A 226,127-nucleotide genomic window follows, 5' to 3' on the forward strand; every position below is an offset into this window, starting at 1 on the left:
AGGATCACACTCGTCACCAACTGTGTTCAAGTCTGAGGCACCCTCTGCAGACAACATAGCACTTAAAATTTAACCTTTCATCCATGACAGACCAGACTAGTGTAACATATTCCATATGCTTTGCTATAGCATTGACATATTCATTAACTCAAAGGCTCACTAAAAGCTTTGGTCCATGCACCCTTAGCTCACTCCTGTTTCTCAATAGTGTCTTCCCCTATCATACTCCCCTGAAATCTGATACATTCTCCCATTACAACCTTCATTATTTCTTACACCAATTCTGAGATTTTTCTGGATTTGATTTTCTGCTGTCATGCTGACTAAACTTGAGAGGGACAAAGAATGGTATAATGAGGTCACGGTCATGACCCACCTTCATCTCTGTCGTATTTTTAGGTTAGAGGGTCTCGGGAAAACATAAGAAGGGCTTGAGTCACTAAGGGTGCTGGCTGAACACAGGAAGAACCTAGATATAGGAACCATTGGTATAACAGTTGTAAATTGTCGTAGCCTGTGTTGGGAAAGTACCAGAGCTATAAGTGCTAATAGAAAGCACTGATGCTCAAATCGTTATAGGCACTGGAAGCTGGCTAAAGCCGGATATAAGCACCGCCGAAAATTTTGCGAAGAACCTAACAGTGTTCCAAAAGGATAGGCTGAACACGGTTGGCGGTGGCATGTTTGTTGCTGTTAGACGTAATTTAACTTGTCACGAAATTGAAGTAGATACTTCCTGTGAGTTAGTATGGGCAGAGATCATTGTAGTGGAATAAAATAATAATAGGACCCTTTTACCGAACTCCGAATTCAGATGATACAGTTGCTGAAAGGTTCAAAGAAAACTTGAGTTTGATTTCAAACACGTACCCGACTCATACAATAATAGTTGGTGATGACTTTAATTTATCCTCGACATGATGGTGAAAATACATGTTTAATTCCAGAGGTACGCATAAAATATCATCTGGAATCACGCTAAACACATTCCCTGAAAATTATTTCGAGCAGTTAGTTCATGAGCCCATGTGAATAATAAACAGTTGTGAAAACACAATTGACCTCTTAGCGACAAATAATCCTGAGTTGATAATGAGCATTAAAACTGATACAGGGATTAGTGAACACAGGGTTGTCATAACGAGATTGAATATTGTAATCCCCAAATCCCCCAAAAATAAGTGAAAAACATACCTATTCAAAAAAGCAGATAAAAATTCACTTGACACCTTCCTGAGAGACAATATCCACTCATTCCAAAGTAATAATATAAGTGTAGACCAGATGTGGCTTGAATTCAAAGAAATAGTATTGGCAGCAATTGAGAGATTTATACCAAATAAATTAACAAACGATGGAGCTGATCCTCCTTGGTACACAAAACAGGTTAGAACACTGTTGCAGAACCAATGAAACAAACATGCCAAATTTAAACAGACGCAAAATCCCCAAGACTGGAGATCTTTTACAGAAGCTCGAAATTTAGCACGGACTTCAATGCGAGATGCTTATAACAGTTTCCACAATGAAACTTTGTCTCAAAACCTGGCAAAAAATCCAAAGAGATTCTGGTCGTATGTGAAGCATGTTAGCGGCAAGAAACAATCTATGCCTTCTCTGCACGATAGCAATGAAGATACTATCGAAGACAGTGCTGCCAAAGCAGATTTACTAAACACAGCCTTCCGAAATGCCTTCACAAAAAAAGACGAAGTAAATATTCCAGAATTCGAATCAAGAACAGCTGCCAACACGAGTAACGTAGAAGTAAATATCCTCGGAGTAGTGAAGCAACTTAAACCACTAAATAAAATCAAGTCTTCTGGTCCAGACTGTATACTAATTAGGTTCCTCTCGGAGTATGCTGATGCATTAGCTCAATACTTAACAATCATATACAGCCTTTCGCTCGACGAAAGATCCGTACCCAAAGATTGGACAGTTGCACAGCTCGCACCAAAATTCAAGAAAGTTAGTGGGAGTAATCCACTAAATTACACACCCATATTGTTAATGTCGATATACAGCAGGATTTTGAAACATATATTGTGTTCAAACATTATGAATTACCTCGAAGAAAACTGTCTATTGACACACAGTCAACGTGGGTTTAGTAAACATCGTTCCTGTGAAACACAACTAGGTCTTTATTCACGTGAAGTGTTGACTGCTATTGACAAGGGATTTCATATCAATGCCGTATTTCTGGAAGGCTTTTGACACTGTACCACACAAGCAGCTTGCAGTGAAATTGCGTGCTTATGGAATATCGTCTGTTATGTGACTGGATTTGTGCTTTCCTGTCAGTGAGGTCACAGTTCGTAGTAATTGACGGAAAGTCATCGAGTAAAACACAAGTGATTTGAGGCGTTTCCCAAGGTAGTGTTATCAGCCCTTTGCTGTTCCTTATCTACATAAATGATTTGGGAGACAATCTGAGCAGCCGTCTTCAGTTGTTTGCAGAAGATCAAAAGAATTGCAATACGATTTAGAAAAGATATCTCAATGGTGCAAAAATTGGCAGTTGACACTAAATAACGAAAAGCGTGAGGTCATCCACATGAGTTCTCAAAGGAATTTGTTAAACTTCGGTTACACGATAAATCAGCCTAATCTAAAAGCCGTAAATTCAGCTAAATACCTAGGTATTACAATTACGAACAACTTGAATTCGAAGGAACACACAGAAAATGTTGTGGGGAAGGCTAACCAAAGACTGCGTTTTATTGGCAGGACACTTAGAAAATGTAACAGATCTACTAAGGAGACTGCCTACACACTACGCTTGTCCATGATCTTCTAGAATACTGCTGCATGGTGTGGGATTCTTATCAGATAGGACTGATGAAGTATATCGAAAAAGTTCAAAGAAGGGCAGCACATTTTGTATTATCGCAAAACATGGGAGAGAGTGTCACTGAAATGATACAAGATTTGGGCTGGACATCGTTAAAAGAAAGGCTTTTTTCGTTGCGACGGAATCTTCTCACAAAATTCCAATCACTAACTTTCTCCTCCAAATGTGAAAATATTTTGTTGATGCCGACCTACATGGGGAGAAACGATCACCATGATAAAATACGGGAAATCAGAGCTCATACAGAAAGGTATAGGTGTTTGTTCTTTCCGAATGCTATACGAGATTGGAAAAATAGAGGATTGTGAAGGTGGTTCAATGAACCCTCTGCCAGGGACTTAAATGTGATTTGCAGGGTATCCATGTAGATGTAGACGTAGATGTATGTCAGTACTCTACTATGCTGTTTTGAGCCAGCATTGCATGTGACAAAACAAAAATTCCAAACCAGAAGACATTGTTATAACACTAATCTATTTTTTATCATATCTGTGTCGCACTACTGGTACACTGATAGAAGTGCGGTGCAGAAATGGAAAAGAAGAGAAAACCTCTGGACATGACTCATACATTCTGTGTACTTCAAACCATGTATCTACCAGTTTGCATCCCTGGAGGACTCCTAAATACCTAACTCACACACCAACACTATTTACAATGAATTACACCTCCGTTCACTCACTATTTACATTGTCTACACTTCTATGGTTTTCGATGACTCAGCAACACACCCTCTCTACCTTGTCTGGTGAAAATGCCACTTTGTCTGCATCTCCAACATACCAGATCATGCGACTCAGAACATGAACTGGTAGGTTCTAATGAGAGCATACAACCACTTTCATTGATTCCTCCTCTGGACCCTATACAGGTACCACAGCCCCATCCATTCCCGGCATAATCAAAACATAACAATAGGACAGCAGGAAGAGGACACGCATAATCTCGGGAATAATAGACGCAAGATTCTCAATGACAGTAGCAGTCACACTGATCCCACTGCTGATGCCACATATTGATAGTGTTGTGTTTGTGTCAACTGCTAGACTGAAACCAGAGTTGCAGGCTGGCCACTTCTGACGCAGAATGGCATGTCAGAATGGGATCTTCCAGAACTGTGGTGGTTCTCACACAGTACGTCTATGGCTGTAGTCCAGGTGCTGACGGTGGCTAGCAGCAACGAGTGAGGCCACTGAGGCAGCAAAATGCTGAGACAGCATAACACTGCTGGTGATGTGGCAACCTTGCCAATGCAAGATGGGTGTCCACTCAACAGCACAGTGAGCTTATGGCTGGAATGACAAACCCTGCCTGTGGATCAAGGTAGCTGGCAGGGGAGTGGAGATGCCCTGATTCAAACCCATCGCTCTTGAAGGCTGGCTGTAGAGCCATGCGATATCAGCCGATGAGAGCTCTCACCTCGGTGGTATCATTTCGAAGCCTGGAACTATCAAGGTTAGCTGAAAGCTCACAGACTAGTGGCTTTGCATTGTTGATGGCACTGCTTGATGAAGCCACAGCTGCAGACCTGACTCATGACTGGCTTGGAGACCGCGGTGGATAAGTACATAACACTGACAGACTGAAACTACTGGCTGAACTGGAACATGGTAAAGTGTGGTGTAACAGGAGCTCAGTTTCCTTCACATAGCTGCCTGAGAAATGTTGCTTTATGATACAGCATGAAACATTCCACCTTACAACAGTAGACTGCTGCACTGTGTGGCCATGCCTGAATGGCCTTCAACTGCAATTTTGATTAAAAAAAAACTTTAATCACTTTAATTGAAATATATGAGTATAAAAAAGGAATATAATACAGTCCTAAAAGAGTAGAGGAGTAAGAATACTCTAGATTTGAATTTGTTTGTTTGTATTATTCTATAAGTAATAGAGACAATAGTGTTTCGCTCTCACTTTGCTCAGGTCATTCTGTTAGTTCATTTTGTTTTGATCACCTTGTTTCCTCATCGAGTGTTCATTTTGATTCAGTGTTAGCTTGTGTGAGCGATATCTAAGTTGAGTTGTGAAAATATATGAGATCAAAAGGATCAACAAACTTTAATTTCTAACAAATACCCTACCTATGTTATGAAGAAAAGGTAACTAAGAGTTTTATTTAAAGTGCAATTCAAGACTAGTTTAGTGAAAAATCAATTTAATTAATGTTGAATGATTCATTTTAAAACTGAGTTGAGAAAAGATAACTTTTAAACTGCTTTGTAGTGCAGCGCAGCGAGAGTCCATTGTTCAGTAATTGGTCAAGATTAACTATCAGCCTAGCATCTCTGGTCACTGTAGAAATCAAGCCCTGAAATCATTTTAGCTACGAAAAAGTAATTTTACAATATAACCAAAGTATATTTCAGTTTGCTAGGCCCAAGACTATAAAAATGGATAATGAAAGACATTTTTTATTTGTGATTAATTTATATCAGAGAAGTAAATCAACGACATTTAGTTCATGATAAAAGTTAACAGTATTTAACCCGGATCCTGGACAGAATTGTCGTCTTCCACATCCCTGAGATACATTGATGTGTGCCTCATAATAAAATCTACTGGTAGAACTTAACAAGAAAGAATCCATGAAAGCACATCAAACTTTTAATATGACCATCTATAAAAAATATCCAGGAGAACAACAGATTAAATACAACTCGAGTGCTCAACTGCAAAATTATGCAGGTATGCTGGCCCGCATATCCTGTGGTTTGCCCGAGATCCACGCTGCAATAACACCAGTAATCACTATCCACAAGTTCAGTCTCTGATCTGGGCTGAACTGGTCTTTATATTTCACGGCTTCTATGCCACAGAGATTCAGTTTAGCCCACAAGAGATATGCAGAGGGCAATATACGTTCAATCTGCTGTACATACTGGCTCGTGATATGCCTTAATTGGTCTTTGATGTGGGGAAACTATGAATTTCTAGACATGTACATTAATTTTTATCCATTTCTTATCTTCTCATCCCCTGCAGTTTTGTACAATTACTGAAATTCACACACTATATAGCATTTATCTACTGCCAATTACTTCTCTTAATCTTATACTTCTGAACGTAAAAATACACGTATTCATCTTCAAAATTTGTAATTTGTTATTCATGTATATACCTAGAAGTTCGCAAATTACTGCCTTCAGTTTCATAACACAATTAAAAGCTCTCACATACCGCAAAAAGAAATGAATAGCACACTTGAGAACAATGTAAATGTTTATTACTCAGAAAACAGGTACTGCAATGCACTACAGTGCACACGGAAACAGTATTAACAGTTGTGTACAAGTTTAAAGCTATTTCACCATAATATTAACAGTCCTGTACAAGAATTACAGCCTGTGCAGTTCTGTAACAATTTGATTAACTTGTAATGGCATGACATTTCTTTCTCTTTGGTTACAAGAAACATGAATTATGTGGTTTATCCGAACCAATCAGTGCTCATAGCACCAAAGAATGCTGCTGCACCAGACCGGACAATATCCCCTGGTGAGGGATCAATCTTCTGCTTTGGAGTGGATGCTTTCTTTGGCTGTAAAAAAAAAAAAAAAAAAATATATATATATATATATATATATATATATATATATATATATATATATATATATATATATGCATCTGTACAAATCAAAACTGAAGACTATTCAACAATTAAATTATAATGGCAAACACATGTGTTCATAAATATAACAAATAGGAAGAAATATCTTTACTATTTGGAAGTTAAAGGCTAAAACTAAAAATTTGTCTTCTGACATTCTAAAGCTAAAAGTAACTGTTTGCATCTGCAGAACGTATGGAAAAATATGAAACAGGAGAGAAGTATAAATGAAGGAAGGAAGAAAGGAAGGAAGGAAGATTAAAGTCTCACTGAATTTGGGAAGTGCATATTACTGAGTTATAGTGTGCTTTTCTATAGGTTTACAGTCTATATTATAAACTCACTTAAGAATTGTGGCTGAAAAACAGTCATGGTGGACTGAGATTATAAATGCTGGTCCACATTGATGGCTTCAAACAACTTCACTAAAAGGTGGGGAATTTCTGCAGGGTGCCACTGCTGATTCTTCTCAAACCATTGCTGAATAAACACTCCACAGGGAATTGTATCAAATGGATTTTAGAAGTAGAGTTTTATGCAAGAGATCATCTAAAGTTACATGATTACAGTCAGCAATAGAGTACCAATAGTGGACCATGGGGAAATGTAAATATAGTGTCTTGTCAAATGAATTGAATTCCTGACAGTATTTGAGTGAAATGATGTTGCGTTTGTTGCAGATCACAGGAAGTTGTCCAATAGAGCTGTGTGCAGAGAACTGTACAAGCCTGAGGGGCTTCTTTGAGTGCAGGTGACATTTTAAGTAAGAGGAAATTTGTTCTTTTTGTTCCTGTGAGTGGTATCTTGAATATCAACAGCTACAACGAGCTGCAAAGAAATGACGTTTTGTCATTTTCCCCCTACTTTAACAATGAACATAATAGTATACGACCCAAACTATCAAGATTAACTAACTTCACCTACAGCAGATTTTTGTGTCACGACTGTTGATTAAAGGAAGTTTTGTTGCCAGAAATCCATCTTCAATTGCATTTGATGTTGTGGACTTAAAGTCTGAACATTGATTTGATGCAGCTCTCTATGCTACTCTGTCCTGTGCAAGCCCCTTCATCTCTGAGTAACTACTGCAACCTACATCCATCTGAACCTCCCTCTAACAATTACCACCCCAAACACACACACACACACACACACACACACACACACACACACACACTGATAAATTGATGATTCTTTGATATCTCAGAATATGCCCTATCAACTGATTCCTTCTTTTTGACAAGTTATGCCACAAATTTATTTTCTCCCCAATTCTATTCAGTGCTTCCTCCTTAGTTATTTGATCTACCCATCTAATCTTCAGCATTTTTCTGCAGCACCAAATTTCACAGGCTTCTATCCTCTTCTTCTCCGAACTGCTTATCATCCATATTTCACTTTTGTACAAGGGTACCCATCAGAAAAAACCTTCAGAAAAGACTTTCTAACACACAAATCTATGTTCGTTTTTAACCTGTTACTTTTCCCGTACAGCTCAATCACATTACATTTCATTTATTAAGCACAGCACGTTGCATGACAGTTGCTTCATCATCAGGTGCAAGTTGGTGAAACAACATATTCGTTCTGTGGAGAAACAAATTCATAAGCTCACAATATGATGTTACAGGAGGTTAGAGACAAAAATGTTACTGCAATTTATAATATACTTCTTGGTGCAGAAGTAAATTGCCATTCAAATATATTAAAACATATACTTTCTGGATTTATAGTGAAAAACTCTTGTCTCTCCGAGGATTGCTATCGTACCACAAGGAAATGTAAGCAATCCAATCAAATTTTCTCTCTGACCTCTTGTAATATTGTATTGGAGGTAACGAATTTGTTCCTTCACAGAACAAATATTTCATCAACTAACATGTGCCTGATGATGAAACCACAGTCTTCCAGAGCCCTGCACATAAGAATCTTATTCAAAGATGACAATTCTCACATTAACTGAGTTTATATTGTGATTGCCTGGAATGAGGACTATTCATGAATGCCCACGTGGAAACACCACAGAAGTTTTCAGATTCTAACCCACTTTAAAATGTTCTAGTCTGCCTAAAACAAAGCACCACAAAGTCAGTCTGACCAATAAAAGTGGCAGAGGGAGGAGTAGACTGAACACTGATGCCTTCTGCATCTCAGATCTTGTACTGTAAATGAGTAGTTATCAACCCAAAGACTGGTTTCAACACCACCACACTTTACTATGCATTGTCCTGTTGAGGGTGATATTACTTTTGCCTCCCTGTAACCTTGGAACTGACTTACCCAGACAGTTATGGTGGACTTACAGATCAATGTGGATTCTGAACCCAGAGCAGCTCAGCATTTTTCGTAATAACAACCGCTGCTAGAGGTGAAAGAAGTGATGAATAACAAAAAAAATCCTATGACTGACCAGAGATTGAATACCACAAATTTGGATCCATTGCTTTCTTTTATTTTTAATTATTAATTTAAAATAAGCAAGATAGGACTTACTAAACAGATAGAGTAAGCAATGCAACTGTGAGAGAAATAGTGGTTGGCATGATACCGAGATAGCCTCATGAAAGGACAATAAGAGGCACAAGATCTAGACGAAGATTGACACGCAGGTGAATTGTTAGACTGAAGAAATATGTGAAGAAGAGAGGAAAAGACTGGACTAGATTGGAGAGAGAAACATGCTGGGGGAACAAAGAAAGAAAGAGATTATGATGCAAGCACACCCAGCTAAGGGCTGGAAACTGTAAAAGATGATAATGATGACTCTTTATTGTTATGTATGCGACAGCAAGAGCTACCTTGTATGATCCAAAATGCCACTTACAAAAACAGGATTTTCACAGAGCTCACACCTTGAGTTCTATTGGTGACAGAAAGGGAGGGTCGACGGTTTTGGATAGGCCTTGGGCTAGTGACCATTTGCATGCACAACAGGATTGTCTTACTGCAACTACCCTACAGTACAGGGTCAAAGTTTGAATATTATATTTTCTCCAGATTAGGCACAGGGAGCACAACAGTTGATTATTTTTGCATCAGCTGTGGTCTATGGTTCACCTTATGGGGCTTATGGAGGGATCCTTTAGTTCATGATCAGTTCCTGAGAAAACCCAAAAAAGCCTGGTTTTGGATACCAAAACTGAGCCACACGTTCCAATGTTGTTATGCACAGCAAATGGTGGATATCTTTAGGGTATTCCTAAGATCCCTATACTAAACAAATTAAAAATTTTTCTTGATACCTTTATCCATTTCTGAGATACAGAAGTTCAAAGTTCCCCTATTTGTACACATAAAATGTGAACATAAAATCTGGAGTGAGGTGAGTCTAAATAATAAATAACAGCACCGAATTGCTAAAATATTAACGGTATATTCTCTAGGCATTTATTTAGAGATGCCATCTTCCCGCTCCCAAAAATCTTTATCTGTTGTTCAGAAACACCTCAAAAACATGGTTTGGTTACCAAAACTGAACTGTGGATGCCAAGAGAGCTATGCACTGCAAACGCCAGTAATTTTTATGATATATGCCTAAGATCGAGGTCTTTAACAAGCTGGAAAATGTTCTTGAGATCTTTATCCATTTCCAAGATACAGAGGTTCAAAGTTACCTTACATGTACATGTAAAAAACACACCTAAAACCTGGTGTGGGTGAAAATATTGTTCATAAAGCAATGTAGCATGGAGAAAAACACCGTAAAGTATTCCCGTTATCATCAGAGGGGTTCTGATAACCCTATGCTTCTGTTCTACCGAATCACATCCAAATTTCTGTGCACATAAAATCTGGTCTGACGTGTACAATTATATAGTTTTGCATTATATCAATTTCACACACGTAAACTATCAAAAATTTACTAACAAACGAAGTTCTTTTCATATGAATGACATGCCAGTTATGGCAGGGAAAAGAAGGGAATCAGAAGAAAAATATTCCTAGTGAAGCACAAAAAAGGCGAATATGCTCCTGTTTTTTAAAAGACTAACTGGAAAGAGGCATATCAGCTGCCTCATTCTACCTTCTTCAGTACTTTTAAAAATGCTCCCAAAAATTTTGCCACGCAAACATATTCAAGTTTTTTTCGTGCTGAGAGACAAGGAAATAGTAGCAGTGGGAAAGAGATGGAAAAGTAATAAATACTGGAAGCTAGCAGATAATGGCTGTGGTACAGAAAGAGCAAAGGAGACAATGGCAGTGTGAGAGAAAGAGAACGACACAGTGGCACTGGAACAAAGTTGACAGTGACAGAACAGTACAAGGAAGAGAGTGAAGAGTCAGTGCCAGTGGGAGCAGGAGTGGGTGGGTATGAGTGACTTACAGTCGTGGACTAATGGGTGTGAGCGAGTTTCAGTTAGGGGAGCCTGTACGAGTTTGTATGCCAAAATTTTTCGAACAAATTTTAAAGGTGCTGAGGAAGGTAGAATGAGGCGACTGGTACACCACTTTTCAGTCTGAGTCTTTTAACAAACAGGAGCATACTCGCCTTTTTTGTGCTCCAATTGGAGTACTTTTCCTCTGGTTAATTCTATGCTTTGTACAAGGTAATTACATTTTTTCATAAATTGCCTTTCTATGAGCAACTTATCAACAAATATCAAAATTATGATTAATAAATAAATTTTAACACAATACAACAAAAATGTTGCTTACAGTGAGAACATATATTTAAGTAGACTGCAAGTTGGTTGGTTGGGTTGGAATGAAAGGGACTAAACTGCAACATCATCAGTTCCTTCATCTGTTAAGTGTAGATTGCTACTTGTAGCTGGCAACTGCAGCATTCACAGACCAAATACTTTCTTTAATAATAGCATATGGAAAGCAAATTTAATTCAACCTCTGCTAACCTCTGGGAATATCTACAATGTAACTTGGTGGCAATTCTTTATCTACATTTTATTTTGTGAATCTAAAGGTTACTCTTCATAAGTATCCATGTGATAATCATTCTGTAGCTCTTGTTATTTTCCCCTGTGAGGTCTCTATAGTAGATGCTGGGTGCAGAAAAGATCTTATTTTAGCAGCATATTTGTCACAAAATAAAAAAATGTATCTACACTCTTTGTGGTTAACTTTTCAAAAATATGTGGGATTTGGCATTATTAATGTTGACAACTTGTCAAAGAAATAAAAATATTCACTCAGCAGGGGGCTCAAACACGACTGAGTGTTCGTTACTCTTCAGTAATTCTAGTTGTAGATTTCTGTCCTCCAATTTTATTAAAAATTTGTTCTATTCTTTGCTTATAAAATATTACTGTTATGATAATGCCAAAGTTTGTATTGTGATCACTTCTGTTATACCCTTTATTGAATTCAGTTTAGACATAAGAATTCCATTCCTCATTAAAGGTTCTTTTATATATTACATAATTAACAAAGTTGCCATAGGCACGTATAATAACATTATTATTTTGGTTTTGGCAATACGGCAGTCAATTCTGGCACAGTAAAGTATCCTTCGTCATTTCTGCTTGCTGTTCCTTTATACCTTTCCACATAGTGCTGCAACCCTTGTATGTAAATCAACATATGAACATGTCCACTAATCAATGTTCAAGACACAAATTGCCGTCACTTAGTCCTATGGCACACAAACTATAATTTATTTTTGTTGTATCACTGATCATTCTGTACCAACTAGAACTTATTTTTCTTGTTATGTGATTTGTTGTGGACATGTTAATTTATCATATATTTTTCTATATTTTAGTCGGAATCTTTGGTTCTATTCTGTTCTTCATTTTACTGCTTACTAGCATTTGAATAACAGGTGACTGGATAATTTTCATGTCTTATTTTAATGCAGCTTATTCCGAGAAAATAAGATGTGACATAATTAACTTTAAATTTGTAGCTGCAACGTTTGCAGGAGGATCTAAACCACCAAGCCACTACATGCTATTAGAAATATAACAACTAAGATTGGCTCAGGCTGCTTATTAGAGTAGGATTTCCATGCTACAACACTTTCTGTACACTCACAACCAATAGCAAGCACTTACAGAATGCAGAATTGAAACTTATCATTTACTCAAAAAATAAAACCATAACATTGATAAAAAGTAACAGAATGTAATGTTGTCAAATATTTTTTGTTTGTGGAGAAATTAACACCTACTAATTATTTATTAATTTACACTGAAAAAGAAAAAAAAAATACAAAGATACTAATGTCTCTTTTCTTTTTCAGAAAACTATACTTTTAAAATTTGAATTAAAAACAACTTGTTCGATGGTTCATATCACTATTTTCTGTTATTCTCGTCTACAAACCAAATAATGTCATCTCTGCAAATTTCAACTGTTATTAGCCTTTTTCCATTACCAAACATCAAACCAAATAATTTAAAGCACACTTTTGGCATCCTTTAGTTGGAGCTGCACATCTCCACATACTGTAAATTCCAATGCAAATTAAATATGCAGCCCGAAGTCTTACCAACCACCAATCTTGTTCTTTATGCACTCAATAGCATTAGAATTAGAGATATCTATGTGCTGTTCAGAAGGTGCTCATGTTATGATGGCAAACGGAACAATTCAGTATGTAAGTGACAAGGATGTTAGCAGGCCATGTACTGGGTGTCCGAGAGAGAGTCCAGTGCAGGGCACACAAGATGCACATCAACACTTTCGAACAGGATCAGACTGTGATTGGCTATCACATGGAACACCACTTCTCATGCTGATGTACAGGAACACACACAGCCACTGGATCTCGAAGCATGGAGGATGGCCACACAGACTGATGAATTATTATTATTATTATTATTACCACCATTACTATACAAAGGAACTTAACTATGAGGTTATCAGTCCCTCTATGCACTTAATCTTAGTATTCTTCTTGTCTTGATCAATATTTTTTGTCTCTAACTTTTACAAGTTGGATTAAAGGGAAAAGCAATACGTCCAGTAACAGTAGTGAAGGTAGTTTGATCTAAAAGGAAAAGGCGGAGGTAAGGGGGTGTTACATGCTAGCATGACACTGGACACTCCTTGGTGCAATGTATTATGTATGGTGAGAGGCTTCTCCACCGCCCTTCCTCTCCCCTCATTTCTGCTCCATGTTGCATCCCCACCCATCCTCCCAGACATCAATATAGAAAATACTGAGAGGAATACACATCAAACAGCATAATAAGTTGAAAGGGAAAGGAGTTAAATGTGGAGGTTCAAGAAGTAAAAGATAGTACTACACATGGTTCAGATCAGCAGCAAAGCTGAGGGCTTGTCAGACTTACATTACCAGTGAATGGTACCACCTCCACACTATCTGCCTAAGCCGTCATGATGAGTAAAGGCTTTAAATTTTATTGTAGTAACTACTCCATGATAAAATATGTAAAACAGTGTTGGTAGCTACTGCTCCATCCACTAGCATTTGAGGTTAAGTACATTAAATTTCAGTTTGTGTCATAGGTCAGTTAGGATTCTACATTCTTTGAATATATGAAGTACCATCAAAAGTGTCCACATCGGTGCAGGGACAGTGGGAGGGTTGGAGGGATGCGTTCCTCTTTTTGCAAGAGATATTCATGTGCAAGTTTGGTTTAACCAATACATTAACAGTATAAGACAACTGCTGCTTTGTGAGAGGCTGGGTATATAGTACACCACTCTAGAAGTCCCTTTGACTAATTGGAGTTTGGTTTTACGTGCGGTATCTTGCCATTCTGAGTCTCAAGACCTCAAGATACAGTGTCTCTCACTGACCAAACGTCAGTGTGTGCTGCTGTCAGTTGTAATTTTCCAACGGGTAACACTGATCTGCTGCTTACTACTGCTCTAAGGAGTCACTACAGACAAGGAAGTTCAGATCTGGAAGAGTTCCACTACGTTGGAAAGCTCAAAATATGACTGCCAATTCTGGGAGCATATCTGGTTGAGAGTATAGCTCATAACCTCCTGCATTAACATAGGTACAACTGATGTGATCAATGACCTTACTGTCATAAGTATAAACCATTTAATAATGTGGATGATCACGATATATGGAGTCAAATATTTGCCAGTGAGTGGTGAAATCTGTAGTTCCGTTGGCGCTACTGTGAATGTCCATTTGTATTACCTATCAGGCTTGGTGGTTTAGTGGTAAAGTACTTGCTTACAAACTGAGAGCTCATAGGATCAAATACCAGTCGGACCACAGAATTTTTCAGTCTGCCTTTAATCTACACTTCACCTCTTGCTGACATTGCCAGAAATTAAATGTGGTTCAGGTTTCCCCTTTCTCTAATTGGATAACTGTGGTAGATTAGGGTCACGCAAGTTGCTGAAGTGCTATGCACTTAAGACTTGCACACAGCCACTGATCTACACACAATTATTATTATTATTATTATTATTATTACCCACATTTTTGGCCTGGTATCATATCAGGAGTGAGTCTGAGATGCGATTCTTTGCATATAACAGAATGGGGGGAGGGCGTGAGTTGAAGTTCTCTACATACATCGTCAACCATTCTTCAGCTGATCTGCCTGTTACGAGGTGGTTCATAAGCAGCTAGATCCTGTCTTTTCAGAACAATATGGGGTAACGAAGCTGTTATAATTGACGGCTGAAACTGATCACACATATAATCAAGAGACAGTGGCACCGTACTAGCAAAAGTGGTATTTCTGCCTGCACAAGGGGGCTATTGTTTGGGCCCCTCAGTGGTTCAGCATTTGTTTGCTGTGTACAGGCTTGATGACTGCAAGGTTTCTAATGAGGCGCAGACTGGTAAGCATGCCACACCTCCATCACCGTAAGCTCTGGGCAAGCTTCAGCAACCACTGTACAGTGTGGCAGTGGAACGTTATGTGCCACAGGGAGCTGGGATCTAGGCCCTACTGCCTGGATGGTGTTAAAAAAAAAACTCAATCTCAAGATGTGCTGTGCACCAGTGAGATGTATGGCTAGAATGAAAATGCTCGGTAGAGCACTTGCCCGCGGTAGGCAAAGGTCCCGAGTTCGAGTCTCGGTCCGGCACACAGTTTTAATCTGCCAGGAAGTTTCAGATGCATGGCTGTTGATGTGGAATGGTTGTCAGCAGGCAACCTCTGGGGAAAATGTCACATCTGAATTGCGTAGCATTAAACACCTTTCAGCTGTCTAGTTTCCAACCTTATTTTATTTGGCAACCAGTTTCAGCATTTTACTGCACCATCTTCAGGTCCCTGACCGATGTGTAGGAAGATTCTACCTTGGTTGTGATCAAAACAAGGGCCAGCAATACTGGTATTAGTAGATTTTTGCTATAGTGATCACCTCAACCATCATCTGCTGACTCGGCAGTCTGGAGCAGAGACGGCAGCATCTGCCTAGAAGAAAGGAGGATACAGGACATTAAAACAACAAAATGCATTCAGTATGGTAAAGCCAAGAAGATCTATAAAGCCTCCCATAATCATTGTATCAGCCCTTAAAAAGACTATTTCAACAGCCAATGCTTCTACTGAAATGGAGGTAGGTCAGCATTACAACCCGTGTCTGTCAGTGCATGTGTCAAGCTGTAGTTGTATTAGAGCCCACAGCCTTCCAGCCAACTTCAACCTGTCGCACCCCCCCCCCCCCCCCCTTCAGAGAGGTAGGTTGGATGTGCAACCCCATGATTAATGGCTCCACACTATAGTGGAACATGGATGGGTTCAGGCCTCATGCTGAGGAACCGAAACTCCTAGCCCAGGTATATTCTCTGTGCTTGTGTCTACAAGAAACATATTTTAAGGCCACTGACACCCCTGTGTTTGGTGCTATACCCTCCGCTGCAAGGATGACCTGACTGGGGAAAGAGCCGGGGGGGGGGGGGGGGGGGGGGGGGTAAACAACGCACACCACTCCTCTGCTCTCTCGTCGATTACTGATCTACAAGCCGTAGCCATTTAAGTTCATATGGGTCAGCAAATCACTATCTGCTCACAGTCTTTACCCTCGCTGGATGCAAAAGACTCTGAAGCTCTCACAGGCCTTACAGAACAACTCCCCTGTCCGTTTCTCCCACTCAGTGACTCCAATTTCTCGGCTGGGTTATCCTCAGCCATCGATCTATCTTTCTGCTCTCCAGCCATTGCAGAGTCTGCTCAGTGGGAAGCAACTGATGACCTTCATACCAGTGACTACTTCTCACTTTGGATCCACCTGCTGTATGGAGCATTACTCAAACAGGAGACCCGGAAATGGATGGTCAACAGACGCTGGACGCCGTTCAGTCAGCTGGCCGTGTTTAAAAATCAAGGCGGCATCCAGGAATGGGTGGACCAAATCACACAAGTGATCCATCTTACTGTTGACATATCCACCCTAACATCCTTAAGTCATTTTAGGAGGCAACCTGAACCTTGTTGGACCACTGATTGCTGCTCAGCAATCTGGTCAGGCTTGTGGCATTATGAAGGTTTAAATGATACCCAACAGCAGACAACCTCACAGCCTTTCGAGTCACCAGAGAGAAGGCTCGATGTATCATTCAGAAGAGGAAGAAAAGGTCACGGCAAGAGTTCCTGAACTCTATCAACTGTACCCCTTATTCTACAGGATTGTGAGAAGCCATCACGAGGACTTCCAGTAAATACAGTCGTTTACCGACAGCAGCTGTGCTGAAACAGGGGTGTCTCCAAACAGTGCCCGGAGGCATCACTCGGATGACAGAGAATTTTAGTTCGACTGCTGTCAATGCCAGCCAGGATCTGCCGCTACTGTGTGACCGTAGATAGGGGCCAGTCGGACCTCAGATACAACAATTCTTTAGTCTTACAACTGCCCTTTCTCCATATGGGAGCTGGATTTGGCACTGTCTAAGGCTCCCAATACTGCACCCGGTCATGGCCAAATCTAGAACAGCACGCTTTAACATTTGCAATCCGCGTCTACGGAAATACACCTCGTACGTCTTAATTTGATACGGCTGACAGGTCTTTTTCCTGATTAATGGAGAGAGACCATTCAGATAGCTATCCTCAAACCGGCAAAGGATTGAACACGGCCCAGTAGCTAACAGAGCATCCCCTTAATGAACTGTCCAAATAATTAACAATTGTCTCGTGTGGATGCTGGAGACCAGGCAACTACTTAGCCACTCATAGTGTGGATTCAGGAGATTTCAATCCACTGTCAACAGCTTGACCCTTCCAGAGGGGGCTATTCACAAGGATTTCCCATACAACCATCAATAAGGCATACGACACACAGTATTCTAGGGCAGCTCCACCAATGGGTCTTTTGTGGCCACATCCCCATCTTCATATGGTGCTTCCTATCACAGTGCTTTCTCGGTCCTGAGTTGATGGTGTGCTGTCAGCTCACTTAGAGCAGGTGAATGTTTTTCCTCAGAGCAGAGTTTTAAGTGCAACACTATTTACCATAGCCACAAACAGTATCACATCGAGTTCTCTAAAACACTCCTTATTCGAGAGACCTGCAAGCCAGAACCCAGAAGGCATTGAATACCTTAAAGTGCCTTAGCCACAAGTCTTTGGGAGCAGACAGGACACACCTGCTCCAATTTTAAAGGGCTTTCATGTGATCTAGACTATGGGTGCACAGTATATAGATCAGTGAGGCTTTCTTATCTGAAGATTATTGAAACTATCTACAATTGGATTTTTTTTTTTTTTTGGGGGGGGGGGGGGGATTAGACTGGCAACAGGTGCTTCTAGGACAAGCCCCATACCCAGTCTCTGTGCTGAGACTGAGGAACTGCCATTCACCATGCACTGGCAGCTCCTTGTGGTGTGTGAGGCACGTAAATTCCTCACTGCTTCGAATTCACCTGTTCACCCTACTGTTGCTTGTCCATCTCTGGAACACCTTTTCTCCAATCATCCACGAGCAACTGGGCCATTTGGGAACCGCGTGCAGCATATGCTGGAGTCATTTGGAGTGGAGCACGTACAACCCCAACTCCAGGATTTTAACCGCCTGCCGTCCTGGTTACTGCAGAGGCCCAGAGTAATTTTAGATTTAATGCAGTACAGGAGGGGTTGCACTCCTGCATATGTTTCTAATACATTACTTTATATCTAAAAACAAAGATGATGTGACTTACCAAAAGAAAGCGCTGGCACGTCGATAGACACACAAACATACACACAAAATTCTAGCTTTCGCAACCAACGGTTGCTTCGTCAGGAAAGAGGGAAGGAGAGGGAAAGACGAAAGGATGTGGGTTTTAAGGGAGAGGGTAAGGAGTCATTCCAATCCCGGGAGCGGAAAGTCTGCTCGTGTCTGTATATGTGTGTGTGTGTGTGCGAGTGTATACCCATCCTTTTTTTCCCCTTAAAGCAAGTCTTTCCGCTCCCGGGATTGGAATGACTCCTTACCCTCTCCCTTAAAACCCACATCCTTTCGTCTTTCCCTCTCCTTCCCTCTTTCCTGACGAAGCAACCGTTGGTTGCGAAAGCTAGAATTTTGTGTGTACGTTTGTGTTTGTTTGTGTGTCTATCGACGTGCCAGCGCTTTCTTTTGGTAAGTCACATCATCTTTGTTTTTAGATCGACGTGCAAAGGAATTAAGAAAGTAGTCATTTGGATTTTTATCACCAATGAAATCAATTATAGCCATTATTTCTAACGATTATCAACTGTTTAGATAAATTAATCTATAATTACCTATATTGTGTGTGTCTTTCCCCAGTTTCAGCATAGTACTACTATGCTATCTCCAGGATACTCTTGATTGCTATTTTTCATGTGTTGAAGCAGCTGGTTGTGGATTTTTCACAAGCTGGTGACATATATCAACATGGAGCTAATGCACTACTGAGTTCCTATTCATTAAAAGGACCACTGTAGGTTTCTACAGGATGGGAGTGAAAGGACATAGTGTTGAGCTCCACTAGGTGCCGGTAATTTGTAAAGGCAGGGTGGTAATTTTGAGATGCAGATTTTTCTGCAAACTGTGCAGAGAGAAGTTCAGCAGTATCCAGGGAGTCAGAGATAATGTCTCCATTAGAGTCTCCTGTGGGTAGCTGATGTCCACAAATACATTGAAGTTTAATGTGTGGAATTTGTGCCATTATAGAGGAGACATATTGTTTTCAACATTCTTTTTTCCATTTTTCAATAAAAAGCTGTACTTTCACTCAGAGTCATTTAAATGTAATCAAGTTGGTCATATGGGGAAGGCGTTTATGGCATCATAGCACTCTTCATCATTCTCTAATGGCCTTTGCTATTTCATTGAATGCCAGGGTACATGATTTTGTGTGGGAATGTCTGTGGAAAAAGATGTAATTGTGAAAGGAGCTTCCTGCACCACCTCAGCGATATTTTTCTCCTGGGTGATTTGAATCTGCAATTTGGAGGCACAGGCTGGCCAATTATCTCTTTTAAGGTACTAGCATGTTAAAAAGTCATCAACATTTTGGTCTGGTAGGATTGCACGATTGGGAAGTGATCACTGTCACACAGGGCTCCATGGATATTCCACTGCATCATGGTGGTGACGCTCAGGCTGCATACTGAGAAGTCTACACTGGATAAGGTACAACAGGCAACGCTAAAATATGTTACTGCTCCTTTGTTTAGGACGCAGAATCAAAATTCCACGAGAAGGTCTTCTAAGAGTTGTCCTCTACCAGACTTAGCACTGCTACCTCAAAAAGGATTATGAGCATTTAACTCCCCCATTAATATTAAGGGTTTGGGTAATTTTGCTACAAGGCTAGCTCTTGTCTCTCGATGACAGGTACGTAACAGGTAGGTACTTGCATATTGTTACCTTTCCTTATATATGGAAACAGGTAGCTATTGCTCTTAGTCCGTTGTGAAGTGGCAATTGTTTGCTGCAAATGTTAGAATGTATTAGCGAGCATATACCCTCTTTACACTGACATGGTCATTGCAATATGCATTATCTCTAATATTAGAGAGATGGTTCTCTAAGAAAAGTAATTCCTATGTCCCATACTATATGATAGGTTGCTATCAGTTGACAGAGCTCTGCCAGGTGGTGGGTCTATCCATTACAATCCCACTGTAATAACATTAAAGAGGATGAAGCATTGCAGTGAAGGTGAAAGATGAAGGTGTTGTTCTCGTGCTACCTGTGAGGCATGGGCTAACATCCATAAATGTGGATTCTTCTGTACATAAGGGGAGATATGATTCTGTCTGAACTGTCAAATCTGCTTCTAGTTTAGGTTTTTCCTTTCTTTCTGTCTTTCACTTTTTTCTTCCTCTTTCTGTTAGAGTTTGTGCGTGAATTTGTTGTCTTTAAGTTCCAGATTGGGTGATTAACGAACTGCTCTGTGTCACATTGCCTGTGGCTCTTTCAACCACTGGCTTGTGTGAAGTCGCATTTGTGCTTCATGTCGGGAGGAGGATGCCTTGGATGTTGTCCTATCCTCCACTGATGCAGAAACTGTTGAGGTGTTTCCAGCTGCACAAGGATGGAAGCTTTGGCGTTATACGTTTGTAGACTAAAGTAGTTAGTGGTCTCTACTTCAAATGAGTGGTCATGTGATTTGTATGGCTGTGGCTAAAAGGCATATCAGGTAGAAGACTGTGCACAGTGCTTGGAAAAATCTAGACCATTTTGATGATGTGAAGGCATTCCTAATTCTTTGTGGCCACAAGAGAAAGTAACAGGTCTAGCATTTTATTTCTTGGATCTCCTCCCCCCCCCCTTTTTTTTTTGAGCAGAGGGAAGGCTGGTGAATGTGGAGGATGCTGGCATGGGCAACTAACACGTACGGGAAATTGTACACATAGTCGGTTCTCGTGCAAAGCCTTTCGACAGATAGGGTCAATGACGCAGCAGGAAGACATATCACCAACGCATAGGCACTGGAAATGTACTTAACAGTCCATTCGTAGACCGTAACATAACTATCTCAAGTAATTCTTTTCCCTTCAAAACCAAGAATAAAGGCACTCATGTTTATTCTGTTGTACTTAGGGCCTTTCTGGATTTGGCAGATGAAATCCTCATATTGTTAAGTTGAATCACAATCCATCATTGGTCTGCAGCTTCAAGTCTTGGTGGAATAAAATACTGGGTCACACTGAATAATGCAAAATTTGGGAGCCAATAACAACATTAAGAATTAGGACAGATTGACACTCATCGTATAGAGGAGACACTGAACAGCAGCTAGGCATAATTAGAGGACGACTTAGTTACTGGACACAGACCACATTCAGATTTTTAAACACACACACACACACACACACACACACACACACACAATTGTCACTGTTGTCTCTGTGTGGTGAGGCCCAGTTGACGTTGGTAGAAAGGGTACAGGTAAAGTGTATGGTGGGGGACTTCTAATGGCTGCTTTACAGCCTGTGCCATCTATATTATTCCCACCAACACCAGCTTTTCTGAACCACACAAGTGGGAATTCTCCCTGCAACATCCCTTAGTTCCCATCAAATCCCTGGCTTCAACCACAGCTAGCGGCAGTATTCACTTGTCTCAACATTCTTCCCTACTTCCATTTCATCATTACACAAGCTTTCTGTCCCCCCAGTGCGCCCGTGTACTCCTTCCACCCCCCCCCCGCTCCTCACTCCTCCCCAATCCAGCCTCCAAATGCTGCTGCAAATCCTCTGTCCACTACTATAGTATCTTCTCCCACTCGAACCCTGCTCTTCCTTCCCTTCCCAACACATGCCTCTTTCATACACTACCCACCCCAGACCATAAGACAGAGTCCGATAGCTTAGTCTACTTTTAAATATACCTGACTGCTGCTCAGTGCTTCTTTTATGTGCTGAGTAACACTATTCATAATTCATATTCTTGGCTGGTTGGTTGATTTGGGGGAGGGGACCAAACAGCAAGGTCATTGGTCCCATCAGATTAGGAAAGGATGGGGAAGGAAGTTGGCCGTGCCCTTTCAAAGGAATCATCCCTACATTTGCCTCAAGTGATTTTGGGAAAGCGCCATCCTCCCGAATGCAAGTCTGGTGTTCTAACCATTGTGTCATGTCACTCGGTCATATTCATGGGTCAAATTGAGATTTTTATGCAGACTGACAGCGACAGGAACGTCTCCCAGTTTGTTACATTTCACGAGTGCTTGTGACTGCATAGCAATTATGTTTTGATAAGCAGGGATCCATTTCCCATTTTTCTTTCCTCAATGCAGCTACCAACCTTATCCTCACTACATTTCACAAAGATTATGGTTGTAAACGAGTCTCCATTAGTTCAAGAATGTATCAGGTATTGACAGAATTTGTGAGTTCCTCTTCTCTGTGCTTGTGCTTGTTGCTCATCCCTCGATGAGTCCAGATGGCCTGAGATCGAAATGCAACGGGGCTGTAAGTTTCTGCATTAAAGGGTTTCTCTCTATCCACTGAGTGACACAAGTCATTACAGTCATTGTTTTGGTTTAATCTGATTTGTTTAATCTGGGAAACATCTGTCCTGATGGAGGGTACATGACATCACTATGATGGATTGGCCTACCACACTGGTTTTCGAATACATTTATTGTCTGCTTAGTTATTGTGTATAAGGATCTTCTATACTATAGGTACATTGGTGATATCTAAGCCGTTTTTTGCCACCTGATCCACACTACAGTAAAACTTTGGAAAATCAAAGCGAAATCAAAAATGGAACCAAAAACATTTCAGCCAAAAAGTTCACAATCAAAAGTAAAAGGAGAAAGATGTAAGCAAAAGAGATAACAACCTAGAGAAATAGTTGTGTCAACATCAAGGACTCTCATTATGGGCTCTAAAGTATGAGAAGTAAGGGCAGCTGGAGATGACAGATTGCAGCACAAGAAAGGAAAGAGCTGATACAATAGCTTGTTACTCAGTGCTTGCATTACACACGCCCCCTGAGGGCCAGACTGAACGACATGGTACACAATCAGTACGTGTTGATGCCAGGGTACAAGAATACTGAAAATAAAACGTACACTCATCAACAAGGCACTGTTCAGACAAGATCGTGGAGGCAGTCTCATGTGAAGGATACATACAAGGTATGGGTACATCAGCCATAGTTTTTCACCAGTGAATGACACAAGAGTCTACTTTCGAACAACGGGGAGCTGTTTCATCACTTACTGCACTTACAGGTTACCCGTACTTTCAGAAAGACAATGCACAAACATTTGCTCCTGAATAATAACTCTCTTTCCTATTTCACAGCTTCAACAGTGGCATAAATCTCACATGGAACTTTTTCACTGATAAATGACAAAAAGTTTTCTAACTGAGCTTCAGTTGGAAACTGGAATGTACATGCTAATCAATATTCTATTTTTGTTGGGGACAGGTGTGTAGTTATGGAGATCTTATCATGTGAGGCCCTCTGACAGTAAAAATGTTTGCTTATTGCTGCACAGCTGAAGGCAGTGAGATAATACTGCCATAGATTTTTCTAGTTATTTAGAGATTTCCAACTGAGTGTATCTACTACAGGTACAGCAGAATACAAAAAATAAATAGTACTCCAGCAGCAACTCTGAAATGCAGCTGCATGGTGGTATCAGAAAATGTGGCACAGACTGGCACTTGAGATAGGCAAGTTAGGCACATTCAAGATGTTTGTGCAGAAGAGCTCTGAGTGACAGCTGTACCCGGCTATTTTAGTACTGCTGCTACATGGCTTGCTCTCTATCAGTCAATAATAACAAAAGATATTAAAATTCCAGTAAACATTTTTTCGCCATATCTTCCTAGCCCGAACAGTTTAACATGTTGTTAAACTGAATATCACACCAAACTAATTTGGAGCCACTCCATCAAATGTGGGAATAAGGACATAAATTTCCACTTAAAATAATATTTTGTTTCTAGCAAGAAATGAACTTATCCACCAACACTGAGCACTACATGAAACACATTGTAGTTGTACTTGTTTCCATCTACACATTACAAAAACAAAATTCTCCCAATGACTGATACACCCTGGTGTGTGTGTGTGTGTGTGTGTGTGTGTGTGTGTGTGTGTGTGTGTGAGAGAGAGAGAGAGAGAGAGAGGGGGGGGGAGGGAGGGAGGGAGAGAGAGAAGCATTGTCTTACAAGAGTACAGGGGGTGGGGATACAGATATTGTCAACTTGCGTGGTTTTTTTTTTTTTTACAGGGAAGGATGATCGAAATCAATACAGAGGGGACACCAACAAAAGAAATTGCTTTCTTGACACATTAAAACAGTCAGTTCTTGAAATGTATCTATATTCCTCTTCCAATAGTTCAGAAATGCAGAATTACGGATATACAGCTGCACTGGATGCTTAATTTGTCTGTGAGTGAAATAAAGAAATAAGTAAATAAAAAATGGTGATAACAGCTGAAATGAATGAAAAGATGTTCAAACACACAATGAAAAAATAATGATCAAATTCAATTCTAAGATCAATTCTCTCTTTTACTCGTATCCATCCACCAAATCTTTTGTCTTCCTCAAGGTCTTCATAGATACAGACTGAGCTAGTGTGTAGAATTTGTCACTTTCTCCTGTGCTGTTCTCGGTACACATTCATACCATCAATGGTGGCCTTCTCACTTATTCTTAGCAACTGCATTCACACTAACCTCCTCCTGACGGTGCTGTTTCTTACAGTGCCTACCAAAGTCACTCACGTTTTCTTCTCATAGATAGAGATCCACAGTATGGATATGTTACATCCCCCTAAGAGAAGTGGAAGTGTTGGTATCACTATGAGCTATTATAAACAATAAAATTATGGGAAAGAGGAAATGAGTGAGTGTAAAATGGTAGGATATGTAAATATGGAGAGATAATGTAGATAAGTTCTTTTGCCTGTATCATGACTGTATTCCTCACTTTCTATCCTCCTTCCTTCCCTCAGTATGGAGCCTTTCTATACCTCAACATCCGTGAAGATTATTTTACAGCTACCTTCTTTCCCTATGCACCCTCTTTGTGCACTACAATTTAATTTTGTTTATTCCAGTTACCTGCATTTAACAGCTAGTAATACCAGAATCTCCAAGTCACTGAAGAATATGGATATCTGATACTGTACATTAATGTCTGACAAAAAGCATGTTAATTTGAAAGCTGAAGAAATCAATGAATTTCTACTGCCAAGCATATCATAGGTACAGGTGAATTAATTTTCAATCCAGCAATTTCATTTACATTCATCACTCCCTGCAAAACAGTTTAATTAGTTAATGTCTTTAAATAATTTATAATGTATTATTGTACAGAATAAATTAGTGTGTTACCAATCCGGCCATTTGGCAACATTTTAAGAACACAATGTAATATTAATATGAGGAAACACACACACACACACACACACACACACACACACACACACACACACACACACACACACACAGGACGATTAAATGCCAAGGCAAACACTCAAAGTTGTAGTTACTGGCACAGCACAAATTAACAGTCAAGTGCTGTTAGTATAATCAGGTCAACAAAGAAGACACTTCATTTTTGACACTGTACCTATAAATGGGGCTCCGTCAACTTCTTATAGGCGAAAATACTGAAATAAATCATATTTATTGTTATATTATGGCTTTTCAAGGATATAAAAAGTTTTAAAACAACCACAGTTTGATCATATTCACCACAAGATCAGATCATTACATGACATAAGGCACATAACAATCTTTGAATTAATAAATGGTCCTTCAAAATGTAGAGTATGGGAGGACAATAAATGACTTTTAAGTGAAAAGATAAACAAAAACAAGAGACAATCAAATCATTATTTGGAAGCTATATAAGCAGAAAGCAGGAAATATAAAGCAATCAAGCAGAGGTAGCAGACTGTGGAACTATAAAATAGGAATTATCATCATCGGTAACAATTTCCAGCCAGGAGTCAGCCAGTTTTGCACGTAAGTTTTTCCATTTTCCTCTTTTTTTTCGATCATTATTCTGGCATCACTCTGTTTCATTCTTCTTTTCTTGAATGTTCTGCTACACTCTTTACAGCCATCCATTCCTAGGTCATCTTCTTGGTCTCTTGCCTTGGAGCCTTAATTCATTTACCACAAAGCTTTGCTGATAATATCCACTCCTGTAAGGTAACTTCCTTTACCATCTCCCTCATCTCTTAATTTGTCCATCTTTTTACTTCCGCTCAGCTTGTGTGAAATTTTGCTTCCTGTGCTTCTATCTTGCTTAAATTTCTTTTCTTCATTGAGCATCTTTTATAAGTGTAAGTCAGGATAATCAAATATTAGACTCAACACATTAATCCCTTGGTCAACTGTGTGATAGCTTTATTCCATAATAAGTCTGACATTTCTCGGAAATGTTACTGGCTGCCTCCATTTCTCATTGACATCTTCATTTCTTTCTTTTGTTTTGTTTTGTTGAATGTGTCAACTTTTTAAAGTTGTTCCTTTGTAAGTTCATCCTCGGGTAGTCCTCTCCCTCTGTCTGTTCACATCATGAACTCACTCTTCTTCGCATTAAATTTCATACCATCTAATCCAACCATCTCTATCCATGCAATTATTGTTGCTCAACTTTATCTTCCTCAATCCCCCAGAGCATTAGGGCATCACTGAAAGTCAGTAACTTGTGCATCATGTCATTCACAACAAACATGAAATTCAGAGAGGAAGTGAATTTCTCATTTTAAGGCCCTTCTCTTCTTTATCTACTGCCTTATCTCCTACTTTAAATTAGCTTTTACTTCCGTGCCACATTTAATTCAGCCTGCCAATTCCATATTTTTGTCTGCTTGTGTTATCCAGAGCTACCAGTACCCTACTGCAGCACACATTATTATACACCTTATCAAGACCCAAGAAGGCTGTCAGTAAAAGTTGCCCATCCTCAATGTCTTTCCTGTAACTGCCTCACCACATGTATGAAGTCTGCAGTTCACCTCCCAGCATGAAGCATGCTTCATTTTTATCTCATCTTTGTCCCTTATTCTCTTACCTCAAATTTCTCAAATATTTTTGCAGGATGGCAAACCAGTATCACTCTTACATAATTTTTCAGTTCTCTCTTGTTTCCTTTCTTAAAGTCTTCTGAAGTTGTCTTCTTGCTCAAAACAGCTCTCACATGTAAAATGGAAAAACTTATGTGCAAAACTGGCTGACTCCTGGCTGGAAATTGTTACCGATGATGATAATTCCTATTTTATAGTTCCACAGTCTGCTACCTCTGCTTGATTGCTTTACATGGTATAGCCACTGCTACTTCATAACACAAGCTGTTCATACCATTTCAACTGACACCTAATCTACACCTGGTGCTTTCCTCTTGCATAGTTCCCATTACTGATTCAACTTCTGTACAGATCGAATCATTTCTCTTGGTTGTTGTATACCTCTTCAATGTAGCTCTCCTCAGCTTTCCCAATGTGGATTTAAAAGGCTTTGAAGTGCTCTTTCCACATTACTTTTAGTTATTTTTATTATTTACTTCTTTTCCATTATTTTCCTCATGCTGTCATTTTCTGTTCATTTCAACTCTACCCATTAGTTCAACCATTTCTTTTCACTTCTGCTACTATCTTCCTGATGTTACATTCATCCACTGCATCTGGGATCCTTTTCCAGAACATAACTCAAATGTTCTCTTCTTTTCCTCCACTGATTTTTTAACTCTCACTCTATAAAGTTTTTTCCCACCTTATAATGTTGCTTGTTCCTCCAGAAACAAGACACTGCAGTTTCAACAAGTGTTGTTTTAAACTTCTACCATTCCTCTTCTACTGTTCTGAGTTCACTTAAAGGTGCCCTGTTCCTTTACATGTTGTTTTTCTCTGATTTCCTCCTCTTTCAGTTTCCATTTTTTTCTCTCTCCTGTCTTTGTGTTCTTTTTTCAATCGTGGCCCTTTGACTAATCAGTAGCAGGTGGTGGCCACAATCTGATGAAACTTAAGGCATTACCTTTAAGCCAGTGACATGCGTTTTTATTCCTTGTCAAAGATGGTACAGTCCATAGCTGAGGTCCTTTTCTAATCACAGCTGTACCATAATACTTCACAACTTTCTTAGTGCTTATCCCCAAAATACCAAATCATCAACCCATTTTTCTTTCAGAGATCTAATAGCTTCCTTCCTTTCTTTCTTTTACCCAACGGTCCTTTTCCCAATAACTCCTCATATCCTTTTCTTTTCTCTTTTCCCCTGTGCTGGTAGGAACATTGGGTTTACCTACATTACTGTATTCTGATTATCTGTATCCCAATATCCTCCTCCAAGTGTACCTTTTCCTGTATACAAAAACCTACTTGTGGACCATGTACCTGAATTATCTCAAAAAGGCATTCCTTGACATATATTAACTTCATTATTCTGTCATTTATTCCTTTCACATCCTCTTTAAGACCATTTTGGAAGACAATCCCAATTCTGTTCTTCATTCTAGTTCGTTTTTATTCCAGTATAGCTGGCATCCTCTCCTCAGCTCTTTTGTTCTTTGTCCTTTCCACCAAATGTCTCCCAATCCTATGACGACCCGTTTTCTTCTTCCCGCAAATCTGTAACTTCTTCTGTTTTCCTTGTCCAAGTATGTAGGTGCAAAGATCCAATTCTTAGCCCACTTCCAAAGCCTTGTTTGTTTTCTTATATTCATTCTTTCCGGGGCTTGTTTGTGTTTTGAAGATAAAGCAGAAATAACTGTTTAAATTAAGACGAAAAATGTGCAAAGAGAAGTGAAGACTGAATACTGGAATGAATTTTCACACAAATGAAAAAGAAACAAAAGTCAGTTGAAAATGATACCGAAATGGTTAAAAGTGAGCAAAGACAGCTTGAAGATATGGAAAAAATAGAAAATTTATTTTAAGCAGAAAGGAGACTGAGTAATACAGGAACAGGAAAACGAAAAGAAAAGAAGAAAGAGAAAAACTGCCCACCTGACTGTTAAGATCAGAAACTGTCTACAGCCAATAAATAAAGCAGAAGATATATGTATAAATAATAATAAAACCAGTGATGAATGGTAGTTACAGAAGGATAAATTACGTATTGCTGTATGATGGTTCAGGAAGACAATGCACACCCTGCTTCAGATCAGGTGGAACATGTACTGCAGTAAAGGACCCAAACTCCTCATATCAGTTTCTGGAACTGATCAGTTAGTACAGTATCTTCAACTGGAAAAAGGAAGACCGGACAGAATGGTTTTTCTCAATGGCTGACAGTAAAGTAGTATCAAGGAAATGTCGCCAGTTACTGGGGAAGAATGTTTATTGCATTCGGACAGTTCAGTAGGGAAACTGTTTCCCAAAGAATTCAACCTTACAGAGTCATCCTTAAAAATACCCATATTTCAAAGGCCAAGGAAAAAAAACTACAGTATATATGATAATGAAATTGTACCATGTGCTACAGCATATCAAAGAATTTATATGCCCACATCATATGTTCCAACTGATGTTGTCAGTTGCAGCATGATTGCATGAAGTGAAAGTGGCTACTCAGTAGAGCATGCAAGCAGTATTGTGGTTTGCACAAACAAAATCGACTATTACTATGCAAAGAAATCACTGCAGGTTCTATGAATGTGAAAAATTAAAGAATTGCATCACAAGTTTTTGGCAGCTTTAAGTGTTCTGAAACATTTTGGTCAGTGCACGTCACAGTATTTTCGAAGAGACAGTGGAAGACATCATCCATGCATTTCTCAGAAGCCCACATAATTCAAGTCAGCAAGCATCTAGGCAACTTAATGTACCCTAAGCAACACTGCATTGTGCAGTACACCAGCATCTTCATTTGTAAGTTTACAAAGTGCAAATTCTGTAATATCTGATGCTGTACGACAAAGCATGCTGACAGCAATGTGCTACAGATGTGCTGCTGTGTACTGACATGAATGCCAGCTTCCTGAAAAAAATGCTTATTCTCAGATGAGGCACCCTTCCATCACAAATCAGGAATGGTTAATCAGTGTAATGTTCAGATTTGGGGTTCGTAACATCTGCACACTATCATTGAACATGTTTGTGGTAGCCATAAACTGAACGTCTGGTATGAGCTAATGCACGAAAGGACTGTCCAACCATTCTTCTTGGCAGAAAATACAGTGAATGCATGTGTATCTGGGCATGTTGGAGCAGTCTGTATACCCTCAGATACAAGACTTGCAACACATCATCACCTTTAAACATTGTGCTTCACCACATTGGTTGAAGGCTGTCAATGAAATTTCCCTATCGCTGGATTAGATGCAGGGGATCCATCAGCTGGCCACCACTTTCCCCCAACATTACCCCACTGCAATTCATTTTCTGAGGATTTATGAAGGACTGCGTGTACGCTATCATAGTGAACAATATTCCTATGTAAAGACTATTTATCAATGATGTGACTGCAACAGTGACAGAGGAAATGTTATGAAGAACAAGGCAGGAAATTGCATACAGCAGATGCAGCTCTCAGTATCGAAGCTGTGTTTGGAACAATTTAACTGAGATACAATCTTGAGCATTGAGTTGTACTCATCAATAAGATCTAGATTCGTCATCATATTCTGAAAATGAAGCACAAATCAAAATAATGGGTTACTACATGTGAATCTGCTCCGAAGAAGGCAAATATGGTTCTATCGACTGGAAAAGTTACGACAATGATTTTTTGGAACATCGTAAATATAGACTTTTAAAAAGTAGAAAAATTATCACTTCACGTTACTACAATGGAATATAGGTTAGCTTTGACAAGAAATTGAAGGAAACGGTCCCATTTGACAAAGAAGAACGTGAAGGTACACCCCAACAATGCACTAGCACATTAATCTGGAACTATCTGTGCAAAACTAGATAAATTGCTGTCCTAACCTCCATATTCCCCTGTCACAGGTCCATGAGATTTATTCCCATTGCCCCACACAAAGACTTAGCTCACAGGCTCTCTCTCTCTCTCTCTCTCTCTCTCTCTCTCTCTCTCTCTCCCCCCCCCCAAAAAAAAGGGGACTATGCTGGAAAAAAAATTATTTTCTTTGGGGGGTGGGGGGGGTGGGTGGGGGGAGGTGTGTGTATTCCTAACATGGGTACCAACTGAACTGCCCTCATATAACCTTGGATCTTTGGCACATAAGTTTTAATGGATTACATTAAATACAAAAATTCAGCCTACTGAGCAATAGCTGATGAAGGGCTCCATTCTCACCTGAGACTTGTCAACCTGCTGGACAGTGGCAGCACCAGCAGCAATGACTGGTGCAGCTCCAGTTGCGCTGAGGCGTGACCCAGATGCTGGGCCCGTGACTGGCAGCAGAGGGAACCACTGGGCTGTGGGGCCCAGGGGAAGCACACTTGGATCATCTATGCCACCAGTCTGTCCGGATGCAGAGCTGCCACTACTTCCCTGACCTCTGACCGGTGCCGTGTGGCATAACTTCTCAGGCCAAGCCACGAGAATTCCCAGTAGGCCCTTGATGTAAGGTAACATCAATTATTATTCTCTGTGGCACCAAATATTACACAACAAATTTTTAGGGTACTATCACAGCTATAAATAATAACTATAACTATAAAAAATGTTGTGCAATGGTTATTCGGAATGTGAGATCCAATTTCTTACAAAACAAAAACCATCACAGATTTTTTAAAAAAACTGTTTTCATTTAATTCCTTACATGTTTCTCTATTTTTCTATATTTGTTCTATATTTGTTTAAAAATTTTGTCATAATGTTCTACAAGCTTTTGTATCCCTAATTCACAGATGCCTGCTGCCTTTGACGATGTCCGGTTTTTAACTGTGTCCTTAACTGCTTCTTTCACTTCATTACCTATCACAAAATGCTTGCTGCCAAGAAACTCCTTTAGGTAGTTAAAGAAGCGAAAATCTCTCGGTGTCAAGTATGAACTGTACGATAGGTGAACAATCTGCTCCGATGCAAAAGATCTGATCAGATTTTGGGTGTGAATGGCAGAATGGAGTCTGGTGCTATCATGCAGCAACAAAACTCTAGATGTCAGGAGGCCATGTTGCTTATTCTGTATGGTACGTTGAAGTTTCTTCAGGGTAGCACAGTAAGCAGCTGAATTTATTGCTATTCCTTGCTGCATAAATTCGACCTGCTTAGCCTTGACTTTGACTGGTGGTGACATGTGACACCATTCCACTGACTGATGTGTAGAGTGTAGGGTCATGTGAGAAACCTTTGCCTTGTACCCTGTGACAATGTTCTCTAAAAAGTAATCCTTATGATACTGGTCCAAAAATTCAAGAGCATAAGTAATTCTTTCCACTTTGTATTTCTCAGTAAGCAGCTTGGGAAACCAACAACTGCACAATTTGCAAAACTGGAACTTTTCATAGACAATTTTGTGCACTGTAGTTCTACCCACATCCAGAAATTCGAGCACTTAAGTTGAAATTTGTGGATTGCTGTACTTCACAAATCTTTTTGTACATGGCTTTGGTCAAATATTCTGAGATCACTGATGACTGGCCCGATCACAGTTCATCATGGATATTTTCCCATCTGTCCTTGAAAGCTCTCTCCCACTTAAGCACTTGGCTGTCACTCATCGCATTGGGGCCACACACCTCACTTATCTGTCGATGAATTTCCATTGCTGCAACATCCCTTGCTGTCAAAAACCGAATCACTGACTGTATTTCACAGTCAGTGTGCTGGTCAATTGTTTTGACATTTTGGTCTGACACTGCAACAATACCAATGCTAATGGTGGTGTTTGATGAGCAAAGTATGCTGGGAGTTGGTGCACACACGATTCAATGTTCGCACAATATTCGATTAGCTATGGTGATTCAGACCTTACTTTCCAAATAACCCTCATGTATTATATGTCTTACAGAAAACCTGTTGTGAATTAGGACAGATTGCAAATCATTGAGACAGAGCACAAACTCAAAATGGAAAAGAATACTGGCTATAACTATATATGACGGTAGTATCTGTTCCCGAAAGAACAGTTACCGTCAATGACCATGCAGCTTTGCTAGAAATGAAATGATAATTAAATGGACACCCTAGCTGCAAGCAGGCGTTGATATACTTCATTGGGGACATGTTGAAAATGTGTGCCCCGACCGGGACTCGAACCCGGGATCTCCTGCTATGTTCTTTTCAAAGTTCAAAGTAACCATCCCATTTACCTGAAGCAGTTTAGGGAACCCTTGAAAAACCTAAATATGAATGGCAAGGTGCGGATTTAAACCACAGTCCTCAATATACAATTGAATGCCTTATCACTGAGCTACCTAGCTCAATCTGTCGGTTGATTATAGGATCTATTTTTCATCCATAGCTGAGAAGAAATAATTAATTTGGTGTCCAATGGTTTTCAATTGTCTTCATTTTTATCACTGTTCTGTCAGAAAAGTGAATCTCAAGTAAGATCTCCTCATTGCTTTGTTTCAATTATAATGAATTTTGCTTGATACAACAAGTTTCCAATTTTTTGTGGACATTGTATACTTTGTGCTTTCTCTATGATAAAGTCAAAAGATTTCTCATTACTACTTGATGCACAGACTCAATACTCGATGCCATGAAACTTTCACTATCCTTCTTTATGTTACAGGAATGCAATTAAGAATAAATTAAATACCTAACCCCACAGTTCTTCCTGTAATTTTCTTTAACTATTATTGTACAGAATAGTTACCATCAGGAGTCAAAAGGTTTAGTACTGCCAATGTACACATATCAAAGTGATGAGATTATTATATTAGTGTCTTCCTTGCTAAGGACACAAGAGTGGGGAAAGTTGACCAGCCTTTCCTTTTTAACCGTCCCTACTCTATCTTCCCGCTATCATATGGCAATCAATCACGTAAACCATTTATTCTCAAGTATTTGAAGCATTAAAAATGTCCTGCAATAATTTATGAATCTTCAGCAACTTTTTTCTATATACACAGCATCTTCCCTATTATCTTCAGGATAAATGTTTCGTAGAATTTATTGCTGCCATCTTAGATTAAATGCTTATGCCATCCATCTACTCAGCCAGTAAGTAATGAATGAGTATTTACAGTACCAAAAACCAACAATGATATAAACAAATGCTCAGTGAAGAAATAAAATAAATCATCAATTACTGAAATCCTATGTCACCCTGTCCTAACATTTGTAAAAAATACATCCAAAGTTGCAAATGACGAATTTTTGGTGTTCTTCATTGGCGCTGGCAAAAAACAAGTTCTTAAGATTCATCTGCAACAGCTTTTCATATATTTCTATAACACTTCAGTAATTCACTGAGTTGCAAACAGCCATGATGAAAAGATTGTTACACATAAGTCTTCGGCCAAAGCCTTCTTCAGATAGGTGAAATGCACACACGAGTGCTACCTCTGGCCACTCTGGCCAAATGCTAGCTATAAGTAGAAGTCTACACATTCACACACATACAGTCACACAGACACCCAAATGCACATTCCTATGAGTCCGTAACTTACTTACGTGTGTTGAGTACGGCTGGAATGGCCAGAAGTAGTGGTCATGTGTGTGTGTGTGTGTGTGTGTGTGTGTGTGTGTGTGTGTGTGTGTGTGTGTGAGATATGTGCTTCATTGTATGAATGTGTGTTTCTCTTTTCTGAAGAAAGCTTTGGACAGAAGCTTGTATGTAACAGTCTTTTCATCCAAAAGCTTGTATGTAACAGTCTTTACATTGTGCCCTTCAGCAACTCAATGTGTCATCTTTGCGGTGTGTAGCAATCTATTCTTTTCATAATATTGTTGATATTACAACCTGGACTTTCCAGTTTGACATCTCAGTAATTACTTCATAATGACTTTTTTTTTTTTTTTCAAAAACTACTAATTTGTATATTTTCAATTCCAGTGATCTGCTAAAATGTCTGCTCACCACTTCAATGCATTATTCATTAAGGTCTATGGAAGGGACATGGTTTCTTTTTATTTGTACAGCTACAACTCCATTACAGTAACTAATTCCTTAATAACATTTACAATTGTACTCCTTTTGCCATCCTCAGCAAATTTCTGTGATTGCTCCATGTACAGCTCAGCTGTTTATACCTTTCCTGCTGCACAATTGGTAAAACATGACATGTATGTGTAACAATTATGGAAATTCCTGGATGGAACAATACATAAAATATGGGAGAAGCAATCACTCACTCTCTCTCTCACACACACACACACACACACACACACACACACACACACACACCCCTGTGAAATACTTCCGTATGTTACAGTAATGAATAATAGCAATTTGAAAATAACCAGAATTTCACGAAGTACTGCCCCTCTGCCTGCTAATACATAAAGACACTTAAATTCAGTCAAAAACAATGCACAGTATGGCAAGTACCCGTGCTAATATAATGGGGTCTATCCTTGGCTGAGGTCCAAACATGCAGTTTAAGCTTTATGTCTGTGAAGAGCAGCAATACGCAGAGACTGAGTAATTTTCACCACTTTATTCCAAAATACAGTTTATAACAACAAGCATGCTATGCCAACTCGTCTTTACTGTGTCTGTCACCCTATCCCCGAACAATCGCAGACTTATATTCCAGTGTGAGTTGAGAAAGACAGACTGAGCTATCATGCAGGCAGCCTGCAATTCACCTGTGGCAGCATTCTGCATCTGGCATCCTTTTGTACTGACACAAGTAGTTGGTGAGCATTTTGAGATAGCAACAATCCATGAGTTTCTGTGAGCATGCCTCTAGCCCTTACAGTAATATCATAACCATTTACTGATAGTAAATTGTCAATTTATCTTCAGAAGTATTGAATTACAGCTGCACTTCTGTGGTAATGTGTATTCTGACACAATCCACATTCCCGCCGCTTCTTCGCCATGGCATGATCTATGCAACACAGTGTGTGCATTAAGAAATGGATTTGAAGAGTCCTTTCTAGTACCATAAAGAACCATAGGAATACATATGTAATTTGCAAGCAATGTTATCCACATGCTTTGTAAAGCCAACTGAAAAGAGATTTTGCAGAATATTATTAATCTGCCCTTTTGGTTATTCAGCTAAGGGTTGCAAGACTATCACAAAAACTGTCACTCCCTCTTAAAATCGGCAACAAGGTAATAATTCTCTTTCTGCTCCAATAGTGGTTTCTACAGTATGAACAATCAGTAGGTACAAACCAGACTCTGGAATAGAAACCCTTCATATGGCACATCAACACACAAGCAATACTGGCGATTCAATAAGGTGGTTTTTCTTTAAACTTGTATAGCACCACCATACTGTAGCACAAATAAATTTAAAAAAAAAATGTTCATATTAGTACACCTTTCATCAAATTCTGACTATAACTTATTTCATCTCCATGTTTTACTATGTGTGCTCTTTCTCAACACGTGCTCCCAGAATGAGCAACTCTGTTTACAGTTTTACCTTCAGAAGTTGTATATTCATGCACTTTCAGTGACAGAGGGCAAGAGATAAGCTCTTGAACAGCTACAAAATGTGAACCAGTATTTGCTAGCAATCTTATATTAATGACAAATTTCTCTTTGAAGATTTTATGCTGCACCATGTAAGAAAAAATAAAAAAAATAATTTATTGATCTGTTATTATAGGTTAATTGTCTTGAGCTGACTGCAATGTAATTAAAAAGAATTACATCAGACATGTTTTGCTTTTATTTACAAAGCATCTTCTGGGTATTCTGTAAATTGGATGCACATGTTTGTACATTTATTTCATGATTCTTTTAGGTTAAAAACAGCGTTTTCTTTATGAAGTTGGTCTGTAAGTTACTTATGGTGTTTCTTTACATAGTCTGCACCTTCCCCTCTTGCTAGCAGTGGTTGATGTCAACAGGCTTCATTTCACATCTGCAGTTTTTGGTATTTTGCGTTATTTCCTGTGCTGCACTATATATAAATAACTTCCTTCACTGTTTTTCTTTCATCACTGCTACGGTGTTTATCCCTATTCATTTGTTTTCGTCCACAGTGTGAGTGTTGCCAACCTATGAAACAATTGTGTGTGTGTGTGTGTGTGTGTGTGTGTGTGTGTGTGAGAGAGAGAGAGAGAGAGAGAGAGAGAGAGAGAGAGAGAGAGAGAGAGAGAGAGTTAGTGAAATTGTCTTGTACGCAGGTAGAGACGTGAGAGGGGTGGGTTCCCCCCCCTTTCCTCTCTCTGGGGTGGGGGTGGGGGGTGGGGGGAAGTAGGAATGACAGGAATGGTCTTTACAGTGATTATGGGACATACCTGGGAGGAAATGGTAATGGTAAATGGAGCCTGTGATTAGATTGGTACTTTTTATGTTATATTAAATGGTCAATCACTTTAAAGAGTGTGTGTTTTGCCAAGTTGATCTGATAATTTATGAGTTGTTCCTTTTCGTTGGGGTTTTTTGGATGTGGTAGTTTTCTTGTAAGATGAGCAGGTGTTTTTTGTTGTTGTTTATCCTTATGATTTCCATGTCTTGTGTTTCTGGTTGAATAACTGAAACAACAAACATTACAGAACAAAACCTTAAGACACACAGTACACTTCCACATGAATACATCAAAGAAACAGTTGAGCTTCTAGAGCTAATAAGAGAACAGACTTATTTTAAGTTCAATAATGAATTCTATTTATAAAGTGAAGGATTACCACCGGGATCTCCAGTGTCTGGAACCATATCAAACATATTTATGAACCATGTGGAACAGATTATATTTAACAAAACAGTGCCAAATACGTGCAGCATCCTATACTGGATTAGATATATGGATGATATCTTGTGCCTGATAGATGAACCAAACAATGAAATTGACCAGTTACACACAGACAGAAATTCTGTTCATGTTAATATACATTTTACAATAGAGAAAGAGCAAAATAGACAGTTAAATTTCTTGGACATCACCATAAAGATTCAAAACAACCACCACACATTTGCCACGTACCGGTACCGAAAACAACAACAGCTACAATTATACATGAGACATCACAACACCCCAATTCTCAAAAGCAGGCAACACTCAGGTACATGCTCCACAGACTAAGCACAGTACCATCAGACACACACAAACAAATACACAAAATACAAGGATAGAAACAACACAAAGTGTGAAACAAACAGAAAGAAAAAGATAGTACACAATGACATACAACCACAAATACACACACACAATATTTTCAAAAAACAAGGCATAAAAATAGCACACCAATCCAACAACTCAATTCAGAAATACTTCCCAAAAACAATAGGAAAAACTGATCTGTATCAGAAATCAGGAATATGCCAACTGGAATGCAATACATGTGATGGAAGATATGTACGTCAAACTAGGAGGACATTTGACACCAGATACAAAGAACATGTAAGAGCATGGAAGTATAGGACAAATCATTCAACTTTCGCAAAACACTTACACCAACACCAACTTAAAATTACAACCAGAAACATAGACATGGAAATCATACAGATAAACAACATCAAAAAATACCTCCTCACCTTACAAGAAAACTACCACATCCTAAAAACTGTAACAGAAAAGAAACAACTCATAAATGATCAGGTCAACTTGGCAAACCACACACTCTTTAAACTGATTGACACTTAATATAACATAAAAAGTACAAATCTAACCACAGGCTCCATTTACCACTACCATTTCCTCCCAGATCTGTCCCATAATCACTATCCAGGCCATCCCTGTTGTTCCCCCCCCCCCCTTCCCCCCACGGAGAGAGAGAGTAAGGGGGGAGGGGGACCCACCCCTCTCACGTCTCTACCCACATATAAGACAACAATTTCACTCTCTCTCTCTCTCTCTCTCTCTCTCTCTCTCTCTCACACACACACACACACACACACACACACACACACACACACACAAAATCGTTTCATGGGTTGGCAGCACTCACAACATGAACGAAAACAAACAAATAGGCATAAAAACTGTAGCAGTGATGAATGAAAAACAGTTAAGATAGTCAATTATAAATAGTGGAGTGCAGAAAATAACACAAAATACCAAAAACTGCAGATGTGAAATGAAGCCTGTTGACATCAACCATTGCTAGTGAGAGTGGAAGGTGCAGACTATGTACAGAAACACCGTAAGTACCGTATTTACTCGAATCTAAGCCGCACTCGAATCTAAGCTGCACCTGAAAATGAGACTCGAAATAAAAGGAAAAAAAAAATCCCGAATCTAAGCCGCACCTGAAATTTGAGACTCGAAATTCAAGGAGAGAGAAAAGTTTTAGGCCGCACCTCCAAATCGAAACAAAGTTGGTCCATTGCAATATGAGACACAATTTAGGTCGAATGAATGACGATACACCTACAGTAGTTTGGTGCGAGTTGTAAGCTTAGCAGTTAAGCTTTACCAGGTAGCCATTGCTAGGCATCAGGCACTCCGTCCGTATTTATACGGGTACCCTTCCTTTTTCACGTGCTTTGTCTGGTTTGAATCGATTGCTTATTTTGCTTTGATCTGGTAAGTGCCGTTTTCTTTGTTATACGTGTTTACGTCACTCTAAGCTGAAAATGCATTACTGTACTGTGTCATGCATTGTTGCATGTTCTGAACGAGAGTTAGGCGAAAATTTTTCTCCGTTTGAAAATCTTTGCGGCCGCTTCTTTAGTACATCAAATTCTGCACAGAAATTAGAGTCATCTTAGATTTAAAAATCTAGTCAGTTGCCGTGCTTCATTTCTGACTGTATCACTATTAGGCATAAGAATAATACGAATATAAACATGACACGATACGTATATTCTTCCGCGTTTGCTGTTGTCTCACTCTAGTTTCGTAGTTTATTAGGCAGACAGGATTTAAATGAGATAGCAACAAACACGAAAGAATACATGGCAAAATGTTTATATTTGTGTTATTCTTATGGTGAACAGAATACTGTATGTGATTCACATTTCATCCCCTATTAGCAACCATCTCTTCTCACAGGTAGGAAAAAATTCAAAACGTAGAGTTGGCCATATTGACAAACATCCCTAACAGTCTTGCCAGTCAGATTTTCGTAGTACATTGAAATTCTGCTACATTTGAACATTTGAAGATGAACAATACGGAATTGGTATTTACTTCGTTGGATAATGTATGAAAATGCAGTGGTCGAAACTCGGGGCAGAGAAAAGAAGCTCGTCTTCCACCTTTTTTTTTTTACTGACGCAGAGGGTTTTGGCGCCAGTATTTATCTTTGTGCCTACAAAGCATGCCTGTGTAGCGCTACATATAGTCGATGGCAGAAGTTAATTGTGGCGGCACCTACCAACATTTTTCAGAACCTCCGCTTGCTTTGCCCTCAATTCTAAGCCGCAGGCGGTTTTTTGGATTACAAAAACCGGAAAAAAAGTGCGGCTTAGATTCGGGTAAATAAGGTAGCTTACTGACCAACTTCATAAATAAAATGCTGTTTTCAACCTAAAAGAATAAAAAAATAAATTTACAAACATGTGTATCCAATTTACAGAATATCACAGAAGGTGCTTTGTAAATAAAAGCGAAACACTTCTGGTGTAATTCTTTTTAATTACAATGCAATCAGTTCAAGACAGATAACCTATAATAACAGCTGCTGCGGAAGATAGCCATACAAATAAATGTATTATTTTATTGACTTCATAATTTTTCTCAATATCTGTGCAAAACAATAGAAAAAAAATTAAAAATGTATCAAATAAGTGCTTTCTGTAGACATCTTACCTGTGTTCTCTGAACACTTCTTTTAATGTTGTTTTGAACATAAGGAGAGAACACATCTAAATCAAATGGATCAACTTCACTTTCCAATTTTTCACACAATTCTTGCGAACACCCCATTAACACCTGTGGAAGTACGGAAAATTAGTGCTGACAGTGTAGTTAGTTACATTATCACAAATCTTCATAAATATTATGCAATACCTTGTTGTCTCTGGGAACTAGTAGGAGTGTCAGGTATTTAACATCAAGTAAAAATTGCAACGATTGTGCCTGACTCAGTGGTTTTGTATTCATAGTGGTTTTATAGAAGTCGAAAATAAGTCCAATTATACATTCAACCAAGTCTTGATGAATCTTCCTGGAAAGAAACTTAATAAGAATACAATAATACTGAAAATGGAAGATGTCTTCAACCAACTGTTTAACATAAAAACTAATTTTATTTATAATTTTAACAGAATGACACAATAATGCTCTTTGGAACATGAGATACATACTACAAAGATAACTGTATCACAGAAATCTACACTGAGATTGTTATTTCCTTTTCTGCAATGCAACAGGAAAAATAATTGACTGCAACAGTCTCCTTTGAACAATGTTAACCTAATAGTTTTTTGACACCTACAGAATGAATAACAACACAGATTTGGCTGGGAGAGCTCTCTGCTGAACAACGAAGTATCAGTTTAACAATGTAGGAAGGATAGGCTGCTACTTACCGTAACAATGACATGTTGAGTTTCAGATAGGCACAATTAAAAGCCACTGTGTAAGTGTAAAGCTTTCGGCCATGGCCTTCATAAGAAAAAGAATCACACACACACACACACACACACACACGCACTCTCACAAGCAAGAACATATATGCGCACACAACCACCAACACCGGCAGCTCTGGCAGTTGTGTGTGCTTGAAGTGTGCTCGATTGTCTGAATGAATGGTGTGTGTTTTTCTTTCCTTCTCTAACAAAGGCTGTGGCCAAAAGCTTATGTGTAAGTGCCTTTTAATTTTGTATGTCTGCAATTTAAAGTAAGTAGCAATCTATCTTTTCCTACAATGTTCATATTCTGATCTGGAATTTCCATTATTTGAAAGAATCAATTTATTTGAGATGCAAGCATTAGACAGCTGCTGTTATACATTTATTAAAATATAAACCTTTGATTTACAGCTCGAGTTCAAAAACATTAAAGCTAAAGGTATGTAACGGAAAACATCAAATAAACAAGCTGCAACTTCTCTGCTACAAGTAACCAAGACAGATTACAAGCACAGGGCATCTACTTTACACAAGCCAAACTTATTCCGTATTTCTGTGGAGGTCTAAAATGATAATGGTGTACACCAGCATGGCTTTCAGTAGGAAAATAAGTACCAAACTGTTCCAAGCAAATTTACAATCAGCAAATGACAGCACTCTTCTATCATGTCTCTCACTATCTTCCCTGCTTGCCCCATTCAACTTAAACCAAAACTCCATCTGAACTGACCATGAAGGCCCAACAGTACCAACAGGCCGCAGTGTCATCCTTAGCCCACAGGCATCATTGGATGCGGATATGGAGCAGCATGTGGTCAGCACACTGCTCTCCCGGCCATATGTCAGTTTACAAGACCAGAGCCGATACTTCTCAATCAAGTAACTCCAAAGTTTGCCTCACAAGGGCTGAGTGCATCCCACCTGCCAACAGCGCTCGGCAGACCAGATGGTCACCCGTCCAAGTGCTAGCCCAGCACGACAGCACTTAACTTCGGTGACCTGACAGAAACCTACGTTACCACTGCAGCAAGGCTGTTGGCCCTATTCAACTTACTTGACCTAGTTTCCACAAACTTTCCTCTCTGTCTATTCCCTTCAGCCTGAGCAATCACTCATAAACAGTCTATACAGGTATATATGTGCTGTGTGATATCTCACATGTGCTCTATGTGTGTGTGTGTGTGTGTGTGTGTGTGTGTGTGTGTGTGTGTGTGTGTGGGCGCGCGCGCGCGCGTGTGCGTGTGATAAAGCAGTACTGGACTGTCCATATATTTTTTGGACAATATATTCCTTATGTTAAACCAACAGCTAACTGACTCAATAAAAATAGTCAAGTGCCAACTGGCAACAAATCAATTTATTATAGATGAATGTTGTTTCACCTTTTGGACTACAGGAGACAGAATTTTTACACAGCTAGGACCATTTCAGATAGATGCTCACTTAGAACTGAAGGGATGAAGAGAAGCTTAACTCAAGAGATGCAATAATTCTGTAAACTGCACCAATGCATTCTCTGGCATCCATTTATGTACTTCCAAAGTTGCATTACTGTAGCACTGACAACTGTGCTATGCTGACCATTTATTACAAGTAAGATCGCTGACTCTCCAAACCATGTTGGTTAAAAACATGTGCCATGCTGGTTTAAAGTACAGCAGTTCTTATGAATATCACATGCATTTACTGTTAGGCAGGAGTGTTCACCAAAAGTGTCCAGTAAAGTGAGTGTTGCACAACCCGATCGATCAGATTTTTCCAATATTTTAGTGAAAGAAATCAATATATCAATGCATATGTATGATCCCCATAAGCACTTAAAGGCAAAGATAATGTGTGAAAACAAAGGCATCACAATTTTTTTAAAGAAATATGGAAACGAGAGGGTAGAAAGGAAGGAGAGTGAAAGGAAGGCCATTTGGTCAGTGAAGGAAGATAAGGACCTTTTAGTTCTTCCCGCCGATAAAGGTAGTGCCACTGTTCTTTTGTCTCGTGAAGTTTATTTGTCTAAAATGGCCTGTTTATTGGATGATTCTGCTTACCGTAAACTTCGGAGGGACCCTACAGACCAGATAAAGTGGAAGACCATTTCACTTATTAAGAAGAGCTCCCTGAAAAAGGAGACTATCAAAAAACTTCATCCAGGGGTGGCAGTACCACCAAGGTTGTATGGTTTACTGAAGGTGCATCAACCTGGAACTCCTCTCTGTCCTATCGTTAGTAATGTGGGCACTTCTACTTATAATTTAGCTAAATATCTTTCTCTCATCCTCAGCCCTTATGATGGAAAATGTGAACATCATTTATCCAACTTGACTGATTTTATTGAACGGTTAAAGTCTTTATGCATTGGAACATCTGACCTTATGGTTGGTTTCGGTGTGGTTTCTCTTTTCACCCAGGTACCTTTGGAAGAGTCGTCGTCGTTAATTGGTCAACTTTTGGATGATAAAACTACTGAGCTGTGTCGCCATGAGTTGACATCAACACATTTTTTATTTAATGATGTATTTTTTGAACAAACTGACGGTGTGGCTATGGGGAGTCCTCTTTCCCCTATTGTCACCAATCTTTTTATGGAAGATTTTGAAGATATACTCAGGACTACTACTCTTCAACCTATGTGTTTTTGGATATACGTGGATGATATCACACTCAGGACTACTACTCTTCAATCTATGTGGTTTTGGAGATATGTGGATGATATTTCCATTGTTTGGCCACATGGAATGGAAGTTCTTAATCAGTTTTTAGATCATTTTAACTATCTTCATCCGTGCATCAAATTTTGAAATGGAAATTGAAAAACATGGTAAATTACATTTTTTTGGATGTTCTAGTATACAAAAAAGGAAATGGTACCTTGGGACATGGCATATACTATAAACCCACACACACGGACTGCTATCTTCATTCTACGAGCTGTCATCCACCACATCAGCAGATGGGAGTTCTATGTACATTGCCATTTCTGATTCCAAAAATTTGCAGAGGAACTGGATCATCTTAAGGATGTCTTCAAGCTCAACGGATATACTGATCATGAAATTAATCGTGCTTTTCAGTTTGGACCATCAAGTGAACCAACACCGGATACTAGTAAATCAGTTGGTTTTCTATCCTTTGCTGGAAGTATTTTTTCAAAAATTTCTAGAATTCTCAAGAAATATGATATTAAAAGTGTTCTTTTGCCTTTGGCCAAGACTAGGGCCCAGTTTGGATCTGTTAAAGATGAAATGGGAATGAGAAAGCATGGAGTTCATAAAATTCCCTGTCATTGTGGAAAGGCTTATATTGGACAGACTATTCACACTGTTCCTTACAGATGTGTGGAACATCAGCGTCACATATGTTTGCTCCAGCCTGGAAAATCTGCCATCGCCGAACATTGTCTCATTAAAGGGCATAACATGTCATTTAAAGAGATGCGAATTATTGCTCCAGCTTCTCGTTACTGGGATTGCGTGCTCAAGGAATCTGTCGAAATATGATTATCTGATGACATTATTAAGGTGAGAGAGAGAGAGAGAGAGAGAGAGAGAGAGAGAGAGAGAGAGAGAGAGAAAGGTTTTCCTTTAAGCAAGACAAGGGCCCCTATTTTATCTGATTTAAAACAACAACGGTCTAGTTTCTGACCCGCTACATCTTAATTTGTAATTTATCACTTTCACCAGTTTCTACTGCCAGCGGTGGTGCAATTCTTCTCTTCGCAGGGGGCAGCTCTTCCACTTTTCGTGCAGGCGCAGTGGCCTGGACCCAGGGTATAAAGGAGTCACAGTTTCTCATGTTCATTCAGTTCCGGTGTGATTGAGTACTCAGCAATCGCACCTGAAGATGGCGGGTAGATGGATCGCTGAAATAACGTGTAGTGAAGACGATCATATCTGGTAGCATAGCCATGAAGAGTGCAAACAAGAAGGCAGAAAGTTCTCCCTTCCTACTAATCAAAGGGAAACTTTTATTTTTAGGTTGATCCACTGCCTGAAGGCCAGTGTGTTACGTAATGCCAAAAGCGAAAGGGCTGAAGTTTTCAATTTGAAATAAGACACGCTGATATATTTTCCAGATAGTATTATTGCAGGATGTGTCGGACTTACAAACCTGTTTTCTACAACAATTCTTAGTTGCTGAAAGATGTCAAGGCATCAACCATAATGCTGTGTAGAGTCCCAGCCCGTTAAATTTTTAACAACAAATTAACGTGTATGGTTATGCAGCAACGTCAATATGCACAACTTATTCATTCTAAACAGAGTAACTATTGGTCAAAATTCCATTCATAAAACTAATTTACAACTTGTGAATTATAACAATAAAGTCAATATATGGAAAGAAAAATTCCCAAATACAGATTAATAGCATACCTCAAATATAAAAAAAAAAAAAAAAAAACTGCCCACAACTTCCACATTTAAAAAAATGCTGTAACTGATTTTCACAGAGCAGTCAAGGAAAGAAGGAAGGAAGAAAGATTAGGGTTTCAAGTCTTGCCAAAAATGGGGTCATTAGAGACAGAGCACACACTCAGAATGTTTCAAGGATGGAGAAGGAAATCAGCCACAGCCTGTCAAAGGAACCATCCCAGCATTTTTCTGTGGCAATTTTGGAAAATCACACCTAAGTCAGGATGGTCAGACGCAGATTTAAACCGTCATCCTCCTGAATGTGAGTCCAGTTGGCTAACCACCAGAGCAGTAAAGTTTTCTATGTAGTTTATTTATGGACCAGCATCTATTTTTGTCACAAATCACTTTTACAAAAATGATTAAGGCCCTACTGCACTGGGATGCCATGGCAGGTCTGCTGGCAGAGATGCCAGACAGAAGCACGGGATGTAAAGGAGCCTCCCACACCTGTGACAGCTATGCCGGCAGAGCGGTTGCCGCGAGCTTCTGCCGGCACACCTGCCAGCCTCGCGATGCTGCCAGGAGAACACACAGCAGGACTCCAGCAGAGCTGCTGAGTGCTACCTACCACTCACCCGTACCTAGTTCTATCCGACCACGTGAGGGCTATGGATAGTTCAAACCCCAAATCTTTTATCTGCGAGATTCAGATGAGATCAGCAACTTGGGACACTCCATCTCAGAACTATTCAAATTGCAAACTGGAAAAAAAGTTGAGAATTATGAGGGTCATAAATGAAGCTCAGTTTGAAGAATAAGCCTCTTCACGTTACAGTCACATTCAAACTACTTACAATAATGCACTTTTTGGACTCTGGCTGTATGGAGATAGTGGAAATTATTGATCCTCAGCTTCCTCGTAGCCTGTTTCTGAAGCTCCACTCCAACTACAAGAGCTTTACACCACAGACAAAGCACATTTGCTATAAGGGCTATGTTAGTTTTCCTCAAAACCAACTACTTCTACACCGAAATAGCACAGATACATCTTCTGCTGCAGCAAGTGATGCTAATTTAAGAAAAATAATATGTAAACAAAGGAGACAGGTTTCTGACTTTTCTAAAACATTTGTAAATTTACTTTCAGTTTATAACAATGTACTTTTCGAATAAAAACTGAAAGCACGTCTATGCGTACTTTACAGTTACAACTTAAATTGTAACTACACTGAAGACAACAAACCATTAGCTACCGAGTATACAGGTCACAAAAATCTTTTCGTCTAATAAGATTACTTTCCTTAAAACAGTTAGCTTTTTCTTCAGTACACTCTCATGAGACCTCCACTACCATGCCAAACAAACAGAATTACATTTTCAGGATAATGGAAAATTTAGCACTGTAATTTCTTACATTATTACAAAGCGTGTCAAATAATCTGTTAATGTCACGATTAGCAGTGATGGGATGTGCTCAGAACATGTTTCTCTGCATTCTGCTTTTATTTCAAACTTGCACATAAAGCTTGTAGCTCTTCTCCTGAGCGGAGACTGAAGGCTTTCCTCTGGCATCTCTGTTGGCATCTTGTACTGCCAGACCTGAGCACTGCCAGCAGAGTGGCCAAGAGAACCGTGTCATCCCAGTGTGGCAGGGCCCTTTGATGCACAAATTTAAAAGGTTATCATGCTAGCCTTAGTGCTTTGAAATTGAGTGCTAAAAAAAAGTGATGATTGGTGAAGTTCTTCACTGGGACATTTGCTTTTCCAAAAACTGCAGTCCCCCCCCCCCCCCCCCCCCCCCACAATGGCCTTTGTTTCCTTCTTTTGACTGTATTTAAGGTTTCAGCAAATTATCATTCTACTGAGAATGAGAGCATTTTCCTGCCGGCGAATCAAATGCATTTCTGATTGAAGGAATATCTCAACATACTTTTCTCTTCCCACCAAATTCAATAATTATGAAAGCTGCAGAATATTACGTTTGACTTTTGTGGCCACTCATAGTCATGCTACCCATGCTTGGCAAAGCTACAGACAGAACTGCCACAGCGCTTAGTGCAGAAGTAAAACCAAAAATAACTATTTGCAAATCAGGGGAAGAATATCGGTGCACTCAATATAGGTTGACAGGTTTTGTTTTCCAACTGCTATACTGCTGGGTGCAGGCTCTCTACATTGGCACTACTGAGAATTTTGACAGCCAGACGGGAGAGAGCAGTGTGGGAAAACAAGCCCCACCTCCCTCGGGCAGGGCAGCAGCCTACAGCAAAAGCAGAGCTGACAAAATAGTCACAGGGACTGCTGATTTCTTCTGGTATTGTGAAGGTCATAACTGAAAGAGGTGATGAATTGGGATTAGCCTTTTCACTCGTTTCAAAATAAGAAAAAGAACAATAAGCAAGGGAATTGGCTACTACGCAACTGCTATGTGAGGTTGGCAGAGCATTGTACATGAGGTAGTTAAGGGTGACTTCCAGCAGTATTTGATGCAAACACTGTTCGAAACACCTGTCACCTAAAACTGCCACCTTAAAAGTGTCTGTGTTATATCAACTTTTAAACTTTAGCTAGCAGCTCTTTGTTCTATAATGCCAGTCCTATGCTTGTTGCATTATATGCAGAAGAAAACAAAGGCTATTGTGGGGAAAAAAAAAACTACTGCAGTTTTTGGAAAAGCAAATGTCCCAGTCAAAAAGTTCACCAACATGCAAGTTGCATTACATGGCATGTTCCTTCTGTTGCCTACAACTGGCATGGCACTGGACAATTGAATGTATTGATATGTGGTTGCCTTCATGTACTTTTTATTTATACACATTAACTTTTTAAATTGGCCTTCGCAATACCAGTAACCGATAATTGGTTACATTTTCAGATAAAGTTTGGTATGAAATTGCATCTATTAGGTAACTTCACATCTTTGCATTTTGACACAGAATTTGCATCTATATATGCATTTATAGTAGAACGAAAATTTTTCAGGTCTCTACGTGTAATGTAGCAAAGAACTATTTTTCTAGGGCTACTTTTAACTGCAATAACTTTTTTAAAGTTTAATTAGCTAAAAACTACCTTTTTGAGTTACTTCCCTTGTCTAACTATGTCATCACCGCATTGAACAAACACTTAACGTGATGACCTGGGAGTGGCACTGGCTGCTGTGTGACTGCGACCATGCCAAATTGTAATATTTAACCAACACATTTCGAACTCTCACTAATTATAGAATGAATAATAACAATGATTGACTTAACCACTATGTCACAATATTCTAGGGATGAGAGAGGGAAATTTCTTCCTACACATACTTGGAGTAATATTCAAAGAGAATAATACTGTTCGACATATTGCAAAAAGAAATTTGCAAAAGATGCAAGGCTACTTGAACCTTTGTATGGAGTACAGCTGAATTTCAGTGTGTTCAGTTTAAAGCACTGGACCGTAGACAGTACTGTTCTTGGATGCATGTTAGTTATTTGCATGTTCCATGGATCATAACCGAGACCTCTCCCTATGATTTAGAATGAATCAGTTTTACAATTACAGTACATTGTTTCAGCAAAACATATAGTTCAATTTCCGTCTATTATCCCCCCCTCACACACACACACACACATACACACACACACACACATACTAATACATGTTCAGAACTTCTTCTATTGAGTAAGAGTTATGAAGCTGGTATTATTTCACAAATAAATATTGTTTTACTTGCTGTGTCAAATTGGGATAAGATTCCATCCTCCATCTCTATCAGCAACTAAGACTGACTGTTGTAAGCCAGTGAGGCTCACACTTTTATACCCACAGGATGGCATCCAATCAGCTGGACTACGTCAGTTTGACAATAAGAAAATGGCATGTACTGGGGTGGCACTGTCCATGTCCACAGATTTTGTTTCTGCCTCTATTCAGTGTTGCTTGCAGCGCTATCCCTCATGTAAGATGGTAAGCTGCAAGAAGTCATTCTCTGTGTTTTTTCTTTATGAAGTGCACATTTCCATGCATCGATAAGTGTGTAGCCAGCGTCTCTAATGAAATTATTTACACAAAATCTAATTTCAACTGTTTCCCAATAGGTCGATGTGTGAGCAAATATTCTCGTTTGTTCAAAAAAGTCTTGTGTTTATTCAATGGGCTGTTCTCTGCAACCACTGATTCATCCAGATACCTACATTTAAGGAGGTGATGATGCTCACTGCAGCAATTAGCAACTGTCCATATGGACTGGCACATACAACTTTTGCCACACTCGCGACGAACGTTATACATTCCTGGCACTTTCAGGCCTAGATTATCTTTAACTGGTCACAACATTTCTTACATTGTTCTGGGTGGACAGAAGACTGGTCTGATTCCTTAACCATTTAGGACTCTACCAATCATGCTAGTTGCTGCATTGCAAAATGGAAGTGCTGTGTATCAGGTGTCTTGGCTCGTTTGAATGGCATCACATCATGGTTTCTTTGACAGTGTTGATCTAATATCACAGATAGAATACCCATTCCTTCTGAGCATCGTCATCAGACGGTTAATCTCAGAGACGACATGGTCCTTGTCTGAAATGGACGGAGCTGCTAAAGTGTTCAGCACAACTTTCTTCTAAGCTGGAAAGTGAAAGCTATGCCCATTGAGATACAGATCTGTATGTGTCGGTTTTCTGTACACAGAATGGCTGAGTCATCCACCTGATTTCCGTTCAACCAGCACATATAAAAAAGATAACTTCTCGTCTTCCTCCACCTCCACTGTAAATATTGTGTTATTGACATACACCCATCAAATGATCAATTAACTACTGTGGCATCTCACTGCCATGCAGCCAGATTAAAAATATATCATCAATGTTCTGAGGAAGCATGACAGCAGGAAGGGTGCACTGTTCAGTGCTCATTCTTCAAAATCCTACATGAAAAAAAATTAGCTATGCCTAGTGACAGTGGTGAACCATGGCTATTCCATCAATCATTTCTTAATAATTTCCACCCTACAAGAAGTAAGCGGTCATCAGTGTGCACTGGAATAATTTTGAAGGACAAGCATTGAACAATGCCTTTAATCAAAGGCAAGATATTAAATAAATAACAAAAAAATGAAAAAACATATAAACTGTCATCCAATAAAATGTCAATTTCCTTAGGGACCACACTACAAATGAATTCCATCCCCCACCCTGTTACTTCGTGAAACAGGTGGCTCATGCTCTCGATGCCTGAAATTCTATGCAGGTCTTCTGAAGCTCTGTCAATTTCATCAAGATTTTAATACCTACAATTATACTTAAAATAAATCAAACAATGTTAATTATTCTGATTAAAACTTTTATCCTTCTTCCACTTTCAGGCAGCCTCTGAAGAAATACAAATGTTGACAAAGAAATGTGTCAATCCTAAAGTGTGTTTGAAAACATAAGAAGCCTGATAATTACAATAGCTACCTAGGCAATGTGTGCGGAGCCACGGCATTTACTTCATGGCAAACATTGTTCAGTAATGTCTGCAACGGCAGGCTCGGCTGGGAAGGCACTCTGATTTTTGACTGGACTCTATGTCCTCCCTCTCCTTCCTCTTCGATTGTCACAACATCCCATTGCTTAAAAAAAAAAAAAATATAATTAAAAAAATCTATTTCAGCAAACCAATCTTACTAAACTGAGGTCAAATTAAAGTACACCAAATAAAATGTTTACAAACTCACAGGCATGAGGCACATCAATTTTTCCAAGTTTGTGGGAAAGAACAAAGTGTCACCCACGAGTTTCTGTATTCTTTTTGAAGTACATTCCTTCCACCTGTTCCACAATAGTAGACTTTCTTGTTTCAACAAATTGCACACTTCTTGCCATGGTGTTACTTCCTGTGGGCCATCTGACGAGTGCACAGATATCTGTAAAAAAAAAAAGAAATGAACCAGCCTCATTAATTGGCTCTAAACACAATATTCTACTACTGTAACAACAGAGAATATATTGCAACTGATTTCGGTTCTTGATTTCTTTACTAGAGCATATTGGGTATGACCATTTTCTTAGGCACACTGATAGAACACACTAGTAACAAATAACCAAAAATAAAATACCTTTTTGCAGCTATCTGCTTTTAAATAAAGTATTTTTTGATTTAGTCTGTTAAATAGCCAATCCCTAATTTACCAAGTACACGTAACAAACCTGTGCAGTATAATTTAACACTACATTCAAAACAAAAGTATAAGTCTTCCAATTACTTCATTAGAGAACCGAATTGGTTGGATTAAGGACCCTAACTATGAGGTCCCAGTCAACGCTCTCTGCATTCAAAACTGTTTCAGGTGATGAAGGCCAGACACAGGTGCTCATCTGCACGGAGGCAGACTATCCTCTATGCCCCCCCCCCCCCCCCCCCCTCTGCATCAACATGAGATGTGTGTAAAACAATGATCTAATGAATAAGATCGTTCTAATATCAACGCAAACAATCAATTTTTGAAAATATAAGCAATTGTATGGATAAAAAAATCTACTCACCAATCAGTGGCAGAACACATATATAAAAATTGTATTACAATCTGCTAGCTTTCAGAGCCAGTAGCTCCTTCTTCTGGTAGAAGGTTTGAAGGGGAAGGGAGAGGGGTGAAGGAAAAGGACTGATGAGGTTAAGGAAAAGGGGCCAGTAAAAGAAGTACTCTTTTCAATTAATTCTACAAAAACTTCCTGATAGAATTTAGCGCAAATAAATCTGAAAGCATAGATTACTGTTCTTACATGTTCTCTAAAAAAGCCTGGTAGGGAAAGAGACTTTATTAATATATAAACATGTGCACACCATAGTTGACCAAACCATGAACATCAGGTGATTTACAATAAAACTGCAACGCTATGACTGACAATAGAAGTTTAGATTTTATGATACTTGGTAATGATTATAATATTGCCCCGTCGACAAAGACAAAAAAAAAAATGGCGATTAGGGGGAAAAAATTTGAGCAGTCACAAATTTTTGTATTGAGGTACATGGACATGTCATGAACAACATACTGAAAATCCTGACCTGTAGGGTGTGACCACTGAGGTGTTTAAAGGTAACTTTTTTACGTTTTTCTTCAAATAACTTGAAATCGTGGCTTCTAGCAAAAATGTTTACCAGTACAAAATTTAAGTACACTTAATTTCCTACAATAAAGGTCCTATTCACTTTTTCTCTAGGACGAATAGTTTTCACTTTACAAGGGGTGGAAAAATAGCAAATTTATGTAAACAATGTTTTAATGGTATATAATTAATTTTAACTTTTAAATGAAGTTGATTAAGACCAAATATTAAATGGCTATAACTTATTTGCATATAGAAGAACAGTACTGAAGGATAAACTTTGTTGTGAGGATGTGACAGGTGGCAGCGGGTGAGGGTAGGGTTTGGGGGGGGGAGGGGTGGCAGTGGAGGGTAGAAGGCGAAGGCATGATGCAGCAGAATGACGTCAAGCACTTCCCTTCTTTATGTGTCTGCAAAATGAAGAGCGAGTTAGTGAGTCCTCACTCTACCCACCCCATCACGTCGCAAGAAGCAACTACAGCAAGTTTCACCAAGTTACACCAACACTTCAACAGTGCACCTCGTAAATCACTGGTGATGCAGTGTGCAGACACACCTGGAGATTTTTGATATTTCACAAAATGTGTTGCACGATAACACGTGTTACAAGTGTTTATTTTCTACAAATGCATTAACACTAAATGGAATACAGATATTAGTTATTAATAGAATTACACATGCGAACAGAATCTACGTACATCTCTGCACACCACCTTGCACTGGTAGGCAGAAAACTCATTGCTGGGCAACCGTAAGCTTGTTGCGGCTCTCTTTGGGAAAGGCCCCTTCCTCCATCATGAGAACTGTTCACTCTTCAATTTACACACAGCACTTTCAGTCCAGTTCTGATATGTGAGTAGACAAAACAACTTTACTGCTGCGCGAGTTCAGTGGTTCCCTCTACCTTTATAAGGTATGTTTGCACTTCACACGTTTTGTTTATTCTGCCATTTAATAGTTTAGATATATTCACAAATCAAAAGTTTCATGTAATAATTACTTCATGACTTGTTGCACATTATATGATGGTGTGCTAAGAGCACGAAACACTTTATTGATTATTAAAAATTGCAGCAGAGACTCTCACATATCTGAAATTCATTTTATTAAGCTATTAGTTATTTGCAGTGATTAAGAGAGTCCGTACACGAAATATGTTCCTATAAACAACGGTAGAGAAGTGTTTGATCTGTGAGTGTGATGATGTCAGTGACCTGTGCAATGTTGCAGGGAAAGGAACACACGGATTGCTAAATACCAGCTATTTGAGAAAAGATGGGAAAGCTGCAGGTTTCAGAAACAAAATACGCAGTGTTGTTCTTGCATCTTGCAGGAAAGAGTATACTAGAGGTGATTCAATTAAAAGATTTTTAAGAGAACAGCCTTCAACATCAGTTAAGATTGAGTTCGACTGAAGTGAAATTTGTCTGTCTATTTTGTGCAGAAGCAATTTTTTGATAAACAGAACAAAAACCCAAAAAATGGTGGTGAAAGGTTTACGGTGTTCAATCCTTCCATCAATTTTAGTTCGTGAACAGGAGAGGAAGGATGAATGGGGAGATACCATCCAAAGACATACCTGTTCCATTAGCAATCTACATGCTGCATGGTATCACGAGGATTGCTACAAAAGGTTCTTCATAGGTTCAGTGCCTAAATCTAGACAGAGTGGACATCCTGAGGATGATGGTGGTGGTGGTTAGTGTTTAACGTCCCGTCGACAATGAGGTCATTAGAGACGGAGCGCAAGCTCGGGTTAGGGAAGGATTGGGAAGGAAATCGGCCGTGCCCTTTCAAAGGAACCATCCCGGCATTTGCCTGAAACGATTTAGGGAAATCACGGAAAACCTAAATCAGGATGGCTGGAGACGGGATTGAACCGTCGTCCTCCTGAATGCGAGTCCAGTGTGCTAACTCCTGAGGATTAAGAGATTGATGTGTCAATGAAGGAAATATTCTATTACAGACAGGAGAATGATGACTGCCAGTTCACCTTAGATAAGTTGTTGGAACAAGTTTCCGGAACATTACCTCATATAAAGACAGAAAAAGACAGACAGAGAGAAAAGTACGGGGATGCAATAGCGTGTTTTCTCCACAATCGGCACCAAAAAAACTGTTGTGCATTTTTGTAGTTCGGGTGAAAAAATTTTAAATGATGCACGGTAACCTTCTAGGTGCAAAGATGAACAAGCAGAATGGGAAAGAACTGTAAAGGCAGCTGCCGCCATAATCTTATATGATGTTCAGTCCATGGTGTATGATATTTCTGTTTTTCCAAATTGTTATCAATCCGTGCCTTTAGCAGCTGTAACACAACCTCACCATTTACAACAAAAGCAAAGGAGAATGGTTAAGCTGTTCAGTAAGATGAAGACAATATCTGATATCTTCAATAAGCACTCAACACCAGCAGAAGAGGTCGCATAGGCTGGTGAGATGTTTCTAGAAATGTACATACAACAGTGGATCAATAACTCCTACTGCTGACTGAATGGGGATAGAGCGAGGGGAGGACAGATCGCTCCATCACTGACTACCAAAGACCCAGTAGCACCTGAAGCTATACTGATCATCATCTTTTGCTGATGTTCTACTGGGTGAGGGGAATGATATGGACGCCGAAAAGGAGGTATCATACATTCAATGGTTTGCAGCACGTGCTATAGTATGTGTACAAATGGTGAACCGTTGCTCGCTCTGCAAGATGACAATGACGACGATGATGATTATACAGTTGTTGAATTTGAAATGTAAAAATTGAAGATAAGATGTTGTTTTATAATAACCAATGTATATTTTCTGTTATTTCCAAGTTCAATGGTCATTAAACATTAATTTGAACCATTAAAACATTGTTTTTTTAAAAAATTGTGGCTTTTACACCCCTCATAACACGGAAACTATTAGTCTTACAGAAATAATTAATAGGAGCTTTTTTGTAGGAAATTCAATGTACTTCAATTTTGTACTGGGAAACAGTTTCACTAGAAGCCATGGTTTTCAAGTAATTCAAGAAAAACGTGGAAAAGTGTCATTTAAATGCACCCTCTCCCCACTCCCCCCACCCCAACGCTCACACCCTACAGGTCAGGATTTTTAGTATGCTATTCATAACATTTCGCCCTACCACTGTATAAAAATTTGCCACCACACGAATTTTTTCCCCTAATTTCCCTTCTTTGGCTGGACTACATAACAACACCAATACAATACGCTTAAGCTGCAAATGAACAACTCTTTATAGTGAGTCACAAACTGACAATGCTGAGATGCAATGGTCACATATGTTAATTTGATATCACCAACTATTCTTCAAATTATGAGAAAGTTGCACAACAAAAAAACTAAAATATTAACTGTTGTAAATCGCCGATCATTCAAAGTGCCGCCACACAATTACGCGCGTCCTCTACGTGCGGCGTTGTCTGCCAGCCATGCAGCAGCTGCGCCACCTAAGCGGCCAGCCGAGCAGCAGCCGCTAGACTGGGACTCAGTGCTTATTCGAATGCTAACGAGTACACATGTCAACTTACTCTGTGACTTATATGTGTTGTTGTGTCGTTCCGAAATATATGTGTTAAACTTGACGTTCTAACAATTGGCGACGAGGATGGGATTTTTTCCTTTTCACCGTTGACTCACAGGGTTCCATGGCTACTGTCGAGCAACTCTTGCAAAATCTCCTTGAACAGCAAACGCTTCTAACAGCGGCAATTCGCGATTTCGTCGCGGCGTCAAATGCGGGGCGTTTCTCGTCGTTGGCTATACCTCCTTTTCCTCCTTACGATGAGACGGCGGAAGACTGGTCTGATTATGAAAAACGTCTTCGACAGCACTTCTTGGCATTTCATGTCACGGACGAACAACCACGTAAGTCTCTGTACCTTTCCTGGATTTCACCTCAAATGTATCGGTTGTTGTCGCAATTGGCTCCTTTGAAGGATCCTGCGTCTTTGTCCTTCGCTGAAATGTGCTCACTTCTGTCTGTCTATTTTCAAAAGCAAATGCATGTGGTAGCCTCTCGTGTTGCCTTTTATCGTTGTCAAAAACAACCAAATCAATCCTATCGCGCTTGGGCTGCTGAACTTCATGGCCTCAGTCGAAAGTGTCAATTTGTTACTGACGTTCACAAAGAATCCTATGCCGATTCCATGGTACGGGATGCTATTATCTGGTCGGCGCCCGACAAAGAAGTTCGGCAACGTGTCCTTCAGTTGGCGAATCCGACTCTAGATGAAGTTCTCTCCATTGCGCAGTCTTTTGAAATTTCTCGCGCCGCTGGGGCGCAAATTGAAGCGTGGGGTGATGTCGGGGAAATACAACCTCTGTGCGCTGTTGACGACGCGTGCGGCGCGTCCCCACCAGCCGACGTGGCCGCAGTGCGCTCCCAGGCGCAGCCTCGGCCTAGCCGTAAACAACCCGCTAAGAAACTGCAGCAAAACCCCCGGCAACTTCCTTCATGTCAGCAGTGTTTCACGAAACATTCACGCGAGGATTGTCCCCAACGTTGGGCTGTGTGTCACAATTGCAAAAAGAAAGGTCATGTGTCTTCCGTTTGTAAATCCGACCACATACATGATGTCCACGAACATGACGCTGATTCTGATTCTGTGTTGTCTGTCAATTGCACTTCTTCCCTTTCAGGGAAGTTATTCCTCACTGTCCAAATCCTTGGTCGAGATGTTCGCATGCGAGTGGATACCGGTTCTGCTGCCACTATAATTAATTCTCAGGTGTATCTTCAGCTGGGTTCTCCACTCCTGTTCCCTGTCACTCGGCAATTACGGATGTACAATAAACAGAAGATTTCTCTCTTGGGACAGTTTAATGCTGAGGTATCTTACAAATCCGTTGTTTGCACTGTTCCCATATTTGTGGTCGACCAGAGCAACGCAGAAAATCTTTTTGGTTTCGATGCCTTTCGCGTTTTTGGGTTCTCCATAGATGACTCTGTCAATATTGTCTCTGATGCTATTCCTTATGCTCAACTGGATTCCTTGTCGACAACATTTTCGTCCCTTTTTTCTCCTGGGTTAGGCCGTGCAAACGACTTTGAAGCTCATATCACGCTCAAACCCACTGCTCGGCTTAAGTTTTTTCGGGCTCGGCCCATTCCTGTGGCCCTTCGTGATCGGGTAAAACGGGAGTTGGATCGTCTCACTGCGTCAGGGGTCTTGCTTCCTGTCACTTCCAGTGAGTGGTCCTCTCCCGTCGTTGTAGTTGCTAAGCCAAATGGTGATATTCGTCTCTGTGGCGATTTCAAAGCCACTGTAAATGCTCAATGCCTCATCGACACTTACCCTATGCCCCATCCTGAAGAACTGTTCACTAAACTTGCTGGAGGCCAGTATTTTTCTAAAATTGACCTGTCAGAAGCTTATCATCAACTTCCTCTCGATGCTGCTTCCCGGCAGTTTCTGGTCCTTAACATGCCTTTCGGCCTCTATCAATACCAACGCTTGCCATTCGGGGTTGCTAGCGCCCCTGCTCTCTTTCAGCGATTCTTGGAACAATTACTGCTCCGTGTCCCTGGATGTATCAATTACATGGACGACATTGTTGTCACTGGCTCCACCACTGAAGAACATCTTCAAAATCTCCGCACACTTTTTCATGTCTTACAGACTGCCGGTCTTAAGTGTAATCTTCAGAAATCACAATTTTTTCAGGCATCTATCATGTACTTGGGGTTTCAACTCTCTCAGGATGGTATTCGTCCGCTTCAACAGACTGTCGCTGCGATCGATGCCCTTCCTCGCCCTACGTCTGTTAAGGAACTGCAGGCCTTCTTGTGGAAAATAGCATACTATCACAAGTTTTTACCGTCTGCGGCTTTGGTGGCTCAGCTGTTGCATCGCCTGTTGCATAAAAACGTGCCTTTTCACTGGTCCGCATCACGTGACGCGGCTTTCCAGAAATTAAAGACTATGCTGAAACAGGCCCCGTGCCTGGCTACTTATCGACCTGGCCAACATCTTGTTCTTGGCCCAGACGCCTCTCAATACGGGGGTGGTGCAGTCCTTGTGCACCGTTTTTCTGACGGTTCGGAACAACCCATTGCTTATGCCTCCAAAACGCTCACGGATGCCCAACAAAAGTATTCTTAAATTGAAAAAGAAGTTTGGGCCATCATTTATGCTCTTCATAAGTTTGGTGTTTTTCTCTATGGCTCAAAATTTCATCTTGTTACAGATCACAAACCACTTGTTTCCTTGTTTCATCCATCAACGTCACTTCCCGACAAGGCTGCACACCGCCTCCAGCGTTGGGCTCTTTACTTGTCCCGTTTCAATTATGAGATTCATTTCCGGCCAACGGCTCAACATGCGAATGCTGATGCTCTGTCTCGCCTTCCCATGGGTCCTGATCAGGCATTCAATAGGGACGAACTTTTGTGTTTCCACCTGGATGTTGCCGAGCAGCGGGTTGTGGACGGGTTCCCCATCACTGGGGACAGGCTGGCGGCTGCTACGGGTTCTGACCCTACCCTCTCCCGGGTTTTACGCTGTATTCAGAAGGGTTGGCCAGATCGCCCGTCCGCTAAGACTTCTGATCTGTTGCGGAACTACTACACTTTGCGCTACCGCCTCACGGCTAGGGATGGTGTTATCCTCCTCTCCACTGACAATGCTTCGCCGCGTGTTGTGGTACCTGCGTCTTTGCGTGCTTCGGTCCTGCGCCTCCTTCACCAAGGGCACTGGGGTGTGTCTCGCACTAAATCTCTGGCGCACCGTCATGTGTACTGGCCTGGCATCGACTCTGAAATGGCACACATGGTCGCTGCCTGCGGCCCTTGTGCGTCACAGGCCGCTGCCCCGAAGTCATCTTTGTCACCGTGGCCGTCATCTGAGAAGCCCTGGGAGCACATTCATGCTGACTTTGCGGGACCCTTTTTAGGTACTTATTGGCTCCTCGTAATTGACGCCTACTCTAACTTTCCTTTCATTGTACATTGCACACACCGCGGCAACCACCAGTGCTCTAATCCGCATTTTTTCTTTGGTAGGCCTCCCCTCTACTCTTGTTACTGATAATGGTCCACATATTTGCCTCTTCCGAATTTGCGGATTTTTGTGCTCGTCACGGCGTTACGCATGTCACGGCCCCGCTGTTCCATCCACAATCCAACGGTGAGGCTGAACGACTGGTCCGCACATTTAAGGCTCAGATGCGGAAACTTCTGACTTCTTCTGCTGCTGATGAGGCGCTTCTCCCATTTCTGGCGTCTTACCGTTTCACCCCCATGGGCGACCACAGCCCGGCTGAGCTCTTACATGACCGACAGCCCCGCATGCTACTTCATCTTCTGCGGCCTCCCACCTCACGGCCGCGAGTGCCTTCACTTAGCCGGTTTACCGCCGACGACCTCGTCTGGGTAAGGGGATATGGCAGGCGGCCAAAATGGAGCCCGGGCCGCATCTTAAGACACCGTGGCAGACGCCTGTATGAAATCCAGACGGACACGAGTGTTGCAGTGCGTCATTCGGACCAGCTTTGGCCTCGGGTGCCAGCAACGCCTGTTCTGAATGCTGCCACACCACCTTTGGCTCTACCTGACGCTCGGGATCTTGGCATATCTCAATACTCACAACGCAGCTCTCTCACCGTCATCGCGATGCCAGCACCAGAACGGACGCCACCAGGAGACGTGCCCAAGCAGGAACCGGAGGCCCATCCTCTGTCTGAGCAAATCTACTCGCCTCCTCCTCCAATGGACGCCGATACATCGCCCATGTCTCCTGTCATATCAACTGGACTTGCCACCATGGGCAGATTGGTGCATGGGGCCCCAGCAGATTCGACCCCTACATCTCCTGTCATCTCGACCCGTTATCATCGGGGACACTTCCGTCTGTACGGGAAGCCGCCTCCTCGAGACTTTACGGTGAGTCAAACAACGCCTATGGACGTTAGCCATCTCCAGGACACCTCCATCAAGACCAGTGCAACAATTTCAAAGGGAGGAAAAGTGTTGTGACTCGCCGATCATTCAAAGTGCCGCCACGCAATTACGCGCGTCCTCTACGTGCGGCACTGTCTGCCAGCCATGCAGCAGCTGCGCCACCTAAGCGGCCAGCCGAGCAGCGGCCGCTAGACTGGGACTCAGTGCTTATTCGAATGCTAACGAGTACACATGTCAACTTACTCTGTGACTTATATGTGTTGTTGTGTCGTTCCGAAATATATGTGTTAAACTTGAAGTTCTAACATTAACACCTTCAGTAATAGAGGAAACAAAAATAAGCAGTGTCACACACTGATCTGAAGCGAGTAAAAGAAGTTATATGGAAAACAGTGAGAGGACATAAGAAAGGAAAATAAGAAGTTAAGGCTTAATGTCCTATCAAACGCACAGAATTAGAGGCTGAGTAGAAGCTTGGATTGGCAGAAGTAGGGGGAAGGAAATCAATTGTGTCCTTTTCACAGGAACTATCTTAGCATATGCCTTAACTGATTTAGGAAAACCAACAAAAACTTAAATCTGCATGGCCAGGTTGGGATCTGAATTGTCATCAGCTTGAAAGCAAGTTCAGTGTCTTACCACTACAACACTTTACTCAGTAACACAATAAAGAATGCGGAATTGGCAATGTAGCATGTACTACAGAGGAGACCAGAAGAGAGATGCCGAGGGAGCATTACAATCGACACACACTGGATGACACTCCACGTGTGATGTTCCTAGGCACATTTAATCTGCACATGGGATTACGCAACTAAGGTCAAAGGAGGATTTACTCTACAGAAGCATGCAATAAAATTATTATGTATGCCTCTTCAGGGACCTTAGCATTCTTACACTTACATGTCATTATATTTACTTTTTAATGGTATTCATAGTTGGTAAACAGAATGAAATTTGGATGACGTAACATTCAAAACCATGACATGAAAAGTAGAACTGATTTCCATGCAGACCTTGTGTTCCTGCCTGTGGTTCATAATTGAATTTTATGTGCCAGTGCAAAAGTATGTAACACATTGCCAATAGCCCTCAGACAGGAAATTCAAAATCTCCGATATTCAGACAAAACACACAAGAATAGATTATTAGCTTTTCTTTCGAGGATTTATCAGAGTTTTTGGACTCAGGGATGTAAATTCTAGTTAATATCAAATCCAAAAAGGTTTCAACTTCCCAAACATGTAAACTGCTAATATCTTTTCTAAAATCAGTTGTTAAATAAACTTATAAGCCAAAATGTTATGACCATCTGCTTAATGGCATAGAATACAGCAGTGATTCTACATGGTATGGATTTGACAAGATCTTGATAAGTTTCTGGAGGTATGTGGTACCAGTTGTCTACGTACGGGTCATGCAATGCACATAAATTATGGGCCGGTGAGCTGCGGACATGGAGCTGGCACCTGATACCTTCCCGATGTCTGTTCCATCAGGTCCAGATCACCATATTCCTTAAATCACTGCAGTATGATTCAGGACTCACGACATGAATATTATCGTGTTGGAAAATACCATTGGTATCGAGGTATACATAAAGCATAAAGGGATGCAGGTAGTCCACAATTATGTTCATATAGTCCACAGCTGTCATGTTGCCTTTGATTACTACCACTTCCATAGATGCCCATTTGAATGTACCTCATAGTGTAATACCGCCACCACAGGCCAGCGTCCACGGCACAGTACACGTTTCTAGCACTCACTCACCTGGATGATGGTGTATCAAGATATGACCATCAACCTGGTGTAATAAGAAATGTAGGCAACATATTTCCCTGGATCTACAGCCAACTTTAATGATCACAGGCCCAATACATTAGTAACTGACAATGTTGCTGGGTCAACATACGCCAATGCAGGGGTTGTCAGCTGTGGTGTCCCATGTTCAACAATGTGTGCTGAATAGTGTGTACTGAAGCACTTGTGCTTGCATTAGAAATTGTAAACTGTCATCTGATCTGCCCGATTTTACACAGTGGGTAAGCCTCCGGCCGCCGTCATCGGTTGCTGTGTTGCTTATTTGCAGTTTCATTGTTCTTCAACCACTTTCTACAGATGCTCACAATAGTGCCACACAGATAAGCTACCAGCATCACTGTTTCTAAGTTTCTTAATCCCAGGCACCCGGCATAACAAAGTTGCTTATGTTAGAGGATTTCCCCATTTGCAGCTCATATTGTGGCTAGAATTATTCCTCACTCATCTCTGCTTCACTTATATTGTTTGCTTGTCACATCATGTGGTCACAACACCATTAACTTGCATTCAATCTCACAGTGGGTAGTAGTCATTATGTTTCAGAACATGAGTGTTTATTTTTTATATAGCTACTTCTTCATTGATATACTTATTATAATAATTTCTCAAACATAAAGAAACTTAATCAAGAAGAAGCTCCCACAATTGACAATGTGAGTAGGTTAATAGCGATTGTAACTGATAGAATATTTTACACAAGAAAACTACAATAACTGCATCTGCCTATTAATGTAGAGCTTCTCTCTTTCACATCTCTGAAGTTTCTCGTCTGTAAACATGAGAAACTTCAGGGATATTTGAATAAATGAATTTACACATTTGCAAAATGTCCGACTAGCTCACCCGACAGCTCTGAGGCATCAAACACTGCTGTAAGTGTGGGCAGAGATCACACATAGCTTGTAGGAATCGTGCCAGGAGCAGTGGATTCCCATCACTATCATTGGACTGTTTCTCCAGGACGTAATTCACCAGCCTATGAAGAAAGTGAACAGTTTTAATGATTGTTACTCATTCAAATTGTCTCATACTGTTATTTTTACAAGAACAATGGAATACTAACAAGGAGACATCTCCAGTAGTGGGATCAACTTTTTGAAACAATATGTAAGGCGATGTTGTTTAAGGGCCAAGGAATCAGACCCAGCAGCCATTAACACTGACGGGCCCTCATTTGTGAGCAATCAATGAAAAATAATTCTGGAATTTTGCTTGATGCTCTATAGCTTTAAAACTAACAATTTACAGAAAGGTTGCATAGTGCAATGGTTGAGTTACTGACCTCACAAGCAAAAGGATATGGGTTTGAATCTTGTCGGGCGCATTGAAATTTAAATAACATTTATCAAAATGGCTCTGATCATTATTTTTATTCAATTAATTGGTTTACATGTAATTTCCTTTGCCACATCATATTAGCCATCATGTGAAATACACCATTTTTCTTCCTATCCGGTTTTTTCCACTTGGAATCCTCATTCATGTATGAACTATGATTTAATTTCTTTCATTTAGTTGCATTTTTGTTCATATTACTGCATTTATCATTTCTATTTCTCATTTTACTTGAATCTTGTATACTTATAATCCCAGTTCTTTTGTTTAAATCATCATCCACATTATTTTGTTCATAGTGCAATAAGATTTATGTTCTAAAAGTTTGTATGACAATTGTCATCCAAAGAGATGTACATCTTGTAACAAAAAAATACGTTCTTCCCGCCACTGCACAGTCAATATAAATAGATTTTGTCTTTTGTTTTTTAACTGACAGATAGGCATTTTCCAATGTCTAAACACTATGATAGTTAAATAAAAATAATTAAATTCACATTCACAAAGATTCCAAGTAGTAAAAGAATGATAGGAAGATAAAATAAGAGCAACTGAAGAATTTAAAACATTGATTAAAATGACATTACACAGGAATACAAAAAAAAAAAAAAAAATTACATGTAAACCAGTTAACTGGATGACAATAGTGATCAAAGTTATTGAAATAACAATTTAAAAATTAAAAAAGTTCAATGTAACTGATGAGATTTGAACCAACAACCTTTTTGCATGTGAGATCATACATTAACCATTACCTGAAGCAATCATTGTGTAAATTGCTACTATTGTTAAAGCTACAGAGCATCACACAAAATTCTGAAATTTTTTTCAGCATTTACTTGCAAACAAGGGTCCAAAGGGGTGGATGGCTGCAGGGTGTGATTCCTTGGACCATGACCTACATCACCATACAGATTGTTTCAAATAGTTGATTTCACTGCTGGGGACCTCTCCCTGTAAGTCAGCTACTGAAGCTTTCATCAGTAAGTATGACCATGGGTGAATTCATGTAAGAGAACAAATGTGACACTCAATATGTATTACAAATTTTCATATTATCCAGTCTAAATGCAGTGAGGGGATGGAAATTTGTGAATTTATAGCCTAATGTGACTTGGTAAGGTTAAAACACTCCATGTGACTAGGTAAATATCTCATCACATTAATTCATTACATTCTTGTCAAGTCTAGATCCACACTATGCAGACATCATGACACAATATATTAGCAGCCCATCACCTTCACGTGAGAATGCTGTTTGCCAAATCTCACCAAAAATTGGTTCTTTCTGTGAACAGTGGCTGTTTTATACAGCACAGAGAACAAAAGCGCCTACGAAACAAATTGTCATTGCTACCCCATAACACAAAGTGAATGTACAGCACCTCAGTTTGAATGTCACAACAATTTGTAATTGAAACTTCTGAGTTTTCTAATTGGCAAAACACCTTCACGCCTAAGTGCACAGTCCTGATTAAAGGTGACTTCCTTTTCTTTTGCAACCCAGGCAGTTTTTTTATATTCAATTAGCTCAGAAGAATACTCACTATGTGTTGTTTTATTCTCAGCAAAGTAGCCAATAAGAAGGTCAACTTTATTTCCCAGAAACTTTTGGAAGACGACTGACTTTGGATTTTTCGGCTCAGGGCCATTAACTTCCACCCACTTCTTTGACTGTTGTTTCTTTTCTGAAATGCTGAAGGGGATCTACAACTGGTTCTTAGTAACAATTCGACACACAAAATCAGTTACAATTCTTCATAAAATGGTGCCAATTTATCAACAAATAGTTTTTTTCTTTTTTTTTATTATACATATGGCTATTGTGAAGCTATTTCATATATCATTAATCACCAATCATTCAATACCGTATTGTGAACCATCCAGTTATTTTTACATCTGTGATTATTCACTGATGTGCAAAACTTAGGGACAAAAGTAACTCTTGCATGATGTCTTACTGCCAAGTAATATAGATCGAAGAAACTTGGGCTATACATAGAAAGAACTGCTACATTATAATACAGGAGGCAACTGAAAGAAATATGCAGTGAATAAAAAGAAACCACACTTTTATTCAAAGACAATAATTACACGAAAACCACAGTGATCTGTAATGATCCCCTGGGCTTACAAACGGCAGGACATGGATCTTAATAGGGTACCTAATCACCATGGATCACAATGCAAGCTCTGCAATGTGCTCTGATGCTGGCCACTGTGCCAAAGATGGGCAGCATCACTGAAGTAGAAATGTAGGGTGGCTCATGTGACTGGAGCAGATATTTGTGTGGAAGGAGAAGAAAAACAGTTACTCATGGGCTCAGACAGCACGGTCCTCACTCTCAACTGTGGTGCTCACCACACTACAAAGTCAGTAAAAGCAGCAGCAGGAGCAGTAGCAGCAGGAGTAGTAGTAGTAGTAGTAGTAGTTGTTGTTGTTGTTGTTGTAGCGCATTCCATTCCTCCACCAGAGCAGCTGGATGATGTTATGTGGATGTGCTGCAATATGTCACCACAATACACCCCAAAAACGCTCGATGGGATTCAAAGTGGGGTAAGGGCAGCCCAGTCCACTTGCTGAATGTCTTCTCATCGCACAAGCTCCTCCACCTGTGTGCTGTTCAATGTAGTCATACATTGTTGTATATAAAAATGAAATCAGGACCGAATGCATACCCAAAAAGATGCACATGAGCAAGGAATACAGTGTCACAATAACGCAGACCTGTGAGTGTAGCTTGTTCAAAGATTTGGAGGTCAGTACAGTTGTGCATCATTACACCTCTCCACACCATAACACCTGGAGCACACAAACAATCATGTTCAATAATGTTCCCAGTTGCATTGTGAGTTCCCACCTCTTGGCATATGAGGGTATGTCCGAAATTGCTGCTTAAACTGAATCTGCTCCCATTTGAGAAGAGCATGCGACCCCACTCCTTCTTGGTCCAGTCTCTACACTCTTGGCAACATAGCAAACAGTGTCACTGTTGTGTGGATCTCAACGGAAAACAAAAACTGGTTTTCAGGCAAAGAGACCACCCTCATGCATTTGACATGCGACAATGGGGCTGAGAATGCATGCTTTGCAGGCCTGTTAAATGTGGTTGCAATTGCACCTGATGTTTGTCGTGAATACTTTCTTGCCTGTTGCACAATGTATCAGTCACCTGTTGTGTTGTTGATCATGGTCGATCACATCCTCTACCTTGGCCAGCAGTGCCTGTGGTTTGGAATGCTCCCCACATACCTGAAACAATGCTGTGAGCAATACCAAACTTCCAGGCTACAATTGTCACACTACCTCCTCCTTCCAGTTTACTGACGATTCTTCCCAGAGTAATTGTCCAAATGTTGCCTCCGAGCCATGTTGTAATGAAGTACATCACCACAGTGTAGTGTAACTGCTTGCTGTCTGTTCTCCTTCCTTCACAGCCTCATATTGTGAAGCCACCCCCATTTGGCTGTATAGTCATGTTGATCTCACACCACATGATGCCCAGTGTTCTGTGCATGACTGGGAGACCTCTAGCAACATGCTCCTGCTCTTTCACTCATTTCCACCAAGTTTGTTAATATGTTACGTTATTTTATATACCACATCCTTAAGTTTTGAAGAGCGTGCAGTTTAAGTGTGTCCTTAATGTAGGTCTTTTTCAACATATGTACATTTATATTCAAGCATTCATTCTTAATTGTAGTAAATCGAACAACACACATCTAATAAAGCTTCATCCACTTTGGATGAATTTAACTTGTTTATAAGAATCCAGAACAAAAAATATAGTATCAGCATGGTATTCTACTTTATCCATATGAACAAACTGCATTGAACTACTTGAAAAAACAGTATAAATGAAACTACTACACAGAGCAAGACTACATTTGACCAACACTATTCTGCACTCTGTACCAACATGCCACAATATTTCATCAATTCAAAACCATAACAACAACTTTCTACCTCATCCTCATAAATGAAAACACATCACCTGTACAAGCACGCAGAGAAATGATTTAAACTGATATAAGTAAGGCTGCTCACATTTGACAACAATCTTAGTAACTTTTCAATGCACAGCACTCGCCACTGTGAGTTGAAAACATTTGTTTTCTTCCAGAAGAACACTGTAACTAATGTGTGTGTATATGGTTTTTCTTGATCCATTAATGTGTTCTTTTGTCAAGAAGACAGAGTAAACAAAAATTCTTTATGTCAAAAGGAACTTAAATTCTTGCAAAAAGTTTAGAGTGATAACAGGAACTTACTGCTTCATGTTATCCAGACTACATTTCTGAAGATGCTCTTGCAGTTTTTTTCTATCAGAATGCTCTTCAGAAGATTCAGCAAAACTCTTTGAAATGCTTGTACTGTCACGATCCTCTATGTAATGGTTCAGATCCTTCAATAGTCCCTCCAGTTGAGAATCAAACTCGGAGCACAGTTTCTCAATACGAGGAGAGTAACCTTTTGCCTTCATTAACAATCCTATAAAAAGTTGGAAAAAAGTGAAAACATTTGAACACCTTAGGAAGGTGTAACGGATATGATAATACAAGTTTTGTTTTAATTTGGAAACAGCAATATATTTCTACTAAGGATAAGTCAAGCATTGCATAAAAAATGCCACCTGAACAATATAAGACAAATAAAGAAAAATCTGTCCGCTGAAGGCATTCAAGCCATGCACTAACTGGTCTTTCAGCTGAAATTTCTAAAACATCCCTTACTTTCAATAACATGTAATTTTTCATGGAACACCTTCGGAATCACAGCAACTGATAATGAAACACCAATACTGACACAGTTAAATGGTTTCTTTATTTTCTGGTTGGTAGTTTCAGCTATACCATCTTCAGACAAGATCATTTTGTTTACACAGCTGAAGAGTGCCAAGCACACAGTATTCTATTTTAATGCTGCCTGCACCACCACCTCAATAATATTCTGGTCTGAAGATGGTGTAGCTAAAAGTAGTAATCAGAAAATAAAATGTTTCCTGGAATACGTCGCGATTAGTTTTTGATTTTCAGCTTAAAGATAGTTTCAAACAATGTGCTCACTAACTGAATTCATGGATGATTGGTTCTGTTGCTCATCAGGCATCTGCCTGGCCTCTGAAGTTGTAGGATAAGCCTGCGACAGAACTCGAAATATGCAGTGCTAGGTGTATAAATTGGGTAGGTCTTGGACCTGGGTTAATCCATACCAAGTGGTCCAGCACTGTTTGCTTGACCATATCAGAAAATTTTTATATTTGCTGGGTGAATCCCCCAATGTTTCGTAGCCACAAAAATATTTTTTTAAAATTATTGTTTATTATTTTGAAATGGTGGCCATATTTGTTCCAGGCCGCATGCATTTTTTCGTATTTGCAAGCATCTACATTTTTTACAAGTATTCAGTAGTGGATTATCCTAAGCCTTTCAGATAAAATACACTACACTCCTGGAAATGGAAAAAAGAACACTTTGACACCGGTGTGTCAGACCCACCATACTTGCTCCGGACACTGCGAGAGGGCTGTACAAGCAATGATCACACGCACGGCACAGCGGACACACCAGGAACCGCGGTGTTGGCCGTCGAATGGCGCTAGCTGCGCAGCATATGAGCACCGCCGCCGTCAGTGTCAGCCAGTTTGCCGTGGCATACGGAGCTCCATCGCAGTCTTTAACACTGGTAGCATGCCGCGACAGCGTGGACGTGAACCGTATGTGCAGTTGACGGACTTTGAGCGAGGGCGTATAGTGGGCATGCGGGAGGCCGGGTGGACGTACCGCCGAATTGCTCAACACGTGGGGCGTGAGGTCTCCACAGTACATCGATGTTGTCGCCAGTGGTCGGCGGAAGGTGCACGTGCCCGTCGACCTGGGACCGGACCGCAGCGATGCACGGATGCACGCCAAGACCGTAGGATCCTACGCAGTGCCGTAGGGGACCGCACCGCCACTTCCCAGCAAATTAGGGACACTGTTGCTCCTGGGGTATTGGCGAGGACCATTCGCAACCGTCTCCATGAAGCTGGGCTACGGTCCCGCACACCGTTAGGCCGTCTTCCGCTCACGCCCCAACATCGTGCAGCCCGCCTCCAGTGGTGTCGCGACAGGCGTGAATGGAGGGACGAATGGAGACGTGTCGTCTTCAGCGATGAGAGTCGCTTCTGCCTTGGTGCCAATTATGGTCGTGTGCGTGTTTGGCGCCGTGCAGGTGAGCGCCACAATCAGGACTGCATACGACCGAGGCACACAGGGCCAACACCCGGCATCATGGTGTGGGGAGCGATCTCCTACACTGGCCGTACACCACTGGTGATCGTCGAGGGGACACTGAATAGTGCACGGTACATCCAAACCATCATCGAACCCATCGTTCTACCATTCCTAGACCGGCAAGGGAACTTGCTGTTCCAACAGGACAATGCACGTCCGCATGTATCCCGTGCCACCCAATGTGCTCCAGAAGGTGTAAGTCAACTACCATGGCCAGCAAGATCTCCGGATCTGTCCCCCATTGAGCATGTTTGGGACTGGATGAAGCATCGTCTCACACCGTCTGCACATCCAGCACGAACGCTGGTCCAACTGAGGCGCCAGGTGGAAATGGCATGGCAAGCCGTTCCACAGGACTACATCCAGCATCTCTACGATCGTCTCCATGGGAGAATAGCAGCCTGCATTGCTGCGAAAGGTGGATATACACTGTACTAGTGCCGACATTGTGCATGCTCTGTTGCCTGTGTCTATGTGCCTGTGGTTCTGTCAGTGTGATCATGTGATGTATCTGACCCCAGGAATGTGTCAATAAAGTTTCCCCTTCCTGGGACAATGAATTCACGGTGTTCTTATTTCAATTTCCAGGAGTGTACATTTAGTTCACCACACACTGGGCTACAAATTATCATCATCATCATCACTTAGCTGAATATATTCTTTAATATATTTTTAATAGTTCAAAGTTATCAACCACAAATTTAAAAAAAAAACTCAATTTTTGAACTGTAATTTTCCAAAGAAAGATTAATTTCTCAGCTTTAATATTTTTTCTGCTATTACACTGTATAGTATGGTTACTTTTTATAGAGTATCAATGGTGAGCAGCTTACGCCAAAAAAATACACTATTTTAAAAAATGAATTTTTTTTAATTTTTCCATTTTGTGGCCTCCAATATCTTTGTTGGGGGACCAGATAAAAATTTGAAAATTTCACAGTTAATAGACCTTTACAACTTTGAGATTCAATTGGAAGTTATCGAAAAAAGATTACAAACACGAGTCAAAAATAAGTTTTTTAACATCTGTGATATTTGGTAGGCTAATCAAATAAAGTATACCAATTGCATAATGTAACACACCACATTACACTAGCTAATGATTATTTGTCAAAACAATGCTGTGGTAACTACTTCAGCAGGCTAACAATTGCATCTGCAAGCCTATACAAGTATGAGTGTTGTTTCCCCCTTACACCAACAATTGTCTACTCACTCTTATTTAGCTAGAAGTTCTTGAAGTGTGCAGTTGAAAAATGGTGTTTCAGTGTTCTGTTGGTGTTATTATTAATGAACCATGTCCTAAAAGTGTGTATGGAGTGTATCCTAAAGACATTACTTTAACCAAAGATTACAGTGAAGAAGAAAAGTGTTGTTTTACTTACAAGTCAGCCCAGAGGTCAAATCAACATGCAAGTACCATGAAATGAAATACTTAAAAAATTTCATCACCTTTTTGGTCAGTCTTGCATGGACCCTTTTGAGAAACATAAGAAACTTATAACAAGAGGTCTGCGAGAAATAACATTTGATCATTATTCTAAAAATAAAAGCCCTTTTGTCAATCTCATACCAGGAAAATTATTGTGTCCAACATGTTAGTCTAAGATATTTGTAATTCACAAGAGAAAGGATTGTGAAACCTCAGATACAGAATTTTGTTACTTATCAGCAACCATTAAAAAAGTAGATACAGCTTGTGAAATCCTGGGTATATCACCTACTAGTAAAATTAGAAAACTAAGTCAAGACAAAAGACCAAGTGCCTTGAATACAAAAACTGAGAAATTGGCAGCTACAGTCAAAAAGAATTTGGAAGTTTCATTTCAAAATACAATATGTACTAAAACAGATGGAAGTTCTAAAACTTCACCACCAACTGAATATGATGATGTGATGGAAAAACTAAGAACTAAATGCAAACAAAGAGGACAATATTAAGATTGTCAGTTTACTGCCAAATTCTGGGAGTCGAGCAAAAGTTAATGATGAATTTCATGTGTCAGCTCGTCTTGTTACGCTAACAAGGCAATTAGTAAAAGAACAGGGAATTATACCAGCATTACAAAAGAAAAGTGCATTTAATTTGGTAGATGAAAACACAATCAATAAAGTTATTAAGTATTATGATGATGACAAGAACAGCCGTTTGATGTCTGGCAAAAAAGACTGTGTTTCTGTGAAAGAAAATGGTTCGAAGAGTAAAAGACAAAAAAGGTTAATATTGTGAAATTTAAATGAACTATTCATTGAATTTAAAGAAGAAAATCCTGACATTAAAATTGGAAGATCAAAGTTTTGCGAGTTGAGACCAAGATGGTGTATTGTTGCAAGGGCATCTGGCAACCATAATGTTTGTTTGTGTTTGTTTGTATCATCAGAACGTTAAGTTGGTGACAGATGGGGCCTATCTTAGAGCTGACTATAACGACCTTTTGGAAGTTATGGTATGCAATATTGACAGTTACAATTATATGATCAAGGGAAAATGTGAAGATTGTCTAGGCAAACAAGCCTTACTTGACATGTTTGAAGAATCCAAAGAAGACGATTTGATGCCTGAAACTATAAAATACAAACAATTGGTGACACGGGACAGAACTGAAATGAAAATCTGAAAATGCCTCATTTTATTGCAAAAGCTCAAAGTAAACTTTTGAAAGGCAAAAAGCAAACCTTGGCAGCTGATGAATGCTTAGTTTTTGCTGACTTTTTGGAAAATTATTCCTTTGTTGTTCAAGATTAAGTACAAGGGCACCACTGGGTAAACAAACAGGCCCAGTTCATACATTTGTATTCTATTATGAAGATGAAGATAAACTAATGAGCCACAGCTTTTGTATCATAAGTGACTACCTTGAACACAACACTACAGCAGTGCACATTTTTCAATTAAATTAACAAACTACATTAAACAGCACCACCCTTCCATAAAAAAACTGAGTTACTTTTCAGATGGGGCAGCAAGTCAATATAAAAACAAAACAAAAAATTATTAACATCTCCTTCTGTAAAGAAGAGTTTGGGTTTTAATGTAGAATGGCACTTTTTCATTTCATGCCCTGGGAATAATGCTTGTGATGGTGTCGGGGGTACAACAAAGCGAGCTGTCACAAAAGCAAGTCTGCAGCGGGCCGATGTTTGAACTATGTAAAAAACATATCAAAGCAATTACCTATGTTTTTGTACAATTTGAGGAAATACAAGAAGTCTATGACAGTGTCTTGAAGGGAAGGTACAACACTTGTCAGAAAATTAAAGGTACTCGTTTTTTTCATTGTTTTGTACCCCATTAACACAACTTACTGAAGTGTAAGATCACCTCAATTTTGCCTGATAGTGAACTTCATCTGTGTGGAAAACTTGTTCAACTGGTTCTTCAAAACAAAGACGTAGTGGCTTGTGTTTATGATGAACAGTGGTGGATTGGCGAAGTTGATAATATTAACTGCCAACACCAAGATGTACATGTTGTATTTTATCGCTCTCCAGGACCAAGGACATCTTGTAAAAAATTGAGAAGGAACAAGTTTTGATGCCACTTAAAAATGTACTAAGGAAGCTGTCTCTCATGGAATTTACAACTGTGACTGGGCGAACTTATAATCTAACACCCAAACTGAGTGAACAAACTTCTCAAATGTTCAATGAGCAGTGTACTAAAAACAAATAACAAGAGAATAATATAATGTAATTAGTAGGCTTATTTTCAATAAAAACAGTAAGTGATCATAGATATGACTAAATTATATACTGTAACTGATATATTTTATTCCATAAGCCTATCGCAGATGTTAGAAAACGTATTTTTTACTCATGGTTGTAATTTTTTTTTATAACTTCCAATTGAATCTCAAAGTTGAAATTTATACTGTAGTTTGATATCATAAAGGTCTATCACCTGTGAAATTTTCAGATTTTTATCTGGTCCCCCAACAAAGATTTTGCAGGCCACAAAATGGACAAATTTTTTAAAAATCCATTTTTTTTAAATAGTGTATTTTTTAAGTGTAAAATAAAAAGTAACTATACTATACAGTGTAATAGCAGAAAAAATATTAAAACTGAGAAATTAACCTTTCTTTGGAAAACTACAGTTCAAAAACTGAGTTTTTTTTTTTAATTTGTGGCTGATAACTTTGAACTACTGAAAATACATTAAAGAATACATTCAGCTGATAATGATGTTAATTTGTAGCCCAGAGTGTGTTGAACTAAATGCATTTTATCTGAAAGGCTTAGGACAATTCACTACTGAATAACTGTAAAAAATGTAAATGCAAATATGAAAAAAGGCATATTGTCTGGAACAAATATTGCCACCATTTCAAAATAATAAACAATAATTAAAAAAAAAAAGAATATTTTTGTGACTACTAAACACTGGGGAATTCACCCAGCAAATATAAAATTTTTCTGGGATGGTCAAGCAACCAATTATTTTTTACTTGGACCACTTGGTATGGATTGACCCAGATATATGATCCCTGGAGCAAGGGATTGAGATTGGGAGTTACATAGGGATGGACTTGGATGTTGTAGAGGTTGCGTGATGGAACATCACTTTAAGAGGGGAGGGAAAGATCTTGGGTAAGATGTCCCTATTATAGATAATCAAAGTCCTGATAAAAGACATGGTTCAGTTGTTCCAGTCCGGGATGGTACTGGTTCATAAAGGGGGCACTCCTTTGTAATTGGTTCTTGGGAATGGTGGGATGGTTGGGGATGGGAGGGGATATGACATGGGAAATGTGTGTGTGGACTAGTTCTAGGGGATAGTGCCCGTGTGTGAAGGCTTTTGTGAGACCTTCAGCATAATGGGCAGAGGAAGCCATCACTACAAATACGTTATCCCCAAATGGTTAGGTTCCATTGGAGAGATTTTTTGGTGCAGAAGAATTGGCAGCTATTAAAATGCAGGTACTGTTGGTGGTTGGTGGGTTTAATGTGGACAAAATTGTGAATCGTGCCATAAGAGAAGAAGAGGTAAACATCCAGTAAGGTGGCACATTGGGTTGAGGAGAACCAGGTGGATGGGAGAGAAGGTTTTAAAGAAATGAGGGCAGGGTGTTCTGGCACTGATTCCAGATCATAAGGATATCATCCGTGAACCTGAATTAGACAATGGACTTGGGGTTTGGAAGGCTAGGAAGGTTTCCTCTAGGCATTCCCTAAATATGTTGGCGTATGTGGATGCCATGTAGGTGGCCATAGATGTGCCATGGTTTTGTTTGTTTAACTTCCCTTCATAGGAGAAGTATTTGTTGCTTAGGACATAGTCAGTAAGATGTTTGAGGAATGAGGTAGGTTCTGGAGTCTGAAGGACATTGGGAGACGTATTGTTCAAGACCATGGGCATGAGGGACATTAGCATACAGGGAAGTTTCGTCAACAGTGACCAGTAAGGATCAAGGGGTAAAGAGTTGGGGATCATGGAGGGTCGATGAAGGCTGTGGTTAGCAGTTTTGATGTGGGAGGCTAGAGTTCGGGTAATAGGTTGGAAGTGTTGGTCAATGAGGTCCGAAATTCTTTCATTGGGAGCACAATAACCAGCTACAATGGGGCATCCAGGATTGCTTGGTTTGTAGATTTTGGGAAGCATGTGGGTGTGTGGCGTGTCATGGGGATGAGGACAAAAAATGGTTGAAATGGCTCTGAGTGCTATGGGACTAACTTCTGATGTCATCAGTCCCCTAGAACTTAGAACTACTTAAACCTAACTATCCTAAGGACATCACACACATCCATGTCCGAGACAGGATTCGAACCTGCGAGCGTAGCGGTCGCGCAGCTCCAGACTGTAGCGCCTAGAACTGCTCAGCCACTCCGGCTGGCAGATGAGGACAGAAGTGGATTCAAGGGAGAGGTTCTAGGAAGGGCCTGAGGCTTTAAGCAGGGATTTAGAGGTTGTGTTAGAATCCTGGGACGGGATCATTCTGGCAGAGTTTATACATGAAGAAGTCAGACAATTCATGGAGGCCTTCCCCCAGGTAATCACTGTGATTAAAAATGACACTGGTGGAGCCTTTGTTTGCAGGTAGAAGGATTAGTTCAGGATCTGGCTTGATACTGTGTTTGGGTATTCTGAGGAATGTGAGAAGGATGGTGAGGCCAAGCTGGAGGTAAGGAATTCCTGGAAGTGACCAAGATGTGGTTAGGTGGGATGGTGGGGGACGTGGCTGGAAGGGGGGGGGGGGGGGCGGAAAGAGAATCATGATTGGATGAGGGTATGAACTGGGAGAGGCAGGGTTAAATGTTGGGGCTAGGTGATCTTTGGTTGGAGACATTGGTAGCAGACAAGTGTTCCCATTGCAGTGATCAGGAGGAGGAAAGCAGGTCTTTGACAAGTCCAGTCCAGTTAAATTTAACCACCTTAACATTATGATGAACCCAAGGCATCAGATTTCTGCATGTGCCACAGCGTTTGTGAGTGGTCTGGCTTTTCCATGCTGTGGGAGAGGATGCTCCATGTGTGGATGAACTCTTCAGATTCGTGAAACTTGATTACAGCACACTGTTTCTCAGGCACAGTCACAGTTATATTACACACCATCATTTTACATGCTACAATTTTGAGCCCTCTACAGGCAGAGGGTTGCAACTTGCATCAGCAAAGCAGGAAAGTCAACCAAGTAACATGTGTGACATGTAATACCTCAACCAATACCGAGAACAGAATAAAAAATTCGGAGGAATTACTTTTCAGAACATCCTCTTACATTACTCAAAATGTTGAGGTGATGAAGAAACTAATTCTTGCTAAAAATTTTACTAATGACATGTAAAGTTCTGCTATGTACTATAAACTGAAAGATTTCTTCGAAGAAAGGAATATTCCTTCAACAAATATATATGCATGTACAACTTATGCAACTGCATCCACGGTTGGTCAATATCATGGACGTCCACTTAATATCTGTTATTCCTAAACCTAAAACCTTAAATGAGAAACTGAATGTCTCACTGTGCTTAGTATATAGGAATGTGTGACTATTACACAGTGAGAAAATACACAGAGTGAAACACTGTCTGGGGGCAACATGTAGACTGCATGGTCTCTTTGTGACCGGTATGGGTAGCAGTAGCCACTGCTGGAGGCATCACCAATGGAGATGGAGACACCTCATCGTGTCTTCCACGAAGTAACGTGTACCCATTACCACAAAGGTTTGTATACGAAGTGAACTAATTCATGGAATACAGTAATGCTTTAAAAGTATAATAATTGCAGCTAAGTGCAGTTAAAACTTCCTGGGAGATTAAAATTGTGTGCCGGAGTGTGACTCGTGTTTGGGCCCTTTTCCTATTGCAGGCAAGTACTCTATCGACAGAGCAACCCAATCATGACTTACAACCCATCTTCACAATTTTACTTCTGCCAGTACCTCATCTCCTACCTAGCCTGTGAAAGGCAAAGGTCCTGAGTTTGAGACTAAGTCTGGCACACATTTTAAATCTGCCAGGACATTTCATATCATGCACACTCCACTGCAGAGTGAAAATTTCATTATTTACAATTGTATTTCATTATTTACAATTGTATTTCATTTCTACTTCAATTCAAAAAACACTTTAAAGATACACAAATGTACAGATAAAAGTACATTTCCTATGACTCTTCACTGTGTTTCAATTAAGAAGACTTGAGGTGGTGATGGCGGACATGAGGAAGAGGGGGGGGGGGGGGGAGAGGAGGCGTGCAGGAAGAGGGGGGAGGGGTGCAGGAAGAGGGGGTAGCCCAGGAGGATGGTTCAGCACCGGCCACCATTCCATGACATCAACGGAGTGCTGAGATAAAGAAAAGTTGAGAACCACTGCTCTAAGCAGTAACTCTCACACTACTTAGTATGTCGATACTATATCTGCCGGCTTCCAGATAAACAAAACAGTAAATCTAACTCGAAAGGTACAAACCTGTTTAAAATAAAATTATTTTGAGAAAACAAATAATTTAATAGTAAAGGAGAACATTCACTGATAGTGGAGGTGATGAGTCGTCAACCAGCAGATAAAAAGGAATGAAAACTTGCTAGCTTTCAGACGAATCCTTTTACTCAACTTGTGTGTGTGTGTGTGTGTGTGTGTGTGTGTGTGGGGGGGGGGGGGGGGGGGGGGGGAGCTCACATGTTTATTGTAGCTCATTTAAGGATTCATTTGAAGCTAGTAAAGTCTTCATTCCTTTTATGTGCCTGTTGAGGTCTCAATGCTTCCACTATTTAGTGAGTGGTATTTACATTCTGCTAGCACTTTCCTTACCATTTTGAGAAAGAGAATTTAACTGTAATGGTAGGAAAAACACATGTCATTCACTATAAAGCAAGCGTACCATATGAACAAAATGACGTGAAGTGGGAATTCAATGGAACAAACTGTGTGGTATGTAAGTTATGACAAGCTGTCATGGAAAAGGTAAGCTGGTCATATATGCAATAAAATAACATTCAGCCCATGTCAAGAATTTCACACTCATTACGTACAAATTAGGGATGTAAATTTTGGCAGCTGTATCTTTTTCTGTCCTGTGAAACAGAATTGTGAGTGGCACCAAGCAAATTAATACAAAAACTGTTCTTATATAACAAAAATTGGCCACAAGTATTAGAGGAAAATCTACATATATACATAGGGTGGTCCATTGATAGCGACCAGGCCAAGTATCTCACGAAGTAAGCATCAAACGAAAAAACTACAAAGAACGAAACTTGTCTAGCTTGAAGGGGGAAACCAGATGGTGCTATGGTTGGCCCACTACATGATGCTGCCATAGGTCAAATGGATATGAATTGCGTTTTTTAAAATAGGAACCCCCATTTTTTATTACATATTCATGTAGTACGTAAAGAAATATGAATGTTTTAGTTGGACCACTTTTTTCGCTTTAGATAGATGGTGCTGTAATAGTCACAAACGTATAAGTGTATGGTATCACTTAACATTCTGCTAGTGCAGACAGTATTTGCTTCATGATACATTACCCGTGTTAAAATGGACTGTTTACCAATTGCGGAAAAGGTAGATATCGTGTTGATGTATGGCTATTGTGATCAAAATGCCCAATGGGCGCGTGCTATGTATGCTGCTCGGTATCCTGGATGACAACATCGAAGTGTCCGGACCATTCGCCGGATAGTTACGTTATTTAAGGAAACAGGCATTATTTAAGGAAACAGGAAGTGTTCAGCCACATGTAAAACGTGAACCACGACCTGCAACAAATGATGATGCCCAAGTAGGTGTTTTAGCTGCTGTCGCGGCTAATCCGCACATCAGTAGCAGACAACTTGTGCGAGAATCGGGAATCTAAAAACCATCGGTGTTGAGAATGCTACATCAACATTGATTGCACCTATATCATATTTCTATGCACCAGGAATTGGATGGCGATGACTTTGAATGTCGTGTACAGTTCTGCCACTGGGCACACGCAACGAAGCGTCATTCAGCAACAGTGGTAACATAAACCGGCATAATATGCACTATTGGGCAACGGAAAATCTACGATGGCTGTGACAAGTGGAACATCAGCGACCTTGGCGGGTTAATGTATGGAGCGGCATTATGGGAGGAAGGATAATTGGCCCCCATTTTATCGAAGGCAATCTAAATGGTGCGATGTATGCTGATTTCCTACGTAATGTTCTACAGATGTTACTACAAGATGTTTCACTGCATGACAGAATAGCGATGTACTTCCAACATGATGGATGTCCAGCACATAGCTCGCGTGCAGTTGAAGCGGTATTGAATAGCATATTTCATGATAGGTGGATTGGTTGTCAAAGCACCATACCATGGCCCGCAAGTTCACCGGATCTGATGTCCCCGGATTTCTTTCAGTGGGGAAAGTTGAAGGATATTTTCTATCCTGATCCACCGACAACACCTGACAACATGCGTCAGTGTATCGTTAATGCATGTGCGAACATTACGGAAGGCGAACTACTCGCTGTTGAGAGGAATGTCGTTACATGTATTGCCAAATGCACTGAGGTTGACGGGCATCATATTGAGCATTTATTGTGTTAATGTGGTATTTACAGGTAATCACACTGTAACAGCATGCATTCTCAGAAATGATAAGTTCACAAAAGTACATGTATCACATTGGAACAACCGAAATAAAATGTTCAAACATACCTACATTCTGTATTTTAGTTTAAAAAACCTACCTGTTACCAACTGTTTGTCTAAAATTGTGAGCCATACGTTTGTGACTATTACAGCACCATCTATCACAAAGCGAAAAAAGTGGTCCAACTAAAACATTCATATTTCTTTACGTGCTACACGAATATGTAATAAAAAATGGGGGTTCCCATTTAAAACAACGCAGCTGATATCCGTTTGTCCTATGGCAGCGCCATCTAGCGGGCCAACCATAGCGCCATCTGGTTTCCGCCTTCAAGCTAGACAAGTTTCGTTCTTGGTAGTTTCTCCATTTGATGCTTATTTTGTGAGATATTTGGCCCGGTCACGATCAATGGATCACCATGTATATTTCGAAAAGTTACATTGGTGAAGGAAGGATTACCCTTGTTCATAACCCCAATACCAGGTACATAATGTATTTGGACTTCTTAGCAGAACATCCATATTGACAGCTACAAAATAACTGAAAATATTGGTTGGGTGAAAAAATAAGTAGAACACGCAACTTAGCTACAGGATGATTCAAAAGTAACTGTACACACTTCATGGGTGTAATGCATGCATCAAAATAAGAGTAAAATGTCAAATAAAGTTTTGTCTGAAATTGCTTTATTTCAGAGTTACGCGACATAGTAGGGATCACATGTGCAACAGAAACAATGCAAAATTAATTCTTTCAGGAAGCAACAACAAAAAGGCACTCAAAATTCAACTCAACTGTGTACTATATGTTTACCTTAAGACATGTTAAAAATGATGCCTTGTATGCTAAGACAGTGACGGGCTCGACTTCGGAATGTTACAGGCTCTGTTTTGCACACTTGAAAACCTATTTTAAATTTGCTGTTGTAGTTGTGCTAGAAACATCATACACAAGCTGCTTGAGACGGGTTCAAAGGTAGAGGTTCAGGGACTGATATACAGAGATCTGGCGAGCCAAGCAACTGGTCCTATACAACCCTGTCCACTTATCAGGATAGTCAACTTTGAGATACTCTCTTGCCTCCCACTGCTGACAAAGTAACATCGGTCGATATGCAGGCGAACACAACATGCCAAAAGCCTGTATGGCCCATGATGTAACATATGACACTATGCATCATAACTCAAAAATACAGCAGTTTCAGACAAACACTTATTTAACATTTTACTCTCATTTTGATCCATACATTACATGCAGGAAGTATGTACAGTTACTTTTGAATCTTCCTCCATAAATGCACCTAAATCTTGGAACTGGCACAACCAGCAATTTAAGAATTAATGTTGTCTTAGCTGTAAACGTAGTGATGAATATAATACAAACAACTACTGTCCTTTAGTTTGATATATCATACTATGAACTGAAATATTGTGACATACTGCACAAATATTTCCAGTGTGCAATGAACACTACATACACTGATGAGTCAAAACATTATGACCACCTGCTTAATAGCTTGTTTGTCCTTCTTTGGAACAATATATATCACTGACTCTGCCTATCAGGGATCCAACAGTTTCTTGGTGGGTTTGTGGAGGTACGTGGCATTATATGTCTACACAGGTCATATAATTCCCGTACCCACATATGTGGTGCTGATGGCACCCAATAGCAACCCAGATGGGTTCCACAGGATTTACATCAGGTGAATTTGGTCACTGAGTCATCAACATGAGTTCACTATAATGCTCCTCAAACCACTGTAGCAAGGTTCTGGCTCTGAGACATGGGCAATCATAAAGATGACATCACCGCTGGGGATGACATCAAGCATGATAGGTGTCTTTGATTACTACCACAGATCCCATGCCAGTGCACACAGGTCCTAGGCAAGCCCAGGAGAATGTCTCCCACAGCATAACACTACTCCCTCCAGCCTGTGTCCGCAGCACGCTGCACATTTTGAGCCACTGTTCACCTTGATAACAGCATTTGTGGAGACGACTGGCAACCTAGCGTAGCAAACATGTGATTCACCCGAAGAGTCGACATGTTTCCAATGATCCGACGGTTGAATCTTGATGGTCCCATGTCCACTGCAATCTTAATTGATGATGTCGTTGGTTCACCATGCGACATGCAGGGGTGGTCAGCTGCGGAGCTCCACATTCAAGAACGAACGATGAACGGTGCACTCCAGAACATTGCTGTGTATACCAGCATTGTGCTCTTCTGACAGAGATGCCACAGATAACCATCTACCCTACTTTATAGAGCAGACAATCCTCCAAATCTCACGTTCTGTGAAGAGTCTAGTACATGAAATCATTTAGCACCTAGTGGTAGTTTCACTGTCCTTATACCTCTTTCCATAAATGCTTACGACAGTAGCACGTGAATATTGGACCAGCTTCGCCATTTTTGAGATACTCGTTGACATGCTCTGCATCATAATGATTTCCTCTTTGCCAAAATAGCTTTATCTCAATGGATTCCCCATTTGCAGCCCATATCTTTGCTATGGTGATCCCCCATCCATGTCTGCTCTGCTTACATACTTTCATTACTGCACCAAATGCCCACAGCGCCACCAGGTGGTGTCCAATGTCGCAGTGAACAGTGGTCATAATGTTTTGGCTGATCAGTGTATGTACTACAACTTTGGCATTGCCCATGCATGTAAAATTACATTTAATATCTGTACATAAGACCTGTGAGACAGGGAAAAATTTTCTGCCTAGCAAAGAAATGGGAGTTGATATTAATGCAATTTTGTTTTTGTTATGTTGATACATGTTGCCCAATAATGCAAGTCAAACATTAACTTTATTTGCAGAATAGATTTTTTAATGCAGGTTTATAAACTAGAGTACCACACTTTGTTTCATGTAGTTTGTAACTTATAACCAATAGTTATTCACCCAAAGTTAGTGAAAGTTTTAAGTAACATGCTATTCCATTTTCAACAGTTAACAAATGGGTGGCTACATTCAAATGTGGCTTTACATAATAGGAGTCACATTAATAAACTACTTATTTAACTTAATGAATCAGAGTTGTCTCACTCAGCTGACATTGTTTTATGAAACTCCTCAAAGACATGAACTGGAGTGGTGTACACAGTGCTCCTGACATGAATGAAGAACGCAGTACATGTTTAATAAAGTGTTTACCTTATTTTAAAACTGTTTACCATCTCTCCTCCCCCCCCCCCCCAAAGAAAGTAGTACTCAAGGAGTAAAGGCATCTTTTTGGCCAGAAAATAAATAATAAATAATTGTATGTGACAATTTGTTAATGTAAAAATTATGGCTTAGCAGTTTTCTAATGTATAAGGTGCATATACAAACAAAACTGTATTACTACATTAAATCCACTGAAAATGTCTTAATGTATAAAGTGAAACACATCTGGAACATTCATGCATATACACTGCACCAAGAAAAAGTCATTTCAGTTTGTCAGACAAATGCTTTGTGTTTGATGATCTGTGGCTACAATACTCAAAGAATTATTTAATGAACTTTGGCATATACATATACATTTACATGTCTATCACACATTTTACCGCTTAAATGAAAATATGTTTCTTTTAGCATCTGTGGAAAAAACATTAGCATCTCTCTCTCTCTCTCTTCTCTCTCTCTCTCTCTCTCTCTCTCTCTCTCTCTCTCTCTCTCTCTCTATCTCTCTTTATAAAAAGACTGATGAACCAAAACAATATGCCCACCTGTTTAATAGTTTGTTGGTCCACCTTTGGAATGCATATACAGTGATTGTGTGTGTATGTGTGTGTGTGTGTGTGTGTGTGTGTAGCATGGATTCCGCAAATCCTCACTAGGTTTCTAGATGTACAAAGCACAAATTGTCAATTCATAGTTTTCGCAGTTCCATTAAATTAAAGGCCAGCAGTTTGTAGGTGCAGAGCTGTCACTTGATAGCATTCTAGATGCATTCCATCAGGTTCAGATCAGGATGATTTGGTGGTCGAATATGAACATGAATTTACTATCATATTCCTCAATAGACAACAGCACAATTTTGTCCTTATGTTATGGACAGTTATCCTGTAGGAAGAAGCTATCACCATCAGGAAGATCACCACTCAAGAAGAGATGTACGTGGCTTCCATAATCTTCAAGAAGTTCACAGCGATCATGGTGTCTTTGATTACTACTACAAGTCCTATGAATGCCCAGGCAAATGTCCCCATAGCACAATACTGCCCCAGTCAACCTTCATCCATGATGTGGTGCATATTTTGAGTAGTCATTTACCTGCATGACCACATGTCCGGAAACAAGCATAGGCCTTCCATAACAAGACAAACGACTTATCTGACCATGTGAAATGTTTCTACTAATCGACGGACCAATCTCAATCACCCCTTGCACCCTGAAATTGTAATTTACAATATTGTTGGGTCACACAGGGATCACATAAGGATCCTATGTTATGAAGCCCCATGTTCAGTAGTGTGTGTGTGCGTGTGTGTGTGTGTGTGTGTGTGTGTGTGACAAAGCAAGCTGGTATATTTTTACTTTCCTTCTTGTTTTGCCATCTGCCTCCTTAAATCCGTTTTTTCATTTTTGAATTAATTACCATTAACAGACATGAGTATAATCTGCATCTCCATAAAAGAGAAAGGTTGGTCCTCAGTTTTAAAGAATATAGCACCAGATCTAATTCCATGCTTAGTTTTATGTATGTAATTGATTTTCTAAATTATTTCAATCAGGCCTAGTTAGTATCTTTTGTTATAGGATGAAATAAGTAATTGTTTCATAACTTAAATTCTATTGTTGACTTACAAACAAATATAAATTCTGTAATACGAGGGTAATCCCAAAAGTAAGGTCTCCTATTTTTTATAAGTACATAGACCTGTTTATTTCTACAATGGTTTACATCAGTTTACAGTTTGAACATTTAGCTACTTTTCAACATAATCACCATTTCTGTCGATGCATTTTTGTAAACGCTGTGGCAGTTTTTGTATGCTCATGACATACCAGCTCACCACCATGCTGTTCAGGAAGTTATGAACCTCTTCTTTCACCTTGTCGTTGGAGCTGAACTGCTGTTGTTTTAACCTAGGGAACAGGCGATAGTCACTGGGCACCAAGTTAGGACTATAGGGTGGGTGGGTGATTATGTTCCACTGAAACTGTTGCAGGAGAGCAACAGTTTGCCGAGTGATGTGTGGGCGAGCATTGTAATGGAGAATGTGTACGCCCTTGCTCAACATTCCTCTTCTCCGGTTCCGAATTGCCCGTTTGAGTTTTTTCAGAGTCTCAAAGTACCTGTCAGTGTTAATTGTGGTCCGAGCAATTCAGCTCCGGCAACGAAGTGAAAGAAGAGGTTCATAACTTTCTGAACAGCATGGCAGTAAGCTGGTATGACATAGGCATACAAAGACTGCCACAGTGTCTACAAAAATGCATCAACAGAAATGGTGATATGCCGAAAAATAGCTAAATGTTCAATCTGTAAACGAATGTAAACCATTGTAGAAATAAACAGGTCTATGTACTTATACATAAATAGGAGACCTTACTTTTGGGATTACCCTCATAATTGTAATCATTTGGAAGACAAAATGCTAGAAATCTTTAAGTATTTATTTGACTCTATTTTAAAACATGTTAGCAAATTCAGCTCTTCATTAATTCCAAATTAATTAACAGTTTTGTCAAAAGTAGTGTTTGTGTAACGATATATCTTGGTTTCATCATTTAAACAAATAATTCGGCTTAAGCCTTTTAGTAGAAGAAACTGTTAAAAGGAACGAATTTTTCAATGTATTCAGTTAATTTAATAACTTAAGATTTAATTGTAATTTCTGTAAATCAAACATCGAACAATGTGAAGTTTCAGTACCTATTATTGTGAGGATATATAAGGCCCCAATTTTTTGTCCCAAGACAGTCAGTCCATGGCCGAGTTTCAGACGAGAAACCTGTGTCCGTTAGATCAACAACAATGCGTCAACGTAACTGTGAAATAAGTGTTACACAATTAGGCCATGTGTTAAAACAATGATAGTGACTGTTCCATATGTACCTTTATATTCGTCAAGAACTGTGAACTTTATGGTTAGTTTTTTTACTGCTCATAGATGTTCAACAGTAAACTACTGTAGCAGTATGTGGATGTTCACCTGGAACCTATTAATGAGGCTTATCGAAAGTTAAACAATAGTGCACTGGCCATATAAATGGATATATGGGGAGAGGGGTTGTGAAAAGTGAAAGCAAACAACTGTGTAACGCAAATGTGCACCTGTTGGCTACATCATTTACAGTAGATGGTACTGCACTTCCTCCCCTATTTTTTCAGCCAGTATGTCAACACTGAGGACAACAAACAAAGAAACAAAGCAGGGAACATCATCACATGTGCTAAATGGCATGCTCCGAAACAATGGAGCCTGCACCAGCACTATACCCTGCTGTTAGATCTGCCTGTCTCACTTTCAGTGTGAGCCAGCCTCCCATGTACATGTTTTTCTGATGATGTGTGGATATCCAACACCTTGTCACTCACTTGTGGTTTCACTATTCTTCAACCACCATGTGAACAGCTTCACTGTTTCCAAGATGCTCGTTCTCAAAGAAGTGGCAGGTAATAACAATCTGTCTTCTGTCAAAGTTCTTCACATCTATGAATTTCTCCATTTGTGGCCAGTATGCTCTCTAGAATGATTCCCAATTCATCTTTTCTCCACTGACATTCTTACCTTATTGTGTCACATGCCCACAAAACTGTCAGGCAGCATTCAATCTCAGATTGAGCAGTTCTCACAATGTTTTGGCTCAACAGTGTGTGTTTATGAAATGTTGTGTATCCTTGAACACCTCCTCACCAAGAAATGAAAAGTGTATCTAATTTAATTAGGACAGGAATGACTGACCTTTTCCATCTGGTGCTTCCTGATCAGCTTGCGGAAGATCAGTTTCCCATTCCTTCCACACAAACCAGCGTAAATCTTGTTCAGGTTCATGCAGCCTTTGAAAAATAAATTGAATACACTTGCAGTAAACTGTTGCAAACAGGCAATTGTTGCACACTGCTCAGGGAAATGATTCTATACACAGCAAATTTTTTATAATCAAACAAGGAAAATCCAGGATTGAATAATGCAATATTATGAAAAGGATACATTACTACTCACAATATAATGGAGATCCTGTGCAGATAGGCACATCAAAAAGACTGCGGCATAAGTGGGATTTTGGCTGAAAAGGCCTTAATCAGAACTTGACAAAACACACACACACACACACACACACACACACACACACACACACACAAACATACACACACACACACACACACGCGCAAATGCAACTCCAACACCTGTGTTTGCATGAGGGCTTGTGTGTGTGTGTGTGTGTGTGTGTGTGTGTGTGTGTGTGTGTGAGCGAGTGCGCGCGCACGCGTATTTACAATTTTTGTATCAGTATTCTGTACAGTTTGAACGATAATTTAAGCTCCATGTCCAATTCACATCATGCACACTGTATTGAAATACACAGGGTGATTCTTATCAATGTTTAAAAATCCCCAAAGTGACATTGATGGTGCTGGGTCAAGTAATTTAATATAAGACACACGAGGTCACAAATGTCGGGAAGCACACCAAAAATGGATGAGAAAGGTTGAATGTGTAATGTCACCAGATGATGTGCCTCATTGCATTCTGCAGTGGCTGGACTGGGGTATGAAGGGCTGATTGAGCAACGCAATAGTTGCATTCGTGTTAACAGTGCAAATTTAGAATATACTTTGTAAATGTTAACTGTTGTAAATCTAGAAGTTACACAATTATTGTCCTCGCTGTAGCCAAGTAAAAGCTGTTCTTATTTTGTGTTTTTTTCATCCCCCCCCCCCTCCTCTCTCTTCTCTCTTCTCTCTCTCTCTCTCTAAGAAAACTTAGGTCATCTACTGGTAATGATGCAATTTGGGAGCTTATACATATTTACTTGTGATTTAATACAGTCTGTTTTTATTGTACAATACTGTACTTTGCAATAAACCAGAGGAGATTGTGAGACCAGAAAATAAAATATTAAGTCTTACCTCATTGTAAACACATAATTGTCTAACTAATGAAAACACACTGCTTGCCACACACAACACATGAACACTGAGCTCCACATGTTTAAGTAACACACATGGGCCTAGAGCCACAGTGACACGAATACCTGACTTGGGTTGGGATGATCAGTTGCGACGGACTGACAGGCTAAACTGCTGCACGTACAGCGAGACACATCATCTGGTGATGTCACATGTTCGGCATTTTCCATCCACTTTTGGGGTATTTCCTGACATTTGCGACCTCCATGTGTCTCACATTAAATTACTTGTCTCAGCATCATCTACACCATTTCCCAGGCTTTTAAATGTTAATAAGAACCACCCTGTATGTTGGACATATGAGCAAGCTCCATTTCAAATCAATAGTAACACTTTCCCACATGCACCTGATTTTTCTTGAGACTATCTGCAAATTGCCAGAAATAGTGGAAGAGGAAAGGCAGAGAAACAGAAATGATAGAATAGTAATAACATAAGTAGGCATTCAGCTACATAATAAATAGTAGGAAAATAATCCTGGGTTTCCTCCTCAAATGGATCACACAAGTGACAGTACAGATGTTTTTACATTTTTAGGGAAAAACATATCTGCAAGTTTTACAAATAAAATGACATGATACCAATCCTTGAGAGCCTTAATCTATAAAAAAAAAAAGAAATGTGACTATTATTAATTTCCAGGGTTATATGTGAATGCAGTCATGCCACATGTCAATCCCACTGCATATTTTGAATAACTTTTTATATGAGCATGCCACTCAATCAGCAATCTGCCTAAATAAACAGCATGACAAAATTATGAAAAGAGAAGAGGTTAGCAAAAAGCAGTCCAGCTGAGCACATAAATGCTCAACTTCAATGTCTTCTTCAAAATCTGGGCCATCTGGATATCACTAGTGTTTTGAAACTGATCATCGTGTATGATGTAGCCATGTAACCATCTGCGGCTTCTAACATTGCATTTCGGTGATAATTATCATCATGCCCACAATTCCACTCTTTTACATGACAGGACAAGTAAAGTTCTCCTATAATCAAAGAGAAACACTTTGTCTTCACCAGTGAGTGGCAATGTCAAAAGAGAATCATCAAAACTCACTATTTCAAACTCACAGTTATTCATTATGTGGAGATTACATCTAACAGAGAAGGTTTCAAAAAGAAATGTGTGTGAAATGCTGTGCGTCCAATGCCCTGGACTGACATACATAGGGAGGAGAGTGACAGAAGTACTGAAAGTGATGAAAACAATATGCCAGTATGGAAGTAAACAGTGACATCACTGAAGACTAAGATTAGAAGGCTGGTATTTGTCCATAACTTATCAACATTAAAACATAAAGAATATGATTTAGAGTGACCAAATTGTGAACAGCTTTTGTAAATGGGTAATGTGAATAATTTTTTTCCATCAGCTTCCTTTTGATCTTTCCTCCTCAAAATTAAGGTGGTGTCATTTTCAAGCACTGCTTGTATTTTAGCCAATACGGTATATACTGAGCAGCTCTCTCTACTCTTTCCACTATTTGACAATATAGTAATGCCACTACAAGTGAACTATTAAAACTTCATTAGAATGCAAAACCATAATGACAGCAAAAACAGCCAAGTCAGATAATGGTGCCAGGATAGTGCGACATTCAGTAGTGGCATTAAAATGCAGTCTTTGTAACAGCAGTCTTAATTGACAGCAGATGAAAAATGAGATTCAAAGCATAAAATATTTTTACACAATTGATTGGCAATTGTTAGATATGGCAAATTCCAGTATTTCTTCCCTTCACCTTTATTTCTCCCCACAAATCTCTAGCAGGTTGATATGCAATTAAAACTTGACTCCACCATATAACATTTGGTGAAAATTATAATTGTTAAAACATTCTGTACCTGATATATGTGATGTCCTTTACTGCTGCTCCAACTGCACTCTTGACTTTCTGCAGTGCACTGCACCACTGTTGGTCAACAAGACTGTGTGCACAGGATGACAATGAAGGTCGAAAGAATGTTCCCCAAAGATCTGCACCCTGTGGAACAAGTAGTGATCGGCAAATAGCAGCATGGTCCTGAGAAATGGCTGCATGCCCTGCCCTGACAGCAGCTAGACCTCTCAAAGTGCGCACCAGTTTTAGCAGCATCGTTACTTCTTGAGAGACATACTCTCGTGTAGCATCCACCCATGAAGATAATGACTCTTTGATTAATCCTGGCAGAAGAGGATCCACCTGCTGAGGTGATGATGGCCTACAAGTAATAATTCAATTACATCCTAGTTCAAAAGTCATCAAGCAACTAAATAGCAACACATCATCTAACATAAAAAAGAAATACTATTATGGTAACGGAAATTACAAGTTGGAAACAGACAAAACTGACGCTACAAAATCACTCACCTATAGCGGACTGATATGTGGCACAATGCCATGCGTACTACCACAGATACATTACTAACTTTACAGTTATTTCTCTTTATGCATGCACGCGCACACACACACACACACACACACACACACACACACACACAAAACTTTGGGTGGGAAAGTGGGTTGCTTAATCTAGAGAAGGAACACAGTAACTAATACAATTTGGTATGTTGTAACTGACCTGCATAACATATGAAAAACATACATACAGATATAAAATTTGCAACTTTAGTTCGTTCCCAAAATGTGCTTTGATTTTTTTATACTAATTAGTGAAATAAGGTTTTACAGTATTTTTGCCTATTATTCTGACATGCTATTCCACTATTAATGAATGTGACTTATGCAAATGAAGCTTTTGCTGTGCATAAAAATTCATAACTGCAGTTGCAGTTAGTGTTCTCTGTTGAGGACTACGTAGATCATATAGAAAAAGGCAAATTCTGAACTAAATTTAGTTCCCAATAGCATTGTTGCCCTGTACTGCCCCAAAACTACTTTCACTTGTTATTAATGACTTTACTGGCCCACTAATTGTTCACTCTACAGCTATGAGACAGCAAATTCTGATGGCATTTAGGTGGCAGTTACTAACACTAAACCATTATTGGCTGTTATTCTTTCATGTGATAGCAATTCACATAGCGAGGAAATTGTTCATTTGTTTATCACATGCATTGCTAAAGTATTCTTGCTTTAACAGGAGATAAATTACAAGGTACAGTAAAGCTGTCATCAACCTTTACGTTACTTTGAACACCATGGTGCTTTACTACACATGGTCCTACTGGAGTTGTTATGACCTTGCCTTCCACCAATCTTTGAACAGACTTTGCATTCATGTGTAAGGGGATCCATATTTTAACATGACTCACAAAGCAAAGTGCACCTCAGAGTTTTTCACATTACAAAAAATTGCTTGAGGTGAAATAAATTATAAGTGACAGTTTAAAATTCTGAGAGTGACTGGAGATTCAACTTGTGATCTCTGGATCCACAGTCTGACACTTAAATGCTGAGACACAGATAAGGAATATGGGAATAATAATGAAACTTCCGGGCAGATTAAAACTGTGCCAGACTGAAACTCATGCTCGGGAGCTTTGTCTCCCAATGGCTAGTACTCTACTGACTGAGCTACCCGTGCACGACTCCCGACCTGTCCTTACAGATCTACTTCCGCTGGTATCTCATCTTCTACTTTCCAAACTTTGCAGAAGCTCGTCTCTGAAATTTGCAAGACTAGCACTACAAAGAAATGACTTACCCACAAACAGCGGGATGTTTTCAGAACGAGATTTTCACCCTGCAGCGGAGTGTCGTTGATATGAAACTTCCTGGCAGATGAAAACTGTGCGGGATTGAGACTTGAAGTCAGTCCCTTTGCCTTTTACGGGCAACTGCTCTACCAACTGAGCTACTGAAGTACGACTCCACACCTGTCCTCAGAATGAAAATCTCACTCTGGAAACATCCCCAGGCCAGTCTCCACAATATCCTTTCTTCCAGGAGTGCTAGTCTTGCAAGTTTCACAGGAGAGCTTCTGTGAAGTTTGGAAGGTAGGGATGAGATACTGGAGGAAGTAAAGCTGTGAGGATGGGTCGTGAGTCATGCTCGAGTATCTCAGTCAGCAGAGCACTTGCCCAGGATAGGCAAAGATCCCGAGTTTGAGTCTCAATACATTACAGTTTCAATCTGCCAGTAAGTTTCATATCAGCGACATTCCACTGCAGAGTGAAAAATCTCATTCAGGGAATAATAATAATAATAATAATAATAATAACACAAAATCCTTTCCAAAGCGCTTTTAAACAGGATAGAATCTCAAGCAGATACACTAATTGGTGAATACCAGGCCGGATTCAGAAAAGGACGCTCATGTGTGGAACAGATATGGTGCTTAAAGACAATATTACAAATGAGGAAATGCAGAAACACAGTAGTTACATACATCGACTTCAGGAAAGCATATGATTCAGTCGACCATGGAACCCTGTTTAAAATCATGGAAGAATTTGGGATCGACCGAAAGACACGAAAAATCACAGATCAGACACTTACAGGAACAACGGCCAAAGTGAAATTCATGGGCGAAGTATCAGAACCCTTCGAAATCAAATCTGGAGTTCGACAGGGGGACGGACTATCCCCAATCCTTTTCAATATTGTTCTAGAAAAGATAATCAGGGAATGGGAACCTCACGTACAGGGTTTCCAAATTGGTATCAAGAAAGAGAACCGAATTAAAGTCAAGTGCCTTGCTTTCGCTGATTATATTGCAATTATCACCAATAACAGAACAGAAGCAATTCACGCAGTGGAAAAACTACATGAAATTTCACAAAAAAACCGGACTACAGATATCTTATGAAAAAACCCAATATATGAAAAGGCAGCCAGAAAATAAATCCCCTTTAATAACAAAATATGGTAAAATTGCACAAGTCAGCCATTTTAAATGCCTCGGTGAAACTATACAGTCCTCAGGATTAAACCGAATTGCCAATGAACAAAGAATCACCAAGGTCCAGAAGGCCTACAAGCTAACATGGACGCATTAAAACAAGAAATGCATTTCAACAGACGCAAAATTGAGGCACTATACAACAGTGATTCTTCCAGAAGCAATCTATGCAGCTGAAACAATGGTGATTGATAGTCATTCAAAAATTAAGGAAATAGAAAAGCAGGAAAGAAAAATTCTCAGGAAGATTTACGGTCCAATCAACAAAAATGGCATTTGGATGAAGAGACCACAAAACGAACTCTATAGAAAGATCAACATAGTAACAGATGAAATCAGAAAGCCCGAGCCAAATTTTATACACACATCTACAGGATGGAAGACTCCAGAAGAGCAAAGAAATTATTCAATATTATAACAAGGAGTAAACGTGGCACAGAATGGCTGAAAGAAGTCCAGAGGGATCTACAGCAGATCAACATAAAAAATCTCGAAGATTGCACCAAGTGCCGGCATAAAATCACAAATGTCAAGTTTGGGGAAAGAACATCGCGTCAGCCTGGTAAAAAATGGACAGAGGAATGGAAGAAGGAGCATTCTGAGAGGATGAAGAGGTTTTGGGAAGCAAAGAAGTAAAACATCCGAAGATGAAATTATGAATTCAAGTTCAATTGCTCTCCTAAAGGGAACAATCGTTATAATAATAATAATAATAATAATAATAATAATAATAATAAATCCTGTGAAGGCCCGGGAAAAGAACAGGCCTCCGGTACGTTCTGCCAGTCGTAAAAGGCGATGAAAAGAACAAACCACTAATAGGGCTAACCCCCCTTTTAGTGTGATTATTTGGTTCAGGACAGAACTAAAGAAGCCTCGGACAAGCAACGTCATGGTCGGGGACGACGCTTGAACCCTATGCCCGCCCACAGTGGTAATGACACTGCTAGCCAACTGGAAAATGATTTAAATCCAAGTAGAGGTGTTTTGCAGGATATGCTTCCTGCAACCACCCTAGAAGGAAAACAAAGACAGAGGATGAGATGATCAGATGACGTTAATCGACACCTCATGTTCTGTTATTACCAAGCAACAAACCTAGGAACCAACACAACTGGATACAGATCACAAGTATACACAACATTTATTACCAGATACCCAGAATTAAAATTTTTAACAGAACGACAACTAGCTGATCAGATCCGTGTAATAATCAGAAATAACAGGATACCCCAGTCAGAATTAGAAAACATCAAACAACAAGTACAACAAATACTGGAACAAAATAATGTGCAATTAGAAGAAGAAGAAAATACAGTAATGGCCTCAAACATCCCAGAGAAAACAAACAAAGAACAAAACGCGTCAATTAAACAATCAGAGGAAAACGAAATCTTAAGACAGCCACCAGAACAAGCACAAATAGAACATGAAGTGACACACATGTTAGATATAGAAGAAAAATTTCAGTTGACATATATAGAATACAAAGACACAAATACAGACATTAGACCATTCTTGCATAGACCACCAAATAACCCACAAGTCGAAACAACAATAACAACTATCAACACAATCATACACAACAAAATAAATGAAAATACAACTATGGAAGAGTTACAACTACTGGTTTATGTAGGAGCACTCACTACACTAAATATACACACTAGGCTGAGATCAGAACCAACCAACACACAGAAGAAACCCACAAAACCAGCATGTCAACACAGGCTACAGATCAGAATAGAAAAACTGAGAAAAGACATCGGACAGCTACCACAATTTATAAGAAATGAAATATCAGACAAAAAACGAAAAAGGTTAGGTAAAATCTCACAACAAGAAGCAATAGAGCAATTAGATGAAAAGAAGCAGAAATTACAAGCATTGGCCAAACAACTTAGAAGATACAAAAAAAGTGAAAATAGAAGGAAACAAAACCAAACATTCAACACAAACCAAAAGAAATTTTACCAGACAATAGGTAACACACACATTAAAATAGACATTCCACCAAACATAACAGATGTGGAACACTTCTGGAGCAACATATGGTCAAACCCGGTACAACACAACAGACATGCACGGTGGATACAAGCAGAAACAGACTCATACAAGATGATACCACAAATGCCTGAAGTGATAATTTTGCAACATGAAGTCACCCGAGCAATTAATTCTACGCACAATTGGAAAGCCCCTGGAAATGATAAAATAGCAAATTTATGGCTAAAGAAGTTCACCTCAACACATTCACATCTAACTAAATTATTTAACATATTTAAAAAGAAAGATGATGAGACTTACCAAACAAAAGCGCTGGCAGGTCGATAGACACACAAACAAACACAAACATACACACAAAATTCAAGCTTTCACAACAAACTGTTGCCTCATCAGGAAAGAGGGAAGGAGAGGGAAAGACGAAAGGATGTGGGTTTTAAGGGAGAGGGTAAGGAGTCATTCCAGTCCCAGGAGCGGAAAGACTTACCTTAGGGGGAGAAAAGGACGGGTATACACTCACACACACACACACACACACACACACACACACATCCATCCACACATACACAGACACAAGCAGACATATTTAAAGACAAAGAGTTTGGGCAAATATGTCTGCTTGCGTCCACACACGTGCGGATGGACATGTGTGTGTGCGTGTGCACACCCGTCCCCCCCCCCCCCCCCAAGGCAAGTCCCCCCGCTCCCGGGACCGGAACGACTCCCCACCCCCTCCCCCAAAACCCACATCCCTCCATCCCCCCCCCCTCCCCCCCGACGAGGCAACAGCCCGCCGCGAAAGCCTGAACCCTGTGTGCATGCTTGCGTTCGCTTGTGTGTCCGCCGACCCGCCAGCACCTTCATCCGGCAAGTCACATCATCTTTGTTTTATATATATAAAGAAAGATGATGAGACCCACCAAACAAAAGCGCTGGCAGGTCGACAGACACACAAACAAACACACACACACACACACACACACACAAAACTCAAGCCCTCGCAACAAACGGCCGCCCCGCCAGGAAAGAGGGAAGGAGAGGGAAAGACAAAAGGATCCGGGCTCTAAGGGAGAGGGCAAGGAGTCACCCCAATCCCGAGAGCGGAAAGACACACCCTAGGGGGAAAAAAGGACAGGCACACACTCGCACACACACACACACACATCCATCCGCACATACACAGACACAAGCAGACATTTGTAAAGGCAAAGAGTTTGGGCCTCGGGACGGAAGTACAGAGGCAAAGATGATGTTGAAAGACAGGTGAGGTATGAGCGGCGGCAGATTGAAATTAGAAATTAGCGGAGATTGAGGCCTGGCGGATAGCGAGAAGAGAGGATATGCTGAAGGGCAAGTTCCCATCTCCGGAGTTCTGACAGGTTGGTGTTAGTGGGAAGTATCCAGATAACCCGGACGGTGTAACACTGTGCCAAGACGTGTTGGCCGTGCACCAAGGCATGTTTAGCCACAGGGTGATCCTCATTACCAACAAACACTGTCTGCCTGTGTCCATTCATGCGAATGGACAGTTTGTTGCTGGTCATTCCCACATAGAACGCTTCACAGTGTAGGCAGGTCAGTTGGTAAATCACGTGGGTGCTTTCACACGTGGCTCTGCCTTTGATCGTGTACACCTTCCGGGTTACAGGACTGGAATAGGTGGTGGTGGGAGGGTGCATGGGACAGGTTTTACACCGGGGGCGGTTACAGGGGTAGGAGCCAGAGGGTAGGGAAGGTGGTTTGGGGATTTCATAGGGATGAACTAAGAGGTTACGAAGGTTAGGTGGACGGCGGAAAGACACTCTTGGTGGAGTGGGGAGGATTTCATGAAGGATGGATCTCATTTTAGGGCAGGATTTGAGGAAGTCGTATCCCTGCTGGAGAGCCACATTCAGAATCTGATCCAGTCCCGGAAAGTATCCTGTCACAAGTGGGGCACTTTTGGGGTTCTTCTGTGGAAGGTTCCGGGTTTGAGGAGATGAGGAAGTGGCTCTGGTTATTTGCTTCTGTACCAGGTCGGGAGGGTAGTTACGGGATGCAAAAGCTGTTTTCAGGTTGTTGGTGTAATGGTTCAAGGATTCTGGACTGGAGCAGATTCGTTTGCCACGAAGACCTAGGCTGTAGGGAAGGGACCGTTTGATGTGGAATGGGTAGCAGCTGTCATAATGGAGGTACTGTTGCTTGTTGGTGGGTTTGATGTGGACGGATGTGTGAAGCTGGCCATTGGACAGGTGGAGGTCAACGTCAAGGAAAGTGGCATGGGATTTAGAGTAGGACCAGGTGAATCTGATGGAACCAAAGGAGTTGAGGTTGGAGAGGAAATTCTGGAGTTCTTCTTCACTGTGAGTCCAGATCATGAAAATGTCATCAATAAATCTGTACCAAACTTTGGGTTGGCAGGCCTGGGTAACCAAGAAGGCTTCCTCTAAGCGACCCATGAATAGGTTGGCGTACGAGGGGGCCATCCTGGTACCCGTGGCTGTTCCCTTTAATTGTTGGTATGTCTGGCCTTCAAAAGTGAAGAAGTTGTGGGTCAGGATGAAGCTGGCTAAGGTAATGAGGAAAGAGGTTTTAGGACGGGTGTGCACACGCACACACACATGTCCATCCGCATGTGTGTGGACGCAAGCAGACATATTTGCCCAAACTCTTTGTCTTTAAATATGTCTGCTTGTGTCTGTGTATGTGTGGATGGATGTGTGTGTGTGTGTGTGTGTGTGAGTGTATACCCGTCCTTTTCTCCCCCTAAGGTAAGTCTTTCCGCTCCTGGGACTGGAATGACTCCTTACCCTCTCCCTTAAAACCCACATCCTTTCGTCTTTCCCTCTCCTTCCCTCTTTCCTGATGAGGCAACAGTTTGTTGTGAAAGCTTGAATTTTGTGTGTATGTTTGTGTTTGTTTGTGTGTCAACGACCTGCCAGCGCTTTTGTTTGGTAAGTCTCATCATCTTTCTTTTTAAATATATTTTTCCCACGTGGAATGTTTCCCTCTATTATATTCATATCATAAATTATTTAACAGTTACACTGCAGACCCATACACATTCCCTGATACACTTACACATGGAATAACCTATCTGAAACCTAAAGATCAAGCAGACACAGCAAACCCAGCTAAATATCACCCCGTAACATGCCTACCAACAATCTACAAAATATTAACTTCAGTCATTACACAGAAATTAATGACACATACAACACAGAACAAAATTATAAATGAAGAACAAAAAGGCTACTGCAAAGGAGCACGAGGATGTAAAGAGCAACTTATAATAGATACAGAAGTGACATATCAAGCTAAAACTAAACAAAGGTCGCTACACTATGCATACATTGATAACCAAAAAGCTTTTGATAGTGTACTCCACTCATGGTTACTACAGATATTGGAAATATACAAAGTAGATCCTAAATTGATACAGTTCCTAAACATAGTAATGAAAAGCTGGAAAACCACACTTAATATCCAAACAAATTCAAATAATATCACATCACAGCCAATACAGATTAAGCGTGGAATATACCAAGGAGACTCATTAAGTCCTTTCTGGTTCTGTCTTGCTCTGAACCCAGTATCCAACATGCTAAATAATACAAATTTTGGATATAATATTACTGGAACATACCCATACAAAATCACACATTTGCTATACATGGATGATCTAAAGAGCTACTGGCAGCAACCAATCAACAACTCAACCAATTACTAAAGATAACAGAAGTATTCAGTAATGATATAAATACGGCAATTTGGAACAGACAAATGTAAGAAAAATAGCATAGTCAAGGGAAAACACACTAAACAAGAAGATTACATACTGGATAACCACAGTGACTCCATAGAAGCAATGGAAAAACAGATGCCTATAAATATCCAGGATATAGACAAAAAATAGGAATAGATAATACAAATATTAAAGAAGAACTAAAAGAAAAATATAGACAAAGACTAACAAAAATACTGAAAACAGAATTGACAGCAAGAAACAAGACAAAAGCTATAAATACTTATGCTATACCAATATTGACCTACTCATTTGGAGTAGTGAAATGGAGTAACACAGACCTAGAAGCACTCAATACACTTACACGATCACAATGCCACAAATATAGAATACATCACATACATTCAGCAACAGAAAGATTCACATTAAGCAGAAAAGAAGGAGGAAGGGGATTCACTGACATAAAAAAACCTACATTATGGACAGGTAGACAATTTAAGAAAATTCTTTCTAGAATGAGCAGAAACTAGCAAAATACACAAAGCAATCACTCATACAAATACATCGGCTACACCACTGCAATTTCATAACCACTTCTACAACCCTTTAGATCACATAACATCAACAGATACGAAGAAAGTAAATTGGAAAAAGAAAACACTACATGGCAAGTACCCGTATCATCTAACACAGCCACACATCGATCAAGACGCATCCAACACATGGCTAAGAAAAGGTAATATATACAGTGAGACGGAAGGATTCATGATTGCAATACAGGATCAAACAATAAACACCAGATATTACAGCAAGCATATTATTAAAGATCCCAATACCACAACAGATAAATGCAGACTTTGCAAACAACAAATAGAAACAGTAGATCAAATCACCAGCGGATGTACAATACTAGCAAATACAGAATACCCCAGAACACATGACAATGTAGCAAAAATAATACATCAACAACTTGCCATAAAACATAAACTAATAAAACAACACGTTCCCACATACAAGTATGCACCACAAAATGTACTGGAGAATGATGAATACAAATTATACTGGAACAGAACCATTATAACAGATAAAACAACACCACATAATAAACCTGACATCATACTCACCAATAAAAAGAAGAAATTAACACAACTAATCGAAATATCCATACCCAATACAACAAATATACAGAAGAAAACAGGAGAAAAAATTGAAAAATACATCCAACTGGCTGAGGAAGTCAAGGATATGTGGCATCAGGCTAAAGTTGACATTATACCGATTATACTATCAACTACAGGAGTCATCTCCAAACATATATATACAACTACAGAAATCCATAATTACTGATACATGTTCAATAACCCGAAAGTTCCTAAATGCAATGTAACATATGCCGTACAGTTAAAAGGAAGTCATGCTTGATCAAGGTCTGCGTCACTTTCCATTTTTAACCAGACCTAAGGTCTGAGAAAGGAAAGAAGATGATAATAAACAAAGAATGCAACTTATTCATCCACCATCTAATGAAATCAACATCACTACCAATATTCTTCAGTCATGCACACTGATATGAGCTCTGATAGTATACGGAAGTTCTGTGACCATGCAACTTCTCCAGGATATAATTCAACCAACTTAAGAACCTAACGACCTACTGAAATATAATCTCCCAACGATGAAAATGGAGGAGGTCATCGAAAGCTTGACACTGACAAACCCGATGTCAAAAGAACTCCATGAAGCACTTACTTGAAACTATGCTGTGATGGTATTTCATCATGAACAAAATTACTTCTGGAACAACAGTAGTCCAATATAAAAATTGCAAATGTGATAAAAAAATAATCTGTGATAGGGTCAGTGGCAGAGCATATTTTGTAAAAATCAATAATGAAATTTGTGGTTAACACAGAGAACATGAAAATAGTCACACTGGGCTTCTTTTGAAACATAATGAGATAAGAAAGGAAGATGGCAAGAAAATATATTATCAGGCTACATACCGCTGACTAGCACCCATACTGTTTATTTTTATTTCAGTAACAGTGTCTTGTGCTGAATGATTATTGTGCCCTTATATTGTTCATCATGAGTGATGATAAGCAATCATGCCAAGTGCTGGGTACTCTTAATCCCCTGGGTACCCTAAAATCTTTCACAGTCCATTTCTCTTCACCCATGGGAAAAGGAACCCCTGTTCTCACTGGCACACACAGTGTGTGTGTGTGTGTGTGTGTGTGTGTGTGTGAGTGTGTGTGTGTAATAATGCTCACTTCTACTAATCTGCTTGTCTTTACCTTAGTATAAGTGCAAGGAAAGATAATTCAGTACAAAAATATAATCTATTAGAGTGGAAAGCAGTTATGACGGTGGGGTAAGGACGGATGTGCAGAAGCACGTTGAAGCGTACGTACCACATGATTCACAGCCATCATGAAACAGTGACATTCTTATCTTCTTTCTGTGCACATTACACTGTGTTTGTAAAGCTTACTGCTTATTTTTATTTCAGTCACAGTGTGTCGTGCTGAATGATTATTCTCCCTTATATTGTTCATCATGAGTGATGATAAGCAATCATGCCAAGTGCTGCACAAACAAAGATGACACTGCGAATACCTATTTGAAGATTCGAATTTTGGAAAAATTTTTAAAATGCTGTATCTCTGTAACAGTTCTAGATATTTTGTTAGAGTTCTTTTTATTTGAAAGATAATTAAATTGCAATGGTATCCTCCGTTTGGACATATCTGTCAAAGTTCTTTTACTGTCACCTTTTGAATTATTTTTATAATTTACAGAAAAAAAATTTTTTTTTTCAAAAATGCCAAGCCAGGAAAGTTAGATTTTTTTTCTGTTGATTAGTATCATGTAGTACTATATTCTCTGTAATGGAGTTTTTTTTAGTACTTTCAAGGGTAATGTATGTCTTCACTGAAGTTGTTCCTTACTAATTTGTTACAATGTTTATTTCTATTGTCTTTGTTGCAGTTATTTCTTATCACTTTCTTTGTTGCAGTCATTTCTTTCCACTTTCATTGTTGCAGATATTTTTTACACTTTGTTTTAGTTTCTTGTCAGTTTCTTTGTTGTGGTTGTTAATTGCAGGTTTCTGTATTGTAGTTGTTCAGTGCTAATTTGTTTACTCTAGAGGCTTCTAAGAAATCTGAGAGCATTCAGTAATTTCTGTGTTTTCATGAGGGGTTTGGAAGTTAACGCAGTCACAGTGTGTTTTGTGAAAATGACTGAAATGTCTTCTGACTGGGGCCACAGGAGAGTGAAGTGTGCTGACTATTTGCTTATCCATAAAAAGAGTGATATATAAGACAAACAAAAAAACCCAGTCACTTGTGCCAACTGACTGGGTATACAGTGCCACTGGTTACGGGAAGGGGCCCTGTGATGGTGTAGGAAGCCTGCTAAAGCACCATGCTACAAAAGATAATCTTTCCAGACCCAATACAGCTACGATTCAGAATGCTGAGGATTTTACGAGAGTCGTGAAATCTTACACATCCACAGCCCTCATTCTTTTGTCCAAAGAGGAAATCAATGAATTGTACAAACAAACTACTACTGTGAAAGGAATTCAGAAGATACATTTTTGAACTCAAAGTGATGGGTGAACGCATATTGCACACACTTTAAAGAGCAAGAAAGAAGAAATTTCGTTCATTTGGCCAACACTTCAGAAACAACAGGATAATATTCAGATTCACAACCTGAGAAGGGGGATGTTTGTGGCGTGTGTGTATGACTGTGAATGGTGGATTGCACATATTATAGACACCAGTTATGAGTTAAACAAAACTGTAGTGAACTTTATGGTACCCCATGGACCAGCTGCTGGATATAGACTTCCACCTGAAGGACAGCAACAACACCATCAGTGCTCACTTCCTGTTCACAATGTTTTGAAGATTGTAAGTGCTCCAGTTCTTATTGGTTCACCAGGAAGGTGTCACTCTACAGCAAAGGAAGACATTGAAGCAGTGGAACACATTTTTAGTTCACGGACTGGGTAATTTCAGTACAAAACAGAGTGCACAGAAGTTATATAAATTGAAACCTTTGGACCTTTCACATATATTTTGGAACCATTTAAAATGAGTCTTACTCATTTTTCAAAACTAAAATTATGTTAAATAAGGCTAGGTTTTCATTTTTATGAGCCTGTTATGAGATAATGTGGTAATAAAACAGGTTTTATGTATGGCAAAAAATTCAATTGTTTATGAAACCTGTTCAACCTAAAAGTGGAAGTTCTCCTTTTCAGGGAATGTAGAACTATATGGTACTAATAAACAGAAAAAAATCAAATTTTATAAATTGGCATTAAAAAAAAAATTTCGATAAATTATAAAGGAAATACAGAACGCTATAGTAAAAGAGCTTTGACAGATGTAGGATTTCTTTGCAATCATAAAGCAATTATCATTCAAATAAAAAAAAAATAATAATCTAGAACTGTTCCAGAGATACAACATTTTAAATTTTTTTCCAAATTTTGCATCTTCCAAATGGTTTGCGCAGTGTCATCTCAGGAGAGCTGTATCTCGGAGCAGATTTTTTATTTATTTATTTATTATTATTTTTTTTTTTTTTTTTTTGTTGAGAAAAAAATGTGTGTTCCTTACTTAGTCCTTCATTTTAACATATGCTAAACTCAATAACATCTGAGACTATGGAGATAAGATTTTTTCGTAGCCTGCCTAAATTGATATGGACAACACCTGAAAGAAACAAATGTGGATAAAATGTCAAAAATTGCTGTCACAGAGTTTTGAGGAAACCTATAAAATGACACTCATTCAATTACTCCCACCCCACTTGCTGTGGTCCAATAGGTGAAGGTACTATACATGGGATTAAAACAGAAGTAAAAGTACAGAAGAGTTAAAAAGAAAGGCACAAGTAAAGTTAGGTGCCTTTTCTTTTTTTGTAATGTCTAAGCATCATACCACAGAAAATTAACTGCAGATAAGACATGTCAGAAAAAGGGTGTATAGTTAGCACAACACAGATGACTCAACCTGTAAGTGTGGACAGAGAGATGCAGGCCATCTAGTAAAATTTTCAGCCTCCCCCCCCCCCCCCCCCAAATTTATAACAGTGGATAAGACACAGTGGCACCTCAATCCAAAAGAAGACAGGAACCTGGAATGTCTTTCCTGCTCTTCACAAAAGGCATACGGCATTGTTAACAGGAGTTTCTGATCCAAGCAAGATGTCCTCTGCTCTGCCATTCCTTGAGCTCCAAATTTTACACTGTGTTTGGACTTTAAATTGGAATGCTGCAATTGGGCTCAGAATGTGTGACATATTTTGTGACAAGAGTTGCTTCAGTTGTGGTGCAAATGAACATCATTGGCACAGTAGTGGAAAACTTCAAATTACACACATATAGAAAAGAAGTTATACTGCCACTGTTTACGAATGTGCATTACGTATCCAAGGTCTTCATGCAACACACAGTACTGTACTCGCATACACAGTTTCCAGCGACTGCAAAACAAGATTGTGTGGACATTAATCATTTGTCTTTCAGGACTCCACACTTTGAGTTCATCACACACACAACAGATGTGCAAGAACATGTTTGCTCCACTGCAAACTATCAACACTAGCTAACTTACATGTTGTTGTAAGAATAATTGTGAATTGTAACTGGAGACCAGTTGTAAACTATGTAATCAAATCCACTGTTGCATCATTTATATCGCTCAGAGAAGCTTCCCCACTTATAATTAAAATCTTGCTTTGCATTCTATACAACTCACATTAACAGAGCATATTTTATGTTGTCCATTAGTTCAATTCTGTTCAATCACTAATGTGAAGTGTGATACTGATTCGTTTCATTGAAGGTGGTTATTTGCCAATGCTGTATCTATTAGTATGCTAATGTAATAATTAGAAATTAGAGATTTCAAAAATAATTTCCAGAAGTTGGAAAGTAAAATAAACTTTAAACTTTTCTAATTACTTTTTTGTGTGTGACAAGTCATACCATGAAATGATAATACCCTCATAATACTGCAATGATATATTGTCATTACCTGAATTCTAAAATGACTGATGGTAACAATTTAAAGCCAATGGTGTCTCTTAAATCAATGAGACTGATGGATGGAGGAGCATCTTGCCCTACAATTGATTTCAAGATCTGGTAAATAAGTCCTTCGTGCATAACACCATCTTCTAAAGTACCTGAAAGAATAAAGTGCTGTGACACTCAAAAATATATGTAAAAACTACTTCAATGTTAAAAACAAGAAATCACAGCTCTGTTTAAAAATGGGGTGGAAAATACTTAAGTTGTGGGGATAAGACCACTACTTACCAAATAGAGAGACACAGTGTGTCAAATAGATATTTATAAGATTAACGTAACTTTGGGATTGACATTCTAATGAGTCACAATTGTAGCTGTCAGTCTCCAGCCAATCATACGTCTACAGCGAATGCAATGTGCTTGCTGTGTTGCTTGTTTAATATGTTCATACAAATCACAGTGCCTTGTCAAGACTGGCATGGCTGGCCCTACTGGAATGCATCCACGTTCAAGAAAAAAATAAATTAACAAATAAATGCTTTCCTCATTGTGGTGTGACCCCTGTTAGCTTCATTTTGTGTATGTATTGGAATTTCTTTGTACACTGTTCTCCCAACAAACACAAAGTCATCTGTTTCAGGCTCATCATCTGATGTATTGACAGCTATATTGTGCAGGATAAATGCTGCAACTATATTAACTGCAACACAGTTTAGCTTTACTCTGAGTGCTAAACTTAAACAGCGATTTTTTTTTTTTTTTGGCCACTTCAATCGTTCTTTCATCTGATGATCTGGCTGTCTTGTCTCAATTATAGGTTTGCTCAGCTGCTGTTTCTTTGCTGTGTTTTGGGATTATCAGATACTTGCAACACTGGCAGCCACTGTCTTCTAGGTGTACACTTTCTGGAATTTCTTCTGTTTCCAACTCAGAATGTACACCAGAGTTTCCAAAATTGTTGCTGTCATGGGCAGATCCTGGTCATCTAGCCATAGTAATTGAACATCATAGCTTAGCACCTGTGACTGCTTGTTTTTTTAATGAAAATCTCCAGTGATGATTCCTAAATATATCTGCACTTTCGACACCAGGCAGTTTAGTAGGGATACAGATAGAGTTAATAGCACGTGAAACACTAGGGAAACACAATATTTGAACAAAAACACACTGGGTTTTCCTCACGTCATTTTCAACTGCAGGCATTTTGGTTAATTATTTCTTAAGTAAGGCAATGCAGGCTGATATTTTGTGCACAATTCAGAAAGCTGTTGCTACAGCTGTATTAAACAAATCACCAATTACCATCTGAAAGCTTCCTGTGGCTTAAAATCAAATGCACACTGGAGTCAGGGCTGGTGCCTTTTCATTGTTTTAGCAGAAACCACCTCAGCCTTAGTTTTAACTGCCACATAATATACAGGGTTATTACAAATGATTGAAGCGATTTCACAGCTCTACAATAACTTTATTATTTGAGATATTTTCACAATGCTTTGCACACATATACAAAAACTCAAAAAGTTTTTTTAGGCATTCACAAATGTTCGATATGTGCCCCTTTAGTGATTCGGCAGACATCAAGCCGATAATCTAGTTCTGCGCACACTCGGCGCAGCATGTCCCCATCAATGAGTTTGAAAGCATCGTTGATGCGAGCTCACAGTTCTGGCACGTTTCTTGGTAGAGGAGGTTTAAACACTGAATCTTTCACATAACCCCACAGAAAGAAATCGCATGGGGTTAAGTCGGGAGAGCGTGGAGGCCATGACATGAATTGTTGATCATGATCTCCACCACGACCGATCCATCGGTTTTCCAATCTCGCGTTTAAGAAATGCCGAACATCATGATGGAAGTGCAGTGGAGCACCATCCTGTTGAAAGATGAAGTCAGCGCTGTCGGTCTCCAGTTGTGGCATGAGCCAATTTTCCAGCATGTCCAGATACATGTGTCCTGTAACGTTTTTTTCGCAGAAGAAAAAGGGGCCGTAAACTTTAAACCGTGAGATTGCACAAAACACGTTAACTTTTAATGAATTGCGAATTTGTTGCACGAATGCGTGAGGATTCTCTACTGCCCAGATTCGCACATTGTGTCTGTTCACTTCACCATTAAGAAAAAATGTTGCTTCATCACTGAAAACAAGTTTCGCACTGAACGCATCCTCTTCCATGAGCTGTTGCAACCGCGCCAAAAATTCAAAGCGTTTGACTTTGTCATCGGGTGTCAGGGCTTGTAGCAATTGTAAACGGTAAGGCTTCTGCTTTAGCCTTTTCCGTAAGATTTTCCAAACCATCGGCTGTGGTACGTTTAGCTCCCTGCTTGCTTTATTTGTCGACTTCCGCGGGCTACACGTGAAACTTGCCCGCACGCGTTCAACCGTTTCTTCACTCACTGCAGGCCGACCCGTTGATTCCCCTTACAGAGGCATCCAGAAGCTTTAAACTGCTCATACCATCGCCAAATGGAGTTAGCAGTTGGTGGATCTTTGTTGAACTTCGTCCTGAAGTGTCATTGCACTGTTATGACTGACTGATGTGAGTGCATTTCAAGCACGACATACGCTTTCTCGGCTCCTGTCGCCATTTTGTCTCACTGCGCTCTCGAGCACTCTGGCGGCAGAAACCTGAAGTTCGGCTTCAGTCGAACAAAACTTTATGAGTTTTTCTACGTGTCTGTAGTGTGTCGTGGCCATATGTCAATGAATGGAGCTACAGTGAATTTATGAAATCGCTTCAATCGTTTGTAATAGCCCTGTATTTGTTCAAGTGGAACCTCAGCTTAACTTCAATTTGTAGAATGGGTTTGCCATTTCACAGAGCATTTGATGAGCTCATTGGAACTCATTGTCATCCACAGTAGGCAAATTAGAATACCCATATCTGTCACATAAGTGAAAGGAAACAGTATAATTCACATCATGTAAAGATCTTGCATGCAGAATGCAGCCTAGTGCAGTGGCCCAAAATGTTCATAAAATGGGACTTACGATCTGGTTTCAAATCATACAATTGTTATAATTTGAATACAATAGAGGGAAACATTCAACGTGGGAAAAATATATATAAAAACAAAGATGATGTGACTTACCAAATGAAAGTGCTGGCAGGTTGATAGACACACAAACAAACACAAACACACACACAAAATTCAAGCTTTCGCAACCAACGGTTGCTTCATCAGGAAAGAGGGAAGGAGAGGGAAAGACAAAAGGATGTGCGTTTTAAGGGAGAGGGTAAGGAGTCATTCCAATCCCGGGAGCGGAAAGAATTACCTTAGGGGGAAAAAAGGACAGGTATACACTTGCGCGCGCGCACACACACACACACACACACACACACACACACACACACACACACATATATATCCATCCGCACATACACAGACACAAGCAGATATTTGTAAAGGCAAAGAGTTTGGGCAGAGATGTCAGATGTTCATCTTTCCCTCTCCTTTCCTCTTTCCTGATGAAGCAACCGTTGGTTGCAAAAGCTTGAATTTTGTGTGTATGTTTGTGTTTGTTTGTGTGTCTATCAACCCGCCAGCGCTTTCGTTTGGTAAGTCACATCATCCTTGTTTTTTGAATTGTTATAATTTCCTTTACAACCAATACAGTAGAGAAAGTAGTATCAAATGAAAAAAATTATGGTAACTGATCCCATTTTTGAAACTGAAATCCTTTGCACCGCACTCATTTTATCAAAACTACCAGCGGTCCACCAATTTCATGTCATCCTAGATATTTAGCTCCTGATTGTCTTGTAATCCTTGATCTTCACCTTCCTATGTTGCACCGAAAAAGAGTGGCTTTTGACGCCCATATGACTATTACCGTGCCCTGAATGCAGCAACTATTCTGGACAGTTAACCAGTGCTTCTGTTAAAGAGACCTCAATTATTCTCTGAGTGATGCAACTTTGTAGTGTTCTGGACTGTGCAAAGGCTTTTACGCAAATTTCTGTGGTGAGCAAAGACATTCCAAAGACTGCTATAATCATTCCACATGGCTTGTTTGAAAATCTTTATATGACAACGGTTTTTCACAATGACACTCAATCATGGCAGGGAGTCATTTACTCTGTGTTGCAGGGACTGTTGTTCTGCTTGTCATTCTTGGATGATATCATCTTTCCTGCCACAGCAGAACAGCATCAGCAACAACTGGTGGAGATTTTCAAATGCCCATAACAGCATGGCGTGGTACTGAAAACTGCGAAGTGTTTTCAGCAAACCTCAGATGACTCTTCTGGGCCATCTAATTTTACCTGCAGATTCACTGCTGCTACTAGAGAAAGCAGAAGCTATTATCGAGATCCCATGGCTGGAATTTTTACCAACAACATCGGCTCCACTCAGCCACACTGCAAAAACCCCCTAAATGCAGCACCTACTGGACCAATCCACTGGTCAGCTGAGATAAATTTTTAATGCAGTGAAGCACTGAATGTACCACTCACATTAACAGTTAATGCCAATCAGAGAGATACTGGTGCAACGTTGCATCAGCAAGTTGACAGGGCTGTGCAACCGCTTGCCTTCATGCAAAAGCTCTCCACTTATCAGTAGAAATGCAGTGCATATCACTGTCAGCTCCTGTCTATGTACAAAGCAACCAGGTACTTTCGACAATAGTTGGAGGCCAGAGAATTCAGGATATTTACCCTTCACAAGCTGCTTATCTATGCTTTCTAGCAAAACAACATGCATTCATTAGGCAGTACAACTACCCGGAATTTATTACTCAATTCAGACATGATACCCATGACATTTCTGGTACAAACAACATAGTCACCGACTATCTGTCATAGGTTAACAGAGTGACAAATTTTATCGATTTTGTTCAGCTCACAAAGGCATAGAATGCTATGAACTCCAGAAATAACTACACAATGTATTGTCCAGCCTTTAATTACAGTTTGTTGATTTCTCTGGTTCTGATTTCAAATTACATTGTGACATTTCTAGTGGTTGGCCTCATCCATTTCTCCCACCCAGTTTCCACAGACAATTTCATCAGCCTCAACAACGTATGCCATGCTGGTGTTAGAGCACTGACTCAACTGGTGCTGAAACATTTTGTCTGGCCTGGTTTCCAGAACAATTGTCATGAGTGGTCTCATGAATGTCTTCAGTGCCAGTGAAGTAAAACAGCCCATCACGTCCATGTGCCCACTGGAGAATTTCCAAATACAAAGATGTGCTCCATACAGGTGCACATTAATACTGTAGATCCACTTCAACCTTCGAATAGTCAACATTATCTACTGACAGGCATTGATCATTTCACTTGTTGGTTAGAAGTTACACCAGTTGGCAACATATTGGCAGAGATGCTAGCCTTTGCCTTCCTTTCAAATTGGGTTTCTTGTTTCGGTTGTCTGCAGCACATTACTATGGACTTTGGCCAACAGTAAAAGTCAGAGTTATTTAAGCAACTCGACAAATTCTGCGACACTCTCTATCACAAAGCAACCAGCTATCACCCAGCAAGCAATGGTATTATTGAACGATGGCATCATACTATAAAGGCTGCATTAATGTCACATAACCCGCTGGACAATTGCAATACCTATGGTCTTAACTTGGCCTTCACACTGCTTATACAAAATGAACTTTGACTCACTGCCAGTAGAGCTCATATCGGTGAAATACTTCATCTGCCCAACGAATTTATCAATTTGAGATCTTTGCAGCTACCGTACCATGACCTATCAGATGTCATTTGTCGCCTGAGAAACCGCATTGCACGCTTTCATCAATATGGAGCCTTCAGACTTGGAACAGCACCCACCTTTGTGCATTGGGGCCTGTTGTGCGTTGGGGCCTGGAAACATACATGTATGTTATGCTGTGTACAGATGATCTCAAACCATCTCTATAGGCTCCTTACAAAGGCCCAGATTGGGTGACCTAAGAGGAGAATGAACACTGTATGTTGTACTAGATAGTAAAACTACTACTGTCTAAAATGTCAGGGTAAAACCGGAAGACTTAATTCAAGAAATGCCACTTCCACAAGTGCCTCAAAACCAGTCTTAACGTTAAACGCAACTACTAACATCCAGAAATGACTGACAACCTGGCAGAAGAACATGTCATGTTTATTTTCCAGCAAAAGTATCTGAGTGATGTACCACTTCTCTCTAGATGGTTGATTTAGTGAAAAAAAGACAGTTATCTGCTATACATTATAGCTTGCAATTAGTTCATGGGCCAGCCACCAGATGCCCTCTTCATTTGGTATCAACAGTTGTTTGTTTAATGACACTCCACAGAATTAGAAAGTGAAAAATTCTTTGCCTTACTGAAGACATATCTCTCCTTGTGTTAATTTTGAAAGCAAAAAGTCTGAAGATGACCGCTTCCTAAGACGCAAGAAGTTATCAGTGCCAACCATGTCATGGCCACAAATCTTTTGTGCCATTATGAGAAGAACTGATTACATGATGTTCATACTGCTGTCCGTGAAGCCTATTTTGATGGAACAGTGACTTCACTGCAATTTACAAAACTCAAAGACACGCTTCTCATCAACATGCATCTTGTAAACAAATGTGTTATTTACAGGTCTACGAGTGCTAAAATATGTGTGTGCTATAACGACAGATTATCTAACATTCGCACACAAGTAGTTCAGTTGGTTATTGCCATACCCAGACCAACAGGTCACATATCAATGCCCTATATGGAGATGGGTCAACATAATTTCTGTGACTGGAAGGAGTAATCATATAGCCAGACAGCTGGTTTTTCCAACAATAGATTACCGTTTATCACTTTCACCCTCTATTCCCTCCACTGGTGCATGATTTTCTGGCACAATAGCAAAAAAAACCATCTTGTAGGAGCAGCATGAAACCGCCTTATCGTGCGTTCTTCACAAGCCTTCTAGGCTGCTATGTCTGCTTGCTTGTTTCTATGGATCCCTAAATGCCTTGGTATCCAGCAGAATACTTCAACTTCTCATGTGTTTCTAATACAAAAAGGGACTCATTCTTCATTTTAATAATATTCTCTACCAGGTATATCAATCCAATAGCTCCTATTGTGCCTCTCCTGCTCAAGTGATGTAAAGATTGCAAATAGCTCTTTACTATAAAAGAAGGTTAAAGCTGTCATCAAACCACAGTGATTTACAGGCATGATCCTACTGGAGGTAGAGGTGTTATGCCCTTACCTTCTTTTGACCTCTGAACTCATTCACCCAGCCAATTACAAGGGAACCAGCTGTTTCCATGTGGACTCTCAACCATAGTGCAAACTGCCACTTTTCTTATTAACAAACCAGTGCCAGAGATGAAAGAAGTGATTTTTAGTGTCACACCCACTATGCCTTCATAGTAAACATTACTGAGGGAGTTAATGTGGATTATCAAATGCCACATACAAGGCAATGATTACTCTTCAATCAGTACTGTGATTACCTCCTGATCAAACAGATTTAAGTGCAATAGGCTACAGAAGAAGAGTTTTACACAATAAGAATATTGCAGTCATGCTAAAATTGTAGAAGAAAAGCTCTGCACAATGAGTAAAGATCAACAGACCTCACATTCCTGTCACATGTATAAATGCAAACAAGGTTATCTTTCACTGGAATTAACTATTAAAAGAATGACTAAGCAATTTGTTTCTAATTTACACAACACCAATAATGTCAGAAATGATTATGTTAGTAACTCTGAAGTATGAACACAGAGCTCAGCAGCAGTGAACATAACACAAATAGGATGCAGCTGTTATAATTCTATATTACAATGTATGACACCTGTCACTCATTTCTAGCAGAGGTAATAGTGGGTGTAGGAGCCTGAGAATGAGTTCTTTACATCTGCCTGCCAAATTCACTTGATGTGCAGCTCAGAACTTGTGCAGCAAAGCATAAACTACAATAATGTAACAACTTCAAACTGGAACAAGGAAGTAACATGTGACCAAATCAGTCTCTACTACAGCCAGTAGGTCAGATGGCTTCATTGAGTAATAACCTGATAAAATTAAATAGACTGGATGATAAATATCGTAGTGTGAATTGGAATGCAGATCACTTACCTACAAAACAGGCTTGCAGAAGAGAGAAAGTCTGTACCAACAATTTGACACTATCTAGAACACAGGCTTTCACACTAGTATACGATTCTGACTGGAAAGTCCTTTGCAGTGCTCGAGTGCGTAGCTCCAAAAATCTAGTGAGAAGTTGCTGAGAACTGAGACCTTCAAGGAGAGCAAAAGCACAAAGACTTTTTGCCACTTCCTACAAAGATAAATGATAATTAGAAGTAAAACATTGATCAACTGAGTGGTTTAAAAAATTTGCAGAATCACACATCTCAACACCAAAAAATGTGTACCACTGACTGGTAGATCCTATAGGCTAATTGTAACGTTTCATTTATTCACAAAGTATTTACATCTTTTCTTCATAGAAGTATGAATGTTGTACCATAGGCCCAACTGGTGTGGACAATGATGAATTCATGAAGAATGTAGTTGGGTAATATTATGGTAAAAGTCCAGCATCTGGATTAAAACCATGCATTTACAACAAATACCAATTGACAGTACTAAAATAATAACAGGACATACAGGGGATAGGCAAAATAATGTGAACAGTGGTAGTAATGGGATGGTTGTGCTTGACGGTCAACAACGCAGGTAAGGCACGCATCGTATTGGACTGTGCGTGTTCAGTACAGACTAGGCATCGGTGCAGGTTGTTTACAAGTAGTGCACACTTCATATTTGCGTTCAGAGGCCGAGGTTGACATGCAATGAAAGACCTAACAGAGTTCCAAAGAGGGCAGATTGTAGGGGCCTGATTAGCTGCAGCATCAGTAACCAAGACAGACAATTTATTGAATATTTCAAGAACAAATGTTTTAACAGTCACGACAGCATACACAAAACATGGAAAGACATCATCACGTGAATGTAATAGTAGGTGCAAGCCACAACTAAATGAGAGAGATCGTCGTACGCTAACACTAATTGTGTCAAAACAACACAAAGCTACGGTGGCTAAAGTGACTGCAGAGATCAGTAGCCATCATTGAGACCCCGTATCTCTTGACACTATCTGCCGAGAACTCCATAAAGCAAATATTAATGGATGAGCTGCTGTACCAAAACCATCAGTGACGACAATCAATGTAAAAATCATAAAACATGGTGTCCGGAGCATAAATCCTGGATGGCTGATCAGTGGAAACACGTCATATGATCCGTCGAGTCAATGTTTTCATTATTTCCAATATCGGGCCAGGTTTACGTTTGGAGAATGCCAAAAAGGAGCCTACAAGCCTGATTGCTTGATTCCAACGGTTAAGCACGGAGGTGGAAGTGTGATGGTGTGGGCAGCCATATCATGCTATTCCGCTGGTCCCATCATTACTCTCAATGGCCGTGTTACAGCCAATGAGTGTGTGAACATTTTAGGTGATTAGGTGCACCCCATGATTCAGATATTGTTCCCCAACAATGATACCATATTTCAGGATGATAATGCACCCGTTCACACAGCCAGGACAGTAAAATCATGGTATGAGGAGTACGCAACTGAACTGCAGCGTCTTCCCTGGCCAGCACAGTCCCCAGACTTGGAACACTATCAAACCCTTGTGGGCAGTATTGGAGTGCAGACTCCAGAGCAGATTTCTGCCACCCGGCACCCTCGTCACTACAGCAGTTAGAAGAGGTTCTGATCAAAGAGTGGTGTAACATTCCACTGGAGACTATACAATCATTTATGCCTGTATTCCAAGAAGAATCACAGCTATGTTACGGGCAAATGGAGGTCCAACCCCTTATTAATAAATCATTCCCAAGTACAGGTGTTCACATTATTTTGCCTGTCCCCTGTATGCATATTACTCCTGTAATTTAAAATGATGCAACTAATGCAATAACGATATCCTTAATAAACAAGAATTATGCTCACATTAATCTACATGATTACATATAATAAAACACTATGCATAATCTAAAAATTGTTTTATATACTTTTCTTCAGTGTAAATATTATTCTCTTGTATGTACTATATGGGTACACAGCTAGAATTCAAAACAAGTTATCTTATTTCATGTCCAGCAACAGGTATGCTAAACATTTACAAGAACTGCAGTTTGAAAGAGATCACAGAAACTCTACAGAATATCATTGTTGCCCATTTTACTCACTGGAAATTAACTTAAAAATGTGCAACCTGATCTAATCAAATGCTCTGGTATGTACAATTTTCAGAACATGTGTAGTGAGAAAGAGATGGTGGCAGTCCCATACAACATCAGGTAACATTTACAGCATTCAATTCTTTTGTGAAACACCTTAAAAAACATAATACAAAACATAATGACCTGTTAAAGCCAATACATTTTCCAGCAAATGTACTGGCTGTGCCTCAAGAGAGGGTGTCAACATCGTGTGAATAAGTGCACGTTTTCAGCTTCTGAAGTTTATTATAGTTTATTGATAGTAACAATGAAAATGATGGGAAGAGGGAAGGTGAACAGAGGATGGGAAGGTAGGGAGAAAAAGGTGGTGAACAACCCATGAAGAACATGGAAGACAAGATATGTTTACTTAATGAATACATACATCATTTGTAGCATCCTGTTTCTGTATCTTTTCCTCACAATTTTTCAATATGGTTGGGAGGAAGTCACTTATAGTGCTCCATTGACGCTCTACCACTGGGAATAAGTATTCTATCTGCTTGCCTGACAATCCACTATCTCCACCAGACTGTAACTGAAGACCTACAAACAAGAAAGTTCATTAAAAAAAAAAGATATAGCATGTGCTGCACAAACTTTGATAATAAATTCTCTGTTAATAAAACTGATCTGAGTTGAAGTGAGACATATGCCTAGATTTTTTGTGTTAAATGTGGCTGTAACATTGTACACTCTGAGTGTATTGTCATTATTTACTGTGAATCATACATCAGTAGTAGCAGCAAAAGAGAGCTTGAATTTTACTGAGTAAGAAAACTTGGAAATCATTCAAGTTTGTTGTCAATTTCTCACTAACGTTGAATGTTTTAGACAACATACATATTCAATCACACACTATATATACACAAATTTTTCTGCATTTGAAGTCAGCCCTCAATAGGCACTGAAGACAACTTTCTTAGCAGGTGTTAATTTTCTGTAATGAGGATAAACATAACTGGCCACACACAATAATGATGTTCTCAATAATACAGCCAGCTGTTTAGGAAATAGTGAAAAGTATGAACTTGCAAAATACTGCTATTGCTGCTACATGTTTGTTCTACTTACATTACAATGGTAGTTCTTTTCTAGATTGCACTTCATTAACATGAGTCAGTGATAAAACCAAGAAAAGGTTATAAGACAGAATAATGAAAGGGGCTTAAAATAATATTACTGTCCAGAGGGACAATACAAGCATTAGAATGTAAGTTTGTTAGTTTAATGGTTTTGACACATTTCAATATATATCTGTTTACTTTGTAACCAGGACACTGCTTGTGCTTGTTTGAAGAGTGTAATAACAGCTGTATTAATATTTTGCATATTTGCTGTTGTGATTTTTGCAACAAAGTGAAGAATTCTCAAAATTGCAATTGCAGTAAGTAGAAAAATTGACAGCTGTAAGTGGTAAATATCAAGTTTAACATAAAATAATTTTCAACATAAAAGAAAAAGCTCATACACAACAACTAATATTGATATTTCTTTTATTTATACCTGTGTTCAGGTGCCTTGCAAAAAGAAAAAGTTGAGCCGCCCGTAAGTAATTTTCCTCATCAAATGCTATCCATATATGTTCGGGAATAACAATCAATACTCTTATCTGAACAGCAACTGAATAGAATGAACTCTTAGAAGCAGATCTGAAACATAGTATACACAAATTACAAATTTATTCTTAATGATTACTAATAACAAAGAATGTATCTGCAGTCCTTTCTTTGGTCTGGCTGCAAATAACTTTTTTTGCACAGAAGCCACATTTTTGCAGCATGTATATGTTCATCTCAAGTAGCATTAAATGATAAAAATCTTTCAACTTTAATAATAAGATGACAAATTAGTCAGGAAATTATAGGCCCCAGCTTATCAGTTACTAAAACTGCAGCAGCTGTGAGAAAAATGGAAATAATTTACAACAATTAAGGGTGGCAACCTAAAACTTTCAGAATCAAACCTGCTTTGTGAAGAATGTGAGGAGATTAAACAGAGAAAATAGTGGTGGAATGCAATCAACCTAACTGCGATACTTCTTTACCTTCACTTTTTTTCTTTCTCAGGTAGTGTACAGTTTTATAGAATATACTTTTTAAGATTAACAACTGTTCCATCTGCTTCACTGTCAGCATTTATGCATCTGAACATATATTAGAGTAGGGCTCAACAACACACTATTGCTCACAAGTAGAGCAGCTGCAGTGTGCTGGAGAGTGAGCGAAATGCGTGCACATCATGTGGTCAAAACAACACAGGAGAAGAGCCAACTGTGAAAAAGTGGAGGGTTAGTTTTGACACTGGTGCCATCTAATAGCATCAGGATTGCAAAACACCAACAATGCCTTTGCATTTCAATCAACAGTGTGAGGAATCTCTATTTTTTTCCACAAAAAGATGGGTTCGCAAAATGTTTATTGTGCCATAAGAAATTGAATACCTCTAGGAATTTCAATTTACAAAGGCACTACCTTTCTTAACACATCAGAGAAAACAGAAAAGGAAAATGTGAAGCACCTGAGTATGTACAAGATATTTTGAAACCTAAAAGGAAGCTCTCTGAAGAGGAGCAAGAAAAATCAAGCAAGTTATTGTTCAGGAGAGCTACAAAATTACACAACTTTTAGCAAAGTCCATGCATCTTTCATGGACGGTGATTTATTAAAAGTCTACTTAGCAGTTGCAGCTGAACATTTATGTCCACATTAGACAGACATTTTCATGTGGTGCTGTTATCAAACATGTCAATCATGCACCACACACTGTTTATGGCAGGCAACATTCAGAGTCGGGTCATAAAACATTTGGAAACATTCGTTGCATATTCTTTAGTGCTCTGTGAACACACAGATGTCACACGCACACAGCTGGATGTGACATTCTTAAGAGCATTTAAGAAGTTATTGAAAATTTAGGTTTGTCATGGAATTTATAACTTTACGTGCCTACAGACAGAGCGTCAGTCATGTTTGGAAATATATGAGGATTTTCAGCATAACTGAATGGGAAAATGAAAAAGCTTTGAGTACCCAATCTATTATGCTTCCCAACCACTGTCTCAAACTGTTTGCCCAGACATCTCAATACACGGGAATGAAAACTTATGATTAAAAGGGAACAAGTTAATACAGATTAATTTAGGTCCACTCTAAATAATGATATATGAAGCACTGATACTGAAATGCTATTATTCAGTGGATGAATTCATGCAGGGCTAACTGGTAATTTGAGCTGAATACAACAATTAACAGTTTCGACAAGAACAGAATAGAATAAAAGCTTTTGAAATGTGGCACTATAGAAGAATGCTGACTATTAGATGAGTAGATCATATAATGACGAGGTACTGAACATAGCAATTTGTGGTACAATCTGACTAAAAGAAGGGCTCAGTTGGTAGGACACAGTCTGAGGCATCAAGGGACCACCAAATGAGTACTGGAGGGAAGCGTGGGAGGTGAAACTCATAGGCCGAGACCAAGAGATAAATACAGTAAGCAAATTCAGAGGTATGTAGGTTGCATTAGTTACTTGGAGATGAAGAGGCTTGCACAGGATAGCTGCAACAAACCAGTCTTTGGACTGAAGACACAACAACTTGTTACATACCCCACAAGTTTATATATAGTTGTTCACAGAAATATCATTTTAATGTATATTATTATTTATTAGTGTAAAAACTATTGCAACTGTAATGCAAATTTTTGATGTATCTCCTATAGACAAACGATATGGATTTCAAATGTACATCATAAGGTGAATAACACCACAAATTCTAACATGCCTCCCATTATCTCCCAGTTCCCTGTTTGACTCACACACAACTTACCCTCTTCCCAGTTGCCACACACTTTCCCCTTCTCCCCTTCCTATCAACCTGAACAACTACTCATAAATCAATCAATCAATCAGCACCAACACTAGTGAGTGTGTTTGACTGTGTGTAAATATGAACTTCCACTGGGTAATAAGTGGTAGATCAAAAGTTATTAAGTCTCTTTCCAAATTTAATTTATAGCTTTAAACTAGGATATAAATACAAGTAATATGTTTCTTTAAAGCAACTTTCCAGCATTTACTGTAGAACTTCAAGAACTGCATATCTTTCAACACAGATGTCATGCTATATTTCAACCACAATAGTAAAGAAAACTGATAAGTAACTGAGCCCTGAATGTATACACCACTTACATGATTTTCTCCCCAATTATTTTTAATGGCAATTTTTCAAAGTGCATCCAACATTTCTAGTTATGATCAACCCTGTCTGCAACTCGACGTGTCTTCTTTACAGTAAGTAGCAATCTATCTTTCCCTACATTATTAAATTGCAGTTAGACACGAAATGTTCCTTTCAGAGAGCCCCACAGAAATAGATCGCTAAAAATGAGAATAGTCAGGCAAAATGTCTACCTAGCCCAAGAGAGAAATTCTGAAACCAAGCACAGGCGAGATAAAAATCTCAAAACTTAGTTTTTATTTATAAATATTTTGTTCAGACATATCACAAACATTTAGTAATAAATACTGCTTTCATTTCTCTTCTTACAGATCTTATTTCTTCATATCAGAACTGTATTAACTCTACAACTGCTGATTTGTTGAATATTGTTAACTTTATATACATTTAACATTAAAATAAGGCATCAATGGACTCATACCCCGACGAAGATTTGGTGCTGGATGAGGGTGTAAAACCCAGAAGTTGTTGCTCCTGAAGCTGCTTGCATTTATCAGTCATCTTATCAATGTGTGACACTATACCTTCAGCTGTGGCCTTCATATCAGCAATAGTATCTGCTGCTTCAATTAAATCACGATAACGTTCACTGAAACAAAACAAAAGATTTATCTCCAACAAGACTGAGCTACTAAGTTAGATAAATTCATGCTTTCACTACTGTAGCTACATGATATAATCCTGTTTTACTGGCTAACACTATTTTTCTCCTTGTAATTCCCAACAACATACACCAAGGAAACCTAAAAACTAAACGTATGGGTGCAATGTACTTTGTTGTAGCAGATGGGTGTCACAAATATATCTATAAAAAGTACTTTAAAAAAAGAAGAAGAAGACTAAGAGAGCAGTGGAATAACCAAATAGACAGGATTATCTTGTGGCCATTTTTTAAGGGAGGAATAGTATGTTGTTCATTAATAACAATAGGGCCATTCAACCCCAAATTGTCTAATTCCAGAAGAAGTTCCCACATGAACATCATGGATTTTGCTGAAACTTTATGTGAAATGTGCACATGTTGCCAATGAACAGTGACAAAGTTTTACTTTCACCAATATAAGACTTCCAGAGATATAGTCATTTGTTTGTCCCCATAGCACAATTATCGAAAGTGCACACCCTGAGTTTTAGGCAAATTTGGGAATAATCTCTCTACCAATATTTTCTTGAAAGAAATAACACTGTGCCATCTTGTACAACTTGCTGCACTCCTTAAGCAAAATAATAAAACCAGATTTCTTGAGCAATTTTCATACGCATAATTTCAAGCAAAGTAGGCAAAAAAAAAATAAACGTTTGGAAAAGTTCAGCATTTTATACCTCTGGAAGTAACTGCAACTGTAATTTTCTAAGAAAATCAAAATGACTATATTTAGTTCGCTTTTACAAAAAAGATCATTGTGTAATTTTTTTCATTAGAAAGACAATGTTCTAAACCACCTAAAAATTATATTTGGTTTTGCAATGTGGGCATATAAGGCCCTGAAAACAACAACAAGATGGAGATACATTTGAAATTCGCCCTTATGCCGCTAATACTCAAATTAAATCTTACTTTTTTTTTATTTCTTACTTTTTTTTTTATTACATTCTACAATGTTTAGTGTTCTCTGACAAAGGTAACATCAAGAGTCCTGATGGCTAGGAAGCAAGATTGTGCCACAACAACTAGAGAAGCTTCAAACAAGGGATGTCTTATCATGACTCGTCATGACATATTTCAGTCTGTTTTTCTGCTGACAGCTACAGAATTAAACTGGTTATAAACTTCAAAATTAAGCTGTTCATTACTGAGGCTCTGGACATCGTGGCGATAAAATTGCTACATGCAGAGGCAACACACAGCGTATATATTACCTTCAAGTTTTACAGTATTGTCACATTGCATAAGTTTTGGGGAAGTTCTTATCAGCCTGCCTGACAGTTTTTGGAAAGGAATCATGTTATACAGAATTTTGAGTAGGCCTATGACTTCTTACTGTGCAACGCTACTGACAATTTTGTGTTCGCATAGTTTGTGGTTTATGCGAACTGATGAAAAACTGTTTAAATCTGTTGCCATGGTCCATGGTGGTTTAACCACAGCTGATTTCTTTTCAAGTGGAAAAACCAGCATCCCCATTTCCACAGGGGTCACGCAAGATAGCTGGGCAACAGAGGCCACTAGCGGATTTCTTTACCACAGGTTCCCAGACTTGATGATGGTTTCCCGCAGGACCCCAAGCACAATGATGTGAGGATAGACTGAAAAGTAATGCCTCCACCTTCCCAACTCTTTAACAGTTGGCAGCACTGGTATGCAGCAGGTACTTGCTTGTTTCATAGCCTCTTCTCTACAGTTCCACTGGGCGGGAAGCCTTAGCATTGAATGATTGTGTTGTTACATTGTCAGTGTAAAGTATGGAACCCTGCGCAGACAGTAGGTCAATGCAATTTAAGCAATGTGGAGTCATTGAGTTCTTGGCAGTAGAAGGTGTCACTCCAAAGAGCATTCATCAGAGAATGAAAGCAGTTTATGGTGATTGTGTTGATGTGAGTACTGTGCGTCACTGGGCAAGTATGTTTAAAGATGTTGAGACGGAAACATCTGACCTGCGTGACAAAGTGTTCTGGGAAGCAGATGGTGTTATCTATTTTGATTTCCTTGATTGTCGAACAATAATAAATTCAGAGCGTTACACAACAACACTGCGAACTCTGAAACGACGGCTAAAAAGGGTCCGAAAGGAAAAGAGAAATGTTTTCCTGCACCATGACAATGCCAAACCACACACTTCATGTGCCTCCACAGGAGAACTTCATAGACTGAATCTCACCACCATATGGCATCCTCTATACAGTCCAGATTTAGCACCATCTGACTTCCATGTGCTTGATTTATTAAAATATTCCCATCCAAACCCAATAACGAAGGTGGAGGCATTACTTTTCATTCAACCGTCATACATCTTTTTTTTTTTTTAAATAAAAATAAATAAATAAATAAAATTTAAAAAAAGCTGGATGTTGTCTCTTTTAGGGTCCTAATTTCATGTGTCCTTCAAGCTTTGAATTATTTACAAGTTTCATTAATTTGCTGCAGAACGTCATGAGGAAAATTATTCTGTGTGTTTGTAGGTTTTCCCATCGAATATGCTGCTAGAAAAAGTCTCTCAGGCATGCAACCAGATCAACTGATCATTGGAGAACTCATTTTCAATGGGATAACATGGCATCATCATAATCAGGTGACTCCTAGTGACTGACATCCTGGACCAGTGGGTGTGAAATCGGTCATCTCTCCCTTCCATCAACCCTGTGTATGGTCCGCACAATGTGCGGCTGCAGTGGTGGGGGTAGTCGAGTGGCGGTCCTCAGTCTGCACTCCACCTTCATCCTTCCAGTGGACAAAGGGAACGTAGCTGTCTTACTAATAGTCACAGAATACAAAAAGAAGATGTACAAGGTGCACAACTTTGTTTCCATCATTTTTTCCCCAACATTTCGGGCAGTGTACGAATCCTGCGTCGAAAACACTGTTCATCTTTGGAAGCAATACACGAACTGATCCAATTGGTGACTTCTTCTTGAGATCGGAAGTGTTAGTCAGCCAAGCCATGTGCCATTGATCTAAACAGGTTATAGTCAGAGGGAGCAATGTCTAGAGAATACGGCGGGTGGTGTATGACTTCCCATTTTAATGTTTCCAAGTACGTTTTGACCTCTTTTGCAACGTGGGGTCGAGCGTTGTCATGCTGCAAAAACACTTATTCGTGCCTCTCACTGTATTGCGGCCATTTGTCTTTTAATGTTCTGCTCAAAGACATTAATTGTGTTCGATAACTAGCACCTGTGATTGTTTCACTTGGTTTTAACACCTCATAGTACACGACGCCAAGCTGGTCCCACCAAATGCAGAGAATGATCTTGGAGCCATGAATATTCGGTTTGGCTGTCGACGTGGAAACATGGCCAGGATACTCCATGGTTTTTTGCATTTAGGATTATCGTAATGAACCCATTTTTCATCCTCGGTCACAATGTGATGCAGAAATCGCTTCCGCTTTTGCCTCTGATGCAACTGTTCACAAACACCGTTCAACGTCTCTTGGTTTCAGCTCACACAGGACCCAAGTTCCTTCTTTCTGAATCACGCCCGTAACCTTGAGACATTTTGAAATGGCTTGCTGTGTCACTCCCACTAATTGTGTCCATTCTTCTTGAGTTTGAGGCAAGTCTTCACTTGGCAATGTCTCCAATTCTGCATCTTCGAAAACATTCTCTCTTCCACCACTATGCTGGTCTTCAAAGTTGAAATCACTGTTCTTGAAGCGTTGAAACCACTCTTGACATGTTCTTTCACCAATAGCGTCCTTACCATACGTACTTGAGAGCATTTGATGAGACTCAGCTGCTGTTTCCTTCATAGTGAAACAAAAAAGTAACAATGAGAATTAGGCTCGTAAACTGACATTTTCAATAAAGAACACCTTTACGATGCAGACACAAATTGATTAATGTTTGAATGAGGTTATGTTGACTGAGGTACAAGCTAACTGCCTGACGTCTGCGATCTGTTTCTTTCGACCGCTACTTACCGTTGTTGCCACCTATCGGCGTTGTGCACCTTGTACAAACTCCTAGACGATGCAGCTTACAAGATGGTGACGATGGATCCAACCAGCCAGATGCAGTGCACGTCGATTCAATGTTTTCAAAGTACTTTTACAGAAGAGACAGCAAAGAAACTTCGGCCATGTGCTACCGCACTACCTAGGCTCTATATGCTTCCAAGAATACACAAAAAGGACACACCTCTGAGACCAATAGTGAGTGCAAAACAAGTGGCAATGTACCAGCTTGTGAAACACTTGATGTTAGTTTTGAGTCCATTGGTTGGTAAATGTGAGTATCATATCAATAACTTGGCTCAGTTTGCGGAATGTCTACGGAAGTTCAGATTGGCCAGCTCAGATCTCATGGTCAGTTTCAACACTGTATCACATTTCACCAGGGTTCCACTCAAGGAGTCATTGGAACTTATTGAAAAGATATTTGAGCCCTCATTCACCAAACTTTTCAATTTTGTGTTTGCATCCACATGTTTTCTTTATGGCAGACACTACTATGAACAGACTGACTTTGTGCCTATGTGTAATCCTCTGTCACCTGTGGTGGGCAGTATGTACATGGAAGATTTTGAGGACAAGGCACCAGACTCAGCACCATTAAATCTGAGCCTTTTACAGATATGTTTAATGTGTTCGTCATTTGATCTGATGAGAAAGATGAGCTTCAAGTTTTCTTGCAGAACCTGAACTCTAGCCACAACCAAATTCAGTTCACCATGGTGGTGGAGCAAAACAGTCAGTTGCTATTATTGGATATTCTGGTAGAAAACCCACAGACCTTCATTTCTCTAACTGTCATCACCCATCACAAAGGGAAGGAGTGCCAGAAATGCTGGTCCACAGAGCTTGTGTGATCTCCAACAAAGAAAGCCTGAAACCAGAATTGGGCCATTACAGGGATGTTTCAGAAAAATGGCTGTAGTGACCAAATTCAACACCTCTTCAAGCAAAAGACCACACCACAACCAACATCCGATGAAGAGAAGACCACCTGGAAAAAAATAGTGCGCATTTCATACACGGACAATGTATCTAGAAAAATTGGTAGAATTTTATGATGACAAAATTTCATATGTCTGTACTGCCCGCTGGCAAATACCAAATCCCTTTTAGGGACTAAATATAGTTTTGGAGTTTTTACATATACTGTCAACTTTGTCCCCAATATGTATAGTACTGAAAAACAGATGTAGACTCAACCTTTATGTTCGAACACCTTGTATTGGTAGGTTATTATGCAGAAAGTTTCAGGTTTATCTTGCATCACTTCCGATGATATACAAAGCTAAACTTCACATTTTTCCCCAAGCATCTAGTTTTTGGCTGACCTTGCTTCAAATTAAGCATATTAAAGTTGCTCAAGAAATTTTTTTATTATTTCACTTAAGAGAGTCCAAAAAGTAGTACCAAGATGGCCTAGTTCTGTTTCTTTCAAATCTTGTCAGAGATATTATGCCTCAAATTCGTCAAAAATTCAGAGGTGCACTTTTGATAGTTGCACTGTGGGGTCAAACAAACAACTACTATCTCTGGAAGTATTATACTGGCGAAAGTAAAGCTTACCAATGTACACTGGAAACATTTGGATGATAACAAAACTTCAGTAACATTCGTGATGGTCATGTGGGAACCTCAACGGCACTTGGCATGGAATGACCCTATATATACTACACAATAATAAAGCATGATAATAAACATCTAACATTACACATAACACTTTCACACTTCATTTTTCCTCCTTTTTTTCCTTTTCTGGAAAAACTTACTCCCAAAGTTATGCATTGAATAATACTAACAACTTATCCGCTTTCTGAGCTCAACCTCTCACTCATTATAGAGGTATGTTGGCTCAGTTCTTCAGGCTAGCAAATGGAAAGTTGCAGCGCACAAAATGGGGCTGACATCAGCTGACAGTATGTGTAGCATTGTGAAACAACGTGTGTAGCATGTGCAGTTACTGGCAGTGAAAATTGAATCAACTGTGTAGCATCAGCGTTTAATAATTATTAAATAACTTATATGTAAAACAGCACTGCACACTAAGAGTAAACTGAATGAAGTAGCACTGTTTTAAAAATATTGGATTTGTGTTTGGGAGGCTCCAAGCTTCATACAGCCATCCTGATTTAAGTTTTCCGCAATTTCCCTAAAGTATTAAAGGCAAATGGCATGTTGGTTCCTACTGTAAGGCCACAGCTGACTACCTGTACTATCCTTGACATTCTAGACCTTTAAGTCTTTAAATGCTTGTTTATATGAGTTACTTTATTTCTGTTGTTCTTAAATTTTAATACCAAGACAAATCCAATATCCTTGTAAAAGGAGAGATCTACAGATAAATGAAACAACAACAAATACTACTACTACTACTACTACTACTACTACAACAATATAATTTGGCACTTCAAAGGGGGTGCTCAGAGTAGCCTGCCTCCTACAAATACTACTTTCACAAGGAAGGAAGCTTATAACACAAATATGGATCAGTGTTTCTGTGAAAGCACGTGTGGCACACCAAGGTCACCATCATTAAAACAACTTTATATAATTCAAACAGAGATCTTGTTACTACAAATTACAAAACAGTAGTGTAAAATAGTAGTATGAGTAGCATTCTTTGGTAATTAATGTTGTCACTTAATAAATGCTGGTAGACTTCTACTGACATCTCAGCACAACAAAAGGTACAAAGTTTCATTGCACTTATATTAAGAACAGTTGATGGGTAATACAATATGTTCTACAAACTGTATTCAGTTGAAGTTGCATATTCTTGGAATATCAAGCAAACTGGCCAGCACTGCATTCCATCAATAACACAACCCTTGGTTGGTTGGTTGTTTGGGGAAGGAGACCAGACAGCGTGGTCATCGGTCTCATCGGATTAGGGAAGGATGGGGAAGGAAGTTGGCCGTGCCCTTTCAGAGGAACCATCCCGGCATTTGCCTGAAGTGATTTAGGGAAATCACAGAAAACCTAAATCAGGATGGCCGGACGCGGGATTGAACCGTCGTCCTCCCGAATGCGAGTCCAGTGTCTAACCACTGCGCCACCTCGCTCGGTAACACAACCCTTCATTCCCCATGTATTACATTGAAGCCTGCTATAATTAACAGCCACAGCAGTACATGAGAAAATTCTTTATTTTGCTAGTGCCAGAACAGTGCCTTTTTTTAGATTATCTTTTTTCATTGAAACTGACAGAAAAAATGCATAGTGATTAAGGTATCCTATCTGTATTCACAAGCTGGGTTCAAATCCAATCCAACCCAACCATCCTGCTTAAAGTTTTCTACAGTTTCCCTATATAGCTTCAGTCAAAAATTGGCAGTTTCTTCAAACAGGACAATTCCAATTTCCTACCATATTTCTTGCCCATCTGAAATAGGTGCTTACATCTTACAATGGTATGCTGAATCTGAAGTTTCGCTCCTCCCATACTTTTTAGTGCTCTGATGCCAGAGAGATTCAGAAACCCAGCATAAATTCATAGACATTGATCTCATACAGACTGAATGGGGATGGTCAGCTAATTTGTTATCAATGAATGCTCGCAAAATGTCACAATTTTATCTCAATGCCCTCTTTGATGTGAACTAGGGCCTTCTCCATGGATTCTAATTTATTTAGGTGTGTGCTCTCTGTTTACTATCTTCTACAGTGTTTATGTTGGGACTCACCCATCATTCAAAGTGCTGCTGCGCAATTATGCGCGTCCTCTACATGCGGGCGCTGTCTGCCAGCCATGCAGCAGCCGCGCCACCTAAGCGGCCAGCCAGCCAGCGGCCGCTAGACTTGGACTCAGAGCTCATTTGAATGTTATCGTGTTCACATATCTTGCTTGGTCAACTTGCTCAGTGGCTTACATGTGTTGTGTTGTTTTGAAATATGTGTGTTCAACTTGACGTTATAACAATTGGCGACGAGGTAGTGGATATTTCCTTTTCATCGTTGACCCACAGGTTTCCATGGCTACTTTAGAGCAACTATTGCAAGGTCTCATTGAACAGCAAACGATTCTCACATAGGTGATTCGCGATTTCCTCACGGCATCCAAAGTGGGCCGTTTCTCGTCGTTGTCTATACCTCCTTTTCCTCCTCACGACGAGACGGCGGAAGACTGGTCTGATTACGAAAAATGTCTTCGACAGCACTTCTTGGCATTTCATGTCACGGATGAACAAACATGTAAGTCTCTGTTCTTTTCATGGATTTCACCTCAAATGTATCGATTGTTGTAGCAGTTGGCTCCTTTGAAAGATCCTGCGTCTTTGTCCTTTGCTGAAATGTGCTCACTTCTGTCAGTCTATTTTCATAAGCAAACACATGTGGTAGCCTCTCGTGTTGCCTTTTATTGTTGTCAAAAACAATCGAATCAATCCTATCGCGCTTGGGCTGCTGAGCTTCACGGCCTCAGTTGAAAGTGTCAATTTGTTACTGACGTTAACAAAGAATCCTACGCAGATTCCATGGTACAGGATGCTATTATCCGGTCGGCACCCGACAAAGAAGTGAGGCAACGTGCCCTTCAGTTGGCAAATCCGACTCTAGATGAAGTCCTCTCCATAGCGCAGTCTTTTGAAATTTCTCGTGCCGCTGGAGCGCAAATAGAGGCGTGGGGTGACGTCAGGGACATACAACCTCTGTGTGCTGTTGACGCGTGTGGCGTGTCCCCGCCGGCTGACGTGGCCGCAGTACGCTCCCACGCTCAGCCTTGGCCTAACCGTAAACAACCCTCTAAGAAACTGCAGCAAAACCCCCGGCAACTTCCTCCATGTCCGCGGTGTTTTACGAAACATTCACGCGAGGATTGTTCCCAACGTTGGGCCGTGTGTCACAATTGCAAAAAGAAGGGTCATGTGTCTTCCGTTTGCAAATCCGACCGCATACATGATGTTCATGACCATGATGCTGATTCTGCTTCTGTGTTGTCTGTCAATCGCACCTCTTCCCTTTCAGGGAAGTCATTCCTCCCAGTCCAAATCCTTGGTCGGAATGTTCGCATGCAGGTGGATACTGGTTCTGCTGCAACTATAATTAATTCTCACACGTATCTTCAGTTGGGTTCTCCACTCCTATCACCTGTCACTCGGCAATTACGGACGTACAATAAACAGAAGATTTCTCTCTTGGGACAATTTAATGCTGAGGTATCTTACAAATCCGTCGTTCGCACTGTTCCCATATTTGTGGTCGACCAGAGTAACGCAGAAAATCTTTTTGGTTTCGATGCCTTTCGCGTTTTTGGGTTCTCCATAGATGACTCTGTCAAGATCGTCTCTGACGCTATTCCTTATGCTCAATTGAATTCTTTGTCAACGACATTTTCGTCCCTTTTTTTCTCCTGGGTTAGGCCGTACAAATGACTTTGAAGCTCATATCATGCTCAAACTCACTGTTTGGCCTAAGTTTTTTCGGGCTCGGCCCATTCCTGTGGCCTTTCGTGATCAGGTAAAACAGGAGCTGGATCGTCTCACTACTTCAGGGGGTTGCTTCCTTTCACTTCCAGTGAGTGGTCCTCTCCTATCGTTGTTATTGCTAAGCCCTATGGTGATATTCGTCTCTGTGGCGATTTTAAATCCACTGTAAATGCACAAGGCCTCATCGACACTTACCCTATGCCCTGACCTGAAGAATTGTTCACTAAGCTTGCCGGTGGCCAGTATTTTTCTAAAATTGACCTGTCGGAAGCTTATCATCAACTTCCTCTCGACGTTGCTTCCCGGCAGTTTCTGGTCCTTAACACGCCTTTCGGCCTCTATCAATACCAATGATAGCCATTCGGGGTTGCCAGCGCCCCCGTTCTCTTTCAGCGATTCTTGGAACAATTATTGCTCCCTGTCCCTGGGTGTATCAATTACATGAACGACATTGTTGTCACTGGCTCCACCACTGAAGAACATCTTCAGAACCTCTGCACACTTTTTCATGTCTTACAGACTGCCGGTCTTAAGTGTAATCTTCAGAAATTGCACTTTTTTCAGGCATCTATCATGTACTTGGGGTTTCAACTCTCTCGGGATGGTATTCGTCCGTTTCAGCAAACTGACGCTGCGATCGATGCCCTTCCTCGCCCTACATCTGTTAAGGAACTGCAGGCTTTCTTGGGGAAAATAGCATACTAACACAAGTTTTTACCGTCTGCTCCTTCGGTGGCTCAGCCGTTGCATCGCCTGTTGCATAAAAACATGCCTTTTCACTGGTCCACGTCATGCGATGCGGCTTTCCAGAAATTAAATGCTATGTTGAAACAGGCCCCGTGCCTGGCTACTTATCGACCTGGCCAACATCTTGTTCTTGCCACGGACGCCTCTCAATACGGGGGTGGTGCAGTCCTTACGCACCATTTTTCTGACGGTTCTGAACAACCCATTGCTTATGCCTCCAAAACGCTCACGGATGCCCAACAAAAGTATTCTCAAATTGAAAAAGAAGCTTTGGCCATTATTTATGCTCGTCATAAGTTTCGTGTTTTTCTCTATGGATCCAAATTTCATCTTGTTACGGATGACAAACCACTTGTTTCCTTGTTTCATCCATCAGCGTCACTTCCCGACAAGGCTGCACACCGCCTCCAGCATTCAGCTCTTTACTTGTCTCATTTCAATTATGAGATTCACTTCCGGCCAACGGCTCAGCATGCGAACGCCGATGCACTGTCTTGCCTTACCATGGGACCTGATCTGGCATTCGATAGGGACGAACTTTTGTGTTTCCACCTGGATGTTGCCGAGCAGCGAGTTGTAGACGGATTCCCCATCACCAGGGACCGGCTGGCGGCTGCTACGGGTTCTGACCCTACCCTCTCCCGGGATTTATGCTGTATTCAGAAGGGTTGGCCAGATCGTCCGTCCGTTAAGACTTCTGATCCATTGCGGAACTACTACGCTTTGTGCTACCACCTCATGGCTAGGGATGGTGTTATCCTCCTTTCGACCGAAAATGATTCGCCGTGTGTTGTGGTACCTGTATCTTTGTGTGCTTCGCTCTTGTGCCTCCTTCACCAAGGGCACTGGGGTGTCTCTCGCATAAAAACTCTGGCGCGCCGCCATGTGTACTGGCCTGGCATCGACTCTGAGATAGCACACATGGTCGCTGCCTGCGGCCCTTGTGCGTCACAGGCCGCCGCCCCGAAGTCATCTTTGTCACCGTGGCCATCGCCTGAGACGCCCTGGGAGCGCATTCATGCTGACTTCATGGGACCTTTTTTAGGTACTTATTGGCTACTCATAATTGATGTCTACTCTAACTTTCCTTTCATTGTCCGTTGCACGTCGCCTACCACTGCGGCAACCACACATGCTCTCGCCCACAATTTTTCTTTGGAAGGCCTTCCCTCTACTCTTGTTACTGATAATGATCCGCAATTTGCCTCTTCCGAATTTGCGGATTTTTGTGCTTGTCATGGCGTCATGCATGTCACGGCCCCTCCGTTCCATCCACAATCAAACAGTGAGGCTGAACAACTGGTCCGCGCATTTAAGGCTCAGATGAGGAAACTCCTGACTTCTTCTGCTGCTGCTGATGCGCTTCTCCAATTTCTGGCTTCTTACCGTTTCACCCCCATGGGCGACCACAGCCCGTCTGAGCTCTTACATGGCCAACAGCCCCGCACGCTACTTCATCATCTGCGGCCTTCCACCTCACGGCCGCGGGTGCCTTCACTTGGCCGGTTCACCGCCGATGACCCTGTATGGGTACGGGGATATGGCAGGCGGCCAAAATGGAGTCCGGGCCGCATCTTACGACACCGTGACCGACGCCTGTATGAAATCCAGGCGGACACAGGTGTTGCAGCGTGTCATTCGGACCAGCTTCGGCCTCGTGTGCCGGCAACACCTGTTCCGAATGCCGCTACACCACCTTCGGCTCTACCTGACGCTCAGGATCTTGGCATCTCTCATTACTCACAACGCAGCCCTCTCACCATCATTTCGCTGCCAGTACAAGAACGGACGCCACCAGGAGACGTGCCCATGCAGGAACCGGATGACCATCATTTGTTGAAGCAACTCTACTCGCCTCCTCCTCCTATGGACGCCGACACATCGCCCATGTCTCCTGTTATATCAACCGGACTTGCCGCAACGGGCAGATTGGTGCACGGGGCCCCAGCAGATTCGACCCCTACGTCTCCTGTCATCTCGACCCGTTATCATCGGGGACACTTCCGTCTGTACGGGAAGCCTCCTCCTCAAGACTTTACGGCCAGTCAAACAACGCCTATGGACGTTAGCAATCTACAGGCCATCTCCATCAAGACCAGTGCAAAAATTTCAAAGGGGGGAAAAGTGTTGTGACTCGCCGATCATTCAAAGTGCCGCCGCGCAATTACGCATGTCCTCTACATGCGGCGCTGTCTGCCAGCCATGCAGCAGCCGCGCCACCTAAGCGGCCAGCCAGCCAGAGGCCGCTAGACTTGGATTCAATGTTCATTCGAATGTTATTGTGTTCACATGTCTTGCTTGGTCAACTTGCTCAGTGGCTTACATGTGTTGTGTGTTTTGTAATATATGTGTTCAACTTGACGTTATGACAGTTTATGACTCTCAGTTGTACATTGGTTTGAATACTGTGTAACTAGACATTATACACCATCAGATACGGCATGTATTACTCATATATAAATTACAGCAAAAGAAAAAAAGTAAACTATTGTTGGACACGTCTACACAAAGCATACTGTAGCAAATGTTGATTTATACATGGTTCTCCGAAACATACCACTATATCGGTGATGATATCATTTCTCACTCTGCATTCATATCACCTGCCACTACAACAAATTTTATTTCATGTCACTGTGACTCATCACAGAACCTCTCATTTTCATCAGTTCTTCCCTCTCAGGGGCATACCTTAAGAAGATGGAACTTTTAGTAGTGCTGAAACATACACACAAAAAAGTATATCCTAGCTTTCAGAACTACTAGGAAGAGGAAGACACTGCCCCAAGAAATTTGCTTGTGAATAAGTTCTATGGGATAGTTGTGAGACAGGAAAGTCAGGGAGCAGTTACTGATATAAGTGTTGAAAGACTGCATGTGTAGCAAACACATTTGGGGTCGTCAGAAGCATCTGATCCCACGCGTCGGCTTTGACCCGCGACGTAAGGCTGTCGCTGTGTGTGACGTCTGATGGCGCAGAGTTTGGTTTGTAAGTGTGGCGTGTTTGTAGATGTTGTCGTGTTGTGGTTTGTTGTGCTCTCTGGTGGCATGTTCAGGGTTTTCGTTTGAGTGGTGTAATGGGCTCACTTTGCTTTTGCTCATTATCCAGAATTGTTCGAGACTCAGCTGTGTTTGTAGTGGAATTCGTTTTAGTGAGTTAACGATTTTGTGTGAAGGTTAATTTAGGGTTGTTCGCTGTACACTGAGTGGTAATTTTAGTAAAATTAATCGGTTGTTGTTTTTGTTCAGGAATGGATATGATGGATAAAATTAACAGTGCACAGGTCAAGGAAAGTGTTTGATCCCAACGTGTGGCTGTGTATGTTGATATTGGTATTGGGTGATGTTTTTGAGCTATATAGGCCAAGTGAAGTGTTTGATCCTAATTTATGGGACCAGGAGCTGCTGTTGAACTATAGAGGTCAAGAGAAGTGTCCGATTCCAGATGATATTGTGTTTATTGGTATTTGGGGAGTTTTGTGATGTCAGTTTTTTTCGTCATTTTGTGTGGTTTTGTATGTGGGTGGGTGTCTAAAGTTGTTTATGTTTATATTTAGTTTGCCCCCCACCTAAAAACACCCCATTTCCCACACTTGGCCCGTTAGTGTCATTAGGCTTTTCGTGGAAAGTGTGTGTGTGTTTGTTTTTGATGTATTTTCGTCCTCATAATGTGTACGTACTGACTTTATATGCACCATATTGGAATTGTGGTTTATGATCGTTTCCGCCATATTTGTGACGTCGTGGGTCAAAGCAGACGGGCGGGATCGGACACTTCCATATTTCCCACATTTGTAACAGATTCCTAAGTTACATGGATGGAAATGTTTATGTGGAAGGGGCAACATCTGTCAAAGTACAGGTATTGTTGCTTACTATTTGTTTTTATGCAGACTGAGGTTTGATTGTGGGCTTCAGTGAGGAAGAGATCCCTATAAAGAAAGGGGGCTTTGGATCTGGAAAATGAGCAAGTGCATATGAGTATAGAAAACAAGTTAAGTTGTAAGAAGTGGAGCTCCTCTCCACTACGAGCCCAGACCACAAAGATGCCATCTATAAGTTTGAACCAAGCCAGGAGACCCAGTTTCTGGATCTTGAGGAATGCCTCTTCAATGTAGCCCATGAAAAAGTTGGTACAGAATACGACATTCCTGGTTCCTATAAGAGAATCCTTGATTATTTTGTAGATCTGGCTCTTAATGGTGAAGTAGTCATAGGTAAGAATTAAATTGGTTATGGTGGCAACAAACAAGTTTTCAGGGAGACAGGTGGAGGGACAGTGTTCTACAATAGAGGTTGTGCTTATGACGGACGTTTGTACACAGTGAGGTCACACCAGTAGTGACAAAGAGAGTTCCAGGAGAAAGAGGGATGGAAATGGATTTAAGATGTTGCAGGAACAGGAAATTCTGTGCGATAGATTAGAGGTGCTGGACATCTACAGCCGAGATGTTTTCACTGAACGTTTCTGAAGCCATCTACTATGGGATGGCCATGATGGTTGGGGTTGGGAAGTACGCAGAAGGTGGGTAAAAATTTTAACTGATTGAAGAATATGACACAATCTTGTCCTTCAATTTCCTAAAGTTTATTAAAATGGTTACTCTAGGGTATTTGACTGCAGGAATCACAACAATTGTTTGGAGAAGCATAACTTTTAGGCCTATTACAATGAACAATTAGTAAACAGCTTTCTTCACATTTAATTAATAGCCATTATTAGGCAACTCCTTCCATTACATAGTAAATCGCTTTTTGACTCTATACAGACTACTACCTGCATGCTGCAAAGATTTCTCCTGGGCCTCATCCTGTTCTTGTATATAAATGGCAGTCTCTTTTATCATGACTAAGTAGAAATACGTCATTTCAACAGGTGGACACATCCTAATGAAGTGCTCCAAACATGTTCTAGCTTCTACAGAGGTTAATGAAATTTTCACTAAAATTATTGAGTCAATTTCTGTAAATGAACCACTTAATGTCATCAGAAATCATTTTATACGATACTTTATAAGGCACTGTGTTACTTCAGCAATAATGGTAGATGACAGGAAAAACACACCATGTTAAACCAAAGATCCAAAATTTCTGTATGCTGATAAGCATTTCAATTGCAAATCAGCTAATATACTAGATCTTTCATTTTACACAATTTATGTAAGGAAATTTTGCATTACTTATGGTTGTTGATTTTATGCAATAAAAATTTCGAAGTTGGCCAATATGCTTTCATTCATAGCTGTCATGCGAAATAACACCCTTCGACAATTTTAAATGAAAATTCGAAGTATTCGTTGCACAAAAGTGTGCAATATGAATACTGTGTGGTGCGCGTTACCAACTCAATTCAAAGTCATTGAAATCAACTGTTTAAGTAACTATGTATGTGAACAAATGCCTCACACTACATTTACTTTCTTGTGAAATTTGCTTATAACAATGAGTCACATTTAGGAAACAGTAGCGTTCGTACAGCAATATTATGGAATAAACTCAACAGCACTAGTCATGAGAAGCTCCGACTCTTGCGCAGGAAGGATCAGATTAAGTATTCATAAAAATACTCCATCATTTCTCCATAAAATTATGGTCAATGGTAAAAATTAAGAATGATTTTGTCTACTGTCAGTGTTTCCTTCCATACAGGACAATTCTCAAATAAATAATATTTGTACGAGTCGTTTTTCTCAACAATGAACATGTAAGTAAAAACCATGAGTGCAAATAGTCAGAATGCAGAAAGATTTATCTTTATTTCCTACTATCTGCCCCCCCCCCCCAAATCCCCTCCCAGCCCCCTCACAAAATAGAGGGTGTGTGTGTGTGTGTGTGTGTGTGTGTGTGTGTGTGTGTGAGAGAGAGAGAGAGAGAGAGAGAGAGAGAGAGAGAGACGTGCGGGGGGACAAAAACATGGAAACAATATGCTAAATCAATAAACTCTGGATAATTTATCCAAAACATATTGACAATAATACGGTCGTGGTGCATACACTTCCCAATGGAATTAGACGTGAACACAATAAATGCTTGCTTGTACATAAACGCAGATGTTACCGAAGCCTGCTAGCTAGACTGTTATATTTGACAACGAATGGCACTGTTGCAATATCCTCAATACGTTGCGAGAGTCAGCTGTGGTGAGAAAGGTGTTCTGTGTAGCTGTGAGCGCATTCTGTCACAGTTCAGTGCGTTTGAATGTAGGCAAGCTGTATGGTGGGTGCTTCAGTAACCAGGTTAGACAAAGTGTTTGGTGTTTCAAGAGCCACCGTACTGAAGATTTGTAAAACTTACAAGGAAAGTGGTAAAACATCATCTGTTAAGTCACAATGTGGACAAAATTGGATGTTGAGTTACTGTTACAGAGAGTTATTGAAAAGGATTTTGACAAATAATAAGAGGACAACGGGTACAAAAGTCACTGCAGAACTGAATGTTGCACTCATGAACCCTGTCAGCATGAAAATATCACAAACACAGCTCCATAAAGTGGGAATTGCAGGGTGAGATGGAACTCCAAAACCAGTCATCAGTAGGCCTTACCGGTAACGCAAATGCATGTACCAGGAAAACATGGTGCTGAAGCCATAAAACCTGGACTTTGGAGCAATGGAAGAATGTCATTTTGTCGGATGAGTTGTTTCACTCAGTTTCAAACTTCTGGCTGAGTTTACACCTCTAGAGTGAAACAAGGTGGTGGTTTTGTGATGATCTGGGCAACTATATTGTGGTATTTCACGGGCCCCACTTACTATTAGAAGTCACACTATAGCCAAGAATTACGCGATCATTTCAGCTGATCAGGCCATCCCACGATACAATGATCGTTCCCCAATGGTGACGCTATGTTCCAAGATGACAGCGCCCCTATTCACACAGCTCGCATCATCCAGGACTGATTTTGTGAGCACAAGGATGAACGAACCTTTGTGGTCTACTTTGGAGAGAAGTGTGTGTGACCGCTATCCACCTGCATCATTTTTGCCTGAACTTGTTCCTATTTAGCAGGAAGAATGGTAGGCCTACAACATTCCTTAAAAACCATACAGGAACTGTATTTATCCATTCTCAGACGACTGGAAGCTGTTTTGCATGCCAACAGTTTACTACCCATTTAGGTATGGTAATGTGTTGTGTTTTTTGTGTTTTCATATTTTTGACCACCCCCTGTATGCACTGCAGTCATGATCCAAAAAATGTACTAAGACTAACTACAGGTAGCTTGTTCAAATCCTTGAATAGTAAAAAATTTTAAACACCAATATCTGACTGGCAAGAAGAGGAGGGGTGTGACCTCCTATCAAATCTAGAGATGAAACATTACTGCCGAAAGGTATGCATGTTATTGCAGATCTTCAACGATGACACAGCCACTGTTCCTCCTGACTTCTCAAAGGTAACTTCTGACTATCAGTTGCTTCTGCAAGGTAAGACTAAGGGAAGTTCTAACAACTCCAAACTCCTCACACATGCTAATGAGAAAGACTCTCTTGGCACTCTTTTCTCCTTAAAAGAAATGAATATAGCATTCGCATTCAAGTCTATGAATAACAATATAGCTGCAGACCTAAATGAACTACGAACAAAGTAAATCAAAATGTTTGGTGCTGCTACAAAACAGCTATATTTCAAAATTCCAAATTCCTAAGGATCAGGCACGAAGTCAAATGAGTAGCACTTCTTAAGCCTGGCAAAGTGCTAACAGAACTTAAAAACTTCATCCAGTTTCACTTCTTTGCCATTTGTATACTATTGGAAAGGCTGATTCTAAATCGAATATAATATTATGTCAGCACAGGTTTCATAAAAGAACAGTTGGATTTTTGCCCAGGAAAATCTTGCTGTGGATGTATCCTTAATTTGGTTCAACACGTTCAGGATGTGTATGAAAGAGGTCAAGTGACAGGTATGACTTTCAATGACGTCACAGCAGCTTACGATATGGTCAATCATAAAAAGCTGGTTAGAGAACTGTATCCAATCACAAAGGATTACCAATTAACACAGTTCATCCCATGTTTGAAGCAGAACTGGAGAAACTTTTTCCCACCGAAAAACACGAAAAGTTGGTGGAGGATTCAGAAAAATGGTCTCCCTCAAGGAAGTGTGTTGTCCCAACTGTTCTATGACATCTACACAAATGACCAACAAATTAGCTCTGGAACCAACACATTTATTTATGCTAATAATACATCTCTTTTTGTTTAAGGTAAAATCTCTGAGGAAGTGAAGACAAAGCTGACAAAACTCCTACAGACCTGGCAAAGTATTGTGATGATAACCATCTGAGGCCAAATGCTGAAAAGAAATATGTTTGTGCATTTGATCTAAGAAACAGAGAAGCTAAAAGAAAACTGATCACCTCTTGGAGAGGAGAACAACTATTCCACTAGGACCTTGGAGTAAATGAGGACTATTACCTTACATTCACAGCCCACTGAGAAGAAATAAAGCCTTAAGTATTTACAACAAACAATATCATCTGTAATGGTACAGGAACCACTGGGCATTCAACTAAAAGTGATGCGAACATCTGTCCTGGCACTATGTTTCTCTGCAGCAGAGTATTCTGCACCAGTTTAGCAAACTTCTGTACACACCAAACAAGTTGACCTACCTTTTAATAAGACTGGACATATTGTAAAACAGACTGTCTACAAGCAACATCTGTCAGTAAACTGTGCCAAATTGTGGGAGCAGCACCACTAAGTATTTATAGGAAAGAAGTTCCAGAAGTACACAAAAAGAAACACAAACCTGATCATGGACATCACTAACTGGGGAATGAGCCTCAAAGACCATGACTCAGATTAAGAAAGAGCTTCATGGAGGCAACTAGGGTAACCCCTTCATCTTCAACAACTTCCTGAGATTCCTTACCTGGGCACACCGAATGAAACTCAAAGAGGAATCAGCTGGAGACTCACAACTGCCTTATGAGAAATGGAGACAATGAACACTCTCAGAATTAGCATGTCATGAAACAAAGTCAACCTCAGGAACTGGGGCTTCGGCAGTGTTAGGATATCTGCCAATGTGGTGACCTGCAGGACCAAAAACATCTGCTAGTCTGCAGGTGCCTGCCAGATACATGTACCTTGCTGCATGTATCTTGCTGCAGTTAACAAAACAGCAGTCAAAACTACCAGTTACTGAGCTCCCTACATAATATGAAGAGAGATATCTTGTTGTTTGTTTTTTACCTTTCTTTCTATTTATAAATTAGTATTGCATGTTTTAATCCTTGTATCTTTATTGTTATTTTATGAAATTTTCTCTGTCACTGATACTTTGTATGAAATTATTAATGTTCTACCACTACTTTAATAATTTCATGTGCTGGACATGCACAAAAATAAATAAATTTTCCAATGCTTTCACATCACTACCTTCCCTGTTAATCAACTTTGATCAATTCACAGCATTTTTAAAACGATTTTGTATTTCAGTAAATACAAGAATATCTTTCCCCTCATGCTAACAGGATTAATTGTTACACACAATTGTCAAACATTTACATCAAATATCTAAGATGAATCTATATTGCCATCTCCAAAAATAAGCTGCCTGCAATCAGATGGACATTCCCTTATGAAAAGCAGAACAAAGTATTGATATATCTGAGTTTCAGACTGAATATACCAGAGGCTATGGCAGGAAATGCTGGTTAAGAAAACTTCTGTTTAGTCTGAGACATGGACTGTGGTGAGTAATGAGTATCACTATCAATGATAATGTGACTCAAGATATTATGGGCAATAACACGTAGATGGTATATTATGCGTGATGACGTTTTGGTGAAATATTTATATAAGGCTAGAAACGCAACACTCAAATGAGGGCTTCCTCCATTCACGACTGTTCTGACCCTGTACGTGTTCTCTTAATGACGCATCCTAAATATAGCGTTAATCATACAACAAACGAGCTGTAAAAAGGAATCTATTAGTTTCTCTCTCATCATAATATAGCCTGGTTCATAACGGCGACATGCATATCGTATTTTCCCTACTTTCAAACTAAGGTGTGTAAGGACTCTTGTAGTCTTCTTGCAACCTCTTTTCTGAATCTACACTTCTATCTTATACACTGAAAATAGAACTTCACATCCCTCTACTGTCAACACATCAACGGAAAGAAATATAGCTTAACCACCGACACGAAATATTTCAGAATTCTATATTTCGTATTAGCAATAATGCTAGTTTGCATATACGACACCACGGAACCTTTAATTCTCTAGAACTTGGCATCAGATGAGCACTGAAGTTTGGTCCTACAACGGAGAGCGATGGGTACCTACATTAACGAGAGAAATAGAAATTCACAGAATCACTGCTTAACAATATCCAACAAGAATGAAAATCTCATTTTTTTAAAGAATATAAATATGTACCAAATAACAAAGATAATTTACGGGGCAGCCAAGTCTTGTTAATGCACACGCAAATACAAAATAACAACTTAACATATCCCCGTAAACATGTCTACAAAATATAATTAAGATCTTTGCTCACAGCCTACGACAGCGACAGATAGTTGACAGCGAATGGATTATAACCGATGTGCGCAAGCAAGTAGACACTTACCCAACCATAGTTCGCAGTTCTTCTCGTTTTCGATCAATTTCAGTTTGCAGCTTTTTCTGGATCTCTTGAATTTCGGAAATTGAATGCTCTTCAAATAGTTTATCAGGATTTAATTCCAACAGATTGCTTACCGGCATTTGTACAGAAATGTTGTTCCAACTATTGTCAAAAACAAACACCTACACACCCTCTGCCACACACTGATCAGCAAGACAGCCACGGTAGAATTTCAAAGATTATTTGTAAACAAAGTGATACCCAGAGATGTTATAAAGGACACTATTCATGCCCATTAATTGCCTTACACTTCTTAATCGAACCGGTTGAAAATGTTGTCATTTATATAATTGTATGAGGATTTTCTTCTTACGGGAAACACTTGCAAGCCACAAAATACAATGTCGTATGATAGCCGGTGGAGCTGGTCGTAAGAGTCATCTTTGATGTGTAGAATAGCCACCCGGCGTGTATGCCATGAGGGTTTGTGTGGATATTAAACGCAGCGTTATGATTTGTGACATTTGTTCAGAAAACTGAGTGTATAGCGTCTGATTGTCCAAAATGTCGAAGAAATCTGTGTTTCTGGATGTCGACAGTTCTCTTTTAGAAAAACGACTGTTGGTAGAGGTAAGAACATGTTTACTATTGCAGTGCTGTGAAACAACCTTTTATAGAGATGCCTTTGGCGTTGCTATGATAGTGTTTACCGCTCCTCAAGTATGGAGAAGGAGCAGTTGGTCGTAAAACTCTAAGTCAATATGCGTGTCATTATCAGAATTATGATAATATTAAACAGGAGACACTTCCTAATGTTCTGCAAAATTAGTCTAGGTGAGAACTGTAGTTAACAGCTAAAGGTGAAAAAAGGGTAGATAATCACATCAGGCAAGAAGTTTTAACGATGCTACAAGGCTTCTACCTTTAGTTTGTATGTTTCTAACAGCTTCACTGCTTTAGAGACTGTGAGCAAGAGAGTGCAGACGACCGAAAGCATTCCAGGAACACAAACAAGACAGATAAAAAGGTGCAAGTTAAGGCTAGTAGTTATCAGAGGGTTAATAATGACTGGGAAGATCCTGTTGCTAGGGATAAGACTTGGGAGTTTGGACTCTAAACTAATACAAAAGCCCTTCAGTAATGAATACCACATAACTAGCAGTTGTAACTTAGCAATTGTAATTCAAGTGCAGGGCTAACAATGTCACCCGTGATTACGCTCCCTGGAAAAATATGTTTGCAAGCGAGACCACACAATGAATACTGAGTGTGTTGGGAGCAATTTGGACTGTAGCCTCAACTATTCCATGTATCATTTCAGGTAAAATGACCTAGGGGTCCCAGTTCCACCACCACCAATTTTGTTGAAATTTATACAAAATGTGCCCAACAGACTTGCATGAACCTCTGCCAAGTTTCAGCTCCAGTTGTAACTTGGCGTAGATACTAGATCCATATTCTTAATGGTTTTTTTTCTTTGTACATGGAGAGACAAAAAAAATGTTCCTTAAGTCTGGAACCCTTGTTCCCAGCCTAATAGAACTACAGTTCTGTAACTCGCTCTCCTGGCAGCACTTTGTGCAGAAAGTCAAAACAGCATAAATTGAGATCACAAAGCAATGTCCATGGCATGATCTCTCTTCAAACCTGCAGAAAAATTTTGTCATCTCAGATATCACCATATTTTGTCACTGGGTAGGTAGTGGGTAAAAGGCTCTGGAAACATCAGCATTTGTTAGTGCATTCTCTGTTTGGGTGTCAGAAAATTAGTGAATTATGAACTTTCTTACAAATGTATTCACTGTGTTATCGAGCCCAAATACTACCAAACATACAAAATTTTGTCTTTATTTGGTACAACATGTTGTATAATTGACACCACTGACTTTATAATCGGCATATCCTGTCTCACTGACATCAACTTTGGCAACTACTATGGCCAGGTCATTACTCTGTTGAGTCACACAAATAAACTTCTTGACCCTGGGGAACTTTTGAGAACCCTCTGTCTGAAAAACCACCAATCAATTACCTGACCCCAGCCAGTAGCTGAAGGAGCCACAAATTCTGGGTTCCATGGCTGGTCATTCTTCTTTTGTTCCTACATTTACAACAGATAAACCATCACAAGAATCTTGACAGCCAAAAATTGTGAAGGAGAAAAGACGGAATCTGTGAGAAGGTTACTCGAGGGATCCCAGAGGCATCAGATCCCCCACGCGGTTGGACTCCAAACTGACATTTGGATGTTGCACCCACACCAGTGATGGACAGTGATCCTGGGGCTTGACCGTCCTCCTGGCCCCTTCATCTCTGACCAGGATTCCCTCAACATGAGGATCCAATCGAACTGGAATGGCTATTACTGTCACCTGCGAGAACTAAAACAACTAATTCCCTCTTGTTCTGCAGTTTGTGTAGCTCTCAACAAAACACACTTTACCAATGATCATTCTCCAAGTCGATTCTCCATGCATTCTTTAGGTACCATACTGGCCCCAAGAGAGTATCTGGAAGGGCCTGTACACTGATTTGCACAAATGTTGTGAGTGAGTGAATTCCCTTTTATACCATGTTTCAAGCAGTAGCAGTGCAAGTGTGAATAACCCCAGCAATTTGTATTATTTATTTGCCTCCAGGCAGGGCACTTATTTACCTTTACATGCCCACCACAATCCGACAACCCCCCCCCCCCCCCCCCCCCCATCTCTCTTTGATGATAGCTCAACAATTATGCTGGTTTCTTAAATCATGCTGCCATTTGACTCCTTATCAGTTTGGTTTCTGGAAGGGACAATCCACAGCCAACCATCTGGTTAAATTGGAAAAATTTGCCCCCTATCAGTGTGGTTTATGAAAGGGATGATCCACAACCAACCATCTGGTTAATTTGGAAACAGGCATTTTTCTAAATGCCAATCCTTGTTGCAGTCTTTTTTTGATATCGCATTTACTTACCTCCATGACTGGGGCTTTTGAAACACCTTACTGATTCTTATTCATCAGTCCCCCCACCTCTCTTCCAAATGATTGTTTTGAGTTAGAGTTGATACACGGCTAGACTTCCCATGGGTCCAAGAGAATGGTGCCCTGCAGGGTTTTTCACTGAGCATTACAATCTTCATCACATGCATGAGACAATGACCTCCATTGAATCTGTTGTCACCCCTATGATGTAGGTTGGTAACTTGTACTTGGTGTAGCTCCCAATCTGTAGCCTCGACTGGATGTCAGCTCCAAGGTGCCATGCAAAGGGCCTTTGGGTGACACCTCACCTTGGCTTCCAGTTCTCTCCTGCAAAAACATGATTTGTGCATTTCTGTTGTCATGCCGCGATCCATCCTAACCCAGAACTCTACTCGGGTACCCAGTTTTTGGGTGTCATTGCACAGCCCTGATTTTTGGTACTTCTCTTTGATAAAAAGCTACATGGCTGTCCCATGTTTGTCTGCTACACTAGCTGCATGCAAAAGGTTAATGCTCTCTTCCTCCTTTTTCACTCCTCATGTGGTGCAGTTGCACTGTTTTCCTCCAGCTAGAATAGACCCATGGATATTTCTTGCCTGTCATAAGAACTTTCTAAAAGAAGTCTTTATATTGACAACTCTGCTATTATTAGGTCACCCATCAGTTTTAGCTCATTTCACAACCGTCCCCTCAGTCTTTTTGGCTTTATTACTTATGGTCCCCATGTATGGTTTGACCTCCACTTTTCTAAATTTCACCAAAGTGTTGGCCATATGGAGGAGGACACCTTACATGGTGCATAATTGTCCAAAATGCACTATGAACTTCTGCCCTTACTGTTAGGGTGGATTTATATTAATCCAACAGAGTAGCTAATATGTTGTGGGAGTGGGGAGAGGAAGGTGGGACTCATCGTGTACTCACACAGTTGTAGTCCCCTGTCAATGTAGGGATCACACTGCTGATGCCTCAGCTGTAACCTACCCATGTTTGCTGAGGAGTAGGTGCCTGTCCATTTTGAGACACTGGGACGTCTCGCAACAGTTACTATGCCAGGTACATTTTGCTGTGACGAGGTGGTGTCCATGGCGAGAGCCTCCGATTAGAGTGAATGGCATCGGGATGGATGATCCACAATCAAACAAGTCAAACTACTCCATACTGATGGCTGTGCTAACACAGCTTTCTCGGCAGATAGAAAGTAAGACTTTAATGCAGAGGTTTACAACTCCATGGCATTTCCATCTTTGATTGAGCGATGAGATGAGAGATGGGCAAGGAAAAATGGAGGTAGACAGTTCGTCCAGTTCTTGGTATGCTCCAGAAGCAATGGAGAATCTTTTGCAACAGTGAAGTCACTGTTTTGTGTTGAAAATATTTTGGATAGGTCCAGAGAAGTTACAACGATAGAGAAAATGAGAAGTGGGTCTATGTTGATCAGAACTTTGGATGCTAACCAATCCCAGGCACTTCAGGCCTGTGATAAACTTGGGATATACTAGATATCATGTCTCCTCAAAAACAAATTCAACAGGATTCACAGTGTCATCTTTCATTGCGGCCTAATGATCCCCTCCCCCCAGTTCTCACATCTGTTTTGTGAATACGTGCTTGGCCAACAAGGGGCCTGGGTGGTTGAAGTAATACTTCACTTTCCGTGCAAGTCCATCCTTCTGCTATTTTTCCCCCCTTTGCCTTTCCATTGGATGATCTTCTTAGTGCCGACTATGCTTCGATTTTGTTTATGATACTGGACTTTTTTTTCTGGCACTTTATACAACTGTGCTCCATTCACTACATGGTCACCATTGTTAGATTTGACCTACCACTCCTCTTCCAAATTGTACAGAAATGCGGACCATGCAGGGAAAGTCGTCCTATGTGGTGTACATTCCACTTTTTGTGCCTCCCTGGCTTTGCACCCCTTCCTTTTTAGATAAGGTAATATACCCAAAACCCAACACAGAAGCCATTCTGTAATTTGGGGGGGGGGGGGCTCATCAAGTTCCTGCATGGTGGTAGCCCCTGAAAAAGCAGGGACTGCATTACTGGTACCTAAACAGGACACTCCATGTGTGTGCCAGTGACTATGTGGGCTGGGAATTCCAGGCAGTGGTTCACTAGCCAGGTAGCCATTGCTGTGGGTGGGTGGTGCCCGTGGGGGAACCTTCATTCAGAGTGAGTGGCACCAAAGTGGATTACTCACAAAGGAAGTGGCTCTAACTTTCTTCCTCTAGTGACTGTACAGCTCCAGCAGTCTCGTCTGAAGGAAAGGATTACTACAATCCAGAGATATATGACCCCACTATGTTTCCTTCCCTGGCTGTGCTGTGAGAGAAACATAGGGCTTAGACAAGGGAAGAAATACTCCCCAAAATACTAGGACTGACAGGGATTCCTTTTTGTCTACAAACCCATTATTCTTTGTTGAACGCCTTGACAGGCTTGGGGAAGTAGCATTGATTTCAAAAATGAAAAGAGGTTCAGTTCTGGCTAAAACTGCACCCCATGCCCAATTGCAGGATTTGCTTGCCATTGACAAGCTGTGTCACATTCCTGAAACTATCACCTCCCATAATAGTCCTGTTGTATTACAGGATATCATCTTCCCTCGTGACCACCTTTTGCATACTGATCCCAGTTTGAAGCAATGGAGTGTGCATTTTGTCCATTGTGTCCAGTAGGGACCAAAAAGCAATAGGGTTGAAACTTGGGCCTTCATCTGGGCCTTCAAAGGTGACTCATTGCCAAGAAAAGTCAAATAATGGTCTATTGATGCGATACGAAACCGTATGTTCCCCCTTCCATGCAGTACTTCAAATGCTTGAGATTCAGGCATGTCGTCTTGCTGTGTTGCCAGCCCCACCTGTATTTATTGTGAACTTCAGTTGCACACAGGTGCTCCTTGTGCTCTTCCACCATCTTTGTCCACTGCAGAAAGCACCATTCCCTGTGTTGACTAGACTCTGTCTTCCAAAGAGAGAAGAAAAGCCAAGACCCTTGACCAACTTGTGTATCAGGAGTCCAAGAAGTAGTATGAGTGTCTGTATGTTTGTATGATAGATAACGTTTGCTTTGGTTAAGACAGTGTCATCCTCTCTAGTGACAGTACCCTCACTGTTCATGCCTTTCACTCTGGGCCCCAGGGCCACACAACTACACTCACTCCCACAGTGGTTGAGGCCCTCCTACTAATGTTTGCGCCATGCCTACTTCAGGAACATTGACTCCCCATCCACTGGGGATGTCAATCCCCAACCCTCAGCCACAGAAGCAACACCTATCTCCATTGTCTTTCACCAAGAAGGATCTCTTGGGATTCTCCCCTTCCAAGATTCAGCATGTCTGCAACTGGATACAAGCCAGTGTCTGAAACAGTTATGGGTTGCTGGGCATAGGCTTTTGCGTTCTTCCTCTGTCCTTAAAACTAGGGCTGACAGATGAAAATCATGAATGGAGAAGAGGGACAAAAAGAACACCTCCAGAATGAAGGAGGCTCCGATGGCACACATGCCACCAGACCCTGCATGTTCCAACTCTGTACCCAAAGTGGAAGTTCTGGTGGCCCCTGTTGGCACCGCATCCTCCCACATAAACTTCTTCAGAACCAACATGTATTGATGGCCGTATCCTCGCACCTGGTGTTAGCAGGAAGTAACCGTGATCCTCCAGTGGAACTGTAGCAGTTTTTTCTACCAGCTGGTTGAGCTATGACGATGTCACTTACACATTTCCCCAGCTTTCTGCAATACCTGTCAGGAAACTTGGCTCCCAGTATTGCAAACCTCTACCCTTAAATGGTTGTTGGGACTATTTTAACCCTGTGGTGCATGATTTTCACTGCAATGGACAACTTTTAATTGTCACTTCTGGCATTTTCAGTCATGAGGCTGCAGATGCATGCAGTGCACAATAGAGATGGGCAAAACTGTTCTTTTCAGAGATTGGATCAGAACTGTTCACTCCCTGAAATGAATTAGCTCTTTTTCATGAATCACCACTCATTTACAATAGAAAATAAATGGAAGGCACATTGCCCTTTAAACTTGGTTTATTCCAGTACTATACCTGTATTTTGATCTTATTTGATCCTATTTTGAAGTAACACAGATAATGAGTAAGAATTTTGTATTGTTTATTGAAATTTCCACGATATGACAAAGTTTTGGATTATTGATTTATTTTGCACTATCGTGGTTTTTTGGGTGATCGGAAAATGTTGTAACTTGAGATTTACATTAACAATATATTTGGCTATAATGTATTAAAATTTCATTAACCTCATACAAATACATCGCAAGCCATATATTTTTAAAGTGAACGTTTCCTTCCGAAGACGCCTAAAATCGCAAAATCCGTACCAGAATAAGAAAAAAATATATAAATTTGACTGTAAAACGAAAGTGCTGCATATAGCCTTACGCAGAATAAAACAAGGAAAATATTGGTGTATCACATTTTGCGATACGTTTATCGGTTCGCTCGTAATTAAAGCGTAAATTCGAGTGTCCATAATAAAAATCCTACAGTAAGAGGAGTCGTCAGGAACCTAATCTAATCAGTTTAAACAAAGAAAAATAAAATAAAAACAATTGATGTATACATAACATAATAATGTAATATACATAGCGGTATTACTACGAAGAACAATATCCAGTAGAGACGAACTCCGATGCAGAGGCGCTGAGTCGAGCAGGTCGAGCCGCGAGCTGTATTACTGCGTGAGCTGAGACCGCAGAGACCAGAGTGACACCTGAGTCGCTTTTCTCAACGCTCTGGCTAGAGTTGAGACGGTGGGGCGAGCGTTGAGCGGGCGAGTTCCGAGGGTGGGGGGGGAGCGGTGAACTCACCCGCTCCGAGACAAATCGTCCGTTCCCTTGCGAGCAGGTTGTTGCAAGTAGTTCCTATGTTATCCGCTAGGTGGCTCTCTGTCCTGTTGCTCGCATCAACTGCCCAGAGGGCAGGACGTGCGACTGAAACGATCGCCGACAGAGTGCGATGCGAAGTTACGCTGCGCCAGACACTGCAGGCGGCAGACGACGCACAGAGACGGCACGGCATATGTGAAACACAAAATCCAATGGGGCACTGCACAATGCAGGCAGCCAAGGTAGAAGCAGGGCAGAGGCCGGCGCTGGCTGTGTTGTGTGGCGTGCACTGTGCTCTGACCAGCAGAGGCGCTGCTGATATGCTCCGTCTCTCTCTCTCTCTCTCTCTCTCTCTCTCTCTCTCTCTCTCTCTGCCGTGGGAAACGTTTGGAGCTACCGTTCTTTTTTTCTGAGTCACTGATTGTTCACTCCTTTGAAAGATGCAGCTCTATGCATTAGCTCAAGAGCGGATCCCCCATCTCTAGTGCACAACACACAAATACTTGTGAATGCATCACAGGGTGGTTAAGAATCAAGCTGACTATGACGGAGCATTAGGCAAAGTTTGCGCATACATTCTGGACTCTGTCTACAGTGAACACATGCCAGTCAATACAACTTTGGAGGTTTTGGCTATATTTTTGAGAATATCTGGATTTTATCATGTGTATCACCTTTCTGATTGTGAAGAGTCTCAGACCAAGTTGTTTCCACTGATTTCTCAGCTCCTTCCTCCCATCCTCATTTTTGGGTAACTTCAGTGCCCTCCCTTTGGAGCTGCAGTAAGCTATCAAAACTTTGCTTGCATAGCTCAGTCTTTGCCTCTCGAACATCAGTGTTGCCACACGCTTCAGTGTTGCCACACACTTCAGTGTGGTGTATGGATCTTAATTTGACCATTGAACTTTCCATTTGCATCCCTGGTCTTCTCCTCTCCATACATTGGAGAGTCTATGATGAACTGTGCAACTGTGATCATATTCCAATCGTCCTGCCCTCCATCAGCATCACTTGCCTGGGTTTCCTCCCAGTTGGGCTGTCAATAATGCTGATTGGTACGCCATTGCCCTTACCATCACCCATAACACCCCACCATATAGAAAATATATGAAACTCTCCAGAGCACGACCCCAGCCATTATATTGGCAGCAGACTTAGCGAACCCCTCTTCCTTTGGACCCCCCATCGGAAGAAAATATCTTTGTGGAATTCAGAAATCGCCTAGGCCATTAGAGATGCACAGACAGTCTCTCCAGTCCCATAAGTGACATCCATTGATAGAGGACCTCATTGCCTTTAAATGGCTCAGTGCCAGAGTCCACCACGAAATAAAACGACAGAAACAAATAACCTGGGAACGGTACGTTACTGCCATTGGACTGCATACACCCCCCCCCCCCCCCCTTTTTGCAGGCATGGACAAAGATTTAGTTCCTCTATGGACACCAGGTGCACCTGGTGTTTCCCTGAATGGTGTCACCTACACTGACCCAGATTCTGTCACCAAACATTTTGCTCTGCACTATGCTTGAACCCTCTGCATCTGAGAATTATCAGCCAACATTTCGTGACAAACAGGTGGAGCGAATTCACTTACCTATCAATATACGTTACCCACTTCCCCATAATGCTCTGTTCAGTTAGTGGGAATTCCTCAGTACCCTAGTCCTCTGCCCTAATATGGCTCCAGGGCCAGACTGCATCCACAGCCAAATGTTCAGACACCTATTGGTGGATTGCCAATGTCACATCCTTGCCATTTTTAATCATATCTGGAGCAAGATTGAATTCCCATGTCAGTGGTGAGAAAGTGAGGCTGTCTCAGTTATGAAACTCCATAAACACCACCTGAAGATGGGTCATGCTATCACCCATTTAGTCTCACCAGTGTTTTTTGCAAATTGCTTGAACATGTGGTGAATTGGTAGTCATGTTGGTACCTTGAGTCTCTGGGACTTTTAGCTCTGTTCCAGGGTGGTTTTCACCAACATTGTTTTACTGCTGACACTTTTGTATGCCTGGAGTCTTCTGTCTGTTCAGGTTTTGCCTGACGTCAACACTTACCACTTCTTTTTTGACTTGCAGAAGTCCTATGACCTCATAAGGTGTCTTCACATCCTCGTCACCGTACACGAGTAGGCTCTAGGACCCATTCTAGATTTTTGTCTGAAACTTCTTGTCACATCATATTTTCCAGTTCAAGTTGTTGCTTCTCACAGTAACCTTCCTCCCTGCCACCCTCTCATATACAAGAGGTGGGATCATACAGGGCTTTACATTGAGTGTGCCATGTTTTCTAGTGGCTATCAATAGTCTAGCATCAGCTGTCGCTCTCTGTATGCTGACGATTTTTACATGTTCTATTGCTCCTCCACTGTGAGTGTTGAAAACCAACTGCAAGGTGTCATATAAAAGGTGCAGTCGTGGGCTCTTGCCCATGGCTTCCATTTTTCAGCTGCCACGACATACATTGTGCACGTCTGTTGCCATCATACTGTCCATCCACAACCAGAATTATACCTCGATGACCAATCGCTCCATGTGTTGATTTTTCGCTCTCTGGGGTCGTCTTTGATGCCCGATTGACATTGCTTCCCCAACTTAAGTGAATGAGCTGGTCACACCTTAATACTCTTTGCTGCCTCAGTAACACCAGCTGGAGTGCAGACTGTTCTACACTTCTGCAACAGTATGCAGCTCTCATACTGTCCCGTCTTGAGTATGAAAGTCTGGCATATGGCTTGGCATCGCCTTCAGCATTGTGGATGCTGGACCCAATACACCATTGTGAAGTCTTACTGGTGACAGGTGCCTTTTGGACCTGGCTTGTGAACAGCCTACTCATGGAGGTTGGGGTCCTTACTCCACTACAGATCAGCTATTAACAACTGCTGCTCAAGTATGCGATACACATTTGCTACTCCCCTGAGCATCCAAACTACCGTGTCCTTTTTCGTAGTAGAGAGATCCACCTCCCACAACAGCAATTCAGGACTGGAGCCACAATTGCAGTTGGCATACAAAATCTCTGCCCTGAGCTCTGACTTCCTCCACTGTCACCTCTTGTCAGGAAGCAACCAAGCATGTCCACATGGTGTGTACCCATCCTCAGATCCGTTTGGACATATCCTTTGGGCTGAAAGACCCTGTTGACTCCAAGGTTTTGCACTGCCTATTGCTGGCCATCCTTGTCGCATTTCCAGGTTTGGAATTTGTATACACTGGTGGTGTTACAGTCAACAGATGAACTGGTTTTTAAACACACGCGCACACACACAAAAGATGCAGTAAACTACTATTCCACTGAATGGATACTGTATATTCACTGTAGAACTGGTAGCCGCCACTCGAACCCTCAGTCACATTTGTTCTTTCACTGGCGAGACATTCTTACCAGGTGTAGAAGTATGAAACCAGAATTTGGTTGCAAAAGTTCTTCTTTTGAAGCGAACCAGTCAGTGAGCCATTTTCGTACATTTTCATACGAATTGAAGTGTTGTTCAGCAAGAGCATGTCCAAGCGATGCAAGTAGATGATAATCGGATGGAACCAAGTCTGGAGAATAAGCTGCATGACCTAGTATTTCACAACTGAATGCCTGGATCATTTCCCTGACTCATTTTGCTGTGTGTGATGGGGTGTTATCATGGAGCAATATGACTTTGTGTTGCCTTTTTCCTTGTTCTGGTCATTTTTCACATAATGCTCGATTTAAATTCATCATTTACTGTTAGTGGCAATCAGTGTTAATGGCCTCATCAGGTTTCAGCAGCACATAATAGATAAAACTCTTCTGATCCTGCCAAATACAGAGCATTGTCTTCTTTCCAAAGTGATTTGGTCTTGCAGTGGATGTCGATAGTTTGCCATGATTTACGACGCTTAGGATTCTCAAAATATATCCATTTTTCATCACCTGTCACTATTCAATAGGCAAACGACTGTCTTTTGTATCTGGCGAGCAGCATTTCACAAGTGGTCTTCCAATTTGCTTGCTGTCTTTCATTCAGTTCATACAGTTAGATTTGGTTGCCCAGCATATTGCTGTTGTGTCACAAGCCACCACACATCAGTCAGTAGCTACACTGAGAGTAGTATTGAAACTCATATTTTTCACCACAGATGATGTGGCAGGTCCTGGATTCCAATCTGCTGCCTCCAACCCACTTGGTTGTGGTTGTGTCGACTCCGACAGTGATTCTCCAGACAATGCTTTGAAATGTGAATTTGTGTCAATGTCATGTAACGATGGTTCAGATTGGGCTATCAGTTTTGCAGTTAATGTGGTAAGCTCTGAGTGTAGACAGCAACATAACAGCCTTTTACACATCATTTCAGGTGTACAATGTCAATGTGTACGTCACAGGGACTTTTATAATAAAGCTGACGTCAGTTTCTCTGCTGTCTAGTAAGATTGCAAACAAATTATTTATCAATTTATTCATCGAAAGGTTACCGGTACAATTGCATTTAGATATGGGAGCTTCTGCCTCCTTGTTGAACGAGCATATATATCTGCTCCTCGGTTCCACGTAGTTATCTCCCTGTACCAAAGTTTTGCCTGCATACAATGGTGTGACGATCCCAGTCTTACATAGTTGTAGTTTGTCTGTGCACTACAAAAGTCAGACACACATGGTTTGTTTTATAGTGTCAGAATCTTTAGAACCACTTAACATTTTTGGTATGGATGCATTTGAAATGTTTTGTTTTTCTCTCGTGGACAATGTCCTTCAAGTAGCTTCTCATGTACCCCCATAGCAATTTCGGGACCATTCCGTATTGAAACTAACTTTATGACTGTCAGTAATGTTTAGTGCATCCTGAAGGGAAGGATTTCGATGCTGTAAGATAGCTGCAGATATTCTAGAGGCTGACAAGTTCTGCTCTATCGTATCACACAACATTTGATCATTGAAATTTTTACCGCAGTCACAATTTAGTTCCATGACCCACCGAGGAACGCTTACATTGATGAAAAAAATTGAACCATGCAGCTGCTACTGACACTTGTTATTCAAAATAACTGTCTGGCAATGAGAGGATACAGTCCATCGACAACTGCTCTGGACGGTAGTCAGGACTGAGTTTCAGGCAAAGGTTATAGGTATAGGTGCCTACAACGGATAAGAAAAAAAATTTCTGCACCTCTTGTGATGCATTATAGATGCTGAGATGTGCCACCAGCTGGTGTTTATATATGTCCCATTCCTCTTTCTGTGGGTCAAACTGATGGAATGGAGGTATGACTGGAACCAAAAGTTCACTGTTGCCGCTGCTGATTATTCAGGGCGACAGACTGTTTTAATGCCTCAGTCAACTCGTTGGTTTGCTGAGCCTGTAAATTACAAACTTCAGTAACTGGAACGTCAAGAAAAGGTTCTTCTTGTTTTGATATTTTAACAAGTCTTATGCGTTGACAGTCACTAAATATACTAGCATGAAGACTCAGAGCAGGACAAAACACAAAAGTGACAGCGGAAGAACCACAATATAGGATCTGAGGGCAGTACGCTGTACTGAAAACGGAATATCTAAATACCACACAAGAAGAGAAAAAACCACCAACTTAATTAACAGGCACAGAAAAACTATCAAATCACTGACAGATAAAAAAAAAAAAAAAAAACTACCAAATCCCTTAACTCGTCTCCAGAGGACTGATTTGAAACCTGGGAAATTTGTTGTGTCCCAGGTACAAACTACCAAATGGAAAATTGGCATTAATTACAACTTCGAAGATTTATTCTGAAAACAAGGTGAAACATAACTCAGCATAATCATTCGTGTCCATGTCCATAGCCAAACTTCTCCTGTAAACACTATCACAGTAACCGCATCGCGACTGAGAGGAGACCTGCTCTGTACTCCAGGATGCCCACCAGACGAATCTCCCCATCCGGACTGTGACGACGCAACTTAATCACATGAGGTTGCATCCTGATTGGCTCCATTGACTCCAGTGGTATGACTGCTGCTCTCTTGTGGTGCCCCCACTGTGAGCACGTTGAAGTATGCCAAGCTGATGCCACTGGAGTGTTGGCACATGGTGCTCGAGAAGGCAGTGGCTGCATCTTACTTGTACTCACACAGTATGAAAGCATGGAACAACAGCTCCAAATTTTTGGGTTTGGATATTTTCAACCCACAGCCACCAATGTCTATAAAAAACTTGGGATCCATCAGGGATAGTTTCTGCACTCTTTGGTGTCAATTTCAGTGGTATTGTGTCTGCAGTGGGACCCACGATCTCACTGTCACTGTATGTGGACGACCTTTGTCAATAATAAAGCTCTACGTTGTTGTGTACCACAGAGCGGCACCCGCAGTGCACCATACAGGAAGTACAAAACTAGGCTGTGAATCGTGATTAACTGTTTCTCCCACAAAAGCTCACACCAATCACTTTTGTAGACTCAGGACTGTGCAGCCACATTTAGAACTTTACCTAGGTAACAAGTTACTTGAATTCACTGAAACTTTCAAATTCTCAGGCCTTTTATTTAACAATAAGGTAAAATAGTTACCACATGTATTCCAGTTCATGACAGACTGGATTACAAAACTTAATATCCGCAGATATCTCAACAGCTCCTCTACTGGTGGAGACAACACAGTTCTTCTGCAGTTCTTCTCAGATTTGATTTTATTCCATCTAGACTATGCCAATGTTCCTTACAGGTTGGTTGCAGCATCAGTACTGAGCTTGTTGCACCCTGTCCACCACAGTTGTGTGCGTATGGCAACTAGAGCCTTGTGTATGTGCCATGTAGACAAGCTCCTGGTGGAATCTGGTACCCTGCCATTGAGGGTCAGATGGCAGCAACTCTTGGTGAACTTTGTGGTCACCATCTTCAGATACTTAATCATTCCTGTTTGGCATCCCTCATGGTGTGTACGCGGTCCTATGATTCAGATGGACCTCTTCTATGGCCATAAGAAAAATGATGATACCACCATTCTCAGAGGCCTGTTTTGTTCAGTTGTACCTAAATTCAGCATGCATCAATGGAGTAGCTTAGAACTCTTTCCATAAAAGCGACTCACAGAGCTGCTTACGAGGCATATCTCCATGCTACTGCAGAAACTTTTTGTCTGCTAATATTAAAGACATATTAGTAGACCTTCACATCTCCGGAACCATTGTACCATTCATTTGGACACAGCCGTGTAGGTATTTTGGGAAATGAACTCACCGATAAATTAGCTAAAGAAGCAACCACAAGAGACAAACTTGAATTCAGAGTACTGGGCACAGACCTATGATTGCAACTGCACCAACAAATTTTGAAAACCTGGGATATGGAATGACAGGCTACGTTGAACCTAAAGAAGCTGAGAACAATCAAGGAGACCGCCAAGGTGTAGCCCATATTCTCAAAGTGTGTGCCCTGTAGGCTGATCGAAGTCAAGCCTTCATATGGCTACCTCCCTATCTCAGATACTTGGGGATGATGAGATATCAACTATGAAAGTCAAGTTTCCTGAGGGAAAGTGGGTTTTATAATAAAATGTACTGTAGCTCAATACTGGGTCTCAGGCGTGTATCTCATAGGAGTACCTCTTGGTGCGATGTGTGACCCAAACCACCTACAATTACTTTCTACTTCAGCACTGTCATGCATTTTTAAATTTTTAATGTATTTATTTTATTTCTCTGATAGTTAAGCTAATTGATTCTCTAGTACTTATAGTCTTCATTTTCTCACCCCATTATTGTACTGCTGGCTGTGATGATCGTTATTGGATTATCTTCTAGTGGCCAGTTGCTGTTTTTAGCGGCCAGCCATCTGCCATAAGTAAGCAACTGCATGCAAATTTTCAATGACAACCATAATGTCACAAACCCTGGAGCTGTCAATTCCCCTTTTCTCTTCCCACATTATTTTATGCAACAAGGGATTGGTAACCTAGATGTTTAATCCCTTTAAACCAATCTTCGTTGCCATTGTCATCAGCACTTTCCTCTATATTTATTGGGCCAGGGCCTTGAACCAATTAGGCAAGGCCCTGGTCATGTCCCAGTTTTACTATGGCTGCCATATTTATGGGCCAGTGGCACTTCAGCTTTGAAACTGTTGGACACAGCCAATCATTGTGGGGTAAAACTGGCTGCTGACCCCTTCCAGGCTACTGCCATAGACAGTCTCCTTGCTAAAGTGGATATATTCCTTCCTCAGTGTCAACAATTTCTTATTCATCCAACTTATCAAATTCTTTCTGCATACAAGTTGCATTGACCCCCTGACACCAACCATTGGGTGGGATTAGCAATTGGAATGCACTTCGAGGTCCTCTGCCGGGATCTCCGCTTGATAACCTTTGAAAGTGCTGCCCGTGTTTTTTTGCACACTCCACCTTGATTAGTACCCAGATCACAAATTGGGACCAATGTATTTCAAGGAGCTAAAGTGTATTGCTCCTATGACCTCTCGGTATCAGTTTGTCAGGAATATTAGGGTACTACTGTGGTTTATACTGACAGCTGTAAAACCATAGATACGGTAGGATATGGTCTGAAATTTCCGACTTGTCAGGTATAACATTTGTTGCCAGAAACATAGTGTTTTTACAGGGTTAGGTGATAGTAATTATCAGAACTCCATGATTTGTTAAACTTACCTCCACTGACAAAATTTTAATTTGTAGTGATTCCATGAACAGTCTCCAGACTATTGATCAATATTACCCTTGTCACCTTCTGATACCTGCTATTTATGACTCTTTCTTATATCAATTGTACTGCCTGCTCAATTGTCTTTCTCTGGCCCTCAAGTCATGTGATTATCCCAGGAAATAAACTGGTCAATCGTCTGGCTAGAGAAGTGATTACTTACCCAACATTCGCGCTGATGATTCCAGGTGCGGATTTGCAGGTGCAAATAAGACTTACTTGGAGATGAAACAACACCCGGTGAGGTACTGCCTCCTCTGAGAAACTCTGAACTATCAAGGATGCTGTGGGTGCATATAATGCTCCTCCTTCCAGTCCCCTCAGAAGGAATCCACTGTCCTGTGTCAGCAGATCAGTCATACCACATTAACCTATAGTTTCTTTTTATGTAATGAGCCACCCCCGTGTTGTGCTTGTAGGGAGTAGCTCACATCATGGAGGAATGCCCCCTCCATCTGGCTCTCCATGCTAAGTGGATATTTATCTCTACTATTGGTTTACAATACCCATACAGTTGAACCAGTTCTACATTTTCTTTGTGAAAGCAGTTTTTATTCTCAGATATAATGTTTTAAACCACATTCAAGGTGTGGGTAAGGTGGTTCGTCTTGGGAATCTTGCATCGCATGCAGAGTCTGGGGACCATCAACCCTACCTCCTTTGCCAGCTGCATGGGTCATCCCTTTTTTTTCTCCATTTTAATTGATTTTAGATGCACTTAGCCTCTTTTCTTTTTTGCCATACTCTTAGGGGTTGCTTTCCTATGAATAGCAGGTGCTGCTTCAAACAGATCAGGGATGGGATGAATTTGGGAGATGCAGGTTGGATTTGGGAGATGCAGCCATCACTTGCAGAGCCCTTCAGGACACTCAGCTGCCTCACTCACCTTCTGACCTGATTATTTCTCTGACCTCATTTTATTATTTTTGGTCCCACCGATATCCATTATATTTTTAGCATTCTCACTTTGTTATTAATCTTCCTGCTAGAATGCATTCTTCACTCTTTAACTGTCTTCACTCGTAATAGAATAATTTGAAAGTGCCCACCATCCTCCCCTACCAATCTGCATGGTGGGTGTTGAATTTCCAATTAATGCTGTCCTCAGCAAGCTAATAATGAGTCTGCGAGGTAGGTAACATATTCCATGATTCAGACAGTTTCTCATTAGCAGCATGAAACATCTTTGCTTGGAAATTTGGTGAATGAGTCATATTAGCCAGTTAGCCATACAAATCACCATCCAATTTGATATAAATTTGGAGCACTCTATAACGCTGAAAGGTGCGACAATGCTCATTATATGCTGCATGTGTTTCTTTTCTTTGCTGTGTCATAGATAATGTGTTGGATGGCCATCATGATTCAGTGTGTGAAAGCCATTGAGATTCTTCTACCAGTGCTAAATAATATTTAGTTATCATGGCTTCCTCATTTTAAGATGATCCACTGGACTTACTGTCCTAGTTAATGTCTTCATTGACATATGGATTTCCAGACCCCAGATGCATATAAAAGTCTTCCGTTGATTCAGATAATTGTGTATCCAACCCAAAGCTAGTGTAACATATGTCTACAGAATTAATTCGATAGTGTCATACTGTATTGGTGTGCTTAAGTAGCAGTATTAATGGTGCTAATAACTTGAAACATGGCAGAGCTGCCATCTTGACAGGTGTAAGTCTGGTTTTGCTACAGATTAAGCAAACAATGATATGTTCCATGAAGTTTTCCTTGCACATAGAATAGTCCGTCGTCTTTCGAGTGTACATCCAGGATAGTAATATGCTTTCCCGGAAGCATTGCAAAAGGTGTACAGTCAAGTTGTTAACCATCATGAAACTTATATTGGAGACCTTGATGGTAATATATCTGATTGTAGCTACTCAGTACATCTGCACAATGTATTCTGGAGTAACAATTTCCCTTCTCATATTAGTTGGGCCTGCATGTAACTATCTTTTATGGCCGCTGCATTCAACTAAAATCTGTCTGTTTCTGTGTTCTAGTACATATCTTGAACCTGTTTCCTTAGATTAGCATCTCACTCTTTGGGCCCATTATAACTATTAGCTGTTCTAAATTAGTAACCCATTTTGCCAGATCAAAACTTAGTAGTTCCATCAAAGCGGTGAATTCAGAATATAAGGGGCTGTCAAATGAAAAAGAGACAGGTGGAACAAAAGTAAGTAGACTGTTCATTATTTAAAAAGTAATAGCCATAACTCTTAATACATTTATCCCACTGTGGACCTGCCCACATGTTGCTTAGCTTGTTTCAAGTACTTTGCAGAAGTTTCATAAACAAGCCCTTACAAAACCTCCATACAATTTATCTGCTTTGTAACGAAGAGGTGCACGTCTGCGTACAAACATGATTCTGCAAGCAGCTGCAAACATTTTTCTATGAAGGCATTGACCATGCTGTCTGACAATGGAATAAATGTGTTAACAGTTATGGTGATTACTCTTGAAATAATAAACAATATACTCCCTTTCTTCGATCTGTCTTGTTTTCATTTGACTGCCCCGTATCCAAACTGATTGTGTCAGTAACATTCTCCACAATTGACAAGAAAGTGTTACGAAAAAAGCACTACTATCTACTGGATGTCCAGTGATAGGAAACATACTTGCATGCCAATTGGAGAGTTCTCTTTTCTAAGTGTTGTGAAGAGTATGAATGGGCTGCAAGTCAACAATGTAGCAACACAGTTGTGGTAGCATGGTATGTGGTCCTTCATAAGAAATTGTTCACTCACCTTTAGGTCAGTCCTTCATAGACACCCTGGCACAACGTTCTCAACAAGAAAAACTGTTAGAAATACTAACCACACTAAATGTGTCGACAGGGTGCAAAAATTTCAAGTTCCTGGTCTGGCTAACACCCAAATGAGTGAAATTTTTTGAAAAATAACTACGATATGTTGTCACTTTTAAATACAAATTTATGCCACCAAATTCACACTATATACAGTTTGGAATAGAGCATTCACACGCACAACACATACATTCCCCAGTAGCCAGTCGAAGGTTTCCACATTACCTGTTACCCAAAATACAAGCAAATTTCCATGGTTCTGATGCTCGCACAGTGCCTTCTGAATGTTCACTTTGAACTACAGCACTCCGTCTTCTGTCTTCAGGCCACGAGTGGCCTACCGGGACCATCCGACCGCTATGTGTCGTCCTCAGAGGAGGATGCGGATAGGAGGGGCGCGGGGTCAGCACACCGCTCTCCCGGTCGTTATGATGGTATTCTTGACTGAAGCCGCTACTATTCGGTCGAATATCTCCTCAATTGGCATCACGAGGCTGAGTGCACCCCGAAAAATAGCAAGAGCGCATGGTGGCTGGATGGTTACCCGTCCAAGGGCTGGCCATGCCCAACAGCACTTAACGTCAGTGATCTCATGGGAACCGGTGTATCCACTGCGGCAAGGCCATTGCCTTTTGAACTACAGGGTGTACGGAAATTCCCGTTACAAACTTCTAGGACTTGTAGAGGGGAGTGAGTACATAATATTTTGAATAGGAAGCAATGTCTGGAAAAATACCATGAAGCATGTATGAAGCAGCTGTCATTTGATTCTACAGGGTATCCAGTAAAGGAGCTGCCAATTTCAAAATGAAATATCTCCAAAACTATGATTGTTAGATGAGTGAAACAAAAGGTTGGGAAAGATGTAAGAATTTTATTCAGAAGTTTTGAAATAACTTGAAACACTTCTAACATATGGTGCCGTACAGTGTACAGCTCATACAGTATCAACTTGCATAATTTAACTTTTTTCCTGGAAGCAGTTTTTGCAATCACGTCACAATCTTTTCAAAATGTCCACCACTCACTGTGTGGAGGTGGTGCAAATGAACAGTGAAATTTCCCATCACATCCTGTAATTTTTCAATGGAAATGGATTCAAATGCCTCACAGATAACCAATTAATGTTCCTCCAGTGGGGAGGGATGGTTCCATAGACAGTGTCTTTCAATGTGCCCACAAAAAGTAGTCACAAGGAGTCAGATTGGATGAATATGGAGGCCAATTCATCCTTGTGCCGCAAATAGAACCTTGACCGATTACAATTTTTACAGATTATAAGCCCATTACCTCTGCGCCCAAACATGTCAATGACAAATGCCCATCAAGACAGTTCTGTTACATTGAATTAATAAGTCCGTTTACAACAGACATTCGCTGTTTAAAGGGGGTGCAAAATTCAGTGGCCGGTTGCTTTTCCTGTATTTGTTTTATGCAGAACTTGCTGTGGAACAAGTGAAGTACCAACAGTTGCAACAGCTGTTAAATGACTCATCTACAGGCCAAAACTTGAACAAATTCCAGTAATGAACTCTTAAGTTGAAGCTGTTGTGTGACGTATCTCTAAACAAACCATGACCATATATTTTGAAGAAGTTCCGAAAGACAGTGTCCATGGCCTATCTCATCCTCATCCAACACTACAATCAGCTATACTTATGGAAAGTTTTGTGTGGTCTTCTATGAAGAAAGAGACGTGCAAGTGGACGTATTCCTGCATTCCGTGCGAGCAAAGTGAAATGGGCTGTCGGGTACATGCTGATCTCAGTAACTTTCAAAGCGCACTGTCTAGATGCACCCACATTCACATTGACCTGGTAGGCCCTCTCCCACCATCAGAAGGATACAGATTCTTTTTCACAGCCATAGTCAGAGGTACAAGGTGGCCAGAGGCAATGCCGATAGCCGATATATCAGCTGAAACAACTGCAAAAACGTTTTTGTACTTGAATTGCACACTTCGGTTATCTTCTTCATGTTAGGACTAATCAAGGATGCCAGATTGAATCCCTGCTGATTCCGGTGCTAGACAGATTGTGCAATCTCCACACAACCAGCTACCACCCTGCCAGTAATGATATGGTAGAATGATGAATCAGAATCTTGAAAGTGTCACTAATGTATCACCAAGGAAAATGGACAGACGTGCTATGCTTAGTGCTATTAAGCCTTCGAATGGCATAGAAATCCAACATGAGGGCACCTGTGGCAGAAATAGTTTGTGGTGAACACCTACAGATCCCACTGGACTATTTAGCCAGCATCACTGACACATAGAGAGAAACTTCCACGGTTAGTGCAGCTGTTAAGTACTATTGCACCAAAATATGTTGTCACACCCTTCTCACCAAGGTGGCATCGAGGGTTTGTACACAAAGACTTCCACAGCTGTTTACACATGATGCTGTAAATGGACTCGGTAAAGTCATCTCTATGGTCTCTGTACACTGGCCCTTTTCTGATGTTGAGCAGAGGCATTCATGCCATAGACAAATTGTGCAATGGCATGACATTGAAAGTAGCAGTTAAACATGCTAAACCGATGTGCATTTCATGTACAACTGCCTCAGACATCTCACCGACAAGTCAAGCCACAACCAGTCCAGAACAGTTGAGTAATGCTTCTCAAATGCCAGCCACCCCACACCACTACTCCACAGCTGATGGACAAACCAATGCCACAGCTGACAGTGCCACTGCCAGCAAAACGTCTAACCCATACAAGAACTGTTCGGCAAAGCATGTTCAAATACCAAGACATCCCAGCTGCTCTGCACTATGGGAGGGAGGGTGTGAGTAGGTGTCTCCAAGCGAAATTGATCACCCATGTTATTGTGCCATCATCAGTAAGCAGTATGTTATTGAGCCCAAACATTTCTCAGAAGTAAGGTAATACTGCACCAAACCTGTTTGCCATAATCCATGACTTTCAGGATGTTTTGTGAGAAGAGCATGTGTTGGGTTTTGAGTGAATGATTTTTCTGGAATTGTCATTCTGTTGGAGGTACAGTGTTACATTTGAGTTCAGAGTATGTTACAAGATTCTAAAACAGATGGATTCAGGGATACTGGATCACTTGTGCTTCCCTTGTTGTAGACAGATATGACCTTCCCTTTCTTCCAACCATTTGCATAGTTATTTGTTTGAAAAATTTGTGTTATATTATGTACAGCAGTCTTCGTGTGCAGATTGCTATTCTTCTAGTTATCAGGCTCACTTAGCTCTCCCACTGGGTGTTGTGGGTTTGATGGATTGGCGAGGAGTACGGGAGTTTGTCGGAGGAGTAGGGTAGCTACAGCAAGACAAATGGCCTGGATATAAACTCTTTATTGTTACAAGTGAACAGGAGCTACAGGTACATGCACTTGTTCCGTGGTGCAGTCTGACGTCAATCCGTGCCATCCTTGTTGTGCGGTATGGTCGGCCATCTTTCTTGCAGCCCTCTGCAATGAGCAGAATTACCTTGTGAAGTAAAGCATTCCCCAAGGGCACTGTGTCAAATGCTGATGCAACCAACTTGTGTTGTTACACTCCTAGCGAGGTGGCCAGGCACAGGCTGGGTTCAGGTGCAGGCTCAGCTTGGTGGCAGCTGGCCTGTTTGGGGATGGGGTGGGGAGGGAGGCACCTCTGTACAAATCCTAGACCTGCATCAGGCTCCTGGCTGTGGCTCAATGTGAGATGGTGGAGCAGCCTCACGGCAGAAGCCGACACGCCGACATTTGACGAGTCCATGACCCGCCAATCCAACCAATGAGCCGATGTCTTGCCTGACTGGATGACCAGTATTGAGCTGTGCGCGACTCATGTTCATGGCATTTATTTCTTTAAGTCTTGTCTTTTTGGTACTGTCGTCCTGTTTCTTATCCAATTTACTGGTGTCACTAAGTTGCTGGCCTGCCTGCCCATGAGTGCAGCAGTAGCGCTATCGATAAGAGCACTATCACACTACCTTTGGAGCAACCGCTAATATTTCTGGGTCATGGTATGTGGGTAGTTGAGTTGCGAAGCAGCTCCAGTGAGGTCTGGACAGCCAGTACTCGCCCGATCACTGACGACACACATGCACTGTCCGACAAAAGGAGACTTGAGCGGGGATGACCGTTGGTTGGTCATGCAGTCGGTCGTCTCATTGGGCGACGTGTATTTGGTCTTCTGACCGCTTCTGGGCCCCTTCAATGGTCATCGTGTGGGACTTGGGTTCGTTCCTTTCTTGTGCTGAGCTGTCGGGTGGCCAATGGGCTGGTGTTCCCTCTTCATGGTTGGGTCCGGGCCAGTGTCTCCGGGACATCGTCCGTCCGAAGGGAGTGGGGACGGAGCAACAGTGAGGTCCGGACAACCATGACTCGCCTGACTTGCTGGCACACGAGTTCATTGGGGACTACCTTGGTTGGTTGTTTGGTCGGTCGTCTCATCGGACGACGTGTATTTGGTCCCCGACTGCTTCCGGGTTCTCTGTGTGAGTCAGCTTGTGATTCTTCCTAGTTGGTCCACAGTGACTGGTTTTAGTATTGTTCGAGTTGTTTGTGGAAGTGTTTCACGGAACCACGTGTTGCTTGTGTGGTTTTGACTGAGCAGTTATTTTAATGTTGCCTGCATGCTGGATTGAGTGGGTCGGATTTGTGAGGTGCTAGCTGCAAGAGCTGCAAAATTCATCGCCCACCGAACCTGGACATAGAAGTTGAGTGATTAGTTAACATGTTATGAAACCTCAACTGCTGTGTATCTCTTCATTCATTGCCGGTTGTTGCCAATGACAATTTCCTGTGGCATTCTTGTTGCTACGTTTTCCCTTTCCTTATGTTTTACTTTCTTATGTAACATTTTCCTCCTTTTTCTGCTTTCTTTGCATGTGTGCTTAAGTTTTATTAGGTCTGTCCACATTCGTTCCTTTTAATGTGTGTCAGGGTGCTGATGACCTCGATGTTGAGTGCCTGTGTAAGCTCCAAAAACACACACACACACACACACACACACACACACACACACACTTCTGGGCCGTTCCCACAAGCAGCAATGTATGGTGTGTTTGAGTCAGCAAAATTTTGCAGCCGTCTTCCTGTATGGTGTTTAACTATTGAATTGGTTGATAATTATTAGTGAAGTGCACCAGCGGTATCTTCTGCCTTGTGGCCATTAATGTTCCAGTTACCTGCCCTGGTTGTTAGTTTAGATTTCTGGCAGTGTGTTTTTCCTCACCATGTTGATGCTGTCCGGCACACCGTGTAGTTCTACGGCCTTTGGTGTTGTTCATATTTTTGAGTTGGTTATTGGGTCTTGACTGTATTTAGATGCCAATTTTCAAGACATAGTGCTGCTGGTATCTTCATCCTCGCTGATTTTTCCATTGTCGTGCTCTTGTTCGGGCAGAAGGAAATTGATTAGGTTGTTGGTCGGTCCTTCAGCCGTCCCTGGGTTGGGTTTCCATTCGATTATTTAGTATTACGCTTAGCTGCCTGTCTCACCTAAACTTATGTTAGAGTTGCCTCCTCAGGCCGACCCTTGAAGCACTTCTGAGCACCACTGTTCTGTTGTTTTAGATTGTGATTTTCTTTTAGTCTTGAGTACTGTGCGAGGCCTTCAGCTGTCTATTAATTTAGTTTGTTTTAATGTTAAGATAAGGCCTTCAGCAGTCTTAAATTAATTAAATTAAAACTTTGAACATTCTTGCTTAAATTATTATTATTATTTTTTTTTTTTTTAAGAAAAAGATAGGGAATTTTGCCCATTGGAAATCCCTTTTATTATCCAGGCCTTAAGCCTTGAGTTGTTCTATCTTCAGTATGTGGCCTTCAGCCGAACTTTACATGAAATGCTTTAAGATAAGGCCTTCAGCTGTCTTAAATTAAAATTTAAAAAGTTACTTTTTAAAACCTTTCAAAATTTCTTCTTTATCTGAAATTCTTGTTATCCAGGCCTTAAGCCCTCAGTTCTTCTATCTCCAGTGTGTGGCCTTCAGCCAAGTTTTTATGTAAAATTTTGTAACTAAGGCCTTCAGCCGTGTGTATTCCTTAAGGCAATTTTAATAACTTGTGTTTGGACCTTCACCTGTATTATTTTTCAATGCTTTTCAGGGCATAAGTGATTAAGTGTTTTAGGAAAATAAAGTTTGTATGTTTTGTGCAACTGACAGTAACTGATTTTGACCCCTTTCCACAACTATAACCTGACCCGCTCTGTCCTGCGAAACCAGATTTCAAGTATTTATATGCGCCAGAGAGAGTCTGTAGTATTGTAGAGGGTTCTGAAGTCATGTTTGCAACACACTGCAGTGCCCCCTGTTACATAAAGCACTGGGACACCGACTGGCAGGTGACGCCAATTGTTGTTCAACCCTGGCTCTGTGCATCGCTGCAAGTGGGCCACTTTATTACAGTGAGCCCATCTAACTAGTCCTCGATCTTTACATATGGTTAAGTGAGAGGGGCCAACTCCACTGCAAATTCTGTATAGAGTTTGCCAGAGATTTTTTCAGCTGTAAGGATTTGTTGAATTTGAGCAATTCCAGTTGTTTCTCAAGCTCAGTGACAGTTAATATTGTTGTATAGTTTCCAGAACTAAGAATTCCCTGGAAGTGCATTTATTGAGCATAGACAAAATGAACTTTCTTGCACAGCAGAGTGTTTCTGTTTATACATCCACAGAATATTTTATAAAATATTAATATTCCATGAATAAATAAGGGCCAGAAATTATAGATGTTGAGTTGTGGGAACTGAATTGTGACTAAACAATACACAACGTGCAACATTGCTCCCCCCCCCCCCCCCCCTCGCCCCTCAGGAAGCATGGACCCGAAGTTTCAGAGTGGACTTAGCTATCTAGATCTAGTCAGTGGTCCTTCATACAGTGGTGCTGGTGGATCCTCATGTTCTGGTTGTTTTGTTACATCCTCATAATCAATGCTATGTTCAAAGATATCCCCGCCATGGCATAACAGTCATCAGGTAGGTCTTCATGTTGCTTGTGACAGAAGCCCCCCCCTTCTCGTTTTTCACCTGAAGATGATGGATATGGAATCCATTGAAATGTTACAACAAGAGGATGACACCAATCAGCTGCTAAACCCATAATATTTCACATCTACCATATTGCAGACTTCCTCCATGTTTTCATCTGACGTTGCAGTGTTGGTGAGTCATTTGGATCATTCACAAGAGATTTACGACCATGTTTAAATTGAATGCACATTTCTTAACTGGTAAAGGTGGAGCAGGCTCGTCATTAATCTTCACCAACCTTAAGTAAATTTATTTGGCAATGAACATCCAACACGGAGAATTATGTGAATGGATGGTATTCCAGTTTCTTCAGTTGAACAGAGGAGACATGCGCATGCACATGTGTGCACAGATGCACCTTACAACTACACAGTTTTAATTGTCTTGTCAAAAATTGATACTTGGTTTGCCTTCTGTTCGTGCTTGAGACAACTTTATCTGCAGTATCATCTAGATTTTTTTATTCTTACTTCAGTGAACAGTGCTGGGAAAGTGGTATTAGATTTATATCTTAACAGTTGTTCTGAATTAAAGTATGACACTTGTGCTAGAAGCACTTTTTATGCTACTATTAAAACCAAGTGATGTACCTTAAATATGAGTTAAATTTCTTTTCAAACCATAGCGACAATTTGAGTAACTTTTGTTTAGTACATTGTTATGGATATCATTCATTGTACATGTTGATTCACATTGCTATTGCATGTGAACAATACATACCAAGCTTAACATAACAGTTTCTGAGAAATTTGTGTTGTGTTTTAGCCTACAGATGAAGAAGAAATCGAAACATTATTTCCTGAACTCAGGGAGGCCGCAAATGCAGTGCCTTGGAAATACGTACAGCCATTACCAGGTCAGTACTGTATTGCTTACCCTACTTTTTGTTATGTTTATCTGTAGACTGTTTTAAGAATGGTGGGAGGGAACAGACCGGTTCTAATATATCTCTGTCAGTTGCTGACTGGTACAGGACATTAACAATATAAATTATCCTTTCAGTAGTAGCTGATGCTAAAACAAGGAATGTGAAAAGACATAAGATGGTGCCCAATGAAACAATAGTGAATGGCTTGAATACCTTACACCAGAAAATACATTTCTGAATCGAGGGAAAATGAAAAAGTTACTGGAATTCACTTCTGGAGATTGCAGTACAAGAGTATTTATTAAATAAGGGATACAATCTGCCAATTTGGACAAGTACTTATAAAGACAATTATTATCAAACTAACTATTTGATAATATTACAAATCTAATAGTAATAATATAAAAAATAATGATACTAAGGTACCCGGAGGTGTTGAACAAAAGTGTCATATTATAATAAAAAGGACTGGAATGAGAGAAGCAGGACAGGTGAACAAGAGACATTACAAAAACAGTAATTGCCCATATTACAGGCCAAAATTTCCAGAATGGTCCCGCAATATGATGACTACCAACACAACTATGACTGGAGCATCTAATTAGAAGTTTTTTGAATTGGAGTAGCAGTTTAAGTGGCACGTGCAAGAAAAGTTAGTGAATGCTGTTGTTCCTGAAATTAGAATGAAGACTCCAGTGAAATGAAAGTAATGTTCCAACTGCAGACATCACAGAATTCAAAGTGGATGTGGGCTGATGTGTGAGGATGATGAGGAGATTGAGGCATATGTTATGGCACTTTCTGTGGCATGTAATGAAACACAGATTTGGTTTTATTTCCATAATTTAGACACCCCATAAGCGGCATCTGTTTACAAAAGGTAGTGCACACTTTTTGTGGATCTTAAGATATTTTGTTTCAGTAAGACAATTTGTAATTTTAATAAGTCAGAATTTGTTCAATAAAAGAATCTACAAAATATGAGGTGGAGAATGCCTGATATTCATGACCAACATATTGTAAATACATTTGGTATATCCCGTTATCAGCCATTCAGCTGTTAAAAAATATGTTGCAGGATTCTTGTATCCTGCATTTTTGTCTTTATTTAGTTGTGCTGGAAGAGTTGACCTTCAGTATCCTGCTTAGTTGTGGAGTCTGACTGTGAATGGAGGAGGGGTTGCAGAAAAATAAAAAAAAAAGTTTTTCTGTCCAGAAAGTTGCATCTTGTCTTGATTTTCCACCTAGGGACCTCACAGTTATTGTGAATTGAGGTTTATTTGTCTCATAATGTACATAATCGAAATCACTTGATCCAGGTATAGGAGATGCGTCAAATTGTGGTTAAATTTCACCATAAACAAAGAACAGCTGATGTTAACAAAGAGCATAATAATAATAATAATAACGCAATTTTGTTATACATACAATAAAATATAATGCTTAATTACCCCTTGCTCAAATTATCATTTCATCCTCTATGAAGTCTTCTATTGAATAGTAGCATTTCTCCCACAGAATCTGCTGTAGCCTTGTTTTAAAATTTCTGGCTTCATATTAAATATGTTTTTGCCCTGTATACTGTGGAATCCATGCATATAGTTTCAACTGTTATATGGGTAGCATAAAATTATTTTTATTTCTTGTGTTATAAAGATGGTTAAAATGATTTTCCTCAAATAATTTTTTCTGCTGTGTAGGTAGATTATAATTTCATAAATGAATATGGAAAGAACAGTCAGAATTTGCAGTTTCCAAAATAATGGGCACCAAGATGCTGCTGTGCAGTACACATGTATTGGAAATTTTCTTTTGGAGTTTCAGTCTTCAAGAAACACTACTTGAACTTCCTCAAAAAATTATCCTATATCTAATGACAGATTCAAAATAACTATGATAAGCAATTTTTCGTGTACTGAGGTCAGTGGAATTTGCTATTATTTGCATTGCAAATGGAAAACTGCTTAGTTTATATGATAGGAAATCAATATGTGTATTCCAGTTTAAGTTCTAGTCCTCATTTAGTTCCAGGAATTTGACCGTATCAACTTCTTTCATAGGTTGTTATGTTGTAGTTTAAGTTCCACACATTTTGAATGAATGTATGGTTTTGAAATGTACCATATGGGTTTTTGCACTGTTCAGTTTCAACACATTTAACTGGAACCAGTTTTCTGAGGTATCCAGTGTGCTTACGATGGAGCTCAGAAGTTTTTCTGCATCATCATCTTCAATTAAAATAGAAGTCTGCAAACAGAACTGGTGGGGAATTCATATTTATAGATAAGTCATTTACATAGAATAGGAATAGGATTGGCTCCAAAATGGAGCCTTGAGGCACATCTTGTGATACTGTATCCATTTAGAATAATAATTCACTGCATCTGAGTTGATAGTGTTACCCTTTGTTTTCTGTTGTGTAAGAATGACGTCCCCCCATATGAACCATGGACCTTGCCTTTGGTGGGGAGGCTTGCATGTCTCAGTGATACAGATAGCCGTACAATAGGTGCAACCACAACGGAGGGATATCTGTTGAGAGGCCAGACAAATGTGTGGTTCCTGAAGAGGGGAGCAGCCTTTTCAGTAGTTGCAGGGGCAACAGTCTGGATGATTTGACTGATCTGGCCTTCTAACACTAACCAAAACGGCCTTGCTGTGCTGGTACTGCGAACGGTTGAAAGCAAGGGGAAACTGCAGCCATAATTTTTCCCGAGGGCATGCAGCTTTATTGTATGGTTAATGATGATGGCGTCCTCTCGGGTAAAATATTCCGGAGGTAAAATAGTCCCCCATTAGGATCTCCGGGCGGGGACTACTCAAGAGGACGGCATTATCAGGAAAAAGAGAACTGGCATTCTACAGATTGGAGCGTGGAATGTCAGATCCCTTAATCGAGCAGGTAGGTTAGAAAGTTTAAAAAGGGAAATGGATACAGAATGAGATTTTCACTCTGCAGCGGAGTGTGCGCTGATATGAAACTTCCTGGCAGATTAAAACTGTGTGCCCGACCGAGACTCGAACTCGGGACCTTTGCCTTTCGCGGGCAAGTGCTCTACCAACTGAGCTACCGAAGCACGACTCACGCCCTGTCCTCACAGCTTTACTTCTGCCAGTACCTCGTCTCCTACCTTCCAAACTTTACAGAAGCTCTCCTGCGAACCTTGCAGAACTAGCACTCCTGAAAGAAAGGATACTGCGGAGACATGGCTTAGCCACAGCCTAGGGGATGTTTCCAGAATGAGATTTTCACTCTGCAGCGGAGTGTGCGCTGATATGAAACTTCCTGGCAGATTAAAACTGTGTGCCCGACCGAGACTCGAACTCGGGACCTTTGCCTTTCGCGGGCAAGTGCTCTACCAACTGAGCTACCGAAGCACGACTCACGCCCGGTACTCACAGCTTTACTTCTGCCAGTACCTCGTCTCCTACCTTCCAAACTTTACAGAAGCTCTCCTGCGAACCTTGCAGAACTAGCACTCCTGAAAGAAAGGATACTGCGGAGACATGGCTTAGCCACAGCCTAGGGGATGTTTCCAGAATGAGATTTTCACTCTGCAGCGGAGTGTGCGCTGATATGAAACTTCCTGGCAGATTAAAACTGTGTGCCCGACCGAGACTCGAACTCGGGACCTTTGCCTTTCGCGGGCAAGTGCTCTACCAACTGAGCTACCGAAGCACGACTCACGCCCGGTACTCACAGCTTTACTTCTGCCAGTACCTCGTCTCCTACCTTCCAAACTTTACAGAAGCTCTCCTGCGAACCTTGCAGAACTAGCACTCCTGAAAGAAAGGATACTGCGGAGACATGGCTTAGCCACAGCCTAGGGGATGTTTCCAGAATGAGATTTTCACTCTGCAGCGGAGTGTGCGCTGATATGAAACTTCCTGGCAGATTAAAACTGTGTGCCCGACTGAGACTCGAACTCGGGACCTTTGCCTTTCGCAGGCAAGTGCTCTACCAACTGAGCTACCGAAGCACGACTCACGCCCGGTACTCACAGCTTTACTTCTGCCAGTACCTCGTCTCCTACCTTCGAAACTTTACAGAAGCTCTCCTGCGAACCTTGCAGAACTAGCACTCCTGAAAGAAAGGATACTGCGGAGACATGGCTTAGCCACAGCCTGGGGGATGTTTCCAGAATGAGATTTTCACTCTGCAGCGGAGTGTGCGCTGATATGAAACTTCCTGGCAGATTAAAACTGTGTGCCCGACCGAGACTCGAACTCGGGACCTTTGCCTTTCGCGGGCAAGTGCTCTACCAACTGAGCTACCGAAGCACGACTCACGCCCGGTACTCACAGCTTTACTTCTGCCAGTACCTCGTCTCCTACCTTCCAAACTTTACAGAAGCTCTCCTGCGAACCTTGCAGAACTAGCATTCCTGAAAGAAAGGATACTGCGGAGACATGGCTTAGCCACAGCCTGGGGGATGTTTCCAGAATGAGATTTTCACTCTGCAGCGGAGTGTGCGCTGATATGAAACTTCCTGGCAGATTAAAACTGTGTGCCCGACCGAGACTCGAACTCGGGACCTTTGCCTTTCGCGGGCAAGTGCTCTACCAACTGAGCTACCGAAGCACGAATCACGCCCGGTACTCACAGCTTTACTTCTGCCAGTACCTCGTCTCCTACCTTCCAAACTTTACAGAAGCTCTCCTGCGAACCTTGCAGAACTAGCACTCCTGAAAGAAAGGATACTGCAGAGACATGGCTTAGCCACAGCCTGGGGGATGTTTCCAGAATGAGATTTTCACTCTGCAGCGGAGTGTGCGCTGATATAAAACTTCCTGGCAGATTAAAACTGTGTGCCCGACCGAGACTCGAACTCGGGACCTTTGCCTTTCGCGGGCAAGTGCTCTACCAACTGAGCTACCGAAGCACGACTCACGCCCGGTACTCACAGCTTTACTTCTGCCAGTACCTCGTCTCCTACCTTCCAAACTTTACAGAAACTGCCAGGAAGTTTCATATCAGCGCACACTCCGCTGCAGAGTGAAAATCTCATTCTGGAAACATCCCCCAGGCTGTGGCTAAGCCATGTCTCCGCAGTATCCTTTCTTTCAGGAGTGCTAGTTCTGCAAGGTTCGCAGGAGAGCTTCTGTAAAGTTTGGAAGGTAGGAGACGAGGTACTGGCAGAAGTAAAGCTGTGAGTACCGGGCGTGAGTCGTGCTTCGGTAGCTCAGTTGGTAGAGCACTTGCCCGCGAAAGGCAAAGGTCCCGAGTTCGAGTCTCGGTCGGGCACACAGTTTTAATCTGCCAGGAAGTTTCATATCAGCGCACACTCCGCTGCAGAGTGAAAATCTCATTCTGGAAACATCCCCCAGGCTGTGGCTAAGCCATGTCTCCGCAGTATCCTTTCTTTCAGGAGTGCTAGTTCTGCAAGGTTCGCAGGAGAGCTTCTGTAAAGTTTGGAAGGTAGGAGACGAGGTACTGGCAGAAGTAAAGCTGTGAGCACCGGGCGTGAGTCGTGCTTCGGTAGCTCAGTTGGTAGAGCACTTGCCCGCGAAAGGCAAAGGTCCCGAGTTCGAGTCTCGGTCGGGCACACAGTTTTAAACTGCCAGGAAGTTTCAGGGAAATGGATAGGTTAAAATTAGATATAGTGGGAATTAGTGAAGTTCGGTGGCAGGAGGAACAAGACTTTTGGTCAGGCGAATACAGGGTTATAAATACAAAGTCAGACAGGGACAATGCAGGAGTAGTTTTAATAATGAATAAAAAAAATAGGAATGTGGGTAAGTTACTACAAACAGCATAGTGAACGCAATATTGTCACCAAGACAGACACGAAGCCCACGCCTTCTACAGTAGTACAAGTTTATATGCCAACTAGCTCTGCAGATGACGAAGAAATTGAAGAAATGTATGATGAAATAAAAGAAATTATTCAGATAGTGAAGGGAGACGAAAATTTAATAGTCATGGGTGACTGGAATTCGGTAGTAGGAAAAGGGAGAGAAGGAAACATAGTAGGTGAATATGGATTGGGGCTAAGAAATGAAAGAGGAAGCCGCCTGGTAGAATTTTGCACAGAGCACAACTTAATCATAGCTAACACTTGGTTTAAGAATCATAAAAGAAGGTTGTATACATGGAAGAAGCCTGGAGATACTGACAGGTTTCAGATAGATTATATAATGGTAAGACAGAGATGTAGGAACCAGGTTTTAAATTGTAAGACATTTCCAGGGGCAGATGTTAATTCTGACCACAATCTATTGGTTATGAACTGTAGGTTAAAACTGAAGAAACTGCAAAAAGGTGGGAATTTAAGGAGATGGGATCTGGATAAACTGACTAAACCAGAGGTTGTACGGAGTTTCAGGGAGACCATAAGGGAACAATTGACAGGAATGGGGGAAAGAAATACAGTAGAAGAAGAATGGGTAGCTTTGAGGGATGAAGCAGTGAAGGCAGCAGAGGATCAAGTAGGTAAAAAGACGAGGGCTAGTAGAAATCCTTGGGTAACAGAAGAAATATTGAATTTATTGATGAAATGAGGAAATATAAAAATGCAGTAAATGAAGCAGGCAAAAAAGAATACAAATGTCTCAAAAATGAGATCGACAGGAAGTGCAAAATGGCTAAGCGGGGATGGTTAGAGGACAAATGTAAGGATGTAGAGGCTTATCTCACTAGGAGTAAGATAGATACTGCCTACAGGAAAATTAAGAGACCTTTGGAGAAAAGAGAACCACTTGTATGAATATCAAGAGCTCAGGTGGAAACCCAGTTCTAAGCAAAGAAGGGAAAGCAGAAAGGAAGACCCGAGTCGAAACAAGGCCCCGAGAGTAGATCACATTCCATTAGAACTACTGACAGCCTTGGGAGAGCCAGTCCTGACAAAACTCTACCATCTGGTGAGCAAGATGTATGAGACAGGTGAAACACCCTCAGACTTAAAGAAGAATATAATAATTCCAATCCCAAAGAAAGCAGGTGTTGACAGATGTGAAAATTACCGAACTATCAGTTTAATAAGTTACAGCTGCTAAATACTAACGCGAATTCTTTACAGACGAATGGAAAAACTGGTAGAAGCCGACCTCGGGGAAGATCAGTTTGGATTCTGTAGAAATATAGGAACACGTGAGGCAATACTGACCCTACGACTTATCTTGGAAGCTAGATTAAGGAAAGGCAAACCTACGTTTCTAGCATTTAGAGAAAGCTTTTGACAATGTTGACTGGAATACTCTCTTTCAGATTCTGAAGGTGGCAGGGGTAAAATACAGGGAGCTAAAGGCTTTTTACAATTTGTACAGAAACCAAATGGCAGTTATAAGAGTTGAGGGGCATGAAAGGGAAGCAGTGGTTGGGAAGGGAGTGAGACAGAGTTGTAGCCTCTCCCCGATGTTATTCAATCTGTATATTGAACAAGCAGTGAAGGAAACAAAAGAAAAATTTGGAGTAGGTATTAAAATCCATGGGGAAGAAATAAAAACCTTGAGGTTTGCCGATGACATTGTAATTCTGTCAGAGACAGCAAAGGTCTTGGAAGAGCAGTTGAACAGAATAGATAGCGTCTTGAAAGGAGGATATAAGATGAACATGAACAAAAGCAAAACAAGGATAATGGAATGTAGTCGAATTAAGTCGGATCATGCTGAGGGAATTATATTAGGAAATGAGACATTTAAAGTAGTAAAGGAGTTTCGCTATTTGGAGAGCAAAATAACTGATGATGGTCGAAGTAGACAGGATGTAAAATGTAGACTGGCAATGGCAAGGAAAGCGTTTCTGAAGAAGAGAAATTTGTTAACATCGAGTATAGATTTAAGTGTCAGGAAGTCGTTTCTGAAAGTATTTGTATGGAGTGTAGCCATGTATGGAAGTGAAACATGGACGATAAATAGTTTAGACAAGAAGAGAATAGAAGCTTTCGAAATGTGGTGCTACAGAAGAATGCTGAAGATTAGATGGGTAGATCACATGACTAATGAGGAGGTATTGAATTGGATTGGGAAAAGAGAAGTTTGTGGCACAACCTGACTAGAAGAAGGGATTGATTGGTAGGACATGTTCTGAGGCATCAAGGGATCACCAATTTAGAATTGGAGGGCAGCATGGAGGGTAAAAATCGTAGAGGGAGACCAAGAGATGAATACACCAAGCAGATTCATAAGGATGTAGGTTGGAGTAGGTACTGGGAGATGAAGAAGCTTGCACAGGATAGAGTAGCATGGAGAGCTGCATCAAACCAGTCTCAGAACTGAAGACCACAACAACAACAACAAGTATGACGTTAGCCAATATAGAGCATTGTCCTTAATACCTTATTTGTCTAATCTGTAGATAAGCAAGTCATGGTTCACGGAGTCAAATGCTTTTCTGTGATCACAAAAGATACCTGCAACTTTACTCCTCTGATCCAATGATTCGCCTATCTTTTGAATGAACTTAGTCACTGTTTTTTTCCTAGTTGAAATCCAAATTGGATATAATACTGTCATTTTGTACAATAAAGTTTTTGATCTGGTTTGCAGCAACTTTCTCTAACACTTTTGACAGGACTGGAAGAACAGAAATTGGCCAATAGTTTCTCATGTCTTCCCTCAATCCTTTGTTGAACAAAGGTCTAACTTCGGCATACTTCAAAACAGTGCGAAAGCATCCCTGTTCAAAATACTGGTTGAATATTTTAATTAGGGGAGGTGCTATTATGCCTCACACCATTTAATCACTCCAGTAGGTATCGTATCCCACAACTTTTTAAAAATTCGTAAGATACTCAGCTTCTAGGTGGATTTCAAAGGAGTTTACTTTACTCTGATACTCTAGTACATCAGCATCTGACTTTGCCGCATTTATGAAGAATACATTTAAACACTGTGGTATTTGAACAAGGTTTACAATAAAGCTATCATCTGCTTCAATCTAAACATCTTTAAGTACTGACTCTTAACACCTTTTATTATATTTCAGTTCATTGTGGAGTTTCCTCTTCCTGGCACTAGGAATTTTTGTGCCCTGGGTTATCCATTCAAGTTTATTAGTCATTATGTTGTATGTGATTCTAAGTGGAAAAGTTTCATTAAATATTTCAAGCAAGCTGCTTAAAAAAATTGTTAAAGTTTCTATTACTCGAAATACAGCTGTGTAAGGCCATCAGCCTTTCTAACTTATTTCTAAATGTAACTGATTTTTTCCCATTGAAGTTCCTTTTCATATGGCTTTTGTTACATGAAATTTCTTTCTTAATTTTTGAATGAATAATGCAGAGTGGCTAGAGATTCCTAAATCCTTGCAAAATTTATAAACATTTTCAAATACATAATTTATTAGAATATTATCAATACAGGTAGCTGACTGTGCATTTGCTCTAGTTGGTTGTATGAAGTTCATTTTAAAGCCAAAGTATTTTTTAAGTCAGCGAAATCGACACATCGTTGCTTTCAACTATGATGTTAATATTGAAATCAGCAGCTATTACTATCTTTTTCCTTTCTTTTTTTACTGAGTTTTTCAAGCAGGCAATGAAATTTCACCAGAAAAGAATCAATTGTAGCTTTCTCTGGTACTCTATAAATAGAAACTATGACGAAATTTAGGTCACTTGGCTCGATACAGCAGCTTTCAAATAGATGCTCTTCATTTACGAGGTGTACAACTTTGCTTCTGCCGTTTTTTGCCCAACATTTGAGGCTTTAATGCAACAAATTGATTACACATGTATCATTCAAAATATTTTCCATCGCTGGCCACTACTTTCTCCCATCTTTTGGGCAGTGTACGAATCCTGTGTTGAAAAAAATTGTTCATCTTTTGAAGCAATCCATGAATTGATCCAATTGGTGACTTCTTCTTGAGATTGTAAGTGTTGGTCAGCCGGGCCATGTGCCATTGATCTAAGTAGGTGATAGTCAGAGGGAGCAATGTCTGGAAAATACGGCGAGTGGGGTAGGACATTCCCTTTTTAATGTTTCCAAGTACGTTTTGACCTCTTTTGTAACATGGGGTTGAGTGTTGTCACGCTGCAAAATCACTTTATCGTGCCTCTCGATGTATTGCGGCCGTTTGTCTTTTAATGCTCTGCTCAAACACATTAATTGTGTTCAGTTACGAGCACCTGTGATTGTTTCACTTGGTTTTAGCACCTCATATTACACGACACCCAGCTGGTCCCACCAAATGCAGAGCATGATCTTGGAGCGGTGAATATTCGGTTTGGCCATCGACGTGGAAGCATGGCCGGGATATCCCCATGATTTTTTGTGTTTAGGGTTATTGTAATGAACCCATTTTTCACCCCTGTTCACAGTGCGATGCAGAAATCCCTTCTGTTTTTGCTGTTCCAGGTCTCTTGATTTCAGTTCACACAGGGCCCAAGTTCCTTCTTTCTGAATCAAGCCCATAGCCTTGAGACGTTTTGAAATGGCTTGCTGTGTCACTTCCACAAATCATGCTAATTCTTCTTGAGTTTGATGTGAGTCTTCACTCAGCAATGTTTCCAATTCTGCATCTTCGAAAACATTCTCTCTTCCACCACTGTGCCAGTCTACGATGCTAAAATCACCGTTCTTGAAGCGTTGAAACCGCTCACGACACGTTCTTTCACTAATAGCGTCCTTACCATACGTACTTGAGAGCATTCAATGAGGCTCAGCTGCTGTTTTCTTCATATTGAAACAAAACAGTAACACCTCCCGCAAATGACTAGAACTAGGCTCGTAAACTGACATTTTCAATAAAGAATAACTGTATGATGCAGACACAGATTGACTAATGTTTGAATGAGGTTCTGTTGACCGAGGTCCAAGCTAACTGCCTGACATCTGCGATCTGTTTCTTTCGACCGCTACTTACCGTCGTCGCCACCTATCGGCAAATGGCAGAAGCAAAGTTGTACACCTTGTAAATGATTATAATCATTTCTTATTTCATATTTTATATCATAATGAGTAAGTGTGCAAGAGACTCCACATGATTTCCCTCGACCACAAAAGCTGTTGGCTAATACAAAATTTTCAATTATATTCAGAATTTTGATACTGTCAGACATGAGCCAGTGTTCATTGAGACAAATAACTTTGATATTTCTACATTCAGATAGAATAATTTGTAATTTGTCCACTTTATGACTTTCGTTTGAAAAGCCAGCACTTAGACCATTTATATTCAAGTGCATTATGCAGTGGCATTCTTTTATATTTTTGGTCTCAGGCATACTCCTTCTTGGATACCATTTCAGTCTTGCCATTTTTATTACCAAACAATGTTTCTCATCTCCATCATTTCGTATAAGTTTCCTCTATTTTGCAGAATTTTACATGTATCGGCAGACATTTTACTAAAAATTTTGAATCCTAACCTATTTAAATGCCGACCGCCTGTACCTAAACATCAATTGCTTAATAATTTATTTGGATTGATGAATGCAGCTCTCAGATCATTAGAGTTTTGGTTTAAATACTGGTTTTTCCTCTCAATATATCGATCACTGACTGATTTTCTGTGGATAATACCACTCACCACAATTCTAGATGTTTTGTAGTGGTTTGTGGCAGATCGAATTAAATTTCTTGTTTCCCTTACAATTTCCTCTTCAGTGCTGCTTCTAAGAGAATTTGTACCTTTGTGGATGAAGACTCCTTTGTAGTTCCTCTGATTATTTTATGATTACATGATTGGCAAACATTGGCAACAGCCTCTGTAGTATTACTTCCTTTTCCATACTGCATGTCTAAGCTCTGACTATTCTTCATGCTCCCACCTCACCCCCCTCCCAATAAAGCCCATGAGCTAGAATATGCTCCCCCCCCCCCTTCCAAGTTCTTCCTAACAAGGGAACCTCCCCATCGCACCCCCCTCAGATTTAGTTATAAGTTGGCACAGTGGATAGGCCTTGAAAAACTGAACACAGATCAATCGAGAAAACAGGAAGAAGTTGTGTGGAACTATGAAAAAATAAGTAAAATATAAAATTTGAGTAGTCCATACGCAAGATAGGCAACATCAAGGACGGTGCGATCTCAGGAGCGCAGTGGTCCCGTGATTAGCGTGAGCAGCTGCGGAATGAGAGGTCCTTGGTTCAAGTCCTGCCTCCAGTGAAAAGTTTAATATTTTATTTTCAGTTTATGTGACAAACTCTTATGTTTTCATCACTTTCTTGGGAGTGATTATCACATCCACAAGAAAACCTAAATCGGGCAAGGTAGAAGAATCCTTTTACCCATTTGCCAAGTGTACAAGTTAGGTGGGTCTATAACATATTCCTGTCATGTGACGCATATGCCTTCACCAGTGTTGTATAGAATATATCAGACGTGTTTTCCTGTGGAGGAATCGGTTGACCTATGATGTTGCGATCAAATGTTTTCGGTTCCCATTGGAGAGGCACATCCTTTCGTCTACTAATCGCACGGTTTTGTGGTGCGGTCGCAAAACACAGACACTAAACTTATTACAGTGAACAGAGATTTCAATGAACGAACGGACAGATCATAACTTTGCGAAAATAAGAAATTAAAATTTTAACTCGAGGGCGGACTTGAACCGTTGGCCTTTCGTTCCGCAGCTGCTCACGCTAACCACGGGACTATTGCGCTCTTGACCTCAGACTACCCTACATGTTGCCTATCTTGCGCATAGACAACTCAATTTGTATATTTTGCTTATTTTTTCATAGTTCCATACAACGTCTTCCTGTTTTCTCGATTGATTTGTGTTCAGTTTTTCAAGGCCTATCCACTGTGCCAACTTACAACTAAATCTGAGGGGGGTGCGATGGGGAGGTTGCCTTGTAAGAAGTGACCAAAATTAGTCTTGTAACTAGGCGAGTTCTCACGTTGCTGACTCTGCTATTATCAACCCACCATTTGTTGTTGTTGTTGTTGTTGTTGTTGTTGTTGTGGTCTTCAGTCCTGAGACTGGTTTGATGCAGCTCTCCATGCTACTCTATCCTGTGCAAGCTTCTTCATCTCCCACTTATTATTAATGTATTTTGTCCAGTGGTGCTCCCATTATACATTTGTAAAATGTCATATTTCAACCACCAGGAGTTTTTGACACACAATTATTTACACATGGTTTCAAACCTCAAATCATCTTAATGTTATTTACAACAGCTCACGTGATAATTTTATTCTTTGCAGGCTTGAGAAAAACTCATTCATTAAAATAAAAACCACCACCTCCACCCCATGAGTAAAATTGTTATTGTTTTTTTTGTATTGACAATTAAAATAATTCAGTTAAATTCTTGCGATTAATATCAAACTATGGATTGATCTTCAGAAAGTTGTGATATGGAACCATGTAAGAACGTTATTATCTTAGGCCCAAGATTCAGGGTGAGAATATTAACTAAGAAAGAACAAAGTACAGAAAACTGGTTCACAGAGATCAACCAGAGAGGATTGCAAACATTATGTTTAGGATTGCTGATTCTGATTATTTTCCTATCTATGTGCAGTTTTTAATGCAGTCATAACTTAGTTCCATCAGATCAAATAGTGGAAGATAATGGAGCTGCAAACCACAAAAGAAGGAAACTTACCAACAGGATTCATTATTATTATGAAAGGCCTCATTTCTTGCCCTGCCAACACTGATCCACTGAGGGAATCTTCTACACCTACAGGCTTGTTTGGTTTAAATTAAGAAATAATTTAAGAGAGAAAAGAGCAGAGAAATAAGTGAAGATCTATTAATTTCTGTATGGTTCCAAAAAGGACTAAATTGCTCTTTACAATAATTTCATCATGATTCTACATAGAGCTTTTTAACTCTAGATGTTATACTGCAAGAAAAGTTAAAACATAATATTAATAAAGTAAATGATTTCATACATCTATATATATACTCTGCAAACCACGACAAGGGGCATGGCAGAGCGCATGTCCCATTGTACCAGTTATTAGGGTTTTTACCTATTCAATTCATGTATGGAATGCAGGAAGAATGGTTGTTTGAATGCCTCTCTGTGTGCAGTAATTATTTGAATCCTATCCTCACAAGCTCTGTGTGAGTGTGTGTTCTTAAGAGTCATTATTTAATACTGCTTCTTGAAACTTTGTTAATAGACTTTCTTGGGATAGTTTATGCTATCTTCAAGAGTCTTCAAAGTCAGTTCCTCCAGCATCTCTGTGACATTCTCCACAGATCAAACAAACCTGTGACCATTTGTGCTGCATTTTTCTGTGTACATTCAATATCCCATGTTAGCCCTATTTGGTATGAGTCCCACACTCTTGAACAATATCCTAGAACCAGTCACATGAATGGTTTGTAAGCAATCTCCATTGTAGACTGATTGCACTTCTTCAGTATTCTACCAATAAACTGAAGTGAACCACCTGCTTTACTCACATCTGAGCATATGTGGTCATTCCATTTCATATCCCTACAAAGTGTTATAGCTAGGTATTTGTACGAGTTGGCCAATTCCAACAATGAGTTATTGATATTAGGGTCCTAGGATACTATGTTTTTTTGGTTTGTGAAATGCAAACTTTACATTTATGAACATTTAAAGCAAGTTTGCTAGTCTTGGCATCACTTTTAAATCTTATCAAGATCTGACTGAATATTTATGCAGCTTCTTTCAGACACTACTGCATCACAAATGTCATCATCATCTGCGAAAAGTCTGAGGTTATTATTAATATTGTCTGCAAGGTCATTGATATACGAGGGCTGTAAGCAGGTAAGAGGTAGGGAGGGTCCGGACCTGCGCGTCGTGCGATTGCACAGCTCCCCCACTACAACCTCTGCCATTTTCAGCTGCAGTGTGTCAGTCGTAGCCGAGCTACATCCGTGTATACATGGCTGCTACGCTCAATGCTTTGCCTTTACAAATGTCTGCTTGTGTCTGTGTATATGCGGATGGATATGTGTGTGTGTGCGAGTGTATACCTGTCCTTTTTTCCCCCTAAGGTAAGTCTTTCCGCTCCCGGGATTGGAATGACTCCTTACCCTCTCCCTTAAAACCCATATCCTTTTGTCTTTCCTTCTCCTTCTCCTTCCCTCTTTCCTGACGAGGCAACCGTTGGTTGCGAAAGCTAGAATTTTGTGTGTATGTTTGTGTTTGTTTGTGTGTCTATCGACCTGCCAGCGCTTTTGTTTGGTAAGTCTCATCATCTTTCTTTTTAAATATATTTTTCCCACGTGGAATGTTTCCCTCTATTATATTCATAAAGTTTAAACATTCATTGACGAGAAGAAAAACAATGGCCACTGTGTTTTGTGACCATAAAGAAATGCTGCTGGGGGACTTTATGGAGCAAGCTACGACGATAACCAAGGAAGTGTGTTATGAAACTTTACGTCGTCTCCGCAGAGCCATTCAGAACAAACGCAGAGGAATGCTTTCGTCTGGCATTGTTTTGATCCATGACTACGCCCGACCACACAGTGCCAACATGACAAAAGACCTCCTCAAAAAGTTTAAATGGGAAGTTTTTGAAGATCCACTGTACAGCCCGGACCTAGCACCAAGTGATTATCATCTGTTCCAAGAACTGAAGTCACGGTTAGGTGGGCAGCACTTCGCTACTAACGAAGAACTTCAGGACGCCGTCAAGAATTACCTGTCCTCACTGGCGGCAACATTCTTTGAGGAAGGCATCGAAAAGCTTGTGTCATGGTATGGCAGGTGCCCCAATCGTTTTGGTGATTATGTAGAAAAATAAGTTAAGACTTTACTGTGCTTTTGGTAATAAAATTATTATTTTCTGTACATTTTTCTTTTATTTACAGCCAATCGGAGGTTGGAGGGGGGAAAAAAAAACAGCTCTCGTACAATATGAACAGCAAGGCTCCCAACACACTTCTTGGGCACACCTGAGGTTACTTCTACATCTGACAGTGACTCTCCATCCAAAATAACATGCCATGTCCTCCCTACCAAAAAGTCCTCTGTCCAGTCACAGATTTCACTTGATATCCCATATGATAGAACTTTTGTCAATAAGTGAATTAATGAGTCAAATGTGTTTCAGAAATCAAGAAATATTGCATCTAACTGACTGCCTTGAACAAAAACTTGCAGTGTGTCATGTGAGAAAAGTGCAAGTTGGTTTCACATGATCTATGTTTTCGGAACCCATGCTGGTTGACACTGTGTTCAAGATATCTCATTACATTTGATGTCAGAATATGTTCCAAGATTCTACAACAAATGAATGTCAGGGGTATTGGACAGTAGTTTTGTGGGTCACTTGTAGTACCCGTTTTGTAAATGGGTGTGACCTGTGCTTTTTTCTGAGAACTGGGCATCATTTGTTGTTTGAGGGATCTATGATAGATTATAGTTAGAAGAGGGGCTAACTCAGCTGCAAATTCAGTATAGAATCTGATAGAGATTCCAGTGGGCTGTGGAGCTTTAATCAGTTTTAACGATTTCAGTAGTTTCTCAACACCACTGACACTAACACTTATTTCGTTCTTCATTTCAGTGTAATAAGGATTAAATTGGGGAATTCTCCTGGTTTTCATTTATAAAGGAACATACAAAAACAGAATTAAGCATTTCAGCTTTTGCTTTGCTACTCTCAATTTCAGTTCCTGTCTCATTTCCTAGGGAATGGACATTAACTTTGATTCCACTGACTGACTTTACATATAACCAGTTTTTCTTTGGATTTTATGAAAGATAATTTTGCAATATTATGGTATAGTAGTCATTGAAGACATCAAACATTGTTCTCTTGACAGCCAAATGTGTTTTGTTCAGTATCTGTCTAGAGCCCTACGTCCTTACACCTATTATGTAGTAATCTCATGTTTCTTAAGTTTCTTTACAGTGACTGTATTCCATGGAGGATCCTTCCCATTATGAACTGTTTTACTAGGTACATATCTGTATAGTGAATGGTCAACTATTCTTCTAAACTTGAGCCAAAGTTCATCCACATGCTCCTAACCTATGCTGAAAGCTTCTCTAAGCTCCTCATTGAGGTATGACACAGCTGATTCCTTATCTAGTGTACTGCAAATTTTGTATTTATCTGCTTATTTTAGCTGTCCTTTGTACTTTGGCAATACGCCTCAGAGAGGTCAGGTGTATTTGTTGCACGACGGTCCAAATCCATGTTCAGCCATCCTGATTTAGGTTTTCTGTGATATGGCCAAATCACTTCATGCAAATGCCAGTATGGTTCCTTTGAAAGTGTGCAGTTGACTTCCTTCCCCATCCATCCCTAATCCGATGGAGCCAATGACCTCGCTGTTCGATCGCTCACCCACATCAACCACCCAATCTATTTGTTGCCATTAGATCCCATATATTTCCATCATGAGTGGGGTTCCAAACTATATGTTCTACAAAGTTTCAGAGAAGGCATTTAGTAATGTTTCACAGGATGTCCTACCACACCCAGCACTAACAAAACTATTACTTTCCCATTAATTGTTGGATGATGAAAGTCTGCACCAATGATTACAGTATGCAGGGTGTATATGCCCCCGCGAAATCCGGGAAAAACCCGGGAATTTCTTCATCTGGGAGAAAACTGAGGAAAAAAACTGACAATTTTTTTAGAATTCTGGGAATTTTTCATTGTTTTAGTTTTCAGTTAATGTTTTGTAATTTTGACTGGTGAGAACTGATGCTTAATAAAGAATTTTACTGTATCCCACTACTGCAAAATAATACTGTAGCAATAAAGCATAAACAAGAGGAGAAAAAAATAAAGCTTAAGGTGCAAAGAAAAAGCACCATTTACAACAACAACGAAGTTCAGTGCACACGCCAGCATCTGTCAGCCGCAAAATGTGTTAAAGGCTTTAGGACAAAGACTGTTCAATACTCCATATGAACAAACTGCTTCCGATGAGCATGACGTTACTATTGTTTACATTAGGTCCATTTGAGGCACATGTGCCGTTGAGTCGCATACGAGCAGTACCTTTTCCAGAATTTGGCTACTTAAGTGTAACTATTGCATGTATCAGCAGTAGCAATAGCCACATACTATCCGGAAACGTGTTTCTGGTGCACCCAAGCTGCCAGATTCATGCATGCACCAGTGCAGTCTGACAGTCTGAGTAGTAGTCAATGTGAGCTGTGTTTATGTTTAGTGATTTGCTGTTCCCTCTGTGTTTACAGCTCTCATGTCAAATGAAAACATAATGGCTTTCTATGGCCTGGAGCTATCAAATGAATTGAAATACATAATTACAGAAGGCTAAAATATGTTATCAATTTCAACTTTCTAATTTTATTTTATTTCCCTGTTTTTAGCAGTTGCATTAATCACCTTGCAGAACAATGAAGTTATTTTTGTCATTTTGCTTAGGAAATTTGGCTTTCATTAATCTTTTCTGCAGAGACAGTCAATTTATATGAAACGAAGTGTTTCATTCAACACTATTGGCAATTGTTCACTGATTTCCAACTGCACATTTTCATATTCGGGCACGAATGGCATTTTACCATAATGAAGAACCAAACATGATAAAATGCAGTACTGGTACTCCAAGAAAATCTGCATCCCGAAAACCACACTGAGAAACTTAATATCAGGTTGCGGCATACTTCATTGTGAATCTGGACATATGAATTATGCATTTTGGTATGGTTAACGAAATTCCAATGCACTAGACGTTCGAACATACGGATTTCGTACCTCATCGTAGCTGAGCACACGCAGTAACGCCTGTTCTCTGGCAACTGCTGAAAAGAACCTATTTCTGACAGACCGCAGGAAAATATTGCGAATGGTGGTTTGAAAAGCATTGCTTTCAAAGTAAATTTCCTTTTACACAAGATGAATTAGTTACGTGTGAGAATGTATAATAACAGAGCATTTGACACTCATTTGAAACTTTGAGGACCAACCACTTAGAAGAATTTTGAGCCCAGAAGACCAGACATTTATGTCACTATTTAAAACTTTACTGGTACAATTGTTTGATGCACATTAAGATCAGATTAGATTCAGTTTTCATTCCATAAACCAAAAAAAAATGTAACACATGCCAAGAAATGATCAATATGTGTGCAGGCTTAGCTTTTCTGGTATCTACACTATGTATATTAATTTAAACCATTAACTTTTCTATTTGTGTGTTCAACTACTTGACAGTGATGTTGCCATTGGCTCACAACAACACATGTCGTATGCTACGAATTTCTGCTGTCAAGATCATGTGACTTGAACTGTGATTGCCGCAAACGCGCGCGCGCGTGCGCACACACACACACACACACACACACACACACACACACACACACACACACACACGAAGAACCAAGAACATGAAACATAGGACCACCTATCATGCCAAAATGCTACAAGAAGTTCAAATGTCTCCATCAAACCTGCATGACATCAAACTTGGCTGACATAGTGACAAAATTTATATAGTATGATGAAGAAAAGGTCTCAAATATATCTCTCAGCTGTTTGCAGATGTCAAAGCCAGTTGTCCAGTTCAGAGAGAAGACACCAAATCCATCACCCATATCCCCATATCACTAGTGGTAACCATCCCAGTGATACAGCTGGAGGTACTTCATTTTCTTCCACCATTACCAGACTGTTGGACGACATTCAAGCCCATCCTCCTTCCACAACAAAACAGAATACCTGCTGGAGTTGCTTCTCCCAGCAGATTAAAAAAAGTCATCATACAAATGTGTGGAGAATAATGTAAGCCCCATATGAAAGCCCATGTGTTGTTCTACCATTGGCACAAGAAGTTGACACATGAAAGGCTCCTGGACCAGAATGTATTCGTAATTGAATGCTGAAAGAAGCGAAGAACAAAACTGTTTTATTCTTCACATTGTTACCGAATGAATCACTAAGACAAGGAAAAATTATTGTAGTCTAGAAGTTTGTACAAGCTGTGTTAATTAAAAAAAGTATGGATAAGGATCCAGTGGTTCCTGCCTCTTAGCATCTTGTGTAAAATACAGGAGCACTTAATGTGTGGCAGCCTACAGTCCCACAGGGAGTTACACGGCCTCAGCCAGAGCCAGTTCACTTTCAGAAAGAGCAGATCCATTGACAGTGCCATTAACTGTGTTGTCACCATTGTCGACAACTGTAGCAGCAAGTATGTTGTAGGTGTGATGGGTGACATTGCAGGCGCATTTGATGACCTGTGGTAGCACGCAGTGTTCATTTGTCTTAGACAAGTTTAGATCCTAAAATATTTGTACCAGATCCTAGATTATTTGAAGGGCACACTGTACAGTGAGGCGCAACATCCGCTAAAGTAGAGAGATGAATCGCTAAAGGTTGTTCACAGGGACAATTTTCTGGGACCTAACCCCTTAGCCATTACCACCAAATCGATTAAAACCTCTAGTGACATGTCCAGTACATAAAACAGTTAGACATTCTGGTTGTGGTGGCAGAGGACTTAAGAGCCATCCTGGAAAGTAAAGCATGTGATGTGCTTGCTCGGATACAAAAGTAGTGCTTAGATACTAAATTAGAAATTTACAACAAATAAGACTATTTACTGGCTGCTCAGTGGCAGTCTCTACCATTCACAGAATTCTCCTCTGAGAACTATTATTCATGGTATAAAGTAAGTTGACAGGTACAGTGGTTGTTTGAACAAAAAGAGCCGGGCTAGTAATCTTATCCTCCCAACCTTTAAAAATGAATACTACCACAGAAGGGAAGGATGAAAATTTTCAAACTGTATTATGCAGTCGCATAATTGATAGGTATTGCAAATAAAATTTCTGTGGAATGATATTTCAACACCTGCAGAAAGAATTTAAATATTTAGTTGATGATGAAAGAGCAAAAGATTACTGCAACTATCGACAGGTGGTTTCTATGTTATTCATTGTTCTGTACATCAAGAAGCAATGTGTGCTAAATTAGCAGCCATGGAGCACATCATGAAACCTGTAGCACAAATAGTAAATTTTCTGAAGTCCCACACACTATTACATTGTCAGTTGCAACAGTTTTTGATGGAACTGCAAAGTAAGTGTGGAGATGTTATATGCTACTGCGAAGAAAGTTTCTTACATCAAGGGACATGCCTGGAGTGATTTTTTAATTTAAAACCTACCTGTAATGAGTTTCTGGAGAAAAAATGGAAGCAGGAACAAAAATTAGGACATCCAGAATCGATTGCAGAACACTCACTGTAAGTGGACGTGAATGTCACACTACCTACAGTAAGACATTGCAAGGTGATAGACAACTTATTTCTGATTTGGTGAGAATGCATTTAAAAAGAAAATCGCATTGTGGAAAGGGCAACTTCTGGGATGGGGGATCCATTTTTCTGATCTCACTGGTGTTAAAGAAAGCACAAATTTTGAAGGCTTCGAGGACACTGCCAAACTCACATCTGTTGCTGAGCTTCTTTCTGAGATCATTTGCCATTTCAGTTGAAAGCATCCCTGTATGTGTGTAGATAGAATCAATTGATCTGCATTGCATTTCCTATTTAAAGGACAGATTCTTTTACGATACAACTTTTCATGAGTTCTGTTATTTTCCTTGGGAAGAGTTTCCATAATGAGGTTTCAGTCAGTATATGTGTGTGAAAGGCTTTTGTTGATTAAGAAGATAATTGTGTCATCACCACTTGGCAACCTGTGTGACAAAAATGTTCAAAATTGTCTGCTTCTGTCTGTATGACGACAGTTTGTACCAGGTATAAATTTTATTATGTCTTGAGTGTGCCACTATAAATAATGCTGAAATTTTTTTGTGATTTATGTTGTGAAATATGAAACCAAGCCACATGCAAGATGTTCACTGTTCCTTAAGCGATTGCATTGCCATCGAAATGCGGTGCATTCAGGTTCCCCCTCTTCCTACTCATTGTGGCATAATAGTGGGTGAGACATTGGGCCAGCTGGGAAGCTTTTTGGCTACACAGGCGGATTGAGGGTTAATTTGCATATGAGTGATGTAGCGCATATACTGCACAACTGGTAATTATCTCTCAAGCCTTGTAGTAAATTAGAATCTACACATATAGGAACTTCTGGCTGGCAGTGACCCCATGAGCTGCCTACAAGTAATAAAATGGTGCTACCTCTGAAATAGTTTGGTCTCTTAACGTCCAAGACCCCCTTATTTGACTTTAGAGTCGTGTAACTACCATAATATTCATTTCAACTCTAAACGGTGGAGGCATACTCTGAAATGAATTCACTGACAAATCAGCTAAAGAAGCAATTACAGGAGAAAAATTTGGAGTACTAGGCACAGACCTACAATGGCAGCTGAGACACTGTATTTTGAAGACCTGCAATATGGAAGGGCACTATCCTCAACAAACTAAAGATTATCATTAGGAGGCCATTAAGGTTTGGCATACTTCTCTCAGAAGACAGAAGAAAAGGTTCATAGGGTGCCAACTACTTATCAACTGCACCAGAATGACTCACATTCTTCTTGCATCAAGAGCATCCACTCCACTGCAGCTATGGAAATCTTTAATAGTACCCCATATTCACACAAAGTTTGCCCCTCTGGCTACCCTGCAACAGGCCATAAACTTCAGCATTTCCCTACCTGTAATATTTACAGACAGTGGGATAGCAACTAAACAAGTCATATATTTTGTGAGAGAATTTTATCACAAAATTTAAAGCCTTTCACAGATTCATGTCCATTCTGTGGGGAGGTGTGGAGGGATCACTTTTTGTCATGACGTCTCTCACTGGTCCTCCATCTGTGTTCTGCACTTGCACATTGATAGGCTACAAATCTTTTTAATTTCTTAAACTGATTTAAGCTATAACCCCGATAGTTGCTACAAGTTTCATTTTCTCAACCCATTTTAGACAAAATGAACATGGTAAACCATCTTTGTACATACATTATTGCTGTTGGTGCAGGGGTGGGCATAGATGGTTCTCCTCCTTCCTCAGATATTTGTCCTGGGGGGTCTCCAGCTTTTTTCCTCTCTTAGCTCCTCTCCACCTCAAACTTGATAATGTTTCTAATTACCTGGGTTTTATTTCATTTAATCAAACAATTTAACCTACTGTGCACCTGTTGTAGCTAAATGACAGGGTCAGAGATTCTGGAGCAGACCATTGTTCTTTTCTTAAACATCATTCACCTGAACCACCTAATAAAGGAGGGAGTAATAAACAAGCCATTTAGTCCTTTAATCCCATAATAATAATAATAATCAGCATCTTATTTGTACATTTTCATGCAGGTGCTGCAAAGCATTACAGAACAAGTTGAGTTGATGGTATGGCCTATTGGAGCTGTGTGCTTGTTGATGTGGCTTCATTTATTTTCATGTAAAACACTACTACTCTAAATTCAGCGTTCATTAATGTTGTGCATCCATTTGCTAGCTACATATTTGCTACTTTTTTTGTAACTGTTGGTTTTATGGTTTCTCATTGTTTTATCTCTTTTTATATGCATAGGAATGTGTGTGAAGACAAAAACTTCAGAGGGAGACAAAGTGTTTGTAAACATATGCCACACTGAAGAAATTCCAAAGCCAGCTGATGTCACTGAAGATGAATTGATGGCTATCTGGAATTCTGATGAAGCACCAAGTTACCGTTTACCACTAAGCATGGGTGAACCAAGAGATGTGGAAGATAAATGTAAGTTGTAATTGAAGCACGTATATAATTGCTGCGGTGCACGCTTTTTCTGGTTGTTATACAATGCTAATTTCTTTTGGAATACATAAGATGATGTCATATTTCTGCATTTTACATTTTTGTATTTATTTTTTCTAATTTGTATATCCCTGTGACTCTGAAAGTTTTGAGCATACTAATACTAAATTTAATCAATTCCATTTAACTCCTTCTAGGTATGCTGCTACATCATCTGATAAAATTTGGTACCATACTTAAAATGTTAAAGTAATCAACATTCCAGGCATGTTATACCAGCCTTGCTCGGGAGTTAGGAGGCCACTGTAACATTGCCAAAATTTAAATTATTGAGTATTTACAAGTATATTGTAAAATGTCACAGTACACGAGAGAATAATACTATAGTTCACTTCATGCAGGAAGGTGACCCAGCTATCAGATTTTCTGTGCATCCCCATCCATTGACTGCAAGCAGCCAGTAAGATTCATTCTCTCTCGTAACTGCTAGCCATGATTTACTACTAGACTCCGAGAATCACTCTCCCACATGCTGTGCTGTTGCTGTGCTTCAGGACAATACAGTTTCATTCACAGAATGACTGAATTATTCATTCAGTTGTCAGTGTTACTTTCTTGTGCCAGAGTAGAAGTGAATGTGTCTCTGTAAATGTTTTAGTGTGATTGGCAAAAAAAAGTGTCAAATTACAGGAGTATCACATGTGAAGTGCTCCACAAGCAGATGAGTAGGTTTGTTTACCACAAGAACAAATTTTCAAATGTGGGTTTGAAAGTTGGACTCCTGTTTTTGACATTTTGAAGATATGAGAACGAACGGCAGAAGCATGTGTCAGCAAGAGAACTATACAGAGAATAGTAAACAAAAGTGTGAGAGCTGTAGAACCCTCAGAAAAATTTGGTTTTGTATTTCCCAGAAAGCATCAGAATCGCAGGAAACCTGTAACACAAATGGATGCTTTTGTCAATGATATTTTAAAGTGGTTCGTGTTTGAAATGTATATGACTCGCGAATATCTGACAGCACAAACACTTGTTACAGTTATGCATGAGAAAATTGGCTTCATAGGTAGCACTTCTTCGATGCAAATAATTTTAAAAGACATTGATTTCAAATATGTTAAGAAAAGAGTTTTAGATTGAAAGAAGTAACATAGGTGCAGCATGAACCACATATCTTATAAAGATGCACAGTACAAGAGGAAGAGGTAGTTCAAAATATATTATGTTGATGAACCATGGGTGAATCAGAATCTTTCCATGAATACGTATTTTAAAATGAGAGATGGTACTTGCAGTTTTAAAATTCCCATAGGAACATCGTCAATTCCCATAGGAATATAGTCTTGGCTACAGAATGAGATTTTCACTCTGCAGCGGAGTGTGCGCTGATATGAAACTTCCTGGCAGATTAAAACTGTGTGCCGGACCGAGACTCGAACTCGGGACCTTTGCCTTTCGCGGGCAAGTGCTCTGCCAACTGAGCTACCGAAGCACGACTCACGCCCTGTCCTCACAGCTTTACTTCTGCCAGTACCTCGTCTCCTGCCTTCCAAACTTTACAGAAGCTCTCCTGCGAACCTTGCAGAACTAGCACTCCCGAAAGAAAGGATATTGCGGAGACGTGGCTTAACCACAGCCTGGGGGATGTTTCCAGAATTAGATTTTCACTCTGCAGCGGAGTGTGCGCTGATATCAGCAAGAGCAACAGCAGTGACTATCATTCGGAAATCAACTCTGTCAGTTTCAAGAACTGGTTCACTGGATGATTCTTGCCATATCTTGCTTCGAAGTCAGTCAGGTAATTACCATAATAGTCATCATTCAGCTGTTCCAGAGAAAACACTAAGTACAAACAGCAGAAATGCCGATATTGCTCCAGCTTAAATAAAAATATACTGCACATTATAAGCCACACTCGTATAAATCAACAAGTTGCAGAAATTCAGCACAAGTCACATGACAGAACGTACAAATTTGACTTGTATGATGTTTAAAGTGGTCATAAAGATTTACATGTACCCACATATTACTGTCAGGGTAATCCGATAGAATTAATTTGGGCATGGTTAAAAGATATGCGGGGGAAAAAACAAAACATTCTGAATCACAACATCCCCCTTCAGCATGGGCACACTGTGTGCGGCATGCTGAAAAGTTTCAGAGGGAAAACTTTCATAGGGCGTTGAAGATAGATATAAGCATTGAACCTTTTCTAAATTTACCATCAGGTGGTTCAGACACGGACTCTGATAGCAGTAACGATTGTATTAAGATGTAGACTTTGGAAAAGTAAAGGAATATTATTTCTTGAATTTAAAGACTCGTCGTTTAAAAAAACCTGTTTGTCAACATATCAATTGCATAGATGATATATAAACTTCCTAGCCTTTATTGATTAGGAATTTGTATCTTATGAAGTGCACAGACTATAATGTTCCACATATTGCTCAAGGAGAAGTTAAGCTTTGCCCAGTGCGTTGTGTGCTCTAATTACTCATGAGAATGCAGCTGGATAAATTTGTCAAAAACTCCGATATTGTGACGAGTACACCCCTATCATTTTCAAGACACAAACTGGAAAATGTCTTAAAATGATGGGAAGAATTACCTGTCAAGGCATCGGTTGTTTTCGATCTTGTCAGGCAGCATTCCCTCGAGTTACTCATAAAAGATGGTTCATTGTTTGCCTGTTCAGTGGATCATAAATGCGTTCTCTTGCTGTAGTGTCAAATGAGTTAGGTTCCACTCATAATGCCCATTGATAGTGGAAAATATGAATTCTTTTTTAGCTCACAGTAATTTAGATTTAATTACAGTCAGACACAAGCACCCACAAACACGAATTATATATATTTAAAAAAAAAAAAAAAAAAAAAAAAAAAACCCATGGAATAGAAACAGCTATCAAGCATATATGATGATTTCAATTTTAGTTTAAAGTTAATTTTCTTGAGTATTAAATTTTTCTTATAATACAGTCCAAATCACAATAAATGATAACTGTCGCAACCAGTTTCAATTATCTTGTTGTTAAACAATTGTCATTTTGAGAAAAATTGTACTTGACATCCTCACATAGCTGTGTCAGCTGTTCTTGGCTTCCGATATCACATGGACTATTGCTGTGGAGGAGTGGACAGATCATCAAGGTGTGAAGTAAGATATCTCTCATGTGGATGACTGATTGAAGTTGATTTTAAAATGTATTATTCCTCTCATAGATTTGAGCATATAATATGAGGTTCCATAGGCAAATGAACCTAACTGTTGACCTCAGCAACACAGTTTGGCAATGCGGACTTCGTTCGCCTACTCTCTGCTGCCACGCATGCACAGACCTCATCCCTTCCACACTTGCCTATGCTCCGCCTCTGTGTGAGGAAGCTTAATGTTATGACATCATATCTCCTGAACTGTGTGTCATGTAATGATAAAACACTGAAGATACATTCATTGGCACATGTGGATACTGTCTGAAAATCTTTTTGCAAATAGAGGTAGCAAATAAGTAATAAATTTAAATGTCATGCATGATGTAGCAGTTTTTCCTGCTGTTTGTGACATCATATCTCCTGAACCATATGCGATACAATGATATAATTTTGCACTTACATTCAGTGGTACATATATGTGTATACCATGTGTAAAATGTGTCACAAGTGCTGTTAATAGTAAAGAAATAATAAATTACAACATTATGTCTCATGTGGTACTTTTATTGCATGAACAGTGGAGAAGTAGAAAGTGATACACATTTTTCCTTTCATTACTTTGTAGGGGTTGTCAGTGAGAAAAAATTGTGTAATATTTTGAAATTGTGTGTTAAGTGCTCTCATTCTCAAATACTGAATTAATAGGAAGTGATGTGATGTGGGCTATGCTTCGTTTTCACCCCCATCTCCTTGATAGGTAGGTTGTTGTTACCCTCACAGCAATTGTTGCCTGACAGTAAGGTACATGTGTACCAGGTTTAGGGGGAGATGAGGACATTTTTTTAACATATATGGATTTATATATGACGGTAGTATCTGTTCCCGAAAGAACAGTTACCGTGGATGATCATGCAGCTTTGCTAGAAATGAAATGGTTATTAAATGGACACCCTAGCTGCAAACAGGCGTTGATGTATTTCATTGGGGACATGTTGAAAATGTGTGCCCCGACCGGGACTCGAACCTGGAATCTCCTGCTTACATGGCAGACGCTCTATCTATCTGAGCCACCGCGGGCACAGAGGATAGTGCGTCTGCAGGGACTTATCCCTTGCACGCTCCCTGTGAGATCCACATTCCCAACATGTCCACACCACTACATTCGTATTGCGCCTAATAGATGTTTGCCCATCATACTCATTAATCATGGCAGATTAATCTACCAAGTTCCGTGCGAGTTTGGGCATAGTGTGTTCGTTCGCACGAGAAGGTCAATGGCCGGGAAGCCATATTTTAACTATATATGACGGTAGTATCTGTTCCCGAAAGAACAGTTACCGTGGATGACCATGCAGCTTTGCTAGAAATGAAATGATAATTAAATGGACACCCTAGCTGCAAACAGGTGTTGATGTATTTCATTGGGGTCATGGTGAAAATGTGTGCCCCGACCGGGACTCGAACCCGGGATCTCCTGCTTACATGGCAGATGCTCTATCCATCTGAGCCACCACGGGCACAGAGGATAGTGCGTCTGCAGGGACTTATCCCTTGCACGCTCCCCGTGAGATCCACATTCCCAACATGTCCACACCACTACATTCGTAGTGCGCCTAATAGATGTTTGCCCATCATACTCATTACTCGTGGCAGATTAATCTACCAAGTCCCGTATGAGTTCGGGCATAGCATGTGCGTTCGCACAAGAAGGTCAATTTAATTGTGTAGGAGACAAACACGAAGTCATCCAAAGGCAGGTGAGGTATAATGTCGTGAAATAGTCACTACTGGCACTTTATTTCTCATTATGCAAAAGAAAAATAATTTGTTAGTCAAAGACCTAAAAATATTGCTGTGCACACATACATCCAAGGCATAAAGACAACTATCCTGTCTTCTACGCTGTTGGTAAGACCATCAGCTATACACTTGCAGAGTGGTCTGGAAGTTCTGTGGATTTCAATTCCTACAAGCGGAAAAATCTATATGCCAGCTACAGTGGGGTGGGATTGGGGGGGAGGGGGGGGGGAGTTAAATCTGTACAAGAATAGTAGTGTATTGTCAAAAGCTATTGTAACAAGATGTTGCAACAATTGAATTGAAGACTAGATGTTATGCATTGTGTAAGCTAATGTAATTCGGTTGTACAAACAGTTCAGATGGCTATAATGTTGACTGATCTGGCCTTGTAACACTAGCCAAAATGGCCTTGCTGTGCTGGTACTGCGAACGGCTGAAAGCAAGGGGAAACTACAGCCATAATTTTTCCCGAGGGCATGCAGCTTTACTGTATGGTTCAATGATGATGGCGTCCTCTTGGATAAAATATTCCGCAGGTAAAATAGTCCCCCATTCGGATCTCCGGGCTGGGACTACTCAAGAGGACGTCATTATCAGGAGAAAGAAAACTGGCGTGCTACGGATCAGAGAGTGGAATGTCAGATCCCTTAATCGGGCAGGTAGGTTAGAAAATTTAAAAAGGGAAATGGATAGGTTAAAGTTAGATATAGTGGGAATTAGTGAAGTTCGGTGGCAGGAGGAACAACACTTTTGGTCAGGCGAATACAGGGTTATAAATACAAAATCAAATAGGGATAATGCAAGAGTAGCTTTAATAATGAATAGGAAAATAGGAGTGCGGGTAAGCTACTACAAACAGCATAGTGGACGCATTACTGTGGCCAAGATAGACACGAAGCCCACGCCTACTACATTAGTACAAGTTTATATGCCAACTAGCTCTGCAGATGACGAAGAAATTGAAGAAATATATGATGAAATAAAAGAAATTATTCAGATAGTGAAGGAAGACGAAAATGTAATAGTCATGGGTGACTGGAATTAGAAGCCGCCTGGTAGAATTTTGCACAGAGCATAACTTAATCATAGCTAACACTTGGTTCAAGGATCATAAAAGAAGGTTGTACACATGGAAGAACCCTGGAGATACTGACAGGTTTCAGATAGATTATATAATGGTAAGACAGAGATTTAGGAACCAGGTTTTAAATTGTAAGACATTTCCAGGGGCAGATGTGGACTCTGACCACAATCTATTGGTTATGAACTGTAGATTATAACTGAAGAAACTGCAAAAAGGTGGGAATTTAAGGGGATGGGACCTGGATAAACTGAAAGAACCAGAGGTTGTACAGAGTTTCAGGGGAGCATAAGGGAACAATTGACAGGAATGGGGGAAAGAAATACAGTAGAAGAAGAATGGGTATCTTTGAGAGATGAAGTAGTGAAGGCAGCAGAGGATCAAGTAGGTAGAAAGATGAGGGCTAGTAGAAATCCTTGGGTAACAGAAGAAATATTGAATTTAATTGATGAAAAGAGAAAATATAAAAATGCAGTAAATGAAGCAGGCAAAAAGGAATACAAACGTCTCAAAAATGGGATCGACAGGAAGTGCAAAATGGCTAAGCAGCGATGGCTAGAGGACAAATGTAAGGATGTAGAGGCTTATCTCACTAGGGGTAAGATAGATACTGCCTACCAGAAGATTTAAGAGACCTTTGGAGAAAACAGAACCACTTGCACGAATATCAAGATCTCACATGGAAACCCAGTTCTAAGCAAAGAAGGGAAAGCAGAAAGGAAGACCCGAGTCGAAACAAGGCCCCGAGAGTAGATCACATTCCATTAGAACTACTGACAGCCTTGGGAGAGCCAGTCCTGATAAAACTCTACCATCTGGTGAGCAAGATGTATGAGACAGGTGAAACACCCTCAGACTTCAAGAAGAATATAATAATTCCAATCCCAAAGAAAGCAGGTGTTGACAGATGTGAAAATTACCGAACTATCAGTTTAATAAGTTACAGCTGCTAAATACTAACGCGAATTCTTTACAGACGAATGGAAAAACTGGTAGAAGCCGATCTCGGGGAAGATCAGTTTGGATTCTGTAGAAAAATAGAAACACGTGAGGCAATACTGACCCTACAACTTATCTTAGAAGCTAGATTAAGGAAAGGCAAACCTACGTTTCTAGCATTTGTAGACTTAGAGAAAGCTTTTGACAATGTTGACTGGAATACTCTCTTTCAAATTCTGAAGGTGGTAGGAGTAAAATGTAGGGAGCAAAAGGCTATTTACAATTTGTACAAAAAGCAGATGGCAGTTATAAGAGTCGAGGGACATGAAAGGGAAGCAGTGGTTGGGAAGGGAGTGAGACAGGGTTGTAGCCTCTCCACGATGTTATTCAGTCTGTATAATGAGCAAGCAGTAAAGGAAACAAAAGAAAAATTCGAAGTAGGTATTAAAATCCATGGAGAAGAAATAAAAACTTTGAGGTTTGCCGATGACATTGTAATTCTGTCAGAGACGGCAAAAGACCTGGAAGAGCAGCTGAACGGAATGGATAGTGTCTTGAAAGGAGGATATAAGATGAACATGAACAAAAGCATAGCGAGGATAATGGAATGTAGTCGAATTAAGTCAGATGATGCTGAGGGAATCAGATTAGGAAATGAGACACTTAAAGTAGTAAAGGAGTTTTGCTGTTTGGGGGAGCAAAATAACTGATGATGGTTGAAGTAGATAGGATATAAAATGTAGACTGGCAATGGCAAGGAAAGCGTTTCTGAAGAAGAGAAATTTGTTAACATTGAGTATAGATTTAAGTGTCAGGAAGTCATTTCTAAATGTATTTATATGGAGTGTAGCCATGTATGGAAGTGAAACATGGACGATAACTAGTTTGGACAAGAAGAGAATAGAAGTTTTCGAAATGTGGTGCTACAGAAGAATGCTGAAGATTAGATGGGTAGATCATATAACTAATGACGAGGTATTGAATAGGATTGGGGAGAAGGAAGATGTGGCACAACTCGACTAGAAGGGATCGGTTGGTAGGACATGTTCTGAGGCATCAAGGGATCAACAATTTAGTATTGGAGGGCAGCGTGGAGGGTAAAAATCGTAGAGGGAGACCAAGAGATGAATACAAAAAATCATAGAGGGAGACAAAGAGATGAATACACTAAGCAGATTCAGAAGGATGTAGGTTGCAGTAGGTACTGGGAGATGATGAAGCTTGCACAGGATAGAGTAGCATGGAGAACTGCATAAAACCAGTCTCAGGACTGAAGACCACAACAAAAACAACAAACAACATGTACTTCAGTCTCACCACACACCTGGTTCAGTGTGATGAGAACATTTATGATTGGAAAAAAATTGAAGGAAAAAAGTTAATTCAACAGTGGAAAGGAATACTATATTTGTATCTGGAAAGTGCTTTCTTTGAAGCAGCTCAGTGTTGTTGATCAGTATTGTAAGATAAATAGGCAAAATAAATATTTCACAGTAATGGGGCTGTCGCTGTACTTGAGTGACAGTGGATATTTTGAGGAAATTGAACATAAGTTCCTTATGCCAGAGCATTTTATCCTTCCATATGATGCAGATTTTGCTATAACCAAAAAATAATGGAAAAGTTGAAAGGGTAATGGAAGTACTTTGCTTACCTAGACAGTAGCTAAATTCATGAAGTAGAGTATAGTAAACATTTGCTTACCTAGACAGGAGCTAAAATCATGAAGTAGAGTATAGTAAACAATCTGCTTAGCATCTTCAAAATGAGGGCAGGTAGTTTTAAAATTTTACTAATCAGAATAAAACATTAGGGGGAAAAAAGAACAGAAACTGTACATTAGGCAGCAGATAAGAAAAAAATATGCAATGTGTATAAATTTTCTTAGAGTGACATAGTTGCAGAGGAAAAAATAACTCCACAAATAGGAAAAATGGATTGGCGTGTGTTGTACAATTAAACAGGCTCATGGGAAGTCAGTTAAAATATCAAAATTTAGTGAAATTATCGACACGTATTATTACATAGAGAAAGTTTAAAGAAGGGCAGCACATTTTGCATTGTTGAGAAATAGGGAAGAGAGTGTTATGAACGTGATAAAGGGTTTGGAGCAGACATCATTAAAACAAAGGCATTTCTCATTGCTGTGGGATCTTCTCATAAAATTTCAATCACCAATTTTCTCCTCTGAATGTGAAAATATTTTCTCGATGCTGACCTACATAGGGAGAAACGATCATCAAAATAAGGAAAATAAGAGCTCACACAGATAAATATTGGTGTTCGTTTTTTCCGCACGCTGTTTGAGAGTGGAATAATAAAGAATTATTGTGAAGGTGTTTCAATAAACTCTCTGCCAGGCACTTACATGTGACTTGCAGTATCGATGTAGATGTAGATATCTTCCACATCTCCCGGGATTGGAATGACTCCTTACCCTCTCCCTTAAAACCCAAATCCTTTCGTCTTTCCCTCTCCTTCCCTCTTTCCTGACGAGGCAACCGTTGGTTGCGAAAGCTAGAATTTTGTGTTTGTTTGTGTGTCTGTTGACCTGCCAGCGCTTTTGTTTGGTAAGTCTCATCATCTTTCTTTTTAGATATATATATCTTCCACATTAGATTTATAAGCCTAGTATAATGGGCATTCTATTTATAAGCTGTGTATAACGGGCATTCTACAGATAGTCCAAGACTAACGCAGACAATGTTGATTGTGACAAGTACCTAGAAACTGACATTTTAAAGAAGTACTGTGTTAAATTAAATTTATTGAGGAATTTAAATGAACATGAGCCCATGCTTGACACCAAAATGTAGTGAATTCATTCATGGTAATTAATAAGGAAATGAAGTTGCCCCAAGTTGCCAAAAATGTAATAAATTAATTCAGAATTGCTAAACATATAAAAATATTTATGCTTATGATTATTATTATTATTATTATTATTATTATTATTATTATTATTATTATCATCCAACCAACACATTGCTATCGTCTGCAGTGATTCACTCACAGAGATGATCACTTTTATATTTGGAGAACAAAGTTGGATGAGGATAACAAAGTCGGATGCCTAAAGATTCAAGAATTGGACCATAAGAAAGACCAGCCAACATGGAGTGGGGAATGAGGATGTCACAGAGTGAAAGTAAATATTGGAATGAATGCAGAGATCTCAGTTAAAGTTTGGTTGCTGCAACTGAGAGTTATCTTTCCTGTCTGCTCTTCAACTGACCACTCATTGATCAGCTGACTGCTCTCACTGACCAATGTTGCTGCTGCCTCTGCTCAGCAGTTTTCTTCATTTTCCCACACACTACCCATCAGGGTGCAGAATTTCCTGTAGCATCATCTTTGTCATTGGTGGCATTTTTCAATCTCGCGCAATGAATGATCAACACTGGTTAACCACAGCTACTCGTCTTCATGCTGGGTTCCAGAATTTCAGATCTAGTGGGAGCTGGTATGGAACCTGGGAGCTCTCACACTGCCCTCACACTGCAGCACTTCTCACCATTACTGCTGATTTCTTAGGTGCTACATTTTGAATTTTCTTGTGAAAACAGCCAAGAATTCCTCAGGGTATGTATTGCATCCCCAAGTTGTTGAGATACCTACAGCCTGACAACAAACCCATGTGTTTGTAACGGTAATACCTGTAATACTTCGCACGAATGCCTCAGCTTCTCAGGGCTCGGCAGTGTCCCCCTGCTTTCAGTTAGCCTTCGAATGGAACAACACGTTCAGATTAAAGCAAATAATTCATTTAAAACATACCTATCCATCTTCTGTAGCTTCCAGGAAAGCACTCACCATGTCCACTGTGTGGCTTAAGGGGAGCTCTTTTCTTCTCACTGTCTAGCAGTGAAGCATTGCGTGTTTTATAATACTTATATTCATACTTTATTTCATATGTGTTCTTTGTATAATACAATTAAAGAATTGCAGTCAGAAGAAAGAATTATAATTGATAAACCTTCACATGACGTGACAGTTATTTTTTTTGTGCGAGAAATTTGATAAGTGACAATAAAGGATGAATAATTTGGAACATAACTTGTGCAGCCTCATGTAGATTTGCATATAAAAGGCTTGTTGAGTTTTTAAATCTTGTACTAGAAATAAATTCTGTAAAGCTTGTGTGTCTGCTGAAAACAGCAAGCCGGCCGCGGTGGCTGGTGCTTCAGTGTGGAACCGTGGCGACTGCTACGGTCACAGGTTCGAGTCCTGCCTTGGGCATGGATGTGTGTGATGTCCTTAGGTTAGTTATGTTTAAGTAGTTCTAAGTTCTAGGGGACTGATGACCTCAGATGTTAAGTCCCATAGTGCTCAGAGCCATTTGAACCATTTTGAAAACTGCAATGTAGAAAACTCTTTATCTAAACAAGTTACAGTTTATAGGAGACCTTGTTTCACAGAGATCATTATGTGTTGACTGCTCCTCAGTAACTCTTCTTCACTCCCCTCATGAATGGAGTTCAACTCTTTTGTTTTGCTCTTTCTCCAGTTTTCTTGTCGTATTTCTTTCCTTCTTACTCATCTTTCATAAAACCGTGTTTTTATTTCTGACAGTTTGTGTAATTTTGTATTTTTGAAGTTCTTCACAACTAGTTCTTTACTTTTTCGCACCATTTCTCTGTACAGTTGTTTTGGTTACATATTTTTTTATGTAAATGGCCAACTAATGCCTAAACTGTTCTTCAGTACACTTCTGGGAGAGTACTGCAACATTTTGATGAAAAGATCTTCTGACACTAGCAAATGTTGTTGATGCTCTGTTAAAAGCTCACACGGATTAAATTACGTAATTCAGTGACATTGAACACTGGATATGTTGGGAAAATTTGAGCTAGTGCCTTGCATATGTCTCACTTATAGAAAGATAAAAAGGTGTCCTCTATTTTTGGGTAAATTAGTATTGGATTTTCTTTAACAATTAGATACCTAAATTTAAAAGAATTAGAATTCTTCCTGATACTGGTATGTTTCATCTTGTAGTTGGGAAATGCTTCATTAGCTTTTAGGAAAGAAACAAAATTGTTATTTTACAGCTGATTTTTAATATGCATAATTCTTGCTCTACTGCAAGTATCTTACATGTCTCAGCACTAGATTATTTGATGTTACACCTCAACTCTTGTTAAAACAGTATTGTAGTGAGACAGAATTTTTTTTTTTTGCTGCATTTCATCAATTTTTTTGGTGGCAAATCTAATGTTACATCTGAAAACATAAATGTTTCTCTGGTTGAGTGTCTTTTTAATTATTATTTAAAATCAAATTCCTTAGAAAAGTTGCTGGATTTACTACAGAAAGAATTTTGCAGTTAATCTGTCATGGTTGCATGCTGATTTTTTCTAAAGCACATAATACTTTTTATGTTGCTTCACAATACAGTCTTTCAAGTATGATTCAAAATTTAATTCCAAATTTTCAAGTGTTGAGTACAGTACATGTGATGCTGGACATCTGAAACCATTGTGCAACATACGAAGTTTGGATTGCTGATATGTGTAATCTTTCACAAAAAACTGTATGGGTGTAAATCCTATTCACACCTCTGTCTGGTAAATTGGATCACCCAGCCTGCAGCACTGATCTTGCACCATCGTACTTCCACCTGTTTCCTGTGTTGGAAACCACACTCTCAGTGTTGACGTGGAGCACGCTGTGCGACACTTCCTTGCACTACAGGGCACCAAGTTTTACCAGAGATTGGTTTCTTCAAACTGACTGCTAAGCCAAATGTTTCAAGGTCAATGGCGACTATGTCAAAAAATAATGCAAAGTGCATAGTTCAGGGTGTCATAGTGTGTTTCTTTTCAGCATTAGAGTTTCCGTGTGAAAAACAATGATGAAACACAATTTCAGAACGTCTCTTGTAGATAAGGGTGAGATGGGAGCTATGATACTGTAAGAATAATTTGACAGGGTACTGAAAGACCCAAGTCGAAACAAATGGTTGGATATAACATTCCCTCAGAACTATTGAGATCCTTGGAGAGCCAGCCATGATGGAAATATTCCACTTGGTATGCAAGGTATAACGAGACAGGCAGGTTACCAAACAATGGAAATGTGTCTGTTTGCAACTCAATGCCTAATATGTGGCAACAGGAAAAATACCTTCAGATTCCAAGAAGATTGTAATAGAACCACTTCCAAACAATGCAGTTGCTGACAGAAGTGTTACTGAACCATCTGTTTAATTATTCAAGATTACAAAATACCACCTTTAATTATCTACAGAATAATAGAGTTGACTGGTAGAAGCCAACGTGAGGAAGGTTTGTCTGGATCCCAGAGAAAATTAGGAACACTTGAGGCAATGCTGACTTATCGTATAAGATAAACTATAGAAAGGTAATCAACCAATGTTTATAGAATTTGTAGATTTGGAGAAAGCTTTTGACAATGCTGACTGGAATATTATAAATTCTGATGGTAGCAGCGATAAAATAAAGAAAGCGAAAGGTTATCTATGAAACCAGATTGTAGTTATGAGTCGAAGGGCATGAAAGAGAGGTAGTAGCTGAGGAGTCAGTCAGACATGGTTATGTTGTGATCTATACCCAATGTTACAGTCTGTACACTAAGCAAGCTGCTAAGGAAACCAAGGAGGATTTTGAAAACCTAGTTAAAGTTTGGAGAAAGGAAAGTTAAACTTTGAGGTTTGCCGATGACACTGTAATTATGTCAGTGGCAGCAAAGGACTTGGAAGATCAGTTGAAGTGAATGGATAGTACCTTGAAAAGAAGTTGTAAACTTTATGAGATGAACATAAACAAAAGTAAAACAAGAATAATGGAGTGTAATCAATTTAAATCAGACATTGCTGAGGGAATGAGATTAGGGAATGATGATTAAGGAGCTGAGAATTCTTCCAGGTTGTATGGCCGTGGTCCAGGGAACACTTCTATCCCTGATGTTTCGTCCAAACCTACTTTGGACGAAACGTCAGGGATAGAAGAGCCCCATGGACAACGGCCATACAACCCGGAAGAATTCTCGACAGCTGAAACATCTGGTCATGAAAGCCTTCATTGTATGATGATACGTTAAGAACAGTAGATTAGTTTTGCTATTTAGGCAGCAAAATAACTGATAATGGCTGAAGCAGAGAGGGTATAAAATGCAGACTGGTAATGATAGGAAAAATGTTTCTGTAAAAGAGAAATTTGTTAACATCAGTTGTAAATTTAAGTGTGATGAAGTCCTTTCTGTAGGTATTTGTCTGCATTGTAGCCTTGTACAAAAGTGAAATGTGGACAATACACAGATCAGACAAGAAGAAAATAGAAACATTTGAAATTTGGTTAAAGAAGAAAGTTTAAGATTAGATGGAAAAGCTATTGAAGAGGTAGTGAATCAAGTTGTGAAAGAATGTTATTACACAACTTGACTAAAAGGAGATATTCATTGGTACGATGTACCCTGAGGTAACAAAGAATAGTCAGTTTGATTATGGAGAGAGGGGTTGGGGGAGGAGAGAGAGAGAGAGAGAGAGAGAGAGAGAGAGAGAGAGTGGGTTTGTGTGTGTTTACAGGCACACACGGTCTCATTTAAAGGTGATAATGTAATGATGATGACTTTCTTCTTTTTTATACGCTGATTGTTTATTCACAGGACTCCATAAATATGCAGTTTTTTGCTTCTGAATTTTATTTATTTACATTTTTAAAGAACAAATTATTATGCCTCTTTGAGCTGTCACTATAATAATATTTTACCTTCAGCAGGAAAACCAGCAAAAGCTTTTGATGTGGCCATCAACACTGAATTCTTCAAGAAAGTTTCAACCAACAAGGTTTTCAGGAACTTTCTGTTACTTGTAGTAATGGAAGGTCTTGAAGATAAATATAAAATGCAGATTGATACAGTAGGTATGCCACTTACATTGGTTTCTTGTGGGATTTTGTGAAATCTGAGACAGCAATCATATGGAAAAAAAGCATAGTACCTGTTGCCTTTTTTATTTTCATGTTAAATTCCATTGGAGGGGCAGGTTACAGGGAGGGCCAGCTTGTAACTTGCTCCTTCACTACTTAGTATCGTCTCCTTGCATGTCTCATCAGTGGTTATGTGTTCTCTCAAGTCATGTTAAAATGTAAGTTCAAGTTCAAGATATCTATTTCTTAAATTATGGATGAGTCTATACAACATTATTATTTTATTGTGCTGCTTTTTAAGTTTGTTGATGAGTTCGTTTTCTACATTATTTGTTTCATGTTACATATACCAGTTATGGAATTTAAAATTAAAGGAGAAGTGCAACTAGTGCTGTCATTTCATTCCAAATCAATACTACAATTGTGGAACCTGCATCAAGAAACTGGACAAGAAACAGAAAAAAACTGTAACTATTGTCCTTCTGAAACGTGTATTGATGTAGGACACAATTGAGAACAGACAAATATTTCAACATCATTCAGTCTTACATTTTGGTACACTAGTTAAAGATAGGAATGGTTAAAAACATTTTTCGTTTACGTCAGTTTTGTTGTTTACATCAGTTTTATCATGGTGTTTGTATTATTATTCAGTTGCATGTATTTGGAAAACAAGAAAAGCTTGTTTTGCTTGCTGATGAACTGTGAAACAGTAGCCAACTCTTAAAACTTCTCCCCACTTCTTTTTCACAATTTTGTAATAGTGGTGACAAACTCTCTCCCTCTGCTTCTGAAGTTTAATATTCAGTTGTTGTTGTTACTTGAAAAAGTGAGCAGTGTGTGTTTCCCAGACTGAGGATTGTGGTTTAACTGCCTGTTTTGTGTTGCTGTTGTGAATTGCTGTAAAATGTCACTACATCCTTAAAGTGAGCTACATCCAAAAAAGTGCAGGTGAGTAGTAGTAGTAACTTCCACCTATAAAAAGAACAAATACTCCATCAGTTGGTTAATAGCTTATTAGTAATAGCAGAGCTGCTGGAACTCCAGTTAGTGTAGAACTGCAGACAGGAAGGGGCTGCAATAGCAGAGTGAAAAGTTCTCAAACCCACAGTGAAAGAATATTTTTATGTCAAAAGTGAACTTACTTTTCACTATACTAGTGGAACACATTTAGGTCACTGCACTTCATCCAGTTTTTCCAGTGAGTGAATTATGATGCGTAAAGTGCGGTTCTGAAGGTGCTGCAAAATACCCATGATACCTGCTATAACCTCTTCAGTGCATTCAAAATGATTTCCCCTCACAAACTGCTTTAAATGTGGTAATAGATATGACTGAGAAGACCAACTTGTCTTTGTCTTTTTTGATATGGAATCAGTTACTTCCATCCATGGCTTCGATGGTCATTTCAGCATGTCTCATCCGTGGTAACTTTTTTTTAATTTTGTGAGCAAAATCAGCAGGATTAATTTTAAATCAATCTCACCATTTGCTTTAACTACCATGGAATAGATATGGCACCTGTCCTGCAGAAATCTTTTTCATAGTTATTTCCTTATGAAAAAGGTACATTATTTTTTCTTCTGATATTTGTGTGCCATCAGCTTCTTCACAGTTTTAACTGCCCAGTATTATATTGTGAACTTTGTTTCCATCTGTGTGGTTCCAGTTTTAGGACATATTTATATGGATCATGTTCAAAAGAAGTAAGGCCACATTGAATTGAGTTTTCCGTTTCTTAAATGTTAAAAATGAATTAGTAGACACCTGATAAAAATTGGGGGACATTCTGTTGGCAATAAATCATCCAAAACAACAAATTTTATGATGGCATTGTATTTGATTTGAATTACATATACACAGCATGCCTACCAAACACATTTATTCTGCAGAACAAGTTGACATTTTATAGTTGTTGTGCAAAACATACCAACATAACAAAAACAAAATATCATCGATAAAAATATTATATAAGGGGCTTTCAAAAAGAAATTAGCTGGAGTCTGGAATGTGCAAACCGGTGACAGGAGGATTAATTGTGGCGTGTATAACATGGTGTGGTTCCAACTAGAGCATGGAAGTTCACAGCCCGTCGCTAGAGGGCACACGTGCACGTCACGTGACTGTGTAGAGCTATCGGTAGCTATCAAACGCTGCCAGTCACATTGCAAACAGTGACATGGAGCCGTCAGATGATGCCCCTCTTCGGATTCACTTCCTGCAGCACGGGACAACAGTGAATACCCAGTGTTACCCGCAAATCCTTTGCCAAGCGATCAAATCTAAATGACCAGGCAATCTCACTCGTGGGGTCATTCTACTCCACAACAATGGAAAGCATCATACAACCAACACAGTCGGGTCACTCCTGCAGAAATTCAAAATGGAGGTTCTCGGCCGCCCTCCATACAGTCCGGACCTCTCTCCCTGTGATTACACCATTTTTGTCCCCTTAAAAAGACTGTGAGGGGCAAATGATTCACCTTGGACGATGACGTCCAGCTGTAAGTGTGGAACTGGTTAACTTTGCAGCCCCGGGAATTTATTGAGACAGCCATTCACTACCTTGTGTCACAGTGGGACAAGTGTCTCAACAGCCAGGGTAGTACTTCTAACATAAAGTTACTGGTTTCTGTGATTATGCCTCCAGCTCATTTCTTTTTTAATGTCCCTTATATTTTAGTCAGTCTCAGAATTTTTTTCTTTGTCTTTTTAGGTTGTCATAATTTCTGCTAATCTGCACTCTGCTGCAAAGTGTTACTCCTTTTTTTCATAGACTGTTTTTTAGCACCAGGTGATTAAAGTGATTTTTGTTCTCTTTTGCCATTGTCTCTCAGTATTCAGGCTCACTCCTTTTTTTTTAAAAAAACAGTCAAGCTGATAACAATTTGTAGTAGAGTGTTAGAGAGAAGTCTCTTTGTTTGAACAGAGTACACCATTCTGAAGAACCGCAAAGCAATAGGAACACTTCAGAAACACCGTATAGAGCAGCGTCCACCAAAGAAGGGACCTCTTATACAGGAAATTGGCACCAAGACTCCCGAGGTCCAGAAGCAGCCTGAGAAGAAAAAGGATATATCCGATGATAGGCTGCCTGCTCCCTCCTCTGTGAGCAAAGGAAATACAGTGTCAGGTTCGAGGGAACCAGAATACAGGATAGTGCGTGAGCCTGCTGAGGGTGAACCTCAACTTTTGATTGCTACTTTTGTGTTACCAGATGTGGTATGTTGCTTGTTTTCTGATTCTGATGTAGATGTTGAATTTAAAATACATAGTGTATTCACATGTTTTCTTTGTAATATTCATCGGTTTCCATATTTCAGCTTTCGGCACGAGAAATTGCCTTGGATGTGGGTGAAGATCGTATTGTATTTGAAAGTCGTAAAAGGAACTATCTGCTTGATATTTTCATCCCATATACAGTTGATCAAGAGAAGACAATTGCAGAGTTTGAGCCCAGTAGTAGGGTAAGGGCACAAGCTATTGGCAATAGGAAAATGCGGTTTCCAATCTTTCACGTATTAATCCACTTTTTTGTCATTTTCTTTCCTTTTTTTTAGGTTCTTACTCTGAAGATGCCAGTGACGACTGCAACGTAAAAGAAGTTACAATAGCACAGTATCATAAGAGACATGAAACAATTTGTTTTATTTTTCTTTTAAAATTATTCAGATATTAATACTTTCTTTAATTTCCTGTTAATTATTAAATTTTGCATTTCTTTCAACACAATTTTTCCTTGATAAGTATTGAAACAAGCTAATTAGCAGTGCCTTCAAAAACTGTAAATAATAATCTGATCAGTGAAAAGGTTATATTATGAATAAAACGTTACCATAAAAAATCATTGTCCTGCTTTTTTATCACTGTGTATTTTTGTAACCATATTTAATTGTTACACTGCAAAAATACCACTGTTTATGTACTTACACTTCTAGTACTCAAACCTCATGGCAGTCATTTAATTCATCTGACAAGTCATTGCCGTCTATATCTATATTTATACTCTACAAACCACCATGACTTATATGGCAGAGGGACATCTACGTCTACACTCTGCAAACTACTGTGAGGTGCATGTCGGAGGGTATTTCCCATTCTACCAGTTATTAGAGTTTCTTGCTGTTCCATTCACTTACGGATTGTGGGAATAATGATTGTTAGAATGACTCTGTGCATGCAATAATTATTCTAATCACGTCCTCTGCAATAATTATTCTAATCATATCCTCATGATCCATGTGTGAATGATAAGTAGGGGGTTTTAGTATATGCCTAGAGAAATCATTTAAAGCTGGTTCTTGAAACTTTGTTAATAGACTTTCTCGGGATAGGTTATGTCTGTCTTAAAGAGTCTGCCAGTTCAGTTCCTTCAGTATCTCTGTTACACTCTCCCACTGATTAAGCAAATCTGTGACCATTTGTGCTGCCCTTCTCGGTATACGTTCAATATCCCATGTTAGTCCTATCTGGTATGGTCCTACACACTTGAGCAGTATTCTAGAATGGGTTGCATGAGTGATTTTTAAGCAATCCCCACTGTTGAGAGATTGCAGTTTCCCAGTATTCTACCAATAAACCAAAGGCTACCACTTGCTATACCCATGACCGGACCTATCTGAGTATACCATTTCATATCGCTACAAAGTGTTATACCCAGGTACTTGTACGAGTTGACTGATTCCAACAGTGACTCATTGATATAATAGTCAACGGATACTATGCTTTTTTTTTGTTTTGTTTTGTGAAGTGCAAATTTTTGTATTTCTGAACATTTAGAGTAAGTTGCCAATCTCTGCACCATGTTGAAATCTTGTCAAGATGTGACTGAATATTTATGCAGCTTCTCTCAGATAGTACATCATTCTAGATAAACGCCTGATTTTACTATTAATATTGTCTGCAAGGTCATTAATATACAACACGAACAGCAAGGGTCCCAACACACTTCCCAGGGGCACATGTAAAGTTACTTCTACATCTGAACGATGGCTGTCCATCTAAGATAACATGCTGTGTCCTCCTTATCACAAAGTCCTCAATCCTGTCACAAATTTCACTTGATAGCCCATATGATCGTACATTTGATAATAAGCATAGGTATGGTACTGAGTTAAATGTTTTTCAGAAATCAAGAAATGCTGCATCTACCTGGATGCCTTGATAGAAAACTTTCAGTATGTCAGGTGAAAAAAGTGCGAGTTTGATTTCACATGATCGATGTTTAGAGAGAGAGAGAGAGAGAGAGAGAGAGAGTTATGATATAGTTAGAACAGGGGGCTAACTCAGCGGTAAATTCAGTACAGAATCTGACAGGGATTCCATCGGTTCACGTAGCTTTGTTCAATTTTAACGATTTCAACTGTTTCTCAACACCACTGACACTAATACTTATTTCATTCATCTTTTCAGTGGTATGAGGATTAGAAAGGGGCCAATCCTCCTGGGGTTTCCTTTGTAAAGAAACATTTGAAAATGGAGTTAAGCATTTCAGCTTTCGCTCAATTTCAGTTCCTGTCTCATTTGGTAAGGACTGAACACTAATTTTGGTGCCACTAACTGCCTTACATACAACAAAATTTTTTGTGTTTTGTGAAGGATAATTTTACAATATTCTGCTATGGTAGTCATTGAAGACATCACATTTTGCTCTCTTTACAGCCATATGTGTTTCATTCAGTAGCTCTCTATATTATGTAGCCCTACACTTTTACACCTATTATGCTGTAATGTCTGTTTCTTTAGAACTTTATTTGCAGTGACTGTATTCCTTGGAGGGCCCCTCCTATTACAAACTGTTTTACTAGGTACATATCTATCCAGTGCATGGTCAACTATTCTTCTAAACGTGAGCAAAGTTCCTCCACATGCTCCTGCCCTGTGCTGAAAGCTTCTCTAAGCTCCTCATTGAGGTATGACACTACTGATGCCTTATCTAGTTTACTGAAAATCTATATTTTTCTGCTTATTTTAGCTGTCCTTTGTACTTTGTTAATCGTTGTTGTCACAACTGCTTCGTGAATGCGGTTCTGAACCACCTGTTGTTGTTGTTGTTGTTGTTGTTGTTGTGTCTTCAGTCCTGAGACTGGTTTGATGCAACTTTCCATGTTACTCTATCCTGTGCAAGCTTCTTCATCTCCCAGTACCTACTGCAACCTACATCCTTCTGAATCTGCTTAGTGTATTCATCTCTTGGTCTCCCTCTATGATTTTTACCCTCCACACTGCCCTCCAATACTAAATTGGTGATCCCGATGTCTCAGAACATGTCCTACCAACTGATCCCTTCTTCTAGTCAAGTTGTGCCACAAGCTCCTCTTCTCCCCAATTCTATTGGTTGGTTGGTTTGGGGGATGAAAGGGACCAGACTGCTACGGTCATCGGTCTCTTTTTCCAAAGACAAAGAACATCCACAGAGAATAAAAACGAGGAACAGAATAGACACAGACGATACAGAACAAAAGAAACGGAGACAAGGACAAGACAAAACGAACTAAAACCACACAGAGTGTGACAGTGGTTGGCCGACCATAGAAATAAAAAAGGAAAAGCCAACCACTTAGAAACACATTAAAAGATCAGTTTAAAATCATAGGCCAAAGGCCAGAATCAACACAAAAAATAAAATAAAACAAACACTCAGATGAAAGAATAAAAACTCCCTGCCCTAATAAAACGTAAAACTAAGGCAGCCATAACAGGGTCATCGGATAAAACGGCAGGGAGCGTATCAGGCAGCGCAAATGTCTGCCTGACCACAGCTAAAAGGGGGCAGGCCAACAGAATGTGGGCCACCGTCAAAGCCGCCCCGCAGCGACATACAGGAGGGTCCTCCTGGCGCAGTAAATAACTGTGTGTTAGCCGGGAGTGGCCAATGCGGAGCCGACAAAGGACGACTGAGTCCCTGCGGTTGGCTCGCATGGAGGACCGCCACACAGTCGTCGTCTCCTTAATGGCACGGAGTTTATTGGGTGTAATCCGATCGCGCCATTCAGCGTCCCAAAGCGCAAAAACTTTTTGGCGGAGGACAGCCCGCAAATCAGCCTCTGGGAGGCCAACATCCAGAGATGGTTTATTCGTGGCCTCTTTCGCCAGGCGGTCAACATGTTCATTGCCCGGGATACCGACATGACCGGGGGTCCACACAAAGACCACAGAGCGGCCGCAACGCGCAAGAGTATGCAGGGACTCATGGATAGCCATCACCAGACGAGAACGAGGAAAACACTGGTCGAGAGCTCGTAAACCGCTCAGGGAATCGCTACAGATAACGAAGGACTCACCTGAGCAGGAGCGGATATACTCTAGGGCTCTAAAGATGGCGACTAGCTCAGCAGTGTAAACGCTGCAGCCAGCCGCCAAGGACCGTTGTTCGGAACGGTCCCCTAGAGTTAGCGCATACCCGACACGACCAGCAACCATCGAACCGTCGGTGTAAACAATTCCAGAGCCCTGATACGTGGCCAGGACGGAATAAAAGCGGCGGCGGAAGGCCTCTGGAGGGACCGAGTCCTTCGAGCCCTGTGCCAAGTCGAGCCGAAGGCAAGGGCGAGGAACACACCACGGGGGTGTACGCAGAGGCGCCCGGAAAGGAGGTGGAACAGGGAAAAACCCAAGCCCACAGAGAAGCTCCTTGACGCGTACGGCGATCGGACAACCCGACCGGGGCCGACGGTCTGGCAGATGGACGACTGACTGCGGGAACAGGACACGATAATTTGGATGCCCGGGCAAGCTTAGAACATGGGCAGCATAAGCGGCCAGCAAACGTTGGCGCCGGAACCGCAGTGGGGGTACACCTGCCTCCACTAGCACACTGTCCACAGGGCTGGTGCGGAAAGCACCAGTGGCAAGGCGTATCCCGCTGTGGAGAATTGGGTCCAGCACCCGTAACGCAGATGGGGATGCTGAGCCATAAGCCAGGCTCCCATAATCCAGACGGGACTGGATTAACGCCTGGTAGACCCGCAACAGGGTAGAGCGGTCGGCGCCCCAGCGGGTGTGGCTCAAGCATCTCACAGCGTTGAGATGCCGCCAACACGTCTGTTTAAGCTGCCGGATATGAGGCAGCCAAGTCAACCGGGCATCGAAAACCACCCCCAAAAACCTGTGGGTTTCCACCACAGCAAGGAGTTCGTCGCCAAGATAAAGCCGCGGCTCAGGATGGACTGTTCGGCGCCAGCAGAAATGCATAACGCGGGTCTTGGCTGCCGAAAACTGAAACCCATGCGCTACAGCCCAAGACTGCGCCGTACGGATAGCGCCCTGTAACTGACGTTCAACAGCTGCAATGCCAGTAGAGCTGTAATAAAGGCAGAAGTCGTCAGCATACAGGGAAGCAGAGACAGAATTTCCCACGGCCACAGCGAGCCCGTTAATGGCTATTAAAAACAGACAGACACTTAAAACAGAACCCTGTGGCACACCGTTCTCCTGGACGTGGGTGGAACTATAGGAGGCTGCGACTTGCACGCGGAAGGTACGATACGACAGGAAATTGCGGATAAAGATCGGCAGAGGGCCCCGAAGACCCCATCCATGAAGCGTAGAAAGGATGTGATGACGCCATGTCGTATCGTACGCCTTCCGCATGTCGAAAAAGACAGCGACCAGGTGCTGACGGCGGGCAAAGGCAGTACGGATGGCCGACTCCAGGCTCACCAGATTGTCGGCGGCGGAGCGGCCTTTCCGGAACCCACCCTGAGACGGAGCCAGAAGGCCCCGAGACTCCAGTACCCAATTTAAGCGCCGGCTCACCATCCGTTCGAGAAGCTTACAAAGAACGTTGGTGAGGCTAATGGGGCGGTAGCTGTCCACCTCCAGAGGGTTCTTTCCAGGTTTCAAAATGGGGATGACAATACTTTCCCGCCATTGCGATGGAAACTCACCCTCGACCCAGAGACGGTTGTAAAGGTCGAGGAGGCGTCGCTTGCAGTCCACTGAAAGGTGTTTCAGCATCTGACAGTGGATGCGATCTGGCCCGGGAGCGGTATCAGGGCAAGCGGCAAGGGCACTCTGAAATTCCCACTCACTGAATGGAGCGTTGTAGGGTTCAGAAGCGTTGGTGCGAAAAGAAAGGCTCCGACGTTCCATCCGCTCTTTAATGGAGCGGAAGGCCTGGGGGTAATTCGCAGAAGCGGAACTCATAGCAAAATGCTCTGCTAAGCGGTTTGCAATGACGTCGGAGTCAGTACAAACTGCTCCATTCAGTGAGAGCGCAGGGACGCTGGCAGGGGTCCGATAGCCGAAGACCCGTCGAATCTTGGCCCAGACCTGCGATGGAGTGACATGGAGTCCAATGGTGGACACATACCGCTCCCAGCACTCCTTCTTGCCTTGGCGGATAAGGAGGCGGGCCCGCGCACGCAGCCGTTTAAAGGCGATAAGGTGGTCCATGGAGGGATGTCGCTTGTGACGCTGGAGTGCCCGCCGGCGATCCTTTATCGCTTCAGCGATCTCAGGCGACCACCAAGGCACAGCCCTCCGCCGAGGGGACCCAGAAGAACGGGGAATGGCAGACTCGGCGGCAGTGACGATGCCGGCGGTGACCGATGTAACCACCACATCAATGGCATCAGTTGAGAGAGGCTCAATAGCGGCAGTGGAGGAGAACAAGTCCCAGTCAGCCTTATTCATAGCCCATCTGCTAGGGCGCCCAGAAGAGTGACGCTGTGGTAGTGACAGAAAAATCGGAAAGTGGTCACTACCACACAGGTCGTCATGCACACTCCAGTGGACAGATGGTAAGAGGCTAGGGCTACAGATTGAAAGGTCAATGGCGGAGTAGGTGCCATGCGCCACACTGAAGTGTGTGGAGGCACCATCATTCAAAATCGAGAGATCGAGCTGCGACAATAAAGTTGCCACTGACCCACCCCACAGAGGGTTATGGGCGTTAAAGTCGCCCAGTAATAAAAAAGGTGGCGGCAATTGGGCTATCAGCGCAGCCAGGACATGCTGCGCGACATCACCCTCCGGTGGAAGGTAAAGACTGCAGATGGTAAGAGCCTGCGGCGTCCACACCCTAACAGCGACAGCCTCTAAAGCTGTTTGGAGAGGGACAGACTCGCTGTGAAGTGAGTTAAGGACATAGATGCAGACGCCACCAGACACCCTTTCATAAGCTGCTCGGTTCTTATAATAACCCCGATAGCCACGGAGGGCGGGGGTGCGCATTGCTGGAAACCAAGTTTCCTGCAGAGCAATGCAGAGGAAAGGGTGAAGGCTGATAAGTTGGCGGAGCTCAGCTAGATGGTGGAAGAAACCACTGCAGTTCCACTGGAGGATGGTTTTGTCCATGGCTGAGAAAGGCGTGCCGGGACTGGGACGGCAGATTACGCCGCTGGGTCACCTGCTGCCTCCGATTGAGCACCCGTGCTAGTGCTATTGCTATTCACGGCGTCTGAGGGACCGGCGAGATCGAGGTCCTCAGCGGACGCCAGAATCTCCACCGCGTCCTCAGACGCAGAGCTAGAAGGTTGCGATGGGGTGGCTACCACCGCGCGTTCCTTGGGCTTAGAGCTGCTCTTCTTTGATTTCTCACGCTGCTCCTTGGGTTTAACTGGCTGGGAGGGCTTCACCGATTCAGTCTCCGGGACTGAGGAGGATCGGGAAGCCCTTCGACCTGCAGATTGTGGGCACTTACGCCACTGTCTATCGTCAGCCTTCCCGCCGGTGGAAACCTGGGAAGGGAGGGACCCAAGGGACCCCTTGCGAGCGTGAGAAGCCGAAGAAGTTGGACACTTCTCCGGCGTAGAAGCGGGGACCGACGTCCCCGATGGGGGGGATGGTGTTGCTCCTGAGGTAGGTGGCACAGGAGCAATCGGGTGGGTAGAGCCCCCCACTGGCAAGGGGGCAGGAGGAGTTGTACCACTCGTCGATCCGGCCGAAAGGCGCGAAACTGATGGGGCTAGCACAGGTGTTGTAACAGCGGCGTAGGAAGTTGTCATTCTCACTGGATGTAATCGGTCGTATTTCCGTTTGGCCTCAGTGTAAGTCAGTCGGTCCAGGGTCTTATATTCCATGATTTTGCGCTCTTTCTGGAATATTCTGCAGTCTGGCGAGCAAGGTGAATGGTGCTCCCCGCAGTTGACGCAGATGGGAGGCGGGGCACATGGAGTATCGGGATGAGATGGGCGTCCGCAATCTCGACATGTGAGGCTGGAAGTGCAGCGGGAAGACATATGGCCGAACTTCCAGCACTTGAAGCACCGCATCGGGGGAGGGATATAGGGCTTGACGTCACATCGGTAGACCATCACCTTGACCTTTTCCGGTAACGTATCACCCTCGAAGGCCAAGATGAAGGCACCGGTAGCAACCTGATTGTCCCTCGGACCCCGATGAACGCGCCGGACGAAATGAACACCTCTACGTTCTAAGTTGGCGCGCAGCTCGTCATCAGACTGCAAAAGGAGGTCCCTGTGGAAAATAACACCCTGGACCATATTTAAACTCGTATGTGGAGTAATAGTAACGTTAACATCCCCCAACTTGTCACAAGCAAGTAACCTGCGTGACTGGGCGGAGGATGCCGTTTGTATCAGTACTGAGCCAGAGCGCATTTTAGACAAGCCCTCCACCTCCCCAAACTTGTCTTCTAAATGCTCGACGAAGAACTGAGGCTTTGTGGAGAGAAAAGACTCCCCATCAGCTCTCGTGCAAACTAAGAATCGGGGCGAATAACTGTTACCTCCATCCTGGGACTTACGCTCTTCCCACGGCGTGGCCAGGGAGGGGAACGTTTTCGGATCGTACTTCTGAGCATTAAATTGAGCCCGAGAACGCTTAGAGACTGCTGGCGGCTGGCCGCCAGCGAGAGATGACGTACCACGCTTCATTGCGGGTCATCCGCCCTGATGCCACCTACTCCGACCAAGGGCCCTCCCCACGGGCGCCACCCAGCCACAGCAAAGGCCACCTGGCAGGATGGCCGTTGCCGGGAGTCCTGATACCCCAGGAGGATAGGCATCTACTCCTTGGCATACGTGGGGAGTTAACGGCGCAGGCATCAGTAGAGCGATCCCTGTGTTGTCAGGGGGCTACAACCAAGAGGGTACATGGCGGCCCCACCACAACGGACTGGCTACCGTGCTGGATCTTAGGTGCAAAACTGTCCAAGGTCGTCGCCGCAGTTAAAAGAAACACTGCAGAGGGCAGCGTGGTAATCGCACCCAGGGACGTATCCCCGCCCTAAAGATCGAAAACGAGCGGGACACCATGGCAACGACGTGAAAGACGGCTAAAGGTCTAATTGCACGACGGATACAGTGCACCACGTAAGGCGCCCTTCCCCAATTGGCTCGCTCTTCGGAATAATTTAGAAAGATGGAGGTCAAACCCGAGAGGGGACCATCACATAAGGCCAAAACATGTGAGACTCCTTTTAGTCGCCTCTTACGACAGGCAGGAATACCGCGGGCCTATTCTAACCCCCGAACCCGCAGGGGGACCCAATTCTATTCAATATCTCCTCATTAGTTATGTGATCTACCCATCTAATCTTCAGCATTCTTCTGTAGCACCACATTTCAAAAGCTTCTATTCTCTTCTTGTCTAAACTATTTATCGTCCACGTTTCACTTCCATACATGGCTACACTCCATACAAATACTTTCAGAAACGACTTCCTGACCTTTAAATCTATACTCGATGTTAACAAATTTCTCTTCTTCAGAAACGCTTTCCTTGCCATTCCCAGTCTACATTTTATATCCTCTCTACTTCGACCATCGTCAGTTATTTTGCTCCCCAAATAGCAAAACTCCTTTAAGTGTCTCATTTCCTAATCTAATTCCCTCAGCATCACCCGACTTAATTCGACTACATTCCATTATCCTCGTTTTGCTTTTGTTGATGTTCATCTTATACCCTCCTTTCAAGACACTGTCCATTCCGTTCAACTGCTCTTCTAAGTCCTTTGCTGTCTCTGACAGAATTACAATGCCATCGGTGAACCTCAAACTTTTTATTTCTTCTCCATGGATTTTAATACCTACTCCGAATTTATCTTTTGTTTCCTTTACTGCTTGCTCAATATACAGATTGAATAACATCGGGGAGAGGCTACAACCCTGTCTTACTCCCTTCCCTTTCATGTCCCTCGACTCTTATAACTGCCATCTGGTTTCTATACAAATTGTAAATAGCCTTTCGCTCCCTGTATTTTACCCCTGCTACCTTTAGAATTTGAAAGAGAGTATTCCAGTCAACATTGTCAAAAGCTTTCTCTAAGTCTACAAATGCTAGAAACGTAGGTTTGCCTTTCCTTAATCTTTCTTCTAAGATAAATCGTAGCATCAGTATTGCCTCACGTGTTCCAACAATTCTACGGAATCCAAACTGATCTTCCCCAAGGTCGGCTTCTACCAGTTTTTCCATTCGTCTATAAAGAATTCGCATTAGTATTTTGCAGGTGTTACTTATTAAACTGATAGTTCGGTAATTTTCACATCTGTCAACACCTGCTTTCTTTGGGATTGGAATTATTATGTTCTTCTTGAAGTCTGAGGGTAATTCGCCTGTCTCATACACCTTGCTCACCAGATGGTAGAGTTTTGTCAGGACTGGCTCTCCCAAGGCTGTCAGTAGTTCTAATGGAATATTGTCTACTCCGGGGGCCTTGTTTCGACTCAGGTCTTTCAGTGCTCTGTCAAACTCTTCACGCAGTATCATATCTCCCATTTCATCTTCATCTACATCCTCTTCCATTTCCATAATATTGTCCTCAAGTACATCGCCCTTGTATAGACCCTCTATATACTCCTTCCACCTTTCTGCTTTCCCTTCTTTGCTTAGAACTGGGTTTCCATCTGAGATCTTGATATTCGTGCAAGTGGTTCTCCTTTCTCCAGAGGTCTCTTTAATTTTCCTGTAGGCAGTATCTATCTTACGCCTCTACATCCTTACATTTGTCCTCTAGCCATCCCTGCTTAGCCATTTTGCACTTCCTGTCAATCTCATTTTTAAGACGTTTGTATTCCTTTTTGCCTGCTTCATTTACTGCATTTTTATATTTTCTCCTTTCATCAATTAAATTCAATATTTCTTCTGTTACCGAAGGGTTTCTACTAGCCCTTGTCTTTTTACCTATTTGATGCTCTGCTGTCTTCACTATTTCATCCCTCAAAGCTACCCATTCTTCTTGTACTGTATTTCTTTCTGCCATTCCTGTCATTTGTTCCCTTATGCTCTCCCTGAAACTCTGTACAGCTTCTGGTTCTTTCAGTTTATCCAGGTCCCATCTCCTTAAATTCCCACCTTTTTGCAGTTTCTTCAGTTTTAATCTACAGTTCATAACCAATAGATTGTGGTCAGAGTCCACATCTGTTAGTGATAGTATAATTAAATGTTTCCCTGAGACTTTTAAGTCTCCTCATTATCTATGATAATGATCGAAGCAGAAGAAATGAATCAAAATTTGTGCTGCGGCCGGGACTTGAATCCGGGTCTTGTTGCTAGCTGGGCAGAAATGCTAACCATTACACCACTGCAGTACAGTGGTCAACATTGCTGCACAAATTACCCAAGCTGAGAGCCCTTCCCAACACAAACTTCAATTCATATCTTCTGCTTATTTTCCCTTACATTGTCACTACTGCCAGGGCTCTCCGACATAGCAAGCAAGAGGAACCGGGTTCGAGTCCTGCCCGCAGCACAAATTTTGTTTCTTTTCTTCTGCTTTGATCATTATCGTATGTTCTACATAGTTTTCAGAGAAGGCACTTAAAAATGTTTGACAGGATGTCTTGTCACACCCACCACTAACAAACTATAATTTTCCAAATTAATTGTTGGGTGATTATTAAATATTGTGATTTATTGTTCTAAAGAGTGCAATCCACTATAGGGCAACAGCATATGCTCTCTGTCATAAATTAACAAAATGAGGCAGCTGCTATGGGTTTTCCATGAACAAACAATGTAACTGTGGTGTTAGTGTCTCTACATAACTTCATTAAAAATAGCTTGATATTTTAGAAAAAGTTTTGAGTTCAGATCTTTTTGTCCAATCCAAAAAAAGGAAATATACAGTCTCAAATATATCCAAATATTTTTGTTTCGTAAAGCCATACTACTGGTACATATTTCTTCATACTGGGTCATACAGAATTGTTTAATGAATTCAAAAGGGAGCACAAAAGTTACAGATTAAAACAAGGTGGTTTGAGTGCAACTGAGGTTATGGTTCCTTTACAACTTCATTATCAGTCACATTTCAGGAAGTATTAAATATTCCCCCCCCCCCCCCCCCCCCCCCCCCCCGCAACAGTTGTATAATCATAAATAATTGACTAAAGCTGCTGCTTAGGAAAAAGCATGTTTGTGCTAAGGACACAAGGCACTGTAATAGTTAATTAGATAGTATCATGTTCCATGATCATTTGTATGATTAATCATAATATTGTGGCATGGATCATTTTACATTCAACAATATATCCAGGACAACTTAAAATGTCAAACACACGTCAGCAAAACCAAGAGTAAGCTGAACGAAGTGTGATATGCCTTACACATACTTCATGAGCCCAGAGACTGTTCGCACTGGTTACTAAGGACAATTACATAGTCACAACACTCCCGCTCAGTTTCGATTTATACTGTGACAACTGTGCTCTAAGTAGACAGGAAGCTACACTTCTGAATACAATATTCAACGTTTGTGAATGGTATTGATTTCTAACATAGTATTTACGATAGAAAGTATATGCAGTGCTATAAAAATTGGCACCAACTAAGAAGACACCACATTTGTGTTTCTTTGTTTTGTAAGGACCCTGGTAAGTATGAAACAGTACGTCAATGGACAACTGATTTATGGTTCTCATGTAACATACACACTTTTAATGAAGATTTTCTTTTCAAAACAAAAAAAGTTAGTAAGCGACAGAAGACCTGACCTTTTGCAGAAAGATGCTGTACATTTAGTAAATAGAAGTTTTTTTCACTATACTTCCAGACTAATAAATGTGAATGTGGAACATGGGAAACTTGTATGTGGTGCAATGCGTACGCCATTTAATGTACCAAATAAGCCGTCACAACTACAGCTGAAGGGAAAGCTAAACAGATGTTAATATAAAAAATCAAAAGCAATTAAATTGTTTCCCAACACAGAAGAAACAAATTCCACAATTTTTGCCACAAATGGCAAAAATTATTGGCAGAGTCACTTTTGAAGCAAAAGTAATTACATTTACAAAAATATTTGTGTACTAGAACGTTGAGTGAAGTTTAAGAATGGGTGAATCATTAGATTCCATACAAAACTGTTGTATGTTGAGGAAAGTGCCTATCATAATAAGAACAGACAACAACAGAAATATGTGCTGCTCATCTGTGAAATGTGTGTTTATGTCCTCTTGCTTTCAGTGCAGAAGGCTGCAGTTAAACACATATTCAAAAGTATTTCTTCAGGAATAAATTTTAGCTTATATCACTGTATCAGTGAAATGCAGTTGTTTCTGCATTTATATCACAGTGTTTGTGTCTTGGTAACTTACTAATGCCTGGAATGAAAAAATATAACAACTATCTCATTAATTACACAGAACAATAATTAAAGACTAATATTAATCTTACAGCTGTCTTTCATGCTGTTGGGGGGCACTAATGCAATTCCAACTGTCAGGTGGTAAAACATTCACAGCAGTAAGTGTTGTGACTATGTATGTTTGACTGTGGTATGGTATCATACTCTAGGAGACACCACACACAGCTCATTCCCCTCGCCCAAAAGAGAGCTGTTGCAGTAACTGACAGGGCAAACTCAACTGACAGCTGCAGAGTTCTCTTAAAAGTGTCACTCATTCTACCTCTTCGGCATCTCTGCATATTAGAAATATGTAAGTTTGTAAAAAGTAATATTGCAAAATTCAGAAAAAATGTGAATGTCTGATCATGGTACAAGACAGAAATGAAATACCATGTTCAAAAAGAAAAAAAGGGTGGATGCTTGCCTTTAAAAATCTACCACTTAACCAAGGCTTTCAACTTTACAACAGTCTTCCATCAGAAATAAAAAAACAGTAAGTCTTTGACTTTGTTTGATAAGAATCTGGAAATCTTAAAAAAAAAACATGAAATAGATTGCAGAAATGAGTTTTGTAAGTAAAATAAACACTAACATAAAATATGTGAAAAGAGCTTTGTGTTTATACCATCTGCAGTTTCACAGATTGTGTGTTCTGCTTGTGTAATATCCTTGTAACAAGTTGTCAGCCAGATACCAGTACTTGTTTTGCTATGCATGAAAGGGACACAAAACTAAAATAAAATTGTAGTAAATGGTAAGTATGTAAAATTGTTTCATTAATTTTAATCACATCATGTCATCAAACCATCATATCATACTATAAATTGCCCAATATCAGATGTATGTTTTGTGCATCATCATGTGCATGTCGTATACAAGAATAAATCAGAGGACAAATAAATCAAGTACAGCTTCATGCTAACTGTTTGTAAGTGGGAAGTCTCTTTTTTTTAAATACAGATGTGGAATGATAATTCCTTTTACACATTACAAAAGTAGAAAGGAATTGTAAAGAAACGTGTTCAGTTTGTTTTTAAAATTCCTTTTACACATTACAAAAGTAGAAAGGAATTGTAAAGAAACGTGTTCAGTTTGTTTTTAAAATTCCTTTTACACATTACAAAAGTAGAAAGGAATTGTAAAGAAACGTGTTCAGTTTGTTTTTAAATTTACCTTTGCTGTCTGTCAGACATTCTATATCATGGGGTAAGTGATCAAAAATTTTGGTGGCAGCATTTTTTGTGCTCCCCTCTTTGTGCTAAAGACAACCTTAATGTGAAATAATGACAGTCATTTTTTCTCGTAGTATTATAATTATGTACATTGTTGTTCCTTTTGAGCAGTAGCAGTGTAAGCCAGAGACTTTTCTGTTTTGTATAACAAAAGAAGCCTCAGCAGGAGTGCAGTACAGTTCTGTTCAAGGAAAGGGCTTAGTATTTTATCCATCTTCAGCTGCTGTAGTTGTATATATTGAAAGAATCAAAAACCAGTTACCGTATTTACTCGAATCTAAGCCGCACTTTTTTCCGGTTTTTGTAATCCAAAAAACCACCTGCGGCTTAGAATCGAGTGCAAAGCAAACGGAAGTTCTGAAAAATGTTGGTAGGTGCCGCCACAACTAACTTCTGCCGTCGAATATATGTAGCGCTAAACAGGCATGCTTTGTAAGCACAAAGATAAATACTGGCGCCAAAACCTCTGCGTCAGTTAATAAATTTTAACAAAAAAAAGGTGGAAGACGAGCTTTTTTTCTCCACCCCGAGTTTCGACCACTGCATTTTCATACATTATCCAACGAAGTAAATACAAATTCCGTATTGTTCATCTTCGAATGTAGCAGAATTTCAATGTACTACGAAAATCCGACTGGCAAGACTGTTTGGGATGTTTGTCAATATGGCCAACTCTACGTTCTGTATTTCTTCCTACCTGTGAGAAGAGATGGTTGCTAATAGGAACCTGATGAAATGTGAATCACATGCAGTATTCTCTTCACCATAAGAAAAATACGAATATAAACATTTTGCCATGTATTCTTTCGTGTTTGCTGCTATCTGATTTAAATCCTATCTGCCTAGTAAACTACGAAACTAGAGTGAGACAACAGCAAACGCGGAAGAATATACGTATCGTGTCATGCTCATATTCGTATTATTCTTATGCCTAATAGTGATACAGTCAGAAATGAAGCACGGCAACTGACTAGATTTTTAAATCTAAGATGACTAATTTCTGTGCAGAATTTGATGTACTAAAGAAGCGGCCACAAAGATTTTCAAACGCAGAAAAATTTTCGCCTAACTCTCGTTCAGAACACGTTCTAACTTACGCAGTCTACTATTTTTGGTTCTTGTTGATCATTATCAAAGAAAGCAGCACTGTAACAACAAATAGCAGTCTCTTGCCATTGATTCGCTAATGAGACGATTCCTCACTTCTTCTTCTTAATTGTAAGCGCAGCAGCGCGCACAAAAGCAAGCCATGCCACGAGCGGCGACAGGCCGTAAACACGCACAATCAGAATGCGACAAACAATGCATGACACAGTACAGTAATGCATTTTCAGCTTAGAGTGACGTAAACACCTACAACAAAGAAAACGACAATTATCAGATCAAAGCAATATAAGCAATCGATTCAAACCAGACGAAGCGCATGAAAAAGGAAGGGTACCGGTATAAATACGGACGGAGCGCCTGACGCATAGCAATGGCTACCTGGTAAAGCTTAACCGCTAAGCTTACGACTCGAACCAAACTACTGTGGCTGTATCGTCATTCATTCGACCTAAATTGTGTTTCGTATTACAATGGACCAACTTTGTTTCGATTTGGAGGTGC

The 226,127-nt window shown here is 40.5% G+C and overlaps 2 protein-coding genes and 1 non-coding gene across 5 annotated transcripts; 1 reads left to right on the plus strand and 2 right to left on the minus strand.

The window, feature by feature from the left end:
* Nucleotides 1-6,061: 6,061 nt before the first annotated feature.
* On the minus strand, nt 6,062-141,453 carry LOC126094496 (conserved oligomeric Golgi complex subunit 1). Of its 3 annotated transcripts, XM_049908905.1 has the most exons (17): nt 141,174-141,453; nt 120,226-120,393; nt 117,068-117,213; nt 115,947-116,107; nt 113,405-113,606; nt 105,357-105,507; nt 90,570-90,926; nt 87,493-87,587; nt 68,504-68,723; nt 63,740-63,872; nt 51,795-51,983; nt 51,535-51,689; nt 41,186-41,342; nt 40,985-41,107; nt 31,506-31,769; nt 25,864-25,903; nt 6,062-6,398 (listed from the first exon to the last, which is right to left on the minus strand). In XM_049908905.1, exons 1-16 carry the CDS (start codon nt 141,308-141,310, stop codon nt 25,889-25,891), a joined length of 2,673 nt encoding a protein of 890 aa, XP_049764862.1. In that variant the 5' UTR covers nt 141,311-141,453; the 3' UTR covers nt 6,062-6,398; nt 25,864-25,888. The 3 variants fall into 3 exon arrangements, with proteins under 3 accessions (XP_049764862.1, XP_049764861.1, XP_049764863.1); XM_049908904.1 differs by lacking the exon at nt 25,864-25,903; XM_049908906.1 differs by lacking the exons at nt 25,864-25,903; nt 141,174-141,453 and adding an exon at nt 140,981-141,089.
* A 135-nt stretch (nt 141,454-141,588) lies between these two features.
* On the plus strand, nt 141,589-210,567 carry LOC126094497 (PIH1 domain-containing protein 1-like). The gene is made up of 7 exons (XM_049908907.1): nt 141,589-141,800; nt 168,265-168,355; nt 191,689-191,874; nt 206,601-206,747; nt 209,683-209,975; nt 210,077-210,220; nt 210,314-210,567. The coding sequence occupies exons 1-7, from the start codon at nt 141,735-141,737 to the stop codon at nt 210,350-210,352; spliced, it is 966 nt and encodes a 321-aa protein (XP_049764864.1). The 5' UTR covers nt 141,589-141,734; the 3' UTR covers nt 210,353-210,567.
* Trnat-ugu (transfer RNA threonine (anticodon UGU)) lies at nt 196,488-196,562 on the minus strand. The gene has a single exon. It is a non-coding gene; the product is annotated as a tRNA-Thr (tRNA).
* Nucleotides 210,568-226,127: the final 15,560 nt, after the last annotated feature.

Source organism: Schistocerca cancellata, chromosome 8, assembly GCF_023864275.1.
Source record: "Schistocerca cancellata isolate TAMUIC-IGC-003103 chromosome 8, iqSchCanc2.1, whole genome shotgun sequence".
NCBI lineage: Eukaryota > Metazoa > Arthropoda > Insecta > Orthoptera > Acrididae > Schistocerca > Schistocerca cancellata.

Excerpts from the sequence above, each read along its gene's own strand:
- LOC126094496 (XM_049908904.1), bottom strand. The coding sequence starts at position 141,310 with ATGCCGGTAAGCAATCTGTTGGAATTAAATCCTGATAAACTATTTGAA. Across the intron at positions 116,108-117,067 it reads TGCAAGGCACCTGAACACAG|GTCTTCAGTTACAGTCTGGT; the intron begins GTATAAATAAAA and ends TCTTGTTTGTAG. Across the intron at positions 87,588-90,569 it reads AAGGACATCACATATATCAG|GCTGCATGAACCTGAACAAG; the intron begins GTACAGAATGTT and ends TATTTTTCAAAG.
- LOC126094497 (XM_049908907.1), top strand. The coding sequence starts at position 141,735 with ATGTCGAAGAAATCTGTGTTTCTGGATGTCGACAGTTCTCTTTTAGAA. Across the intron at positions 206,748-209,682 it reads AATGCAGATTGATACAGTAG|AGTACACCATTCTGAAGAAC; the intron begins GTATGCCACTTA and ends TTGTTTGAACAG. Across the intron at positions 209,976-210,076 it reads CTTTTGTGTTACCAGATGTG|CTTTCGGCACGAGAAATTGC; the intron begins GTATGTTGCTTG and ends TCCATATTTCAG.